The sequence below is a fragment of the Cololabis saira genome, chromosome 10, assembly GCF_033807715.1.
Source record: "Cololabis saira isolate AMF1-May2022 chromosome 10, fColSai1.1, whole genome shotgun sequence".
In the NCBI taxonomy this organism is placed as follows: domain Eukaryota; kingdom Metazoa; phylum Chordata; class Actinopteri; order Beloniformes; family Belonidae; genus Cololabis; species Cololabis saira.
In genome coordinates, this window is record NC_084596.1 from 883,572 (window position 1) to 1,154,571 (window position 271,000).

At 44.2% G+C, this 271,000-nt stretch overlaps 6 protein-coding genes and 1 pseudogene across 6 annotated transcripts in view; 4 read left to right on the plus strand and 3 right to left on the minus strand.

The window, feature by feature from the left end:
* LOC133452292 (contactin-associated protein-like 2) overlaps positions 1-18,970 on the minus strand; it is a 49,573-nt gene extending 30,603 nt beyond the window's left edge. Inside the window, exons 1-10 of the mRNA XM_061731516.1 lie at positions 18,791-18,970; positions 13,422-13,532; positions 12,664-12,857; positions 8,873-9,020; positions 7,406-7,609; positions 5,402-5,586; positions 5,046-5,189; positions 3,958-4,216; positions 1,784-1,933; positions 1-125 (exon numbers count right to left, since the gene is read on the minus strand). The exon at positions 1-125 is cut by the window's left edge and continues 53 nt beyond it. Coding sequence (XP_061587500.1) covers positions 1-125; positions 1,784-1,933; positions 3,958-4,216; positions 5,046-5,189; positions 5,402-5,586; positions 7,406-7,609; positions 8,873-9,020; positions 12,664-12,857; positions 13,422-13,532; positions 18,791-18,920 — 1,650 coding nt within the window. The 5' untranslated portion in view covers positions 18,921-18,970. The remainder of the gene's footprint in view (positions 126-1,783; positions 1,934-3,957; positions 4,217-5,045; positions 5,190-5,401; positions 5,587-7,405; positions 7,610-8,872; positions 9,021-12,663; positions 12,858-13,421; positions 13,533-18,790) is intronic.
* Positions 18,971-25,113: 6,143 nt separating this feature from the next.
* LOC133451772 (uncharacterized) lies at positions 25,114-26,023 on the minus strand. The gene has a single exon (XM_061730914.1). It carries the CDS (start codon positions 26,021-26,023, stop codon positions 25,148-25,150), a length of 876 nt encoding a protein of 291 aa, XP_061586898.1. The 3' UTR covers positions 25,114-25,147.
* A 26,277-nt stretch (positions 26,024-52,300) lies between these two features.
* LOC133452290 (NACHT, LRR and PYD domains-containing protein 3-like) lies at positions 52,301-80,998 on the plus strand. The gene is made up of 10 exons (XM_061731514.1): positions 52,301-52,379; positions 54,118-54,212; positions 54,955-55,042; positions 56,730-56,961; positions 57,064-57,111; positions 58,484-60,236; positions 60,578-60,751; positions 76,692-76,862; positions 79,630-79,679; positions 79,783-80,998. Exons 2-10 carry the CDS (start codon positions 54,139-54,141, stop codon positions 80,424-80,426), a joined length of 3,234 nt encoding a protein of 1,077 aa, XP_061587498.1. The 5' UTR covers positions 52,301-52,379; positions 54,118-54,138; the 3' UTR covers positions 80,427-80,998.
* LOC133452291 (protein NLRC3-like) lies at positions 69,099-75,303 on the plus strand. The gene is made up of 7 exons (XM_061731515.1): positions 69,099-69,226; positions 70,425-70,550; positions 70,628-70,798; positions 71,324-71,402; positions 72,388-72,595; positions 73,047-74,837; positions 75,185-75,303. Exons 2-7 carry the CDS (start codon positions 70,468-70,470, stop codon positions 75,187-75,189), a joined length of 2,337 nt encoding a protein of 778 aa, XP_061587499.1. The 5' UTR covers positions 69,099-69,226; positions 70,425-70,467; the 3' UTR covers positions 75,190-75,303.
* Positions 80,999-84,465: 3,467 nt separating the features above from the next.
* LOC133452289 (NLR family CARD domain-containing protein 3-like) lies at positions 84,466-98,588 on the plus strand (annotated as a pseudogene).
* A 2,848-nt stretch (positions 98,589-101,436) lies between these two features.
* On the plus strand, positions 101,437-168,154 carry LOC133451730 (NACHT, LRR and PYD domains-containing protein 3-like). Its single transcript, XM_061730873.1, has 22 exons — positions 101,437-101,685; positions 102,975-103,079; positions 103,823-103,910; positions 124,211-124,442; positions 124,543-124,563; positions 135,410-137,207; positions 137,464-137,637; positions 138,433-138,606; positions 139,420-139,593; positions 143,068-143,241; positions 143,606-143,776; positions 144,090-144,136; positions 144,239-144,780; positions 149,604-149,710; positions 149,796-149,936; positions 150,963-151,056; positions 153,499-153,664; positions 159,557-159,821; positions 164,193-164,366; positions 164,579-164,749; positions 166,833-166,879; positions 166,983-168,154. Exons 2-22 carry the CDS (start codon positions 103,006-103,008, stop codon positions 167,528-167,530), a joined length of 5,382 nt encoding a protein of 1,793 aa, XP_061586857.1. The 5' UTR covers positions 101,437-101,685; positions 102,975-103,005; the 3' UTR covers positions 167,531-168,154.
* Positions 168,155-185,258: 17,104 nt separating this feature from the next.
* On the minus strand, positions 185,259-250,580 carry LOC133451731 (uncharacterized). The gene is made up of 11 exons (XM_061730874.1): positions 250,296-250,580; positions 230,370-230,531; positions 228,825-229,022; positions 225,922-226,080; positions 225,053-225,130; positions 221,941-222,130; positions 218,948-218,992; positions 218,618-218,838; positions 217,611-217,836; positions 210,179-212,097; positions 185,259-185,827 (listed from the first exon to the last, which is right to left on the minus strand). The coding sequence occupies exons 1-11, from the start codon at positions 250,578-250,580 to the stop codon at positions 185,783-185,785; spliced, it is 3,528 nt and encodes a 1,175-aa protein (XP_061586858.1). The 3' UTR covers positions 185,259-185,782.
* Positions 250,581-271,000: the final 20,420 nt, after the last annotated feature.

Here is a 271,000-nt window from a genome sequence, read left to right on the forward strand (position 1 = left end):
GCCTTGCTCCACGGCCCGCAGGTCCACCAGGTGGTCGTCGATGTGGATCCTCTGCATGCAGCCCTGGAAGGAGCGCTGCACCTGCTGCACCTGCGGCCGGCTAGCGCCGCCGCCGCGCAGGTAGCCTGGGGACGAGAGGACGCTAGTTCAGTGTAGATTGTTAAGGATCTGTACTTTACTAAAACAGAACCACAACTGAACCTTTCAACACACAGTCATAATTCTGGCTCTAATGAAGCTGAATCTTAGAGGAATCCTGTCATGTATATACACATATCCAGATTCACTATCAATATCGCTGAAATATACATACATATATATATATATATATATATATATATATACATACATATATATATATATATATATATATATATATATATATATGTATATATATACATATATATATATATATATATATATATATATATATATATATATATATATATATATATATATATATATTTATATATAAAAATATATATAAATACAAATATAAATATAAATACATATAAAGAGTCAAAACACGGACATGTGTCTGATCTGAGTGATTTTCACACTGAATTGAATTTCCCGCTGTAGGATTTATCCCGACCCCCTCGAGCCACATATCGTTGTTTTCAGCATTTCATTGTCTAAACAATGTGCTAGTCACCAGGGCCATTGGTCCAATTGGCTAAGTTTTTTTCATGAAAAAAGCAAGACGTGTGCGTGATTTCCATAGAGGCGCTATGAAGTCGGTGGAGGGGACAGGGAAGCTCCTGATTGGCCGGATGAGATGTCAATCAAAAGGACAGGGAAGCTCCTGATTGGCCGGATGAGCTGTCAATCAAAAGAAGGAGGTGGAGGCTCTGTTTTGAGACGGAGATCTCTTGGCTCAGACGTGCAGAACGGATTTTACAGACATGTAAACATGTGAACATGTGAACATGTGGTCATCCAATTATTTCAAATCATGCAGCGACTGTTTGTGAAACATTATTATTTCCTTTATTTAACCAGGCAAGCAAAATTAAGAAAAAATTTCTTATTTTCAAGTGCAGCCTAGGGGGGTAAGGGGAGGGAGCTAAGATGAAAAAGAACAAAGTTATATAAATATACAAAAAGACATTAAAACACAATACAAAAGATAAAACAATGAATCAAGTAAAACAGTCAGTAGCATGAAGGACTAAAGGCAAGTGCAGGAGTCGGTTGTACTTAATAAAAGATGTAGTTTGAAGGTGGAGATGGAGGTGAGAACAGAAAGTTTAAGGGTTTTTTGTAGGGTGTTCCAGTCAGAGGCTGCAGCGAACCGGAAGGCATTTCGCCCAAAGGTGGTGCAGACTCTGGGGATGGAGAGATGTGGATATTTACTGGTATAATAATGTACTTTGGACTAAATATTTGACTGGATTGGATCTACTGGACCTCTCTGACTGTAACCAGACCATTCTTGTGGGAATATTTTTGACCGGACGAGTTGTATGAGGCTTCATCGGTAAGTTGTGTCAATTTTGTAAATGTTTGTTTGTGGTGTGACACAGGCGTTGATTGTTCCTGGCGTTATGATTCTTTCCTGAAATCGTTTAGATTGCTGGAATCACAAGAATCTTAGCTTTCTAAGCAAGATTTGTAAGGTTTGTACCAGATTTGTAAGGTTTGTACAAGATTTGTAAGATGTAAATGAGCTAGTTTTGTACATGTTGGACTGAGTGTGTACTGGATATGGACTGGACAGCGACGGGTTAAGGATCTGTACTTTACTTTGTGCAGTTTATAAACTTTCCGCAACAGCGGTCACCTCCGAAGTAGTAGGTTCCCCCGGTGTGGACCTGGGTGGGGATGGCCGTCCGCACCGTGGACGCCTCGTCTCCGTCCACCGTCAGCATGGCGTGGTTCTCCAGGGCGTTGAGGTGGACGCTGTGCCACTGGCCGTCGTTGAGACCCGAACCTGGGGAGGAAAACAACATCAATTAAAGCTGCAGCAGCGATGAACGGATGAACGGGCCCTCACGTGTGCAATTTCCACCAATTACGTTCAAGGACTCAAAACTAAGTCCATGACTCTTCATGACAAATCATTCAAAAGTTATGGCAGAAAATAGGATCTATCAAATATCGTCCAATCAGCTACTAGTTTCACTTCCTGTTTAGCGTTGAAGTTTGACGCGGCGCCACGGCCACGCCATTTCACGAAAACTCACGACTTTGATAACTTTTCATTGTTAACGTATTTTGTGAGTTTTATGTGGAACGTACGATCCTGCTAGGAGGAGTTCGTTAAAGTACGACACGTGAAAATGGCATAAATTTCACCAAAATGACACCATTAATTCAAAATGGCCGACTTCCTGTTGGGTTTGGGCCATAGCATCAAGAGACTTTTCTTTAAGTTGTGACATGATACAGGTGTGTACTGATTTCCGTGCATGTACGTCAAACCGTATTGTGGGGCTTGAGGAACAAAGTTTTCTAGGGGGCGCTGTTGAGCCGTTAGGCCACGCCCATTAATGCAAACCATTAAATATCACATATTTCACCAGGCCTGGATTGGTGAACAATTTGGTGACTTTTGGGGCACGTTTAGGGGGAAAGGTTCAGGTTCCTGGGATCCACCATCTCCCGGAACCTGAAGTGGACCTGAAATGGATCACCCACATCAACTCTATCAGGAAGAACCTCAGCAAAGGTTAAACTTCCTGCGTCAACTCAGGAAGAATATAAAACAGGTAAAATACATATTGACGGTTACAAACTAATTGTAACCACAGGTGTCACTCATGACGCTGGTGACGTTTCTGTCTCATAATGTGACGTTCTGAAGAATAAATGTCCGTTTCTCTCCGTTTACAAGCAAACGTGAAGACGGAGGTTTGAAAAATCTACACTTTGGCCGGAGTTTTCAGAAATGATGGTTTTTGGAGACTTTGAGCTTCGTTTTCGTGTAAACGAACGGACAAAACGCAGGAAAACACCAGCGTTTTTGCTACGTGGAAACGGAGCCTTAGGAGATGTGGATGTTTCTCACTCTACGTTACATTAACGTAAAGATTCCAATCCTGACCGTATGCGTTACATTAAAGCACATCCTAAGTCACTTTTGCACAGACTCGTATCCGGCACTTTAAAAACCTCATGTTGTACATTTTTGTTTATACATTTTCTCTCTTATATATTTGCTTTTATATTTGTATTGTATTGCACCAATCACCACAACAAATTCCTAGTTTGTGTTTAACAAACTTGGCAATAAACCTTTTTCTGATTCTGATTCTGATTCTGATTCTGATGTTTCTCACCTGAGGAGATGTGGATGTTTCTGGATGTTTCTGTAGTCTTACCTGAGAAGATGTGGATGTTTCTGGACGCTAGTCTCACCTGAGGATATGTGTATGTTTCTGGAGGTTTCTGGATGTTTCTGGATGTTTCTGGATGTTTCTGGATGTTTCTCACCTGAGGTGATGTGGATGTTTCTGGATGTTTCTGGATGTTTCTGGATGCTAGTCTCACCTGAGGATACCTGGATGTTTCTGGATGCTAGTCTCACCTGAGGAGATGTGTATGTTTCTGGAGGTTTCTGGATGTTTCTGGATGTTTCTGGATGTTTCTCACCTGAGGTGATGTGGATGTTTCTGGATGTTTCTGGATGTTTCTGGATGCTAGTCTCACCTGAGGATACCTGGATGTTTGTGGATGCTAGTCTTACCTGAGAAGATGTGGATGTTTCTGGACGCTAGTCTCACCTGAGGATATGTGTATGTTTCTGGAGGTTTCTGGATGTTTCTGGATTCTAGTCTCACCTGAGGATACCTGGATGTTTCTGGATGCTAGTCTCACCTGAGGATACCTGGATGTTTCTGGATGTTTCTGGATGTTTCTGGAGGTTTCTGGATGTTTCTAGATGCTAGTCTCACCTCAGGATACCTGGATGTTTCTCATGTTTCTCACCTGAGGAGATGTGTATGTTTTTCTCACCTGAGGAGATGTGTATGCGGCTCCTCTGCTGCGTCAGGTTCATGCTGACCGACACCTTGCCCTCCAGCAGCGCCAGCTCCACCCAGCCGTCGCTCAGCTCCGTGAAGGCCAGCAGCCCGCTGGGGTTCCAGGTCCGGAAGTTCAGGCTCAGCGACAGCGTGTCGCCGCCGCTCTGGCCCGGCAGCCGCAGGAACGACGACGACGCGTTGAAGAAGACGGGGAAGGAGTCGGACTCGGAGCAGGAGAAGGTCAGGTTACGCTGCGGGGACCAATCACAACGCTGGATTCAGGTTTATATTCATGAATCAGGACCAGACCGTTTGGAATGTAATACCTATTAGTGGTATTAGTCTTACTAATACCATTACTCCTACCAATACCAATACTTCTACCACTACCATTTCTGCTACCAATACTAATACTCCTACCAATACAGATACCACCATCAATACCATTACCATTACTGCTACCAATACCATTACTGCTACCAATACCATTACTGCTACCAATACTATTACTGCTACCAATACTATTACTGCCACCAATACTATTACTGCTACCAATACTTATACCACCATCAATCCAATTACTGCTATCAATACCATTACCACTACCGCGTCTAGTTGGTCTTGAGTGATTTCTAACCCTCACAACTGTTGATCTTAATCAGGGTCGTATCAATCACCTTCCCTGCTAGCATTTACTGGTGTTTGTCAACAGAAAGAGACAGAAACAAACCGTGCAGACGGAAGTTCTTACGAAGCTGGAGACAGAAACCATGCAGACGTGCAGACGGAGGACGTGCAGACGGAGGACGAGTTCTTACGAAGCTGGAGACAGAAACCGTGTGGACGTGCAGACGTGCAGACGGAGGACGAGTTCTTACGAAGCTGGAGACAGAAACCATGCAGACGTGCAGACGAGCAGACGTGCAGACGGAAGTTGTTACGAAGCTGGAGACAGAAACCATGCAGACGTGCAGACGTGCAGACGGAGGACGGAGGACGAGTTCTGACGAAGCTGGAGACAGAAACCATGCAGACGAGCAGACGGAGGACGTGCAGACGGAGGACGGAGGAAGTTCTTACGAAGCTGGAGACGTCCACCTTCCTCCGGCGGACCAGGCTGGTGATGTTGTCTCCGTTGTAGAAGATTTTCTCCATGCAGCCCACGAAGTTGCTGCCGGCGCCGGAGCTGAGCTTGGCGGAGACGGGGATTCCTCCGAAGTTGATCTGGGGAAAATAAATAAAGTCAACTTAACACAATTAAGTTGACTTTACTTGCAAAATGTATTATTTACATACAAAAAATTAAGTAGTTTATACAAAGACTGGTCTTTCTTGATCTACATAATCTCATGTAAAAAGGTAACTTCTTTTTTTTAACTAAATCCAGCACAATATTTGTATATCAGTGTGGCGACCCTGCTGGTGACTTCCTTTACCTCGTTGTCCAGGTCCAGGTGCTGGAACTCCCCGTTGGTCCGGAACCGCTGCGTGTGCTGGTCCAGGGTGAAGTTGACGTTCCTGCCGTAGCGTTGGATCTCCACCGAGTGCCAGCGGTCGTCGTCCAGCAGGCTGCCGGCGGAGACGGCCGTGTGGCCACGCACGGAGCCGGACTGGCTGCTGCCTGAGGACGGACACAATTCAATTCAATTGAGTTTATCTGTTGAACGGGGGCCGTACATATTAATAAACACATGGAAGGAGCCGGACCGGCTGCTGCTCTTAGACGGAGACGTGTTGAGGTTGGGACGGTTGTGGTGGCCGGACAGCGACGCCCGCCAGACTAGGCCTGTGTTGAAAAAATTGATTTTCCAATTCTAAATCGATTCTCATATTAATTCCTAAAAATCGATTTGTATGTCTTTCATCATTATATTATAATTTTTGGTAATTTTTTGTTTATGCCCAAAAAAGGAATGTTTTGTTGGACACGAGAATAACTGGTGCCATATTTTTGCCTTTAAATGTGTTTAAAGGTATGAAAACATGAAAGTTTTCAGTTATAATTGCATAAATTGTCTATATTTCATTACTTTATATACTGTCTTGGGGTTAAATTTGCAAAAAATGCTAAAACCCAAATTCTCAAAAATTAAACACCGTAATAGATCGAAAATGGAAAAAATAAAAATGATTTCCTCCGTCTCTGTTTCCTCCCTGGATCTGTTTGGTAATTCTACACGATGTTTCTGAATCAGTTCTGTCAGCATTCTGGGAGCTGATTGGTCCTTACAGCATCATTAGCTGCAATACTTGCTGTTGAATCTCAATATAAACCCAAGTCAATATCGGAATAAAATCGGATCGAATCAAATCTTGATAATCGATTCTGAATCTTGAGAATCGGAATCGATTCTTGACATTTGAATGAATCCCCAGCGCTACGCGGGGCGCTAGCGCGCCTAGATGCTAGCGTGGTGGGACACTAGCACCGCAAGACGCTAGCGCATCGCAGCGGTAGCTACCTAGGTTGATGCTGAGCAGCAGGCGGGACGCTAGTGCGGCGGGACGCTAACCTAGGTTGATGCTGAGCAGCAGGCGGGACGCTAGTGCGGCGGGACGCTAACCTAGGTTGATGCTGAGCAGCAGCCCGGCCCCCCGGAGGCGGGACGCTAACCTAGGTTGATGCTGAGCAGCAGGCGGGACACTAACCTAGGTTGATGCTGAGCAGCAGCCCGGCCCCCCGGAGGCGGGACACTAACCTAGGTTGATGCTGAGCAGCAGGCGGGCCGCTAGCGGCGGGACGCTAACCTAGGTTGATGCTGAGCAGCAGGCGGGACGCTAGTGCGGCGGGACGCTAACCTAGGTTGATGCTGAGCAGCAGGCGGGACGCTAGTGCGGCGGGACGCTAACCTAGGTTGATGCTGAGCAGCAGCCCGGCCCCCCGGAGGCGGGACGCTAACCTAGGTTGATGCTGAGCAGCAGGCGGGACACTAACCTAGGTTGATGCTGAGCAGCAGCCCGGCCCCCCGGAGGCGGGACACTAACCTAGGTTGATGCTGAGCAGCAGGCGGGCCGCTAGCGGCGGGACGCTAACCTAGGTTGATGCTGAGCAGCAGGCGGGACGCTAGTGCGGCGGGACGCTAACCTAGGTTGATGCTGAGCAGCAGGCGGGACGCTAGTGCGGCGGGACGCTAACCTAGGTTGATGCTGAGCAGCAGCCCGGCCCCCCGGAGGCGGGACGCTAACCTAGGTTGATGCTGAGCAGCAGGCGGGACACTAACCTAGGTTGATGCTGAGCAGCAGCCCGGCCCCCCGGAGGCGGGACACTAACCTAGGTTGATGCTGAGCAGCAGCCCGGCCCCCCGGAGGCGGGACGCTAACCTAGGTTGACGCTGAGCAGCAGGCGGGACACTAACCTAGGTTGATGCTGAGCAGCAGCCGGGCCGCTAGCGGCGGGACACTAACCTAGGTTGATGCTGAGCAGCAGCCGGGACACTAACCTAGGTTGATGCTGAGCAGCAGCCCGGCCCCCCGGAGCTCCAGGGAGATGTAGTCGCCCTGCTGGCCCTCCCCGTGCACCAGAACCCCGTCCGGGTTGGAGCTCCGGAACCGCAGCGCGATCACGTCCTTCACGATCTTCATCTTCTTGCTCCGGAAACGATGAGAGACGACGCCGAGGCCGTCGAAGCTGAGGACGTCGGTCCCTGCAGGAAAACCAGGAAACCAGAGGGTTCAGGTGCTGGACGGTGGACAGATCTGCAGTTCCACTGCTGACCACTAGGGGCTGCAGGAAACCAGAGGACAGATCTGCAGTTACACTGCTGACCACTAGGGGGCCCCCAAGAGTTAAAAATAAATACAATAAAAAATATAATTGTTATTTTTTTTATTTGTGAGTGATGATTCTACGGAGAGTATTAGGGCCAGGCAGGAGAAAAATAAAAATAATATTTTAGAGAAGGAAGTTTTTTTTTATTATGCACTTAGAGAAAAAAGTTGAAATGTTGAGAAAAAAGGCGAGATTTCGACTTTATTCTTGAAATTGTATTTCAACATTAATCTCGACATTTCGACTTTTTTCTCGACATTTTGACTTTTTTCTCGACATTTTTTCTCGAAGTGCATAATGAAACAAAGCTCTTCCTCCTCTAAAATATTTTCATTTTCCTCCTACCCTAATACTCTCCCGTACAGCTCTGATTCTGCCAGATGTTTAACTCACAGTAAGAACAGCCGTACAGCTCTGGTTCTGCCAGATGTTTAACTCACAGTAGGAACAGCCGTACAGCTCTGGTTCTGACAGATGTTTAAAAGTGTAACTCACAGTAGGAACAGCCGTACAGCTCTGGTTCTGACAGATGTTTAAAAGTGTAACTCACAGTAGGAACAGCCGTACAGCTCTGGTTCTACCAGATGTTTAACTCACAGTAAGAACAGCCGTACAGCTCTGGTTCTGACAGATGTTTAACTCACAGTAGGAACAGCCGTACAGCTCTGGTTCTGACAGATGTTTAAAAGTGTAACTCACAGTAGGAACAGCCGTACAGCTCTGGTTCTGACAGATGTTTAACTCACAGTAGGAACAGCCGTACAGCTCTGATTCTGACAGATGTTTAACTCACAGTAGGAACAGCCGTACAGCTCTGGTTCTGCCAGATGTTTAACTCACAGTAGGAACAGCCGTACAGCTCTGGTTCTACCAGATGTTTAAAAGCGTAACTCACAGTAGGAACAGCCGTACAGCTCTGGTTCTACCAGATGTTTAACTCACAGTAGGAACAGCCGTACAGCTCTGGTTCTACCAGATGTTTAACTCACAGTAAGAACAGCCGTACAGCTCTGATTCTACCAGATGTTTAACTCACAGTAAGAACAGCCGTACAGCTCTGGTTCTGACAGATGTTTAAAAGCCTAACTCACAGTAGGAACAGCCGTACAGCTCTGGTTCTACCAGATGTTTAACTCACAGTAGGAACAGCCGTACAGCTCCAGCCGGACTCCGGTCCGACCCGTGCTGCTCCGGTCCAGCGGGAGGAACCGGATAAACCGAGCCACGATGGGATGTTGGAGCTCATGCCGGACGACGTCCTCGCTGTTCACGTTCCCCTCAAACGTCTGAAAGGAGACACATCACATATTTATTCAATTCAAAGTACAAAAATACAGAAGAAATTATTAAATTATGAAATGCTACAGTATATATATATATATATATATATATATATATATATATATATATATATATATATATATATATATATATATATATATGTAGCTTAATAAAATGGTTTAGGAAACTATCTATGGACTTTGTTTGTTTGAAACAAATATATTTCTTGTTTGTTACTGTAGCATAGCGGAGCTGAGCGCACTAGAATATCCCCCGTTGCTAAGTTGTATCTCAGGTCCGTCCTAGTTTCTGGAGAATCAACACTGTGTCCATTAAGGAGCTTATGGGACGGTAGTGATTGTTCCAGGTATTAGTCAGACCCTCAGGTGGTAAAAACTACCAGGTTCTTATGGGACGGTAGTGATTGTTCCAGGTATTAGTCAGACCCTCAGGTGTTAAAAACTACCAGGTTCTTATGGGACGCTAGTGATTGTTCCAGGTATTAGTCAGACCCTCAGGTAGTGATTGTTCCAGGTATTAGTCAGACCCTCAGGTGTTAAAAACTACCAGGTTCTTATGGGACGGTAGTGATTGTTCCAGGTATTAGTCAGACCCTCAGGTGTTAAAAACTACCAGGTTCTTATGGGACGGTAGTGATTGTTCCAGGTATTAGTCAGACCCTCAGGTGGTAAAATTGTCAAGGTTGACATTCCCCCAGCCTCCAGTTTGCCTTCAGTTTCTGTCTTGCCCCGCCTGTGTCCCATCTGCCCTGATTGTGTCTGCACCTGTGTCTCGTCATGTCTCGTTATCCCCTCAGTATATCTTGTCTTGTCATTCCTTTGTGCTCTGTCGGTCCGTACTGTGTCTTCCTCCATGTCTCCTCGTACTTTTTTCATGATCCTGGTTTTTTGTCTATCCTGCTCTGCAGCGCTTTGTTTTGCCTTTTGTGGATTCAATCTTTTTGTTTTTGAGAACTCCTGCCTCTGGCCTCCCTCTGTCTCCTGCACTTGGGTCCTAAAACAACCTAACCATGACAGAACGGACCGACCAGGTGGACCCAGCGGGAGAGTACCTCACCATGTGGGACTTCCTTTGCCGTGAAGCGGCTAAAAACGTGCGTGAGTGTTGGGACCCCTTTTGGGGAACACGCCTGGCTCTGGGTGGACCCAGGAGCCTGCAGATGCAACGGCGACGGCGTCAGCGCCAGCGCCAGCCCCAGCCTGTTCCGGCTCCAGCTCCTGCACCTCCCCATGTTCCTGTGGTGGTCTCGGATGCACCTCCCCACGTTCCTGTGGTGGTCCCGGACGCATCAGCCCCTCCTCCGGTGATGGTTTCGGACCCCCCCAGCCGGCTCCGAGGACTCGTGTCCCCCCCCAGCCAGCTCCGAGGACCCGTGTCCCCCCCCAGCCCGCCCTGGATGTGGACTCTGGGGACATCTGGGATCTGTCCCTTGAGGGGGGGCCGGCGCCCCTCGAGGGGGGGCCAGCACCACGGACCCGGGCACCCCCGCAGCCGGCGCCCCGGACCCGGGTACCCCCACAGCCGGCGCCCCGGACCCGGGTACCCCCGCAGCCGGCGCCCCGGACCCGGGTACCCCCGCAGCCGGCGCCTCGGACCCGGGCTCCCCCGCAGCCATGTCACGTTCCTGAGCCATGTCCCGTTCCTGAGCCATGTCACGTTCCTGAGCCATGTCACGTTCCTGAGCCATGTCACGTTCCTGAGCCATGTCACGTTCCAGAGCCATGTCCCGTTCCTGAGCCATGTCACGTTCCTGAGCCATGTCACGTTCCTGAGCCATGTCACGTTCCAGAGCCATGTCACGTTCCAGAGCCATGTCACGTTCCTGAGCCATGTCACGTTCCAGAGCCATGTCACGTTCCCGTCACGCCAAGCCCCACACCAAGCCCCACGCCAAGACCGCCAAGCCCCACGCCAAGACCGCCAAGCCCCACGCCAAGACCGCCTAGCCCCACGCCAAGCCCCACGCCAAGACCGCCAAGCCCCACGCCAAGACCGCCTAGCCCCACGCCAAGCCCCACGCCAAGACCGCCAAGCCCCACGCCAAGACCACCAAGCCCCACGCCGAGACCGCCAAGCCCCACGCCAAGCCCCACGCCAAGCCCCACGCCAAGCCCCACGCCAAGCCCCACGCCAAGCCCCACGCTAAGCCCCACGCCAAGCCCCACGGCGAGCCCCACGCCGAGACCGCCAAGCCCCACGCCGAGACCGCCAAGCCCCACGCCGAGACCGCCAAGCCCCACGCCAAGACCGCCAAGCCCCACGCCGAGACCGCCAAGCCCCACGCCAAGACCGCCAAGCCCCACGCCGAGACCGCCAAGCCCCACGCCGAGACCGCCAAGCCCCACGCCGAGACCGCCAAGCCCCACGCCGAGACGCCAAGCCCCACGCCAAGACCGCCCAGCCCCACGCCAAGACCCACGCCGAGCCCCACGCCAAGACCGCCAAGCCCCACGCCGAGACCCGCGCCAAGCCCCACGCCGAGATCCGCGCCAAGCCCCAGGCCTAGGCCTCGTGGGCGGCCCCCGGAGCGTTCTCGCCGGTCTGGTCGGCCTCGTGGACGTCCCCCCGAGCGTTCTCGCCGGTCTGCCCGGCTTCGTGGGCGACCCCCGGAGCTGTCTCGCAGGTCTGCACAGTCCCCAGGACGGCCCCCGGAACGTTGGCCGTGTGTTGGCCTGGGCCCTCCTCCAGGCCCCCTCCGCCCGCCCTGGGTGGTAGGCCGAGTGGGACATCTGGGATCTGTCCCTTGAGGGGGGGGTTCTGTCAAGGTTGACATTCCCCCAGCCTCCAGTTTGCCTTCAGTTTCTGTCTTGCCCCGCCTGTGTCCCATCTGCCCTGATTGTGTCTGCACCTGTGTCTCGTCATGTCTCGTTATCCCCTCAGTATATCTTGTCTTGTCATTCCTTTGTGCTCTGTCGGTCCGTACTGTGTCTTCCTCCATGTCTCCTCGTACCTTTTTGATGATCCTGGTTTTTTGTCTATCCTGCTCTGCAGCGCTTTGTTTTGCCTTTTGTGGATTAAATCTTTTTGTTTTTGAGAACTCCTGCCTCTGGCCTCCCTCTGTCTCCTGCACTTGGGTCCTAAAACAACCTAACCATGACAAAAATCTACCAGATTCTTATGGGACGGTAGTGAGTGAGGAGCCATTTTTGGTCTCACCAACTTAAGTTTTGGTTTCGTGTTTCTTAGAACACAAACATGATTACACCTATTATCCCTGGGCCATTAGACTGTTAAATAATACACAACATAGCATAACATAACACAACAACACATAACAGAACAGAACATGTGTATTTTCTGAACGATGTGGGAGTGATGTTTGGGTCACAGTTTGTTGCACTTTATCCATTCATTGTTTTTATTGCTTCTATGTTTTTATACTGTGCTTTTTATACTTATTTATTCTGCTTATTTTGATAGCTTCTTTTGCACTTTGGTGGGAACATCCGAACCAATCTCATTGTAACTTGAGCACAATGACAATAAAGTCTATTCTATTCTATGATAAAAGAGTGTAATGATGCACTAAAGCTGAACACAACATTCACAAACCTGTGAAACGAACAACAATACCCATAATGCACTGCGGTCACCACAACTCCAGCTCCTCTGTTAGTGTTTCCTCACCCAGACGTTCCCGTCCTGCAGGTACGGCCTCCAGTTCCTCTCCGAGTCTCCGTACAGCAGCCGGTACCGGCCGGTCCAGTCCCTGCTGTCGTAGCGACCCTGCGTTGCTATGGAAACCACCTGTTTCCTGGAGCCCAGGTCCACCTGCAGCCAGCGGTACCGGTCCGTATCCGCCGGCACCCAGCCTCCGGCTCCTGGAGGGGGTGGGGGGGGTAATATAATATAATATATTATATTATTTATGATTCATACAACAGTGTGTACAAGTTCATGATGTCAGCATTTAGAGAGATTACTTGTGGTTTTACCTCAAGGATCAGTGATTGGTCCAATACTGTTTATTCTTTATATCAATGACATCTGCAATGTAACTGATTTTGTTATATCTAATATTTGCAGATGAGACCAATTTGTTTTGCTCTGGTACGACTTTAAGGGAACTTTTGTGTTGTGTAGAAAGGGAGCTGGAAAATCTCAAGACTTGGTTTGATGTTAATAAATTATTTTTAAATATTAAGAAAACAAAATGTATGGTTTTTGGGAATCAAAATGAAAGTGATGGTAATATTAAATAAAAAATCAGTAATGTTGACATTGAAAGGGTTTTTGAGACTAAATTCCTTGGGGTCGTCCAAAAGTTAACATGGAAACAACACGTTAGTCGATAGTCATTAGTCGTTAGTCGATAGTCATTAGTCGTTGGTCGTTAGTCGTTGGTTGATAATCGTTGGTCGATTGGCGGGAGGGGGGGTCGGTACCTTGTTTCCTGTTGAGTTTGGCGTATCCGGCTCCGTAGTTCTTGGCGTAGAGCGACGAGCTGCTGAAGGAGCTGTAGGGAAGAGGAGTGGCCAGGCTGTCCTCACACCTCGCTGGGACGGAGACACAACAGACACCGTGATGTCATCAGCATACTCAACACTCTTCTGTGATGTCATCAGCACAGTGAACACTCTTCTGTGATGTCATCAGCAGAGTGAACACTCTTCTGTGATGTCATCAGCATACACAACACTCTTCTGTGATGTCATCAGCAGAGTGAACACTCTTCTGTGATGTCATCAGCATACTGAACACTCTTCTGTGATGTCATCAGCATACTCAACAAACACCGTGATGTCATCAGCATACTCAACAAACACCGTGAGGTCATCAGCAGAGTGAACACTCTTCTGTGATGTCATCAGCATACACAACACTCTTCTGTGATGTCATCAGCATACTCAACACTTTTCTGTGATGTCATCAGCATACTCAACACTCTTCTGTGATGTCATCAGCAGAGTGAACACTCTTCTGTGATGTCATCAGCAGAGTGAACACTCTTCTGTGATGTCATCAGCATATTGAACAACCCTCATTCTAGACCAAAACCACTGACGTAGCCTCATCTTTATGTCCTAATTACACATAAACGTGTAAGAAACTGCTGTATAAAAACACGGAGGGAGGAAACAGTCCGGAGCAGCAGGAGCAGCAGGAGCAGCAGGGAAAGACCAGACCAGAAATACAGGAGGGTCAATGAGACACAGGTGACGATGAGAGGGTCAACAAGACACAGGTGACGACGAGAGGGTCAACGAGACACAGGTGACGACGAGAGGGTCGATGAGACACAGGTGACGACGAGAGGGTCAATGAGACACAGGTGACGACGAGAGGGTCAACGAGACACAGGTGACGACGAGAGGGTCAATGAGACACAGGTGATGACGAGAGAGTCAATGAGACACAGGTGACGACGAGAGGGTCAATGAGACACAGGTGACGACCAGAGGGTCAATGAGACACAGGTGACGACAAGAGGGTCAACGAGACACAGGTGATGACGAGAGGGTCAATGAGACACAGGTGATGACGAGAGAGTCAATGAGACACAGGTGACGACGAGAGGGTCAATGAGACACAGGTGACGACGAGAGGGTCAATGAGACACAGGTGACGACGAGAGGGTCAATGAGACACAGGTGACGACCAGAGGGTTAACGAGACACAGGTGATGACGTGAGGGTCAATGAGACACAGGTGATGACGAGAGGGTAAATGAGACACAGGTGATGACGAGAGGGTCAACGAGACACAAGTGACGACGAGAGGGTCAATGAGACACAGGTGACGACGAGAGGGTCAACGAGACACAGGTGACGACGAGAGGGTCAACGAGACACAGGTGACGACGAGAGGGTCAATGAGACACAGGTGATGACCAGAGGGTCAACGAGACACAGGTGACGACGAGAGGGTCAATGAGACACAGGTGATGACCAGAGGGTCAACGAGACACAGGTGACGACGAGAGGGTCAATGAGACACAGGTGACGACAATCAGGGCCGATGGGGAAGTATCGCGCTTCAAAATAGAACAGGAAGTATCAAACCACAACAACACAAACCCTCAAACTCCCGGAGCACGATAGAGGTTAGATAGGGCACTGCTGGTACTGATGATGATGATGATGATGATGATGATGATGATGATGATGATGATGATGATAGTGGATCTGCACACACATTAAAAACATAAATAAAACCAGCAGAACACATTTAAAAACATCAGAAAACATTTTAAAACATCAGAGAGAAAAATAAAGAAAAAAGAAACAACAGAAAGAGGCAGAGAAATGAACATTGATGACGGTGTTGATGATGATGGTGATGATGAAGGTGGATCTGGATGTGGTGGTGTTTATGTTTGTTTATTTGTTTATTTAAAAGGATCCCCATTAGTCTTCGCCATGGGAAGACTATTCTTCCTGGGGTCCACACATAGACATATAAAAGATGATAATATAATAATAATATAATAACATGACAATAATAATAATAAAGATGACAATAATCCAACTCAAAAAGGGTGAAACATCTTCAATACAATTCCTGAAATAATAAATTGAACCAAAAATAAAATATTAAGTAACCAACCATCCACATCTTAAGTAGCAATATTTGCTACTATCACCGGATCTGTTCTGCTTATAAACAAGATAGTTTACAACGACTTTATAATATACTCATCCCTCTATTTATAGAAGTATAAATATATATTACATATCATAATATACTCATACATTATAATATACTCATACTTCTAAACTATATATACACTCATAGCCTACAGAGATCTAGAATATATTTACTATTACATTTATAATATGTATATATATATAATATACATACAATTTGCACAATAATCACAATATAAACCTCGGAGAGATCATAACTTCCTTCTGAACCACAGCTGCTTCAGTCTTCTTTTAAAACCTGACATCTTGTTTATTGCAACTATACATGGGGGGAGATGGTTCCAGTGTGTGACTGCTCTATACATTACTGTTGTTTTCAAAGTATTGGTTCTGGGCATAGGCAGAGAAAAGTGATTAGCTAGGGCCATTCTGGTATCATAGCTGTGTCTATTATTTGTTGCATAAACAAGAAGCCAGGTTTGCGTAATATACAGATATTCTTTAAAAACATAGTCAGGCTGCATGCTAGTCGATCCTCCACCATCATCCAAGACAGCTCAGCATGCTCTCAACATTGCTTCGGATAGAGCTGATGGATCTGATGGTGAAGGTGCTGAAGGTGGATGTGGCAGCGCTGATGATGTTGATGATGAATCTGATGGTGATGATGATGATGGTGATGGTGAAGGTGGTGAAGGTGAATCTGATGATGAATCTGATGGTGATGATGATGGTGATGATGATGAAGGTGATGATGAAGGTGGGGATTAGGGCTGGGACGATACGGGTAACTTATGATTCAATACTGTGGCGATATGTGGCCCAGGACAATATCACAATACACGATATCTACAATATTTGATGTATTGTAAGAAATTTCATCAACTATATATCACAATATATGTGACTTAAAAAGAAAAAATACCCATAAAAAGGAAAACGTCCGTAGTTATGTATTTATTCAATGCCATAACTTCATGAAAAGTACAAAGAAAGTGTATTTGTATATTTACACTGCCTGCTAGGCTGGTAAATGTAAACCCAGCTGGAATAATTAAAGAGCATGAACAAAAGAGCGGTGACAACTGCATAAATCCATTATGTGTTTTGTAATAAAATATTGATAATTGCCGTCAGTTAATCGATTATGTATTGCGCAACAATATATTGCAATATCATTTTTTTCCCCACCGCTAGTGCGGGTGGTGGTGATGAAGGTGTTTATGTTGATGATGAAGGTGTTTATGGTGAATCTGATGGTATTAATGGTGATAATGCTGATATTGATGGTACTGATTGTGGTGTTGATGATGCTGATGGTGATGTTTATGTTTATGATTATGGTGAATCTGATGGTATTAATGGTGATAATGCTGATATTGATGGTACTGATTGTGGTGTTGATGATGCTGATGCTGATGGTGATGTTTATGTTTATGATTATGGTGAATCTGATGGTATTAATGGTGATAATGCTGGTATTATAGTATTGATAGTGGTGCTGATGGTGCTGATGGTGCTGATGGCATCGGCTGCCCTCTCTCCACACTGGAAAACCTCCACCACTCCTGTTGCCAGAAAAAGGCCCAAAATATAATAAAAGACACTTCACACCCCGGACACTCGCTGTTTGAACTACTGCATTCTGGGAGGAGATACAGACTCATGAAAACGAGGACAAACAGACTCAAACAGATTTTATCCAACAGCAATAACCACTCTTAACAAAAACAGAAGTTAATATGCAATAACAACAACAAAAATGATTGTATGCTGATGAAGGTTCTTGTGGGGTCCGTGTGTTGATGTGGAAGGGTGAATGTGTCTAGAAAAAAAGTGCTCTATATATATATAGAGCACTTTTTTTCTCTCTCTCTATATATATATATAAATATATATATATATATATATATATATATATATATATATATATGTATGTATTTATGTATGTATTTATTTTATTTGTTTATATTTTAAATTAAATTTTATTGGATTATTTTCAGTTATTTTATTTTTTTATATATGATGCGCTGACTGGAGAGCACTTTTTATTTTGTTGTACATAAGTTATAATGACAATAAAGAACTATATATGATGATGCTGATAGTGCTGATGATGGATATGCTGGTGTTAATGCTGATGATGTTTATGTTTAATTCAATTCAATTCAATTTAATTGTATAACGTCTATTACAACAAAAGTTGTCTCTAGGATGTTTCCAGATCCAGAACATGAACATAAACCCCCGAGCAATTATTACATAAACAATGGCAGGTAAAAACTCCCCTAGAGGGAGAAAAACCTTAAACCAAACAGTGGCAAGAAAAACTCCCCTTTAGGAGTTGATGGTGAGTCTGATATGGTGATGATGAAGGTATTAATGGTATTGATAGAGGTGTTGATGGTGTTTATGGTGCTGATGAAGGTGGATGTGGTGGCGCTGATGATGTTTATGTTTATGATGATGGTAAATCTGATGGTATTAATGGTGATAATGCTGGTATTGATGGTATTGATGGTATTGATAGATGTGTTGATGGTGCTGATGGTGTTTATGTTTATGATTATGGTATTTATGATGGTATTGATGGTGCTGATGCAGGTGATGGTGCAGGTGGATGTGGCGGCGCTGATGATGTTTATGTTTATGATTATGGTGAATCTGATGGTATTAATGGTGATAATGCTGGTATTGATGGTATTGATAATGGTGTTGATGCTGATGGTGTTTATGGTGTTTATTATAGTGATGGTGATGATGTTGTTTATGATGCTGGTGAAGGTGCTGATGATGTTTATGTTTATGATTATGGTGTTTATGATGGTATTGATGGTGCTGATGCAGGTGATGGTGCAGGTGGATGTGGCGGCGCTGATGATGATGATTATGTTATTGTATGTATTATGAGTATGGTGTTTATGATGCTGGTGCTGATGCAGGTGATGGTGCAGGTGGATATGGCGGCGCTCAGACTCGTGATCGGCTCTGCCTGCAGCCCGCATCTCCCCCCGGCTCCCGGGCGGCGCTCCCAGCACCGACCCCCCCATGATGATCACCGACCCACCCCCCCACGGTGATCTGCCCCCGGTGATCCGAGCGGCGGTGATCGGCGGTGATCGGCAGTGATCTGTGCGGTGATGTGAGCGGTGATCGTCGGTACTCACGCGTCTCCGCGACTCCGCTGACTCCGCTGGTGCTGATGCTGGAGATGCAGATCAGGTTCCAGGTCCAGATCCAGGTCCAGATCCCTCCCCGGAGCAGCTGCAGCAGCAGCGCCGCCGTCCTGCGCCCCATCCTGGCCAATTATCCAACACAAAGAGGCTGGAAGAGGAAGGTCCAGGCGGGTGTCGGATCCCCCAAACCCCCAAACCCCCAAACCCCCCTCACTCTCTCACCGTCTGTTGTTCACACCAGACGCCTTTCCTCCCTGATTAGCATCAGAAAGACTCGGACTGCCCCCCCTCTCTCCTAACTGCCCCCCCTCTCTCCTAACTGCCCCTCCTCTCCTAACAGCGATCTGGGGTCGCACCGACAACCTCCGGCTCTGGGTCTGGACCGGGATCGGGATGCGCGGGGGGCCGGGTCCTGGTCCGGGTCCGGATGCGCTCCTGCAGGTACATGGCCGCGCAGACGCGCAGAGACACGGGAGAGGAGAGGAGTGATGCTGCACCCCCGCCCGTGGTGGTACCGACCCGACACCCCCGCCCTGTTCCCGTGGTGGTACCGACCCGACACCCCCGCCCTGTTCCCGTGGTGGTACCGTCCTGCATGTTAAACATGGATGGGTCGAGGAGGGACCGAGGTGGAGGAGGGACCGAGGTGGAGGAGGGACCGAGGTGGAGGAGGGACCGAGGTGGAGGAGGGACCGAGGTGGAGGAGGGACCGAGGTGGAGGAGGGACCGAGGTGGAGGAGGGACCGAGGTGGGGGGGCCAGGGGGCCTCCAAAGTTTTATCATAAGGGGACCCAGATGGGGCCCCTTCAATTCTTGGGCTGGAACCAAAACTAAAAGCCGTTACTACAGTATTTTATTATACTGTTGTAGTAACAAGGCTCAGAAATACTTTTTTTGTTTTTAATTTCTACCTTGTCTGCATATATATTAATGGTTAATACCATGTTGGTAAGGCATATATATATATATATATATATATATATATATATATATATATATATATATATATATATATATATATATATATATATATATATATATATATATATATATATATATATATATATATATATAATATATATACACATGCATGTTTTTTATTTATTTTATATATTTTATTTTTATTTTTTATTAATTTTTAAAATATGTTTTTAAATTTATTTTTTTATTATTAGGCTCAGAAATACTTAAAGAAACGCCCACTGATATGCATTTGGCCCAAATGATTTGGGTTGAAACGCATAACTGATGATAGAATCTATGTGACCGGCAAGTGTGTTTTTGTTTTTTTCATTGAGGCCAGTGGGGGGATTTGTAGGGGGGGCCATGGCCACCATGAATACAAACACAATGTACTTGTTTTTTCCTCTTTTTTTTGTCTGCATATATATTAATGATTGATACCATGCTGGTAAGAACCTAAAGCATATATATATATATATGCATTTTTGATATGAAATATATATATATGATATATTTTTGAATGTCACATATTTATTTTATTAATATATATACGTACATACCCAATTTTTATTATTTTTTTTTTGGGGGGGGGGGGCGGGGGGGGGGGTGAGGGGTGACATCCGCTGTTGTCCAGGACGCGAAAAACAGATGGAAACGAACACACGTGCCCTGGAAATCTGCAATAGAAAAAAAAACGACACAGAAACAGGCAGAGACATAAGCAACATGCATTTAAATGCAGTAATTTATGTGTCCACTAGAGGGCAAATAAATGTATTGGTAACCCTTTACAATAAGGGTCCCTTAATTAACGTTAGTTAATGCATTATTAAGCATTAATTAACAGTTTAATAATAGTTAAATAACCATTATTATGTATTACTTAACATTAATTAGCATATTAGTTAATGCATTAATAAACAGTTAGTTAATGCATTATTAAGCATTAATTAACAGTGTAATAATAGTTAAATAACCATTATTATGTATTACTTAACATTAATTAGCATATTAGTTAATGCATTAATAAACAGTTAATTAATGCCTACTGCTCAGAGTTAATTAATACATTAGTAAGCATGAATAAATGTTACATGATGTAATTATTTATCCTTACGTATGCATTACTTAGTATTAAGTAATACATTAGTTAATACATAAGTAAAACGTTAATAATGTCCCTAGTAATCATTTACTAATGGTGTTTATTTGGAGTGAATAAGCATTAAGTAACAGCTACCTAATACATCTACTAATCATTCGCTAATGGTGTACATGTTTACTGGATGGGCATTATTAAACAACTATTTAGAGTCTTAAGTAATCATTTCCTAATGATGCTGTGTATGTTATCAGGTAGCTTACCTGACCTTATGAACGGTAACCTGACATAAACCTTAATAAATGTATAGGAGTGGCTCATAACCATTACTTAACCATTAGTAAAGGCTTGCTGGACCCTTATTGTAAAGTGTAACACATTTATCCCTTAGGTAACACATTATTAATGCTTAACTGCATCATAAGCATTACTTACCCATAATTAACCAATAGTAAATACTATTCTGGACCCTTATTGTAAAGTGTAACACATGTATCCCTTAGGTAATTCAATTCAATTCAATTCAATTCAATTCAATTCAATTCAATTCAATTCAATTCAATTCAATTCAATTCAATTTTATTTATATAGCGTCTAATACAACAGAGTTGTCTCTAGACGCTTTACAGAGACCCATACCCAGAACATGACCCCCGAGCAATTATTACATAAACAATGGCAGGTAAAAACTCCCCTGGTGGGAGAAAAACCTTAAGCCAAACAGTGGCAAGGAAAAACTCCCCTTTAGGAGGGAAGAAACCTTGAGCAGGACCAGGCTCATCAGGGGGGACCCTCCTGCCGAGGGCCAGACTGGGGGGTCAGGGACGTCAGCAGCACAGCAGGCAGGTGGAAGCAGCAACGGGATGACCGGGGGTGGGGACCGCAGGCCAGCACGCAGCTCCCGAAGCTCCGGCCCAATCAGCAAGTCCCAGGTTGGGGTGCAGGGTCAGGGAAAGACTTGTGCTCCGTAATGCAAGCTACAAGCCACTCACGACCACCTGCAGGTTCCGGTGTCCGGCAAAGGATGCTGCAACATGGACAAAAGAGAGAAAAGGGAGGAGAAGGGGGGGCCAGCACAAGAAACTACGGGAGCGACTCTGACACACTAAAGTTTACACTACCTAGAGATTTACCAACACCAGCTAGAGGTTTACTAAACACTAACTATAGGCTTTACTAAACAGAAAGGTTTTAAGTTTAGTTTTAAAGGTGGAGGTGGTGTCAGCCCCCTTAACCCAGATTGGAAGTTGGTTCCATAGTAGTGGCGCCTGATAGCAGAACGCCCGCCCTCCAAATCTACATTTAGATACTCTAGGAACTACGAGTAAACCTGCACTCTGAGAACGGAGAGCTCTGACAGGAACATAAGGCACTATCAGGTCTTGCAAATAATGCGGAGCTAAGCCGTTTTGGGCTTTATACGCAAGTAATAAAATTTTAAATTGGATTCTGAATTTTACAGGTAACCAATGGAGCGACGCTAACACTGGAGAGACGTGGTCTCTCCTGCTAATTCCTGTCAGCACTCGTGCTGCTGCATTCTGGATCAGCTGGAGCCTATTCAGCAAATTATTTGGACATCCTGCTAACAACACATTACAGTAATCTAGTCTAGAAGATACAAACGCATGAACTAGTTTTTCTGCATCACTCTGTGAGAGGATTTTCCTAATCTTTGCAATATTACGGAGATGGAAAAAGGCTATTTTACAAACCTGATTGACATATGGTTTAAACGACAAATCCTGATCGAAAACAACACCAAGGTTTCTCACAGTTGCACTGGAAGCCATCGCAACACCATCTAATCCCTTCCTAAGATGCTCTGGACCAAGAATGATAACCTCTGTTTTATCTGAAATTAGAAGCAAGAAATTTCTGGACATCCAGTCCTTGATGTCCCTAAGACATGCCTGAAGTTTAACTAACGGTTCTGTTTCATCCGGCTTCATAGACAAGTAGAGCTGCGTATCATCAGCATAACAATGAAAGTGTATGCCGTGATTCTGGATTATACTTCCCAAGGGCTGCATGTATAAACTAAACAAGATTGGCCCTAGCACTGAACCCTGCGGAACACCATAACAGACCCTTGACTGTTCTGAAGAAACCTCATGTACATGATCAAACTGGAACCTGTCAGATAGATATGATTTAAACCAACATAGAGCTGTCCCTTTAATCCCAACAACATGCTCTAACCTGTGCAGTAAAATGCCATGATCTACAGTGTCAAAAGCAGCACTGAGGTCCAGTAGAACCAGTATGGAAACTAATCCCTTATCTGAGGCCATAAGGAGGTCATTCGTGACTCGAACCAGTGCTGTCTCTGTGCTATGATGCATTCTGAACCCTGACTGAAAGACTTCAAACAGATCATTTCTATACAAATAGTCACATAACTGGCTTGAAACTGCCTTTTCCAGAATTTTAGATACAAATGGAAGGTTGGAAATTGGTCTATAATTAGCTAAGGTGTCTGGGTCAAGAGAAGGTTTTTTAAGTAAAGGTTTAATTACTTCCACTTTGAAAACCTGTGGTACATATCCTAAACTTAGGGATAGGTTAATTTGGTCCAGTATTGTCGTACCAATAAGAGAAAAAATATGTTTGAATAGTCGAGTCGGGATGGGGTCTAACATACATGTGGTTGACTTAGCTCTATTGACGAGTGAGGTCAGCTCAGGGAGGTCTATAGGATCAAAATAGTCTAGAGACAAGTCAGAGCCTAGGGAAGTCGCTAAAGCTGAAGAAACGCCCACAACCGGCTGGTTGATTTCTTCTCTAATTCTCGTGATTTTACTGTTGAAGAAGCCCATAAAGTCCTCACTACTGAGAGCTGCAGGAATACACGGCTCCACAGAGTTGTGACTCTTTGTCAGCCTGGCTACAGTGCTGAACAGAAAACGTGGGTTACTTTTGTTATGCTCTATCAACGTTGAATAATAAGCTGTTCTGGCTTTGCGAATGGCTTTTTTATATACTATTAGAATATCTTTCCATTCACGATAAGAGTCTACAGATCTACAAGAGTACCACTTCCTTTCCATCTTACGCACGTTTTGTTTCAACATGCGGATATCTGAATTATACCAGGGAGTTAAGCTCCTGTGGCTAGAAACCCTCCTTTTCAAAGGAGCAACTTCATCTAAAGCTGAATGCAACAAATCAGCAGTGTTACTAGCAAGGAAATCAACATCTGCAGAGGTAGAACCCAGGTCACTGGCCTCGACTACATCACTATTTCGCACTGTCGTAAGATAAGCAATGGCCTCCCTAAATTTAACAATAACTTCATCAGACAAACATCTGCTAAAATAATACCTCCTATTTTGCACTTCAACATCAACAAAATTAAATTCAAACGTTATTAAGTAATGGTCGGATAAAAGGGAGTTTACAGGTGACACCAACAGGCCATCAGTTTCAACACCGTAGGTGAGAAAACAGTGCGTCGGTTTATCCACTTTTTGTGAGATACCCATTGATTCTAGAAGAGAATCGAAGGCTAATTTAAGATTATCGCTTTCAACATCCATATGAATATTAAAATCACCCACTATGATGAATTTATCTGTGCTGATCAATAATCCAGAAAGTAAATCTGAAAATTCAGACAAAAACTCTAGATACGCACCAGCAGGGGGCCGGTACACTACCACTAACACAACTGGCTTTTCTGATTTCCAGCTCGGAAATTTCAGACCAAGCATGAGGCTTTCAAATGTATTATAATTGCACTTAGGTTCAATTTTTGTTTGGAGACTGGAGTTATAAATTGCTGCGACTCCTCCGCCTCGGCCCGTGCTTCTAGGAATGTGATGATTAAAGTAGCCGGGCGGAGTTGATTCATTCAAACTAACATACTCTTCCTCCTGTAACCATGTTTCTGTTAAGCAGAAAATATCACTCCTGCTCTCTGTAATTATATCATTTACTAACAGATACTTAGAGCTTAATGATCGTATATTTAGTAATCCGCATCTAATTTTTCGGTCTGTAGTTGGTACCAAATGTACATTGGTTTTAATTTTTACAAGGTTATTTTGGTTAATGCCTCCAAAACGCCACACCTGGTGAACTTTTGGAGGGCGGGGAACTGCAACCACTTCTATTTTGCTAGGCACCTGGCCAGGGTCGCCAATATCATGTAATCCTACAGTTTTAGAGTCGCTAATTACATAATGCAATCCTACAGTTTTGTTGGCAGGCGTTGGTCCTCGAGAAGCAGCAGAGAAGTGTGTTAAACTACAGCTCTGCATCCTGGCCTGGACCCTGCATTGTCAGGGGGAGTGTCTAATAACATTGGCCAGATTTCTAGACATAAGAGCTGCACCATCCCGGGTGGGATGAATGCCGTCCCTTCTAATCAGACCGGGCTTTCCCCAGAATGTCTCCCAGTTGTCAATAAAGTCCACGTCGTTTTCTGAACACCACTGAGACAACCAGCGGCGGAGCGAGAGCATGCGACTAAACATGTCATCGCTGGTCAGATTGGGGAGGGGGCCAGAAAAACCCACGGAGTCCGACATGGTTTTGGCGTAGTTACACACCGAGACAATATTCATTCTGGTTACTTCCGACTGGCGAAGACGGGAGTCATTAGCTCCGACATTGATGATAACTTTACCATATTTACGATTACCCTTTGCCAGTAGCTTCAAATTTGCTTCTATGTCGCCCGCTCTGGCCCCCGGGATACACCTAACTAAGGTCTCTGGAGTCGGCTTCACATGTCTCACAATAGAGTCTCCAATCACCAGGGTCGGTTTCTCAACAGATGTGTCGCTGAGTGGGGGAAAACGGTTAGACACATGAAGCGGGTGGTGGTGTTCCGTGAGCCCTTTAAGACTACCCTTCCTCCGAACCGTCACCCAGCTGCCCTGCCTGGCCGGCTGCCGGGGAGCTGCAGGGGAGCGGCTACGCTCAGCTGCTACGGGCCGGTCCGCCGCTAGCTTAGCCTGGTTAGCTGAGGAGGCTCTCGGACTATGGTTTAGTTGGCCGAACCGGACCTCTAACTGACTGAGCCTCGCCTCCAGCCCTGCAAATAAGCTACACTTTAAGCACTTACCGTCTTCACTAAAGGAGGCAGAGGAATAACTAAACATTTCACACACTGAGCAGGAAAGAGGTGAAGCGGTGGGAGCCGGAGAGGCCATGCTAAGATGCTAACGGAGGCTAACAGACAGAAAATGTATCGGTGATTGGTGAAAGTGAAAGTTACGGAAGAGAAAATGAGCGAGTGTTGAAATAAAGACAGTAATGTACCAGATATAGTGCTATTTTACCAGAAAACAGTCTAAGTTTTAGATAAAAAGTCGGGAGAGATCTGAGCCTGCACGCAGCAGCAGCACAGACCGCAAACACCAGAAAGTGATGCGATGCGTGACGCAATACGTTACCCAATCAGCAGCCAGCAAGCGGATGAGCTCCCTGGTCATATAAGGTAACACATATTAATGCTTAACTGCCTCATAAGCATTACTTAACCATAATTAACCATTAGTAAAGGCTTGCAGGACCTTTATTGTAAAGTGTAACACATTTATCCCTTAGGTAACACATTATTAATGCTTAACTGCCTCATAAGCATTACTTGACCATAGTTAACCATTAGTAAATTAAGCAATCACATATAAAGAAGTTTACACTTTTTATTTAAAACAAAATAAAACAGATAACAAACATCTTATACATATATATATATATATATATATATATATATATATATATATATATATATATATATATATATATATATATATATATATATATATATACACACACATCTGTGATAACAGATACGTAACAACAATTCACAGAGGAGAGCTTTGAACAAACATTATTTAGTAACATAATACAATAACACAGTATGATAGATGGCATAATTTCCTTGTACCGCTTCACCACATCACCTGGTCCTCCAACTAATATAAACACACAAGAACAAGAAGGAATGTATCATTTGAATCATGAGATTGATGAGAAGAAAAAAACAAATCATTGTATTTTACTGTTAATGTTCAATGTGCCGCGAGACACACTAATCCCATATGTGACACCTCAACACAGTGTAGAAGGATTTTCTGGCACAACTTCACCAAGGTACATGGAAACACCATGACACACACAGGGAATTATCAAGGCTAAATTGGGAGAAAAAGAGGGGAAAATGCTAAATAAAAATGGACACATTTGGGGTGAATCATTTTTGGAAATGAACATTCATTTGGACCGTACTGGTCCTTCTGGTACATCCCTCTATCAGCGTGCAGGGCTTGAATTTAGCACTCGCCACTTGCCATTTGCGACCCAAATTCCTCAAGTGGCGAGACAGATTTTCTTGCCACTTGGCTAGTTAGAAAAATCGAGATTCCCAACTTTTGTGCCATTTATAAATCAAATTGAGATTCCCAATACTGTGCGCACCATTGCACCTTTTTATTTTTTATTCTTGATGTCAACTCCGGGTGAACCGTCTGAGTCTGACTCTGAAGAATGAATAGTAAACACTCTGAAGAACAACTGGAGAAAATGGACCAATGCAATGTCTCAGTTTGACCAGCAGGGGACACACTGTATAGTTCCTTAAATGGTTTAGCTGTTGTCTTGTGGTTGTCTTAAGACAGGCTAGGTTGGTTGTTGTAGTCTTTATAAGACACTTTCGAGCTAATAATAAAAAGGCTGCTTGTTTTTAAATTCACTTGTTCGTTCTCATTTGAACATTCTTATCCAGCCCAGAATAAACACATTATTTATACAATACACCTGCTGCATTATAGAATATACAGGCAGGACAGGATCAAAGTGTTACTTTGAAGGTGTAATGCTATATATTCCTCCATAAATGTTAGACTTACAATTAAGTAGGCAACTACTGAAATTAAATTATACAAGAACACATCATGCAATCTCATTTTCCACCAATAGTATAGTAGTACACTACTGAATGATAATTGTAGCGTATAGAAAAACAGGATTGATGTAATATGGTACTACGATGACTGCTATATACAAGTGATGTCGAAATACAAAAGTAAAGCAACGTTTTGGTTTTGGCTAGTAAAAAATCTGGTTGGCTAATAACTTTTTTCATCTACTAGCCACTTGGCTAGTAAGTCAAAAAGTTAATTTCAAGCCCTGTCAGCTTGTCATGAGAGATTGATCTACTTGTAGGGACAACAGACACATACAGCTCAAGCCAGCCAAGAAATACGTTTCACATACCCCGCAGGCGAGAGCGATGTTTGCTTTTCTTCGCCTTTTTCTCCTTATCCTGTCAGAGCTGGATTCAGAGCTGGATTCAGAGTCATCCTCACTATCGTCTTCACTGTCATGCTGCATCTCAGATCCCCTCATCGCTTCATCATCACTGTCTTCTCTTCTGGACTGTTGAGCCTCCTTGAGACATGTCAAAGCTATGGATGCAAGGATTGATAGTTGATTACATCAGTTTGATTGCTTATTGTATACAAACACCTACAACAACAAACACAGCTATGACACAACTTTTGCACCCACAGCGTACTCACCCATCCTTCTTTAACTCTCGAGCATCCCTTAAAATTAATATACACTTTTTACCCATAGTCCAAATTTGCCTCATTGACTACCATCTCATAAAAGTGCAATAAAAATGTAATACATATTTATTTTCACTTTCACCACATAAAATCTTTTCAACAACTTCAGACCTAGCCATAGATATAAAGTTAATTATAATCTTTAAACATTATTTTTACAACTCCCTGATTTTTTCAATAGAAAAATCACAAAATATGCAATATTTTCAAAAATTAGGTTCAAAGTGAAATATATTACAGCATTGACTATGTCAATAATTGATAACATTTATTTTGATGCATTATTATTTTTGGAACAATGATTGTTCATTTAAAAAAACTTACACTCTTTACCTTCATGTCCAAATTTGCCCCATTGACTCCCATTATAACCACATATTTTTTATGTACTGTAATTCTTACCTATTATAATTTTTTTCAGACGAATTCCTAATAAATCTAAGCCTCTACCTTCAAAATACAGAGAAAACAGGTTTTATGTTTGGTGACCCCCCCAAAACTAGCAGGGGCAGCAGAGCTTCATCACATCAAGTTTCAGTGACGTCTCATCCATCCCGCTCCGTGTTTAGTTGGGGTCTTTCGTTTAAAAAAGTGTCAGCCTTCACGAGGTGTATTAGCTTCTACACACACCCTTTCAGTTACATGACTGAGAAGTCAGTCTTTCAAATTTACCGACGTAAACTTCTTCTTCTCCATTATTCAAGTGTTACTGAGTCAAATATGCAGCATCTTTTTGAAAAGTTTACATTTTGTCAGAATGATGTATTTGTTATGACAACTTGAATTGTGAACTTTTCAAAAAAAGTGTCATAAAGTTATGAAAGTTAACATTAAGAGCTAACAGTTTAACGTAGTTGGATTAATCTTACCATGTTTTCCAGATGAATTTCCCTTTTCCTCTTTTTCCTTGTGCGTGGTTATCCTGGTCCTGCAGGTGAGACTCCGAGCTCATCCATCCTGAGACGCTTCTGTAGATGGGGCCGCGGTCAGTGCGCGCAAAGAAAAAAGTGCGGCGTTCAGGCCAATTCGGAACTAAGGCTTTTAACTAAAGCCTAATATTGGTGCTCCTAATCGGGAAATTCAAAGTCTTCTTGGAGAATCAGTTTTCTGACATCACACAACAATGTCTAATGTCAATGTCTGGAACGCTTTGAATACAGAAATGGGAGTTTTCAATGGGGAAACCCAGAATTCTGAGGTGTCATGAACGCAGCATTGGCGCGAACCAGAACGCAGGAGTTATCGCAGTGTAACCTGGGTGGAACTGCCTTGTAGGAGGAGCAGAATGTTCTGGCAGGACGGACAGTAATTTTAATAGGATAGCCACTTACCAAGCTGCACGTTTCATTTTAGGAGCACTTTAGTGGGTTTCATTTTAGTGGGTTAAAGTTAGCAAACAAGTTGAGTGAGCTGACAGAAGGCAAAAAAAAAAAAACACAAACACCTCAAACTAATTTACGGAGCCCTGGAGGTGACATGGAAATTATTATTTTTATCTCGTGGGCACGACTTTTTATGTCGTGCCCACGACTTTTTATCTCGTGGGCACGACTTTTTATCTCGTGGGCACGACTTTTTATCTCGTGGGCACGACTTTTTATCTCGTGCGCACCACTTACTGAAAAGTCGTGCCCACGACATAAAAAGTCGTGCCCACGACTTTTTATGTCGTGCGCACGACTTTTTATCTCGCGTGAGTTAGGAAGGCGGTCAGTGAGAACAGAAAGGCTTGAAAGAACAAAGAGGTGCCAGAAGTGCCACCAAAGAAGGTAAAATGAAGGCGTTTTATTTTACGATACTATAAATACGTTCATTGTTAATTGTTTGTCCTGATCAACAAAAATCAACGTCATTTCATGCATGGTGTTATTTCATATACCTTTATAGACTACTACTGTTACCTTAGCAACTCCTCCCACATCATGGTTAGCTACCGCTAACACTGTTGGCTTAATGACAATACAGTTTATCAATGTCCGTTGAACACTTGAATGGAGCGATTGCTAATTTACTGTTCTTCAGAAATATGGATGATGACCTGCGGACTTTCCTACAACAACGCATGGTTCCAGAGGAAACCATTGAGCAGATGGAAAAAGACAAGGTTAACAGAACTTTGTACTTTTGTGAATTTGATTATTAAGACATGCTATGCTATTTGCTCTCCTAGAACTTGTTGCACAGTGCATATGCAGAGGTTTTGCTTGTTGCTATGAACCAAAGTTTTACAGGAGCACACATCATTGTAAACGTAGACGTAAATGTATTTTAGAAAGAGGATCTCCCTCCCACCTCCTGTGTGTAAATTCTTTTCACTTTAAAAAAAGAGCTATTTATGTTAAGCATAGGATAAAAGTGTGAACTCGGATTTTTGGGAAGTATTTTCACGATCGTTATCTTAATAGCGGGACTATTTCCAGCGGCGCCTGTGTCGAGGAGCGCTTCGGACGCGTCACGTGATCGCGCTGGACCAATAGCAGCGGCCCCTGATGTAAACAAACCTGACGTCATACAATGTCGGCGCAACCTAGTCTTCCCAAATATGTAAAAAAATACAATATAATGATCCGAAAAGTGCACAAAAATGACTAAAAACACTATTATATGATGCCACAATGAAGATGAATTATAAACTAAAGTGAAATAATAAAAATCGCCCATAATGTGATTTCGTTTTTTTCATTGTGTTTTATCATCATCCATCTCTACGCAACACTATCCCATTAATGTCACGACCATGATAAAATACCTGACCTCAAGTTAATATAAAACCATTATGTATAACACATGCAAAGTATATTTATTTGGGGCTATTTCAGCATATCTTGATTGAATTTAAATTAATTACAATCATGGCCCTGTCAGTGAAATGGATTATTAACTACACCTACAGAACTGTGTCAGAAAATTAGAATATTGTGATAAAGTTCTTTATTTTCTGTAATGCAATTTAAAAAAACAAAAATGTCATACATTCTGGATTCATTACAAATCAACAGAAATATTGCAAGCCTTTTATTATTTTAATATTGCTGATTATGGCTTACAGTTTAAGATTAAGATTCCCAGAATATTCTAATCTTTTTAGATAGGATATTTGAGTTTTCTTAAGCTGTAAGCCATGATCAGCAATATTAAAATAATAAAAGGCTTGCAATATTTCAGTTGATTATTAATAGTCCCGCTATTAAAATAACGATCGTGAAAATACTTCCCAAAAATCAGAGTTTAAACTTTAATCCTATGTTTAACATAAATAGCTCTTTTTTTAAAGTGAAAATAATTTACACACAGGAGGTGGGAGCGAGATGAAACGAAAAGGTGGGTGACCTGACGGCCTAATGTGTAAATGTCTATTTGTGAAATATTGCATGCTTTACATTTTTTTTCCCAGGCTGCTTTATGACTGGTTTGGATTTTCATATAATGTAATGTAGAACTGCTGTGATATGGCCTAACACAGCAAGCCTAGGAAAAAAATCCTTTCACGATTCTTAGTTTCATATTTTGACTTGCAGATTGATGCCTCTGTTATTCCTCTCATTGGGGACAGCGATCTTACCCGGTATCTCTCGAGTTACGGGGATAGGATTGCTGTTGTTGCCTTCTGCCGGAAAAGGGATGGAGACTCAAGAAAGGAAGAAATCATTAATCGAATTAGAGGCAGGTTTTTGGGAGAATCCCAGGGTACTCAGAGACCAGCACCATCAACTTCAACCAACATTGGGACAGTTTCAAGGTTTGGTAACAAAAATGCTGAAAAAATAAAAAGGAGATTAGAATTAGGGTGGATGGACTATGATTGCACACAGCAGCGATTTAAGCAAGTGCGAGCAGCTAAAGGCGGAGGTGCTAGATCACTGAAAATAGAAAAAACTAAAACTGTTGATGAAATCAGAGTATTAGCGGAGACCATTTATTTCCCTGATGGACGCTGCGATACAAAAGAACTGTCTGACTATCAGACAGAGCTCAGAGATTTTGCACAGCGCCAGCTTGATTCTTCCAGTACACTGGAGGCGATTTATAATATAACTAAGGTTTGTTTGCTTAGATTATATTTCTGCACAAAACTGACCAAAGATGCAGACCAGTCCCCTGCTACGCAATGTGATGCCCTTCAGCTACCTGCCCCACAGCACTCTTCCTCTATGGAGCTACCTGCCCCACAGCACTTTTCCTCTATGGAGCTACCTGCCCCACAGCACTCTTCCTCTATGGAGCTACCTGCCCCACAGCACTTTTCCTCTATGGAGCTACCTGCCCCACAGCACTCTTCCTCTATGGAGCTACCTGCCCCACAGCACTTTTCCTCTATGGAGCTACCTGCCCCACAGCACTCTTCCTCTATGGAGCTACCTGCCCCACAGCACTCTTCCTCTATGGAGCTACCTGCCCCACAGCACTCTTCCTCTATGGAGCTACCTGCCCCACAGCACTCTTCCTCTATGGAGCTACCTGCCCCACAGCACTCTTCACATGTTTATGTAAATGCTGGCACCCCGGAGGTGTGTATATATATTTATATATATAGATATACATTAATCACTTTTACATCATGTCCTGACATGAATTGATGAATTGAACTGAGATAATTTTAATGTTGTCAACCTTTATTGATGTTTTTTTTTTTCAGGTTTTCTACAAAATTTTTGTCAACACACCAATTATAAACAGGTATTTCATAATTCCTAGTGTTTTTGCCAGGCTACAGTCGTTGATAATCATGGATAATTCGCGCCTAACAGTGGTCCAAGTAAAAGCAAAGCAATAACAATTTTTAGATCTGTGAAGATCCTCAGTCATCCAGGTCATTGTTTTAAGAGGAGTAGAATCAAGTGTAACTGGACTTAGTTGACCTTGACCTGATGCCAATCGGATAATACACACATCTTCAATTTAACTTTGTAGTGCAGTTGATTCTATTCCACATTCTGCAGTAATGTTTTACTTAAGTAAAATAAAAGGACTTCAAAATTTCACTTGAGTATGTACCAGCTACACATAGTTATTTTTTCCCAATGTGATTTTTATGAACATGCCCCATACAGTACTGAGCTGGAGAACAATTTGGATGACACACTGCCAGTTACTTGTCAATGTAGTAATCCACCTACACCACAGTATGTAAGTACATCCTCCATAGTAAATTTTTTTTGACAAATTAATAGTATACTGTATGTATATCTACAGTGCTCAGTCGTTAATGTCTACAAATACTAAATGTTCATTTAAATTAAATTTAACAATAGGTGTTTAAGATAACTGTTTTATTAGCCACTTATTGTATATCAGCAGGCCAGAGAGCAGGGGGCAGACGCAGCAGGAGACGGACTGATGCCCCAATCTACACATCACTGAGGTATACTATTTTAAAGAAATGTTGCTTATTTTTTTTCCTAATTGAGTTAATTGACTCATCTTTATTTGTCTTCTATTCTTGATTTGTAAGTGACATTTTAGAAGATAGTGATGTTGAGGAAGACATTGAAATGCTGTCATCTCCTCACCCTGACAGTCCAGACAGTGTGAGTACAGAGGGGGACCACCTAGATTAATAGTAGCACGTTTCTATTTGTGTTCAAGCTGTCGAGGGGGAGACCAGAGCAGTTAAAATTCTAAACCAATTTCTCAAATAAATGTATGGTCTTGCAATGTATCTCAAACAATCCTGTGGTCACAATTGTCAATTAAAAGTGGTTGGTTAATTCAAAGAAAGTAATTGTTGTTTATAACTCCTCAAAGGCTGTTGAAGACCTTGGTGAGGTTTTGAACGACTTCAGGCAAAACAACACCTGTGAATACTCAACTTTGACAGTGGTGGTCAGAAGAAAGCGCATTCTTCAAAGTGCCATGACTGCACTAGGTAATGTCTACTTAATTACTTTTGGTTTAGGTAAGGAGATTCCCTTTTATCATAGACTGGTCCTCTATGGCATCAAGCTGTTACAGACAATGTTGTATTTTTAAATCCAAATGCTGACAACTGAGACTTTAGTTTAGTTAGTTAATTAATGGTAGAATAAAGTTAGTTAATGTTCCAATAAACCTAATTATTAATAACATAAAACTACAACAAACAAACACTACTACATTTTTAGGAATAACTACTGATGAAAAACTCATATGGAAGCCATATATTAATACCTTTAAAAAGAAAATGATCTAAAACAATAGCTATATTATATAAAATGAAAGGTATTATAAATAAAAGATCATTACAAGTACTATACAGATCCCTACTACTCCCATACCTGACTTATTGTGTGGAAGTGTGGGGGAATACGTACAAATCAATAATTCATCCCATTTATATTTTACAAAAAAAAGCAATTAGAATTGTAAACTTGGCTGATTATCTTGCACCAACAAACCCACTTTTCATTCATAACAATACACTTAAATTCCAAGACGTAGTTAATCTGAACACCACTGTTATAATATACAAGGCTTACAACAATTTACTTCCGGGCTGCATGCAGGAACTGTTCAAGCCAAGAGAGGGCAAACACGACCTCAGGGGAACTGCAATGTTTGACACAACAACAGTTAGAACAAATGCAAAGGGAAGATGTATATCTGTTTTAAGAGTAAAACTGTGGAACTCATTAGATAACGACCTTAAACTAGCAAATTCAATAAAAGCATACAAGATATTATTCAAAGCAAAGGTAATGGACTCATATATAGAAACACAATAAGCAAACAAAGAAGAATGCACGCATGCATGAGATAAAATGACAACTTAAATTGGTTTTGCCGGTTTCCTTAGCATCTTTTCACTTTCTGTTTTCAGAGCTATTATTCTGTCCTCGCAGTACGTTTCAGCTTGTACAACTAGACAGATAGCTAACATTCTGAAGAAAAGGAGAGGCTGAAGAAATTATTTTGTTTGAGGATTTCTTCTCTTTTGGTCTTCAGTTTTATTTCTTGTATTTCTCTCCAGTTCAGTCAGTTATTTTTGTAAGACTGCAAACAAATAAACAAAGATAAACATTACTACAAATAATGTCTGTTATATCTGGATGCTTTTCACGCAAACATATTTACATAGTAAAATGGAAACAAACATAAGCAGTAATAACATGTCACTTTTTCTAACGCTATTACTGATTAAACAGATAAATAAAGCCAGCTAAATCGGCTGGGACAGACTAACTGGCGTCCTCTGGTGGACAAATAAAAACACTGCGCTGCCACGATAAAACGGTAAAGGTGACAAACTACGTTAAGAAATAACAACCAAACTTGAACTGTAAGTAAGAGTGTACACTACAAATCATAGTATACTTAACAATATAACATGTCATTACTTACAGACAAAGATTTACCAAGCTCTGTTTGAGAGACAACTTTTAACTGTTTTCATGCTGCGTTTTCCAGCCCCGTTGGCATGGTAACTGTTAACGTCGCCGGAGCTGCACGGGTCCGTCTCAGAAAACGGTCAGACTAGGAACGTTACTAGTTCACCGCAGGGCGGAACAGCTATCATTATTATTATTATCATATTATTGCTATTATTATCATCATCATCATCATCATCATCATCATCATCATCATCATCATCATCATCATTATTATTATTACTATTATTATTATTTTGTGTAGACTTATGATACTTCATTTGTTTTTTTTGTATACTATATTCAGTTAAAAGGTGGGCAAGATAAGCTTTATGCTTCAAGCCCAGACCTTTTCAGTCAAATAATCACAATGTTGACCAGAGAAAAAACCTGTGTTATCTTGTTTGTTGATTTTTGTTTGTGATTGACCGAAATAATTATTAACTAACTTGAAGTTTCTGATTCCCTGACAGCAGTGAAGTCAATCTCCTGTTGCCACCACCAACACACACACACACACACACACACACACACACACACACACACACACACACACACACACACACACACACACACACACACACACACACACACACACACACAGGACTGCTGCTCAGAATTCTGGGCCCCGTGACCAAAATGCAGTTTTGGTCACTTATAACAGTGTCCTCTGGGGCCCCTGTCAGAGCTCGGCCCCTGGATTCCATCTCCTTATTCTCCCCTTTTCGGCACCCCTGCGTACACATGCAGAAGGGGCAGGTGAGGGAGAAAGAAGAGTGTAAAAGTGAAACAGAAAACACAAACAGACTCACACAGCACGAATGTGCCACAAGCTAGATTGATAAAAAAAATAGGGTAATGTATTTATTTTATGATTTGTTATTGTAATTATGTATGCACTATCAGGAAGGGGCCTTTATACCACACCATCATTGTCCTTTTCAGGTAAAGGCTATTTTGACTGGCACAAGTGCCCAAAAGTTGAGTTTGTGGGTGAACTGGCAGAGGATCATGGTGGGCCAACACGAGAATTTTTCAGGTATGACACTGATAAGGATGCCTTTGCGCTTGCACATTCTTCTGAAAACGCAACTCGAATATAAGACAGTTCATATTCTTTCTTTAGTACACTATTAGTAGGTACCTTGTTACTAACCAAAACTATATTATTATTTTTGTGTAAAAGGCTTCTGATGAAGGAGGTCAAATCTATTGGAGCCTTTGAGGGACAGGAAGGAAACCTCTTCTTCACATATAATCAGTCTGCCTTAGATAAGAAATTGTATTACACAGCAGGCAGACTGACTGCCTGGTCTCTTGTACATGGTGGTCCAGGTCTCAGGTCCTTACACCCCACATTGTTTAAGATGATGTGTGGGCAGGATGTTGATGTACGACACTTCCAGTGTGAGGTATTGCCTGACAGGGATGTCCAAGAAAAACTCCTCCAGGTTTGTTTTTTTTAAAGTTTTTTTTACATCAACATTTTTCTTTAACGCTTGAAATGTAACAACATCACAAAGTGTTAATGTTTGAGTTAGCTGTTTTGTTCTGAATTTCATTTTGTAACATTTGTATAAGATCCAACAGTGCAAAACAGACCAAGACTGGATCTGTCTTCGTCCAACTTTGGAGGACTGGATAGCTGACTGTGGAGTACCAGAAGTCTATGGAGCTCATGTCCAAAATCTTCAACAAATTTTCGGACAAGTTGTGAGGCACTTCATTTTCCACAGGTACAACTGTCAGTGTGATTAGTTTGTAGATTGCAGGATATAAAAGTAAAAAGGTATTGATGAAAGGTTGGTTTGACTATTTGATGACTTTATAGAGCTATTTATGACCTCCCATGTTTCCGTGCTCATCTATCTTAAACGATTAGGTATTTTAAGGTAGGGTTGCTCGTTCCTCCCTATATGTTACATCCTTTTATTCCAACTTACTTTCAGGTGAAAAAAAAATGTCTGGTGACTTTATTTGTATTGGACATGTGATAGTTTATACACTTTGGGAAACTGTAAGGTTTAACTTGTATTTACAATAACTCCCATTCACTCTAAGGTCAGCTAACATGATGAACCAGTTCATTGATGGTATGAACTCATGTGGAAGGCTATGGGACACAGTCAAGGGACACTGGAAGGCTTTCCAGAAGGTATTCACATACGAAGAAGGACCACTGATAAGATCCATATTCAGAGAGTTGTTTTCAGTTCAATGGAGTGAGGAGGGCACAAACCGCAGAGATGCTGAGGAGGACACTATGTTTTCATGGGAAAGTTTCCTCAACACAGTAGAAGGTGTGTCTTTTTTGCTATGTCACTAAAATAATCAACTATGAATTTGGGATAAATACATGTTAGACAGTTTTTTTGACAGTAAAAAACAATTTGATGGAGCAGTAATGTATGAATGGGAATATTTGTATGTATGATGTTATATTGTGTTCACAGAAAAACAAGCTTCCCTCTCTTTTGAAGACCTGCTGGCATTTGTGAGTGGAGCAGATGCAGTACCACCACTGGGTTTCCACAAGCAGTTGGAGATCCAATTTTTTGATCAGGAGGATGGTGTCAAACGCTTTCCATTTGCCTCTACTTGTGCCTTGACTATGTCCCTTCCAAGAGGTGTTCAGTCAGAAGAAGAATTGACGGACATTCTCACTGATGCAATTCGTGGGTCACTGGGCTTTGGCAAAGTTTAACTCAGATGGATCAATGTGTGTGTATTTTTTCCAAGAAAAAATGTTCATAAGCTTTTCTTGTAAAATGCTTCAGCGGTTGGTAAGCATTGTAAAATCATCCTAGTGAAAGTATGTTTTTTCTCAGACCAAATGGGCTAAAAGGATGTATGAGTTCGGAGCTATTCATGTTATTCATGTTGTTGTACCTGTGCTTGAACACTGGAGGAAGATCATTGATCATTTATTGCAGAATTAATTATTTTTCATGCTTGGCATGTATGTTCTACTTTGGTTCTGTCAATAGCACGTTGTGCAAATACTTCTATTAAGCTTGACTTTGAGTTAAGCTATTTTTAGTAAATGTTATTTCAACTTGTTTGATTTGTCAAGTATGTTAATACAATAAAATAGCACATGTCTAGTGTTTAGAGGTGTCTCGTATGAAGATGAAGTATCAAGTTGGCTAAAAGCCCTTTCGTACAAATGGAACCAGTGGGCGAGGGTTACATGTATGGAAATTACAATGTTTTATTTTTTTAAGATTTTATTAGTAAAGAGAGCTGCAAGGGCATGCATATCTTCATATAAGAAATATGTAAACAATTTTATATTATATACAGTATTTCTAAAACCACAAAATGCTTAAAAATATTCAAATTATTCCAGGCGATGTATGATTAACTAGAGGGGCACAACATTGTCTACTCCTCTCTTGACAACATGGTAGGATACGGACCGTCTCCCTGCTGAGGGACAACACAAAATACTACTGAAACAATTGGGGACGGATAACATCCCGTAATGACATGTAGAGATCCAGCGCCTCTGATGGGTTGTTTGGAAAGGCTAACCCTGATTCTTCCATGGTGATGGTACAGAGATCAAAAATGTCCTCGTCACATGGAATGGTTCTTAGAAACGTGCAGGTCTGCTTGACTGTAGCCAGGTCAAGTGAATTAACATGGACTATGTGATCATCTGCACCCCACAAATGCGGTGCTGAAAACATGATGTTCGGTATCCCGCTGGGCACAGTTGGATTACTAGAAGGTCGGATGCGATGGGTGTTCCAGACACTTCGTATATCATTTAACTGTCCCTGAAGAAATGAAATACAAGTTATAAATTACTCTTACTGAGACAGACCAAAAGGCAGAAAAATGTCACTGTAAGGGTACATCAATCAGTCAGTATATTCAATAATTGAAATACCTGAATGATGTTCATGAAACAAAACTGTGACAGTGCTTTGTCCAGGAAATCCCCACCAAAAAGACCTTGATCTTTTAGCTCTCCCAGAAGCTGGATCCAGTATTCAATGCCTTCCTTTCGCATGACACCCCACCAACTTTCAATGCGCTGATTTGCAGTGCTTGCTCCTCCTATGTGACTTCGTTCAGCTGCTCTGCTATCCAAACCATCTCGACGCATGAATACCTAGATGAAAATGGAAAGTAGCGAAGTATTTATTCAAGCACTAATTAAAAATAATTATGAGGTTTTATTTTACTTGACTGTTTTCATTGGTTTATAGCAGTGCTTTAAGTGGACCAAAATAAGTTCCGGTACTCCCCTTATTCAACTGATGTCAGGTAAATTAGGCGGTGGGTAACAGCAGATAATTAAGTGATATATTTAAATACTAGGACATGATTCCTGATTTTTAAAAAGAAAATTGTTTTATTGAATTTTCCAACAAATTATGTGTACACAAGAAAACGCTCACATTCACTGGTAGACAGTACTCGAGTTGTAAAAAACATCAGGGGGGATGGTGGATTTTATCATATGGGGACAGATAATTTGTGCTGATTCCAAATAATATAAGATATTACAAATAATAGCACTGACCAAAACACCTGCAGAAATACTGCAGGAATGACATAGCAGCAGTTAAATGCAGCCTTCTGTAAGCTTTAAATATCCACTGGGCTTACATCAAATACATCAAAACACAACAATCTGCACCTTAGTGAGAATTGTATTCCCCAAATCCTCCTCTCGACTCGCGGGACCTCCGTAAACTGATTTATGGTCCGCGTTACACCAACGCAGAGCCTACGCCGTAGCGTACGCGACAATGCGGACGTACGTTGCGCGTCGCCGCGTTCCTACGGCGTAGACTCTGCGTCGATTTAGCGCGGAACCATAAATCAGGCTTTACGACTGAACGTCTCACGAGGGGCCGTCGCGTTGCGACGTCACTATAGCCAAATCGCAAGGAGAGAACAGAGTACTGTGAGCTCATGAGAAGTCCCGGTACGCCGTAAAAAGTCCCGGTACCCCAGAGGCTAATATTAAGAAATGGGGTACTCCGTACCGCTGCGTACCGGCCCACTTAAAGCACTGGTTTATATGGTGTGAGTGGGTCTAGTTTTTCAGCATTGTACCTGGATATCACGAACAACAACGTTTTCTGTCCCTGCATCTGTTCTGACAATCTTTGGGCAGCCTCCAACTTCTTCCACAGCTTCAACAAAGTAACCTCCAATTACATGGGGATCACTGTTTGTCCGGGCTGCTTTCAACCAGATGATCTTTCTAGAAAACCCATCAATGCACCCATTTATACAGATACCATACGGTTTCAGCTTGTCATAGGAATCCATGTGCCAAATAAAATTAGGTCCTTCAGAAAAATACTGCCTCCTTCTTAGTCGTCGTCTCTGGCGTACTCTGCTAGCCAAAGGATCAAGCTCTGACAAGATTAATCTCACATCCTCCTTTCGTACCTTGAGTCCATGTCCCAGACACTTTGTGTACATCCACCGATAACCATGATGTCTCCCAGGGCCTCTCAACTGCTCACTTATAAAACCAATTACATCCTGCAAGTCCGAAAACTGTCGACGGCTAAGTTTGTGTTGTCTAAGGATTCTGATAAGATGCCTCTGGCTTAAAATAAACCCATATAAGGCTAAACTTCTCAGGATCTCTTTATGAAGCATTCCTAAATTAAAGAATAAAATGATGAGCCTGTCTCGATCCATTATTCAATCCCAGTGCTCCGTAGTTCTGTTCTCACTGACCGCCTTCCTAACTCACACGAGATAAAAAGTCATGCGCACGACTTTTTATCTCGTGCGCACGAGATAAAAAGTCGTGCGCACGAGATAAAAAGTCGTGCGCACGACTTTTCAGTAAGTCGTGCGCACGACATAAAAAGTGGTGCGCACGAGATAAAAAGTGGTGCGCACGAGATAAAAAGTGGTGCGCACGAGATAAAAAGTGGTGCGCACGAGATAAAAAGTGGTGCGCACGACATAAAAAGTTGTGCGCACGAGATAAAAAGTCGTGCGCACGAGATAAAAATAATAATTTCCATGTCACCTCCAGGGCTCCGTACTAATTGAATGGCTCCAAAAGAAAAAAAATACTGAGATGGAAAGTCAAGTGCAACCGGTGCCATCACAAAATGAAGCTGAAGAAAAAGATGGTGGATTTGTGGACCGATTTGAATGGTAGGTAACTTTGGCTAACATTGTGGGATAACTTTTTTGGTCAGTATTATTATTGTTATTATTATTATTATTATTATTATTATTATTATTATTATTATTATTATTATTATTATTATTATTATTATTATTATTATTCGCCAGCTTGATTTCATGATGGACAACATTGCTGCATCCTCAAGAACCCTTTCAAGAATGGCAAAGCAACGGGAGGTCTGCGTGACAGCGATGGAGAGGCTGCATCATAGAGAAGGACAGAGAATTGGGGGAAGGAGCATTTCGTGGTGATAGATGAGTCACTTCAGACATAAAAGAAAGGTAACTTTTTATATTAACTGCTACAAATTGTTAGGCTGCTAATTAGGGCCCGAGCACTGAAAGTGCGAGGACCCTATTGTATCTGTGATGTTTATTATTATTATTATTATTATTATTATTATTCTCGCCGTAAATAAATTGCCTTTTTGGAGGCCTTAAAATGCTCGAAAACTCACCAAATTTTGCACACGCTTCCAGAGTCGCGTAAAATTACGTATTTTATGGGCGACAGGCATGGGTCCACAAGAATGGGCTCTATAGCGCCACCTATTTTATGTTTTTTGACGAGCCCCACAATATGGTTTGACTTACAGCAATGACCTTTATGTGTGTATTATATTAGACAAAGAGCTACAAAAAAGTCTTTTGGACCCATGGTCTAAGTTACACAGGAAGTCCGGCATTTTGAACAGAAAATGTCATTTTTCATGAATTCTGATCATTTCTAGGCCTCGTACTTTAACGAACTCCTCCTAGAGATTTTATCGAATTGGCTCACAACTTGGTTTGTACAATCTAGACACATGGCCGACGCTAAATTGCGAAGCTTTTAAGTTTTCAGCAGAGGGCTTGACCGTAGTGATTCGGCGAAGTTTGAGGTCATTTTTAAGCTTCGCCATCAAACATCAATTGGCTGTAATTCAGCAATACATGATTTTATGTGGCCGAAAACGTATGTGCATGATTGTAGGCTGAGCCTGAAGACATATGTGGTGGAATATTCAGGATCGGTTGTAGCGCCACCTGTTGGCACCAGGAATTGTCATGTCTTGTAGTATGCATCTGTGCTCCAAGCGAGATGAGTGTATTGATCTCAAAGCTGGTCACTTTAATAGGTAAGACATTGTCGATGACTGACAGAGAAAACTGTACGTTCTTATCAAAGGGCGTGGCCGTTAGAGGGTGTCAAATTTTGGTGTCTCGCCATGAACATAAAAGTTGTTGTAACTTAAACATAATTGGTCAGAATTAACCCAAAATCAATACATGTAATCAGGCTTCCATTCTGAACAAGTGGATATGACAATCTTGGATTGAAATCCATAGCGCCAACTTTTGGTCAGGTATACATTTTTCATCAAATTATGTGCTGTCATTGCTGTTTCGTTCATCCAATGTTAAAGCAATCGACACATATGATTGTCAGTATGTTCCTTATTGACCGTGTCGCGTATCGTGGTCAGAACTTGAAAGGAATTGGCATTTTTCGTCACTCTGAATTTTTTGGTAAAATAATAATTTAAAATCAGAGGTTTTGTTAAATGTCAATTAAATGTCAGATTTATATACCTTTCAACATGACTAAAAAATCATACACTGGTACCTATAGGTTTTTTTAAAGTTTGTAACTCTATTTTTTTCAAAATATGAACTTATTTTAAAATAAATCACTTTTTTTTTTCTTATGTCCTTTCACCTCCGTAACTCCCTAAATATATTGTTTAATGTGTTGTTTAAAGCTACAGTTAATTCTATGAAATTGTGTCGAACATTATTATTTTTAAATAATATTTATGTTCGATCAGTCTGTCTGACAGGCTGGTCTGATCCTTCTCTGTCAGCAGAGTAGAGGAGAGGGGAGGGGAGGGGCTGCAGCTCCCGCAGGAGGACGGGGGGAGGGGTGGTGGGGGGGTGAAGGGGCTTGGGGGGTGGGGGGGGGAGGGCGTTGCGCGCGCAGCTCCCGCGGGGGGAGGGGCTGATGTTCAGCGCGGCCGCCATCTTGGTCGAGGCGCCGCATTGACTGCCTGAGAACGTCGGGCGTGGCCGCCATCTTGGATCGGTATCGCTAGGAGGTGTCTGCATAAGTAAAATAACTATAACTTGCTTAATTTTCAACCGATTTTCACGCGGTTTGCTTTGTTACAAACGGCAGACATGTAGCTATGATACAGGATGCTTGATGTACGTTAAATATGAAAGCTTTCATGCTAAAATACGTTCTGCAGGTAGTCACACTTCAGGTATACACACATAAGCAAGCCTTTTATTATTTTAATATTGCTGATTATGGTTTACAGTTTAAGATTCACAGAATATTCAAATTTTTTGAGATAGGATATTTGAGTTTTCTTAAGCTGTAAACCAGTGGTCGGCAACTGGCGGCCTGCAGGCCAAAATTGGCCCGTCTCCAATAATATCTGGCCCGTCAGATGACAATTGAAAATCTGATAAATATATATATATATATTTTTTTTATTATTTACTATCACAAACACGACAATTTCATAGAGAATTCGAAGCCTTTATTTAGAAAAGATAAAATAAAATAAAAGTAGAATCTTCATGATTCTAATCTAATCGCCCATCCCCTTCATCTGATTGGTCCATATTTGATAGTTCTCCAAAAGTCACCAAATTTTACATGCAAGCCAGGCTTGGCGATAAATTTGATATTTAATGGTTTGCATTAATGGGCGTGGCTTAACGGCTCAACAGCGCCCCCTAGAATACTTTTCTCTGCCATAACTTTTGAATGGTTTGACATAAAGAGTCGTGGGTGGTGTCATGGGACTCGGTATAGAGTCCTTGACCATAATTGGTGAAAATTAGCCCCGCCCCTTCTTCTGATTGGTTGTCCCTATTTCCTGCTATAACATTTGAATGTTTTGACATAGAGAGTCGTGGGTGGTGTCATGGGACTCTGTAATGAGTCCTTGACCTTCATTGGCCTGAATTAGCCCCGCCCCTTCTTCTGATTGGTTGTCCCTTTTTTCTGCTATAACTTTTGAATGGTTTGACATAGGAAGTCGTAAGTGTCATTTCTGATATGCTTATGGGGGGCGGTTGACGTGAGTGCGAGGGCCCGTTCATCGCTGCTTGCAGCTTTAATTATGACTTAGTCTTGTGATGCCCAACGTTCAGGTCGAGACTGGACAAGACTTGAATGTCTGGGCAAGTTAGTGCAGGATTTTGTAATAGTGCTACCGCTGGTTGCAACCAGCTTCCTTGAAAAGGTAAAATAGGTAAAATAGGCAGGTTAAATAAGAGTTTTCTTTTTCCTGCTCCTTTCTGAACATGGATACAGATGCAATTGTTTGCTATTTCAATTTGAATGTTTCCATGGGCAGAACAAGTAAATGAAATTAAATGAAAATCTGTGTTAGTCTTTCATCCTCAACCAATGATTGGTTAGCTCTGCTTTGCACACACCTTACCAGAAACGTCAGCAATGTTAGCAACGAAAGGCCCACCCTAAAAGACTGTTGGTTGGTTTTGCAACACTGTTTTTTTTTAAACTCACAAAACGTTTCCACCCAGACACCCGCTTATTTTTACAAAATTGAGGTGGAACTTCCCCAGACAATCATTTTGAAATATTAGAGTTTGGAAACGAGACTAGTTATAACCACATCACCAATGTGGAAAAATTAATTAGTATATTCAAAGATTCAATATGTAAAATTTGATCAGAATTTTGAGGTAAAACATTACAAAATCATGTGCAATTATCAGAAATATGTTTAGAAAGAAGAGTTTAAATGTTATGTCAAAGACATTTACCAATTGAAGATGCAAAAGGCACCAAATACAAGCGCAACAGTAAAAGTTGGTGGCGAAGTGCAAATATGCGGCCTCCAGCAGGGAGCAGGGTGTGGATTTTTATTTTAAAAGTTGTACCAGCGCTCCTGCTCCATCCCGCTCCAATTTAGCTCCAGGGCCACCCATACCTGACCTACAACCAGCTTAGTTTTCTAGCTGGATCTGTTTGTTATCGAAAAGTATGTAATTGATTAAATTATTATTCAAACTGTGGGAGGGAAGAGACCTGAAACAGAACTCATACTGGAATCTGACGATGCCAGGTTTGGGTTTAAGTGTACAACGCTGCTTTTTTGGACAGGTCTGTGAGCAAGGAGCAAGAAAATTCTCACCTGCTCTGTTTCCCTGCTCTGGTCCACCATCCTAATGTGGAGATCTATACTGTATTTTTTAGCCTGGTATTTGGCTGTACTTTGTGTGTATAAAAAGAGTTAAAAACTGCAAGATCTAACTGCTGTCTGAGCGTCGATCAGCTGAGCCAGAGCACAATGGGTGTGGCGCTACACAGCTGTAGCAGCATGTGTGTATGTTTTATAACATCGACAAGAAAAAAACCCATTGTGGATTGTCTTCTCAATCGCAGTGAAACGATTGGATTGCCGATCGACAGAAGCCAAGTTGAAACAGCAGCCCATCATTTATAATGTTCATGCGTTATAGTGATGAAAAACAGAATGGGACAGAATCATTCCTATAGAAACTCTTAAATGTGGCTATAGTAATCATCCATTCCATGGAAATCTTGCATTCTACTTTGTCTAATCAGATTTGTCAACTTTATTCCTGCTAACATTATACATTTATCTGACACAAGGTTAATAATCTTGTTTCTTGTTCTGTCATTTTCCCCAAAACACAGTATGGAAGGGGCAGGATGGCTGGGGGCTGGAAGCAGAGGAAGTGGGTGTTCGGGATGCTGGGGGTGCAAAGCACGCGGAGGCGGCCAGGGCGAAGACATCCAGGGAAGCCGGTGCTTCGCTTGGTGGAGAAGAGGGGGAGGAGAGAACTGGTGCCACTCATAGCTCATCATGTCAAAAGGGAGCAGACATTTCCAGGGAGGATAAACAGAGGGTAGCCTATCATACTGTGTTATTGTATTATGTTACTAAATAATGTTTGTTCAAAGATCTCCTCTGTGCGAATTGTTGTTACGTATCTGTTATCACAGATGTGTGTGTATATATATATATATATATATATATATATATATATATATATATATATATATATATATATATATATATATATATATATATAAATATATGTATATATATATATATATGTATAAGATGTATACATATAACAAATGTTATCTGTTATCTGTTATCTGTTTTATTTTGTTTTAAATAAAAAGTGTAAACTTCTTTATATGTGATTGCTTAATTTACTAATGGTTAACTATGGTCAAGTAATGCTTATGAGGCAGTTAAGCATTAATAATGTGTTACCTAAGGGATAAATGTGTTACACTTTACAATAAGGGTCCAGCAAGCCTTTACTAATGGTTAATTATGGTTAAGTAATGCTTATGAGGCAGTTAAGCATTAATAATGTGTTACCTAAGGGATAAATGTGTTACACTTTACAATAAGGGTCCAGCAAGCCTTTACTAATGGTTAAGTAATGGTTATGAGCCACTCCTATACATTTATTAAGGTTTATGTCAGGTTACCGTTCATAAGGTCAGGTAAGCTACCTGATAACACACACAGCACCATTAGGAAATGATTACTTAAGACTCTAAATAGTTGTTTAATAATGCACATCCAGTAAACATGTACACCATTAGCGAATGATTAGTAGATGTATTAGGTAGCTGTTACTTAATGCTTATTCACTCCAAATAAACACCATTAGTAAATGATTACTAGGGACATTATTAACGTTTTACTTATGTATTAACTAATGTATTACTTAATACTAAGTAATGCATACATAAGGATAAATAATTACATCATGTAACATTTATTAATGCTTACTAATGTATTAATTAACTCTGAGCAGTAGGCATTAATTAACTGTTTATTAATGCATTAACTAATATGCTAATTAATGTTAAGTAATACATAATAATGGTTATTTAACTATTATTACACTGTTAATTAATGCTTAATAATGCAATAACTAACTGTTTATTAATGCATTAACTAATATGCTAATTAATGTTAAGTAATACATAATAATGGTTATTTAACTATTATTAAACTGTTAATTAATGCTTAATAATGCATTAACTAACGTTAATTAAGGGACCCTTATTGTAAAGTGTTACCAATGTATTTAAATGCGGTAATGTATGTGTCCACTAGAGGGCAAATAACTGCATTTTAATGCAGTAACTTGTATGTCCACTAGAGGGCAAATAAATGTATTTAAACGCAGTAATTTATGTGTCCACTAGAGGGCAAATAACTGCATTTTAATGCAGTAACTTGTATGTCCATTAGAGGGCAAATAAATGCATTTAAATGTAGAAATGTATGTGTCCACTAGAGGGCCAATAAGTAATTTTAACGCAGTAACTTTTATGTGTCCACTAGAGGGCAAATAAATGCATTTAAATGTATTAATTTATGTGTCCACTAGAGGGAAAATAAATGCATTTAAATGCGGTGTCGTCTAGATCAGTGGTTCCCAACCTTTTTTCCTTGTCCCCCCTACTTGTGTCTAAGACCAGCGGGGCCCCCCGACCCGTACGTACTAGCACAAAAAGAGTAAAGTGATTCGTTACAAATCTTTAATTAAAAAAAAATAACATTTATTTTGTTTTTTTCATACATTTCTCTTTGGTTTACCCTGTATACATATGACTTCGTTTTTCCTACCTTCATTTTGTGTCACCAATGTATAAAATATGCACAAAAAATAATTGCAAAGACATAAAATGATGTCTGAAAAATGTCGGAGTAGTAGTATGATTAAATGTTGAATAATGATATAATTATATGTTTTTTTGTTTTTTTTTTAAAGTTTTTATCCTGCTAAATAATTTTCATTTTGAAATACTACCGTATTTTGAGGACCATACAGCGCCGTGTGGAAAGGCACACCCTCAGTTTTGTGTGTCATTTCTGTTTTTAAAACACACACACGGCGCACCGACCGAAAAGACGCCGTCTACACACACAGAGCGCCGCCTTACAACAACACACACGCACCGCACAACACACACACACAAACAAGTGTGCGTATTTAAAAGAAAAACTTGATTGTTTGATTGTACTTTATTTAAGTTATTACATTAATCAGTTGTCAGGACTCAGCGTGTCGTGTCTCATCCGAGCCTGATCACGTTGAGACCGGGAGAACTGATCAATGAGACCGGGAGAAGTGATCAGCTGAGACCGGGAGAAGTGATCAATGAGACCGGGAGAAGTGATCAATGAGACCGGGAGAAGTGATCAGCGCTGCGACGGGCACGAGCCCGCAGCTCTCTGGCCGTGCTGAGCAGCCGAGTCACTTTCCGATGCCGGCTTTTGCCGAACAACAGTCCAGCCCAGCAGACACGTCAGCCCACGCATCTACAATCCATCAACAGTAAACGTCGGCGGGCTCCGTACCCTACGTCGTAGGCTCTGAGTTGGTGTAATGCAGAACCATAAATCAGCCTTTACAATAATGTTTGTAAATGCATTTAAATGCAGTAACTTATGTGTCCACTAGAGGGCAAATAAGTAATTTTAATGCAGTAACTTATTTGTCCACTAGAGGGCAAATAAGTAATTTTAATGCAGTAACTTATTTGTCCACTAGAGGGCAAATAAGTAATTTAAAAGCAGTAATTCATGCATCCACTAGAGGGCAAATAAGTCATTTTAAGGCAGTAATTAATATGTCCACTAGAGGGTAAATAATAGGGGTGTAACAATATATCGTGCCACGAAATTTCGCGATACAAAACGCGATACAAAACATCATGATACGTGTCGTGGAGGTGACAAACTGTATCTCGATATTGGATTATTAATATTAATAGCCTATGTTGTGCTGACTAGTAACCCGCAGCGTATTGGTGCCGACCGCGCTTTGACCCACGGACCAAAATCTGCCGCGTTTTCCCAGATCCGACCTCTCTTAAGGATATAAGAAGGTTCCAAAGAAGGGTTCAACTAAGAAGGGGCACCTAGATGACTTGTTCTCCGGACCGCTCTTTAGTTTCGCTCTTTAAGAAGCTCTTTGGAGGAGCTGTCCACCACCGCGGTTCTGAAACCAAATCAATCGATGCCAGGCAAATCGATCACCGATCACTATCAGCGCATTTTCACACGCAGCACTGCTACCTAACGCACTAATTCCCTGCTGCCTGTACGTTATAATGAAAAATGAAGATGATAAATATAATTCAATGACCCTTTTTCATGATGAAAACAAGACTGCAACTAAATAAGAAGTAGTCTTGGTAAGAGAATAATGAGGAAATGTATTGTTTTCATTAAATGTGAAAGATAGATGAAAGGAAAAATTAACTTAACGATCATTCAGCATATAGGACCACATTGTATCCTCCTCACTAGTAAAACAGAATCCTTCACCTCAAAAAAATATTCGGAAGTTTATTTAGCTGCTTGACCTTTTTCACTATTAAAGGAGCATGAGGCAGGATTGAGGCAGGATTTATGAAAGAAATTCGTATACGTTTTAAGTTTTCTAGTAATAATGTCAGATGAAGCGTTCCAAACCCAAAAGAATGATTCCTCTAGTGTATCTCTCCTTTGCCTTGAACAGGCTGTGTGCTGCAAAATGTGCTGCAATTCGGTCCCGAGTTTCCCGCGCTGTCCTGCAGATGTGACGTCACATGACGCTGCATGCACGTTCTCCCCGTTCTCCCGTGCCGGCTTCACTGTTGGCTGCAGTACCCCCGACGGCCGTCGTGGTGAAGGGTGGCGCTAGAGAGTCTCATTTCTTAAAAGGAGCCTCAAGCTCCTTTAAGCAGAATCTTGCATTCATCAACGTTGTATTTGCGGGGTGTGTGGAGACACGCAGCGCTGTTCCTCAACACCAATCACCAGGGGGAAGTGTGTGTGTGTGTGTGTGTGTGTGTGTGTGTGTGTGTGTGTGTGTGTGTGTGTGTGTGTGTGTGTGTGTGTGTGTGTGTGTATGTGTGTGTGTGTGTGTGTGTGTGTGTGTGTGTGTGTGTGTGTGTGTGTGTGTGTGTGTGTGTGAGAGAGAGAGCAAAAAGGTCTGAAAAAAGACCAGCTTTGGGTGTTTGAGTGTCAGAAAACGGAGGTGGAGATTAAAATAACAAGTACATACAAGTTTTTTTTGTACACCAAAAAAGTACGAGTGAGAGAGAGCAGGAAGTGGCAGCGACAGCCACTTCTAGGAACCTGCACCGAAGCACCGAAGCAAACAGTCACACCGGAAAAAACATTCATGTTGCAACTCTGCAAGCAGGAAGTGGAGCTGGAAGAAGAGCTTTGCCTCGCTGCAGCTGCAGCTCTGAACGCCTCTATTTGTGAACATTTACTCCAATAAATGAACAAAGCACAACAGTCATCACTCTATTTTGTTAGTTTAATTTTATTTATTTATTTATATATATTTAAAGAGGAACTGCCTCTTGTTAGTGAGAGAACACTGTGGGAGTTGCTAAGGAGCTGCTGTTAAGATGGAAACTCATAAAATATAATTTTAAATAGGTGTGCAGGAAATCCGTGGTATCAAACATCACTACTTGTACGGAAGAGAATCAGGGCCGTGCAGGAGAAAAACTATTTGAGGGGGGAAGTTTTTTTTTTATTGTGCACTTCGAGAAAAAAATTGAAATGTTGAGATTAATGTTGAAATACAATTTCAAGAATAAAGTCGAAATTTCGAGAATAAAGTAGAAATACAATTTGGTGAATAAAGTGGAAATGTCTCCTCTACTTACTAACTAACTAACTAACTAACTAACTAACTAACTTACATCCTTGGAGTGGAACGTTAAGGCTTTTTTGACTTTTTTCTCAACAATTCTACTTCTTTCGCGAAGTGCATAAGGAAAAATAAATCTTCCTCCTCTAAACTATTATTTTTATTTTTCTCCTGCCTTGATTCTCTTCCGTCCTATTTGAGTGTGTGGACTTAGACATGACTTGGTGGTCGTGGGTCAGAGTTTTCTCTTCATGCAGTTTCCTTCTACTCTGAAAAAGACTCATGTGATTTCCTGTAAACGGAGCTGTGTGGTGTCTCTCACCCGGATTAACCCTTTCATTTCATTTATGACCCCGGGTGGTTTCCAGGGTTACCGCTTATTCTAAACTAAAGGAACAAACTTTGATTATGTTGTTGTTTCTTAGCTTGCTGTCACACTTCTTCATTTGGTCATTCCAGGGATTGTTTTGCTGAGTTCATCCACGTCCAACAGGAATAAATAAAGAGGTAAAACCAGGAGAAAGTGAAGGGAGGAGCTTGTGTGGAAACAGATCTAAATAGTGTCAGTCTGCGTTCAAGGTTCAGAGGAAGTGCTTCCTTCAGGAAACAAAGGTCGGTTTATTTTACACTCCCATCTATTGTGAAGCTGTTCAGTTGCTGTGAGCGACTGTAAAGGTCAGGGCAGGGAACGGGTCTGTCCCGGGTCTCAAGAGAATTCTGTCCACCAGCTGAAGGTAAGGTGTTTATCCCTCTAGAGCAGCTGAGCAGCTGTTTCCAGCTGTTTCCAGCTGTTTCCAGCTGTTTCCAGCTGTTGGAGACATTAAGGAGCTCCAGAGTGGGTAAAGGCTCCAGAGTGGGTAAAGCTGCGGGGGGGGGGGGGATCATTTGATTAAATGATAAAGACACAAATGACCATCCCATAATAATACAGCCCAAACACAAAACAACACGGCTTCAATCAAAAAAGTTGCTTAGAAACAAAAACAAACAAAAACCTTCAATTGCAGAGGTGGCAAATCCGGCTTCAGAAAGTAAAAGTCCTACCATGTATTTGTTCTGTCCATTCACTCAACCAGCTGATTCTAATCAGCACAGCTCTTCAGCCAGGTAGATGAGCTAATTAGTGAACTCACCTGGTTTTAGTGAATGGACAGAACAAATATATGGCAGGACTTTTACTTTCTGAAGCCGGATTTGCCACCTCTGTTCAATTGTATCAAGGAAAACATTTCCAATCAAAGAAAAACAGTGTTCATGTGCATTTTTTTGCACTTTTTTTCTTTGATTGAAATCATTTTTATTGATTGAAGTGAATTTTTTTTAATAGAAAAAAAAAAAAAAAAAAAAGAAATATATATATATATTTTTTTTTTTTTTAATATTTTTTATCCCTGATTTTTTCCCGATTTTTTATGTGCCACCCAGTGCTCCTACCTAAGTAACATTGCCATCCTCTACCAACCCCGGGAGTTCCTGCACTGAGATCAGGTCTCCTCCTTAACCTGAGGAGCTTCTTTTCACCAGACAGGGTGGGGTTTCTCCGGCCGGACGTAGCGCGTGGAAGGATCACGTTATTCCGGCCAGATCCTCCTCACCCCATCTGGAACCCCGGTTGGCCAGAGGGGGCAGTATAGCCCAGGACTGTGTGCATGTTTTTGTGAGGGTAGCTCACATTAGCTACCAAGGGGAACACGGGGAGAACATGCAAACTCCACACAGAAAGACCCTTCTCCAACCCCACCCAGGGTGCTGAAGTCACGGGGAAACTAACACGCACTTCAGCGCCCACAGCGTCCCCGGCGGGAATCAAACCCAGGACCTTCTTGCTGTGAGATGGCTGCACTACCTGCTGCGCCACCGTGCCCCTGAAAATATATTTTTTGATTGAAGCAATCTTTTTTTTTGATTGAATAATTAAGACACAAATCTACGTCCATATTTTTCAGGATGCAGTTTCCTGATGCAGTGCTGCCAAATGTCCTGCAGAGGGCAGTATTGGTCGACTGGTTTTGGTACATGCAGTAATGCAGCTTTTTAAACCTGGATTCTGGTTCTGCGTTAAATCCACGCCTAGCGTGCGCCGCAGGTTGCACCGTGTCGCACACTCCACGGCGCACACCACGCCGTGCCTGACGCACCTCCTAAAAACTGTAACTACGCATCGAGAGGTTGCAGACCCAACGCAGACTGAGAGGGCTGTGATTGGTTCGCTTGGTAGCAACGCATTTCCGGTTCCGGTTCGTGAAGCAGTCGTGAACTTTCAGTGCTCTTTTCTTCGTGTGTGTGTGTGATTTTTTTTTTGTTTTGGTTTGTTGCACAATAGTTGTCCTTATCTTTTTGATTCACTGTGACCGGAAAAGCAGGAAGCTAAACAAAGTATCAACTGGCTCTCTGGGGTTCACAACGGCGTCACGGCAATGGTGTCACGGCAACGCCGTCGCGGCAACGAGTTGATGTTGTTTTCTCTGGCAGGAAGTGTGTGAAGGCAGCAGCATGTGGAAGTGGAAGTGGAAGAGGAAGGACGAGAGAGTTCCTCCGGAACAGAAGGGAGGACGAGGAGCTCAGAGGTGAGACAAGACCACCTAAACCCAGACCAAGACCAGAGAGTAGGGACGACCCGATACCATTTTATCACACCGAGTACGAGTATTTTAACTTGTGTACTTACTGATACCGAGTACCGATACTGATACTTCTACCACAAAAATAACTAGGCGAAAAATGCAACGAGAAATGCAATGAATTGGAAGGCAGGTTTTATTTGCAACAGATACATTTAATAAAAATAAGTAAAATGAGTAGAATAACTATTATAAACAAAACTCAGCCGGCTGGGCTTTCCTCCGCGGTCCGGTGACAGCCTGCTGAGTCCCACCGTGGGTCGTCTCTTGTCTCTTGTCTCTTGCCATTGTCTGTCACTGTTGCAGAACCTGAGCTAATGTTGGCTGTTGTGGTCGTGCAGTGGCATTAGCAAACTCTGTATCCTCAGCTGAGGCTCAGAACAGAGATAATTATTCAAGAATAATCCACTTCAGAAGTTTGTAATGATTTGTTCAGAACGCAAACAATAGAGGAAGAGACAGAACGTGAATAAAGCAGTTAAGGTGCGGCAGAGATCGTCTGTGATGCAGAGTTCAAGGTGAATAACACAAACCTTGACTGACGTGTTTGAGTGGATGACTGAAGCAGCCGTCTATACATAGAGTGTTATCGCTTCACAACAAGACTTCAGAAGCTGTTACTTGGACCTGTCAACCAATCACAGTCAAGCATCTGCAGACCAATCCTCTTTTCTCTCCATTTCTGCAGCAGTCAGCCTCAAACACATGACGATGTGACGTCTGAGGACCAGGATGACTCCAGGGAAGGGATGATCTCCAGGAGTGACAGCTATACTGTAAGTCAAACTGCTTCCAGTCTTAAATCACAACCTCCTTTGTTCCTGAATGAGAAACTCAAGAGTTCCTTGTTCTTCAGCTTCTTCAGCTGTTGGAAGCAGAGATCTCTCTCTTTCAGAGCAAATTATGTTACAGACAACGAATACATCATCATTCCAACAGACCCGTCAGTCGATGCTAACGCAATTCCTAATTTGACCACCAGAGGCTCCAGAAGTGAGGCAGTCTCATAGTTTGTAGAGGAAGAACCGGACAAACGCTCTGACAAAGCTGAAGTAGAGCAGCTAACGTCTGAGAGGCTGTTAGAAATGTCTACCGCCGTAGACGGGGCAGGTGTGAAGGTAGCAGAGGTTGCTCAAGTGTTCAGTGATCCAGTGTGGACCTTGATCCAGTTTCTGAACCTCAACCAGGTCTGTCCCCCCGAAGATCTCCGCTTAACCATTTCATATTCAGGAGGTGGAGACGCGCAACAAAGAGCTGTTAGTGCAAGCGATGCATCTCCGGATCAGAGCTCTTGAAAAGAGTTGACCCGTGTCCATAGCTACGTCACCTCAACGCACACACGTTGACGTCAGTAAACACACCACGTTAGTTCCTTCGTTTCAGTCAGACGTTGACTCTTATTTTGGTGCCTTTGAGCGGATGGCTACTGCACTAAATTAGTGTTGGTCTCTGCCGTTGCAGTGCTAGCTTGAAAAGAACGGTGTTGCTCGCCTATGAACTTGTCCCTGAAGCAAATGGACATGGTTTTAGAAACTTGATTCTAACGCAGAGGTAGGGAACCCTGGTCCTAGAGAGCAGCAGTCCTGCATGTTTTGGATGTTTCCCTTCTTCTTTACACCCTGATACAAAGGACTGTGTCACTAACACACTTGTGCAGAATGAGAAGCTGATGATGATCATTAATTAGAATCAGGTGTGTTGATGCAAGGAGACATCCAAAACATGCAGGACGATGGATCTCGAGGACCAGGGTTCCCTACACCTGATCTTACGTATAAAAATGTGTTTCCTCTAAAAGTTACACAATCCCCAACTGCTGAACGGAGACGCACCTCGAAATTGGTGTGTAAAAATGTATGTTCTGCCTTGAGAGGTCTGTCAGGTCTGTCTTGAGAGGGTGAGGGTCTTCCACTTTTGCTCTTTGCCATCAGAGAGACCGCACAGGGATCTCTTGGATTTAATCCTTCAGCTTTAGTCTTTGGTCGTGCGGTGGGTCGTTCTCTTCAGCTTCTCAAGGGAAAATGGTGGAAACATCTCACACTGAACACAATGTGCTAGATTATGTCAGTATTTTCAGGAGCGTCTTCATCATGCGTGTCAGTTGGCACAAGAGTTGTTGTGTTGTGATATGACATTGATGTAGACGATCGGAAGCCCATTACTACCAGACTGGACGCAACAGGGTCAATGGTCCAGCTGACTGCCAGACTCATCTTTGGTTTTACTGGGTTGGCTGGAGTCTGCTCCTACCAAGAAGACCTTGCTGGTCCAAACGTGGGCCTGTTGGAGCAGGAAACATCTAAAACATGCAGGGCAGAAACACTTGAGGGCCTGAGTTGGGAAACACTGGTCTGTAACCCATTTTCAGATTTCGGGATGTTCCTGAGTTTGTTCCAGTCCATCTGATTCTCTGTCAGGAATTCAGATTTTAAGACTTAATTTATGATGATTTCTTTCTTTAAGGTAAAAATGTGGTTGAAGGGCACTTTGGAGGATTTGGACTCCAGTAGGCTGGAGAAATTCCAGTGGTGGCTGGTGAATGCAGAAGAATCAAAGGATGGTTTCAAACCAATCCCAGTGTGTTATCTGGAGAATGCGAACAGATTGAAGACAGTAGATCTGATGGTGCAGAGGTTCTCCTCAAAGACCAGAGAGGTGGCCGAGACGATTTTAAAGAAGATGAAAAGTGATAAAGGTCTGTTGAAGAGTAGTAAAAAACACAAAACCAACTTACTATGAAAATGTTATCCTGTTTAAACAATAACTGATAATAATATGTTTCATTGACCTTCAACAGAAATACCTGTTGTGTCGGACGATCCAGTCTCTCCAGCTGGTGCAACAGGTAAATGGTCCCGGTCAGTCGCATAGATTCACTTCACAAAAACTCTCCTATGAAATGGGTCTGTTTCCCTCCCGTCAGGATGCTCTCGATGGAGCTTCTGTAGAAGCTGCTCCTGATGGGGCTCTGGCTTTCCTCAGTTTCAGGAGGAAGTAGAGGCGCTCTTGAGTCTTCTTGGCCAGTGATGCCGTGTTGTTGTCCCAGGAGAAGTGACGTGCAAACCCAGGAACTTGGTGCTGCTCCATTTATAGAAACAAGATCATGCTGGGAGTGAGCTCTCCTGAAGTCAACAACAATCTCTTTTGTCCACATTCAGAGAGATTGTTGTGTATGCACTACGTGGTGGCTGACCTGACTCCTGTAGTCCGTCTGGTCCACATGGTGGCTAACCTCACTCCTGTAGTCTGGTCCACATGGTGGCTAACTTCACTCCTGTAGTCCGTCTGGTCCACATGGTGGCTAACTTCACTCCTGTAGTCCGTCTGGTCCACATGGTGGCTAACCTCACTCCTGTAGTCTGGTCCACATGGTGGCTAACCTCACTCCTGTAGTCTGGTCCACATGGTGGCTAACCTCTCTCCTGTAGTCTGGTCCACATGGTGGCTAACTTCACTCCTGTAGTCCGTCTGGTCCACATGGTGGCTAACTTCACTCCTGTAGTCCGTCTGGTCCACATGGTGGCTAACCTCACTCCCGTAGTCCGTCTGGCCCACATGGTGGCTAACCTCACTCCTGTAGTCCGTCTGGTCCACATGGTGGCTAAACTCACTCCCGTAGTCCGTCTGGCCCACATGGTGGCTAACTTCACTCCTGTAGTCCGTCTGGTCCACATGGTGGCTAACCTCACTCCCGTAGTCCGTCTGGCCCACATGGTGGCTAACCTCACTCCTGTAGTCCGTCTGGTCCACATGGTGGCTAACCTCACTCCTGTAGTCTGGTCCACATGGTGGCTAACCTCACTCCTGTAGTCCGTCTGGTCCACATGGTGGCTAACCTCACTCCTGTAGTCTGGTCCACATGGTGGCTAACCTCACTCCTGTAGTCTGGTCCACATGGTGGCTAACCTCACTCCTGTAGTCTGGTCCACAAGGTGGCTAACCTCACTCCTGTAGTCTGGTCCACATGGTGGCTAACCTCACTCCTGTAGTCTGGTCCACATGGTGGCTAACCTCACTCCTGTAGTCCGTTTGGTCCACATGGTGGCTAACCTCACTCCTGTAGTCTGGTTCACATGGTGGCTAACCTCACTCCTGTAGTCCATCTCGTCCCCGTTGCTGATGAGACCCAGATCTTGATTGTTTTTAGAATTAGGTTGTTGAGTGAACTTCATAGAAAAATAAATCTCTGTTTTCTCTGTCTCCGTTCTTTCATTAAGGTACGTTAGTTGCAGTTTGTCAAAAGCAGTTAAAGTCTAAGCTGAAGAAGAAGTACCAGTGTGTGTCTGAGGGGATTGTTAAAGCAGGAAAGAAAACCCTTCTGGAGCAGATCTACACAGAGCTCTACATCACAGAGGGAGGGACCGGAGAGGTCAACAAAGAACATGAAGTCAGACAGATTGAAGCAGCTCCCAGGAAACCACACAGAGCAGAAACAACCATCAGACAGGAAGACATCTTTAAACCCCCACCTGGAAGAAAAGGACCAATCAGAACGGTGATGACGAAGGGAGTGGCCGGCATCGGGAAAACAGTCCAGAAGTTCAGTCTGGACTGGGCTGAAGGCAGAACCAACCAGGACATCCAGTTCCTGCTTCCATTCACCTTCAGAGAGCTGAATGTGCTGAGAGAGGAGAAGTTCAGCTTGGTGGAACTAGTTCATCGATTCTTCTCTGAAACCAGAGGAATCTGCAGCTTTGAAGAGTTCCAGGTCGTTATCATCTTTGACGGTCTGGATGAGAGTCGACCTCCTCTGGACTTCCACAACAATGAAGACCTGACTGATGTTACAGAGTCCACCTCAGTGGACGTGCTGCTGACAAACCTCATCAGGGGGAGCCTGCTTCCTTCTGCTCGTCTCTGGATCACCACACGACCCGCAGCAGCCGATCAGATCCCTCCTGAGTGCGTTGACATGGTGACGGAGGTCAGAGGGTTCACTAACCCTCAGAAGGAGGAATACTTCAGGAAGAGGTTCAGAGTAGAGAAGCAGACCAGGATCATCTCCCACATCAAGACATCACGGAGCCTCCACATCATGTGCCACATCCCAGTATTCTGCTGGATCACTGCTACGGTTCTGGAGAATGTCCTGGAAACCAGAGAGAGAGGGGGGCTGCCCAAGACCCTGACTGAGATGTACATCCACTTCCTGGTGGTCCAGGCCAAACTGAAGAAGGTCAAGTATGATGGAGGAGCTGGGACGGATCCACACTGGAGTGAAGATACCAGGAAGATGGTGGAGTCTCTGGGAAAACTGGCTTTTGAGCAGCTGCAGAAAGGAAAGCTGATCTTCTATGAATCAGACCTGAGAGAGTGTGGCATCGATGTCAGAGAGGCTTCAGTGTACTCAGGAGTGTTCACCCAGATCTTTAGAGAGGAGAGCAACCTGTACCAGGACCAGTTCTTCTGCTTCATCCATCTGAGTGTTCAGGAGTTTCTGGCTGCTCTTCATGTCCATCTGACCTTCATCAAGTCTGGAGTGAACCTGCTGGAGGAACAAAGAAACACAGAGACTGACCGCTATCAGAGTGCTGTGAACAAGGCCTTACAGAGTCCCAACGGACACCTGGACTTGTTCCTGCGCTTCCTCCTGGGTCTTTCACTGGAGACCAATCAGAACCTCCTACGAGGTCTGATGGAACCAAAACAAAGAAGATCACAGAACAATCAGGAAACAGTTGAATACATTAAGAAGAAGATCAGTGAGGATCTGTCTGCAGAGAGAAGCATCAACCTGTTCCACTGTCTGAATGAACTGAACGATCGTTCTCTGGTGGAGGAGGTCCAACGGTCCCTGAGGTCTGGACGTCTCTCCACGGATAAACTGTCTCCTGCTCAGTGGTCGGCTCTGGCCTTCATCTTACTGTCATCAGAAGAATATCTGGAGGTGTTTGACCTGAAGAAGTTCTCAGCTTCAGAGGAGGTTCTACGGAGGCTGCTGCCGGTGGTCAAAGCGTCCAAGAAAGTTCTGTAAGTACCAACAGACACATGTTGGACCTCTGGAGTGGAGGCTTGTTTCTCACTACGTCTGGTTTCCAGATTTCATGTTTTCTTCACTTGTTTTGGTCTTTTATTCAGCACAACCTCACATGAGTGAGTTTACGCTGGTTCTTTCATTTCCAGAGACTTTAATGACACGTTGGACCTAAAATCACACACAAGCATGAACTCTGACAAGGAAACACTTTCATTTCTGTTTGTCCTGGGGGGGCAGGATGAGCTGGAGACCACCAGAACAGTTGCAGACAAAACTACATTTTCTTCCACAAAAGTGAAATAACCTGGTTGTTGTTGTTTTCTTCCGTCTGCAGACTGAGTGGCTGTAACCTCTCAGGGAACATCTGTCCACTTCTGTCCTCGGTTCTCAGCTCTCAGTCCTCCATTCTGACAGAACTAGACCTGAGCAACAACGACCTGCAGGATTCTGGACTGGAGCAGCTGTGTCCTGGACTGGAGAGTCCACACTGTAAACTGGAGTCTCTCAGGTCAGAATCCACCAAGTGTTCAACTGGTGACCGTTACAACTGTTTGTTTGGTTGTTTTATTAGATCCCTGTTAGCTGCTGACCTTTCTGAGGTTGATATTGAAGATTTTTGATGTGTTTCTGCTGATCCTCTGACCTTTCCTTCTGTGCCATCATCAGGTGAACACGAGGACAGAGTCAGCTTTAAGGCTGAATTATGGTTCTGCGTCAACTCAACGCCGTGCCTATGCCTACAGGTTGCGCTGTGTTGCCGTCACTGACGTGCACCTCCCAAAAATTGTAACTACGCGTCAAGGCGACGCAGACCAAACGCAGGCCGAGAGGGCTGTGATTGGTTCGCTTGGTAGCAATGCATTTCTGGTTTCTGGTTAGTGAAGCAGTCGTGATCTGTCAGCGCTCTTTTCTTCGTATGTGTGTGATTTTTTTCTTTTTTGGCACAATAGTTGTGCTTATGTCTTTGATTCAGTGTGACCGGAAAAGTGGGATAAATCATTCAGGAAAAGATCGCGATCACCTAGAGGTCGCGGGGGGTACTGCACCGCGGCGAAATGGAGTGACGGAGAAGTCTGAAGGGTTCATGACGGCGTCACCGTGACGGCGTGTGCTCTGCGTTGCCGTGTCACAGAACCATAATTCAGGCTTTAGTCTCAGAGCAGTTATCTCTGAGTCTCTGCATGTGTGTTGTGTGTCTGCAGCAGGACACTTGAGCAGAGGACATGCAGCAGACCTGTGTTCTGTGTCTGCAGGCTGTCAGGCTGTCTGATATCAGAGGATGGAAGTTCTTCTCTGGTCTCAGCTCTGACCTCCAACCCCTCCCACATGAGAGAGCTGGACCACAGCTACAACCATCCAGGGGAGTCAGCAGGGGAGCTTCTGTCTAGACTGGAGGATCCCCACTGGAGACTGGACACTCTCAGGTAGGACACTTTCAGGTAGGACACTCTCAGGTAGGACACTCTCAGGTAGGACACTCTCAGGTAGGACACACTGCTGGGTGGGGGTGGCTATATGGTGGTAGGTATGGTGGCACAGGTGTGGGGGCCTCATCCCCCCCTCCTCCTGTCAGGGGTGGGATGTTATTTAGAGACCCTGGTCCTCTAAATAACATCCCACCCCTGAGAGAGACTGAGCTGGTCTGACCCTCCTCCTCCTTCCAGGGTGGAGCCTGCTGGACAACGATTTCTGACACCAGGTCTGAGGAAGTGTAAGTGTTTTTTATTCAACCACCTTAACTCGTTCATGAGTCCATCAGTGATCAATAACTGATCAATAATAACATTGCAGCTGCTTGTTTGTTCTCCATCAGATTCCTGTCAACTCACCATCGACACAAACACAGTCCACAACAAGCTCAAACTGTCTGATGAAAACAGGGAGATGATGTCTGTGAGGGAGGATCTGTCGTATCCTGATCATCCAGACAGGTTTGATGTTAAACCACAGCTGCTGTGTAGAGAAGTTCTGACGGGTCGCTGTTACTGGGAGGTCCAGTGGAGAGGACATGTTTCTGTATCAGTGAGTTACAGAAAAACCAGCAGGAAAGGAAACTCTAATGACTGTGAGTTTGGATGGAACAATCATTCCTGGAGTCTGGATTGTTTTCCAGGTGGTGAGTACCGTGTCTTTCACAATAACAGAGAAACATCCTTCATCTCCTCATCTCCATCTCCAGACTCTGGCAGAGCAGCAGTGTACGTGGACGTTCCTGCTGGAACTCTGTCCTTCTATAAAGTCGTCTCTGGCAGACTGATCCTCCTCCACACCATCAACACCAGCTTCAGTGAACCTCTCTGTGCTGGATTTGGTCCGGCTATGGGTACTCCACTGGTTCCTCAGTGTCTCTGTGTCCAGTTTAGTCTCCAGAGTCTCCGGTCAGAGAAACTGTCTCTGCTGGATCCTGGACTTGGACTCTGGTTCTGGTTCCTCAGAGTCTCCATGATGATGATGATGATGATGATGATGATGATGATGAATATGATGTTAATGATGATGATGATGATAATGATGTTGATGATGATGATGATGATGATGATGATGATGATGATGATGATGTTAATGATGATGATGATGATGATGATGATGATGATGATGATGATGATGATGATGTTAATGATGATGATGATGATGATGATGATGATGATGAAGAAGGAGATGATCACTGTTTATCTTTAGTTTTTTGATTTATTGTATTTTTATTTGATCTTTTTCCACATTTAAACATTAAATAATCTAATGGATTGTTGATGTTTGATCATGAATTAGATTTTTATCTCATTATTCTTGTTTTATTCTTGATTCTGTCTCTAAATGTTTTCATGTTTGACTTCACGTTTAGATTCTTAAAGTCTTGTTTCTTCCCTGAAAGAAAGTTTGAGCTTCAAATCTAAACACTTCCATTTTACATTCAACTTTTCCATTTTGTATAATATTTGATTGATTTATCTGATTGTTTTAATTTGATTCCTTCAGTTTTCAAAGTGGTTGATTTAAAAATGAAGTGAGAAGATGGAAATATTCATGTAACATCCAACATGTAAAAACATCAGCAGCATGTGTAAAAGTAATCAAGTACTTTTGAAATAAACCGAAGATGAAGTAATGACTCCTCTTCCTCTCTGACCTCCAACTCCATCGGTGTTAGAAACAGAGTGAAGATGAAGTGGTGACTCCTCTTCCTCTCTGCAATAATGTATATGTCCACTAGAGGGCAAATAAGTAATTTTAATTCAGTAACCTTTATGTCCACTAGAGGGAAAATACATACATTTAAATAAAGTAATTTATGTGTCCACTAGAAGGCAAATAAGTAATTTTAATGCAGTAACTTTTATGTCCACTAGAGGGCAAATAAGTAATTTTAATGCAGTAATTTATGTGTCCACTAGAGGGCAAATAAATGCATTTAAATGCAGTAATTTATATGTCCACTAGAGGGCAAATAAATGTATTTAAGTGCAGTGACTTTTATGTCCACTAGAGGGCAAATCAATGCATTTAAGTATAGAGACATTTATGTCCACTAGAGGGCAAATAAATGTATTTAAGTGCAGTGACTTTTATGTCCACTAGAGGGCAAATAAGTAATTTTAATGCAGTAATTTACGTGTCCACTAGAGGGCAAATAAATGCATTTAAATGCAGTAATTTATGTGTCTACTAGAGGGCAAATAAATGCATTTAAATGCAGTAAATTATGTGTCCACTAGAGGGCAAATAAATGCATTTAAGTATAGAGACTTTTATGTCCACTAGAGGGTAAATAAGTTATTTTAATGCAGTAACCTTTATGTCCACTAGAGGGCAAATAAATGCCTTAAATGCAGTAATTTATGTGTCTACTAGAGGGCAAATAAATGCATTTAAATGTAGTAAATTATGTGTCCACTAGAGGGCAAATAAATGCATTTAAATGCAGTAAATTATGTGTCCACTAGAGGGCAAATAAATGCATTTAAATGCAGTAATTTATATGTCCACTAGAGGGCAAATAAATGTATTTAAATGCAATAATTTATGTGTCCACTAGAGGGCAAATAAGTAATTTTAATCCAGTAATTTTTATGTCCACTAGAGCGCAAAACAATGCATTTAAGTGCAGTGACTTTTATGTCCACTAGAGGGCAAATAAATGCATTTAAATGCAATCATTTATTTGTCCACTAGAGGGCAAATAAGTAATTTTAATGCAGTAATGTATATGTCCATTAGAGGGCAAATAAATGCATTTAAATGCAGTAATTTATTTGCCCACTTGATGGCGAATAAATGCATTTAAATGCAATAACCTTTATGTCCACTAGAGGGCAAATAAATGCATTTAAATACAGTAATTTATGTGTCCACTAGAGGGCAAATAAATGTATTTAAATGCAGTAAATTGTATGTCCACTAGAGGGCAAATAAGTAATTTTAATGCAGTAATTTATGTGTCCACTAGAGGGCAAATAAATGCTTTTAAATGAAGTAATGTATATGTCCACTAGAGGGCAAATAAATGCATTTAAATGCAGTAATTTATATGTCCACTAGAGGGCCAATAAATGCATTTAAATGCAGTAAATTAGGTGTCCACCAGAGGGCAAATAATTTATTTTAATGCAATAATTTATGTGTCCACTTGAGGGCAAATAAGTAATTTTAATGCAGTAATTCATATGTCCACTAGAGGGGAAAGAAATGCATTTAAATTCAGTAACTTATGTGAATATGGTATATGGTATATACTAATACTAGTAGTATTACGATATTGTTATTACTAGTAATAATACCAATAGTATTACGGTATTATTATTACTAGTACTAATACTAGTAGTATTACGGTATTATTATTACCAGTACTGGCAAAGTAGTATTACAGTATTATTATTACTAGTACTAATACTAATAGTATTAAGGTATATTATTATTACTAGTACTAATGCCAGTAGTATCATGGTATTATTATTACTAGTACTAATACCAGTAGTATTACAGTATTATTATTATTACTAGTACTAATTCAGATTCAGATTCAGATTGAGAAAAACTTTATTTATCCCCGAGGGGCAATTGCAAAAACAACTAAGCAGCATGACGTTGAAAGTACCGAATAAAATAATAAAATGAAATGAATGCAGATAAATAAGGCATGTATCGCATGCACAAACAAAGAATATATAAAATATAAAAATAGAAAAAAATGTAAAATAGAGTGACTGTAGTGGTATAAATATAAAGTGTCGACAGTGAATATAAACAATGAAAACTATGTAACAGGAGTATAGAGTAGTCGGGGGGGGGGTCTTTGGATGTGGGGGATGGTGTTTAGCAGCTGGAATTAAAAAGCAGGGTAGCTTTGGGGACAAAGGTAGCTCTCCTCCTCTCAGTCCTGCAGGCGGTGCAGCGGAGGCGCCGCCTGGAGGGGAGCCACTGACATGCGGTGAAGTATGTGGGATCATTAATGATTTTAGCTGCCCAGCTGAGGGCCTGTTGGTTAAAATCCTGTGACAGAGGGTGCTGAGCTACCCTCACAAAAACATGCACACAGTCCTGGGCTATACATGCCCCCTCTGGCCAACCGGGGCGCCAGATGGGGTGGGGAGGATCCGGCCGGAATAACGTGATCCTTCCACGCGCTACGTTCGGCCGGAGAAACCCCACCCTGTCTGGTGAAAAGATGCGGCCTGCTCACTCCTCAGGTTAAGGAGGAGACCTGAGCTCAGTGCAGGGCCCTCCCGGGGTTGGTAGAGGATGGCAATGCCCAGGACTGTCAGTAGGTAGGAGCACGGGGTGGTAAAAATGGGAAAAAAACCGGGATAAAAATATTTAAAAAAAAAAAAAAAAAAAATCCTGTGACAGAGTTCTGACTGGCAGGCCGAGGATTTTTGAGCACAATTATGCTCTGCAGTCTGTTCCTGTTCTGGATGCTGAGGGAGTGGAACCAGCAGGTCATTGAGAAGCTGAGGGAGTGGAACCAGCAGGTCATGGAGAAGCTGAGGGAGAGGAACCAGCAGGTCATGGAGAATGTCATGATGCTTTCCAGGAAGGCATCGTAGAAAGTCAACATGATGTGAGTGCTGACTCTAAAGGAGTTGAGTTTCCTGAGGAGGTACAGTCGTTGGTAACACTTCCTGAGAATCTCCTCTATGTTGGTGGAGAATTTCAGGAGGTTGTCGAAGATGGTGCCCAGGTATTTGTACTCCACGGCTGTCTCCACTGGCTTCCCGTGGATGGTGGTGGTGACTGCAGCAGCCAGATCCCTCTGTCTGCTGGAGAAGGTCACCGCCATCTCTTTGGTCTTGCTGGTGTTTAGTTCCAGTTTGGAGCTGTCACACCACTCCACGAACTCCTGCAGAACTGGTCCGTGGTGTTGTGAGGGGCCTGACAGCAGCGACAGGAGAACTGTGTCGTCAGCGTACTTGACCAGATGGCGGTTGGGCTGTGTGGCTCTGCAGTCATCGGTGTAGAGGATGAAGAGCAGGGGGGAGAGCACACAGCCCTGGGGGGAGAAACACAGCCCTGGGGGGAGCCAGTGGAGGTGGAGCAGAGGTCAGAGAGAGAGTTGTTGACCCAAACCTCTGAGTCCTGTTGGTCAGAAAGTCCAGGATCCACAGGATTAACTGGTCATCAAGGTGGAAGTGGGAGGAGAGTTTAGTGGCCAGGATGTGGGGCTGCAGGGTGTTGAATGCTGATGAGAAGTCAGCGAACAGAAGTCTGGCGGATGACTCAGGGAGCTCCAGGTGTTTGTGAATGGACTCCATGATGAAGGTTTAAGCATCATCCACGCTTCTGCCTGCGCAATATGCAAACTGGAGTGGGTCCATTAGGGTGTCAGAATGCTCTGATGATGTGATGTTTGATGATCTTCTCCACCAGGGAGGTGAGGGCCACGGGACGGAGATCATTCAGAGTATTTGGCTTATTTTTTGGGGATAGGGATGACTGTGGAGTGTTTCTACAGCTGTGGAACGGTGTGACTGTCGAGGGAGTATTGAAACAGAGTCGGGAACACACTCCCTAGTTGCCCTGCACTCAGTAGTGCCTCAGTAGTCGGCCGCTGATGTTGTCGGGACCGGGTGAGCTCCTCTCTCTGGTCCTCCTTTGAATGCATCTAGTACAGTTACATAACATTTATCCAGAGTCTTCCCCTGTCAGCTGGTTCCAGACTACGATGTCGCTGGTCTCTCAGACAGTCTTTGATGATTGCTGTCATCTACTTGTGTAACTGCCCTGACGCAAGTATCTCTCCAAACTGAGGGATCACACGCCAGAGTTTCCATCTGAGTGAGTTTCCCCCCCTCCCTCCTCCACTATGTTACAGTCCAGGTGGAGCATTGACTATTACACACACACACACACACACACACACACACACACACACACACACACACACACACACACACACACACACACACACACACACACACACACACACACACACACACACACACACACACACACACACACTTCCCCCGGGTTATTGGTGTTGAGGAGCAGCACTGCGTGTCTCCACACACCGGCAAATTAGTGCAGCAGATTAACTCATTTTATCAACACGATACTTCACTTTGGTATAGAAGCATGAAATTTGGCACAGATACTCTCCAAGGTCTACTCTTTAGGGAACAAGCGCGTGCCACTCAAAATTCCAAGATGGCGGCCCCAAAATCCAAGATGTCCGCCCAAAAATGTGTTTTTTCCTTTATAACTCAAAATGCCTTGGTTTTAAGCCCCTTAAATATATTGAAGTCGAATATAAACTTAGGTATTGTGGACATTTTGGTACCAAAGTACATGTCTTTATCCATTACGGTTCTTGAGATACATCATATAGAAACTTGTATATACCCGGAAAAGTGAGAATTTTGTAAGATTGATTGTTGTTACGAGAACATGGATTCATGAAAATGTTACTCTCATAACCTGATATTTCCAGTAGAGTTACTTACTATTAAGACAACCTGGGGGGTTGTCTTATTAGTTAAAGATGTCGGCCCTTTTTTCAAGATGGCCATCAAATTCTCATTATAGTAGAGTATAGTAGAGTGAATGTCACTACACAACCAGGGCACACTGGTGACATCACTGCTGTGGAACTCAGCATGGGGTTCAGTGCCAGCTGATCTAGTTGTACTAATACTGTAGTTGTTGTCTAGTAGTGATAGTATAGCTTTGTTTAGTGTCCCAAATGCTGTCTAACAGCCCCATGTCAATTAGGTAGTACTAGTTAGATCACACACACACACACACACACACACACACACACACACACACACACACACACACACACACACACACACACACACACACACACACACACACACACACACACACACACACAAACACACACACACACACACACACACACACACACACACACACACACACACACACATACACACACACGTTTATAAATTCATTGAGTTTAATTCAGTTATTTTATGAGGAAGATATTTAAGTTGAAAGAGGGATTAAAACCTTGTTGGGGCGTCCAACATGGTTTTATAGCCATGGGCATAGAGCCAATCATATTTTAAGACATTGGGGTGGCACCAAGGGTGGCCAATCAGATTTTAGGGGTGGCTTGTGCCACCCCAGGCCACTCCCTTAACACGCCTGTGGTTGGAGGTTATAAATAGACCACAAGTCTTCATGTTACTGACATTCATTAGCGGCAGAAATAAATACATTAAGGTCAATTCACCAATTAATGTCTCGGTCACTGTTTTTCCTCGTCAGACCTGTCAACCCTGTTTGTGTCGCAGATACTTTAGTCAAGTTTCCTTTCACTTTCTCGTGGACGGGTTTCTGGGTGTGGAACTCCGTGTGAAGGTGATCGGAGCAGTTTTTAAGCTGCCAGCAGCCCCATTTCAGGACAAAAGCGCTGCAGATGATTCACGTTTAACGGACTTACAGCTGGAACTGAAGGACGAAGGAGCCGACGGTTCGACACGTCCAGATGTTGGAGCTGAGTCGGTGAATGAGAGCAGCAGTTCAGGTAGATGACGGTCAGCAGGGCCAGAGTTGTTACTGGTGACTAAAGGCAGCTTTATACCTAGAAGGAGCTCAGTATCAGATCATTATTGTGTTTGTGGGGGAAGAAAGAGCTGCCGGCCCGAATAGATAGTAAATATGTGGAGACTAATAGTCCAAGTTCAGGTTCAGGCCTAAAAGGAGGAAGTGAACGTGATCAGAAACTCTGGTCTCCATCTAGTCCAATCACCGGATGTTCTGGCTCCATTTTATGGAGAATGGACCCAGTTAAAGATTTAGACCAGAACCAGAACCAGACTGTAAATATGTTTCTTTCTGCTGTAAAGTTGGACAGTGTTGAGGAATTTACCAAACCATTTCAGAAGTCCACTTTGTGGTATATGAGTTTTATTCAGCCGGCGGTGAGCGGATCTACACAGACCAGAGTCTGGTTGATACGCCGACCCAGATTGATTTGGCCACAGTTTTTTTATAGAAAAGTGAAATCAACAAAGACAGGAATAAACAAGCCAAGTGAGAGGTGTGAACTTTCAGTTTTGGGACTACCCCTGAGTAGTCAGGAAGTCCATATATGGTCTTCGTCTCTGCAGGGGCTGGAAGTCAAATCCACTCCCCCGGTGCCATCTCAGCAGGGATGCAAGACGCTGGAACTTGTGTGAGACAATAGGTCACAGACGAAAATCACCCCATGGGGTGCTCTAGTGTTCCAAGTCTGTTTGAGGCAACTTCCAAGGTGTGATAGGAATTTGAAGCTACCTCAAAGATGTTGAGTCCAGTTCAAAGCCCCGCAGGGGGTAGGAGGTTGGAGCAATCCACAAGGCGTCGTTGTCCCTGCAGGGGCCACGTGCTGTTAGAATGCTTCATCAACAGACAGAGGTCAGCGGAAATTAACTTGCTGTTGCCGCCTCTAGTGGTCAGTCGAGGAACTGCAACCAGCCCTCTGGACTCTCCAGGGTCTAAGCTGTTTCAGTAATTCAGAGTCCATGATGATCTTGTCCTGGAGACAGAAACTAAGAGCAAACGTGTGATTAAATGGAGTGTAAATGTGGGTTGAGGGCGTGAGCTAAGCTGCAGCTCCATGACTCCATCTAGTGGTCGGATAGTAGAAGTGCAGCAGCTTCCTCACTGCTGTCGGACATGAAGCTGAAGACCAGTCAGAGCTGCTCGTTGTACATCTACCATGACATGTGTTTCCTCTGCAGATGAAGGTAGAAGGTGTGTGTGAGCTGAAGTGAATCCAGCAGCATGGATCAGTGTGAGGACAGAGAGGAGGGAGTCCTTCCCTCCAAAACCTCCCCCAGGGGAAAACCTGAGAGAGAAGAAGAGAGGTGAGGTGATCTAACTGTACATGACTCTTCTGCACGCCAGAGTTCAGCCCTCACTTCACCAAACACCTTTATTACAGGAGACCTGGACCTGGACCTGGACCTGGATCTGAACCTGAACCTGGACCTGGACCTGGACCTGGACCTGAACCTGGATCTGAACCTGGTCCCAGCTGTGTGTCCTTGAAGAGTGATGCATCAAAGGATTTACCTATCCTTTTTAAAGAGTCTCCTGGTTTTCCTTCAGAGAGGTGAGTTGTTTATTAACGTTGTTTCTGAAAAACGTAACTGAGACTGAAACGTTTCCATGGTAACATGTTTAAAGTGAACATTTCTCTGTTTTGCTGCCGTTGTTAGATGGTTGTTGATGTTTCCAGAAACACAGCAGACTATAAAGGGGTGTTGGAGTCTCTTCTGAGTGACTGTAGTTCAGCGGTTTGTGCAGCAGGGGGCATCTTTCTGCTACGGTTGCAACATAATTTAGGGAGGAAGTTCTCCTCAGGTGGACGGTGTTGCTGGATGCAGGAGGACAGATGGTTCCTGGAACCATGTGAACATGGATCTGTTGAGAAGCTGGTCTTTGTGGACACTTGCTGGACCTTCTTGTACCACCAGATTGAGATCTGGTACTGGGAGAGAGACGTGGACGTCCTCAGTCTCAGGAGGACCAGAGAACCTTTAACATGACAGGAAGTCTGGTGGACTGTCCTCATCCAAACATGACTCCATGGACCTTCAGACATCATGTGACCTGGTTCTTCATGATTCCTCCACAGAGTGGACCAGCAGATCTCAGAGTCCCCCAGTGGTCCGTCTGTCCAGCAGCATCAGACCCAGCTGGACTCCATCTTTCAGGTATGTACATTCAATCCAATTTTCAATTAAATTTTATATATATAGCGTCTAATACAACAGATGTTGTCTCTAGACGCTTTCCAGAGATCCAGAACATGAACATAAACATAAACATAAACATAAACATAAACATAAACATAAACATAAACATAAACCCCCGAGCAATTATTACATAAACAATGGCAGGTAAAAAATCCCATAGTGGGAGAAAAACCTTAAGCCAAACAGTGGCAAGAAAAACTCCCCTTTAGGAGGGAAGAAACCTGGACCAGGACCAGGCTCATAAGGGGGGACCCTTGGGCCAGACTGGGGGAGTCGGGGACGTCAGCAGCACACAGCAGACATCCACGTAGGCAGGTGGAAGCAGCAACGGGATGACCGGGGATGGGGGGGGGGCGGGAACACAGGCCAGATCGCAGCTCCCGAGGCTCCGGCCTGCAAACATGCACAAAAAAGAGAAAAGGGGGCCTGCACAAGAAACTACAGGAGCGATGGATAAAAAACGATAGCTATGAGACATTTATAAAAATGGAAATGGAGAAGAGAGGAAGGGAAAAGGAGAGGAGAAGAAGGGTGAGAGGCACCGCCCAGTGGATCATGTCGGTGCCCCCCTGCAGCATAGGCCTTTGCAGCATATCTACCACCAAGCTATATTTGAGACTAACTATTATAGTCTTGTTCTATAGCTGCAACTATGACTATAGCATGCATATGAACAACAACTGCTTCTGTTGTCCTGAGGTCCATCTGCATGTTGGTCTCTGGAGACCAGTGGACTGTCAGTCTGTCCTTCATGGACCTGATGCTTGTCTCCATGCTGGTCTCTGGAGACCAGTGGACTGTCAGTCTGTCCTTCATGGACCTGATGCTTGTCTCCATGCTGGTCTCTGGAGACCAGTGGACTGTCAGTCTGTCCATCATGGACCTGATGTTTGTCTCCATGGTTTCAGTCTGGTTGTGTCCTTCATGTGGTCTTCTGTTCCAGCTGCTGGAGGACGACATTGTCATGTTTGTGAAGGACCAGCTGAAGAAGATCCAGAAGGTTCTGAGTCCAGATTACCCAGAATCCTCAGAAGGTCTGGAGGAGGATGAAGATGAAGAGCAGCAGAGCATCAGAGAGACACTCGTGAAGATCACAGTGAAGTTCTTGAGGAGGAGGAAGCAGGAGAAGCTGGCCGACCTCCTGCAGAGCAGTAAGACGTTTCTCTGAAAATCTGAGCTGCTGGATAAACCACACCCAATGTCTCATTAGATGATCAACATTCACAGATCAGACACAACATTAAACCCACTGGAAGGTGGAGGAACTCAGCTCATCTTCTGTTAGGAACATCTCATTAATAGGGTCATTAATATCCCAGTAAATAAAAGTTTTATTCTAAAGAGTTGAACCGTGTAGATTCAATATTCAGTTCCAGCAAACACAAAACAAACACAACTGGTGTGTCTGAAGTGAATCGTAGAGGAAACACTGTTGTTGTTCCTCTGATTGATCGGAGGGGTTTTTGGGAGGAAAACGCTTCAATACTCCTTATTGAACGGCTGATCAGTGAATGTTGAAATGTTGATTATTTAGAGGAAGTAGAACTTGTTTTGGGCTGGTTTTAATCACTAAGTGGTCTTCTTTATTTCATCTTTATTTAGAGACCATCGCTGTCGTTTGTCAATCCAAACTCAAAGTTCAGCTGCAGAAGAAGCACCAGCATGTGTTTGAGGGGATCAATAAAGCAGGAGAGACAACCCTTCTGGAGCAGATCTACACGGAGCTCTACATCACAGAGGGAGGGACCGGAGAGGTCAACGATGAACATGAAGTCAGACAGATTGAAGCAGCTTCCAGGAAACCACACAGAGCAGAAACAACCATCAGACAGGAAGACATCTTTAAACCCCCACCTGGAAGAGGAGGATCAATCAGAACGGTGATGACAAAGGGCGTGGCCGGCATCGGGAAAACAGTCCTAACACAGAAGTTCAGTTTGGACTGGGCTGAAGGCAGAACCAACCAGGACATCCAGTTCCTGCTTCCATTCACCTTCAGACAGCTGAATGGGCTGAGAGAGGAGAAGTTCAGCTTGGTGGAACTAGTTCATCTGTTCTTCTCTGAAACCAAAGGAATCTGCAGCTTTGAAGAGTTCCAGGTCGTGTTCATCTTTGACGGTCTGGATGAGAGTCGACTTCCTCTGGACTTCCACAACTCTACATTCCTCAGTGACCCCAGAATGTCCACCTCAGTGGACGTGCTGCTGACGAACCTCATCAGGGGGAACCTGCTTCCTTCTGCTCGTCTCTGGATCACCACACGACCCGCAGCAGCCAATCAGATCCCTCCTGAGTGTGTTGACATGGTGACGGAGGTCAGAGGGTTCACTGACCCACAGAAGGAGGAATACTTCAGGAAGAAGTTCAGAGGAGAGGAGCAGACCAGCAGGATCATCTCCCACATCAAGACATCACGGAGCCTCCACATCATGTGCCACATCCCAGTCTTCTGCTGGATCACTGCTACGGTCCTGGAGAACGTCCTGGAAAACGTCCTGGAGAACGTCCTGGAGAACGTCCTGGAAACCAGAGAGGGAGGGGAGCTGCCCAAGACCCTGACTGAGATGTACATCCACTTCCTGGTGGTCCAGGCCAAACTGAAGAAGGTCAAGTATGACGGAGGAGCTGGGACGGATCCACACTGGAATCCAGAGAGCAGGAAGATGGTGGAGTCTCTGGGAAAACTGGCTTTTGAGCAGCTGCAGAAAGGAAACCTGATCTTCTATGAAGCAGACCTGAGAGAGTGTGGCATCGATGTCAAAGCGGCTTCAGTTTACTCAGGAGTGTTCACCCAGATCTTTAGAGAGGAGAGCGACCTGTACCAGGACCAGGTCTTCTGCTTCATCCATCTGAGTGTCCAGGAGTTTCTGGCTGCTCTTCATGTCCGTCTGACCTTCATCAAGTCTGGAATCAACCTGCTGGAGGAACAAAGAAACACAGAGACTGACCTCTATCAGAGTGCTGTGGACAAGACCTTACAGAGTCCAAACGGACACCTGGACTTGTTCCTCCGTTTCCTCCTGGGTCTTTCACTGGAGACCAATCAGAACCTCCTACGAGGTCTGATGGAACCAAAACAAAGAAGATCACAGAACAATCAGGAAACAGTTGAATACATCAAGAAGAAGATCAGTGAGGAACTGTCTGCAGAGAGAAGCATCAACCTGTTCCACTGTCTGAATGAACTGAACGATCGGTCTCTGGTGGAGGAGATCCAACAGTCCCTGAGGTCAGGACGTCTCTCCACAGATGAACTGTCTCCTGCTGAGTGGTCGGCTCTGGTCTTCATCTTACTGTCATCAGGAGATCTGGAGGTGTTTGACCTGAAGAAGTTCCCAGGTTCAGAGGAGGCTCTACGGAGGCTGCTGTCGGTGGTCAAAGCAAGAAAGTTGTGTAAGTACCAACAGACACATGTTGGACCTCTGGAGTGGAGGCTAGTTTCTGACTACGTCTGGTTTTACCTCCACATTTCGTGTTTTCTTCACTTGTCTGGGTCTTTTCTTCAGCGCAACCTCACATGAGTGAGTTTACGCTGGTTCTTTCATTTCCAGAGACTTTAATGACACATTGGACTTAAAATCACACACAAGCATGAACTCTGACCAGGAAACACTTTCATTTCTGTTTGTACTGGGTGGGGCAGGATGAGCTGAAGACCAGCAGAACAGTTGGAGACACAACTACATTTTCTTCCATCACAGTGAAATAACCTGGTTGTTGTTCTTTTCTTCCGTCTGCAGACTGAATGGCTGTCACCTCTCAGGGAACATCTGTCCACTTCTGTCCTCAGTTCTCAGCTCTCAGTCCTCCAGTCTGACAGAACTGGACCTGAGCAACAACGACCTGCAGGATTCTGGACTGGAGCAGCTGTGTCCTGGACTGGAGAGTCCACACTGTCACCTGGAGTCTCTCAGGTCAGAATCCACCAAGTGTTCAACTGGTGACCGTTACAACTGTTTGTTTGGTGGTTTTATTAGATCCCCGTTAGCTGCTGACCTTTCACAGCAGTTTCTCTGGGGTCTCATCAGAATCATCAGCTTAATTACAACATTATCATTAATTAAAATACATAAACAAAATGCTCACAACTCAGAGACAACAGACACTAGGACACCTCCTAAAATTAAAAAAAAATCAACATTATAATCAGCACAATGCCATTATGACTCTACACTTTTGATAGTCAGGATTTATATTTTCTCATCATACTCTCAAACAAAATATTAAGAACAATTAAATGAATAGCTCAATTTAAAAAGATTTAAAAAATCATTTACATGTTTCAACAACACAACAACTTTCTGGACAGTGTGAGATAGAACAAACAAAAATGTGTTGTTCACATTTTAACACTCCCTTCAGCAAAACTACACACAAACACAAAAGTAATAGAGGAAAAGGAAACAGTGTCAACACAATAAACAGATTAATAGCTCAATTCTTAACAGTCCATTTTATACTCCTGAGTAAACAAAAATAAATTGAGCTTCTTTTTAAAGGTTATCGTATTATCTAAAGTCCAAAGGTCTGGTATTTCACTCCACACCACCATCGCTCTGTGATTCTTCTGTTTTAAGTTACTTCTCCATGGAAGCAACAGAAACTGACCTGATGATGTTCGCCTCGACAAGTGACTGTCTGTCTATGAAAAGAATGATAATCTTCTGTAGAGAGATTCTGGTGATTTGTCTGGTGCAGGGATGCTGAAACTCTCTGTAGCCTTAAGTCAAGTTGAAAACCTTTTTATTGACTTATGTCTGTCTGTCTTTAATTACTGCTTTTAAATTATTAAATCTTCAAGTCATTTTTTAAAATGTTTTTAGTTTAAGCACTTTGAGTTGTCTTGTACATGAAATGTTTTACACAACTTTCCTAAATGCCCTCATGATCTCTCTTTAATCTCCTCTGCAGGTTGAGTGGCTGTAACCTCTCAGAGGACATCTGTCCACTTCTGTCCTCAGTTCTCAGCTCTCAGTCCTCCAGTCTGACAGAACTGGACCTGAGTAACAACGACCTGCAGGATTCTGGACTGGAGCAGCTGTGTCCTGGACTGGAGAGTCCACACTGTCACCTGGAGTCTCTCAGGTCAGGATTCATTCAAGTCTTCTCCAGGTCCAGAGAACCTGCTGCTAAACGTGTCTGCAGCAGGACACTTGAGTAGAGAACATGCAGCATACCTGTGTTGTGTGTCTGCAGCAGGACACTTGAGCAGAGAACATGCAGCAGACCTGTGTTGTGTGTCTGCAGGCTGTCAGGCTGTCTGATCTCAGAGGAAGGAAGTTCTTCTCTGGTCTCAGCTCTGACCTCCAACCCATCCCACCTGAGAGAGCTGGACCTGAGCTACAACCATCCAGGAGAGTCAGCAGGGAAGCTTCTGTCTAGACTGGAGGATCCCCGCTGGAGACTGGACACTCTCAGGTAGGACACTCTCAGGTAGGACACTCTCAGGTAGGACACTCTCAGGTAGGACACTCTCAGGTAGGACACTCTCAGGTAGGACACTCAGGTAGGACACTCTCAGGTAGGACACTCCCAGGTAGGACACACTCAGGTAGAATACTCTCAGGTAGGACACTCTCAGGTAGGACACTCTCAGGTAGGACACTCTCAGGTAGGACGCACGGCTGGGTTGGTGGTAGTTATGGTGGAGCAGGTTTTCCTCCACCTCAGGTGGTTGCTCAGTGCTGTGCTGGGATGTAGTGGATACGGGATTTTCCAACAGGTGATGGGGGGGGGGTGTAGTGGATACGGGAGTGTCTGACAGGTGATGGGGGGGGGGGGTGTAGTGGATACGGGAGTGTCCGACAGGCGATGGGGGGGGGGGGGTGTAGTGGATATGGGAGTGTCCGACAGGTGATGGGGGGGGGGGGTGTAGTGGATACAGGAGTGTCCAACAGGTGATGGGGGGGTGTAGTGGATACGGGAGTGTCCAAAAGGTGATGGGGGGGGGGGGTGTAGTGGATACGGGAGTGTCCAACAGGTGATGGGGGGGTGTAGTGGATACGGGAGTGTCCAACAGGTGATGGGGGGGGGGGGGGTGTAGTGGATACGGGAGTGTCCGACAGGTGATGGGGGGGTGTAGTGGATACGGGAGTGTCCGACAGGTGATGGGGGGGGGGGGTGTAGTGGATACAGGAGTGTCCAACAGGTGATGGGGGGGGTGTAGTGGATAAGGGAGTGTCCAACAGGTGATGGGGGGGGGGTGTAGTGGATACGGGAGTGTCCAACAGGTGATGGGGGGGTGTAGTGGATACGGGAGTGTCCAACAGGTGATGGGGGGGTGTAGTGGATACAGGAGTGTCCAACAGGTGATGGGGGGGTGTAGTGGATACAGGAGTGTCCAACAGGTGATGGAGGGGGGTGTAGTGGATACGGGAGTGTCCAACAGGTGATGGGGGGGGGGGGGTGTAGTGGATACAGGAGTGTCCAACAGGTGATGGGGGGGGGGGGTGTAGTGGATACAGGAGTGTCCAACAGGTGATGGGGGGGGGGGGGGTGTAGTGGATACAGGAGTGTCCAACAGGTGATGGGGGGGGTGTAGTGGATACAGGAGTGTCCAACAGGTGATGGGGGGGTGTAGAGGTGATGGGGGGGTGTAGTGGATACGGGAGTGTCCAACAGGTGATGGGGGGGTGTAGTGGATACGGGAGTGTCCAACAGGTGATGGAGGGGGGGGGTGTAGTGGATACGGGAGTGTCCAACAGGTGATGGGGGAGGGGGGGTGTAGTGGATACGGGAGTGTCCAACAGGTGATGGGGGGGGGTGTAGTGGATACGGGAGTGTCCAACAGGTGATGGAGGGGTGTAGTGGATACGGGAGTGTCCAACAGGTGATGGGGGGGGGGGGGGGTGTAGTGGATACGGGAGTGTCCAACAGGTGATGGGGGGGGGGGTGTAGTGGATACGGGAGTGTCCAACAGGTGATGGGGGGGGGGGTGTAGTGGATACAGGAGTGTCCAACAGGTGATGGGGGGTGTAGTGGATACGGGAGTGTCCAACAGGTGATGGGGGGGGGGGGGGTGTAGTGGATACAGGAGTGTCCAACAGGTGATGGGGGGGTGTAGTGGATACGGGAGTGTCCAACAGGTGATGGGGGGGGGGGGGGGTGTAGTGGATACAGGAGTGTCCAACAGGTGATGGGGGGTGTAGTGGATACAGGAGTGTCCAACAGGTGATGGGGGGGGTGTAGCGGATACGGGAGTGTCCAACAGGTGATGGGGGGGGGTGTAGTGGATACGGGAGTGTCCAACAGGTGATGGGGGGGGGGGTGTAGTGGATACGGGAGTGTCCAACAGGTGATGGGGGGGTGTAGTGGATACAGGAGTGTCCAACAGGTGATGGAGGGGGGTGTAGTGGATACAGGAGTGTCCAACAGGTGATGGGGGGGTGTAGTGGATACAGGAGTGTCCAACAGGTGATGGAGGGGGGTGTAGTGGATACAGGAGTGTCCAACAGGTGATGGGGGGGTGTAGTGGATACAGGAGTGTCCAACAGGTGATGGGGGGGTGTAGTGGATACAGGAGTGTCCAACAGGTGATGGGGGGGTGTAGTGGATACGGGAGTGTCCAACAGGTGATGGAGGGGGGTGTAGTGGATACAGGAGTGTCCAACAGGTGATGGGGGGGGGGGGGTGTAGTGGATACAGGAGTGTCCAACAGGTGATGGGGGGGGGGGGGGTGTAGTGGATACAGGAGTGTCCAACAGGTGATGGGGGGGGGGGGGGGTGTAGTGGATACAGGAGTGTCCAACAGGTGATGGGGGAGGGGGGGTGTAGTGGATACAGGAGTGTCCAACAGGTGTTGGGGGGTGTAGTGGATACAGGAGTGTCCAACAGGTGATGGGGGGGGTGTAGTGGATACAGGAGTGTCCAACAGGTGATGGGGGGGGGTGGGGGGGGTGTAGCGGATACAGGAGTGTCCAACAGGTGTTGGGGGGGGTGTAGTGGATACAGGAGTGTCCAACAGGTGATGGGGGGGGTGTAGTGGATACAGGAGTGTCCAACAGGTGTTGGGGGGGGTGTAGTGGATACAGGAGTGTCCAACAGGTGATGGGGGGGTGTAGTGGATACGGGAGTGTCCAACAGGTGATGGGGGGGGGGGGGGGGTGTAGTGGATACAGGAGTACATTTTACATCTCTGCTTCCCCTGAGAGAGACTGAGCTGGTCTGACCCTCCTCCTCCTTCCAGGGTGGAACCTGCTGGACAACGATGGCTGACACCAGGAGGTCTGAGGAAGTGTAAGTGTGTTTTTATTCAACCATCTTCACTGCTTCATGAGTCCATCAGTGATCAATAACTGATCAATAATAACTGCAGCTGCTTGTTTGTTCTCTCCATCAGATTCCTGTCAACTCACCATCGACACAAACACAGTCCACAACAAGATCAAACTGTCTGATGGCAACAGGAAGATGACGTGTGTGGGGGAGGATCAGTACTATCCTGATCATCCAGACAGGTTTGATGTTAAACCACAGCTGCTGTGTAGAGAAGTTCTGACGGGTCGCTGTTACTGGGAGGTCCAGTGGAGGGGACATGTTTCTGTATCAGTGAGTTACAGAAGAATCAGCAGGAAAGGAAACTCTGATGACTGGAGGTTTGGATGGAATGATCATTCCTGGAGTCTGTACTGTGATCCACGTGGTCAGTACCATGTTTGTCACAATAACAGAGGAACATCCTTCATCTCCTCATCTCCATCTCCAGACTCTGGCAGAGCAGCAGTGTACGTGGACGTTCCTGCTGGAACTCTGTCCTTCTATGAAGTCGTCTCTGACAGACTGATCCTCCTCCACACCTTCAACACGACCTTCACTGGACCTCTCTGTGCTGGATTTGGACTCTGGTCCGGCTATAGGTACTCCTCTGATTCCTCAGTGTCTCTGTGTCCAGTTGATGATGATGATGATGATGATGATGATGATGGTGATGATGATGATGATGATGATGATGATGATGATGATGATGATGATGATGATGATTAAGATGATGATGATGATGATGGTGATGATGATGATGATGATGATGATGATGATGATGATGATGATCAAGGTGATTATGATGATGATGATGATGATGATGATGATGATGATGATGATGATGATGATGATGATGATGATGATGATGATCACTGTTTATCTTTAGTTTTTTGGTTTATTGTATTTTTATTTGATCTTTTCCACATTTAAACATTAAATAATTTACTGGATTGTTGATGTTTGATCATAAATTAGATTTTTATCTCATTATTCTTGTTTTATTCTTGATTCTGTCTCTAAATGTTTTCATGTTTGACTTTACGTTTAGATTCTTAAAGTCTTGTTTCTTCCCTGAAAGAAAGTTTGAGCTTCAAATCTAAACACTTCCATTTTACATTCAACTTTTCCAGTTTGTATAATATTTGATTGATTTATCCGATTGTTTTAATTGGATTCCTTCAGTTTTCAAAGTAGTTGATTTAAAAATGGAGTGAGAAGATGGAAATATTCATGTAACATCCAACATGTAAAAACATCAGCAGCATGTGTAAAAGTAATCAAGTACTTTTGAAATAAACCGAAGATGAAGTGATGACTCCTCTTCCTCTCTGACCTCCAACTCCATCGGTGTTAGAAAGTGAAGATGAAGTGGTGACTCCTCTTCCTCTCTGACCTCCAACTCTATCGGTGTTAGAAACATAGTGAAGATGAAGTGGTGACTCCTCTTCCTCTCTGACCTCCAACTCCATCAGTGTTGGAAACAGAGTGAAGATGAAGTGGTGACTCCTCTTCCTCTCTGACCTCCAACTCCATCGGTGTTAGAAACAGAGTGTAGATGAAGTGATGACTCCTCTTCCTCTCTGACCTCCAACTCCATCAGTGTTAGAAACAGAGTGAAGATGAAGTGGTGACTCCTCTTCCTCTCTGACCTCCAACTCCATCGGTGTTAGAAACAGAGTGTAGATGAAGTGATGACTCCTCTTCCTCTCTGACCTCCAACTCCATCGGTGTTAGAAACAGAGTGTAGATAAAGTGATGACTCCTCTTCCTCTCTGACCTCCAACTCCATCAGTGTTGGAAACAGAGTGAAGATGAAGTGGTGACTCCTCTTCCTCTCTGCAAAAATTTATATGTCCACTAGAGGGCAAATAAGTAATTTTAATGCAGTAACCGTTATGTCCACTAGAGGGAAAATACATACATTTAAATAAAGTAATTTATGTGTCCACTAGAAAGCAAATAAGTAATTTTAATGCAGTGACTTTTATGTCCACTAGAGGACAAATAAATGCATTTAAATGCAGTAATTTATATGTCCACTAGAGGGCAAATAAATGCATTTAAATGCAGTAATTTATGTGTCCACTACAGGGCAAATAAATGTATTTAAGTGCAGTGACATTTATGTCCACTAGAGGGCAAATAAATGCATTTAAATGCAGTAATTAATGTGTCCACTAGAGGGCAAATAAATACATTTAAATGCAGTAATTTATGTGTTTATTAGAGGGCAAATAAATGCATTTAAATTCAGTAATTTATGTGTCCACTAGAAGGCAAATAAGTAATTTTAATGCAGTAACTTTTATGTCCACTAGAGGGCAAATAAATGCTTTAAATGCAGTAAGTTATGTGTCCACTAGAGGGCAAATAAATGCATTTAAATGCAGTAATTTATATGTCTACTAGAGGGCAAATAATTGCATTTTATTGCAGTAATTTATGTGTCCACTAGAGGGCAAATAAGTAATTTTAATGCAGTAACCTGTATGTCCACTAGAGGGCAAATAAATGCTTTAAATGCAGTAAGTTATGTGTCCACTAGAGGGCAAATAAATGCATTTAAATGCAGTAATTTATATGTCCACTAGAAGGCAAATAAATGCATTTAAATGCAATAATTTATGTGTCCACTAGAGGGCAAATAAATGCATTTAAATGCAGTAATTTATGTGTCCACTAGAGTGCAAATAAATGCATTTAAATGCAGTAATTTATGTGTCCACTAGAGTGCAAATAAATGCATTTAAATGCAGTAATTAATGTGTCCACTAGAGGGCAAATAAATGCAGTTAAATGCAGTCATTAATGTGTCCACAAGACGGCAAATAAGTTATTTTAATACAGTAATTTTCATGTCCACTAGAGGGCAAATAAATGCATTCAAATGCAGTAACTTTTATGTCTACTAGAGGGCAAATAAATGCATTTAAATGCAGTAATTTATGTGTCCACTAGAGGGCAAATAAATGCATTTAAATGCAGTAACTTTTATGTCCACTAGAGGGCAAACAAATGCATTTAAATGCAGTAATTGATATGTCCACTAGAGGGCAAATGAATGCATTTAAATGCAGTAATATATGTGTCCACTAGAGGGCAAATAAATGCATTTAAATGCAGTAACTTTTATGTCCACTAGAGGGCAAACAAATGCATTTAAATGCAGTAATTGATATGTCCACTAGAGGGCAAATAAATGCATATAAATGCAGTCATTTATTTGTCCACTAGAGGGCAAATAAATGCATTTAAATGTGGTAATTTATGTGTCCACTAGAGGGCAAATAAACGTATTTAAATGCAGTAATTTATGTGTCCACTAGAGGGCAAATAAGTCATTTTAATGCAGTAAATTTAGTGTCCACTAGAGGGCAAATAGATGCATTCAATGCAGTAACTTTTATGTCCACTAGAGGGCAAATAAATGCATTTTAATGCAGTAATTTATGTGTCCACTAGAGGGCAAATAAATGCCTTTTAATGCAGTAACTTTTATGTCCACTAGAGGGCAAATACATGCATTTAAATGCAGTAATTAATGTGTCCATTAGGGGAAAATAAATGCATTTAAATGCAGTAATTAATGTGTCCAGTAGAGGGCAAATAAATGCATTTAAATGCAGTAATTAATGTCCCCACTAGAGGGCAAATAAATTTATTTAAATGCAGTAATTAATGTTTCCACTATAGGGCAAATAAATGCATTTAAATGCAGTAACGTTTATGTCCACTAGAGGGCAAACAAATTCATTTAAATGTAGTAATTTATGTGTCCACTAGAGGGCAAATGAATGCATTTAAATGCAATCATTTATTTGTCCACGAGATGGCAAATAAATGCACTTAAATTTAGTAACTTTTATGTCCACTAGAGGGCAAATAAATTAATTTAAATGTAGTAATGTATGTGTCCACTAGAAGGCAAATAAATGCATTTAAATGCAGTAATTAATGTGTCCACTAGAGGGCAAATAAATCAATTTAAATGCAGTAATTAATGTGTCCACTAGAGGGCAAATTAATGCATTTAAATGCAATAATTTATGTGTCCACTAGAGGGCAAATAAGTAATTTAAATGCAGTAATTTTTATGTCCACTAGAGGGTAAATAAGTGATTTTAATGCAGTAATTTATTTGTCCACTAGAGGGCAAATGATTGCATTTAAATGCAATAATTTATTTGTCCACTAGAGGGCAAATAAATGCATTTAAATGCAGTAACGTTTATGTCCACTAGAGGGCAAATCAATGCATTTAATTGCAGTAACTTTTATGTCCACTAGAGGGCAAATAAGTAATTTTATTGCAGTAATTAATGTGTCCAGTAGAGGGCAATTAAATGCATTTAAATGCAGTATTTTATGTGTTCGCTAGAGGGTAAATACGTACTTTTAATGCAGTAATTTATGTGTCCACTAGAGGGCAATCTTCTGCTAAGCGGCCACTAGGGGATTTTATGTCCATAACTAACATGCCAAATTTCAAAAACTTGTCACCAAGTTCACAATCTTTATGATTTTTGAAATATTCCCTCCCAGTTATTAGGTCTCGAACAGCTGGGGTTTTCCCTCAATCCGATCGCGTTGCAAAAGCAGAGTCAGTGCAGCCAGAGTTCTGCGTGCCCGGTGACGCCCCTGGCGACGCAGCCGAGCCGACACGGGAGCGCGCCTTGATGCAGCATCAGATCAATTCCAGGAAGGATATAAGGGTCAGAACTGCCGGCCAACCCTTGTGAGTCCATTGTTATCACTCGTGTGCTCGGTCGAATTTGAGTATTTGATTACATTTGTGGATTTTTGGTGAGGATTTTTTTTCCTGTAATTCGTTACAGTGAGTTTTCTTTTCCCCTGCCAGTTAAGGAGGCAGTTTTTGGAGAAAATAAACTATTCCTTTTTTGGGCTAAATCCTGAACCTGTCTGGTGTCGCGCGCTTGGGTCCGAGGACAGAATTCCTAACAACATCCTTGGAGTGTAACGTTAAGGGTAAGTTTCTGAAGTTATGCAACTGCATATGTGTGATATGTTTCAAATCAATATCGTAAAGCCAATTCTTGTATTCTGATCCTTGTTTTCGACTTTTTTCTCAAAACTGTACTTCAACATTATTCTCAACTTTTTGACTTTTTCCTCGACGTTTCAACTTTTTTCTCGAAGTGCATAAGGAAAAAAATATCTTCCTCGTCTAAAATATTATTTTTATTTTTCTCTTGCCCTAATTCTCTTCCGTTCTACATGAGTGTGTGGATTTAGACGTGACTTGGTGGTCGTGGGTGAGTTTTCTCTTCATGCAGTTTCCTTCTACTCTGATAAAGACTCATGTGATTTCCTGTTAACGGAGCTGTGTGGCGACCCGGACGGCTCCACCGCTTGTCATAAATTAAAGGAACACACTTTGATTATATCGTTGTTTTTTAGCTCGCTGTCACACTTCTTCATTTGGTCATTTCAGGGATTGTTTTGCTGAGTTCATCCACGTCCAGCAGAAATAAATTAGGAGGTAAAAACAGGAAGGGGAAGGGAGGAGCTTCCTCCTCCCTTCCTCTTCCAGAGCTTATGTGGAAACAGATCTAAATATTTTACACTCCCATCTATTGTGAAGCTGTTCAGTTGCTGTGAGCGACTGTAAAGGTTTAATCAGGGCAGGAAACGGGTCTGTACCGGGTCTCAAGAGGATTCTGTCCACCAGCTGAAGGTAAGGTGTTTATCCTCCTCTAGAGCAGCTGAGCAGCTGTTTCCAGCTGTTTCCAGCTGTTTCCAGCTGTTGGAGACATTAAGGAGCTCCAGAGCAGGTAAACCTGCTGGGGAGGGGGGGTTTACATGATAAAACGTATTTACACCTTCAATGCAACGAGAAAAACCCGCCTAAAGTCGGAAGTGTCAGCAGAGTCTCAGTCCCCGTTTCCACGTAGTAAAAACGCTGGTGTTTTCATGCGTTTTGTTCGTTCGTTTACAGGAAAACGAAGCTCAAAGTCTCCAAAAACCATAATTTCTGAAAACTCCGGAACTCCAAAGTGTAGATTTTTCAAACCTCCGTCTTCACGTTTGCTTGTAAACGGAGAGAAACGGACATTTAGGCTTCAGAACGTCACATTATGAGACAGAAACGTCACCAGCGTCAAGAGTGACACCTGTGGTTACAATTAGTTTGTAACCGTCAATATTTTCTTGTATTTTACCTGTTTTATATTCTAACGTCACACTTAAAAGTAACTCCACTTCTCTGTCTCTCCAAACCAAAGACTCTGGTTCATCTTGGAAGTAACTGGAAGTTACTCGTGTCATTTGTTGATGTTTTTTTCCAGGATTCTGATTGGCTAGCATGACTTTATCTTCTCGTTACACTGCCCCCTGTAGGTTTGGCTGCTCATAGCACCTTAACAGATATTTATGCAGGTTCCTGGAAATGATGGGATTTTTCAGGGATTAAAACCATCGGAGACCAAGAAAGAGCTCAGTATCAGATCATTATTGTGTTTGTGGGGGAAGAAAGAGCTGCCGGCCTGAATAGATCAGAAATATGTGGAGACTAACGGTCCAAGTTCAGGTTCAGGTTTAAAAGGAGGAAATTAACGTGATCAGAAACTCCTCCTGGTCTCCATCTAGTCCAATCACCGGATGTTCTGGCTCCATTTTATGGAGAATGGACCCAGTTGAATATTTAGACCATAACGACGTTTTGAACCAGACTGTAAATATGTTTCTTTCTGCTGTAAAGTTGGACTGAAGGAGGTCAGCAGAAATGAATTTGCTATTGCCGCCTCTAGTGGTCAGTCGAGGAACTGCAACCAGTCATAGGGTCTAAGGCAGGGGTGCACACACTTTTTCAACCTGAGAGCTACTTATGACATGACCGAGTCAAAATGATCTACCGCCCACTAAAAATTCAAAACACTTTATAAATATATTGAGAATTATTTTTATATGTACAGTATATGCTGGTGTTACTGCATCAACGCGTGTGTCAGAGAAAGGTCAGGTCAGATGTCATTGTGAGGACTGACGATACAGGGTTATTCCTGGCTCTAATTGAGGCAGAGGTGGCACCATCCTGATCATGCGCACACGCGTGCGGGTAAACCGTGCCTCAAGCAAACACTTTTTACAAGATATTTTGTATTTTGGGAGTTCTAATATGATTAAAAATGTATTTATTTATTCTTTATTTCATTCATTGATAAAATAAAACAATTTAATATAAACACACATTCCTAAATTCTGAATGAAAGGGAGCAGAAAGAAGAATAATATTATTTAATCTGCCCCTTTATCCCCAATAAATCAATTTACAAAGAACGTAAAATATATGAAAATGATATGTAAAAAATATGACAATTATCATGTTAAAGCATTATTTTATTAGCATAAAAATATAAATACAAATATAAGAACTCAATCTTACCAAAAATAAAAAGTAAAAAAAAAACTGCCAATGGAACAAGAGAAAATTTTCACTGAGTGAAAATGGTTTTCTAGAAGGAGTTACTTTTTAGGTGACTGTCTTATTTTAAATGTAATTTTTTTTTGGACTAGAAATAAAACATTTTGACTGGATATAAGACAAGTAGCCTTGGTAAGACTTTGAGTTTTTTTTACGGTTTCAGACATTTACTGACAAATCTCGCAACCAGACCGAGAACATTTCAGCCTCCTATTTTTCCATCTGTAGATCCTCATGCTCCTGGTAGTCCAAGACCTGGTCTGGTCCATCGATGGCCAACTTACAACAGACATCCAAGTGCCTCTCCTGCAGTCTGCTGCGCAGAGGTGTCTTCACCTTAAACAAAACAATTCATCCATTAAGTATTTTTGTATTTATTTTGATACAGACATAAATAGTGATAGTGCCTGCTGCATGGGGTCACAGTGTTTTGGGCATAAATAACAGACCAAACCTTCCTCAGTTTGCCCGAGCAGGTAAATTGCTTCAGCCACGTTTGTCAAACCCACTGGCTCTGTGTTTTTGAGAAGATCTGTAAAGATGAATAAAAAGTGATGTTTAAATCACGTACAAGTTGGCTTCGCGTTGATATGCTTCTAATGACTTAGAAACTGACTAAAGGCTGATTTATGATTCCGCGTTACGGTTAGGGTAGGGTACGCGGCGATGCACACCGTACGTTGCGCGTAGCCGCGTACCCTACGCCGTAGGCTTTGTGCGATTTAACGCAGAACCATAAATCAGCCTTAACGTTCCCCTTGCCTCGCCAGCTCGTCCTGTCCTGCACTCTGGCCCTCGCTATCACCTTTCATGCATATTTGTGCACTACTTTCAGCCCTGACAAAATTGCCACATCTCGTCAGTAACATGATTTATTACTTTTTAACTGCCTGTAACGTTAATTGTCTGCATTTTCACCTGCACTTCTCCTCGTCGCGAGGTCGCTTTTTAAAGTACTGTATCGCATATAACACACATAAACAAGACATGCTCGGATGCAAAAGAAACAATATTCACCTGTTCGAACAGCCAGGGAAAACCAGGACGCCAATTTTTAATACAACAAATAGCGGAAAAACACCGAAAATCAGGAGATTTCGTCTTCTTCTTCTTCTGCTCTGTCGTTGATACAGCGCCCCCACAGCGGCGCAATGCTGTAACTGCAGTTAAAATAACATCCATCCAGTCCAACACCTGCCAGAAAATAACTATTTTCATGACGACGTTTGAATGCCATGCGATCTACCCACAATGCCTTTGCGATCGACCAGTCGATCGCGATCGATGTAATGGGCACCCCTGGTCTAAGGTGTTTGATGATGATCTTCTGTCCTGGAGACAGAAACTAAGAGCAATCATGTGATTAAATGGAGTGTAAATGTGGGTTGAGGGCGTGAGCTAAGCTGCAGCTCCACGACTCCATCTAGTGGTCGGATAGTAGAAGTGCAGCAGCTTCCTCACTGCTGTCGGACATGAAGCTGAAGATCAGTCAGAGCTGCTCGTTGTACATCTACCATGACGTGTGTTTTCTCTGCAGATGAAGGTAGAAGGTGTGTGTGAGCTGAAGTGAATCCAGCAGCATGGATCAGTGTGAGGACAGAGAGGAGGGAGTCCTTCCCTCCAAAACCTCCCCCAGGGGAAAACCTGAGAGAGAAGAAGAGAGGTGAGGTGATCTAACTGTACATGACTCTTCTGCACGCCAGAGTTCAGCCCTCACGTCACCAAACACCTTTATTACAGGAGACCTGGACCTGGACCTGGACCTGGATCTGAACCTGAACCTGGACCTGGACCTGGACCTGGGCCTGGGCCTGGACCTGGACCTGGACCTGGAACTGGACCTGGAACTGGACCTGGACCTGAACCTGGTCCCAGCTGTGTGTCCTTGAAGAGTGACGCATCAAAGGATTTACCTATCCTTTTTAAAGAAGCTCCTGGTTTTCCTTCAGACGGGTGAGTTGTTTGTAAATGTTGTTTCTGAAAAATGTAACTGAGACTGAAATGTTTTTATTGTAATATGATTATTTTAGTTTTAGAAATATGTGTCTTGCTAATTTTCAGTTCAGTTTTATCTATAAAGCATCTATTCAATACAAGTTGTGTCTAAGATATTTCAAGAGACCAGAACACGACCTCACATCACCAATCACCTTTATTACAGGAGACAATCTGGACCTGAACCTGAATCTGGACCTGAACCTGAATCTGGACCTGGACCTGGACCTGAACCTGGACCTGGACCTGGACCTGGACCTGGACCTGGACCTGGACCTGGACCTGAACCTGAACCTGGTCCCAGCTGTGTGTCCTTGAAGAGTGACGCATCAAAGGATTTACCTATTGTTTTTAAAGAGTCTCCTGGTTTTCCTTCAGAGAGGTGAGTTGTTTGTAAAAGTTGTTTCTGAAAAACGTAACTGAGACTGAAACGTTTCCATGGTAACATGTTTAAAGTGAACAGTTCTCTGTTTTGCTGCCGTTGTTAGACGGTTGTTGATGTTTCCAGAAACACAGCAGACTATAAAGGGGGTGTTGGATTGTAGTTCATCGGTTCGTACAGCAGGGGGCATCTTTCTGCTGAGGTTGCAACATCATTTAAGGAGGAAGTTCTCCTCAGGTGGACGGTGTTGCTGGATGCAGGAGGACAGATGGTTCCTGGAACCATGTGGACATGGATCTGTTGAGAAGCTGGTCTTTGTGGACACTTGCTGGACCTTCTTGTACCACCAGGTTGAGAGCTGGTACTGGGAGTAAGACGTGGACGTCCTCAGTCTCAGGAGGACCAGAGAACCTTTAACGTAACAGGAAGTCCTCTGGTGGACTGTCCTCATCCAAACATGACTCCATGGACCTTCAGACATCATGTGACCTGGTTCTTCCTGATTCCTCCACAGAGTGGACCAGCAGAGCTCAGAGTCCCCCAGTGGTCCGTCTGTCCAGCAGCATCAGACCCAGCGGGACTCCGTCTTTCAGGTCTGTACATTCAATCCAATTTTCAATTCAATTTTATTTATATAGCATCTAATACAACTGATGTTGTCTCTAGACGCTTTCCAGAGATCCAGAACATGAACATAAACATAAACATAAATTCCCGAGCAATTATTACATAAACAATGGCAGGTAAAAACTCCCCTAGTGGGAGAAAAACCTTAAGCCAAACAGTGGCAAGAAAAACTCCCCTTTAGGAGGGAAGAAACCTGGACCTGGATCGTAAGGGGGGACCCTCCTGCCGAGGGCCAGACTGGGGGAGTCAGGGATGTCAGCAGCACAGCAGGCAGGTGGAAGCAGCAGCGGGATGACCGGGGATGGGGGCGGGGGGGGGGGGGGGGGGGGGCGGGACCGCAGGCCAGAACGCAGCTCCCGAGGCTCTGGCCTGCAAACATGCACAAAAAAGAGAAAAGGGGGCCTGCACAAGAAACTATCAGGAGCGTTGGATATAAAACGATAGCTATGAGACATTTATAAAAATGGAAATGGAGAAGAGAGGAAGGGAAAAGGAGAGGAGAAGAAGGGTGAGAGGCACCGCCCAGCGGATCATGTCGGTCCCCCCTGCAGCATAGGCCTATAGCAGCATATCTACCACCAAGCTATATTTGAGACTAACTATTATAGTCTTTTTCTAAAGCTGCAACTATGACTATAGCATGCATATGAACAACAACTGCTTCTGTTGTCCTGAGGTCCATCTGCATGTTGGTCTCTGGAGACCAGTGGACTGTCAGTCTGTCCATCATGGACCTGATGTTTGTCTCCATGTTGGTCTCTGGAGACCAGTGGACTGTCAGTCTGTCCAACATGGACCTGATGTTTGTCTCCATGCTGGTCTCTGGAGACCAGTGGACTGTCAGTCTGTCCATCATGGACCTGATGTTTGTCTCCATGTTGGTCTCTGGAGACCAGTGGACTGTCAGTCTGTCCAACATGGACCTGATGCTTGTCTCCATGCTGGTCTCTGGAGACCAGTGGACTGTCAGTCTGTCCATCATGGACCTGATGTTTGTCTCCATGGTTTCAGTCTGGTTGTGTCCTTCATGTGGTCTTCTGTTCCAGCTGCTGGAGGACGACATTGTCATGTTTGTGAAGGACGAGCTGAAGAAGATCCAGAAGGTTCTGAGTCCAGATTACCCAGAATCCTCAGAGAGTCTGGAGGAGGATGAAGATGAAGAGCAGAAGAGCATCAGAGAGACATTCGTGAAGATCACAGTGAAGTTCTTGAGGAGGATGAAGCAGGAGAAGCTGGCCGACCTCGTGCAGAGCAGTGAGACGTTTCTCTGAACATCTGAGCTGCTGGATAAACCACACCCAATGTCTCAGTAGAGGACCGACATTCACAGATCAGACACAACATTAAACCCACTGGAAGGTGGAGGAACTCAGCTCATCTTCTGTTAGGAACATTCATTAATAGGGTCATTAATATCCCAGTAAATTAAAGTTTTAATCTAAAGAGTTGAACCGTGTGGATTAAATATTCAGTTCCAGCAAACACAAAACAAACACAACTGGTGTGTCTGAAGTGAATCGTAGAGGAAACACTGTTGTTGTTCCTCTGATTGATCGGAGGGTTTTTGGGAGGAAAACGCTTCAATACTCCTCATTGAACGGCTGATCAGTGAATGTTGAAATGTTGATTATTTAGAGGAAGTAGAACTTGTTTTGGGCTGGTTTTAATCACTAAGTGGTTTTCTTTATTTCATCTTTATTTAGAGACCATCGCTGTCGTTTGTCAATCCAAACTCAAAGTTCAGCTGCAGAAGAAGCACCAGCATGTGTTTGAGGGGATCAATAAAGCAGGAAACCCAACCCTTCTGGAGCAGATCTACACGGAGCTCTACATCACAGAGGGAGGGACCGGAGAGGTCAACAAAGAACATGAAGTCAGACAGATTGAAGCAGCTTCCAGGAAACCAGGCAGAGCAGAAACAACCATCAGACAGGAAGACATCTTTAAACCCCCACCTGGAAGAGGAGGACCAGTCAGAACGGTGATGACGAAGGGAGTGGCCGGCATCGGGAAAACAGTCCTAACACAGAAGTTCAGTCTGGACTGGGCTGAAGGCAGAACCAACCAGGACATCCAGTTCATGTTTCCATTCACCTTCAGACAGCTGAATGTGCTGAGAGAGGAGAAGTTCAGCTTGGTGGAACTAGTTCATGGATTCTTCTCTGAAACCAAAGGAATCTGCAGCTTTGAAGAGTTCCAGGTCGTGTTCATCTTTGACGGTCTGGATGAGAGTCGACTTCCTCTGGACTTCCACAACTCTACATTCCTCAGTGACCCCAGAAGGTCCACCTCAGTGGACGTGCTGCTGACAAACCTCATCAGGGGGAACCTGCTTCCTTCTGCTCGTCTCTGGATCACCACCCGACCCGCAGCAGCCAATCAGATCCCCCTGAGTGTGTCTCCATGGTGACGGAGGTCAGAGGGTTCACTGACCCACAGAAGGAGGAATACTTCAGGAAGAGGATCAGAGATGAGGAGCAGACCAGCAGGATCATCTCCCACATCATGTGCCACATCCCAGTCTTCTGCTGGATCACTGCTACGGTCCTGGAGAACGTCCTGGAGAACGTCCTGGAGAACGTCCTGGAAACCAGAGAGGGAGGGGGGCTGCCCAAGACCCTGACTGAGATGTACATCCACTTCCTGGTGGTTCAGACCAAACGAAAGAGGGTCAAGTATGACGGAGGAGCTGGAACGGATCCACACTGGAGTCCAGAGAGCAGGAAGATGGTGGAGTCTCTGGGAAAACTGGCTTTTGAGCAGCTGCAGAAAGGAAACCTGATCTTCTATGAACCAGACCTGAGAGAGTGTGGCATCGATGTCAGAGAGGCTTCAGTGTACTCAGGAGTGTTCACCCAGATCTTTATAGAGGAGAGCGGCCTGTACGAGGACCAGGTCTTCTGCTTCATCCATCTGAGTGTCCAGGAGTTTCTGGCTGCTCTTCATGTCCATCAGACCTTCATCAGCTCTGGAGTCAACCTGCTGGAGGAACAGAGAAACACAGAGACTGACCTCTATCAGAGCGCTGTGGACAAGGCCTTACAGAGTCCAAACGGACACCTGGACTTGTTCCTGCGCTTCCTCCTGGGTCTTTCACTGGAGACCAATCAGAACCTCCTACGAGGTCTGTTGGAACCAAAACAAAGAAGTTCACAGAACAATCAGGAAACCGTTGAATACATCAAGAAGAAGATCAGTGAGGATCTGTCTGCAGAGAGAAGCATCAACCTGTTCCACTGTCTGAATGAACTGAACGATGGTTCTCTGGTGGAGGAGGTCCAAAGGTCCCTGAGGTCAGGACGTCTCTCCCCAGATATACTGTCTCCTGCTCATTGGTCGGCTCTGGTCTTCATCTTACTGTCATCAGAAGAAGATCTGGAGGTGTTTGACCTGAAGAAGTTCTCAGCTTCAGAGGAGGCTCTACGGAGGCGGCTGCCGGTGGTCAAAGCCTCCAAGAAAGTTCTGTAAGTACCAACAGACACATGTTGGACCTCTGGAGTGCAGGCTAGTTTCTGACTACGTCTGGTTTTACCTCCAGATTTAATGTTTTCTTCACTTGTTTGGGGTCTTTTTTTCAGCACAACCTCACATGAGTGAGTTTACGCTGGTTCTTTCATTTCCAGAGACTTTAATGACACATTGGACTTAAAATCACACACAAGCATGAACTCTGACCAGGAAACACTTTCATTTCTGTTTGTACTGGGTGGGGCAGGATGAGCTGAAGACCAGCAGAACAGTTGGAGACACAACTACATTTTCTTCCATCACAGTGAAATAACCTGGTTGTTGTTCTTTTCTTCCGTCTGCAGACTGAATGGCTGTCACCTCTCAGGGAACATCTGTCCACTTCTGTCCTCAGTTCTCAGCTCTCAGTCCTCCAGTCTGACAGAACTGGACGTGAGCAACAACGACCTGCAGGATTCTGGACTGGAGCAGCTGTGTCCTGGACTGGAGAGTCCACACTGTCACCTGGAGTCTCTCAGGTCAGAATCCACCAAGTGTTCAACTGGTGACCGTTACAACAGTTTGTTTGGTTGTTTTATTAGATCCCCGTTAGCTGCTGACCTTTCACAGCAGTTTCTCTGGGGTCTCATCAGAATCATCACTTTAATTATAACCTTATTATTAATTTAAATACATAAACATACATGATCACAACTCAGAGACAACAGACACTAGGACACCTCCTAAAAGTACAAAAAAAACATTATAATCAGCACAATGGCATTATGACTCTACATTTCCTCTCTTGAAAGTCAGGATTTAAATTTTCTCATCACACTATCAAACAAGATATTAAGAAAAATCAAATGAATAGCTCAATTTAAAAAGATTTTTTTTTTTCCATTTTTCAACAACACAACAACTTTCTGGACAGTGTGAGATAGAACAAACAATCATGTGCTGTTCACATTTTAACACTCCCATCAGCAAAACTACACACACAAACACAAAAGAAATAGAGGAAAAGGAAACAGTGTCAACACAATAAACAGATTAATAGCTCAATTCTTAACAGTCCATTTTATTCTCCTGAGTAAACAAAAATAACTTGAGCTTCTTTTTAAAGCGTATCGTATTATCTAAAGTAAAAAGGTCTGGTATTTCCCTCCACACCACCATCGCTCTGTGATTCATTGTCTTCTGTTTTAAGTTACTTCTCCATGGAGGCAACAGAAACTGACCTGCTGATGTTCGCCTCGACAAATGACTGTCTGTCTATGAAAAGAATGTTAATCTTCTGTAGAGTGTTTCTGGTGTTTTGTCTGGTGCAGGGATGCTTAAAAATATATAGCCTTAAAGCAGCACAACGTAACTTTCAGCTTTTGTTGAGTTTGGCGGCTCCTTTGGACAAAAGCGGTAGTGCTTTACCAGTAGTGTGGAAGTTCCTACCATCCACCTCAAAGTTACATAGTGCTGGTGAAGGCGATACAGACCCCTCAGACCATGACAGAGGTTCATTAAACCTGTTGGAAGTTGATGTTCCATCACAATGATGATGATGAAATATTAGATTAAGGTGGAAAAGTTACATAGTGCTGCTTTAAGTCAAGTTGAAAACCTTTTATTGACTTATGTCTGTCTGTCTTTAATTACTGCTTTTAGATTATTAAATGTTCAAGTCATTTTTTAAATGTTTTTATTTTAAGCCCTTTGAGTTGTGTTGTACATGAAATGTTATACACAAACTTTCCTAAATGACCTCATGATCTCATTTAATCTCCTCTGCAGGTTGAGTCTCTGTAATCTCTCAGAGGACATTTGTCCACTTCTGTCCTCAGTTCTCAGCTCTCAGTCCTCCAGTCTGACAGAACTGGACCTGAGCAACAACGACCTGCAGGATTCTGGACTGGAGCAGCTGTGTCCTGGACTGGAGAGTCCACACTGTAAACTGGAGTCTCTCAGGTCAGGATTCATTCAAGTCTTCTCCAGGTCCAGAGAACATGCTGCTAAACGTGTCTGCAGCAAAACACTTGAGCAGAGGACATGCAGCAGACCTGTGTTGTGTGTCTGCAGCAGGACACTTGAGCAGAGAACATGCAGCATACCTGTGTTGTGTGTCTGCAGCAGGACACTTGAGCAGAGAACATGCATAGACCTGTGTTGTGTGTCTGCAGGCTGTAAGGCTGTCTGATCTCAGAGGAAGGAAGTTCTTCTCTGGTCTCAGCTCTGACCTCCAACCCCTCCCACCTGAGAGAGCTGGACCTGAGCTACAACCATCCAGGAGAGTCAGCAGGGAAGCTTCTGTCTAGACTGGATGATCCCCGCTGGAGACTGAACACTCTCAGGTAGGACACTCTCAGGTAGGACACTCTCAGGTAGGACACACTCAGGTAGGACACACTCAGGTAGGACACTCTCAGGTAGGACTCACTCAGGTAGGACACTCTCAGGTAGGACTCTCTCAGGTAGGACACTCTCAGGTAGGACACTCAGGTAGGACACTCTCAGGTAGGACACACTCAGGTAGGACACTCTCAGGTAGGACTCACTCAGGTAGGACACTCTCAGGTAGGACACACTCAGGTAGGACACTCTCAGGTAGGACACTCTCAGGTAGGACACTCAGGTAGGATACTCTCAGGTAGGACACTCTCAGGTAGGACACTCTCAGGTAGGACACACTCAGGTAGGACACACTCAGGTAGGACTCACTCAGGTAGGACACTCTCAGGTAGGACACTCTCAGGTAGGACACTCTCAGGTAGGACACACTCAGGTAGGACACTCAGGTAGGACACTCTCAGGTAGGACACACTCAGGTAGGACACTCTCAGGTAGGACACACTCAGGTAGGACACTCTCAGGTAGGACACTCTCAGGTAGGACACTCAGGTAGGACACTCTCAGGTAGGACACACTCAGGTAGGACACTCTCAAGTAGGACACTCTCAGGTAGGACACTCTCAGGTAGGACACACTCAGGTAGGACACTCTCAGGTAGGACACTCTCAGGTAGGACACACTCAGGTAGGACACTCTCAGGTAGGACACTCTCAGGTAGGACACTCAGGTAGGACACTCTCAGGTAGGACACACTCAGGTAGGACACTCTCAAGTAGGACACTCTCAGGTAGGACACTCTCAGGTAGGACACACTCAGGTAGGACACTCTCAGGTAGGACACTCTCAGGTAGGACACACTCAGGTAGGACACTCTCAGGTAGGACACACTCAGGTAGGACACTCTCAGGTAGGACACTCTGAGGTAGGACACTCTCAGGTAGGACACACTCAGGTAGGACACTCTGCTGGGGGGGGGGGGGTGGGGGGTGTAGTGGATACAGGAGTGTCCAACAGGTGATGGGGGGGTGGGGGGGGGGGGCTCTGACATCTCTGCTTCCTCTGAGAGAGACTGAGCTGGTCTGACCTCCCTCCTCCTTCCAGGGTGGAGCCTGCTGGACAACGATGGTTGAAACCAGGTCTGAGGAAGTGTAAGTGTGTTTTTATTCAACCATCTTCACTCGTCCATGAGTCCATCAGTGATCAATAACTGATCAATAATAACTTCAGCTGCTTGTTTGTTCTCTCCATCAGATTCCTGTCAACTCACCATCGACACAAACACAGTCCACAACAACATCCAACTGTCTGATGACAACAGGAAGATGACGTTTGGGGAGGAGGATCAGTCATATCCTGATTATCCAGACAGGTTTGATGGTGATGATCAGCAGCTGCTGTGTAGAGAAGTTCTGACGGGTCGCTGTTACTGGGAGGTCCAGTGGAGCGGAGAGGTTTCTGTATCAGTGAGTTACAGAAGAATCAGCAGGAGAGGAGACTCTGTTGACTGTAGGTTTTGATGCAACGATCCTTCCTGGAGTCTGGACTGTTCTCCAGGTTATCAGTACCATGTCTGGCACAATAACAGAGTTACATCCACCACCTCCTCATCTCCAAGTCCACACTCTGGCAGAGCAGCAGTGTACGTGGACGTTCCTGCTGGGACTCTGTCCTTCTACGAAGTCGTCTCTGACAGACTGATCCACATCCACACCTTCAACACCACCTTCACTGGACCAATCTGGGCTGGATTTGGACTCTGGTCCTGGTTCAGTTCTGTTCCCTCAGTGTCTCTGTGTCCAGTTTAGTCTCCAGAGTCTCCTGTCAGAGAAACTGTCTCTGTTGGATCCTGGACTTGGACTCTGGTTCTGGTTCCTCAGTGTCTCTGGGTCCACTTTAGTCTCCAGAGTCTCCTGTCAGAGAAACTGTCTCTGTTGGATCCTGGACTTGGACTCTGGTTCTGGTTCCTCAGTGTCTCCATGATGATGATGATGATGATGATGAAGATGATGATGATGATGATGATGATGATGATGATGATGATGATGATGATGATGATGATGAAGATGATGATGAAGATGATGATGATGATGATGATGATGATGATGATGATGATGAAGATGATGATGATGATGATGATGATGATGATGATGATGAAGATGATGATGATGATGATGATGATGATGATGATGATGATGATGATGATGATGATGATGATGAAGAAGAAGGAGGTGATCACAGTTTATCTTTAATATTTTGCTTTATAATATTTTTATTTGATCTTTTTCCACATTTAAACATTAAATCATTTACTGGATTGTTGATGTTTGGTCCTTTAGATTTTATGTCATTATTCTTGTTTTATTCTTCATTCTGTTTCTAAATGTTTTCATGTTTGACTTCACGTTTAGATTCTTAAAGTGTTGTTTCTTCCCTGCAAGAAAGTTTGAGCTTCAAATCTAAACATTTCCATTTTACAATTAACTTTTCCAGTTTGTATAATATTCAATTGATTTATCTGATTGTTTTAATTTGATTCCTTCAGTTTTCAAAGTTGTTGATGTAAAAATGAAGTGAGAAGATGGAAATATTCATGTAACATTCACCATGTAAAAACATCAGCAACATGTAGTACTGTTGAAATAAACCGAAGATGAAGTGGTGACTCCTCTTCCTCTCTGACCTCCAACTCCATCGGTGTTAGAAACAGAGTGAAGATGAAGTGGTGACTCCTCTTCCTCTCTGACCTCCAACTCCATCGTGTTAGAAACAGAGTGAAGATGAAGTGATGACTCATTAATTAATTACTCAATAATTAATGTGTCCACTAGGGGGCAAATAAATACATTTTAATGCAGTAATTTATGTGTCCACTAGAGGGCAAATAAGTAATTTAAATGCAGTAATTCATGTATCCACTAGATGGCAAATAATTGCATTTAAATACAGTAACTTTTATGTCCACTAGAGGGCAAATAAATGCATTTAAATGCAGTAACTTTTATTTCCACTAGAGGCCAAATAAATGCATTTAAATGCAGTAACTTTTATGTCCACTTTTATGTGACACTAGTAATTAATGTGTCCACTAGAGGGCAAACAAATGCATTTAAATGCAGTAATTTATGTGTCCACTAGCGTGCAAATAATTAATTCTAATGCAGTTATATATGTGTCCACTAGAGGGCAAATAAGTAATTTGAATGCAGTAACTTTTATGTCCACAAGAGGGAAAATAAGTAATTTTACAGTGATTCGTTACAGTGAGTTTTCTTTCCCGCTGCCATTTAAGGAGGCAGTTTTTGGAGAAAATAAACTATTCCTTTTTTGGGCTAAATCCTGAACCTGTCTGGTGTCGTGCGCTTGGGTCCGAGGACAGAATTCCTAACAACATACTTGGAGTGTAACGTTAAGGGTAAGTTATTCTGAACCTTGTTGTTCAACTTTATTCACGAAATGTCGACTTTTTTCATAACTTTTCGACTTTTTCCTCGGCGTTTCAACTTTTCTCTCGAAGTGCATAAGGAAAAATAAATCTTTCTCCGCTAAAATATTTTTATTTTCCTCCTGCCTTAATTCTGGTCGTGGGCCCCGGATTAACCCTTTCATTTCATTTATCACCCGGGTGGTTTCCAGGGTCACCGCTTATCATAAGCTAAAGGAACTTTGATTATATTGTTGTTTCTTGGCTCGCTGTCACACTTCTTCATTTGGTCATTCCAGGGATTGTTTTGCTGAGTTCATCCACGTCCAGCAGGAATAAATTAGGAGGTAAAAACAGGAAGTGAAGGGAGGAGCTTGTGTGGAAACAGATCTAAATAGTGTCCGTCTGCGTTCAAGGCTCAGATGGAGCGTTTCCGTCAGGAAACAAAGGTTGGTTTATTTTACACTCCCATCTATTGTGAAGCTGTTCAGTTGCTGTGAGCGACTGTAAAGGTTTAATCAGGGCAGGAAACGGGTCTGTCCCGGGTCTCAAGAGGATTCTGTTCACCAGCTGAAGGTAAGGTGTTTATCCCTCTAGAGCAGCTGAGCAGCTGTTTCCAGCTGTTTCCAGCTATTTCCAACTGTTTCCAACTGTTTCTATCTGTTTCCAACTGTTTCCAACTGTTTCCAGCTGTTTCCACCTGTTTGTTTCCAACTGTTCCAGCTGTTTCCAGCTGTTGTAGACATTAAGGAGCTACAGAGCAGGTAAAGTTGTTTTATTTACATGTTGAAACGTAGTTACACCTTCAATGTACCCAGAAAAACCCTTGTTGTCCTTATCTCTTTGATTCACTCTGACCGGAAAAGCCGGAAGCTAAACAAAGTATCAGCTAGCGCTCTGGGGGTTTTGCACCGCAGAGAAATGGAGTGACGGAGAGACGGAGAAGTCCAAAAGTTTGCGATGGCGTCACGGCAACGGCATTGCGGCAATGGCGACACAGTAATTAATGTGTCCACTAGAGGGCAAATAAATGCATTTAAATGCAGTAATTAATGTGTCCACTAGAGGGAAAATAAGTAATTTTAATACAGTAACTTTTATGGCCACTGGAGGGAAAATAAATGCATTTAAATGTAGTAATTTATATGTCTTATAGAGGGCAAATAAGTAATTCTAATGCAGTAATTTATATGTCCACTAGAGGACTAATAAATGCAATTAAAAACAGTAATTTATGTTTCCATTATAGGGCAAATAAATGCATTTAAATGAAGTAATTTATGTGTCCACTAGAGCGCAAAAAATGCATTTTAATGCAGTAATTTATGTGCCCACTAGAGGGCAATTACTTGCATTTAAATGCAGTAATTTCTATGTCCACTAGAGGGCAAATAAATGCATTTAAATGCAGTAATTTATGTGTCCAATAGAGGGCAATTACTAGCATTTAAATGCAGTAATTTCTATGTCCACTAGAGGGCAATTAAATGCATTTAAATGCATTATTTAAATGTAGTAATGTATGTGTCCACTAAAGTGCAAATAAATGTATCTAAATGCAGTAATTTGTATGTCCAATAGAGGTAAAATAAGTAATTTTAATGCAGTAACTTAGGTGTCCACTAGAGGGCAAAAAATACATTTTAATGCAGTAATGTATTTGTCCACTAGAGGGCAAATAAGTAATTTAATTGCAGCAATTATTATGTCCACTAGAGGGCAATCTTCTGCAAAGCGGCCACTAGGGGGCGTCCCAATTTGTTTGCGGTAGTTTTTGAACACCTTATGTCCATAACTAACATGCAAAATATCAAAAACTTGTCACCAAGTGCACAATCGGTATGATTTTTGACGTATTCACCCCCAGCTATTAGTTTTCAGCCAGCTGGGGTTTCCCCTCAATCCGATCACGCTGCAGAATCAGAGTCAGTGCAGCCAGAGACCTGCTTGCCAAGCGACGCCCCCGGCGACGCAGCCGAGCCGACACGGGAGCCTTGACGCAACTGCAGCATCAGATCATTTCCAGGAAGGATATAAGGGTCAGAACTGCCGGCCAACCCTTGTGAGTTCATTGTTCTCACTCGTGTGCTTGGCCGTGGTTTCTCTGGAGTCTTTGATTATATTTGTGGATTTTTGTTGAGGACTTTTTTTCCTGTAATTCGTTACAGTGAGTTTTCTTTCCCGCTGGCATTTAAGGAGGCAATTTTTGGAGAAAATAAACTATTCCTTTTTTGGGCTAAATCCTGAACCTGTCTGGTGTCGTGCGATTGGGTCCGAGGACAGAATTCCTACATCCTTGGATGTACATCCTTGGAGTGTAACGTTAACGGTACGTTTCTGAAGTTATGCAACTGCATATGTGTGATATGTTTCAAATCAATATCGTTAAGTCAATTCTTGTATTCTGAACCTTGTTGTTCAACTTTATTCACGAAATTTTGACTTTTTCCTCAACATTTTGCCTTTTTTCTAGAAATTGTACTTCAACATTATTCTCAACATTTTGCCTTTTTTCTTGCAGTGCATAAGGAAAAGAAAATCTTCCTCCTCTAAAATATTATTTTTATTTTCCTCCTGCCCTGATTCTCTTCCGTTCTACTTGAGTGTGTGGATTCAGACGTGAACGGATCGTCCTGACTTGGTGGTCGTGGGTCAGAGTTTTCTCTTTGGTTCCTCCTTCATGCAGTTTCCTTCTACTCTGATAAAGACTCATGTGATTTCCTGTAAACGGAGCTGTGTGGTGTCTCTCACCCGGATTAACCCTTTTACGGCTCATTTATGACCCCGGGTGGTTTCCAGGGTTAACGCATATTATAAGCTAAAGGGACAAACTTTGATTATATCGTTGGTTTTTAGCTCGCTGTCACACTTCTTCACTTGGTCATTCCAGGGATTGTTTTGCTGAGTTCATCCACGTCCAGCAGGAATAAATAAGCAGGTAAAAACAGGAAGGGGAAGGGAGGAGCTTCCTCCTCCCTTATGTGGAAACAGATCTAGATAGTGTCCGTCTGCGTTCAAGGGTCAGATGGAGCGTTTTTACTTCAGAAAACTCAAGTCGGTTTATTTACACTCCCATCTATTGTGAAGCTGTTCAGTTGCTGTGAGCGACTGTAAAGGTTTAATCAGGGCAGGAAACGGGTCTGTCCCGGGTCTCAAGAGGATTCTGTCCACCAGCTGAAGGTAAGGTGTTTATCCCTCTAGAGCAGCTGAGCAGCTGTTTCCAGCTGTTTCCAGCTGTTTCCAGCTGTTTCCAGCTGTTTGAGACATTAAGGAGCTCCAGAGCGGGTAAAGCTGCGGGGGGGGGGGGGGACTTTTACATGACGAAACGGATTTACACCTTCAATGCACCGAGAAAAACCCGCCTGAAATCGGAAGTGTCATGCAGAGTCTCAGACCCCGTTTACACGGAGCAGAAACACTGGTGTTTTCATGCATTTTTGTTGTTCGTTTACACCAAAACGAATAGTTGTCCCGATCTCTTTGATTCACTGAGACCAGAAAAGCCGGAAGCTAAACAAAGTATCGGTTTAACGCAAAACAGAACCTTAATCCAGGCTTTAGAACACATTTGTCCCGCTTGTATCAGGTAAAGGTGAGTTGATGTTTTTTCCTCTGCAGATGAAGGCAGGAAGTGTGTGAAGGCAGCAGCATGTGGAGGTGGAAGTGGAAGAGGAAGGACGAGAGAGTTCCTCCGGAACAGAGGAGAGGACGAGGAGCTCAGAGGTGAGACAAGTCCGCCTAAACCCAGACCAAGACCAGAGAGTAGGGACGACCCGATACCCTTTTATCACACCGAGTACGAGTATTTTAACTTGTGTACTTGGTGATACCGAGTACCGATACGATACTTCTACCACAAAAATAACTAGGCTAAAAATGCAATGAAAAATGCAATTAATTGGAAGGCAGGTTTTATTTGCAACAGATAAATTCAATAAAAATAAATAAAATGAATAGAATAACTATTTTAAACAAAACTCAGCCGGCTGGGCTTTCCTCCCCGGCCTAGCGCTAACTGACAGCCCACTCAGTCTCAACACCGTGGGTCGTCTCTTGTCTCTTTCCATTGTCTGTTTCTTTTGCAGAACCTGAGCTAATGTTGGCTGTTGTGGTCTTGCAGTAGCATTAGCAACTCCGTATCCTCAGCTGAGGCTCAGAACAGAGCTAATTATTCAAAAATAATCCACTTCAGAAGTTTGTAATGATTTGTTCAGAACACAAACAATAGAGGAAGAGACAGAACGTTAATAAAGCAATTAAGGTGCAGCAGAGATGGTTTGTGATGCAGAGTTCAAGGTGAATAACACAAACCTTGACTTACGCGTTTGAGTGGATGACTGAAGCAGCCGTCTGTACATAGAGAGTTATTTCTTCACAACAAGACTTCAGAAGCTGTTACTTGGACCTGTCAACCAATCACAGTCAAGCATCTGCAGACCAATCCTCTGTTCTCTCCATTTCTGCAGCATTCAGCCTCAAACACATGACGATGTGACGTCTGAGGACCAGGATGACTCCAGGGAAGTGATGACCTCCAGGAATGACAGCTATACTGTAAGTCAAACTGCTCCCAGTCTTAAATCACAACCTCCTTTGTTCCTGAATGAGAAACTCAAGAGTTCCTTGTTCTTCAGTTTCTTCAGCTGATGGAAGCAGAGATCTCTCTCTTTCAGAGCAAATGATGTTACAGACAACGAATACATCATCATTCCAACAGACCCGTCAGTCGATGCTAACGCAGAAGGGACAACTTTTGAAATTCCTAATTTGACCACGAGAGGCTCCAGAAGTGAGGCAGTCTCGTAGTCTGTAATTCAATTCAATTCAATTCAATTTTATTTATATAGCGTCTAATACAACAGAGTTGTCTCTAGACGCTTTCCAGAGACCCATACCCAGAACATGATCCCCGAGCAGTTATTACATAAACAATGGCAGGTAAAAACTCCGCTAGTGGGAGAAAAACCTTAAGCCAAACAGTGGCAAGGAAAAACTCCCCTTTAGGAGGGAAGAAACCTTGAGCAGGACCAGGCTCATCAGGGGGGACCCTCCTGCCGAGGGCCAGACTGGTGGGTCAGGGACGGCAACAGCACAGCAGGCAGGTGGAAGCAGCAACGGGATGACCAGGGGTGGGGACCGCAGGCCAGCACACAGCTCCCGAAGCTCCGGCCCAATCAGCAAGTCCCAGGTTGGGGTGCAGGGTCAGGGAAAGACTTGTGCTCCGTAATGCAAGCTACAAGCCACCCACGACCACCTTCAGGTTCCGGTGTCCGGCAAAGGATACTGCAACATGGACAAAAGAGAGAAAAGGGAGGAGAAGGGGGGGCCAGCACAAGAAACTACAGGAGCGACTCTGACACACTAAAGTTTACACTACCTAGAGATTTACCAACACCAGCTAGAGGTTTACTAAACACTAACTATAAGCTTTACTAAACAGAAAGGTTTGAAGTTTAGTTTTAAAGGTGGAGGTGGTGTCAGCCCCCTTAACCCAGATTGGAAGTTGGTTCCATAGTAATGGTGCCTGATAGCAGAACGCCCACCCTCCAAATCTACATTTAGATACTCTAGGAACTACGAGTAAACCTGCACTCTGAGAACGGAGAGCTCTGACAGGAACATAAGGCACTATCAGGTCTTGCAAATAATGCGGAGCTAAGCCGTTTTGGGCTTTATACGCAAGTAATAACATTTTAAATTGGATTCTGAATTTTACGGGTAGCCAATGGAGCGACGCTAACACTGGAGAGACGTGGTCTCTCCTGCTAATTCCTGTCAGTACTCGTGCTGCTGCATTTTGGATCAGCTGGAGCCTATTCAGCAAATTACTTGGACATCCTGCTAACAACACATTACAGTAATCCAGTCTAGAAGATACAAACGCATGAACTAGTTTTTCTGCATCACTCTGCGAGAGGATTTTCCTAATCTTTGCAATATTACGGAGATGGAAAAAGGCTATTTTACAAACCTGATTGACATATGGTTTAAACGACAAATCCTGATCGAAAATAACACCAAGGTTTCTCACAGTTGCACTGGAAGCCATCGCAACACCATCTAATCCCTTCCTAAGATGCTCTGGACCAAGAATGATAACCTCTGTTTTATCTGAATTTAGAAGCAAGAAATGTCTGGACATCCAGTCCTTGATGTCCCTAAGACATGCCTGAAGTTTAACTAACGGTTCTGTTTCATCCGGCTTCATAGACAAGTAGAGCTGCGTATCATCAGCATAACAATGAGAGTGTATGCCGTGATTCTGGATTATACTTCCCAATGGCTGCATGTATAAACTAAACAAGATTGGCCCTAGCACTGAACCCTGCGGAACACCATAACAGACCCTTGACTGTTCTGAAGAAACCTCATGTACATGAACAAACTGGAACCTGTCAGATAGATATGATTTAAACCAACATAGAGCTGTCCCTTTAATCCCAACAACATGCTCTAACCTGTGCAGTAAAATGCCATGATCTATAGTGTCAAAAGCAGCACTGAGGTCCAGTAGAACCAGTATGGACACTAATCCCTTATCTGAGGTCCAGTAGAACCAGTATGGATACTAATCCCTTATCTGAGGTCCAGTAGAACCAGTATGGACACTAATCCCTTATCTGAGGTCCAGTAGAACCAGTATGGACACTAATCCCTTATCTGAGGTCCAGTAGAACCAGTATGGACACTAATCCCTTATCTGAGGTCCAGTAGAACCAGTATGGACACTAATCCCTTATCTGAGGTCCAGTAGAACCAGTATGGACACTAGTCCCTTATCTGAGGTCCAGTAGAACCAGTATGGACACTAATCCCTTATCTGAGGTCCAGTAGAACCAGTATGGACACTAATCCCTTATCTGAGGCCATAAAGAGGTCATTCGTGACTCGAACCAGTGCTGTCTCTGTGCTATGATGCATTCTGAACCCTGATTGAAAGACTTCAAACAGATCATTTCTATACAAATAGTCACATAACTGGCTTGAAACTGCCTTTTCCAGAATTTTAGACACAAATGGAAGGTTGGAAATTGGTCTATAATTAGCTAAGGTGTCTGGGTCAAGAGAAGGTTTTTTAAGTAAAGGTTTAATTACTGCGACTTTGAAAACCTGTGGTACATATGCTAAACTTAGGGATAGGTTAATTTGGTCCAGTATTGTCGTACCAATAAGAGAAAAAATACGCTTGAATAGTCGAGTCGGGATGGGGTCTAACATACATGTGGTTGACTTAGCTCTATTAACGAGTGAGGTCAGCTCAGGGAGGTCTATAGGATCAAAACAGTCTAGAGACAAGTCAGAGCCTAGGGAAGTCGCTAAAGCTGAAGAAACGCCCACAACCGGCTGGTTGATTTCTTCTCTAATTCTCATGATTTTACTGTTGAAGAAGCCCATAAAGTCCTCACTACTGAGAGCTGCAGGAATGCACGGCTCAACAGAGTTGTGACTCTTTGTCAGCCTGGCTACAGTGCTGAACAGAAAACGTGGGTTACTTTTGTTATCCTCTATCAACGTTGAATAATAAGCTGTTCTGGCTTTGCGAATGGCTTTTTTATATACTATTAGAATATCTTTCCATTCACGATAAGAGTCTACAGACCTACAAGAGTACCACTTTTTTATCCCTTTGCTTGGTTTTAATATTTTAGTGTTTTTTTTTTTTTTTTTCTACTGATGTTTTAACTTATTTTGATTCTTATCTTGGGGCCGCCCTTCTTGTTCTTTGTTCTTTTAGCCAAAGCACTGTTGTCACTTTATCTTATCCTGTGTTGTTGAGTGTATGGTTTTATATTGTATGAGGAGGCACTCACTGTGAACCAAATTTACCCAAGGGTACTATAATAAATCTATCTATCTTTCTATCTATCTATCTATCTATCTATCTATCTATCTATCTATCTATCTATCTATCTATCTATCTATCTATCTATCTATCTATCTATCTATCTATCTATCTATCTATCTATCTATCTATCTATCTATCTTCCTTTCCATTTTACGCACGTTTTGTTTCAACATGCGGATATCTGAATTATACCAGGGAGTTAAGCTCCTGTGGCTAGAAACCCTCCTTTTCAAAGGAGCAACTTCATCTAAAGCTGAATGCAACAAATCAGCAGTGTTACTAGCAAGGAAATCAACATCTGCAGAGGTAGAACCCAGGTCACTGGCCTCGACTACATCACTATTTCGCACTGTCGTAAGATAAGCAATGGCCTCCCTAAATTTAACAATAACTTCATCAGACAAACATCTGCTAAAATAATACCTCCTATTTTGCACTTCAACATCAACAAAATTAAATTCAAACGTTATTAAGTAATGGTCGGATAAAAGGGAGTTTACAGGTGACACCAACAGACCATCAGTTTCAACACCGTAGGTGAGACAATAGAGTCTCACAATAGAGTCTCCAATCACCAGGGTCGGTTTCTCAACGGGTGTGTCGCTGAAACGGTGGGAGACGGAGAGCCCATGCTAAGATGCTAACGGAGGCTAACGGACAGAAAATGTATCGGTGATTGGTGACAGTGAAAGTTACGGAAGAGAAAATGAGCGAGTGTTGAAATAAAGACAGTAATGTACCAGATATGGTGCTATTTTACCAGAAAACAGTCTAAGTTTAAGACAAAAAAGTCGGTAGAGGAAGAACCGGACAAACGCTCTGACAAAGCTGAAGTAGAGCAGCTAACGTCTGAGAGGATGTTAGAAACGTCTACCGCCGTAGACGGGGTGGATGAAAAACTGAATGAAAAACTTTATTTTCGAACATGCTAAAAAAATATATATATATATATACAAATATATTTAAACCAAAGAACAATAGTTAAATAATAATCATGATAAATATAGTATAACACAAATCATAAAAATCATAAACAAAAACATGCCTCACTGGCTTTTTTTTTTTTTTTTTTTCCTTTTCTGCATGCTCGAAATGGAGCAGGGAAGTTTAAAAAAACGTATTTAGCCCTGCCCCGGTTATCCACAACACAAAACATAATTTGCCACCCTAAATTAAGCCATATACATATACACATACATACATACATATACACATACACCTACATACATACATACATACATACATACATACATACATACATACATACATACATACATACATACATACATACATACATACATACATACATACATACATACATACATACATACATACATACATACATACATACATACATACATACATACATACATACATACATACACATATAATACTCAATATACACCATGGAGCAATACATTATACTTTATACATTATGCATTTAAGTAGAACCTTTCTTTGGCATATATCATACAGTATACTGGTCAACATACATACATCATACAAATTCAACTATCTAACACGCTATTTTTTTAATGTAACTCTTCCTGTCTATATCTCATAATAATGCATTCTTTATATCTTTTTTTGAACTGGTTCACACTTGAGCATTGCTTGAGTTCTACATCTATACTGTTCCATAGCTTGACTCCGCATACTGAAATACAGAACGTTTTAAGTGTTGTCCGAGCCACTCTGGTTTTTAGATTTAATTCCCCCCTTAAATTATACCCCCCTTCTCTATCAAAGAACATCCCCTGAATATTCCTAGGGAGTTGATTGTGTCTTGCTTCATACATTATCAAGGCAGTTTTATATTCAATAATATCTTTAATTTTTAAAAGATATGAATTTGAAAATAGTCTATTAGTATGATCTCTATATCCAGAATTATGTATTATTCTTATAGCTCGTTTTTGGAGTATAGTTAATACATTCAGTGATGATTTATAAGTATTTCCCCAGACCTCTGTACAGTAGTTCAAGTATGGCAATACCAGGGAACAGTACAGCATGCGTAGTGAGTTATAATTTAATAAGTGCTTAGCTTTATTTAAAACTGAGACACTTCTAGATAATTTGTTATGTGTATATTTTATATGAGATTTCCAGCTAATTTTATCATCAATTATTACCCCAACAAATTTGTTTTCTGAAACTCTCTCAATTTCAACACCATCTAACTGTATTTAGTACTTTGTACTAAATAACATTAGTTTAGTTTTAGCCAGATTTAACGACAATTTATTTTTTATCAAACCACCTTTTTAACTTATATAATTCAGATGTGACCTTGTCCAATAGCTCCTGTAAGTTTTTTCCAGAACAAAATATATTTGTGTCATCTGCAAAAACTACCATTTTCAAGATCTTAGATACATCACACATATCATTTATATATAAAATAAACAATTTTGGACCCAGTACTGACCCCTGTGGGACCCCACAAGCAATGCTCAAGCATGTAGACACAGACTCACCCAACTTCACAAATTGTTTCCTATCACTTAAATAACTTTGCACCCAATTTAACACTATTCCTCTAATCCCATATCGTTCTAATTTATTAAATAATATATCATGATTAATAGTATCAAATGCTTTTTTAAGATCTATAAATACCCCAGCTACATAATTATATTCATCTATAGAATTCGTTATTTCCTCAATAGAATCCATCAATGCCATAGCTGTTGATCTGTTTACTCTAAATCCGTATTGACTGTCACTGAGTAGACAGTGTTTTTCAATGAATGCATCTAATCTATTGTTGAAAAGTTTTTCTAAAATGTTGGAGACTTGAGGAAGTAAAGAAACAGGTCTATAATTCGTGAAGTTGTGTCTGTCCCCAGCTTTAAATATTGGTATCACTTTAGCTATTTTCATGCCATCAGGAAATTTACCGGTTTGAAATGATAAATTGCAAATGTATGTTAGTGGTTTAGAAATCCCTCTGATTATCTTCTTTACTAGTTTCATATCTATATCATTACAGTCAGTGGACATTTTATTACTACAGTTATCAACAATATCTATAATTTCACTCTCCTCTACTGCTGAAAGAAACATTGAACATGGATTTCTTTCTATAATATTGTCAGTGTATTCTTCAGATGTCACAGGATCAGGAATATTCTCAGCCACGTCCTACATTCACAAAGAAGTTATTAAAGCTGTTAACTACCTCATCCATATTATAATCATTAGTGTCCTTATCAATAAAATATTGTGGGTAATTCACCTGTCCAGATTTATTTTTAATAATACTATTTAATATATTCCATATTCCTTAAATATTATTTTTATTGTTATCTAATAGTTTGCTATAATAATCCTTCCTGCATCTCTTTATAATATTAGTTAACTTGTTTTTATATTTTTTATATTTATCTTCTGCCTCCTTAGTTCTTCTTTTAATAAATTATCTATACAATGTGTTTTTCTTTTTGCATGCATTTTGCAGTCCTTTAGTGATCCACGGTTGATCTATATAATTATGTTTTCTGTTATACTGTTTTATTGGACAGTTCTTATCATATATTATTTTAAATATTCTTAAGAAATTGTCATATGTTCTATCAATATCATTTTCTGTATATAAAGATTCCCAATCCTGTGCATTTAAGTCATTTTTAAGTGCATTGATGGCTTCCTCTGTTTTTACTCTTCTAAATTCCAGCTTGGGTTCTAACACATTTTTTTTACAATTGCAGTCATATAGAGTAAACACAGGTAAATGATCACTTATATCATTAATTAATAACCCGCTCCTTGTCTTATTATCTATATCATTAGTAAATATATTATCTATTAATGTAGTACTATGGGATGTAATCCTACTGGGTCTAGTAATGTTTGGATGTAAACCTAAACTATACATTGTGTTAATAAATGCCTCTGTCATTCTATGATTGCTTGATTTCAAAAGATCAATATTAGTATCACCAGCTATAAATAGTACTTTTTGATTATTTAATGTATACATTTCTTCTACCCAGGCATTAAAAACTGCAATACTAGTATCTGGTGTTCTATATATACAACTAATCAATACATTTTTACTATTCTCCATACATATTTCAACTGTTAAACATTCTACTAAATTATCAATCACAGTTGTCATATTTTCTATCACCTTATAGTTCAAGTTACTATCTACATAGACAGCTACTCCTCCTCCACCTTTGCATTTCCTATTTATATAATTAAATTCATAACCCTCTATCCCAAAGTCCACACCTTTTTCCTCGTCAATCCATGTTTCTGATATGGTAATTATGTTGAATGGTTGTGTGAAGCGACTTAAGTACTGTTTGATTTTTGTGAAGTTAGTATACATGCTTCTACTATTAAAGTGGATTATTGATAATTGTCCAGCAGCCTTGATTGTCTGGTTATATTGTTCATCAGTATATATGGATATATGGATGAGAAGGTAGCAGAGGTTGCTCAAGTGTTCAGTGATCCAGTGTGGACCTTGATCCAGTTTCTGAACCTCAACCAGGTCTGTCCCCCCGAAGATCTCCGCTTAACCCTTTCATATTCAGGAGGTGGAGACGCAACAAAGAGCTGTTAGTGCAAGTGATGCATCTCCAGATCAGAGCTCTTGAAAAGAGTTGACCATGAGTTGACCCGTTTCCATAGCTACGTCACCTCAACGCACACACGTTGACGTCAGTAAACACACCACGTTAGTTCCTTCGTTTCGGTCAGACGTTGACTCTTATTTTGGCTCCTTTGAGCGCATGGCTACTGCACTAAATTAGTGTTGGTCTCTGCCGTTGCAGTGCTAACTTGAAAAGAACGGTGTTGCACGCCTATGAACTTGTCCCTGAAGCAAATGGACAAGGTTTTAGAAACTTGATTCTAACGTATGGAACCCTGGTCCTAGAGAGCAGCAGGCCTGCATGTTTTAGATGTTTCCCTTCTTCAGATACAAATGACTGTGTCACTAACACACTTGTGCAGACCTGAATGAGAAGCTGATGACGATCATTAATTAGAATCAGGTATGTTGATGCAAGGAGACATCCAAAACATGCAGGACTATGGATCTCGAGGACCAGAGTTCCCTACCCCTGTTATAACGTATAAAAATGTGTTTCCTCTAAAAGTTACACAATCCCCAACTGCTGAACGGAGACGCACCTCGAAATTGGTGTGTAAAAATATATGTTCAACCATTGGTGACGGTGAGTGTTTTCATTGCCATAAGAAAAGACACCTGATTGCAGCAAGCCTTGTTCTAATAAGAAAAGAGAAAAGATCTAGGATCCCTGGTGGTGTGGGATCTGTTTGTTTCAGACATGCCCACATCAGACACACTAACCTTTGAGATGCTCAGACCGTCAGAGCCAGCAGGTCTAGCTCCGCCCCCTATTGTGTTTGCTGTCTGTTACATGCAGCGTCGCCCAAAGTTATCCCGAGTGTTGCAGGTCTTTAGTCCCTTTGTCCTGAGGATTGTCCTGAAGGTTGTCCACATGTCCTGAGGATTGTCCTGAGGATTGTCCACATCAGTGATTCTTAACCATAGGGCTGCGGCCCACACTTGGGCCGCGAGTGCCATCTAGTGGTCCGCAAAAATAATTCTGTTTTGTACGTGTGGGCCGCAGGGGCCGCGGGACTGCATAACAACTCCCGAGCAAATGAGGAGAAGACACTACAGCTAGCTGTACGTCTAATAGTAAGAGAAATGATGTGTATTTACAAAGAAAATCCTTCATTTTGCACAGAGTACGTTTAGATCCGCCAGGATCAGGGATCGATTACTTTGGTCTGCGCCCAGAGTTAGCGAGCGCGGCGTGATCATTTATCCTGACGCATCCCCGCGGCCGGAGAGGTCACTCCGTCGTTACTGCTGAAGGATTGTACATGTAGATGCGTGGGCTGACGTGTCTGCTGGACTGGACTGTTGTTCGGGCTTTCTCAAAAGCATCGGAAAGTGACTTGCTGGAGCGGCCAGAGAGCTGCAGGCTCTGGCCGTCGCAGCTGATCAGGCTCGGATGAAACCCGACACGCGCAGTCCTGACAACTTATTCATGTAAATAACTTAAAGTAAAATCAAACTAAGTTTTATCCCCGCTCTATTTTTAAATATGCACACTTGTAGCCTATGCTTGTCTGTGTGTGTGTAGACGGCGCCTTTCCACACGGCGCGCCATGTGTGTGTTTTAAATCCAGAAATGACACACAAAACTGAGGGTGCTCCTTTCCACACGGCGCCGTATGGTCGTCAAAATACGGTAATTAGCTTGACTCTTACAGAGATGAGAAGCGTAACAGGTGGAAAAGGAAGTTCAACCCAGAATGGACAGATTCATCCTGGTTCAGTCTTCCCACTGGGACAAAACCAGTGTCTCATACGTTCAGAGACCGTGGCGTTCAAAGTGCTAAAGTGAAAGGCCACTGAAACAAAACACAAAGTTTTTCATCAAACATATCCACTCAAGTCTGAACTGAAGTCACAGAAAATAAACTGACCACCTTAAAACACCCATGTTTGGGTGCACATACAGCTGTGAAGCAGCTTTCTCCACAATGAACATAATTAAAACTAAATATAATTCCAGGGTCATCAATGAGCACCTTCACATGTGTATGAGAACCTGACACCATCCAGCCCAGATTTAAAGTCCTGACAGGAGAAATTAGAGCTCAGTTCTCTCACTGACCAACAGAAATTTGGGGCATACAATTATAAGAGGGGAAGAAAGAGAAACTGCAAAACTATTCAATTTTTAAGATGTGTTTATATTCATTTATTATAAAAATGTGTTGAGACAATTAACAAAGAAAAGGGGAAATTCAAACTGCTGGTAGAGAAATAAAATAAGATAGCATTTGAAAAATAAAATAAAATCTATTTTATTTTCAAGAGAAAAAAATATGTTTACAGTTTTTCACAATTGTTTAAACACATTTCCTGATTGACAACCTCACTTTCTCAAAACTCTAAACAAAAATTGCAAAACTCACACACAAAATGCAAAATCCTACACTCTTGCAAAAGCACACTCTACCTTCAAAACAGTGTTAACTCTTCACTAAATGGTATTTCCTTCTCAAATGCCAAACACATACATCATTTGAGTAGACATTTCTAAGCACCCACTGAACACTGATGTGCAGAATGGAAGACACTATAGTATGAATGGAAAACACTATATGAATGCATCAGTAGAATCATCCATTTGTATGTTCAATGTTACACCTTCAGCTGTTGGATGGAATATATCACCATATAGTATTCTAATGTATAGGCTACTCAAATAGAAAACAACACACAATTCTGTACTGTAACAACAAATAATATTTTACAGTATTTGGACTCAAAATGTGCAGTCCACTGGACATCACAGCAAGCTGTGGATGAAAACTTGACAGAAAATAGAAACAGAACAAAAGTATTAGGCTGAATCCTGCCTTTCATCCCTGGCTGGCCACAGGACCTCATCCACGTCGCAGGCGATGTTGTCCCTGGCCAAGCAGCGGGGGAACAATCTCCTACAATGCTGCATGAAGCCTTGACAGGCCTCAGCAGTGACATCGCCACATGCGTCCTCCATGGCCTGCAGCAGTGGGATCCGTGTCTGAGGATTTCTCTCGTATACCTTCCATCTCCAGGCAGAGAAAAAGTCCTCAATTGGGTTGAGGAAGGGAGAGTATGGAGGGAGATATAGGACATCAACTTCTGGATGGACCCTGAACCACTCACGGACCAGAGCAGCCCGGTGGAAACTGACATTGTCCCAGATAACAAGGAACCTGACCACCTCTGTGTCCTCCATCTGGTCTGGCTGGACAATGATATTGTAGAGCTGGTCCAGGAATGCTAGAAGAAGTGCAGGGTTGTAGGGGCCAAGGGTGGCATGGTGATGGAGGACGCCGTGGTGATTGATGGCAGCACACATTGTTATGTTCCTCCACGTTGGCCAGGGACCTCTGTGATGGCACGCTGGCCGATGATATTCCTCCCTCGGCGCTTTCTTTTTACAAGGTTGAACCCCGCTTTATCAATGAATATGAATTCAATGGCAGATTGCGGATTGCATATTGCACAACAGCCTTTGGAGTTTAGAAATGTGATTGACAGTGTGTTCTGTGTGAACAGCAAGAGAAGGAATTCAGGAAGAGTGTGCAGGGTATTGGGAATTGTGTGTAGTGTTGTGAGAAATGTGTGGTATGGAATGGGAATTTGAGTATATATATATATATATATATATATATATATATATATATATATATATATATATATATATATATATATATACTGTATGTATTATGATGTTCTGGACCTTCGTTTGAGTAAATTTTCTCTAAATGGACCTCTTAAAGTTTTAGTTGAATACCCCTGCTATACAGTGTTACAGTTTTTTTCTGAATCCTTAAGTACATTTTTTGCAACATTGGCTATTTTTGCTAAACTCTACACACAAATGAGAAAACCTTTCACCAAATTCTCAAAACTTTATAGTTCTCTTGCAAAATCAAACACAGTTTGATTAACTCTACACACCTTAGTAAAAATGGTGTTTTCATATCAGACAGTAAACACATGCCATCATTTACTAAGTACATAATGTGCCAACTACACACTAATGGTATGAATACAAAACACATTTGGCTTTTGCTTTCTCTGTGTACAAGTATTGGTGTTTATTCACACTCGTCAAAACAAAGACAAAGCACAGAACGCAAAATAATACATTCACAAAAAAAAGACAATCAGCCTACATCATGCTGTCTCTCTGGGTCCGGCCACAAAATCTCATCCACATCGCATGCAATGTCCTCCAGTCCAAGGCACCGGGGAAAATACCTCCTTGCATGCCGTATCCAGGCCTGACATGATGCCTGCTCAATATCTCCACATGCCTCCTCCATTGCCTGTAAAAGGGCTGCGTGTTGATGGGGAAGGTGGTCGTGGACTTTCCAGCGCCAGGCAGAAAATAACTTTTCAATCGGATTTAAGAATGGAGAGTATGGGGGAGGTTGAGTGCCATGAAGAGTGGGTGATCAGTAAACCAGTTGCGGACCAAAGCAGCCCTATGGAAACTAACATTGTCCCATATGATGACATATCAGGTCTGCTCTGGCCCTTCCTCTTCCCCCTCCTCGTTCTCCTCTTGCTCCTCCTTGTCCTCTTCCTCTAACTTCCTCTAAACCTCTCGCTTCTTCACCTCCACGTCCTCTTCCTCCAACTCTTTCACCTCCACGTCCTCTTCCTCCAACTCCTTCACCTCCACGTCCTCTCCCTCTTGCTTCTTCACCTACACGTCCTCTTCCTCCAACTTCTTCACCTCCAAGTCCTCTCCCTCTTCCTTCTTCACCTCCACGTCCTCTTCCTCTTGCTTCTTCACCTCCACGTCCTCTTCCTCCAACTCTTTCACCTCCACGTCCTTTTCCTCGGCCTCCTCTGATTCTTACTCTTCTTGCTCCTTCCATTGTACTCCACACAGACAGCTTACCTGTGGCTTATTTATAGTGCTTAGGCTGATTGCAAAGTGAACTAATTCTCTAAAATTGTTTTCACATGTGAAAGTGTTCCAGACAGTTGGCAAAATAGTGTAAATAATAGCCATACATGTGTATAATTTTGCTAGGAGTGTTTTGGAAATTTGGCAATTGAGTGTAAGCAGTGAATTGTGCCTACAGTTTTGAAAAGTGTGTGTTACAAAATTACAAACTGAGTGCAAAGCAGTATTTGTGCTTTTAGTTTGGCTAACCGTTGGAACTATTGTAAATAAATAATAAGTTATCATGCTTGCTATTAACAGAACATATGATGACTGGCTTACGCCTGTTACACACTGATAAAACAATGCTGTGTTTAAGTGATTATAAGTACTGCACAAGAAGTTTCCGGATATCAGCATAGAGCAGATATCTGCAGAGAAGAGGAAACTTCTTGTTGCTAAACAAATGAGAACAAGAACAAATCAATGCCTGACTCAATACCTGAATCCGCTGACTGTGACCACTCCTTTCCCCTCCCTTTAGGGGCGCAGTTAGCTATGTAATTTAGGGTACACCCAGAGTTAATAAAAAGCAAGGAAGCAGCAGAGACAAATCAGAGTATGTTGGAGATCTTACAAATCTCGACTGCTCTCCTTGCAAGTAAATTCTAACGTGTTTGTGTCTTTCTTTGTCTCCAGAGAGTTTGATGTTACAAATGTTACGTGCCTGAACCTAACATTTAATTGGTCCTTCGAGCCGGATGTCAATATTATCTGACGGTTCCAGCGGTTTGACGCGAACGCGGTGGACAAGACCTTGGCCAAGGCAGAGACCCTTTTGAAGGGACCAACTTCGGTTGACCGCTGGAGCCCGAGGATTGACGACATTCCGATAGCAGGAGAGCTAGACACAACACAGGGTAAGTCAGCTTTATTTTATAATAATAAGTGAGAAGTAGTTTTTAATTTCCGTTAAAAGTTGTAAGACCAGTTAAATTCCGTGTGGGAGGACGGACTCCCCTACTGAGATAAGTAGTTAAATTCCGCGGGAGGACGGACTCCCCTACCGAGATAAGTAGTTAAATTCCGCGGGACGGCGGACTCCCCTACTAAGTAGTTAAATTCCGTGTGGGAGGGCGGACTCCCCTACTAAGTAGTTAAATTCCGTGTGGGAGGACGGACTCCCCTGGCATAGAATAAGGAAATAAGTGCACACAAAAAAAAAAAAAAAAAGGGGGGTTGTGAATGAATGAATGAAAGGGGTAATATTTCAATGGAAATATTCCCATGTTTAAAAGATGTGAGAACGGGTCAAGTAAAAACTTCGAGAGTAAATTGAAGTCAAACGTCTGGAAATGTATAGAAAAGACAGACCCCAAACAGGTTGAAATACCTACAGATATGGGTGGAAAAGTTTGGTTATGACGGAAAATTAAATTCCCACAAGTTTAACCAAACTTGGTGACAAGATAATTGAAGAAAGCAAGGGAGTTGAAACATGGAGAAAGAAATATGGGTATGAGTAAGTTCACTATTAGAAAGATGTGGCCCAGCGCTGGGAAAACGGAGAGCGTAAGAATAAGAAAGAACAAGGCAAGTGAAGAGAGAGAGAAGGAAGTTTTATAAACGTCAGTAAGAAGGAATAGACGAAGAATGCCTCCTCAACCAGAATCAGGTTGTTGAATTTAAAAGGTAAAAACAATGTATAGTTTAACTGCACTGATAGACAGTTTTACACCTCCCTAAGAGCGGAAAGAGAAAGAAATCTTGGAAAGTAAAATAATAAGTGACTAATCTGTTCCTTATAATGTCAATATATAATGATTAATCACTCAAAAAGAATACATTGCAAAATTTCAGAAATATTAAACTATTTCTGTGAAGAGTTGTTGTTTACACCTGCAGGGAAGCTGTCATGGTGAAGACGGATTTTTATTTCAGATGTACATGCCTTTGACCCACAGTTTTGAAAAGACATACTGACTAGGTAAATTAGAGTTTGATTTCAGCAAGCTTCAGCATTTGTTCTTTGGTACTCGTCATAGTCAAAGATAAAGTGGTTTGGTAGTCAGCACCTTCTGTTTTATTTACATTTTAGAGTACACAATCTACATGTGTTTTTGGAAGTAAGCTTGTCTCTGTATCTGATTGTCTGTATTCGGTGGATAACAGATTTCAATAGACTTTCATGAAAAAGGGCTAAATAGATGAAATGGTTATTTCATCATACCTTTGTATTTTTGTTCAGTCCACAACAGTTCATTCTTAGAGAAACTAAATGTTGATATAATGACTCATTTTCTGAGGCCACTGGGTTTTTTTTGTTGTTTTTTTTGCCTTAGTTTTCTTAAGGAAGTGAAAGAAACTCTTTCCCAATGCAGGAATATTCTCAGGAATGACAGCCTCATCTCAGTTGATAGATTATATGAATTAATATGAAGAAATATGACACTGCAGTGGTAGTGCCTTATAATATGCTCAAGTTAACTTCATTAATGAATGGATTCAGTCATTCATTCTGTGTCATCTCCTGGATAAGGAGAGGACACAAACAAACAGACAAACTGGTTATGTTCTTCATACAACAGCATATTTGCAGATTGTACCGCAACTCATGTTTTGATTAGATATCCGAGGTGTCTTCAGTATTCACGTTCATTGCTCGGGTAGAAGTATAGATACTGGAGTTTGGGGTACTCCTCTAGAAGTTGAAGTATCAACTCAAGTTTTTACTCAAGTAAAAGTATAAAAGTGCTGGTTTCAAAACTACTTAAGGTATAAAAGTAAAAGTAATGTAAGGGGGAAAAAGCCCTTAAGGACAAAAGCCATTGAAAATGAATGCATCTTAGTATAATGCAAATATATCAAGGAACCATATATGTGTACTATTGTGTTTCAGAGAGCAGAAGATATGATGACTAGTTGCCTATAAAGTATTGTAATGGTGCAAAAAGTCAAACTTCAGAGGCATGTTATCATTTATCCTAACCTTTGTTGGAATGTACATCCAAGTTTAGTTGCAGGAATCTGAGGGAACGGATGTAAGAACAAAACTGGACAAGAACATCTGAAACAACCACAACCAAATTCACTCTATCCGGATGGAGCAATTTAACTGGATAGTTTTTTTAAAGGCCGAAATGAAATAGAGTAACGAGGCTGTTTTTAAAATGTAAGGAGTAAAAAGTACAGATAATTGCTTGAAAATGTAAGGAGTAAAAGTAAAAAGTCGTCTGATGTTGTATTTTCTCCTCTTTTCAATAATTAATCTAGTATTTCTTTAGTAGCTGTAAGCCTGAGCTCTATGTCTGTACTGTACAAGCGTATTAAACGTTTAAGCACATTAAAACGTAAGGGTTATGGTTAGGGTTGCCAACCATCCCCTTGAAAAAGGAAATCGTTCCGTATTTATAAATTAAAGTATGTATCCCATAGTGAGCTAAAATGAGACGCGCCTTGTCCCGTATTACTGTGAGAGTAAAAAAAAAAATAGTCATAAAATGCCAATGGAAAATGGCATTGAACTGTTCATAAGTTTTTGTTGTTTTTTTAGTTTTACTACAACTGCAGCCTACAGTCATGCCTTTTGAGGCACAGATATAGATAAAGTTTTCTACAGACTTTCTGGTTGCACATTTGTTATTGCACCATAGAATGTGCAGTATTATGGATGTTCTTCTTTCTTTCTATTGTTTTATATAAATTTATACAATTTTAAGTTAAACAGGAAAGGGTTCTGTTCAAGAAAGACACTTGTTTTGTTTTGTTTGAGCGGCTTAAGTCTGATGACTACTCGCTCGGTGAGCTTTGTGATTGGCAGTAACGGTAATGTGCTATCTTGTATAGAGGATCTTTGGCCTCATGTCTCAAACAGGAGGGATGATAGTAAAAGTATTTACAACCTAAGGCTTTAATCTATACTAAAAGGTTGAAAGGACAAACGGCACCATTAAAAATCGACTGAAAAAATGTATGGAAGAAACCGGTCGAAGTTGGGTTGAATGTTTGGATCTAGTAAAAATGAACTTTAAACATCACCGTTTAAGTACGCCGTATGAGATGTTATTCGGCAGGCCATATAAGCTCCCGGCCTTTAAACAATTCAATGTTATTTATTTATATAAGCATCTAATACAACAGACGTTGTCACCAGTGGGAAACTGAGGAAGAAACAGATTTTATCTGATTACATGAGAGAGATGCTGGAAAAACAAATACATTTGAATGACGAGTCCGATACGCCTATCGATCCACAAGAAGATCAACTAGTGGAACCTGGAGACTGGGTCCTGGTACGGAGCATAAGGAGAAAGAAAAACATTGGCATTCCGCCAAGTGGGAAGTGCTGACGACGCCCAAGGCTGACGACGCCCAAGGCCGTCAAGATAGCAGAAAGGAGTACGTGAGTACACCAATCACATTGTAAAAAGATTATTTCAGAACAACCCTCAAAATAGGAGTCTCTGAGAACAGAGCCTGGTAATAGAGCAGATCTGTCGCCAACTAGAGGCAGGTAGGCTCGAAAGCCAGTGAAGAGCCTGCAGCATTCTCAGGATTAACGAGACCCGCTTAGAGAGGAGGCTGTTTTGAAATAACAACAACAATGATATCCTGGAAAAACTTGTCCAGAAAACAGAGGACATGCGTAGTCCCCTGCAGTCCCCAGCGCTCAGATCTTTAATACACCATGCTGGGGCCTGTTGCTCTGGGCATGGTCATCGGGTGCTGACCCTTATTTCCCAATCATAATGTGTGTAAATGACACCATGAAAAGTACTGACAAACGCAGGGTAAGCAACTACACACAGACAGCTGGAGTGTCAGCCATCAGTGTGTCATAATACCATCAGGGTGTCTTCTACTGACATGGATAGATGGTTCCATGTTGCCATCGGAATTTCAGGACAGAATAACAATTGTATGCTTATGACTGAGCAGGCGGCACAAACCGTGGGACAATGTACAACGTCTAGGAAACTATACCGTGGATGGGTTTGAGGCCGTGCATGAAAAGTTGTCCACAACCTCATTGATGTCATTTCAGAATCGAATAGCATTGGACATGCTGCTGGCGGGAAAAAGGCAGAGTGTGCACTCTGTTTGGTGAACAATGCTGCACTTTCATCCCGAATAATACCGCCTCGGACGGAAGCCTGACTAAGACCATTCAAGGACTTCGAGCCTTAAACGCTAAAATGAAGGAACATTCAGGGGTAAATACCTCCATGTGGGAAGATTGGCTGAACGTGTTCGGATGCTACAAAACCTTGGTAGCCTCGGCGCTCACGTCCATAGCGGTGTTCGCGGCTATCCTCACACTGTGTGGCTGCTGTTGCATTCCGTGTCTCCGAGCTCTCCTCAACAGGTTGATCGTGACGGCCCTTGGGCCTCAACCGCCAGAATCACTACAGGAGACATATCCCCTGCTGGCCACGGATTCCTCGACAACGGACAACGAGGACGACAACGAAGGAGAAGAGGATGATGACATCGACGACTACCCGCACCTGCTGGACCTGTTCCCTGATCTCGGGACTCATGGAGAAGATGAACATTGAAGATCTCTGAGTGTAAATGTGTGACTACAACAGAAATGAACTCCTAGTTGAAAATCTTTTGAGAAGACTAGGTTGTGATATGAAGTATGAGGTGTTATATAAGCATGCATGATAAACAGGAGGGAAATGTTGGAACTATTGTAAATAAATAATAAGTTATCATGCTTGCTATTAACAGAACATATGATGACTGGCTTACGCCTGTGACACACTGATAAAACAATGCTGTGTTTAAGTGATTATAAGTACTGCACAAGAAGTTTCCGGATATCAGCATAGAGCAGATATCTGCAGAGAAGAGGAAACTTCTTGTTGCTAAACAAATGAGAACAAGAACAAATCAATGCCTGACTCAATACCTGAATCCGCTGACTGTGACCACTCCTTTCCCCTCCCTTTAGGGGCGCAGTTAGCTCTGTAATCTAGGGTACACCCAGAGTTAATAAAAAGCAAGGAAGCAGCAGAGACAAATCAGAGTATGTTGGAGATCTTACAAATCTTGACTGCTCTCCTTGCAAGTAAATTCTAACGTGTTTGTGTCTTTCTTTGTCTCCAGAGAGTTTGATGTTACAAATGTTACGTGCCTGAACCTAACATTAACTCAGTGAGTGGTTTTGCTATGTGTGTTAATAGTTTTAGAAATTGTGCTACAAAAACATAATTAGCGCCTAAGCTTTCAGAAAAAACTGTAATATTTAATGGGCCCCGGGCCACTCTGTACTGAAAAAATTGGGCCCCGAGGTCAGAAACGTTAAGAACCCCTGGTCCACATGGATGTTAAAATCACCAACAGTGATTACATGGTTAAATCAACACAGATCAAAGACAACATTCACTGAAATCATCAGGGACGTTTGCACAGTATTTGCATTAAACATCGAGTCCTTGTCACTACGAGTCTTGGGGGAACGATTTCATCAGACTTTAAAGTCTATGTTGTCCAGGTCTGTCTTGAGAGGGATGAGGGTCTTCCACTTTTGCTCTTTGCCTTCAGAGAGACCGCACAGGGATCTCTTGGATTTAGTCCTGCAGCTTTAGTCTTTGGTCGTGGGGTGGGTCGTCCTCTTCAGCTTCTCAAGGGAAAATGGTGGACGGAAACATCTCACACTGAGCAAAATGTGCTAGATTATGTCAGTAGTTTTCAGGAGCGTCTTCATCATGCATGTCAGTTGGCACAAGAGTTATTGTGTTGTGATATGACATCGATGTAGACAATCGGAAGCCCATTACTACCAGACTGGACGCAACAGGGTCAATGGTCCAGCTGACTGCCAGACTCATCTTTGGTTTTACTGGGTTGGCTGGAGTCCACTCCTGTCAAGAAGACCTGCAGGTCCAAATGTGGGCCTGTTGGAGCAGGAAACATCTAAAACACGCAGGGCAGCGACCCTTGAGGGCCAGAGTTGGAAAACACTGGTCTGTAACCCATTTTCAGATTAATTTTTTTTTAAAATATTTTTTATCCCTGATTTGTTTCCCAATTTTGATGTGCCACCCAGTGCTCCTACCTAAGTGACAGTCCTAGGCATTGTCATCCTATACCAACCCCGGGAGGGCCCTGCACTGTGCTCAGGTCTCCTCCTTAACCTGAGGATTGAGCAGCATCTTTTCACCAGACAGGGTGGGGTTTCTCTGGCTGGATGTAGCGCGTGGAAGGATCACGTTATTCTGGCCTGATCCTCCACACCCCATCTGGCGCCCCGGTTGGCCAGAGGGGGCAGTAGGCGGAGTACTGTTGCATGTTTATGTGAGGGTAGCTCACATTAGCTACCCAAGGGAACACAGGGAGAACATGCAAACTCCACACAAAAAGACCTTTCACCAATCCCACCCAGGGTGTTGGCATTGAAGTCATGGGGGAACTAACACGCACTTCAGCGCCCACAGCGTCCCCGGCGGGAATCGAACCCAGGACCTTCTTGCTATGAGACGGCTGCACTACCAGCTGCACCAAAAACTTTTAAAACTTAATTTATCATGATTTCTTTCTTTAAGGTAAAAATGTGGTTGAAGGCCACTTTGAAGAATTTGGACTCCAGTGGGCTGAAGGAATTCCAGTGGTACCTGAATAATGCAGATCAATCAAAGGATGGTTTCAACCCGATCGAACTGTGTTATCTGGAAAAGGCGGACAGATTGGACACAGTAAATCTGATGATGCAGCGGTACTCCTCAAAGACCAGAGAGGTGGCCGAGATGATTTTAAAGAAGATGAAAAGTGATAAAGGTGTGTTGTAGAGAAGGAAAAAACACAAAAACCATTTTACTATGAAGATTTTATCATGTTTAAACAATAACTGATAATAATATGTTTCATTTCATTCCAGTCTCTCCAGCTGGTGCAACAGGTAAATGGTCCCGGTCAGTCGCATTGATTCACTTCACAAAACTCTCCTATGAAATGGGTCTGTTTCCTCCCGTCAGGATGCTCTCGATGGAGTCTCTGTAGAAGCTGCTCCTGATGAGGCTCTGGCCTTCCTCAGTTTCAGGAGGAAGTAGAGGCGCTCTTGAGCCTTCTTGGCCAGTGATGCCTTGTTGGTGTCCCAGGAGAGGTGACGTGCACACTATGGTTGCCACCTTTCAGAAATAGAAATAAGGGACGCCCATTTCAGCAGCACAGGGGACAAGAAAAAGCCCCAAAACTTCTAAACTGCATAAAACATGTCTTTATTTTATATGAAAAAACTAAATGCTTTGATTTCAAGTTTAAAGTGCTTTAATAGCATTGAACTTGCATGACTGTATAGACAGCCAACCATACTAGCAACTGAACTAGCCTCCTATGCTATGTATGTCCACATTAGCCAAGACGTATAATATAGCTACAGGTGAAGAATATGGTGTAAAAGTTAATTTATTTCAACAATTCAACTAGAATATGGTGTAAAAGTTAACTTATTTCAATAATTCAACTAGAATATGGTGTAAAAGTTAATCTCAATAATTCAACTAGAATATGGTGTAAAAGTTAACTTATTCCGATAATTAAACTAGAATATGGTGTAAAAGTTTATTTATTTCAATAATTCAACTAGAATATGGTGTAAAAGTTCATTTATTTCAATAATTCAACTAGAATATGGTGTAAAAGTTAACTTATTCCAATAATTCAACTAGAATATGGTGTAAAAGTTTATTTATTTCAATAATTCAACTAGAATATGGTGTAAAAGTTTATTTATTTCAATCATTCAACTAGAATATGGTGTAAAAGTTCATTTATTTCAATAATTCAACTAGAATATGGTGTAAAAGTTCATTTATTTCAATAATTCAACTAGAATATGGTGTAAAGGTTAATTTATTTCAATAATTCAACTAGAATATGGTGTAAAAGTTCATTTATTTCCATAATTCAACTAGAATATGGTGTAAAAGTTCATTTATTTCAATACTTCAACTTAAAAGGTGAAACTAATATATTACCTAGTTTTATTACATGCAAAGCAGGATATGTTAAACCTTTATTTGTTATAATTTTGATGACGGAATTGTTTATTGATTTCATAAAATATTCTCTAATTTATTTTTTATTTGGGGTTTTCATAAACTGTGAGCCATAACCACCAAAATCATAACAAATAAAGGCTTGAAATATCTCTTGAATGTAGTGGGGAAATAATATATTTGTTTCACCTTTAGTTAAATTTAATACGAATGACGTTTTCCAATATATTCAAATTTTCCGACCTTCACCTGTATATTATGACATCAATAAATAAGAGCATAATATATGTAAGTATTGGTTTATTACGGAACGCAACTTTTAATTCCCAATTCCCAACCCCTACCTGGAGGTGAAGCCCGAGTCCTCCCCGCTGTCTGGCACACACACATATATATAATAATAATAATAATAATAATAATAATAATAATTAAAGCTGCAAGCAGCGATGAACGGGCCCTCGCACTCACGTCCACCGCCCCCCATAAGCATATCAGAAATGACACCACCCACGACTCTCTATGTCAAACCATTCAAAAGTTATAGCAGAAAAAAGGAACAACCAATCAGAAGAAGGGGCGGGGCTAATTCAGGCCAATGAAGGTCAAGGACTTAATACCGAGTCCCATGACACCACCCACGACTCTTTATGTCAAACCATTCAAAAGTTATGGCAGAGAAAAGTATTCTAGGGGGCGCTGTTGAGCCGTTAGGCCACGCCCATTAATGCAAACCATGAAATATCAAATTTATCACCAGGCCTGGCTTGCATGCAAATTTTGGTGACTTTTGGAGAACTATCAAATATGGACCAATCAGATGAAGGGGACGAGCGCTTTTTCGCGTCTAGCGTCGCCACGGTAACACTTTTGAAAGAGAAAAGTAATGTGCGTCGTCGCAGGACAGAGACGAAAATTTTGATGTAAAAAAAAAAATTTCGGCATACAGCCGGTCTCGAACTCCGGACCTCCGGCACCATAGACCGTAATGCTCTGGTTGAGCTAAGACTCAACTATTACTTTTTCTTTGACTTACTGGATTAGGAGAGACCAACATAGCATTATAATGTCTGGAACTTTTTTTCTAATTTTTTAAATATTTGTAAGGTATAAATATTAGTAAAACACTACTATTTTATTATTACTTTTTCTGTAACCATTCTACCGAGGTTCTAACCGGGCTGAGCACGGGACTATTTCTGATGTCACCACATTACAACAGCTGATTGGTCGGGGGCGGGGCTGTCATCACCCTACTCGCCACGGATTGGTCGGGGGGCGGGGCCGTCATCACCCTACTCGCCACGGATTGGTCGGGGGGCGGGGCCGTCATCACCCTACTCGCCACTGATTGGTCGGGGGGCGGGGCCGGCAGACGTTTGAATCAGGAAGCGGGAGTCAGCGCGAGAGCGACTGGCGGCTCGCGGCGATTTTATTATAAAAAAAGGACAACCAATCAGAAGAAGGGGCGGGGCTAATTCAGGCCAACGAAGCTTGAGGACTCATTACAAAGTCCCATGACATCACCCACAACTTCCTATGTCAAACCATTCAAAAGTTATGGCAGATAAAAGTATTCTAGGAGGCGCTGTTGAGCCGTTAGGCCACGCCCATTAATGCAAACCATGAAATATCAAATTTATCGCCAAGTCTGGCTTGCATGCAAAAAATGGTGACTTTTGGAGAACTATCAAATATGGACCAATCAGATGAAGGGGAGGCGCGCTTTTTCACGTCTAGCGTCGCCACGGTAACACTTTTGAAAGAGAAAAGTAATGCGTGTAGTCGCAAGATGGAGACGCACATTTTGAGGTATAACACACCTGGGTGCACGTTACGGTTCGGGCCATATTAATTGCCGAAGGAATGGCATAAATTGCGCCAAAATTACACAATAAATTAAAAATAGCTGACTTCCTGTTCGGTTTCGGCCATGGCTCCAAGAGACTTTTCTTTAAGTTGCGACATGATCCAGGTGTGTACCGATTTTCGTGCATGTACGTCAAACCGTATTGTGGGGCTTGAGGCACAAAGTTTTCCGGGGGGCGCTGTTGAGCCGTTTTGCCACGCCCATTAATACAAACCATGAAATATCAAATTTATCGCCAGGCCTGCCTTGCATGCAAAATTTGGTGACTTTTGGGGAACTATCAAATATGGATCAATCAGATGAAGGGGGGGCGCGCCTTATGGCATCTAGCATCGCCACGGTAACACTTTTGAAAGAGAAAAGTAATGCGCGTAGTCGCAGGATAGAGACGCACATTTTGATGTATAACACACCTGGGTGCACGTTACGGTTCGGGCCGTATTAATTCTCGAAGGAATGGCTCATATTGCTCCAAAATTACGCGATTAATTCAGAATGTTTAAAATGGCCGACTTCCTGTTCGGTTTCGGCCATGGCGCCAAGAGACTTTTCTTTAAGTAAAGACATGATACAGGTGTGTACCGATTTCCGTGCATGTACGTCAAACCGTATTATGGGGCTTGAGGCGCAAAGTTTTTTCTATCTGAACCAATCAGATGAAGGGTGGGCGCGCTTTTTGGCGTCTAGCGTCGCAACGGTAACGCTTTTGAAAGAGAAAAGTAATGCGTGTTGTCGCCAGATGGAGACGCACATTTTGATGTATAACACACCTGGGTGCACGTTACGGTTCGGGCCGTATTAACTGCCGAAGGAATGGCATAAATTGCGCCAAAGTGACACGATTAATTCAAAATGGCTGACTTCCTGTTCGGTTTCGGCCATGTCGCCAAGAGACTTTTCTTTAGGTTGTGTACTGATACAGGTGTGTAGCGATTTTCGTGCATGTACGTCAAACCGTATTGTGGGGCTTGAGCCACAAAGTTTTCCGGGGGGCGCTGTTGAGCCATTTTGCCACGCCCATTAATGTAAACCATTAAATATCAAATTTTTCGCCAGGCCTGGCTTGCGTGCAAAATTTGGTGACTTTTTGGGCACGTTTAGGGGGGCAAAAAGGCCTTCCTTTTGTCAGAAGAAAAAGAAAAAGAAAAAGAAAAAAAATTCCTACAGATACAATAGGGCCTTCGCACTGAAGGTGCTCGGGCCCTAATAATAATAATAATAATTAAAGCTGCAAGCAGCGATGAACGGGCCCTCGCACTCACGGCCACCGCCCCCCATAAGCATATCAGAAATGACACCACCCACAACTTCCTATGTCAAACCATTCAAAAGTTATAGCAGAAAAAAGGGACAACCAATCAGAAGAAGGGGCGTGGCTAATTCAGGCCAATGAAGGTCAAGGACTCCATACAGAATCTGATGACACCACCCACGACTCTCTATTTCAATCCATTCCAAAGTTATAGCAGAAAATCTGGACAACCAATCAGAAGAAGGGGCGGGGCTAATTAAGGCCAACGAAGCTTAAGGACTCATTACAGAGTCCCATGACACCACTCACGACTTCCTATGTCAAACCATTCAAAAGTTATAGCAGAAAATAGGGACAACCAATCAGAAGAAGGGGCGGGGCTAATTCAGTCCAATGAAGGTCAAGGACTCCATACAGAATCTGATGATATCACCCACGACTCTCTATGTCAAACCATTCAAAAGTTATAGCAGAGTCGGGACAACCAATCAGAAGAAGGGGCGGGGCTAATTATCACCAATTATGGTCAAGGACTCAATACCGAGTCCCATGACACCATCCACGACTCTTTAAGTCAAACGTTTCAAAAGTTATGGCAGAGAAAAGTATTCTAGGGGGCGCTGTTGAGCCGTCAGGCCACGCCCATTAATGCAAACCATGAAATATCAAATTTATCGCCAGGCCTGGCTTGCATGCAAAATTTGATGACTTTTGGAGAACTATCAAATATGGACCAATCAGATGAAGGGGGGCACGCTTTTTGGCGTCTATCGTCGCCACGGTAACACTTTTGAAAGAGAAAAGTAATGCGCGTAGTCGCAAGATGAAGACGCACATTTTGATGTATAACACACCTGGGTGCACGTTACGGTTCGGGCCGTATTAATTCTGGAAGGAATGGCATGTATTGCTCCAAAATTACGTGATTAATTCAGAATGTTCAAAATGGCCGACTTCCTGTTCGGTTTCGGCCATGGCACCAAGAGACTTTTCTTTAAGTTGCGACATGATACAGGTGTGTACCGATTTTTGTTCATGTACGTCAAAGCGTATTATGGGGCTTGAGGCGCAAAGTTTTTTCTGCCTGAACCAATCAGATGAAGGGTGGGCGCGCTTTTTGGCGTCTAGCGTCACCACGGTAACGCTTTTGAAAGAGAAAAGTAATGCGTGGTGTCGGAGGATGGAGACTCACATTTTGATGTATAACACACTTGGGGGCACGTTACGGTTCGGGCCGTATTAACTGCCGAAGGAATGGCATGAATTTCGCCAAAATGACACGATTAATTAAAAATGGCCGACATCCTGTTCGGTTTCGGGCATGACTCTAAGAGACTTTTCTTTAAGTTGTGCCATGATACAGGTGTGTACCGATTTTCGTGCATGTACGTCAAACCGTATCGTGGGGCTTGAGGCACAAAGTTTTCCGGGGGGCGCTGTTGAGCCATTTTGACACGCCCATTAATGCAAACAATAAAATATCAAATTTTTCGCCAGGCCTGACTTGGGTGCAAAATTTGGTGACTTTTTGGGCACGTTTAGGGGGGCAAAAAGGCCCTCCTTTCGTCAGAAAAATAATAATAATAATAACGCGAAGAATTCCTACAGATACAATAGGGCCTTCGCACTGAAGGTGCTCGGGCCCTAATAATAATAATAATAATAATAATAACATATACATTTCTGGGCACACACAAATTTATATATATAATAATACTAATAATAATAATAATAATAATAATTAAAGCTGCAAGCAGCGATGAACGGGCCCTCGCACTCACGGCCACCGCCCCCCATAAGCATATCAGAAATGACACCACCCACGACTTCCTATGTCAAACCATTCAAAAGTTATAGCAGAAAAAAGGGACAACCAATCAGAAGAAGGGGCGGGGCTAATTCAGGCCAATGAAGGTCAAGGACTCCATACAGCATCTGATGACACCACCCACGACTCTCTATGTCAAACCATTCAAAAGTTATAGCAGAAAATCGGGACAACCAATCAGAAGAAGGGGCGGAGCTAATTAAGGCCAAAGAAGGTCAAGGACTCCATAAAGAATCTGATGACACCACCCACGACTCTCTATGTCAAACCATTCCAAAGTTATAGCAGAAAAAAGGGACAACCAATCAGAAGAAGGGGCGGGGCTAATTCAGGCCAACGAAGGTCAAGGACTCCATAAAGAATCTGATGACACCACCTACGACTTCCTATGTCAAACCATTCAAAAGTTATAGCAGAAAAAAGGGACAACCAATCAGAAGAAGGGGCGGGGCTAATTAAGGCCAATGAAGGTCAAGGACTCCATACAGAATCTGATGGCACCACCCAAGACTCTCTATGTCAAACCATTCCAAAGTTATAGCAGAAAATCGGGACAACCAATCAGAATAAGGGGCGGGGCTAATTAAGGCCAACGAAGCTTAAGAACTCATTACAGAGTCCCATGACACCACCCACGACTTCCTATGTCAAACCATTCAAAAGTTATAGCAGAAAAAAGGGACAACCAATCAGAAGAAGGGGCGGGGCTAATTAAGGCTAACAAAGCTTGAGGACTCATTACAGAGTCCCATGACACCACCCAAGACTCTCTATGTTAAACCATTCCAAAGTTATGGCAGAGAAAAGTATTCTAGGGGGCGCTGTTGAGTCGTTAGGCCACACCCATTAATGCAAGCCATGAAATATCAAATTTATCGCCAGGCCTGGCTTGCATGCAAAATTTGGTGACTTTTGGAGAACTATCAAATATGGACCAATCAGATGAAGGGGGGGCGCGCCTTTTGGCGTCTAGCGTCGCCACGGTAACACTTTTGAAAGAGAAAAGTAATGCGCGTAGTCGCAGGATGGAGACGAACATTTTGATGTATAACACACTTGGGGACACGTTACGGTTCGGGCTGAATTAACTGCCGAAGGAATAACATAAATTTCGCTAAAATGACACGATTAATTCAAAATGGCCGACATCCTGTTCGGTTTCGGGCATGACCCCAAGAGACTTTTGTTTAAGTTGCGCCATGATACAGGTGTGTACCGATTTCCGTGCATGTACGTCTAACAGTATTGTGGGGCTTGAGGCACAAAGTTTTCAAGGGGGCGCTGTTGAGCCATTTTGCCACGCCCATTAATGCAAACCATTAAATACCAAATTTTTCGCCAGGCCTGGCTTGGGTGCAAAATTTGGTGCCTTTTGGGGAACTATCAAATATGGACCAATCACATGAAGGGGGGGTGCGCTTGTTGGCGTCTAGCGTCGCCACGGTAACACTTTGGAAAGAGAAAAGTAATGCGTGTAGTCGCAGGATGGAGACGCACATTTTGATGTATAACACATCTGGGTTCACGATACGGTTCGGGCTGAATTAATTCTCGAAGGAATGGCATATATTGCTCCAAAATTACGCGATTAATGCAGAATGTTCAAAATGGCCGACTTCCTGTTCGGTTTCGGCCATGGCGCCAAGAGACTTTTCTTTTAGTTGCGACATGATACAGGTGTGTACCGATTTCCATTCATGTACGTCAAAGCGTATTATTGGGCTTGAGGCGCAAAGTTTTTTCTGTCTGAACCAATCAGATGAAGGGTGGGCACGCTTTTTGGCGCCTAGCGTCGCCACGGTAACGCTTTCGAAAGAGAAAAGTAATGCGTGTGGTCGCAGGAGGGAGACGCACATTTTGATGTATAACACACTTGGGGGAACGTTACGGTTCGGGCTGAATTAACTGCCGAAGGAAGGCATAAATTTCGCCAAAATGACACGATTAATTCAAAATGGCCGACTTCCTGTTCGGTTTCTCGACATGACTCCCAGAGACTTTTCTTTAAGTTGCGCCATGATATAGGTGTGTACCGATTTTCGTGCATGTACGTCAAACCGTATCGTGGGGCTTGAGGCACAAAGTTTTCAAGGGGGCGCTGTTGAGCCATTTTGCCACGCCCATTAATGCAAACCATTAAATATCAAATTTTTCGCCAGGCCTGACTTGCATGCAAAATTTGGTGACTTTTTGGGCACGTTTAGGGGGGCAAAAAGGCCTTCCTTTTGTCAGGAAAATAATAATAATAATTAAAGCTGCAAGCAGCGATGAACGGGCCCTCGCACTCACGGCCACCGCCCCCTATAAGCATATCAGAAATGACACCACCCACGACTTCCTATGTCAAACCATTAAAAAGTTATAGCAGAAAAAAGGGACAACCAATCAGAAGAAGGGGCGGGGCTAATTCAGGCCAATGAAGGTCAAGGGCTCCATAAAGAATCTGATGACACCACCCACGACTCTCTATGTCAAATCATTCCAAAGTTATAGCAGAAAATCGGGACAACCAATCAGAAGAAGGGGCGGGGCTAATTAAGGCCAACGAAGCTTGAGGACTCATTACAGAGTCCCATGACACCACCCACGACTCTCTATGTCAAACCATTCAAAAGTTATGGCAGAGAAAAGTATTCTAGGGGGCGCCGTTGAGCCGTTAGGCCACGCCCATTAATGCAAGCCATGAAATATCAAATTTATCGCCAGGCCTGGCTTGCATGCAAAATTTGGTGACTTTTGGAGAACTATCAAATATGGACCAATCAGATGAAGGGGGGGCGCGCCTTTTGCCGTCTAGCGTCGCCACGGTAACACTTTTGAAAGAAAAAAGTAATGCGCGTAGTCGCAGGATGGAGACGCACATTTTGATGTATAACACACCTGGGTGCACGTTACGGTTCGGGCTGAATTAACTGCAGAAGGAATGGCATAAATTTCGCCAAAATGACACGATTAATTCAAAATGGCCGACATCCTGTTCGGTTTCGGGCATGACCCCAAGAGACTTTTGTTTAAGTTGCGCCATGATACAGGTGTGTACCGATTTTCGTGCATGTACATCTAACCGTATTGTGGGGCTTGAGGCACAAAGTTTTCAAGGGGGCGCTGTTGAGCCATTTTGCCACGCCCATTAATGCAAACCATTAAATACCAAATTATTCGCCAGGCCTGGCTTGGGTGCAAAATTTGGTGCCTTTTGGGGAACTATCAAATATGGACCAATCAGATGAAGGGGGGGTGCGCTTGTTGGCGTCTATCGTCGCCACGGTAACACTTTTGAAAGAGAAAAGTAATGCGTGTAGTCGCAGGATGGAGACGCACATTTTGATGTATAACACATCTGGGTTCACGATACGGTTCGGGCTGAATTAATTCTCGAAGGAATGGCATATATTGCTCCAAAATTACGCGATTAATGCAGAATGTTCAAAATGGCCGACTTCCTGTTCGGTTTCGGCCATGGCGCCAAGAGACTTTTCTTTTAGTTGCGACATGATACAGGTGTGTACCGATTTTCGTTCATGTACGTCAAAGCGTATTATGGGGCTTGAGGCGCAAAGTTTTTTCTGTCTGAACCAATCAGATGAAGGGTGGGCACGCTTTTTGGCGTCTAGCGTCGCCACGGTAACGCTTTTGAAAGAGAAAAGTAATGCGTGGGGTCGGAGGATGGAGACGCACATTTTGATGTATAACACACTTGGGGGAACGTTACGGTTCGGGCTGAATTAACTGCCGAAGGAAGGCATAAATTTCGCCAAAATGACACGATTAATTCAAAATGGCCGACTTCCTGTTCGGTTTCTCGACATGACGCCCAGAGACTTTTCTTTAAGTTGCGCCATGATACAGGTGTGTACCGATTTTCGTGCATGTATGTCAAACCGTATCGTGGGGCTTGAGGCACAAAGTTTTCAAGGGGGCGCTGTTGAGCCATTTTACCACGCCCATTAATGCAAACCATTAAATATCAAATTTTTCGCCAGGCCTGACTTGGGTGCAAAATTTGGTGACTTTTTGGGCATGTTAAGGGGGGCAAAAAGGCCATCACTTTGTCAGAAGAAAAAAAATAATAATAAGAAAAATTCCTGCAAATACAATAGGGCCTTCGCACTGAAGGTGCTCGGGCCCTAATAATAAAAATTCCTACAGATACAATAGGGCCTTCGCACTGAAGGTGCTCGGGCCCTAATAATAACATATAAAGATCTGGGCACAGGTCCTGTTGTCCCGCCACAAAGATTTTGCTGGCTTTAATGTTTCCTCTGTTTTATTTCGTTCATTATTGTTAAATTTAGTGTTGATGTGTGTGTGACAGACGTGTGTATGAAGATACGGGACAAATTGCGTCCCGTATTAGTTCAATAAGGGACGTAACATTTTTTTCTCAAATACAGGACAATTCCATATTTTATGGGACGGGTGGCAACCCTAGTGCACACCCAGGAACTTGGTGCTGCTCCATTGATAGAAACAGGATCATGCTGGGAGTGAGCTCTCCTGAAGTCCACAACAATCTCTTTTGTCCACATTCAGAGAGATTGTTGTGTATGCACTACATGGTGGCTAACCTCACTCCTGTAGTCCGTCTGGTCCACATGGTGGCAAACCTCACTCCTGTAGTCTGGTCCACATGGTGGCTAACCTCACTCCTGTAGTCTGGTCCACATGGTGGCTAACCTCACTCCTGTAGTCCGTCTGGTCCCCGTTGCTGATGAGACCCATATCTTGATTGTTTTTTGAATTAAGTTGTTGAGTGAACTTCATAAAACACTAAATCTCTGTCTACGTTCTTCCATTAAGGTATGTCAGTTGCAGTTTGTAAAAAGCAGCTGAAGTCTGAGCTGCAGAAGAAGTACCAGTGTGTTTCTGAGGGGATTGCGAAAGCAGGAAACAAAACCCTTCTGGAGCAGATCTACACGGAGCTCTACATCACAGAGGGAGGGACCGGAGAGGTCAACAAAGAACATGAAGTCAGACAGATTGAAGCAGCTTCCAGGAAACCACACAGAGCAGAAACAACCATCAGACAGGAAGACATCCTTAAACTCCCACCTGGAAGAGGAGGATCAATCAGAACGGTGATGACGAAGGGAGTGGCCGGCATCGGGAAAACAGTCCTAACACAGAAGTTCAGTCTGGACTGGGCTGAAGGAAGAACCAACCAGGACATCCAGTTCCTGCTTCCATTCACCTTCAGAGAGCTGAATGTGCTGAGAGAGGAGAAGTTCAGCTTGGTGGAATTAGTTCATCACTTCTTCTCTGAAACCAGAGGAATCTGCAGCTTTAAAGAGTTCCAGGTCGTGTTCATCTTTGACGGTCTGGATGAGAGTCAACTTCCTCTGGACTTCCCCAAATCTACAATCGTCAATGACCCCAGAAGGTCCACCTCAGTGGACGTGCTGCTGACAAACCTCATCAGGGGGAACCTGCTTCCTTCTGCTCGTCTCTGGATCACCACACGACCCGCAGCAGCCAATCAGATCCCTCCTGAGTGTGTTGACATGGTGACAGAAGTCAGAGGGTTCACTGACTCACAGAAGGAGGAATACTTCAGGAAGAGGTTCAGAGATGAGGAGCAGACCAGCAGGATCATCTCCCACATCAAGACATCACGGAGCCTCCACATCATGTGCCACATCCCAGTGTTCTGCTGGATCACTGCTACGGTCCTGGAGAACGTCCTGGAGAACGTCCTGGAAACCAGAGAGGGAGGGGAGCTGCCTAAGACCCTGACTGAGATGTACATCCACTTCCTGGTGGTCCAGGCCAAACTGAAGAAGGTCAAGTATGACGGAGGAGCTGGGACGGATCCACACTGGAGTCCAGACAGCAGGAAGATGGTGGAGTCTCTGGGAAAACTGGCTTTTGAGCAGCTGCAGAAAGGAAACCTGATCTTCTATGAACCAGACCTGAGAGAGTGTGGCATCGATGTCAGAGAGGCTTCAGTGTACTCGGGAGTGTTCACCCAGATCTTTAGAGAGGAGAGTGACCTGTACCAGGACCAGGTCTTCTGCTTCATCCATCTGAGTGTCCAGGAGTTTCTGGCTGCTCTTCATGTCCATCAGACCTTCATCAGCTCTGGAGTCAACCTGCTGGAGGAACAAAGAAACACCTCCAGGTCGTTTAAAACAAGAGCAGAGACTGACCTCTATCAGACAGCTGTGGACAAGGCCTTACAGAGTCCCAACGGACACCTGGACTTGTTCCTGCGCTTCCTCCTGGGTCTTTCAGTGGAGACCAATCAGATTCTCCTACGAGGTCTGTTGGAACCAAAACAAATAAGTTCACAGAACAATCAGAAAACAGTTGAATACATCAAGTGGAAGATCAGTAAGTATCTGTCTACAGAGAGAAGCATCAACCTGTTCCACTGTCTGAATGAACTGAACGATCGGTCTCTGGTGGAGGAGGTCCAACAGTACCTGAGGTCTGGACGTCTCTCCAGAAATTATCTGTCTCCTGCTGAGTGGTCGGCTCTGGCCTTCATCTTACTGTCATCAGAAGAAGATCTGGAGGTGTTTGACCTGAAGAAGTTCTCAGCTTCAGAGTGGGCTCTACGGAGGCTGCTGCCGGTGGTCAAAGCCTCCAAGAAAGCTGTGTAAGGACGAACACGGACACATCTGTTAAATTCACTGTTCAACTAAGTTCAGGTTCATGTGGGGCCAGTTCTCCTCAATGATTCATCTCAGAAAACTTTACATGTAGAGAAGAGAAATGCAGCTATCAAAATGATCAATAATTATGTATTATTAGTTTAAATAATCAGCATTCATTGACATATCATTTATTTCTTTGTTAAATTACTTTATCAACTTTTAAATAACCTCACGATCTCTCTTTAATCTCCTCTGCAGGTTGAGTGGCTGTAACCTCTCAGAGGACATCTGTCCACGTCTGTCCTCAGTTCTCAGCTCTCAGTCCTCCAGTGTGACAGAACTGGACCTGAGGAACAACGACCTGTATGATTATGGACTGAAGCAGCTGTGTCCTGGACTGGAGAGTCCACACTGTCACCTGGAGTCTCTCAGGTCAGAATCCACCAGGTGTTCAACTGTGGACCGTTACAACTGTTTGGTTGTTTTATTAGATCCCCGTTAGCTGCTGACCTTTAACAGCAGTTTCTCTGGGGTCTCATCAGAATCATCAGCTGAATTACAACATTATTATTAATTGTCACGAAGTGGGGTGGATAGGACCCAGATGAAGGAGACAGGAATTCCAAAAATAGTGATTTATTAACAAAAAGTGCTGCTGAGCAGGATCCAAGAACCAGAATATAAACGTGACAAACCTGACCAGAAACATGGAGGGATGAAACAGTCCGGACCAGCAGGGAGGGAAAGACAAGACCAGATATACAGAAGGGTTGACGAGACACAGGTGCAGACAATTAGGGCAGACGGGAACAAGGGAAGTCAACACAGAACTGATACACAAAGACACAAGTTTAAAAATAAAACAGGGACTAAATAACCAAACAGTGACATTAATTAAATACATAAACATACATGTTCACAACTCAGGTACAACAGACACTAGGAAACCTGCTTAAAGTACAAAAAAAACATAATCAGCACAATGGAAATATGACTCTACAGTTCCACTTTTTCAAATCAGGATTTACATTTTCTCATCACACTCTCAAACACAATATTAAGAAAAATAAAATCAATAGCTCTATTTAAAAAGAATAGCAAATTTTTTCCAGTTTTTCAACAACACAACAACTTTCTGGACAGTGTGAGATAGAACACATTTACATGAAATGTTATACACAAACATTCCTAAATAACCTCATGATCTCTCTTGAATCTCCTCTGCAGACTGAGTGGCTGTAACCTCTCAGGGAACATCTGTGCAGATCTGTCCTCAGTTCTCAGCTCTCAGTCCTCCAGTCTGACAGAACTGGACCTGAGCAACAACCCCCTGCAGGATTCTGGACTGGAGCAGCTTTGTCCTGGACTGGAGAGTCCACACTGTCACCTGGAGTCTCTCAGGTCAGAATCCACCCAGTGTTCAACTGGTGACCGTTACAACTGTTTGTTTGGTTGTTTTATTAGATCCCCGTTAGCTGCTGACCTTTCACAGCAGTTTCTCTGGGGTCTCGTCAGAATCATCAGCTTAATTACAACATTATCATTAATTGTCACGAAGTGGGGTGGATAGGACCCAGATGCAGGAGACAGGAATTCCAAAAATAGTGATTTATTAACAAAAATAAATGCTAATGAGCAGGATCCAAGTACCAGAATATGAACGTGACAAACCTGACCAGAAACATGGAGGGAGGAAACAGTCCAGACCAGCATGGAACAACGGAAAGACCGGACCAGATATACAGAAGGGTTGACGAGACACAGGTGCAGACAATCAGGGCAGATGGAACAAGGGAAGTCAAAACAGAACTGATTCACAAAGACAAACTTTCAAAATAAAACAGGGAATAAAGAACCAAACTGTGACATTAATTAAATACATAAACATACATGTTCACAACTCAGGTACAACAGACACTAGGAAACCTGCTTAAAGTACAAAAAAAACATAATCAGCACAATGGAATTATAACTCTACAGTTCCTCTTTTTAAAATCAGGATTTACATTTTCTCATCAAACTCTCAAACACAATATTAAGAAAAATAAAACCAATAGCTCAATTTAAAAAGAATTATATTTCATGTTATATTTTCCAGTTTTTTCAACAACACAACAACTTTCTGGAAAGTGTGAGATAGAACACATTTACATGAAATGTTATACACAAACTTTCCTAAATGACCTCATGATCTCTCTTTAATCTCCTCTGCAGACTGAGTGGCTGTTACCTCTCAGGGAACATCTGTCCACTTCTGTCCTCAGTTCTCAGATCTCAGTCCTCCAGTCTGACAGAACTGGACCTGAGCTACAACGACCTGCAGGATTCTGGACTGAAGCAGCTGTGTCCTGGACTGGAGAGTCCACACTGTCACCTGGAGTCTCTCAGGTCAGAATCCACCAAGTGTTCAACTGGTGACCGTTAGAACTGTTTGGTTGGTTGTTTTATTTGTTGTGCCAAAAGGGGCGCTGTTCAGTTATCAAGGGTTATTCATAATTTTCCTTCAACAATTATTAATAATAAGTAGATTATTTGTCAAATTGAATAACCAAAATGACTTAATTTTTGCATGGGCACCACCTGGGCCTTAACCAGGAAAATGATAATTGTAACAACAAAATCAGTCTCAAAAATAGGGGTTATTATGCAGAGTAACAGTAAAGGGCTGTTATTTCTGCAGGATAATGTTGAAGGCTCTTTAATAGTTCTGCACTAGCTCTGTCAAACAAGCCATTATGACAAAATATGTGTAAAACAACACAAACGACTTCTCTCATGAAAATCATCAGAATGTATTTAGATCCAGGTGTCAAGCAGTTGGAAAAGGGACACCATTGAATAAATCCTGACAGCAAGCTACATTAAAAATATAAAACACTAACCATAAAAAAACCAAACAAGAATAAAACGCTAACTGCATGAAGGAAAAGAAATCAAAAACAATAAACACGTGGTACAAAACTTCCGATCATCTGTGCTTCAAAACAACGTGGCCTTACGTGGCCGGCAAGATGGCTGCGGCATTTAAAGATGGCTGCGCCCTCGTGACCACATGCAATGAGACAGGATGACGGGGCGCGGTATTTAAAACCACGGATAACTGGTGAAAATGGCGCCAATAAATTAACAAACAACAATAATGCCGGTAGTTGCCGGCGTTACACAGTAATATGCATATGGTAACTTAACCTTAAACACAAATTTAGCTCTGAACCGCTCTAGATTAAACTGATCACCCAAAACACAGCCTCGCGCTTCCTCGGTTCTGGATCGGGAAGGACTGCGGCTCTGTCGGGTTCGGGTCGCGTTCTGCCGCGGGTTTCAGTCCGATGCGGCCTCGTTTTTCTCTGCTTCCAACTCTGAAAGAAAAGAGACAGTAGCTACAGCGATGCCTCACGCCGGCTCCCTGGTACCGGTCCATGGAGCCTCTAAACTCTGCCTTGCTGCGCACGGGGCTGGTTCCGTCCGTCGGAATTGTGGTTCATCTGTGTGTGTCGCCGGGCTGTGTGGGCTTCAAGGGCCCAAGGCTGCAGCTTCTGCTGCGGATCCTGTTTCACGCTGGCGATCGTCCCTGGAGTGCCATGGTTCCTGGAGCAGGAGAGGGCTCGGAACGAAAAAAAAGGGCGGTTAACGGCAGAGAGAGTCAAAAGCGCAGCGCTCTGGTATCGGATCTTACGCTCGGCCCGTTAATCCAGGTCCCGAATGGCCATCTTCCCCAACAGCTCTCGGGAAAAATGGGGAGACGTGATCCAGATGCGCTGGTCGGCAGGATGGGTCTATCCTGTCCGACTGGGCTGGGAAAGAGAGAGTGAGAGCTGGGGGGACACAGAGTTTTTGTTCCGCGGGTGACGTCATCAGCGCCTGGCCAGAGATTGGACGCCGCCCCCAAGGCACGTTTGTCTTTGTAGTTTTTCACAAAGCGGCCATTTTAAGAGGCATTTTATAGCTGATTTCAGGCCGGGGGTTGAGCCGGCTTTAAAGTCAAATTCATATATTCACAAACTGTTCAATAAGAGTTCACATGATCACATGACGTGGTCCAACATATTCGATCCCTGTTAGCTGCTGACCTTTCACAGCAGTTTCTCTGGGGTCTCATCAGAATCATCAGCTTAATTACAAAACTATCATTAATTAAAATACATAAACAAAATGTTCACAACTCAGAGACAACAGACACTAGGACACCTCCTAAAAGTAAAAAAACAACATTATAATCAGCACAATGGCATTATGACTCTACATTTCCTCTTTTGAAAGTCAGGATTTACATTTTATCATCATACTCTCAAACAAAATATTAAGAAAAATCAAATGAATAGGTCAATATAAAAAGAATAAAAAAATAATTTCCATTTTTCAACAACACAACAACTTTCTGGACAGTGTGAGATAGAACAAACAGTCATGTGTTGTTCACATTTTAACACCCCCTTCAGCAAAACTACACACACAAACACAAAATAAATAGAGGAAAAGGAAACAGTGTCAACACAATAAACAGATTAATAGCTCAATTCTTAACAGTCCATTTTATTCTCCTAAGTAAATAAAAATAACTTCAGCTTCTTTTTAAAGCTTATCGTATTATTTAAAGTCCAAAGGTCTGGTAATTCATTCCACACCACCATCGCTCTGTGATTTTTCTGTTTTAAGTTACTTCTCCATGGAGGCAACAGAAACTGACCTGATGATATTCGCCTCGACATATGACTGTCGGTGTTTGAAAAGAATGTTTATCTTCTGTAAAGTGTTTCTGGTGTTTTGTCTGGTGCAGGGATGCTGAAACTCTCTATAGCCTTAAGGGCCAATCCTAATACACCCCCTACTTTCTACCACTAGCCCTCACCCACGGCCACTAGCCCTAAAAATTAGTAGGGCCCTTGTAATCTTCCCTAGGGATTGGGACAGCACTTCTACGTCACTGCGTGGTTTACGTTCGGGTAGCGACTGCGTAGTTAGGTTTGCACATACGTCACACCATATCAGGAAGCCCAGAGCTAAAAGTTGTTTCAATTTCTGCTGTAGCGCTGTTAATGTGCCACTTTATTAAGTTTTAATATTTTTTCAGGCATAAAAGTAACCGTTACGATCCCCAACCTGGGCTCTGTTTATCCAAATAATGCCGGTTAAGAAATTTGCTTGAATGTTTTCGGAGATGAGAAGAGCCACCGAGTCGGGAGCTGATTTATGGTTCCGCGTTAAATCGATGCAGAGCCTACGGCGTACGGCGTAGGGTCTGCATTGGTGTAATGCGGATCCATAAATCAGCTTTTATTCTGGCGAGATCTTCGCAACAACGGGCAAGCGAGTGATTATGTACATTCACCGAGTGAATATTATGAAAGTAAAATATATATTTCTCGCTAGAAATGTAATCAAAACGCAAAATATTGATTTTTTTGACTAAAAATCAGAAATGTCCACCATGTTTTTTTGTTTGATTCTCAGTCTGTAAATAATGACGTAAAGAATTCTGGGAAATTTTTCTGGCCCTCGGTCGGTGGGTCAGCATCTGAAATCCCTCGCTGTGAAGGGCCAGATTCATAACCCCTAACCCTCGTTATGTCCACTAGCCCTACATGCAAAGGGCCACCACTACCCTCACGGGAATGCGCAAAATTTAGGGGTAGTGCTGAAAATTAGGGGTAGGTGGGGATTGGGACCTGCCCTAAGTCAAGTTGAAAACTTTTTTATTGACTTGTGTCTGTCTGTCTTTAATTACTGCATTTAAATTCTTAAATTTCAAGTCATTTCTTTTAAATGTTTTTATTTTAAGCCCTTTGAATTGTCTTGTACATGAAAGGTTATACACAAACTTTCCTAAATGACCTCATGATCTCTCTTTAATCTCCTCTGCAGGTTGAGTTTCTGTGACCTCTCAGGGAACATCTGTCCACTTCTGTCCTCAGTTCTCAGCTCTCAGTCATCCAGTCTGACAGAACTGGACCTGAGCAACAACGACCTGCAGGATTCTGGACTGGAGCAGCTGTGTCCTGGACTGGAGAGTCCACACTGTCACCTGGAGTCTCTCAGGTCAGGATTCATTCAAGTCTTCTCCAGGTCCAGTGAACCTGCTGCTAAACGTGACTTCAGCAGGACACTTGAGCAGAGAACATGCAGCAGACCTGTGTTGTGTGTCTGCAGCAGGACACTTGAGCAGAGAACATGCAGCAGACCTGTGTTGTGTGTCTGCAGCAGGACACTTGAGCAGAGGACATGCAGCCGCCCTGTGTTGTGTGTCTGCAGCAGGACACTTGAGCAGAGGACATGCATAGACCTGTGTTGTGTGTCTGCAGCAGGACACTTGAGCAGATAACTTGCAGCAGACCTGTGTTGTGTGTCTGCAGCAGGACACTTGAGCAGAGGACATGCATAGACCTGTGTTGTGTGTCTGCAGGCTGTCAGGCTGTCTGATCTCAGAGGAAGGAAGTTCTTCTCTGGTCTCAGCTCTGACCTCCAACCCCTCCCACCTGAGAGAGCTGGACCTGAGCTACAACCATCCAGGGGAGTCAGCAGGGAAGCTTCTGTCTAGACTGGAGGATCCCCGCTGGAGACTGGACACTCTCAGGTAGGACACTCTCAGGTAGGACACTCTCAGGTAGGACACTCTCAGGTAGGACACTCTCAGGTAGGACACTCAGGTAGGACACACTCAGGTAGGACACTCTCAGGTAGGACACTCTCAGGTAGGACACTCTCAGGTAGGACACACTGCTGGGTGGGGGTGGCTATATGGTGGTAGGTATGGTGGCACAGGTGTGGGGGCCTCATCCCCCCCTCCTCCTGTCAGGGGTGGGATGTTATTTAGAGACCCTGGTCCTCTAAATAACATCCCACCCCTGAGAGAGACTGAGCTGGTCTGACCCTCCTCCTCCTTCCAGGGTGGAGCCTGCTGGACAACGATGGTTGACACCAGGTCTGAGGAAGTGTAAGTGTTTTTTATTCAACCATCTTCACTCGTTCATGAGTCCATCAGTGATCAATAACTGATCAATAATAACTGCAGCTGCTTGTTTGTTCTCTCCATCAGATTCCTGTCAACTCACCGTCGACACAAACACAGTCCACAAACGCATCAAACTGTCTGACAACAACAGGAAGATGATGTTGGTGGAGGAGGATCAGTCATATCCTGATCATCCAGACAGGTTTTATGGTAAACCACAGCTGCTGTGTAGAGAAGTTCTGACGGGTCGCTGTTACTGGGAGGTCCAGTGGAGAGGACATGTTTCTGTATCAGTGACTTACAGAAAAACCAGCAGGAAAGGAAACTCTGATGACTGTGAGTTTGGATGGAACAATCATTCCTGGAGTCTGGATTGTTTTCCAGGTGGTGAGTACCGTGTCCTTCACTATAACGGAGAAACATCCACCTCCTCATCTCCATCTCCAGCCTCTGACAGACTAGCAGTGTACGTGGACGTTCCTGCTGGAACTCTGTCCTTCTATGAAGTCGTCTCTGACAGACTGATCCACATCCACACCTTCAACACCACCTTCACTGAACCAATCTATGCTGGATTTGGACTCTTGTCCAGGTTCAGTTCTGGTTCCTCAGTGTCTCTGTGTCCAGTTTAGACTCAAGAGTCTCCTGTCAGAGAAACTGTCTCTGCTGGATCCTGGACTTGGACTCTGGTTCTGGTTCCTCAGTGTCTCCATGATGATGATGATGATGATGATGGTGATGATGATGATGATGATGATGATGATGATGATGATGATGATGATGATGATGATGATGATGATGATGATGAAGAAGGAGATGATCACTGTTTATCTTTAGTTTTTTGATTTATTGTATTTTTATTTGATCTTTTTCCACATTTAAACATTAAATAATTTACTAGATTGTTGATGTTTGATCATAAATTTGATTTTTATCTCATTATTCTTGTTTTATTCTTGATTCTGTCTCTAAATGTTTTCATGTTTGACTTCACGTTTAGATTCTTAAAGTCTTGTTTCTTCCCTAAAAGAAAGTTTGAGCTTCAAATCTAAACACTTCCATTTTACATTCAACTTTTCCAGTTTGTATAATATTTGATTGATTTATCTGATTTTTTTAATTTGATTCCTTCAGTTTTCAAAGTAGTTGATTTAAAAATGAAGTGAGAAGATGGAAATATTCATGTAACATCCAACATGTAAAAACATCAGCAGCATGTGTAAAAGTACTTTTCAAGTACTTTTGAAATAAACCGAAGATGAAGTGGTGACTCCTCTTCCTCTCTGACCTCCAACTCCATCGGTGTTAGAAACAGAGTGCAATAATTTATGTGTCCACTAGAGGGCAAATAAGTAATTTTAATGCAGTAATTTATGTGTCCACTAGAGGGCAAATAAATGCATTTAAATGCAGTAATTTATATGTCCACTAGAGGGCAAATAAATGTATTTAAGTGCAGTGACTTTTATGTCCACTAGAGGGCAAATAAATACATTTAAATGCAGTCATTTATGTGTCCCTTAGAGGGCTAATAAATTCATTTAAATTCAGTAATTTATGTGTCCACTAGAGGGCAAAACAGTGCATTTAAGTGCAGTGACCTATTTGTCCACTAGAGGGCAAATAAATGCATTTAAATGCAGTAATTTATATGTCTACTAGAGGGCAAATAATTTCATTTCATTGCAGTAATTTATGTGTCCACTAGAGGGCAAATAAATGCATTTAAGTATAGAGACTTTTATGTCCACTAGAGGGCAAATAAGTAATTTTAATGCAGTAACCTTTATGTCCACTAGAGGGCAAATAAATGCTTTAAATGCAGTAAGTTATGTGTCCACTAGAGGGCAAATAAATGCATTTAAATGCAGTAATTTATATGTCCACTAGAAGGCAAATAAATGCATTTAAATGCAATAATTTATGTGTCCACTAGAGCCGTGATTCCCAACCCCCGGTCCCCGGACCGGTACCGGTCCGTAGAGCCGTTACTACCGGGCCGTGGAATGGCTTGTGTTCCGATCATAATTAGGGCTGCAACGATTCGTTGACGTTGTCGACAAAAAAGCGAAAATAAAAATTGTCGGCAATTGTCACCAGACGTTTTTTTCCCAATGGAGTGAGGCATCTCACTTCACTTTAACTCATACAATCTCTGCCGACAGCAGCGCTGCAGGACAGGGTCTCAGCGCAGCTTTTTTTTTTTTTACGTCTCAGCTCAGCTGCGGGTAACAAAACTTGGCACTGGCGGTTCTAGGATTTTTCTGAAACAGGGGCCATTATGGGGCCAAATGTAACCTTCAGGGGCCAACAGTATTAAGCCCCTTTCAGGAGGGCGCAAAGCGGCGACCGCTGCCGGCTTTCCCATTCATCGTGTATGTGCTACCGCAGCGCAAGAGTGGGCCGCTCTGCTGGCGAGCTTGGCGGCGCGCGAGAGGCCACCTGCCACGGGCGTTTCACCTGCCTGCGCCTGAATTGAACATGTTTTAATTTCATCGCGCTGTGAGGGCATCTCGGTGCGACCAGTAGGAGAGAAGATGGTTGTCATCCTGCTGAGGACCCACTCCCCAACAGGCTGTCAAACTGCTCCCTGTTCAATCTGAAGTAGACCTGGTCATCATGGAGCTGTAGCTCCAACGAGCCTGGATTCCCCCAAATCCTGTCTTCATGAGGATTTCATGGAGGGTCCATGAAATCCTCATGAGAAGACAGGATTTGGGGGAATCCTTGCTGCTGCAGCTCGTCTCCTCCTCAGAAGAACTAAAGCCAGGGCTTTTCTTTGAAGCAGGGACAGATACATTTTGCAAATTGAGCTGTAGCTATACTGTATGTCCAAACCAGTGGGAAAAGGGCGCCAGATCGCCTAGCAACAAACAGTACTTGAGTTGAGGGGGGATGAGGGGGGTGGCATCCCCCCTGAAATAAAAACGGTCCAAATCATCCCCCCTGAAATAAAAACGGTCCAAATCATCCCCCCTGAAATAAAAACGGTCCAAATCATCCCCCCTGAAATAAAAACGGTCCAAATCACCCCCCCTGAAATAAAAACGGTCCAAATCACCCCCCCTGAAATAAAAACAGTCCAAATCATCCCCCCTGAAATAAAAACGGTCCAAATCATCCCCCCTGAAATAAAAACGGTCCAAATCATCCCCCCTGAAATAAAAACGGTCAAAATCATCCCCCCTGAAATAAAAACGGTCAAAATCATCCCCCCTGTAAAACTGCCATCCCTCCTTTCCATCTCTTATGTAATTTCATCAATGAATGTGGTTTTACTGCTATTTCAACATTTAGACTCATCACCAGAAAAATAACACCAGAAAAATAACTTATTTGACAATTTTCACCTGTTTCAAGTACATTTTCACTTGAAATAAGTAGAAAAATCTGCTAGTGGGACAAGATTTATCTTCTCATTACAAGCAAAAAAATCTTGTCCCACTGGCAGATTTTCCTACTTATTTCAAGTGAAAATTTACTTGAAACAGGTGAAAATTGTTGTTTTTTATTTACTTTTTGTATGAACAGCAGCAAAGTTGAATAAAATATTTATTTTTCATTGAAGTAGCCATCTTTCTCGTGTTTATTATCATTTGCCACATAATTAAAGCAACCTCATACTAAATTTAAGAAAACAATTTTTGCATTTTTTTGTCATATAATTAGGTTAGGTTCAGTCAGCTGCAGAGATGAGCGGACCTCAGCAAACCTCCATGAGCCGTTTCTTTACTGGTTGTTCGAGTAAAAGAAATAGTGATGAACAAGTGGAAAATCCTACCAAAAAGAAAAGCAAAAGCTTTAATCGCAAGTACGACATTATGTATATAAAATACGGATTTGTTGCAACGGGCGATTTGGAGACGCCAAACACACTTTTATGTGGAGAAACGCTCGCCAACGAAGCAATGAACCCATCCAAGCTCCAAAGACACTTAAATACAAAACATCCTTCTCTCAAAGACAAACCAGTGGATTTTTTCGAAAGGAAAAAACGTGAGTTAGATTTGCAGAAACAAGTTTTAAAGGCCACAACATCAGCTAACGTCGCTGATGATAGCCTGCATTTTAAAATGCATTGTTTTTTTCTGAAATGTTTATTAAAATTGACATAAATTGTCAACCGGTCCCTGAGCTTTTTGTTTATACTTCTGCTGGTCCTTGGCACAAAAAAGGTTGGGAACCCCTGCACTAGAGGGCAAATAAGTAATTTTAATGCAGTAACTTTTATGTCCACTAGAAGGCAAATAAATGCATTTAAATGCAATAATTTTCTTGTCCACTAGAGGGCAAATAAATGTATTTAAATGCAGTAATTTATGTGTCCACTAGAGGGCAAATAAGTAATTTTAATGCAGTAATTTATATGTCCACTAGAGGGCAAATAAATGCATTTAAATGCAGTAATTTATGTGTCCACTAGAGGGCAAATAAGTAAATTTAATGCAGTAACTTTTAAGTCCACTAGAGGGCAAATGAATGCATTTAAATGCAGTAATTTCTATGTCCACTGGAGGGAAAATAAATGCATTTAAATGCAGTAATGTATGTGTCCACTAGAGGGCAAATAAATGCATTTAAATGCAGTAATGTATTTGTCCACTAGAGGGCAAATAAATGCATTTAAATGCAGTAATTTATTTGCCCACTAGATGGTGAATAAATGCATTTAAATGCAATAACTTTTATGTCCACTAGAGGGCAAATAAATGCATTTAAATACAGTGATTTATGTGTCCACTAGAGGGCAAATAAATGTATTTAAATGCAGTAAATTATATGTCCACTAGATGGCAGATAAATGCATTTAAATGCAGTAACTATTATGTCCACTAGAGGGCAAATAAATGTATTTAAATGCAGTAATTTATGTGTCCACTAGAGGGCAAATAAATGCATTTAAATGAAGTAATTTATATGTCCACTAGAGGGCAAATAAATGTATTTAAATGCAGTAATTTATGTGTCCACTAGAGGGCAAATAAATGCATTTAAATGAAGTAATTTATATGTCCACTAGAGGGCAAATAAATGAATTTAAATGCAGTAATTTATACATCCAAAAATGTAAAAAAAATGTAAAATAGAGTGAATGTAGTGGTATAAATATAAAGCGTTGACAGTGAATATAAACAATGAAAACTATGTAACAGGAGTATAGAGTAGTGTGGGGGGGGGGGGGGGGGGGGGTTGGATGTGGGGGATGGTGTTTAGCAGCTGGAGTTGTAAAGCAGAGTAGCTTTTGGGTCAAAGGTGTCTCTCCTCCTCTCAGTCCTGCAGGCGATGCAGTGGAGGCGCCGCCTGGAGGGGAGCCACTGGAATGCGGTGAAGTATGTGGGAAGGGTCATTAATGATTTTAGCTGCCTGGCTGAGGGCCTGCTGGTTGAAAACCTGTGACAGAGTTCTCACCGGCAGGCCGATGATTTTTGAGCACAATGATGCTTTTTAGTCTGTTCCTGTTCTGGTGTTGAGGGAGTGGAACCAGCAGGTCATAAAGAAGCTGAGGGAGTGGAACCAGCAGGTCATGGAGAAGGTCATGATGCTTTCCAGGAAGGCGTAGTAGAAAGTCATCATGATGTGAGTGCTGACTCTAAAGGAGTTGAGTTTCCTGAGGAGGTACAGCCGTTGTTGACACTTTCAGGAGGTTGTCAAAGATGGTGCCCAGGTATTTGTACTCGACGACTGTCTCCACTGGCTTCCCGTGGATGGTCGTGGTGACTGCAGCAGCCAGATCCCTCTGTCTGCTGGAGAAGGTCACCACCATCTCTTTGGTCTTGCTGGGGTTTAGTTCCAGTTTGGAGCTGTCACACCACTCCACGAACTCCTGCAGAACGGGTCCGTGATGTTGTGAGGGGCCTGACAGCAGCGACAGGAGAACTGTGTCATCAGCGTACTTGACCAGATGGCGGTTAGGCTGTGTGGCTCTGCAGTCATCGGTGTAGAGGATGAAGAGCAGGGGGGAGAGCACACAGCCCTGGGGGGAGCCAGTGGAGGTGGAGCAGAGGTCAGAGAGAGAGTTGTTGACCCGAACCCTCTGAGTCCTGTTGGTCAGAAAGTCCAGGATCCACAGGATTAACTGGTCATCCAGGTGAAAGTGGGAGGAGAGTTTAGTGGCCAGGATGAGAGGCTGCAGGGTGTTGAATGCTGAGGCTGCAGGGTGTTGAATGCTGATGAGAGTTTAGTGGCCAGGATGTGGGGCTGCAGGGTGTTCAATGCTGAGGAGAAGTCAGCAAACAGAAGTCTGGCGGATGAGTCAGGGAGCTCCAGGTGTTTGTGGATGGACTCCATGATGAAGATTTTTGCATCATCCACGCTTCTGCCTGCGCAATATGCAAACTGGAGTGGGTCCATTAGGGTGTCAGTTGCTCTGATGATGTGATGTTTGATGATCTTCTCCATGGCCTTCATCACCAAGGAGGTGAGGGCCACGGGACGGAGATAATTCAGAGTCTTAGGTTTATTTTTTTGGGGGATAGGGATGACTGTGGAGTGCTTCCACAGCTGTGGAACGGTGTGACTGTCGAGGGAGTATTGAAACAGAGTGGGGAACACACTACCTAGTTGCCCTGCACAGTGTCTCTGGAGTCGGCCGCTGATGTTGTCGGGACCGGGTGAGCTCCTCTCTCTGGTCCTCCTGAGGAAATTCACCACGTCCTCAGTCCTGAAGGTTCTCTGGTCCTCCTGAGGGCACTCACCACGTCCTCAGTCCTGAAGGTTCTCTGGTCCTCCTGAGGGCACTCACCACGCCCTCATTCCTGAAGGTTCTCTGGTCCTCCTGAGGGCACTCACCACGCCCTCATTCCTGAAGGTTCTCTGGTCCTCCTGAGGGCACTCACCACGTCCACAGTCCTGAAGGTTCTCTGGTCCTCCTGAGGGCACTCACCACGTCCACAGTCCTGAAGGTGAGTGCAGAGCTGCCAGGTTTGAGTGAGGATCTGGACTCCTCCAGCTGGGTGGAGTGGTCCGACTCAAACCTGGAGTAGAAGGTGTTGAGGTCGTCGGGGAGGGAGGAAGGGGTGCTGCACTCCACCTGGATGGTTCTGCGGGAGGTGGAAGCAGTGTTCACAGAGGCCATGGTTTTGAGGCCCTGCCAGGCTGAGCGGAGGTACCCTGTGATGAATTTTCACTCCACTTTGTTTTTATTCTCCAGTTTGGCAGTTTTAATGGCCCTCTTCACCTCTCTGTTGACCTCCTTTTTTTCCAGTTCAGAGCCGGTAAAGAAAATCCTTTTCTTTTTGTTGAGGATTTCCTTGAGCTCCTTGGTGATCCAGTGTTTATTGTTGGGGTAGATTGTGACTGTTTTTGATGGAATAATAGTGTCCGTACAGAAGGAGATGTAAGATGACACTGTGTCGACTTGTTCATCGATGTCATCGGAGGGAGAAAGGAGGCTGTCCCAGTCAGTGGCTTCGAAACATCCTTGAAGGGTGAGGATACTTTCCACTGTCCACTGCTTGATGTTTTTGGTGGCCTTCTTAATCTTCCTGATTACTGGAGTGTAGCAGGGACCAGCAGGATGGTGTGGTGACTGGAGTGTAGCAGGGGCCAGCAGGATGGTGTGGTGACTGGAGTGTAGCAGGGGCCAGCAGGATGGTGTGGTGACTGGAGTGTAGCAGGGACTAGCAGGATGGTGTGGTGACTGGAGTGTAGCAGGGGCCAGCAGGATGGTGTGGTGACTGGAGTGTAGCAGGGGCCAGCAGGATGGTGTGGTGACTGGAGTGTAGCAGGGGCCAGCAGGATGGTGTGGTGACTGGAGTGTAGCTGGGGCCAGCAGGATGGTGTGGTGACTGGAGTGTAGCTGGGGCCAGCAGGATGGTGTGGTGACTGGAGTGTAGCAGGGACTAGCAGGATGGTGTGGTGACTGGAGTGTAGCAGGGACTAGCAGGATGGTGTGGTGACTGGAGTGTAGCTGGGGCCAGCAGGATGGAGTGGTGACTGGAGTGTAGCAGGGGCCAGCAGGATGGAGTGGTGGTCTGCTGATGACTGGAGTGTAAGCAGGGGCCAGCAGGATGGTGTGGTGACTGGAGTGTAGCAGGGACTAGCAGGATGGTGTGGTGACTGGAGTGTAGCAGGGACTAGCAGGATGGTGTGGTGACTGGAGTGTAGCTGGGGCCAGCAGGATGGAGTGGTGACTGGAGTGTAGCAGGGGCCAGCAGGATGGAGTGGTGGTCTGCTGATGACTGGAGTGTAAGCAGGGGCCAGCAGGATGGTGTGGTGACTGGAGTGTAGCAGGGACTAGCAGGATGGTGTGGTGACTGGAGTGTAGCAGGGACTAGCAGGATGGTGTGGTGACTGGAGTGTAGCAGGGGCCAGCAGGATGGTGTGGTGACTGGAGTGTAGCAGGGACTAGCAGGATGGTGTGGTGACTGGAGTGTAGCAGGGACTAGCAGGATGGTGTGGTGACTGGAGTGTAGCAGGGGCCAGCAGGATGGTGTGGTGACTGGAGTGTAGCAGGGACTAGCAGGATGGTGTGGTGACTGGAGTGTAGCAGGGGCCAGCAGGATGGTGTGGTGACTGGAGTGTAGCAGGGGCCCGCAGGATGGTGTGGTGACTGGAGTGTAGCAGGGGCCAGCAGGATGGTGTGGTGACTGGAGTGTAGCAGGGACTAGCAGGATGGTGTGGTGACTGGAGTGTAGCAGGGACTAGCAGGATGGTGTGGTGACTGGAGTGTAGCAGGGGCCCGCAGGATGGTGTGGTGACTGGAGTGTAAGCAGGGTTTTGAATGCATCTGGTACAGTACCATAACATTTATCCAGAGTCTTCCCCTGTCAGCTGATTCCAGACTCTGATGTCAGCTGTGCCGGCTCTCCTACGATGTCGCTGGTCTCTCAGACAGTCTTTGATGATTGCTGTCATCTACTTGTGTAACTGCCCTGACGCAAGTGTCCCCTCCAAACTGAGGGATCACACGCCAGAGTTTCCAGCTGAGTGAGTTCCCCCCCTCCCTCTTCCACTATGTTACAGTCCAGGTGGAGCATTGACTATTACACACACACACACACACACACACACACACACACACACACACACACACACACACACACACACACACACACACACACACACACACACACATACACACACACATCCCAGGCCACTCCACACCCCAGGCCACTCCCTTAGCACGTCTGTGGTTGGAGGTTATAAATAGACCACAAGTCTTCATGTTACTGACATTCATTAGCGGCAGAAATAAATACATTAAGGTCAATTCACCAATTAATGTCTCGGTCACTGTTTTTCCTCGTCAGACCTGTCAACCCTGTTTGTGTCGCAGATACTTTAGTCAAGTTTCCTTTCACTTTCTCGTGGACGGGTTTCTGGGTGTGGAACTCCGTGTGAAGGTGATCGGAGCAGTTTTTAAGCTGCCAGCAGCCCCATTTCAGGGCAAAAGCACCGCAGATGATTCACGTTTAACGGACTTACAGCTGGAACTGAAGGACGAAGGAGCCGACGGTTCGACACGTCCAGATGTTGGAGCTGAGTCGGTGAATGAGAGCAGCAGTTCAGGTAGATGACGGTCAGCAGGACCAGAGCTGTTACTGGTGACTAAAGGCAGCTTTATACCTAGAAGGAGCTCAGTATCAGATCATTATTGTGTTTGTGGGGGAAGAAAGAGCTGCCGGCCCGATTAGATAGTAAATATGTGGAGACTAATAGTCCAAGTTCAGGTTCAGGCCTAAAAGGAGGAAGTGAACGTGATCAGAAACTCTGGTCTCCATCTAGTCCAATCACCGGATGTTCTGGCTCCATTTTATGGAGAATGGACCCAGTTAAACATTTAGACCAGAACCAGAACCAGACTGTAAATATGTTTCTTTCTGCTGTAAAGTTGGACAGTGTTGAGGAATTTACCAAACCATTTTAGAAGTCCACTTTGTGGTATATGAGTTTTATTCAGCCGGCGGTGAGCGGATCTACACAGACCAGAGTCTGGTTGATATGCCGACCCAGATTGATTTGGCCACAGGGTTTTTATAGAAAAGTTAAATCAACAAAGACAGGAATAAACAAGCCAAGTCAGAGGTGTGAACTTTCAGTTTTGGGACTACCCCTGAGTAGTCAGGAAGCCCATATATGGTCTTCGTCTCTGCAGGGGCTGGAAGTCAAATCCACTCCCCCGGTGCCATCTCAGCAGGGATGCAAGACGCTGGAACTTGTGTGAGACAATAAGTCACAGACGAAAATCACCCCATGGGGTGCTCTAGTGTTCCAAGTCTGTTTGAGGCAACTTCCAAGGTGTGATAGGAATTTGAAGCTACCTCAAAGATGTTGAGTCCAGTTCAAAGCCCCGCAGGGGGTAGGAGGTTGGAGCAATCCACAAGGCGTCGTTGTCCCTGCAGGGGCCACGTGCTGTTAGAATGCTTCATCAACAGACAGAGGTCAGCGGAAATTAACTTGCTGTTGCCGCCTCTAGTGGTCAGTCGAGGAACTGCAACCAGCCCTCTGGACTCTCCAGGGTCTAAGCTGTTTCAGTAATTCAGAGTCCATGAGGATCTTGTCCTGGAGACAGAAACTAAGAGCAAACGTGTGATTAAATGGAGTGTAAATGTGGGTTGAGGGCGTGAGCTAAGCAGCAGCTCCACGACTCCATCTAGTGGTCGGATAGTAGAAGTGCAGCAGCTTCCTCACTGCTGTCGGACATGAAGCTGAAGAGAAGATCAGTCAGAGCTGCTCGTTGTACATCTACCATGACATGTGTTTCCTCTGCAGATGAAGGTAGAAGGTGTGTGTGAGCTGAAGTGAATCCAGCAGCATGGATCAGTGTGAGGACAGAGAGGAGGGAGTCCTTCCCTCCAAAACCTCCCCGAGGGGAAAACCTGGGAGAGAAGAAGAGAGGTGAGGTGATCTAACTGTCCATGACTCTTCTGCACGTCAGAGTTCAGCCCTCACGTCACCAAACACCTTTATTACAGGAGACCTGGACCTGGACCTGGACCTGGACCTGGACCTGGACCTGGACCTGGACCTGAACCTGAACCTGGTCCCAGCTGTGTGTCCTTGAAGAGTGATGCATCAAAGGATTTACCTATCCTTTTTAAAGAAGCTCCTGGTTTTCCTTCAGAGAGGTGAGTTATTTGCAAATGTTGTTTCTGAAAAACGTAACAGAGACTGAAATGTTTTTATCGTAACATGAATATTTTAGTTTTAAAATATGTGTCTTGATAATTTTCAGTTCAGTTTTTTCTATAAAGCATCAATTACAATACAAGTTGTGTCTAGGATCGTTCCAGAGACCAGAACATGAGCTCACATCACCAAACACCTTTATTACAGGAGACGACCTGGACCTGAACCTGGACCTGGACCTGGATCTGAACCTGGATCTAGTCCCAGCTGTGTGTCCTTGAAGAGTGATGCATCAAAGGATTTACCTATTGTTTTTAAAGAAGCTCCTGGTTTTCCTTCAGAGAGGTGAGTTGTTTATAAACGTTGTTTCTGAAAAACGTAACTGAGACTGAAACGTTTTCATGGTAATATGTTAAAAGTGAACATTTCTCTGTTTTGCTGCCGTTGTTAGACGGTTGTTGATGTTTCCAGAAACACAGCAGACTATAAAGGGGGTGTTGGAGTCTCTTCTGAGTGACGGTAGTTCAGCCGTTTGTCCAGCAGGGGGCATCTTTCTGCTGAGGTTGCAACATCATTTAAGGAGGAAGTTCTCCTCAGGTGGACGGTGTAGCTGGATGCAGGAGGACAGATGGTTCCCGGAACCATGTGAACATGGATCTGTTGAGAAGCTGGTCTTTGTGGACACTTGCTGGACCTTCTTGTACCACCAGATTGAGAGCTGGTACTGGGAGAAAGACGTGGACGTCCTCAGTCTCAGGAGGACCAGATAACCTTTAACATGACAGGAAGTCCTCTGGTGGACTGTCCTCATCCAAACATGACTCCATGGACCTTCAGACTTCATGTGACCTGGTTCTTCATGATTCTTCCACAGAGTGGACCAGCAGATCCCAGAGTCCCCCAGTGGTCCGTCTGTCCAGCAGCATCAGACCCAGCGGGACTCCGTCTTTCAGGTATGTACATTAAATCCAATTTTAAATTTAAAATTTTATTTATATAGCGTCTAATACAACAGATGTTGTCTCTAGACGCTTTCCAGAGATCCAGAACATGAACATAGACATAAATATAATTATAAATATAAATATAATACCCCGATAAACAAGGGCAGGTAAACACTCCCCTAGTGGGAGAAAAACCTTAAGCCAAACAGTGGCAAGAAAAACTCCCCTTTAGGAGGGAAGAAATCTGGACCAGGACCAGGCTCATTTTCCCTGCCATTGTTTATGTAATAATTGCTCAGGGGTTCATGTTCTGGGTCTCTGGAAAGGGTCTCTGGGCAACATAGCAACTTGAAAACAGGATTTGTGCTTTAGTCTTAAAGCAACAAAATGTATGTTATACTAAAATTTCCCATTGCACTGGTCTCTGGAGACCAGTGGACTGTCAGTCTGTCCAACATGGACCTGATGTTTGTCTCCATGCTGGTCTCTGGAGACCAGTGGACTGTCAGTCTGTCCAACATGGACCTGATGTTTGTCTCCATGCTGGTCTCTGGAGACCAGTGGACTGTCAGTCTGTCCAACATGGACCTGATGTTTGTCTCCATGCTGGTCTCTGGAGACCAGTGGACTGTCAGTCTGTCCATCATGGTCCTGATGTTTGTCTCCATGGTTTCAGTCTGATTGTGTCCTTCATGTGGTCTTCTGTTCCAGCTGCTGGAGAACGACATCGTCATGTTTGTGAAGGACGAGCTGAAGAAGATCCAGAAGGTTCTGAGTCCAGATTACCCAGAATCCTCAGAGAGTCTGGAGGAGGATGAAGATGAAGAGCAGAAGAGCATCAGAGAGACACTCGTGAAGATCACGGTGAAGTTCTTGAGGAGGAGGAAGCAGGAGGAGCTGGCCGACCTCCTGCAGAGCAGTAAGACGTTTCTCTGAACATCTGAGCTGCTGGATAAACCACACCCAATGTCTCAGTAGAGGACCAACATTCACAGATCAGACACAACATTAAACCCACTGGAAGGTGGAGGAACTCAGCTCATCTTCTGTTAGGAACATCTCATTAATAGGGTCATTAATATCCCAGTAAATTAAAGTTTTATTCTAAAGAGTTGAACCGTGTGGATTAAATATTCAGTTCCAGCAAACACAAAACAAACACAACTGGTGTGTCTGAAGTGAATCGTAGAGGAAACACTGTTGTTGTTCCTCTGATTGATCGGAGGGTTTTTGGGAGGAAAACGCTTCAATACTCCTCATTGAACGGCTGATCAGTGAATGTTGAAATGTTGATTATTTAGAGGAAGTAGAACTTGTTTTGGGCTGGTTTTAATCACTAAGTGGTTTTCTTTATTTCATCTTTATTTAGAGACCATCGCTGTCGTTTGTCAATCCAAACTCAAAGTTCAGCTGCAGAAGAAGCACCAGCATGTGTTTGAGGGAATCACTAAAGCAGGAAACCCAACCCTTCTGGAGCAGATCTACACGGAGCTCTACATCACAGAGGGAGGGACCGGAGAGGTCAACAAAGAACATGAAGTCAGACAGATTGAAGCAGCTTCCAGGAAACCAGGCAGAGCAGAAACAGCCATCAGACAGGAAGACATCTTTAAACCCCCACCTGGAAGAGGAGGACCAGTCAGAACGGTGATGACGAAGGGAGTGGCCGGCATCGGGAAAACAGTCCTAACACAGAAGTTCAGTCTGGACTGGGCAGAAGGCAGAACCAACCAGGACATCCAGTTCCTGCTTCCATTCACCTTCAGACAGCTGAATGTGCTGAGAGAGGAGAAGTTCAGCTTGGTGGAACTAGTCCATGGATTCTTCATTGAAACCAAAGGAATCTGCAGCTTTGAAGAGTTACAGGTCGTGTTCATCTTTGATGGTCTGGATGAGAGTCGACTTCCTCTGGACTTCCACAACTCTACATTCCTCAGTGACCCCAGAAGGTCCACCTCATTGGACGTGCTGCTGACAAACTTCATCAGGGGGAACCTGCTTCCTTCTGCTCGTCTCTGGATCACCACCCGACCCGCAGCAGCCAATCAGATCCCCCCTGAGTGTGTCTCCATGGTGACGGAGGTCAGAGGGTTCACTGACCCACAGAAGGAGGAATACTTCAGGAAGAGGATCAGAGATGAGGAGCAGACCAGCAGGATCATCTCCCACATCATGTGCCACATCCCAGTCTTCTGCTGGATCACTGCTACGGTCCTGGAGAACGTCCTGGAGAACGTCCTGGAGAACGTCCTGGACACCAGAGAGGGAGGGGGGCTGCCCAAGACCCTGACTGAGATGTACATCCACTTCCTGGTGGTCCAGGCCAAACTGAAGAAGGTCAAGTATGACGGAGGAGCTGGAACGGATCCACACTGGAGTCCAGAGAGCAGGAAGATGGTGGAGTCTCTGGGAAAACTGGCTTTTGAGCAGCTGCAGAAAGGAAACCTGATCTTCTATGAACCAGACCTGAGAGAGTGTGGCATCGATGTTATAAAGGCTTCAGTGTACTCAGGAGTGTTCACCCAAATCTTTATAGAGGAGAGCGGCCTGTACGAGGACCAGGTCTTCTGCTTCATCCACCTGAGTGTCCAGGAGTTTCTGGCTGCTCTTCATGTCCATCAGACCTTCATCAGCTCTGGAGTCAACCTGCTGGAGGAACAGAGAAACACAGAGACTGACCTCTATCAGAGTGCTGTGGACAAGGCCTTACAGAGTCCCAACGGACACCTGGACTTGTTCCTGCGCTTCCTCCTGGGTCTTTCACTGGAGACCAATCAGAACCTCCTACGAGGTCTGTTGGAACCAAAACAAAGAAGTTCACAGAACAATCAGGAAACAGTTGAATACATCAAGAAGAGGATCAGTGAGGATCTGTCTGCAGAGAGAAGCATCAACCTGTTCCACTGTCTGAATGAACTGAACGATGGTTCTCTGGTGGAGGAGGTCCAAAGGTCCCTGAGGTCAGGACGTCTCTCCCCAGATATACTGTCTCCTGCTCATTGGTCGGCTCTGGTCTTCATCTTACTGTCATCAGAAGAAGATCTGGAGGTGTTTGACCTGAAGAAGTTCTCAGCTTCAGAGGAGGCTCTACGGAGGCTGCTGCCGGTGGTCAAAGCCTCCAAGAAAGTTCTGTAAGTACCAACAGACACATGTTGGACCTCTGGAGTGTAGGCTAGTTTCTGACTACGTCTGGTTTTACCTCCAGATTTAATGTTTTCTTCACTTGTTTGGGGTCTTTTTTTCAGCACAACCTCACATGAGTGAGTTTACGCTGGTTCTTTCATTTCCAGAGACTTTAATGACACATTGGACTTAAAATCACACACAAGCATGAACTCTGACCAGGAAACACTTTCATTTCTGTTTGTACTGGGTGGGGCAGGATGAGCTGAAGACCAGCAGAACAGTTGGAGACACAACTACATTTTCTTCCATCACAGTGAAATAACCTGGTTGTTGTTCTTTTCTTCCGTCTGCAGACTGAGTGTCTGTAACCTCTCAGGGAACATCTGTCCACTTCTGTCCTCAGTTCTCAGCTCTCAGTCCTCCAGTGTGACAGAACTGGACCTGAGCAACAACGACCTGCAGGATTCTGGACTGGAGCAGCTGTGTCCTGGACTGGAGAGTCCACACTGTCACCTGGAGTCTCTCAGGTCAGAATCCACCCAGTGTTCAACTGGTGACCGTTACAACTGTTTGTTTGGTTGTTTTATTAGATCCCCGTTAGCTGCTGACCTTTCACAGCAGTTTCTCTGGGGTCTCATCAGAATCATCACTTTAATTATAACCTTATTATTAATTTAAATACATAAACATACATGATCACAACTCAGAGACAACAGACAATAGGACACCTGCTCAAAGTAAAAAAAAAAAACATTATAATCAGCACAATGGCGTTATGACTCTACATTTCCTCTCTTGAAAGTCAGGATTTAAATTTTCTCATCACACTATCAAACAAGATATTAAGAAAAATCAAATGAATAGCTCAATTTAAAAAGATTTTTTTTTTCCATTTTTCAACAACACAACAACTTTCTGGACAGTGTGAGATAGAACAAACAATCATGTGCTGTTCACATTTTAACACTCCCATCAGCAAAACTACACACACAAACACAAAAGAAATAGAGGAAAAGGAAACAGTGTCAACACAATAAACAGATTAATAGCTCAATTCTTAACAGTCCATTTTATTCTCCTGAGTAAACAAAAATAACTTGAGCTTCTTTTTAAAGCGTATCGTATTATCTAAAGTAAAAAGGTCTGGTATTTCCCTCCACACCACCATCGCTCTGTGATTCATTGTCTTCTGTTTTAAGTTACTTCTCCATGGAGGCAACAGAAACTGACCTGCTGATGTTCGCCTCGACAAATGACTGTCTGTCTATGAAAAGAATGTTAATCTTCTGTAGAGTGTTTCTGGTGTTTTGTCTGGTGCAGGGATGCTTAAAAATATATAGCCTTAAAGCAGCACAACGTAACTTTCAGCTTTTGTTGAGTTTGGCGGCTCCTTTGGACAAAAGCGGTAGTGCTTTACCAGTAGTGTGGAAGTTCCTACCATCCACCTCAAAGTTACATAGTGCTGGTGAAGGCGATACAGACCCCTCAGACCATGACAGAGGTTCATTAAACCTGTTGGAAGTTGATGTTCCATCACAATGATGATGATGAAATATTAGATTAAGGTGGAAATGTTACATAGTGCTGCTTTAAGTCAAGTTGAAAACCTTTTATTGACTTATTCAATTCAATTCAATTCAATTCAATTTTATTTATATAGCGTCTAATACAACAGAGTTGTCTCTAGACGCTTTACAGAGACCCATACCCAGAACATGACCCCCGAGCAGATATTACATAAACAATGGCAGGTAAAAAACTCCCCTAGTGGGAGAAAAACCTTAAGCCAAACAGTGGCAAGGAAAAACTCCCCTTTAGGAGGGAAGAAACCTTGAGCAGGACCAGGCTCATCAGGGGGGACCCTCCTGCCGAGGGCCAGACTGGTGGGTCAGGGACGGCAACAGCACAGCAGGCAGGTGGAAGCAGCAACGGGATGACCGGGGGTGGGGACCGCAGGCCAGCACACAGCTCCCGAAGCTCCGGCCCAATCAGCAAGTCCCAGGTTGGGGTGCAGGGTCAGGGAAAGACTTGTGCTCCGTAATGCAAGCTACAAGCCACCCACGACCACCTGCAGGTTCCGGTGTCCGGCAAAGGATGCTGCAACATGGACAAAAGAGAGAAAAGGGAGGAGAAGGGGGGGCCAGCACAAGAAACTACAGGAGCGACTCTGACACACTAAAGTTTACACTACCTAGAGATTTACCAACACCAGCTAGAGGTTTACTAAACACTAACTATAGGCTTTATTAAACAGAAAGGTTTTAAGTTTAGTTTTAAAGGTGGAGGTGGAGTCAGCCTCCTTAACCCAGATTGGAAGTTGGTTCCAAAGTAATGGTGCCTGATAGCAGAACGCCCGCCCTCCAAATCTACATTTAGATACTCTAGGAACTACGAGTAAACCTGCACTCTGAGAACGGAGAGCTCTGACAGGAACATAAGGCACTATCAGGTCTTGCAAATAATGCGGAGCTAAGCCGTTTTGGGCTTTATACGCAAGTAATAAAATTTTAAATTGGATTCTGAATTTTACGGGTAACCAATGGAGCGACGCTAACACTGGAGAGACGTGGTCTCTCCTGCTAATTCCTGTCAGTACTCGTGCTGCTGCATTTTGGATCAGCTGGAGCCTATTCAGCAAATTACTTGGACATCCTGCTAACAACACATTACAGTAATCTAGTCTAGAAGATACAAACGCATGAACTAGTTTTTCTGCATCACTCTGTGAGAGGATTTTCCTAATCTTTGCAATATTACGGAGATGGAAAAAGGCTATTTTACAAACCTGATTGACATATGGTTTAAACGACAAATCCTGATCGAAAATAACACCAAGATTTCTCACAGTTGCACTGGAAGCCATCGCAACACCATCTAATCCCTTCCTAAGATGCTCTGGACCAAGAATGATAACCTCTGTTTTATCTGAATTTAGAAGCAGGAAATTTCTGGACATCCAGTCCTTGATGTCCCTAAGACATGCCTGAAGTTTAACTAACGGTTCTGTTTCATCCGGCTTCATAGACAAATAGAGCTGCGTATCATCAGCATAACAATGAAAGTGTATGCCGTGATTCTGAATTATACTTCCCAACGGCTGCATGTATAAACTGAACAAGATTGGCCCTAGCACTGAACCCTGCGGAACACCATAACAGACCCTTGACTGTTCTGAAGAAACCTCATGTACATGAACAAACTGGAACCTGTCAGATAGATATGATTTAAACCAACATAGAGCTGTCCCTTTAATCCCAACAACATGCTCTAACCTGTGCAGTAAAATGCCATGATCTATAGTGTCAAAAGCAGCACTGAGGTCCAGTAGAACCAGTATGGACACTAATCCCTTATCTGAGGCCATAAGGAGGTCATTCGTGACTCGAACAAGTGCTGTCTCTGTGCTATGATGCATTCTGAACCCTGACTGAAAGACTTCAAACAGATCATTTCTATACAAATAGTCACATAACTGGCTTGAAACTGCCTTTTCCAGAATTTTAGACACAAATGGAAGGTTGGAAATTGGTCTATAATTAGCTAAGGTGTCCGGGTCAAGAGAAGGTTTTTTAAGTAAAGGTTTAATTACTGCGACTTTGAAAACCTGTGGTACATATCCTAAACTTAGGGATAAGTTAATTTGGTCCAGTATTGTCACACCAATAAGAGAAAAAACATGTTTGAATAGACGAGTCGGGATGGGGTCTAACATACATGTGGTTGACTTAGCTCTATTAACGAGTGAAGTCAGCTCAGGGAGGTCTATAGGATCAAAACAGTCTAGAGACAAGTCAGAGCCTAGGGAAGTCGCTAAAGCTGAAGAAACACCTACAACCGGCTGGTTGATTTCTTCTCTAATTCTCGCGATTTTACTGTTGAAGAAGCCCATAAAGTCCTCACTACTGAGAGCTGCAGGAATGCACGGCTCAACAGAGTTGTGACTCTTTGTCAGCCTGGCTACAGTGCTGAACAGAAAACGTGGGTTACTTTTGTTATCCTCTATCAGCGTTGAATAATAAGCTGTTCTGGCTTTGCGAATGGCTTTTTTATATACTATTAGAATATCTTTCCATTCACGATGAGAGTCTACAGACCTACAAGAGTACCACTTCCTTTCCATTTTACGCACGTTTTGTTTCAACATGCGGATATCTGAATTGTACCAGGGAGTTAAGCTCCTGTGGCTAGAAACCCTCCTTTTCAAAGGAGCAACTTCATCTAAAGCTGAATGCAACAAATCAGCAGTGTTACTAGCAAGGAAATCAACATCTGCAGAGGTAGAACCCAGGTCACTGGCCTCGACTACATCACTATTTCGCACTGTCGTAAGATAAGCAATGGCCTCCCTAAATTTAACAATAACTTCATCAGACAAACATCTGCTAAAATAATACCTCCTATTTTGCACTTCAACATCAACAAAATTAAATTCAAACGTTATTAAGTAATGGTCGGATAAAAGGGAGTTTACAGGTGACACCAACAGACCATCAGTTTCAACACCGTAGGTGAGAACGAGATCGAGAGTATGATTAAAACAGTGCGTCGGTTTATCCACTTTTTGTGAGATACCCATTGATTCTAGAAGAGAATCGAAGGCTAATTTAAGATTATCGCTTTCAACATCCATATGAATGTTAAAATCACCCACTATGATGAATTTATCTGTGCTGATCAATAATCCAGAAAGGAAATCTGAAAATTCAGACAAAAACTCCAGATACGCACCAGCAGGGGACTTATGTCTGTCTGTCTTTAATTACTGCTTTTAAATTATTAAATGTTCAAGTCATTTTTTAAATGTTTTTATTTTAAGCCCTTTGAGTTGTGTTGTACATGAAATGTTATACACAAACTTTCCTAAATGACCTCATGATCTCATTTAATCTCCTCTGCAGGTTGAGTCTCTGTAATCTCTCAGAGGACATCTGTCCACTTCTGTCCTCAGTTCTCAGCTCTCAGTCCTCCAGTCTGACAGAACTGGACCTGAGCAACAACGACCTGCAGGATTCTGGACTGGAGCAGCTGTGTCCTGGACTGGAGAGTCCACACTGTAAACTGGAGTCTCTCAGGTCAGCATTCATTCAAGTCTTCTCCAGGTCCAGTGAACATGCTGCTAAACGTGTCTGCAGCAAAACACTTGAGCAGAGGACATGCAGCAGACCTGTGTTGTGTGTCTGCAGCAGGACACTTGAGCAGAGAACATGCAGCATACCTGTGTTGTGTGTCTGCAGCAGGACACTTGAGCAGAGAACATGCATAGACCTGTGTTGTGTGTCTGCAGGCTGTCAGGCTGTCTGATCTCAGAGGAAGGAAGTTCTTCTCTGGTCTCAGCTCTGACCTCCAACCCCTCCCACCTGAGAGAGCTGGACCTGAGCTACAACCATCCAGGAGAGTCAGCAGGGAAGCTTCAGTCTAGACTGGAGGATCCCCGCTGGAGACTGGACACTCTCAGGTAGGACACTCTCAGGTAGGACACTCTCAGGTAAGACACTCTCAGGTAGGACACTCAGGTAGGACACTCTCAGGTAGGACACACTCAGGTAGGACACTCTCAGGTAGGACACTCTCAGGTAGGACACTCTCAGGTAGGACACTCTCAGGTAGGACACTCTCAGGTAGGACACACTCAGGTAGGACACTCTCAGGTAGGACACTCTCAGGTAGGACACTCTCAGGTAGGACACTCTCAGGTAGGACACTCTCAGGTAGGACACACTCAGGTAGGACACTCTCAGGTAGGACACACTCAGGTAGGACACTCTCAGGTAGGACACTCTCAGGTAGGACACACTCAGGTAGGACACACTCAGGTAGGACACTCTCAGGTAGGACTCACTCAGGTAGGACACTCTCAGGTAGGACTCTCTCAGGTAGGACACTCTCAGGTAGGACACTCAGGTAGGACACTCTCAGGTAGGACACACTCAGGTAGGACACTCTCAGGTAGGACTCACTCAGGTAGGACACTCTCAGGTAGGACACTCTCAGGTAGGACACACTCAGGTAGGACACTCTCAGGTAGGACACTCTCAGGTAGGACACTCAGGTAGGATACTCTCAGGTAGGACACACTCAGGTAGGACACACTCAGGTAGGACTCACTCAGGTAGGACACTCTCAGGTAGGACACTCTCAGGTAGGACACTCTCAGGTAGGACACACTCAGGTAGGACACTCAGGTAGGACACTCTCAGGTAGGACACACTCAGGTAGGACACTGTCAGGTAGGACACACTCAGGTAGGACACACTCAGGTAGGACTCACTCAGGTAGGACACTCTCAGGTAGGACACTCTCAGGTAGGACACTCTCAGGTAGGACACACTCAGGTAGGACACTCTCAGGTAGGACACTCTCAGGTAGGACACTCTCAGGTAGGACACTCTCAGGTAGGAAACACTCAGGTAGGACACTCTCAGGTAGGACACTCTCAGGTAGGAAACACTCAGGTAGGACACTCTCAGGTAGGACACTCTCAGGTAGGACACACTCAGGTAGGACACTCTCAGGTAGGACACACTCAGGTAGGACACTCTCAGGTAGGACACTCTCAGGTAGGAAACACTCAGGTAGGACACTCTCAGGTAGGATACTCTCAGGTAGGACACTCTCAGGTAGGACACTCAGGTAGGACACTCTCAGGTAGGACACTCTCAGGTAGGACACTCTCAGGTAGGACACTCTCAGGTAGGACACTCTCAGGTAGGAAACACTCAGGTAGGACACTCTCAGGTAGGATACTCTCAGGTAGGACACTCTCAGGTAGGACACTCTCAGGTAGGACACTCTCAGGTAGGACACTCTCAGGTAGGACACTCTCAGGTAGGACACTCTCAGGTAGGACACTCAGGTAGGATACTCTCAGGTAGGACACTCTCAGGTAGGACACTCAGGTAGGACACTCTCAGGTAGGATACTCTCAGGTAGGACACTCTCAGGTAGGACACACTCAGGTAGGACACTCAGGTAGGACACTCTCAGGTAGGACACACTCAGGTAGGACACTCTCAGGTAGGACACACTCAGGTAGGACACTCTCAGGTAGGACTCACTCAGGTAGGACACTCTCAGGTAGGATACTCTCAGGTAGGACACTCTCAGGTAGGACACTCTCAGGTAGGACACACTCAGGTAGGACACTCTCAGGTAGGACACTCTCAGGTAGGACACTCAGGTAGGATACTCTCAGGTAGGACACTCTCAGGTAGGACACTCTCAGGTAGGACACTCTCAGGTAGGACACTCAGGTAGGACACTCTCAGGTAGGACACACTCAGGTAGGACACTCTCAGGTAGGACACACTCAGGTAGGACACTCTCAGGTAGGACACTCTCAGGTAGGACACACTCAGGTAGGACACTCTCAGGTAGGACACACTCAGGTAGGACACTCTGCTGGGGGGTGGGGGGGTGGGGGGTGTAGTGGATACAGGAGTGTCCAACAGGTGATGGGGGGGGGGGTTGGGGGGGGGGCTCTGACATCTCTGCTTCCTCTGAGAGAGACTGAGCTGGTCTGACCCTCCTCCTCCTTCCAGGGTGGAGCCTGCTGGACAACGATGGTTGAAACCAGGTCTGAGGAAGTGTAAGTGTGTTTTTATTCAACCATCTTCACTCGTCCATGAGTCCATCAGTGATCAATAACTGATCAATAATAACTTCAGCTGCTTGTTTGTTCTCTCCATCAGATTCCTGTCAACTCACCATCGACACAAACACAGTCCACAACTACATCAAACTGTCTGATGACAACAGGAAGATGACGTTTGGGGAGGAGTATCAGTCATATCCTGATCATCCAGACAGGTTTGATGGTGATGATCAGCAGCTGCTGTGTAGAGAAGTTCTGACGGGTCGCTGTTACTGGGAGGTCCAGTGGAGCGGACATGTTTCTGTATCAGTGAGTTACAGAAGAATCAGCAGGAGAGGAGACTCTGTTGACTGTAGGTTTGGAGAAAACGATCATTCCTGGAGTCTGGACTGTTATCCAGGTTATCAGTACCATTTCCTTCACAATAACAGAGTTACATCCGTCACCTCCTCATCTCCACGTCCATACGCTGGCAGAGCAGCAGTGTACGTGGACGTTCCTGCTGGAACTCTGTCCTTCTACGAAGTCGTCTCTGACAGACTGATCCACATCCACACCTTCAACACCAGCTTCACTGAACCTCTCTATGCTGGATTTGGAATCTGGTTAATTTCTGGTTCCTCAGTGTCTCTGTGTCCAGTTTAGTCTCCAGAGTCTCCTGTCAGAGAAACTGTCTCTGTTGGATCCTGGACTTGGACTCTGGTTCTGGTTCCTCAGTGTCTCCATGATGATGATGATGAAGATGATGATGGTGATGATGATGATGATGATGATGATGATGATGATGATGATGATGATGATGATGATGATGATGATGACGATGGTGATGATGATCATCATCACCATTTATCTTTAGTTTTTTGGTTTATTGTAATTTTATTTGATCTTTTTTCACATTTAAACATTAAATAATTTACTGGATTGTTGATATTTGATCATAAATTAGATTTTTATCTCATTATTCTTGTTTTATTCTTGATTCTGTCTCTAAATGTTTTCATGTTTGACTTCACGTTTAAATTCTTAAAGTCTTGTTTCTTCCCTGAAATGAAGTTTGAGCTTCAAATCTAAACATTTCCATTTTACAATTAACTTTTCCAGTTTGTATAATATTTGATTGATTTATCTGATTGTTTTAATTTGATTCCTTCAGTTTTCAAATTTGTTGATGTTAAAATGAAGTGAGAAGAGGGAAATATTCATGTAACATCCAACATGTAAAAACATCAGCAACATGTGTAAAAGTATTCAAGTACTCTTGAAATAAACCGAAGATGAAGTGATGACTCCTCTTCATCTCTGACCTCCAACTCCATCGGTGTTAGAAACAGAGTGAAGATGAAGTGGTGACTCCTCTTCCTCTCTGACCTCCAACTCCATCGGTGTTAGAAACAGAGTGAAGATGAAGTGATGACTCCTCTTCCTCTCTGACCTCCAACTCCATCGGTGTTAGAAACAGAGTGAAGATGAAGTGGTGACTCCTCTTCCTCTCTGACCTCCAACTCCATCGGTGTTAGAAACAGAGTGAAGATGAAGTGATGACTCCTCTTCCTCTCTGACCTCCAACTCCATCGGTGTTAGAAACAGAGTGAAGATAAGATAATCCTTTATTTTCTCCCTCAGTGGGGAAACTTATTTTGTTGTCAGCAGTACACTTAGCACACACATGCAGGGGAGGGGTAAAAAGACTAAAAAGTCAAAAATAAAAAATATATAAAAAACAAAAAATATATATAAAATATGTATAATCACAGAATGTGAACAGTATATACAGTTGGTTGAAAGAAGAAACGGTGCAGAAAAAGCAGGTGGAGTGTTGTGAGGCATATATTGCACATCTTATATTATTGCACATCTTATTGCCATCTCATAGTCCACTGGCTACTGAGAGCAGGCGTGGTTGTACAGTCTGATGCAGCGGGGAGGAAGGACCTGCGATGACTCTCGGTGGTGCATCGTGGGTGACGAGGCCGGTCACTGATGGAGCTCTCCAGGGCTCTGACAGTCTCATGAACGGGGTGGGAGACATTGTCCATGATGATGATGATGAAGATGATGAAGATGATGATGATGATGATGATGATGATGATGATGATGATGATGACGATGGTGATGATGATCATCATCACCATTTATCTTTAGTTTTTTGGTTTATTGTAATTTTATTTGATCTTTTTTCACATTTAAACATTAAATAATTTACTGGATTGTTGATATTTGATCATAAATTAGATTTTTATGTCATTATTCTTGTTTTATTCTTGATTCTGTCTCTAAATGTTTTCATGTTTGACTTCACGTTTAAATTCTTAAAGTCTTTTTTCTTCCCTGAAATGAAGTTTGAGCTTCAAATCTAAACATTTCCATTTTACAATTAACTTTTCCAGTTTGTATAATATTTGATTGATTTATCTGATTGTTTTAATTTGATTCCTTCAGTTTTCAAATTTGTTGATGTAAAAATGAATTGAGAAGAGGGAAATATTCATGTAACATCCAACATGTAAAAACATCAGCAACATGTGTAAAAGTATTCAAGTACTTTTGAAATAAACCGAAGATGAAGTGATGACTCCTCTTCCTCTCTGACCTCCAACTCCATCGGTGTTAGAAACAGAGTGAAGATGAAGTGGTGACTCCTCTTCCTCTCTGACCTCCAACTCCATCGGTGTTAGAAACATAGTGAAGATAAGATAATCTCCCTCAGTGGGGAAACTTATTTTGTTGTCAGCAGTACACTTAGCACACACATGCAGGGGAGGGGTAAAAAGACTAAAAAGTCAAAAATAAAAAATATATAAAAAACAAAAAATATATATAAAATATGTATAATCACAGAATGTGAACAGTATATACAGTTGGTTGAAAGAAGAAACGGTGCAGAAAAAGCAGGTGGAGTGTTGTGAGGCATATATTGCACATCTTATATTATTGCACATCTTATTGCCATCTTATTGTCCTCTGGCTACTGAGAGCAGGCGTGGTTGTACAGTCTGATGCAGCGGGGAGGAAGGACCTGCGATGACTCTCAGTGGTGCATCGTGGGTGACGAAGCCGGTCACTGATGGAGCTCTCCAGGGCTCTGACAGTCTCATGAAGGGGGTGGGAGACATTGTCCATGATGGAGGACAGCTTAGCTTAGCTTAGCTTAGCTTACCTTAGCTTAGCCACCATCCTCCTCTCCCCCACCACCTCCACCCTGTCCAGACTGCAGCCCAGGACAGAGCCGGCTTTCCTCACCACCCTGTCCAGTCTCTTCCTCTCTGCTGCAGTGATGCTGCTGCTCCAGCAGACCACCCCATAAAAGATGGCCGACGCCACCACAGAGTCGTAGAAGGTCCTCAGGAGGCCGTCCCTCACTCCGAAGGACCTCAGTCTGCGCAGCAGGTGCTGCTTTGGCCCTTTTTGTATAGGGCCTGGGTGTTTACAGTCCAGTCCAGTTATTGTTCAGGTGAACACCCAGGTATTTATAAGAGTCGACAATCTCTATGTCCGTTCCCTGGATGTTCACCGGCGAGGGGGGGACTTTGCGCCGGCGGAAGTCCGCCACCAGCTCCTTTGTTTTTCCAGAGTTAATCTGGAAGCGGTTCCGCTGGCACCAGTCCACGAATCTGTGCGGGGTTGCAGGGAGGGGGGTTGGTAGGTTCGGTTGAGTTGAGAGTGGGCTGGGGGGTTGTGGAGGGGGAGTAGCAGGGAGGGGGGTTGAGGTGAGAGTCCTTGGAGCAGAAGAGGCTCCAGTCGGGGGAAGTTGCAGCAGGGCTGGGTGGGTGGTGGGAGGGGTGTCTGGTTGTTCAAACCGGTTGAAGAACCGGTTCAGGTCATTCACCCACTCCTGATCCCTGTCCAGCGCAGGTCTGGAGTTGCTACGTCCTGAGATTGTTCAGGCTCCTCCAGACCCCGCTGATGTCGTCCCGCTGCAGCTGGTCTTCCATCCTCCTCCTGTAGCTGCTCTTCCCCTCCCTGATCTTCTTCCTCAGGTCCCTCTGCACCGTCTTCAGCAGGTCCCTGTCTCCTGATTTGAAGACCCTCCTTTTGTCCCTGAGCAGGCCTTTAATCTCAGGGGTGATCCAAGGTTTGCTGTTTGCAAACACTCTGACTGTTTTGGTGGGTATGGTGGAGTCTACACAGAAGTTAATGTAGTCCGTGACACAGCTGGTGAGACTGTCGATGTCGTCCCCGTAGTCCTCACAGAACACATCCCACACCGTAGTCTCAAAACAGTCCTGGAGAGTCTCCAGAGACTGTTCAGACCAGATCTGTCTGGTGTGGGTGACTGCTGTTGTCTTTGCACCAGAGGCTGATACAGGGGGAGAAGGTGGATCAGATCGTGATCAGATCTTCCAAGCGGGGGAAGGGGGGATGAGGTATATGCCTCTTTGAGGTCGGCATAAAAAAGGTCCAGTGTTTTATTTCCTCTGGTGCTGCAGGTGACGTACTGGCTGAAGGTTGGCAGTGTGGATGAAGGAGATGCATGGTTAAAGTCCCCGGTAATGAGGAGGAGGGCATGTGGGTGCTGTGTTTGCAGCCTGCTCACACTGCTGTGCAGGACATCGCGAGCTGCGTCGGCATTAGCATTAGGGGGACAGACGCAGTTATCGCGATAACGTGCGAGAGTCCCCGCGGCAGGTAGTGTGGCCTCATGCTAACGGCTAACAGCTCAATGTCCGCGCTGCAGAGTTGCTCTTTGATAGAGATGTTCCCAGGGTTACACCATCTATCGTTCACAAACACAGCAAGCCCCCCTCCTTTCCTCTTACCGCCTTCCCGTGTCCTTTCTGCCCTTATGAGATTAAATCCGTCCCGAGCGACGGCGGAGTCCGGTGTTTGCTCCGTTAGCCAGGTCTCCATGAACAGCAGCATGCTGCATTCCCGGTATTCCCGCTGGTGCCGTCCTAGCACCGTTAGCTCATCCATCTTGTTCCCGATGGATCTCACATTCCCCGTGATGATGGTGGGGAGTGTGGGCTTGAAGTGGCACATAACACCCGAGCGTTGTCCTCTTTTCCTCCTCTTCAGCTCGGGGGGGAACATCGGGCTCATAGCCGGTTAGCTTCCCTTGGCTACAGATGGCTAACAGCTGATCACGGGTGTAAACAATGGAGCGTTTACTTCCTGTTTCGGTGGTTGCTGGGGTGATGAACCAGGTGAAAAATAGTAAGAATAAAAGGGCCAGCCTCACTTTTTTTGCAAACATGATGCCGCCCGGTAGAGCACAGAGAAAAAAACACATTTTCACAAAAACAGGACTGAAGAAAAAAAGGTCCAAAATAGGTAAAAACAGACAATAAATAAAAACGAATCGACGGAGCTGCTGCAACGTGTCGCCACTAGCGCAGCGCCATCTTGGAAAAGAGCTCTCCCTCGCTCCCTTGTCCACTCTCACCAGTTGAAAGCCGTCCAGCGAGACGTGCGAATCCGGTATCAGTTCATTCAGCCAAGACTCCGTGAAGCACATGATGCTACACTCCTCTGCAGCCTGGTTAGCGCCATTAGCTCATCCATCTTGTTGGAGAGAGATCTCACATTCCCCAGGATGACGGACAGTACGGATGGTTTATACCGTCTTTTCCTTTCCCGGCGCTTAACTCCAGCTATGCAGCCCCGTCTCCGTCTCCTCAGCTCCACGGGGATCACCGGTCTTGCTTTGAGGGGGATCTTTGTGCCGCTCAGTGCTAACAGCTGGTCCTGTGTGTAAACAATGGAGCCATGGCTACCCCGATCCACTGATACCGGGTTAACAAGTCCAGAAAAAATAAATAAAAAGATACCAAGTCTCAAGAGAAGCACACCCAAAGGTTTACCCCTCTGACCGAGACCGGTCAGTTTTCGACCACTTCAGCCAGCTGAGACTGAGACAGTTTTACTTCCTTAAAGGTGAGAATAGTCTGAGCTCTGATCTACAAATCATGTGTGCAGAGAACGAAGGCTGTCAGCTCTGTGTTCAGCTGTTGTTCAGACCCGTCTTATAGCTGCAGGTCTGCAGGGAGGGGACCAGGAAACCTGCTCAGACTGGATCTGCAGGTTTATGAGGCTCAGAGTTCAGCAGGATAAGATGTCTGAGATAAAAAACACCTGAACTCTTTCAACAGAGGAAACGTTCCTCAGTTCCATCATTGTCACGTTCCAGGTTTCCAGGCCGTTTTAACGCCAGTTTCTCAACAATTACAAAGATAAATGTTTACCTTGGACTTAAAGCTGTTCTTGGTTATTTGAATAACAATGTGAATAAAAGAGTTCTTGCAGGGGGCAGGGAAGGTGTTGGATAATGAGGGAGGTGTATTTATCATTGTGTGTGCATGTTTTTATCAGTGAACCTTTCCCCAGCTCTGCTCCTCAGCCATTTTCCTTGATGTTATCAGCTCGGTAAAGTTCTGATCCAGGTCCAAAGGTGTTCCTGCCATCCTGCCATTGAGTTCTAAAACCGTAGCTAGCGGCAGCTAGATTCTGTTCAAGAATCGCATTCAGCTCGTGAGTTTGACTCTGAGTGTTGGTCGCCCAGCTGATCCTTTCAGTCAGCTCTGAAAGGGCCAGAATAGCTGTCGTCTTCCAAATGTGTCAATATGCCGGTGATGAGGCATTGTGACACCGTGGCTGACCTGAAACTCCAGCTTCCTCCCCCCTGCAGAGGCGACACCTTGGAACTGGCTTCAACAAAGACTTGAACCACGGGAATGCAATATGATGAAGTTCCTGACTGACTGATATGTTAATACCAACTCCATATGATGAAGTTCCTGACTGACTGATATGTTAATACCAACTCCATATGATGAAGTTCCTGACTGACTGATATGTTAATACCAACTCCATATGATGAAGTTCCTGACTGACTCATATGTTAATACCAACTCCATATGATGAAGTTCCTGACTGACTGATATGTTAATACCAACTCCATATGATGAAGTTCCTGACTGACTGATATGTTAATACCAACTCCATATGATGAAGTTCCTGACTGACTGATATGTTAATACCAACTCCATATGATGAAGTTCCTGACTGACTCATATGTTAATACCAACTCCATATGATGAAGTTCCTGACTGACTGATATGTTAATACCAACTCCATATGATGAAGTTCCTGACTGACTGATACGTTAATACCAACTCCATATGATGAAGTTCCTGACTGACTGATATGTTAATACCAACTCATTTGGCCACAGACTTGAATCACGAGAACACCCTATGGGGTAATTTACAACTGAATGATATTCATGCCGAATGCCCGATAACGGCATTTGGCCACAGATCACGTCTGACTGTAAATACCCTTTAATTGCTTTTTGTCTTTCACCTTTGGCTTGTTTATTCCTGCCTTTTGTGCTTTGAACTTACTGTATAAAGAGTCATGATTCCAACCACTCTGGGTCAGCACACCAACCCAGACCTGATCTGTGTAGGTCTGCTCACCGCCGGCTACTGAATAAAACTCTCTACACCACAGACTAAAACTCTCTACACCACAGACTAAAACTCTCTACACCACAGACTAAAACTCTCTACACCACAGACTAAAACTCTCTACACCACAGACTAAAACTCTCTACACCACAGACTAAAACTCTCTACACCACAGACTAAAACTAAATACACCACAGACTAAAACTCTCTACACCACAGACTAAAACTCTCTACACCACAGACTAAAACTCTCTACACCACAGACTAAAACTCTCTACACCACAGACTAAAACTCTCTACACCACAGACTAAAACTCTCTACACCACAGACTAAAACTCTCTACACCACAGACTAAAACTCTCTACACCACAGACTAAAACTAAATACACCACAGACTAAAACTAAATACACCACAGACTAAAACTCTCTACACCACAGACTAAAACTCTCTACACCACAGACTAAAACTCTCTACACCACAGACTAAAACTAAATACACCACAGACTTAAACTCTCTACACCACAGACTAAAACTAAATACACCACAGACTAAAACTCTCTACACCACAGACTAAAACTCTCTACACCACAGACTAAAACTCTCTACACCACAGACTAAAACTCTCTACACCACAGACTAAAACTCTCTACACCACAGACTAAAACTCTCTACACCACAGCAGACTTCTCAACTGGTTTTGATAATATTCTTCAACACCGGGGAACCGCCAGCTCCAAAAGGCAGAAATCCTGTTATCAGAAATCCAATCCTTGACCGACAGTCTGGACAGACACACGATCCTCCACGTCTTCCAGGATCCATCATGTATCCAGCAGAAAACGTCCCGTCGGGGCAGGAGGCTCCACTCTGCTCCGTCTTCTCGTCGAGTAAATGTGCTCAGTTTTGTTTAGAGACCAGCTGAACAATTACATGATTGTAGTTTTGGAGGATGTGAAAAGAGAGGCTCCAATAGATGACAAGACAGAACAAGACAGAACAAGACAGAGAGCAGCAGCAGGACCGATGGGGAGGGAGCGGGAGGAGCAGGAAGAAGAATCAGGAATGTTTGTCCACTGATGTCATGATCCCTTATTGGCTAAAAGCGTAATTGGAAGTTGACTCTTCTGCGGCGGAACCGTAACCATCTTCAGACTCATGCTTTCAGGTTCTCCACTCGCTTCTCCCGGCCCGGTTTGTCCTCGAGCATCTCCCCTGAAATAATCAGGCCGATGTACTTTGTTGTGCAACAATAGGTTAGCTGTTCCAGTTGTCAAGAGTTATTAATAATTGTATCCAAAAATTATTAATAATTAATAAAGTAGACTATTTATCAAATTGAATTATCAAAATGATTTAATCCTCATGGGGCACCACCTGGATTTAACCAGGAAAAATGATAACTTTCACAGCAGAAATCAGTCTCAAAAATAGATATTACCCTGCAGAGTGGCAAATCTTACTATTATCACTTACAGAATAACGTTTGAAGGCATTTATAGTTCGGTTCTAGCTCTGTCAAACAGCCATTGTGACCAAAATTAGTATGAAACACAAACAACTTCTCATTAAAAATCAATCAGAATTTATTTACATACAGGTGTCAAACAGATGGGAAACGCGACGCCCCGAATAAATCCTAATGGCAACTACATTAAACATAAAACCATCCACTAACAAGAAAAACAACAACAAAAATAGAAACGAAATGTTAACTGCATAAAATGGAAAAGAAATCAAAACAATAATAAACACAATCACCTCTGTGGTTCAAAACAACGGGACTGCACGTGGCCGGTATTTAAAGATGGCAGCGCCCTCGTCACGCCACGTGCAATCGGATGACAAACAGGGCGTTTAAAAACGTGAATAACTGGCGGAAAATGGCACCACAGAATAAACCAACACAATAATGATAATGCACAGTAATTTCATTAAACATAAATTCAGCTCTGAACCGCTCTAAATGAACTGATCGCCCCAAACACAGCCTCACGTCTCCTCTGGATTCTCCGGATGCTGACCAGGGTACTGCCAGGTTCTTTCTGTCCGAGCTTTCAGTCCAAGCGTTCTCCTGTCTCTCTCTCTTCTCCTTCCGACTCTGAAATGAAAAGGACGTGGTGCAGCGTTGCAGCAGCCGGCGGTCCCCCTCCCGGTCACAGAGCCTAGTGATGTCGTCTCTACGCGTGCAGGGCTGGTCCACTTCATCGGACGTGCAGGCTCCCGTCTGGCCTATGAGCGCGTGGGCGGCGGGATGCGTCTCGGTCTGAGCTGGGCAGGCTGACCGGAGGATGAAGTTCCCTTGCAAGAGAAACTCCGAGCGGAGAGGGAAGTTAGAAAGAGAGGCAGATCAGGAGCGCAGTCCGCTCCGTGGTAACGGGTCTTACGCTCCGCCGGACACTCCAGGCTTCGAAGCGGCTCCCTCCCTTTCCAGCTCTCAGGAAACTTGGGAGACGTGGTCCAGATGTGCTGGTCGACAGAGATCTGTCCTGGTCGCTGGGCTGGGAAAGAGAGTTAGTGGGAGGTGAGAGCCGGAGCGACGCTCCGGATCCGCAGCTTCAGCGGGCGGACTCCCCCCGGGCCCGTACCGATGCGGACCCCCCCCCCCCCCAAAGGGACGTCGGCCTGGTCCGACGTCCCTTTGGCACGGAGCCGAGAGCGGACAAACTGACCAGCTGGCTTCATTAAGAAAAAGAGAATGAAGCTGTGGGAGAAGCGGAGCTTTGTCTGCGTGACGTATCCAGCGCCAGCCAGTGATTGGCACGCTGGTCTTGTAGTTTCCAAAGCGGCCTTTTTGAGAGGCCCATTAAAGCTGATCTCGGGTTGAACCGACTTTAAAGTTGAATACCATATTCACAAACTGTTCATAAACATTTATAAGTTCAGAGTTCACATGGTGGCACAACAACTTTGTGGTGGAGAGAGGGTTCGGCGTCTGCGACATCTCTTTCAGTCTGTCCAGACACTCGGCAGACTTCTCCAGGAGCTCCATCACGTCGCCCTCCACGTCGTCGTACTCGGACGTCAGCTCCGTCGTCAGCCTTTGAGGATGCATCAGACCGTCCCGGAGTCTGGGGTAACTCTGTCTCATCTCGGCCGCCGGCACTTTCACCGCCCCCTCCTCGTACTCCCATCTGTTCCTCTGCAGGAAGTGAAAGCTCGGAGGACATTTGGACATTTTCCTGGACACTCGGTGCAGAGTCCGATTTCTCCCTCTCTCCGCAGCACAGCTGGACGTCTGGCAGGTCATGTGACACTGCTGGCAGTTGAGGAGGAACTTCCTGTCGTCAGGACGACCATTCCTGTACGATTTCATGACGGTGATTTCAAACTCGTTGAGGACTGTGATGCGCCCGGCTGGTATGAAATGAAATGACTTTATTTATTGAATAGGGACCGTACATATTATTGAACTGTACTGTAATACAGTAGTACTGTAGTATTGGAGTACTCTAGTACTACAGTACTACTTAGTGGTCTGTAGAGGACCAACAGGTCTGGATCTGGACTCAAAAAATATATTTTCAACTAAAGAAAATTTCACTTCAATCAAAGAAAAAAAGTGTTTGAATGCAAAAAACATTTGAGACCCAAAAAATTGCATTTTGTTTTGGATTGAAAATATTTTTTTCGATTTGATTTTTTTTTTTTTTATTGAATAATTGAGAAACAAATCTATCTCCATTACGGTGCAGATAAAAACACAGCAGACCAGATGATGGATTTTATTTTTATTTTTGATTCTTTCATCACATGACGTTACATTTAGACAACAAGTATTGATCATTGATCATTGATCAGACACAAACACATCGTAGTTGCAGGAAACCTGGTCTTGTCCAGATCAATCAACTGATCAATCAGCTGATCGATCAGCTGATTGATCAGCTGATCTCAGCCGTGGCGTTAAAGTGCATGTTGGATAACGGACGACTTCCTGTCTCCACAGAAACCAGCATCATCACCTGATGTGAGAGTAACGGTTCCTACAGCCAAGGATTTCCTCGTATTTATCTGACGGTGAAGAGAAAACCGGGACATTTGTTCCACATTTAATCTCAGAAACAATGTTCTTAAATAAATTAACCCAACAGGTCTGAAGCTGGTTTGAACAGTTAAGTCCCGGAAGCACGTGGGTCATTGAACGCATCACAGACAATACTCAGGTGTTGGATTGTGTGGATTGGATTGTCATGCTGCTAGCATCGTGCTATAATGGTGTTAGCATGGTCCTATCATGGTTTTAGCATGGCACTATCATGGTGCTATAATGGTGTTAGCATGGTCCTATCATGGTGTTAGCATGGCGCTATAATGGTGCTATTGTGGTGTTAACAGGATGGATGGTGCTAAGACAGTGATGCATGAGCTATCACGGTGTTAGCATGGTGCTATCATGATGCTATTTTGGTGTTAGCATGTGGATGGATGGAACTAAGAAAACATTGCATGAGTTGTCATGGTGTTATCATGGATAGTGTTAGCATGGTGCTATTGTAGCCTTAGCATGGTGCTAGGAGGGTGTTAGCATGGTGCTATTGTAGTGTTAGCATGGTGCTATTGTGGTGTTATGGTATTGCCATCATTTTATCACAGTGTTAGCAGGATGGACGGGACCAGGACAGTGTTGTAACACTGTACTATCATGGTGTTATGTGCATGTTAGCATGGTGCTATGATGAAGCTAGGACAGTGATAGCATAGTACTATGATGATGATAGGACAGTATTAGCATAGTTGTTACGGCCTCATAAAAGTAAACAATTAGGCTCAATGAGGCCACAACATATTTAGGACGCCACACAAATATTTCAAGGTATCCTGATTCTAGGACTGTGTTAGCATGGTGCTACCATGGTGATAGCATGGTGTTAGCATGTCAGTACCATGGTCTTAGCATGGTACTGCCATGGTGTTATTGTCATGCTATAATGGTGTTAGCATGGTACTCGGACATTGTTTGCATAGTGCTATCATGATGATAGGTCAGTATTAGCATGATGCTAGGTCAGTATTAGCATGATGCTAGGTCAGTATTAGCATGATGCTAGGTCAGTATTAGCATGATGCTAGGACAGTATTAACATGATGCTAGGTCAGTATTAGCATGATGCTAGGACAGTATTAGACTGATGCTAGGTCAGTGTTAGCATGGTGCTATCATGATGCTAGGAAAGTATTAGCATGATGCTAGGTCAGTATTAGCATGGTGTTAGCATGCTCCCCCACTAGCGTGATGCTGTATTTCTGCTCAGACAGGAACGTTTGTTATCGTTCAACATTAACCAGGAAGTGCTAATTTATCCACGTAGCTCGGTTCCGGTCGTCGGTCCAACATCTATTTCTAAATGATATTCAAGAGTATTTAAATTGTTTAACTACGTTAGCATGCCACAAAGTACCACGAGGAGCTGGCAGAACTCGAGTTTCACTTTCACTTTCAGTTCCAGCGGAACTTTAAACTCTAAACATCCTGAACTCTCGTCTGCTACGGAGTTTATGACAAAATAAACAGTGAATCCAGGTATTTGAGGTACTTGTACTACTGATTCCATGTATTTGAGGTACTTGTACTACAGATTCCAGGTACCTGAGGTACTTGTACTACTGATTCCATGTATTTGAGGTACTTGTACTACAGATTCCAGGTACCTGAGGTACTTGTACCAATGATTTCAGGTATCTGAGGTACTTGTACGAATTATTCCAGGTATCTGAGGTACTAGTACTACTGTTTCCAGGTATCTGAGGTACTTGTACTACTGATTGCAGGTATATGAGGTACTTGTACTACCAATTCCAGGTATCTGCGGTACTTGTACTACTGATTCCAGGTATCTGAGGTACTTGTACTACCAATTCCAGGTATTTGAGGTACTTGTACTACTGATTCCAGGTTTATGAGTTACTTGTACTACTGATACCAGGTTTGAGGTACTTGTACTACTGATTCCAGGTATCTGAGGTACTTGTACTACTGATTCCAGGTATCTGAGGTACTTGTACTACTGATACCAGGTTTGAGGTACTTGTACTACATATTCCAGGTATCTGAGATACTTGTACTACCAGTTCCAGGTATGTGAGGTACTTGTACCAATGATTCCAGGTATCTGAGGTACTAGTACTACTGTTTCCAGGTATCTGAGGTACTTGTACCAATGATTCCAGGTATCTGAGGTACTTGTACTACCAGTTCCAGGTATCTGAGGTACTTGTACCAATGATTCCAGGTATCTGAGGTACATGTACTACTGTTTCCAGGTATCTGAGGTACTTGTACTACCAGTTCCAGGTATCTGAGGTACTTGTATTACTGATTCCAGGTTTATGAGTTACTTGTACTACTGATACCAGGTTTGAGGTACTTGTACTACTGATTCCAGGTATCTGAGATACTTGTAATACCAGTTCCAGGTATGTGAGGTACTTGTACCAATGATTCCAGGTATCTGAGATACTTGTACTACCAGTTCCAGGTATCTGAGGTACTTGTACTGCTGATTCCAGGTATCTGAGGTACATGTACTACTGATACCAGGTATCTGAGGTACTTGTACCAATGATTCCAGGTATCTGAGGTACTTGTACCAATGATTCCAGGTATCTGAGGTACTTGTACTACCAGTTCCAGGTTTATGAGTTACTTGTACTACTGATACCAGGTATCTGAGGATGAATGGAGGTTATTTTATTTCCTGAATCCGAACTAAACAGAGTTAAACCTCTGTTTTTGGATTAAAGTGCCAACTTAACGTCCAAAAAATCAACAAGATGTTTATATTAACCTTCTGAGATAAATAAACAAAGAAATGACGTTTTAACTTTGCCAACGTTGCCTGAAAGTATCTTTATTTTTATTTGATTTATTTTTTATTTTTTTGCCTGAACTTTTCGAATCACAATCTCAGAAACTCAGACTGTCTCTGATATATCCGTTAATCACTAGTTAATCACTAGTTAATCACTAGTTAATCACTAGTTAATCTCTAGTTAATCACTAGTTAATCTCTAGTTAATATCTAGTTAATCACTAGTTAATCACTAGTTGATCACTAGTTAATCACTAGTTAATCACTAGTTAATCACTAGTTAATCACTAGTTAATCTCTAGTTAATCACTAGTTAATCTCTAGTTAATATCTAGTTAATCACTAGTTGATCACTAGTTAATCACTAGTTAATCACTAGTTAATCACTGGTTAATATCTAGTTAATCACTAGTTGATCACTAGTTAATCTCTAGTCAATCTCTAGTCAATCACTAGTTAATCACTAGTCAATCATTAGTTAATCACTAGTTAATCTCTAGTTAATCACTAGTCAATCACTAGTTAATCACTAGTTAATCTCTAGTTAATCACTAGTTAATCACTAGTTAATCTCTAGTTAATCACTAGTTAATCTCTAGTTAATCACTAGTCAATCACTAGTTAACCTCTAGTTAATCATTAGTTAATCACTAGTTAATCACTAGTTAATCATTAGTTAATCACTAGTTGATCACTAGTTGATCACTAGTTAATCACTAGTTTATGACTAGTTAATCTTTAGTGTCGTGAGTTTATCTCGGATTACGGATCCAGCCGCTGCCGGACGTTAGCATTAGCGTTAGCTCGCTGACAGCAGATCTGGACGTATTTATTTCCAGATGAAACTAAATCACAGTAAATGGAAACAGAACCATCCTGGAAGTCTGTGGAGGATTTTTAGTGCCAAAATTAAATAAATACATAATTAATTAATTAAAATTAGATTTAAATATGTCATTAATTAATTAAAATACAATTCATTTAAAGTAAAAATATATATTTAATTTGTTCAGTATTTATTTAATTATTTCAGTATTTAATTAATTAATTACACATTTAAATCATTAATTCATTCATTCATTCATTATGTATTTATTTAATTTTGGCACAAAAAAATCCTCCATAGTGGAGGGGTGAATGTGTCGAGACATATATATTTATTTTATTTATTTTTTAATTTCATTTTATTGATTTATTTCTTTTAATTTCATTTTTATATGATGCGCTGACTGGAGATCACTTTTAATTTTGTTGTACATAGTGATAATGACAATAATGATCTATCTATCGATCTATTTAATTAATTAATGATATATTTTATTCCCATTTTTATTAATTAATTATGTATTTATTTATTTAATTTTGGCACAGAAAATGCCAGTGAGTGGTTCCTTCACAGTGTCGATGCAGTAACGAGGTAGTTGAGACCTTCACTGTTCACCTCCCCATCCTTCCTGCTCTACTTCCTGCTCTACTTCCGGCTCTACTTCCTGCTCTACTTCCGGCTCTACTTCCTGCTCTACTTCCTGCTCTACTTCCTGCTCTACTTCCGGCTCTACTTCCTGCTCTACTTCCTGTCTTTACGAGGACAAACGTTTTTGAGCGTTTCCTGGCGTTTCAGAGGGGATTATTAGCAACGTGGTGAAATGCTGAGTCGCCCTCCAAGAACACATCCCGATGTACTAGAATCACCTTTACATGGATTTGTGTTTGCTGCCCCACAGACCGCCGGAAAACCTGTTCCTGGGAATCTAACCCTCACCCTTGACCAGTTCTTGTGTGAATCTGCTGACACATTTAGAGCCATATTTCTGCAGCACCTTCACGTTTACACTTTACTCTGATTTACTTTTTAGCAGGCGTCATGATTACGGTGTTGAGATTCCCACGACCATCAACAACCACCACGCCTACGAAGGTGTTACCGTATTGTTCCGAATATGAGACGACCCCGAATATAAGACAACCCCGAATATAAGACGACTCCGAATATAAGACGACCCCGAATATAAGACGACCCCGAATATAAGACGATGTTTTTGTGGCATTGAAGTAAGACTGAAAAAGTGGGCATTGTCTTCCATTCGGGGTCTAGACGTTATACCATCACAACGCTAGTTGGAGCCAGATATCTGTAAATGCTGAACTTAACTCCCCAGGACCAAGCCAACCCCCGTCACCAAGAATAAAAATAGCGGTAGCACCAAGAATAAAAATAAAAATAGCAGTAAGAAAGAAAAGAGAAGAAAATAAGAGAAGAGATAACAGTAAATGGAGAAACGTAGTTTCCACTTCAAGATGATGATTTGAATGAGCCAAAATAACAGGCTTTTTCTCTCCAATATATTGTAATAATCATTTGTTTCAGATGTACTGTAATTATTTTCTGTATAAAAATTGAATTTGGTCTTCAAAAAGTCTTTTTTCAAACTTGAGTTTTGAAAAAGAGGATCTTGTAATGAGGTTCGTCTTATATTCAGGGTCGTCTTATATTCGGGGTCGTCTTATATTCAGGGTCGTCTTATATTCAGGGTCGTCTTATATTCGGGGTCGTCTTATATTCAGGGTCGTCTTATATTCAGGGTCGTCTTATATTCGGGGTCGTCTTATATTCGGGCCGATACGGTGCATGACCTACGTTTCTCACACGTGTTGAGGTTAAAGTTGTTCCAACCCGAACCTCAAGAAACAACAAGAACAAGAGATTTGTTCTAAAATCAACCCGGAGAGAAGAACAGGCAGGTTGTTTAGACGACTTTAAACGTCTTTAAACAGGTTCCGACCGGCGCTAAAGACGACGTAACCCGACCTCAGATGAACAACACTACGACATCATCACGACCAAACGAGGTCCAGCGTCCAACCGTCCTGGTCTTCTTCTGGTTTTGCTGTCATGGACTTCTAAAATCTCTAAACAACCCCAGATCCTGACGCTTCCACCTCCGTGCTTGGCAGTTAGTAAGTAGAGGGGTAGATAGTTGAACTCGTGGCAGTTTACAGACTTTATAAACCTTCCTGGGTTGATTTGAGGCGAGGATGCCGTCCAGCTGAAGACTCTTATCGGGCCCGTTTGGTCTGAATTTCCAGGGACGGCTGGTCGGTACCGGCAGCCAATCAGAACTTTGTTTTCAAAAAAAGATTAAAAAACAAACTCCTAGCTGAGACGTAAAGAGCTGCTGACCCAGAACCATCAACGTCTCTACATTCCATTGCATTTTTTCTTTTCTCCTTTCAAAAATGTGCAAATAAATAAATCAAATCAAAAATGCCGGGTGTGGGCGACGTTATTGGTTCTGACGGCGCCGTCTAACCAGTCACATGATGTTGTTTATCTGAGGTTGTTCTTGTTTTTGATCCCAAGATTGTTATAAAGTGTGAACATGATCTTAATAATAAAGAAGGTGATTAAAAGAGGGCACACTAAGGTTTTGCACGTGACATTCAGGAAAAATTTGAGCCAGAAATGTGCTGAAATGTTGAGGATGTGTAACCAAGCCTTTAGCTCCGCCCACAGCAGGGATTCAGCCAATCAGAGAGCTCCGTTCCTCCCTAGTGACTCCAGGGAGTCAGCCAATCAGAGACCTCCCTTCCTCCCTGCTGGTGAGAGCTCCGTTCCGTTCGAGTCTCCACAGCTCCTTTCACACCTTGTTGAGCCGCATTTTGTAATAAACTTCCAAATATGTAATAACTTTGTAATTTCATTTTGTAATAAAGCCGCATTTTGTAATAAACTGCCGCATTTTTAAATAAACTACCCCAACGCATTTTGTAATACATTTTACCACATTATGTAATAAGTTATTATATTTTGAGAAGATTATTACAAAATGCACTTGCAACTTTTTTTATTCTCTAGAAAAGGTAATAACATGGGGAATTATGTAATAACAATTCTAAACATAGTTTATTTGTTTGTTATTGGCCTATATAATTCCAAACTTCAAATAGGAAACTAAAGTTATATTTGGAGTATTATACATAGATTTATTGGCTACATAGCTCTAAGGGAAATTGCATAAAAAACAACAAAAGTCACTCTTGTATGAATTCATGTTAAACAAACAACAATAATAGGTATTATTACATAATGCACCATGTTATTACATTTCCTAGAAAATAAAAAAATTGCAAGTGCATTTTATAATAATCTTCTCAAAATGCAATAACATAATTTATTACAAAATGGGGTAGTTTATAACAAAATGTGACTTTATTACAAAATGAAATGAAAAAGTTATTACAATTTGGAAGTTTATTACAAAATGCGGCTCAACACTCCTAAACTACCACTGATGATGATCAGAACCAGCTTATATACAAGTCCAGGACGTTTGTTTCAGTCCGACTGTCTCCAGTCGGGATTTTTGGAGGCTGAGTTTCCTGTTTGAGAAAAGATCTCGGATCAATCCCTCCGATCAGAGAAGACCCGATCAGATGTGGTGTAATCAATAAGCCGACTGTTTTATTGTCCCGACAACAAAATCGTCTCCTTCTTCTCCGTCTGATCACCTTTTCTCCTACTCCGTATCCCAGCATGCTCCTCTTCTCCTTCTCTGTCTTTGTTTTGAGATGTGGTTGTCATGGTAACCCAATATCCCATCATGCTCGTCTTCTTCTTCTCTGTCTTTGTTTTGAGATGCGGTTGTCATGGTAACCCGGGGGGGGGGGGGGGGGGGGTCACTTCAGGTCGACGCCCTGCGACGACGCCGTCGTCTGCTTGGCCTGAAACACACAGAGAAGCAGATATATGATGATGACGCTTCAACATGACGGCCTAACCTAAATGTGATTATGGTACGTTGTAAAAGCCTCACGCTTAGTCTGAAACTCCCGAGCTGGAAATTAGAGAAGCCAGTTTTCTTAGTGGTACCAGTAACGGCCACCTGCTGGTACCAGTTTTAGCTACTCTCTCGTGATGATTCCTTTTTGGGGAAACGACTCTTGCGACGATTCCTTTTTGGGGAAACCTCTACCGCGACAATCCCTTTTTGGGGAAACATCTCTTTTGCGATGATTCCTTTTTGGAGAAACGTCTCTTGCGACGATTCCTTTTTGGGAAACGTCACTTGCGACGATTCCTTTTTGGGGAAACGTCCCTTGTGTCGATTCCTTTTTGGAGAAACCTCTACCGCAACAATTCCTTTTTGGGGAAACCTCTACCGCGACAATTACTTTTTGGGGAAACCTCTACCGCGACAATCCCTTTTTGGGGAAACGTATCTCGCAATGATTCCTTTTTGGGGAAACGTCCCTTGCGACGATTCCTTTTGAGGAAACATCTCTCGTGACGATTCCTTTTTGAGGAAACATCTCTTGTGACGATTCCTTTTTGAGGAAACGTCTCTCACGACGATTCCTTTTTTGGGAAACGTCTCTCGCAACGATTCCTTTTTGGGGAAACGTCCCTTGCGACGATTCCTTTTGAGGAAACGTCTCTCGCAACGATTCCTTTTTGGGGAAACGTCCCTTGCGACAATTCCTTTTTGGGGAAACGTCTCTCGTGACGATTAGTTTTTGGGGAAACCTCTACCGCGACAATTCCTTTTTGGGGAAACCTCTACCGCGACAATTCCTTTTTGGGGAAACCTCTACCGCGACAATCCCTTTTTGGGGAAACGTATCTCGCAATGATTCCTTTTTGGGGAAACGTCCCTTGCGACGATTCCTTTTGAGGAAACGTCTCTCGCGACAATTCCTTTTATGGGAAACGTCTCTCGCGACGATTCCTTTTTGGGGATACCTCTACCGCGACAATTCCTTTTTGGGGAAACCTCTACCGCGACAATTCCTTTTTGGGGAAACGCTTATCATGACGATTCCTTTTTGGGGAAACGTCTCTCGCGACTATTCCTTTTCGGGGAAACCTCTACCGCGACAATTCCTTTTTGGGGAAACGTCCCTTGCGACGATTCCTTTTTTGGGGAAACGTTTCTTGCGACAATTCCTTTTCGGGGAAACGTCTCTTGCGACAATTTGTTTTTGGGGAAACGTCTGTCGCGACGATTCCTTTTTGGGAAAACATCTCTAGCGACGATTCCTTTTTGGAGAAACGTCTCTCGTGACGATTCCTTTTTGGGGAAACGTCTCTTGCGACGATTCCTTTTTGGAGAAACGTCTCTCGTGAAGAATCCTTTTTGGGGAAACGTCTCTCGCGACGATTCCTTTTTGGGGAAACGGCTCTCGTGACAATTCCTTCTTGGGGAAACATCACTTGCGACGATTCCTTTTTGGGGAAACGTCCCTTTTGTCGATTCCTTTTTGGAGAAACCTCTACCGCGACAATTTCTTCTTGGGGAAACCTCTACCGCGACAATTCCTTTTTGGGGAAACTTCTACCGTGACAATTCCTGTTTGGGGAAACGTCTGCCGGGACAATTCCTTTTTGGGGAAACGTCTCCCGGGACGAATCCTTTTTGGGGAAATGTCCCTTGCGATGATTCCTTTTGAGGGAACGTCCCTTGCTACAATTCCTTTTTGGGGAAACGTCGCTTGCGCCGATTCCTTTCTGTGGAAAACTCTACCACGACAATTCCTTTTTGGGGAAACCTCTACCGCGACAATTCCTTTTTGGGGAAACGTACCTTGCGACGATTCCTTTTGAGGAAACGTCTCTCGCGACAATTCCTTTTTGGAGAAACGTGTCTCGTGACGAATCCTTTTTGGGGAAACGTCTCTCGCAGCGATTCCTTTTTGGGGAAACGTCTGTCGCGACGATTCCTTTTTGGGGAAACCCCTACTGCGACAATTCCTTTTTGGGGAAACGCCTCTCGTGACGATTCCTATTTCAGGAAACGTCTCTCGCAACGATTCCTTTTTGGGGAAACGTCCCTTGCGATGATTCCTTTTGAGGAAACATCTCTCGTGACAATTCCTTTTTGGGGAAACGAATGTTGCGACAATTCCTTTTTGGGGAAACGTCTCTCACAGCGATTCCTTTTTGGGGAAATGTATCTCGCAATGATTCCTTTTTGGGGAAACGTCCCTTGCGACGATTCCTTTTGAGGAAACGTCTCTCGCGACAATTCCTTTTATGGGAAACGTCTCTCGCAACAATTCCTTTTTGGGGATACCTATACCGCGACGATTCCTTTTTGGGGATACCTCTACCGCGACAATTCCTTTTTGGGGAAACCTCTACCGGGACAATTCCTTTTTGGGGAAACGCTTATCATGACGATTCCTTTTTGGGGAAACGTCTCTTGCGACTATTCCTTTTCGGGGAAACCTCTACCGCGACAATTCCTTTTTGGGGAAACGTCCCTTGCGACGAATCCTTTTTTGGGGAAACGTTTCTTGCGACAATTCCTTTTCAGGGAAATGTCTCGCGCAACGATTCCTTTTTGGGGAAACGTCTCTTGTGACGGTTCATTTTTGGGAAAACGTCTGTAGCGACGATTCCTTTTTGAGGAAACGTCTCTCGCAACGATTCCTTTTTGGGGAAACGTCCCTTGCGACAATTCCTTTATGGGGAAACGTCTCTCGTGACGATTCGTTTTTGGGGAAACCTCTACCGCGACAATTCCTTTTTGGCGAAACGTCCCTTGCGACAATTCCTTTTTGGGGAAATGTCCCTTGCAGCGATTCCTTTTTGGGGAAATGTCCCTTGCCGCGATTCCTTTTTGGGGAAACCTCTACTGCGACAATTCCTTTTTGGGGAAACGCCTCTCGTGACGATTCCTTTTTCAGGAAACGTCTCTCGCAACGATTCCTTTTTGGGGAAACGTCCCTTGCGATGATTCCTTTTGAGGAAACATCTCTCGTGACGATTCCTTTTTGGGGAAACGTCTGTTGCGACAATTCCTTTTTGGGGAAACGTCTCTCACAGCGATTCCTTTTTGGGGAAACGTCTGTCGCGACGATTCCTTTTTGGGGAAGCATCTCTTGCGATGATTCCTTTTTGGAGAAACGTCTCTTGCGACGATTCCTTTTTGGGAAACGTCACTTGCGACGATTCCTTTTTGGGGAAAAGTCCCTTGTGTCGATTCCTTTTTGGAGAAACCTCTACCGCAACAATTCCTTTTTGGGGAAACCTCTACCGCGACAATTCCTTTTTGGGGAAACCTCTACCGCGACAAACCCTTTTTGGGGAAACGTATCTCGCAACGATTCCTTTTTGGGGAAACGTCCCTTGCGACGATTCCTTTTGAGGAAAGGTCTCTCGCGACAATTCCTTTTATGGGAAACGTCTCTCGCAAAAATTCCTTTTTGGGGATACCTATACCGCGACGATTCCTTTTTGGGGATACCTCTACCGCGACAATTCCTTTTTGGGGAAACCTCTACCGCAACAATTCCTTTTTGGGGAAACGCCTATCATGACGATTCCTTTTTGGGGAAACGTCTCTCGCGACTATTCCTTTTCGGGGAAACTTCTACCGCGACAATTCCTTTTTGGGGAAACGTCCCTTGCGACGATTCCTTTTTTGGGGAAACGTTTCTTGCGACAATTCCTTTTCGGCGAAACGTCTCGCGCGACGATTCTTTTTTGGAGAAACGTCTCTTGTGACGGTTCCTTTTTGGGAAAACGTCTGTAGCGACGATTCCTTTTTGGGGAAACGTCTCTTGCGACAATATGTTTTTGGGGAAACGTCTGTCGCGACGATTCCTTTTTGGGGAAACATCTCTAGCGACGATTCCTTTTTGGAGAAACGTCTCTCGTGACGATTCCTTTTTGGGGAAACGTCTCTTGCGACGATTCCTTTTTGGAGAAACGTCTCTCGTGAAGAATCCTTTTTGGGGCAACGTCTCTCGCGACGATTCCTTTTTGGGGAAACGGCTCTCGTGACAATTCCTTTTTGGGGAAACATCACTTGCGACGATTCCTTTTTGGGGAAACGTCCCTTTTGTCGATTCCTTTTTGGAGAAACCTCTACCGCGACAATTTCTTTTTGGGGAAACCTCTACCGCGACAATTTCTTTTTGGGGAAACTTCTACCGTGACAATTCCTGTTTGGGGAAACGTCTGCCGGGACAATTCCTTTTTGGGGAAACGTCTCCCGGGACGATTCCTTTTTGGGGAAATGTCCCTTGCGATGATTCCTTTTGAGGGAACGTCCCTTGCTACAATTCCTTTTTGGGGAAACGTCCCTTGCGCCGATACCTTTCTTTGGAAAACTCTACCGCGACAATTCCTTTTTGGGGAAACCTCTACCGCGACAATTCCTTTTTGGGGAAACGTGCCTCGCGACGATTCCTTTTGAGGAAACGTCTCTCGCGACAATTCCTTTTTGGAGAAACGTGTCTCGTGACGAATCCTTTTTGGGGAAACGTCTCTCGCAGGGATTCCTTTTTGGGGAAACGTCTGTCGCGACGATTCCTTTTTGGGGGAACTTCCCTTGCGTCGATTCCTTTTTGGGGAAACGTCTCTCACGACGATTGCTTTTTCGGGAAACGTCTCTCGCAACGATTCCTCTTTGGTGAAACGTCCCTTGCGACAATTCCTTTTTGGGGAAACGTCTCTCGTGACGATTCCTTTTTGGGGAAACCTCTACCGCGACAATTCCTTTTTGGGGAAACGTCTCTCGCAACGAGTCCTTTTTGGGGAAACGTCACTTGCGACGATTCCTTTTTGGGGAAACGTCCCTTTTGTCGATTCCTTTTTGGGGAAACCTCTACTGCGAAAATTTCTTTTTGGGGAAACGTCTCTCATGACGATTCCTTTTTCAGGAAACGTCTCGCAATGATTCCTTTTTGGGGAAACGTCCCTTGCAACGATTCCTTTTGAGGAAACGTCTCTCGTGACGATTCCTTTTTGGTGAAACGTCTGTTGCGACAATTCCTTTTTGGGGAAACATCTCTTCCCACGATTCCTTTTTGGGGAAACGTCTCTCGCGACGATTCCTTTTTGGGAAACGTCTCTCATGACGATTCCTTTTTTGGGGAAATGTCACTTGCGACGATTCCTTTTTGGGGAAACGTCCATTGTGTCGATTCCTTTTTGAAAAAACCTCTACCGCAACAATTCCTTTTTGGGGAAACCTCTACTGCGACAATCCCTTTTTCGGGAAACGTCTCTCGCAACGAGTCCTTTTTGGGGAAACGTCCCTTGCGACGATTCCTTTTGAGGAAACGTCTCTCGCGACAATTCCTTTTTGGGGAAACGTTTCTCGCGACAATTCCTTTTTGGGGAAACGTCTCCCGGGACGATTCCTTTTTGGGGAAATGTCCCTTGCGATGATTCCTTTTGAGGAAACGTTTTGCTACAATTCCTTTTTGGGGAAACGTCCCTTGCGCCGATTCCTTTTTAGGGAAACCTCTACCGCGACAATTCTTTTTTGGGGAAACGTCTCTCGCGACTATTCCTTTTTCGGGAAACCTCTACCGCAACAATTCCTTTTTGGGGAAACGTCTCTTGCGACAATTCGTTTTTGGGGAAACGTCTCTCGCGACGATTCCTTTTTGTAGAAACGTGTTTCGTGACGAATCCATTTTGGGGAAACGGCTCTCGTGACAATTCCTTTTTGGAGAAACGTCACTTGCGAAGATTCTTTTTTGGGGAAACGTCCCGTGTGTCGATTCCTTTTTGGAGAAACCTCTACCGCGACAATTCCTTTTTGGGGAAACGTCCCTTGCTACAATTCCTTTTTGGGGAAACATCCCTTGCTACAATTCCTTTTTGGGGAAATGTCCCTTGCGGTGATTCCTTTTTGGGGAAACGTCCCTTGTGTCGATTCCTTTTTGGAGAAACCTCTACCGCAACAATTCCTTTTTGGGGAAACCTCTACCGCGACAATCCCTTTTTTGGGAAACGTCTCTCGCAACGAGTCCTTTTTGGGGAAACGTCCCTTTCGACGATTCCTTTTGAGGACACGTCTCTCGCGACAATTCCTTTTTGGGGAAACATCTCTTGTGTCGATTCCTTTTTGGAGAAACCTCTAACGCGACAATCCCTTTTTCGGGAAACGTCTCTCGCAACGAGTCCTTTTTGGGGAAACGTCTCTCGCGACAATTCCTTTTTGGGGAAACGTCTCTCGCGACAATTCCTTTTATGGGAAACGTCTCTCGCAACGATTCCTTTTTGGGGATACCTATACCGTGACAATTCCTTTTTGGGGAAACGTCTCCCGGGACAATTCCTTTTTGGGGAAACGTCTCCCGGGACGATTCCTTTTTGGGGAAATGTCACGTGCGACGATTCCTTTTTGGGGAAACGTCCCTTGCGACGATTCCTTTTGAGGAAACGTCTCTCGCGACAATTCCTTTTTGGGGAAACGTCCCTTGCTACAATTCCTTTTTGGGGAAACGTCCCTTGCGACGATTCCTTTTGAGGAAACGTCTCTCGCAACGATTCCTTTTTGGGGAAACGTCTCTCGCAACGATTCCTTTTTGGGGATACCTATACCGCGACAATTCCTTTTATGGGAAACGTCTCTCGCAACGATTCCTTTTTGGGGATACCTATACCGTGACAATTCCTTTTTGGGGAAACGTCTCCCGGGACAATTCCTTTTTGGGGAAACGTCTCCCGGGACGATTCCTTTTTGGGGAAATGTCACGTGCGACGATTCCTTTTTGGGGAAACGTCCCTTGCGACGATTCCTTTTGAGGAAACGTCTCTCGCGACAATTCCTTTTTGGGGAAACGTCCCTTGCTACAATTCCTTTTTGGGGAAACGTCCCTTGCGACGATTCCTTTTGAGGAAACGTCTCTCGCAACGATTCCTTTTTGGGGAAACGTCTCTCGCAACGATTCCTTTTTGGGGATACCTATACCGCGACAATTCCTTTTTGGGGAAACGTCTCCCGGGACAATTCCTTTTTGGGGAAACGTCTCCGGGACGATTCCTTTTTGGGGAAATGTCCCTTGCGATGATTCCTTTTGAGGAAACGTCCCTTGCTACAATTCCTTTTTGGGAAAACGTCCCTTGCGACGATTCCTTTTGAGTAAACGTCTCTCGCGACAATTCCTTTTTGGGGAAACGTCTCTCGCGACAATTCCTTTTATGGGAAACGTCTCTCGCAACGATTCCTTTTTGGGGATACCTATACCGCGACAATTCCTTTTTGGGGAAACGTCTCCCGGGACAATTCCTTTTTGGGGAAACGTCTCCCGGGACGATTCCTTTTTGGGGAAATGTCCCTTGCGATGATTCCTTTTGAGGAAACGTCCCTTGCTACAATTCCTTTTTGGGGAAACGTTTTTTGCGACAATTCCTTTTTGGGGAAACGTCTCTCGCAACGATTCCTATTTGGGGAAACGTCTCCCGGGACGATTCCTTTTTGGGGAAATGTCCCTTGCGATGATTCCTTTTGAGGAAACGTCTCTCACGAAAATTCCTTTTTGGGGATACGTTTTTTGCGACAATTCCTTTTTGGGGAAACGTCTCTCGCAACGATTCCTATTTGGGGAAACGTCTCCCGGGACGATTCCTTTTTGGGGAAATGTCCCTTGCGATGATTCCTTTTGAGGAAACGTCTCTCGCGACAATTCCTTTTTGGGGAAATGTCTCTTGCGACAATTCCTTTTATGGGAAACGTCTCTCGCAACGATTCCTTTTTGGGGAAACGTCTCTCGCAACGATTCCTTTTTGGGGATACCTATACCGCGACAATTCCTTTTTGGGGAAACGTCTCCCGGGACAATTCCTTTTTGGGGAAACGTCTCCGGGACGATTCCTTTTTGGGGAAATGTCCCTTGCGATGATTCCTTTTGAGGAAACGTCCCTTGCTACAATTCCTTTTTGGGAAAACGTCCCTTGCGACGATTCCTTTTGAGTAAACGTCTCTCGCGACAATTCCTTTTTGGGGAAACGTCTCTCGCGACAATTCCTTTTATGGGAAACGTCTCTCGCAACGATTCCTTTTTGGGGATACCTATACCGCAACAATTCCTTTTTGGGGAAACGTCTCTTGCGACAATTCGTTTTTGGGGAAACGTCTCTCGCGACGATTCCTTTTTGTAGAAACGTGTTTCGTGACGAATCCATTTTGGGGAAACGGCTCTCGTGACAATTCCTTTTTGGAGAAACGTCACTTGCGAAGATTCTTTTTTGGGGAAACGTCCCGTGTGTCGATTCCTTTTTGGAGAAACCTCTACCGCGACAATTCCTTTTTGGGGAAACGTCCCTTGCTACAATTCCTTTTTGGGGAAACATCCCTTGCTACAATTCCTTTTTGGGGAAATGTCCCTTGCGGTGATTCCTTTTTGGGGAAACGTCCCTTGTGTCGATTCCTTTTTGGAGAAACCTCTACCACAACAATTCCTTTTTGGGGAAACCTCTACCGCGACAATCCCTTTTTTGGGAAACGTCTCTCGCAACGAGTCCTTTTTGGGGAAACGTCCCTTTCGACGATTCCTTTTGAGGACACGTCTCTCGCGACAATTCCTTTTTGGGGAAACATCTCTTGTGTCGATTCCTTTTTGGAGAAACCTCTACCGAACAATTCCTTTTTGGGGAAACCTCTAACGCGACAATCCCTTTTTCGGGAAACGTCTCTCGCAACGAGTCCTTTTTGGGGAAACGTCTCTCGCGACAATTCCTTTTATGGGAAACGTCTCTCGCAACGATTCCTTTTTGGGGATACCTATACCGTGACAATTCCTTTTTGGGGAAACGTCTCCCGGGACAATTCCTTTTTGGGGAAACGTCTCCCGGGACGATTCCTTTTTGGGGAAATGTCACGTGCGACGATTCCTTTTTGGGGAAACGTCCCTTGCGACGATTCCTTTTGAGGAAACGTCTCTCGCGACAATTCCTTTTTGGGGAAACGTCCCTTGCTACAATTCCTTTTTGGGGAAACGTCCCTTGCGACGATTCCTTTTGAGGAAACGTCTCTCGCAACGATTCCTTTTTGGGGAAACGTCTCTCGCAACGATTCCTTTTTGGGGATACCTATACCGCGACAATTCCTTTTTGGGGAAACGTCTCCCGGGACAATTCCTTTTTGGGGAAACGTCTCCGGGACGATTCCTTTTTGGGGAAATGTCCCTTGCGATGATTCCTTTTGAGGAAACGTCCCTTGCTACAATTCCTTTTTGGGAAAACGTCCCTTGCGACGATTCCTTTTGAGTAAACGTCTCTCGCGACAATTCCTTTTTGGGGAAACGTCTCTCGCGACAATTCCTTTTATGGGAAACGTCTCTCGCAACGATTCCTTTTTGGGGATACCTATACCGCGACAATTCCTTTTTGGGGAAACGTCTCCCGGGACAATTCCTTTTTGGGGAAACGTCTCCCGGGACGATTCCTTTTTGGGGAAATGTCCCTTGCGATGATTCCTTTTGAGAAAACGTCCCTTGCTACAATTCCTTTTTGGGGAAACGTCCCTTGCGACGATTCCTTTTGGGGAAACGTCTCTCACGAAAATTCCTTTTTGGGGAAACGTTTTTTGCGACAATTCCTTTTTGGGGAAACGTCTCTCGCAACGATTCCTATTTGGGGAAACGTCTCCCGGGACGATTCCTTTTTGGGGAAATGTCCCTTGCGATGATTCCTTTTGAGGAAACGTCTCTCGCGACAATTCCTTTTTGGGGAAATGTCTCTTGCGACAATTCCTTTTATGGGAAACGTCTCTCGCAACGATTCCTTTTTGGGGATACCTATTCCGCGACAATTCCTTTATGGGGAAACGTCTCCCGGGACAATTCCTTTTTGGGGAAACGTCTCCCGGGACAATTCCTTTTTGGGGAAACGTCTCCGGGACGATTCCTTTTTGGGGAAATGTCCCTTGCGATGATTCCTTTTGAGGAAACGTCCCTTGCTACAATTCCTTTTTGGGGAAACGTCCCTTGCAACGATTCCTTTTGAGGAAACGTCTCTCGCGACAATTCCTTTTTGGGGAAACGTCTCTCGCGAAAATTCCTTTTTGGGGAAACGTCTCTCGCGACAATTCCTTTTATGGGAAACGTCTCTCGCAACGATTCCTTTTTGGGGATACCTATACCGCGACAATTCCTTTTTGGGGAAACGTCTCCCGGGACAATTCCTTTTTGGGGAAACGTCTCCCGGGACGATTCCTTTTTGGGGAAATGTCCCTTGCGATGATTCCTTTTGAGGAAACGTCCCTTGCTACAATTCCTTTTTGGGGAAACGTCCCTTGCGACGATTCCTTTTGGGGAAACGTCCCTTGCTACAATTCCTTTTTGGGGAAACGTCCCTTGCGACGATTCCTTTTGAGGAAACGTCTCTCGCAACGATTCCTTTTTGGGGAAATGTCTCTTGCAACGATTCTTTTTTGGGGATACTTATATAGCGTGACAATTCCTTTTTGGGGAAACGTCTCCCGGGACGATTCCTTTTTGGGGAAATGTCCCTTGCGATGATTCCTTTTGAGGAAACCTCCCTTGCTACAATTCCTTTTTGGGGAAATGTCTCTTGCGACAATTCCTTTTATGAGAAACGTCTCTCGCAACGATTCCTTTTTGGGGATACCTATTCCGCGACAATTCCTTTTTGGGGAAACGTCTCCCGGGACAATTCCCTTTTGGGGAAACGTCTCCCGGGACGATTCCTTTTTGGGGAAATGTCACTTGCGACGATTCCTTTTTGGGGAAACGTCCCTTGCGACGATTCCTTTTGAGGAAACGTCTCTCGTGACAATTCCTTTTTGGGGAAATGTCCCTTGCTACAATTCCTTTTTGGGGAAACGTCCCTTGCGACGATTCCTTTTGAGGAAACGTCTCTCGCAACGATTCCTTTTTGGGGAAATGTCTCTTGCAACGATTCTTTTTTGGGGATACTTATATAGCGTGACAATTCCTTTTTGGGGAAACGTCTCCCGGGACGATTCCTTTTTGGGGAAATGTCCCTTGCGATGATTCCTTTTGAGGAAACCTCCCTTGCTACAATTCCTTTTTGGGGAAACGTCCCTTGCGACGATTCCTTTTGAGGAAACGTCTCTCGTGACAATTCCTTTTTGGGGAAACGTCTCTCACGAAAATTCCTTTTTGGGGAAACGTTTTTTGCGACAATTCCTTTTTGGGGAAACGTCTCTCGCAACTATTCCTTTTTGGGGAAACGTCTCTCGCAACGATTCCTTTTTGGGGATACCTATACCGCGACAATTCCTTTTTGGGGAAACTTCTACCGCAACAATTCCTTTTTGGGGAAACGTCTCCCGGGACGATTCCTTTTTGGGGAAATGTCCCTTGCGATGATTCCTTTTGAGGAAACGTCCCTTGCTACAATTCCTTTTTGGTGAAACGTCTGTTGCGACAATTCCTTTTTGGGGAAACATCTCTTCCCACGATTCCTTTTTGGGGAAACGTCTCTCGCGACGATTCCTTTTTGGGAAACGTCTCTCATGACGATTCCTTTTTTGGGGAAATGTCACTTGCGACGATTCCTTTTTGGGGAAACGTCCATTGTGTCGATTCCTTTTTGAAAAAACCTCTACCGCAACAATTCCTTTTTGGGGAAACCTCTACTGCGACAATCCCTTTTTCGGGAAACGTCTCTCGCAACGAGTCCTTTTTGGGGAAACGTCCCTTGCGACGATTCCTTTTGAGGAAACGTCTCTCGCGACAATTCCTTTTTGGGGAAACGTTTCTCGCGACAATTCCTTTTTGGGGAAACGTCTCCCGGGACGATTCCTTTTTGGGGAAATGTCCCTTGCGATGATTCCTTTTGAGGAAACGTTTTGCTACAATTCCTTTTTGGGGAAACGTCCCTTGCGCCGATTCCTTTTTAGGGAAACCTCTACCGCGACAATTCTTTTTTGGGGAAACGTCTCTCGCGACTATTCCTTTTTCGGGAAACCTCTACCGCAACAATTCCTTTTTGGGGAAACGTCTCTTGCGACAATTCGTTTTTGGGGAAACGTCTCTCGCGACGATTCCTTTTTGTAGAAACGTGTTTCGTGACGAATCCATTTTGGGGAAACGGCTCTCGTGACAATTCCTTTTTGGAGAAACGTCACTTGCGAAGATTCTTTTTTGGGGAAACGTCCCGTGTGTCGATTCCTTTTTGGAGAAACCTCTACCGCGACAATTCCTTTTTGGGGAAACGTCCCTTGCTACAATTCCTTTTTGGGGAAACATCCCTTGCTACAATTCCTTTTTGGGGAAATGTCCCTTGCGGTGATTCCTTTTTGGGGAAACGTCCCTTGTGTCGATTCCTTTTTGGAGAAACCTCTACCGCAACAATTCCTTTTTGGGGAAACCTCTACCGCGACAATCCCTTTTTTGGGAAACGTCTCTCGCAACGAGTCCTTTTTGGGGAAACGTCCCTTTCGACGATTCCTTTTGAGGACACGTCTCTCGCGACAATTCCTTTTTGGGGAAACATCTCTTGTGTCGATTCCTTTTTGGAGAAACCTCTAACGCGACAATCCCTTTTTCGGGAAACGTCTCTCGCAACGAGTCCTTTTTGGGGAAACGTCTCTCGCGACAATTCCTTTTTGGGGAAACGTCTCTCGCGACAATTCCTTTTATGGGAAACGTCTCTCGCAACGATTCCTTTTTGGGGATACCTATACCGTGACAATTCCTTTTTGGGGAAACGTCTCCCGGGACAATTCCTTTTTGGGGAAACGTCTCCCGGGACGATTCCTTTTTGGGGAAATGTCACGTGCGACGATTCCTTTTTGGGGAAACGTCCCTTGCGACGATTCCTTTTGAGGAAACGTCTCTCGCGACAATTCCTTTTTGGGGAAACGTCCCTTGCTACAATTCCTTTTTGGGGAAACGTCCCTTGCGACGATTCCTTTTGAGGAAACGTCTCTCGCAACGATTCCTTTTTGGGGAAACGTCTCTCGCAACGATTCCTTTTTGGGGATACCTATACCGCGACAATTCCTTTTATGGGAAACGTCTCTCGCAACGATTCCTTTTTGGGGATACCTATACCGTGACAATTCCTTTTTGGGGAAACGTCTCCCGGGACAATTCCTTTTTGGGGAAACGTCTCCCGGGACGATTCCTTTTTGGGGAAATGTCACGTGCGACGATTCCTTTTTGGGGAAACGTCCCTTGCGACGATTCCTTTTGAGGAAACGTCTCTCGCGACAATTCCTTTTTGGGGAAACGTCCCTTGCTACAATTCCTTTTTGGGGAAACGTCCCTTGCGACGATTCCTTTTGAGGAAACGTCTCTCGCAACGATTCCTTTTTGGGGAAACGTCTCTCGCAACGATTCCTTTTTGGGGATACCTATACCGCGACAATTCCTTTTTGGGGAAACGTCTCCCGGGACAATTCCTTTTTGGGGAAACGTCTCCGGGACGATTCCTTTTTGGGGAAATGTCCCTTGCGATGATTCCTTTTGAGGAAACGTCCCTTGCTACAATTCCTTTTTGGGAAAACGTCCCTTGCGACGATTCCTTTTGAGTAAACGTCTCTCGCGACAATTCCTTTTTGGGGAAACGTCTCTCGCGACAATTCCTTTTATGGGAAACGTCTCTCGCAACGATTCCTTTTTGGGGATACCTATACCGCGACAATTCCTTTTTGGGGAAACGTCTCCCGGGACAATTCCTTTTTGGGGAAACGTCTCCCGGGACGATTCCTTTTTGGGGAAATGTCCCTTGCGATGATTCCTTTTGAGGAAACGTCCCTTGCTACAATTCCTTTTTGGGGAAACGTTTTTTGCGACAATTCCTTTTTGGGGAAACGTCTCTCGCAACGATTCCTATTTGGGGAAACGTCTCCCGGGACGATTCCTTTTTGGGGAAATGTCCCTTGCGATGATTCCTTTTGAGGAAACGTCTCTCACGAAAATTCCTTTTTGGGGATACGTTTTTTGCGACAATTCCTTTTTGGGGAAACGTCTCTCGCAACGATTCCTATTTGGGGAAACGTCTCCCGGGACGATTCCTTTTTGGGGAAATGTCCCTTGCGATGATTCCTTTTGAGGAAACGTCTCTCGCGACAATTCCTTTTTGGGGAAATGTCTCTTGCGACAATTCCTTTTATGGGAAACGTCTCTCGCAACGATTCCTTTTTGGGGAAACGTCTCTCGCAACGATTCCTTTTTGGGGATACCTATACCGCGACAATTCCTTTTTGGGGAAACGTCTCCCGGGACAATTCCTTTTTGGGGAAACGTCTCCGGGACGATTCCTTTTTGGGGAAATGTCCCTTGCGATGATTCCTTTTGAGGAAACGTCCCTTGCTACAATTCCTTTTTGGGAAAACGTCCCTTGCGACGATTCCTTTTGAGTAAACGTCTCTCGCGACAATTCCTTTTTGGGGAAACGTCTCTCGCGACAATTCCTTTTATGGGAAACGTCTCTCGCAACGATTCCTTTTTGGGGATACCTATACCGCAACAATTCCTTTTTGGGGAAACGTCTCTTGCGACAATTCGTTTTTGGGGAAACGTCTCTCGCGACGATTCCTTTTTGTAGAAACGTGTTTCGTGACGAATCCATTTTGGGGAAACGGCTCTCGTGACAATTCCTTTTTGGAGAAACGTCACTTGCGAAGATTCTTTTTTGGGGAAACGTCCCGTGTGTCGATTCCTTTTTGGAGAAACCTCTACCGCGACAATTCCTTTTTGGGGAAACGTCCCTTGCTACAATTCCTTTTTGGGGAAACATCCCTTGCTACAATTCCTTTTTGGGGAAATGTCCCTTGCGGTGATTCCTTTTTGGGGAAACGTCCCTTGTGTCGATTCCTTTTTGGAGAAACCTCTACCACAACAATTCCTTTTTGGGGAAACCTCTACCGCGACAATCCCTTTTTTGGGAAACGTCTCTCGCAACGAGTCCTTTTTGGGGAAACGTCCCTTTCGACGATTCCTTTTGAGGACACGTCTCTCGCGACAATTCCTTTTTGGGGAAACATCTCTTGTGTCGATTCCTTTTTGGAGAAACCTCTACCGAACAATTCCTTTTTGGGGAAACCTCTAACGCGACAATCCCTTTTTCGGGAAACGTCTCTCGCAACGAGTCCTTTTTGGGGAAACGTCTCTCGCGACAATTCCTTTTATGGGAAACGTCTCTCGCAACGATTCCTTTTTGGGGATACCTATACCGTGACAATTCCTTTTTGGGGAAACGTCTCCCGGGACAATTCCTTTTTGGGGAAACGTCTCCCGGGACGATTCCTTTTTGGGGAAATGTCACGTGCGACGATTCCTTTTTGGGGAAACGTCCCTTGCGACGATTCCTTTTGAGGAAACGTCTCTCGCGACAATTCCTTTTTGGGGAAACGTCCCTTGCTACAATTCCTTTTTGGGGAAACGTCCCTTGCGACGATTCCTTTTGAGGAAACGTCTCTCGCAACGATTCCTTTTTGGGGAAACGTCTCTCGCAACGATTCCTTTTTGGGGATACCTATACCGCGACAATTCCTTTTTGGGGAAACGTCTCCCGGGACAATTCCTTTTTGGGGAAACGTCTCCGGGACGATTCCTTTTTGGGGAAATGTCCCTTGCGATGATTCCTTTTGAGGAAACGTCCCTTGCTACAATTCCTTTTTGGGAAAACGTCCCTTGCGACGATTCCTTTTGAGTAAACGTCTCTCGCGACAATTCCTTTTTGGGGAAACGTCTCTCGCGACAATTCCTTTTATGGGAAACGTCTCTCGCAACGATTCCTTTTTGGGGATACCTATACCGCGACAATTCCTTTTTGGGGAAACGTCTCCCGGGACAATTCCTTTTTGGGGAAACGTCTCCCGGGACGATTCCTTTTTGGGGAAATGTCCCTTGCGATGATTCCTTTTGAGAAAACGTCCCTTGCTACAATTCCTTTTTGGGGAAACGTCCCTTGCGACGATTCCTTTTGGGGAAACGTCTCTCACGAAAATTCCTTTTTGGGGAAACGTTTTTTGCGACAATTCCTTTTTGGGGAAACGTCTCTCGCAACGATTCCTATTTGGGGAAACGTCTCCCGGGACGATTCCTTTTTGGGGAAATGTCCCTTGCGATGATTCCTTTTGAGGAAACGTCTCTCGCGACAATTCCTTTTTGGGGAAATGTCTCTTGCGACAATTCCTTTTATGGGAAACGTCTCTCGCAACGATTCCTTTTTGGGGATACCTATTCCGCGACAATTCCTTTATGGGGAAACGTCTCCCGGGACAATTCCTTTTTGGGGAAACGTCTCCCGGGACAATTCCTTTTTGGGGAAACGTCTCCGGGACGATTCCTTTTTGGGGAAATGTCCCTTGCGATGATTCCTTTTGAGGAAACGTCCCTTGCTACAATTCCTTTTTGGGGAAACGTCCCTTGCAACGATTCCTTTTGAGGAAACGTCTCTCGCGACAATTCCTTTTTGGGGAAACGTCTCTCGCGAAAATTCCTTTTTGGGGAAACGTCTCTCGCGACAATTCCTTTTATGGGAAACGTCTCTCGCAACGATTCCTTTTTGGGGATACCTATACCGCGACAATTCCTTTTTGGGGAAACGTCTCCCGGGACAATTCCTTTTTGGGGAAACGTCTCCCGGGACGATTCCTTTTTGGGGAAATGTCCCTTGCGATGATTCCTTTTGAGGAAACGTCCCTTGCTACAATTCCTTTTTGGGGAAATGTCCCTTGCTACAATTCCTTTTTGGGGAAACGTCCCTTGCGACGATTCCTTTTGAGGAAACGTCTCTCGCAACGATTCCTTTTTGGGGAAATGTCTCTTGCAACGATTCTTTTTTGGGGATACTTATATAGCGTGACAATTCCTTTTTGGGGAAACGTCTCCCGGGACGATTCCTTTTTGGGGAAATGTCCCTTGCGATGATTCCTTTTGAGGAAACCTCCCTTGCTACAATTCCTTTTTGGGGAAACGTCCCTTGCGACGATTCCTTTTGAGGAAACGTCTCTCGTGACAATTCCTTTTTGGGGAAACGTCTCTCACGAAAATTCCTTTTTGGGGAAACGTTTTTTGCGACAATTCCTTTTTGGGGAAACGTCTCTCGCAACTATTCCTTTTTGGGGAAACGTCTCTCGCAACGATTCCTTTTTGGGGATACCTATACCGCGACAATTCCTTTTTGGGGAAACTTCTACCGCAACAATTCCTTTTTGGGGAAACGTCTCCCGGGACGATTCCTTTTTGGGGAAATGTCCCTTGCGATGATTCCTTTTGAGGAAACGTCCCTTGCTACAATTCCTTTTTGGGGAAACGTCCCTTGCGACGATTCCTTTTGAGTAAGCGTCTCTCGCGACAATTCCTTTTTGGGGAAACGTCTCTCGCGACAATTCCTTCTATGGGAAACGTCTCTCGCAACGATTCCTTTTTGGGGATACCTATACCGCGACAATTCCTTTTTGGGGAAACGTCTCCCGGGACAATTCCTTTTTGGGGAAACGTCTCTCGGGACGATTCCTTTTTGGGGAAATGTCCCTTGCGATGATTCCTTTTGAGGAAACGTCCCTTGCTACAATTCCTTTTTGGGGAAACGTCCCTTGCAACGATTCCTTTTGAGGAAACGTCTCTCGCGACAATTCCTTTTTGGGGAAACGTCTCTCGCGAAAATTCCTTTTATGGGAAACGTCTCTCGCAACGATTCCTTTTTGAGGATACCTATACCGCGACAATTCCTTTTTGGGGAAACGTCTCCCGGGACAATTCCTTTTTGGGGAAACGTCTCCCGGGACGATTCCTTTTTGGGGAAATCTCCGTTGCGATGATTCCTTTTGAGGAAACGTCCCTTGCTACAATTCCTTTTTGGGGAAACGTCCCTTGCGACGATTCCTTTTGAGGAAACGTCTCTCGCGACAATTCCTTTTTGGGGAAACGTCTCTCGCAACAATTCCTTTTATGGGAAACGTCTCTCGCAACGATTCCTTTTTGGGGATACCTATACCGCGACAATTCCTTTTTGGGGAAACGTCTCCCGCGACAATTCCTTTTTGGGGAAACGTCTCCCGGTACGATTCCTTTTTGGGGAAATGTCCCTTGCGATGATTCCTTTTGAGGAAACGTCCCTTGCTACAATTCCTTTTTGGGGAAACGTCCCTTGCGACGATTCCTTTCTGTGGAAACCTCTACCGCGCAAATTCTTTTTTGGGGAAACCTCTACCGCGACAATTCCTTTTTGGGGAAAAGTCCCTTGCGACGATTCCTTTTTTGGGGAAACGTTTCTTGCGACAATTCCTTTTCGGGGAAACGTATCGCGCTACAATTCCTTTTTGGGGAAATGTCCCTTGCGCCGATTCCTTTTTGGGGAAACCCCTACCGCGACAATTCCTTTTTGAGGAAACTTCTACCGCAACAATTCCTTTTTGGGGAAACGTCTCCCGGGACGTTTCCTTTTTGGGGAAACGTCCCTCGCAACAATTCCTCTTTGGGGAAACGTCTCTCGCAACAATTCCTTTTTGGGGAAACGTCTCTTGCGACAATTCGTTTTTGGGGAAACGTCTGTCGCAACGATTACTTTTTGGGGAAACAGCTCTAGCGACAATTCCTTTTTAGAGAAACGTCTCTTGTGACGATTCCTTTTTGGGGAAACGTCTCTCGCGACGATTCCTTTTTGGGGAAACGGCTCTCGTGACAATTCCATTTTGGGGAAACGTCACTTGCGACGATTCCTTTTTGGGGAAACGTCCCTTGTGTCCATTCCTTTTTGGAGAAACCTCTACCGCGACAATTCCTTTTTGGGGAAACGTCTCTCGTGACGATTCCTTTTTCGGGAAACGTCTCCGGGACGATTCCTTTTTGGGGAAATGTCCCTTGCGATGATTCCTTTTGAGGAAACGTCCCTTGCTACAATTCCTTTTTGGGGAAACGTCCCTTGCGACGATTCCTTTTGAGTAACCGTCTCTCGCGACAATTCCTTTTTGGGGAAACGTCTCTCGCGACAATTCCTTTTATGGGAAACGTCTCTCGCAACGATTCCTTTTTGGGGATACCTATACCGCGACAATTCCTTTTTGGGGAAACGTCTCCCGGGACAATTCCTTTTTGGGGAAACGTCTCCCGGGACGATTCCTTTTTGGGGAAACGTCCCTTGCTACAATTCCTTTTTGGGGAAACGTCCCTTGCGACGATTCCTTTTGAGGAAACGTCTCTCGCGACAATTCCTTTTTGGGGAAACGTCTCTCGCGAAAATTCCTTTTTGGGGAAATGTTTTTTGCAACAATTCCTTTTTGGGGAAACGTCTCTCGCAACGATTCCTTTTTGGGGAAACGTCTGTCGCAACGATTACTTTTTGGGGAAACGGCTCTAGCGACAATTCCTTTTTAGAGAAACGTCTCTTGTGACGATTCCTTTTTGGGGAAACGTCTCTCGCGACGATTCCTTTTTGGGGAAACGGCTCTCGTGACAATTCCATTTTGGGGAAACGTCACTTGCGACGATTCCTTTTTGGGGAAACGTCCCTTGTGTCCATTCCTTTTTGGAGAAACCTCTACCGCGACAATTCCTTTTTGGGGAAACGTCTCTCGTGACGATTCCTTTTTCGGGAAACGTCTCCGGGACGATTCCTTTCTGGGGAAATGTCCCTTGCGATGATTCCTTTTGAGGAAACGTCCCTTGCTACAATTCCTTTTTGGGGAAACGTCCCTTGCGACGATTCCTTTTGAGTAACCGTCTCTCGCGACAATTCCTTTTTGGGGAAACGTCTCTCGCGACAATTCCTTTTATGGGAAACGTCTCTCGCAACGATTCCTTTTTGGGGATACCTATACCGCGACAATTCCTTTTTGGGGAAACGTCTCCCGGGACAATTCCTTTTTGGGGAAACGTCTCCCGGGACGATTCCTTTTTGGGGAAACGTCCCTTGCTACAATTCCTTTTTGGGGAAACGTCCCTTGCGACGATTCCTTTTGAGGAAACGTCTCTCGCGACAATTCCTTTTTGGGGAAACGTCTCTCGCGAAAATTCCTTTTTGGGGAAATGTTTTTTGCGACAATTCCTTTTTGGGGAAACGTCTCTCGCAACGATTCCTTTTTGGGGAAACGTCTCTCGCAACGATTCCTTTTTGGGGATACCTATACCGCGACAATTCCTTTTTGGGGAAACGTCTCCCGGGACAATTCCTTTTTGGGGAAACATCTCCCGGGACGATTCCTTTTTGGGGAAATGTCCCTTGCGATGATTCCTTTTGAGGAAACGTCCCTTGCTACAATTCCTTTTTGGGGAAACGTCCCTTGCGACGATTCCTTTTGAGTAAACGTCTCTCGCGACAATTCCTTTTTGGGGAAACGTCTCTCGCGACAATTCCTTTTATGGGAAACGTCTCTCGCAACGATTCCTTTTTGGGGATACCTATACCGCGACAATTCCTTTTTAGAGAAACGTCTCTCGTGACGATTCCTTTTTCGGGAAACGTCTCCGGGACGATTCCTTTTTGGGGAAATGTCCCTTGCGATGATTCCTTTTGAGGAAACGTCCCTTGCTACAATTCCTTTTTGGGGAAACGTCCCTTGCGACGATTCCTTTTGAGTAACCGTCTCTCGCGACAATTCCTTTTTGGGGAAACGTCTCTCGCGACAATTCCTTTTATGGGAAACGTCTCTCGCAACGATTCCTTTTTGGGGATACCTATACCGCGACAATTCCTTTTTGGGGAAACGTCTCCCGGGACAATTCCTTTTTGGGGAAACGTCTCCCGGGACGATTCCTTTTTGGGGAAACGTCCCTTGCTACAATTCCTTTTTGGGGAAACGTCCCTTGCGACGATTCCTTTTGAGGAAACGTCTCTCGCGACAATTCCTTTTTGGGGAAACGTCTCTCGCGAAAATTCCTTTTTGGGGAAATGTTTTTTGCAACAATTCCTTTTTGGGGAAACGTCTCTCGCAACGATTCCTTTTTGGGGAAACGTCTGTCGCAACGATTACTTTTTGGGGAAACGGCTCTAGCGACAATTCCTTTTTAGAGAAACGTCTCTTGTGACGATTCCTTTTTGGGGAAACGTCTCTCGCGACGATTCCTTTTTGGGGAAACGGCTCTCGTGACAATTCCATTTTGGGGAAACGTCACTTGCGACGATTCCTTTTTGGGGAAACGTCCCTTGTGTCCATTCCTTTTTGGAGAAACCTCTACCGCGACAATTCCTTTTTGGGGAAACGTCTCTCGTGACGATTCCTTTTTCGGGAAACGTCTCCGGGACGATTCCTTTCTGGGGAAATGTCCCTTGCGATGATTCCTTTTGAGGAAACGTCCCTTGCTACAATTCCTTTTTGGGGAAACGTCCCTTGCGACGATTCCTTTTGAGTAACCGTCTCTCGCGACAATTCCTTTTTGGGGAAACGTCTCTCGCGACAATTCCTTTTATGGGAAACGTCTCTCGCAACGATTCCTTTTTGGGGATACCTATACCGCGACAATTCCTTTTTGGGGAAACGTCTCCCGGGACAATTCCTTTTTGGGGAAACGTCTCCCGGGACGATTCCTTTTTGGGGAAACGTCCCTTGCTACAATTCCTTTTTGGGGAAACGTCCCTTGCGACGATTCCTTTTGAGGAAACGTCTCTCGCGACAATTCCTTTTTGGGGAAACGTCTCTCGCGAAAATTCCTTTTTGGGGAAATGTTTTTTGCGACAATTCCTTTTTGGGGAAACGTCTCTCGCAACGATTCCTTTTTGGGGAAACGTCTCTCGCAACGATTCCTTTTTGGGGATACCTATACCGCGACAATTCCTTTTTGGGGAAACGTCTCCCGGGACAATTCCTTTTTGGGGAAACATCTCCCGGGACGATTCCTTTTTGGGGAAATGTCCCTTGCGATGATTCCTTTTGAGGAAACGTCCCTTGCTACAATTCCTTTTTGGGGAAACGTCCCTTGCGACGATTCCTTTTGAGTAAACGTCTCTCGCGACAATTCCTTTTTGGGGAAACGTCTCTCGCGACAATTCCTTTTATGGGAAACGTCTCTCGCAACGATTCCTTTTTGGGGATACCTATACCGCGACAATTCCTTTTTAGAGAAACGTCTCCCGGGACAATTCCTTTTTCGGGAAACGTCTCCCAGGACGATTCCTTTTTGGGGAAATGTCCCTTGCGATGATTCCTTTTGAGGAAACGTCCCTTGCTACAATTCCTTTTTGGGGAAACGTCCCTTGCGACGATTCCTTTTGAGGAAACGTCTCTCGCGACAATTCCTTTTTGGGGAAACGTCTCTCGCGACAATTCCTTTTTGGGGAAACGTCTCTCGCGACAATTCCTCTTTGGGGAAACGTCTCTCGCGACAATTCCTTTTTGGGGAAACGTCTCTCGCAACGATTCCTTTTTGGGGATACCTATACCGCGACAATTCCTTTTTGGGGAAACGTCCATTGCGACGATTCCTTTTTTGGGGAAACGTTTCTTGCGACAATTCCTTTTCGGGGAAACGTCTCGCGCTACAATTCCTTTTTGGGGAAATGTCCCTTGCGCCGATTCCTTTTTGGGGAAACCCCTACCGCGACAATTCCTTTTTGAGGAAACCTCTACCGCAACAATTCCTTTTTGGGGAAACGTCTCCCGGGACGTTTCCTTTTTGGGGAAACGTCCCTCGCAACAATTCCTTTTTGGGGAAACGTCTCTCGCGACAATTCCTTTTTGGGGAAACGTCTCTTGCGACAAATCGTTTTTGGGGAAACGTCTGTCGCAACGATTACTTTTTGGGGAAACATCTCTAGCGACAATTCCTTTCTAGAGAAACGTCTCCCGGGACAATTCCTTTTTGGGAAAACGTCTCCCGGGACGATTCCTTTTTGGGGAAATGTCCCTTGCGATGATTCCTTTTGAGGAAACGTCCCTTGCTACAATTCCTTTTTGGGGAAACGTCTCCCGGGACAATTCCTTTTTGGGGAAACGTCTCCCGGGACGATTCCTTTTTGGGGAAATGTCCCTTGCGATGATTCCTTTTGAGGAAACGTCCCTTGCTACAATTCCTTTTTGGGGAAACGTCCCTTGCGACGATTCCTTTTGAGGAAACGTCTCTCGCGACAATTCCTCTTTGGGGAAACGTCTCTCGCGACAATTCCTTTTATGGGAAACGTCTCTCGCAACGATTCCTTTTTGGGGATACCTATACCGCGACAATTCCTTTTTGGGGAAACGTCTCTCGCGACAATTCCTTTTTGGGGAAACGTCTCCCGGGACGATTCCTTTTTGGGGAAATGTCCCTTGCGATGATTCCTTTTGAGGAAACGTCCCTTGCTACAATTCCTTTTTGGGGAAACGTCCCTTGCGACGATTCCTTTTGAGGAAACGTCTCTCGCGACAATTCCTCTTTGGGGAAACGTCTCTCGCGACAATTCCTTTTATGGGAAACGTCTCTCGCAACGATTCCTTTTTGGGGATACCTATACCGCGACAATTCCTTTTTGGGGAAACGTCCCTCGCAACAATTCCTTTTTGGGGAAACGTCTCTCGCGACAATTCCTTTTTGGGGAAACGTCTCTTGCGTCAAATCGTTTTTGGGGAAACGTCTGTCGCAACGATTACGTTTTGGGGAAACATCTCTAGCGACAATTCCTTTTTAGAGAAACGTCTCTTGTGACGATTCCTTTTTGGGGAAACGTCTCTCGCGACGATTCCTTTTTGGGGAAACGGCTCTCGTGACAATTCCATTTTGGGGAAACGTCACTTGCGACGATTCCTTTTTGGGGAAATGTCCCTTGTGTCGATTCCTTTTTGGAGAAACCTCTACCGCGACAATTCCTTTTTGGGGAAACGTCTCTCGTGACGATTCCTTTTTCGGGAAACGTCTCTCGCAACGATTCCTTTTTGGGGAAACGTCCCTTGCAACGATTCCTTTTTGGGGAAACATCTCTCGTGACGATTCCTTTTTCGGGAAACGTCTCTCGCGACACTTCCTTTTTGGGGAAACGTCTCTTGCGACGATTCCTTTTGGGGAAACATCTCTCCCAAAGATTCCTTTTTGGGGAAACGTCTCTCGCGACAATTCCTTTTTGGGGAAATGTTTCTTGCAACGATTCCTTTTGGGGAAACGTTTCTCGCAACAATTCCTTTTTGGGAAAACGTCTTCAGGGACGATTCCTTTTTGGGAAAACGTTTCTCGTGACGATTCCTTTTTGGGGAAACGTTTCTTGCAACAATTCCTTTTTTGGAAAACGTCTCCCGGGACGATTCCTTTTTGGGAAAACGTCTCCCGGGACGATTCCTTTTTGGGAAAACGTCTCCCGGGACGATTCCTTTTTGGAAAAACGTCTGTGGAACTGATCTGGGGAAACGATTGTGCCCCTCCTGGGCTCCACATGTACGTAAACCTGTACTACCTCAAAAGAACCTGCGACGGAGTCTGACTCACCATGAGGGATGGCCGGGGGGGCCGGACCGGCCGGACCGGCCTGACGGGTCGCACCGGCTCCGCTACGGGGGGTTCCTGCCGTCGGTCCAGGGGTTCCTGCCGTCGGTCAAGGGATTCCTGCCATCGGTCCAGGGGTTCCTGCCGTCGGTCCAGCGGTTCCTGCCGTCGGTCCAGGGGTTCCTGGCGTTGGCTCAAGGGTTCCAGATCGTCGGCCACATCGGGACAACCAATGTAGCCGCCGGCACCGAAAACCGATCCCAGATCAGCTTCTAGCAGGCCGTGGGGGGTCAGACTGAAGTCCTGGTGGGCAGCCATGTTGCTGGTGGCGGTGTTAGCTGTGTTAGCGGCGCCGCGGTTGCTGAGCTCCAGTCTCTGAAGGTCTTCTGATGCCGCGTCGCTGTCGGAGCTGGTGTTGGTGGAACTGAGATCCAGATTCGGATCAACCGTGACTGGATTGTTGTTCGGTTCTGCTAACTCCTCCTTACTCGGGTCCAGAACCTCCTGGTTGTCATGGCTACAGAAGTCCAGCAGCTCCTGGTTTTCATTGCTACCGAGGTCCTGGAGGTCCTGGAAGTCTTGGTTGTGTCCCTCGTTTCCAAACCACCCTTGATTTCCGTTGCTACCGAGATCCTGAAAATCCAGTAGCTCCTGGAGGTCTTGGTTTTGGCTCTCTGAACCAAACCTCTCTTGGTTTCCATTGATACCAAGATCCTGGGGGTCCTGGAGATCCTGGAGATCCTGGAGGTCTTGGAGATCTTGGTTTTGACCCTCCAAACCAAACCACCCTTGATTTCCATTGCTACCGAGATCCTGGAGATCCTGGAGGTCTTGGACATCTTGGTTTTGCCCCTCTGAACCAAACCTCTCTTGGTTTCCATTGCTTCCGAGATCCTGGAGGTCCTGGAGATCCTGGAGATCCTGGAGATCCTGGAGGTCCTGGAGGTCCTGGAGGTCCTGGAGGTCTTGGTTTTCACCCTCCAAACCAAACCCCTCCTGGTTTTCTGTGCAGCAGAAATCCAGAAGCTCCTGGTTTCGATGGCCGTCTGAATCCAGAACCTCCTGGTTTTCGTGGCCCTCGCCGAAGGCCTCCAGCACCTCTCGGTTGTCGTGGCTACGAGGTTCCAGCAGTTCCTCGTCCACCACTTCCTGGTTGTCGTAGCTGCAGAAATCTAAAAGTTCCTGGTTTTCACGGCCGGAAGGTTCCAGGACTTCTTGGTTCCCGTCGTGGAGTTCTAGAAGATCCTGGAACCCGTCCAGGACCTCCTGGTTTTCCTGGTCCGTGTCGGGTTTCGGTACCTCCTGATTGCTGTGGTCCGACGGTTCTGGTCCCGCCGGGTCCAGGTTCTCCTGGACACCGAGGTCCAGAACCTCCAGAACCTCCTGGTTCTCCTGGTTCTCCTCCTCAGGACTGAGCTTAAAGCCGTACGGGTCCGAGTCGCGGTCGAACCCGAACGGATCAAAGTCCAGCTGAGAAGAGGAGAGTTCTGGTTCCGGACTGAGCCGGGCCTCCTCGTCCGGGTCCAGGAGGGCGTGGCTGGAATGTTCTGGACTCAGCTTGAACCCGTACGGGTCGAAGGAGGACTGGCTGCTGGGTTCGTAGTCCAGGTCGAAGCTGCCGGGACCCGAGTCCGGCTGCTGGTTCTGGGAGTCCAGGGAGTTCTGGTGCTGCTGGACCGCCGGGTTCTGGAAGTCCAGGGAGTTCTGGGGGGCGGCCGGGTTCTGGCAGTCCAGGGAGTTCTGGGGGGCGGCCGGGTTCCGGAGGTCCTCGTCCAGGGTCTGGACCTCCTCTGGTTCTGGGGGAGGAGAGGTCGGATCGGGAGGGGGGGTCGGGTCCAGACCGGCGGTCCAGTCCGGCTCCAGCGGGACGTATTCGGTGGTTTCAGGGACGACCTGGGCGGAACCAGAACCAGAACCAGGACCTGGAGAGAAAGAGAAGAGGGTCAGCAGGACTCGTCTAACCCGTAACCAGGTCTGGACCGGGTCTGGACCGGGTCTGGACCGGGTCTGGACCGGGTCTGGACTGGGTCTGGACCGGGTCTGGACCGGGTCTGGACTGGGTCTGGACCGGGTCCGGACCAGGTCTGGACTGGGTCTGGACCGGGTCTGGACCGGGTCTGGACCGGGTCTGGACCGGGTCTGGACCGGGTCTGGACCGGGTCTGGACCGGGTCTACGGGGCCGTTTGAAGAATATCTATGAGTTTTTAGTTTTAAACCGGTCTTTGAAGACTGAGTCCTATAAATATCTGGGAACTATAATAGACAATAATCTGACATTTGAGAGTAACACCAACTTAATTTACAAGAAAGGTCAGCAGCGTCTGTTCTGTCTTAGAAAACTGTCCAAATTCCTTGTTGATTCCTCCTTGATGTCCATGTTTTATCACTCTTTCATTGAGTCTGTATTAACTTTTTATTTCATTTGTTGGTTTTCATCACTAAAGGAGAAAACTGTTCTTACCAAGGTGTTAATGTCTGTAGTAAAATAATAAAACTGTTCTTACCAAGGTGTTAATGTCTGTAGTAAAATAATAAAACTGTTCTTACCAAGGTGGTTAATGTCTGCAGTAAAATAATAAAACTGTTCTTACCAAGGTGGTTAATATCTGTAGTAAAATAATAAAACTGTTCTTACCAAGGTGGTTAATGTCCGTAGTAAAATAATAAAACTGTTCTTACCAAGCTGGTTAATGTCTGTAGTAAAATAACTGGCTCTGCTCAGGTGACTCTACAGGACCTGTAGAACAAACAGCTGTATAGGAAATAAAAACTATCCTATCGGACTGTTCCATCCTCTACACCAAGAATTTCAGTTTCTTCCATCGGGTACATTTATTTATTTTAATTGCTCAGACTTCCACTTCTCAAAACCAACAGATATAAACATTATTTTGTACCTTCTGCATCTCCTTCTCAATTCCATGAGGAAAAGGCTGTTGTGGGGCTTGGGATTTTTAGATTTTTAGATTTAAAGTCGTTGTCCTTTTTTTTTTTTTTTTACTATGTGTATATGTCTACATATTGCTGCATGATTAATTGCCCCATTGGGGACAAATAAACGTTATTGATTGATTGATCTCCTCTCAACCTTAAATACATTGATTTATATCTATTTGTTTGTACATTATTATCAGTAGATTCTCTTTGATGATTGATTAGGATGATTGTTACAAACATACGGATGGAGAAAGGAAGGTCTGGATGACCCAAACAAGTACAGAGAAGGTAGCATCATCAGCATACAGCAAAACATGAAATCCTGACACCACCAAACCGGACCTCCTCCACTCCTCGACTCCACCCAGAACTTCTGCCCATAAAAGACCTGGGGCCTCATCTATAAAGCTTGCTTGCGCAGAAAAAGCGGCTGAAAGTTGCGGAAGCCACCTTCTACGCAAAGCCTCGGATCTAAAAAGAAAAAACTAACCGAAAAATCTGCGTATCTTTACGGCAACCCTGACCCTCCCGTAGGAACTTACTTAAGACATGGGGAACTGGCGACACAGGCTGTGAGGTGGTGAAATTAAGCCAGATTCATGTCATACTCTTAATAATGTCATCACATATCACAACATATATCAGACTTATAATAAAATAGTGCTGATAACGGAGCAGGCGGGGGCGGTGGGGGGATGGCTGCCGCTCCGAGCCCACTACTCCACGCCGAAGAGGAAAAAAGAAATGTCCCCCCTACCCCCAGTGGAAATTGCGTCGTGCGATCGTGGCACTAACGGGCAGCAACGACGTGCTGCCACTCACTCGCTTTTATACTATTTATATACTTTTTCTACTTTTACTGTGACCACCAAATAATCTCGTTTCACTGTCCTCTCTCCACATCATCCACAACATCTAGATCTCAGATCTCAGCGAAATTCAGTGGCACGGTGGCTCGACACGTTCATTCATTCTGACGCACAAACAGGCTGCAGGAAGCCACTGCGCATGCTCAGTAGGCTCATCCATATGGATTTATGGGCGTGTTGAGGGCGGGATATGGGGCGGATTCAGCTACGCAGCTTTCCAGGTGGACTGTGATTCATAAAGGGAACATTGCGTGGAAGTCTGCGTGCACGCGGTTTTATAGATCCGGATTTTTTTTTGCGCCCGCCATTTTCGGCTTTTGTGCGTACGTGCACTTTTAGTATGAATTCTACGCACTCCATTTTAAATGAGGCCCCTGATCTGAATCAGTGATACAGAGAATCCTGATGGAGTCCAGCTCCCCCCTGGAACCGACTCACTAATGACAACGTGGGCCATTAGTTGTATTGTTGTATTGTTGTGCCCATGGTGGCAATGAAGTTTCCCCGTTGGGGATTATTAAAGTTGATCCGAATCCGAACCCGGTACCCCAAACTCCTTCCAAGGGAATAAATGCACATATGCACATTTTTCAATCTGGATTCCACACTGCCCGTAGTACAGAGACAGCTTTATTGAGGGTAACCAATGACCTTCTTATCCTATACTGTAACAGCCTGCTCATCAGTACTGGACTACTGTAACAGCCTGCTCATCAGTACTGGACTACTGTAACAGCCTGCTCATCAATACTGGACTACTGTAACAGCCTGCCCATCGGTACTGGACTACTGTAACAGCCTGCTCATCAGTACTGGACTACTGTAACAGCCTGCTCATCAATACTGGACTACTGTAACAGCCTGCCCATCGGTACTGGACTACTGTAACAGCCTGCTCATCAGTACTGGACTACTGTAACAGCCTGCTCATCAATACTGGACTACTGTAACAGCCTGCCCATCGGTACTGGACTACTGTAACAGCCTGCTCATCAGTACTGGACTACTGTAACAGCCTGCTCATCAGTATCTACTACTGTAACAGCCTGCCCATCGGTACTGGACTACTGTAACAGCCTGCTCATCAGTACTGGACTACTGTAACAGCCTGCTCATCGTTACTGGACTACTGTAACAGCCTGCCCATCAGTACTGGACTACTGTAACAGCCTGCTCATCGTTACTGGACTACTGTAACAGCCTGCTCATCAGTACTGGACTACTGTAACAGCCTGCTCATCAGTACTGGACTACTGTAACAGCCTGCTCATCAGTACTGGACTACTGTAACAGCCTGCTCATCAGTACTGGACTACTGTAACAGCCTGCTCATCGGTACTGGACTACTGTAACAGCCTGTTCATCAGTACTGGACTACTGTAACAGCCTGCTCATCAGTACTGGACTACTGTAACTGCTCATCAGTACTGGACTACTGTAACAGCCTGCTCATCAGTATCAACTACTGTAACAGCCTGCTCATCAGTATCAACTACTGTAACAGCCTGCTCATCAATACTGGACTACTGTAACAGCCTGCTCATCAGTACTGGACTACTGTAACAGCCTGCTCATCAGTACTGGACTACTGTAACAGCCTGCTCATCAGTACTGGACTACTGTAACAGCCTGCTCATCAGTACTGGACTACTGTAACAGCCTGCTCATCGGTATCAACTACTGTAACAGCCTGCTCATCTGTACTGGACTACTGTAACAGCCTGCTCATCAGTACTGGACTACTGTACCAGCCTGCTCATCAGTATCAACTACTGTAACAGCCTGCTCATCAGTACTGGACTACTGAAACAGCCTGCTCATCAGTATCAACTACTGTACCAGCCTGCTCATCAGTACTGGACTACTGTAACAGCCTGCTCATCTGTACTGGACTACTGTAACAGCCTGCTCATCAGTATCAACTACTGTACCAGCCTGCTCATCAGTACTGGACTACTGTAACAGCCTGCTCATCAGTACTGGACTACTGTAACAGCCTGCTCATCAGTATCAACTACTGTAACAGCCTGCTCATCAGTATCGACTACTGTAACAGCCTGCTCATCAGTACTGGACTACTGTAACAGCCTGCTCATCAGTACTGGACTACTGTAACAGCCTGCTCATCAGTACTGGACTACTGTAACACACTGCTCATCAGTATCGACTAATGTAACAGCCTGCTCATCAGTACTGGACTACTGTAACAGCCTGCTCATCAGTACTGGACTACTGTAACAGCCTGCTCATCAGTACTGGACTACTGTAACAGCCTGCTCATCAGTACTGGACTACTGTAACAGCCTGCTCATCAGTACTGGACTACTGTAACAGCCTGCTCATCAGTACTGGACTACTGTAACAGCCTGCTCATCAGTACTGGACTACTGTAACAGCCTGCTCATCAGTATCAACTACTGTAACAGCCTGCTCATCAGTATCCACTACTGTAACAGCCTGCTCATCAGTACTGGACTACTGTAACAGCCTGCTCATCAGTATCCACTACTGTAACAGCCTGCTCATCAGTATCTACTACTGTAACAGCCTGCTCATCAGTATCAACTACTGTAACAGCCTGCTCATCAGTATCCACTACTGTAACAGCCTGCTCATCAGTATCAACTACTGTAACAGCCTGCTCATCAGTATCAACTACTGTAACAGCCTGCTCATCAGTACTGGACTACTGTAACAGCCTGCTCATCAGTATCCACTACTGTAACAGCCTGCTCATCAGTACTGGACTACTGTAACAGCCTGCTCATCAGTATCGACTACTGTAACAGCCTGCTCATCAGTACTGGACTACTGTAACAGCCTGCTCATCAGTACTGGACTACTGTAACAGCCTGCTCATCAGTACTGGACTACTGTAACAGCCTGCTCATCAGTATCAACTACTGTAACAGCCTGCTCATCAGTACTGGACTACTGTAATAGCCTGCTCATCAGTATCAACTACTGTAACAGCCTGCTCATCAGTACTGGACTACTGTAACAGCCTGCTCATCAGTATCAACTACTGTAACAGCCTGCTCATCAGTATCAACTACTGTAAAAGCCTGCTCATCAGTACTGGACTACTGTAACAGCCTGCTCATCAGTACTGGACTACTGTAACAGCCTGCTCATCAGTATCAACTACTGTAACAGCCTGCTCATCAGTACTGGACTACTGTAATAGCCTGCTCATCAGTATCAACTACTGTAACAGCCTGCTCATCAGTACTGGACTACTGTAATAGCCTGCTCATCAGTATCAACTACTGTAACAGCCTGCTCATCAGTACTGGACTACTGTAACAGCCTGCTCATCAGTATCAACTACTGTAACAGCCTGCTCATCAGTATCAACTACTGTAACAGCCTGCTCATTAGTATCAACTACTGTAACAGCCTGCTCATCAGTACTGGACTACTGTAACAGCCTGCTCATCAGTATCAACTACTGTAACAGCCTGCTCATCAGTATCAACTACTGTAAAAGCCTGCTCATCAGTACTGGACTACTGTAACCTGATCTGTGTCTTGATTTTATTCCCTTTCGTTTATTTTGTATCTGTAGCTCTTTGAGATTATTTTATGAAGTGATTTACAAATAAAATGTATTACATAAAGCCTGTACCTGGCTCTCCTCCGGTTCCTCCAGTTTCTCCCGTTTCTCCGGTTTCTCCCGTACCGGCCAGACTCTGCTCCTGAACGTCGGACAGCGGCGACGCCAGGCCGAGGTCTAGCTCGTACCCGAGGCCGAGGTCCAGCTCGTAGCCGTTGGGGTCCGACTCCACCGACGGCTGCTGGCCCCGCGACCTCCAGCCGGCCGCCGGCTCCGGCAGCAGCTCCTCCGACGAGCTCTGGATCAATCAATCAATTAGTTAGTTCTTTATTTCCTTCAATTATAAGCATAAACATCAATAAGCAAGATAATAAACATTTACAGGTTTTAATTTGATCAACATGGACATTATTTTGACGGAAAAGGTCAAAATGAACGATAAAGCTTATCTTGCCTTCTTTTTAACATAATAGAATATGCAAAAAGAACAAATGTATGGAGGATTTTTTGTGCCAAAATGAAATACATAAATACATCATTATTTAATTAAAATGGGAATGAAGTATATCATTAATTAATTAAATGTGTCATTAATTAATTAAAATTTTAATTAGTATGCCATTAATTAATTAAAATTCCATTCATTTTAAGTAAAAATATATATTTAATTATTTCAGCATTAAATTAATTAATGACACATTTAATTAATTAATGACACATTTAATTAATTAATTATGTATGTGTGTGTCCTGCTGGGACACGGCACAGCTGTCAATCATCATCCCACTAAAGTTGTTTTGATTAATTAAATGAATGAAATGTGTCATTAATTAATTAAAATGGGAATTAAATATATAATTCATTAATTAAATGTGTCAATAATTAATTAAAATTTGAATTAGTATGCCATTAATTAATTAAAATTACATTAATTTTAAGTACAAATATATATGTAATATTTCAGCATTTAATTAATTAATGACACATTTAATTAATTAATTATGTATTTATTTATTTAATTTTGGCACCAAAAATCCTCCATAACACACACCTGCGCATACACATGTAGAATGTTGTACCTGGATGGGTTTGAACCCGCAGGCGTCGGCCAGGTCCAGGTCCTCGCGGCTGTAGCTCAGCTCGATGTCGCTGCCCTCGTCGGGGAACTCCGACTCGAAGCACTGTGTCCCCGTGGAGGCTTTGTTCTCGGCGCAGGACAGTTCCGCCTCGGCCGCGTCTGGAAACAACACGTCTGCCCCGAACGGGTCGCTGCCCTTGAACGGGTCGGAGGCAAATCCACCTGCAGGACAGATGGGAGTTTCAGCTGAACAGAGAGGAATATCGTCTCACAAGCCCCGAAAACAACCTTTACAGGGGAGTCTTACTTCAACAGGTGGACTGTTACTCACCTGAGGAGTCGGTCTTGGGGAACAGGTCTTCATCGAAGAGGTCGTCTACCAATCACAGGAAGAGAAACGAGTTTTAATCACTATAACGAGTCAAATCACTATAACATAGTAACCTGGAGACCCGGAGAGTTAAAGGGACATTGTGACACTCTCTAGTCCAGGAATCCTGGGAACGATCGTTTCTGCAGACGAGAAACTTTAACACGAACGATCGTTTCTGCAGACGAGAACCTCCAACACGAACGATCGTTTCTGCAGACGAGAACCTTAAACAGGAACGATTGTTTCTGCAGACGAGAACCTCTAACACGAACGATCGTTTCTGCAGACGAGAACCTCTAACACGAACGATCGTTTCTGCAGACGAGAACCTCCAACACGAACGATTGTTTCTGCAGACGAGAACCTCTAACACGAACGATCGTTTCTGCAGACGAGAACCTCTAACACGAACGATCGTTTTTGCAGACGAGAACCTCTAACACGAACGATTGTTTCTGCAGACGAGAACCTCTAACACGAACGATCGTTTCTGCAGACGAGAACCTTTAACACGAACGATCGTTTCTGCAAATGAGAACCTCTAACACGAACGATCGTTTCTGCAGACGAGAACCTCCAACACGAACGATCGTTTCTGCAGACGAGAACCTTAAACAGGAACGATCGTTTCTGCAGACGAGAACCTCTAACACGAACGATTGTTTCTGCAGACGAGAACCTCTAACACGAACGATCGTTTCTGCAGACGAGAACCTTTAACACGAACGATTGTTTCTGCAGACGAGAACCTCTAACACGAACGATCGTTTCTGCAGACGAAAACCTTTAACACGAACGATCGTTTCTGCAGACGAGAACCTCTAACACGAACGATCGTTTCTGCAGACGAGAACCTCTAACACGAACGATCGTTTCTGCAGACGAGAACCTCTAACACGAACGATCGTTTCTGCAGACGAGAACCTCCAACACGAACGATCGTTTCTGCAGACGAGAACCTCTAACACGAACGATCGTTTCTGCAGACGAGAACCTTAAACAGGAACGATCGTTTCTGCAGACGAGAACCTCTAACACGAACGATCGTTTCTGCAGACGAGAACCTCTAACACGAACGATCGTTTCTGCAGACGAGAACCTTTAACACGAACGATCGTTTCTGCAGACGAGAACCTCTAACACGAACGATCATTTCTGCAGACGAGAACCTCTAACACGAACGATCGTTTCTGCAGACGAAAACCTTTAACACGAACGATCGTTTCTGCAGACGAGAACCTCTAACACGAACGATCGTTTCTGCAGACGAGAACCTCTAACACGAACGATCGTTTCTGCAAACGAGAACCTCTAACACGAACAATCGTTTCTGCAGACGAGAACCTCTAACACGAACAATCGTTTCTGCAGACGAGAACCTCTAACACGAACGACCGTTTGTCTAGACAAGAACCTTTAACGGGAACGATCATTTCTGCAGACGAGAACCTCTAACACGAACGACCGTTTCTGCAGACGAGAACCTCTAACACGAACGACCGTTTCTGCAGACGAGAACCTCTAACACGAACGACCGTTTCTGCAGACGAGAACCTTTAACACGAACGACCGTTTCTGCAGACGAGAACCTTTAACACGAATGATCGTTTCTGCAGACGAGAACCTCTAACACGAACAATCATTTCTGCAGACGAGAACCTCTAACACGAACGATCGTTTCTGCAAACGAGAACCTCTAACACGAACGATCGTTTCTGCAGACGAGAACCTCTAACACGAACGATCGTTTCTGCAGACGAGAACCTCTAACACGAACGACCGTTTGTCTAGACAAGAACCTTTAACGGGAACGATCATTTCTGCAGACGAGAACCTCTAACACGAACGACCGTTTCTGCAGACGAGAACCTCTAACACGAACGACCGTTTCTGCAGACGAGAACCTCTAACACGAACGACCGTTTCTGCAGACGAGAACCTTTAACACGAACGACCGTTTCTGCAGACGAGAACCTCTAACACGAACGACCGTTTCTGCAGACGAGAACCTCTAACACGAACGACCGTTTCTGCAGACGAGAACCTCTAACACGAACGACCGTTTCTGCAGACGAGAACCTCTAACACGAACGACCGTTTCTGCAGACGAAAACCTTTAACACGAACGATTGTTTCTGCAGACGAGAACCTTTAACACGAACAATCGTTTCTGCAGACGAGAACCTCTAACCCCAACAATTGTTTCTGCAGACGAGAACCTCTAACACGAACGATCGTTTCTGCAGACGAGAACCTCTAACACGAACGATCGTTTCTGTAGACGAGAACCTCTAACACGAACGATTGTTTCTGCAGACGAGAACCTTTAACACGAATGATCGTTTCTGCAGACGAGAACCACTAACACGAACGATTGTTTCTGCAGACGAGAACCTCTAACACGAACGATTGTTTCTGCAGACGAGAACCTCTAACACGAACGATTGTTTCTGCAGACGAGAACCTCTAACACGAACGATTGTTTCTGCAGACGAGAACCTTTAACACGAACGATTGTTTCTGCAGACGAGAACCACTAACACGAACGATTGTTTCTGCAGACGAGAACCTCTAACACGAACGATTGTTTCTGCAGACGAGAACCTTTAACACGAACGATTGTTTCTGCAGACGAGAACCTTTAACACGAACGATTGTTTCTGCAGACGAGAACCTCTAACAGGAACGATTGTTTTTCTACACGAGAACCTTTAACACGAACGATTGTTTCTGCAGACGAGAACCTCTAACACGAACGATTGTTTTTCTACACGAGAACCTCTAACGGGAACGATCGTTTCTGCAGACGAGAACCTCTAACGGTAAATCAGGGTTAGGGTTAGGTCTGATCTTGTCCCTGTGGAGGTTTCCGGACCCGGACCGGAGGTCTCTGGACCCGGACCGGAGGTCTCTGGACCTGGTTAGAGTAAAACCACAAGTCTGGGACGTACTGTCGCCATGGCAACGGCCAAAGGGGTTGTCCTGGTAGAAGTCCAGCTGTTGGGGGGCGCTCTGGTCCAGGTCCTGGTCCGGCTGGGGGGGGGCGCTCTGGTCCAGGTCCTGGACCGGCTGGGGGGGGACGGTCTCAGGCTGGACCTCCTCCTCCTCTGGATCCTCCTCGGTGTCGGACCGGTCAAGTTCCTGCTGGGACACGGCACAGCTGTCAATCATCCCACTACAGCTGTCAATCATCATCCCACTACAGCTGTCAATCATCCCACTACAGCTGTCAATCATCCCACTACAGCTGTCAATCATCCCACTACAGCTGTCAATCATCCCACTACAGCTGTCAATCATCCCACTACAGCTGTCAATCATCCCACTACAGCTGTCAATCATCCCACTACAGCTGTCAATCATCCCACTAGAGCTGTCAATCATCCCACTACAGCTGTCAATCATCCCACTACAGCTGTCAATCATCCCACTACAGCTGTCAATCATCCCACTACAGCTGTCAATCATCCCACTACAGCTGTCAATCATCCCACTACAGCTGTCAATCATCATCCCACTACAGCTGTCAATCATCCCACTACAGCTGTCAATCATCATCCCACTACAGCTGCCAATCATCCCACTACAGCTGTCAATCATCCCACTACAGCTGTCAATCATCCCACTACAGCTGTCAATCATCATCCCACTATAGCTGTCAATCATCATCCCACTACAGCTGCCAATCATCCCACTACAGCTGTCAATCATCATCCCACTATAGCTGTCAATCATCATCCCACTACAGCTGTCAATCATCATCCCACTACAGCTGCCAATCATCATCCCACTACAGCTGTCAATCATCATCCCACTATAGCTGTCAATCATCATCCCACTACAGCTGTCAATCATCATCCCACTACAGCTGTCAATCATCCCACTACAGCTGTCAATCATCCCACTACAGCTGTCAATCATCATCCCACTACAGCTGTCAATCATCCCACTACAGCTGTCAATCATCATCCCACTACAGCTGTCAATCATCATCCCACTACAGCTGTCAATCATCCCACTACAGCTGTCAATCATCATCCCACTACAGCTGTCAATCATCATCCCACTACAGCTGTCAATCATCATCCCACTACAGCTGTCAATCATCCCACTACAGCTGTCAATCATCCCACTACAGCTGTCAATCATCACCCACTACAGCTGTCAATCATCATCCCACTACAGCTGTCAATCATCATCCCACTACAGCTGTCAATCATCACCCCACTAAAGCTGTCAATCATCCCACTACAGCTGTCAATCATCCCACTACAGCTGTCAATCATCATCCCACTACAGCTGTCAATCATCACCCACTACAGCTGTCAATCATCATCCCACTACAGCTGTCAATCATCATCCCACTACAGCTGTCAATCATCCCACTACAGCTGTCAATCATCATCCCACTACAGCTGTCAATCATCCCACTACAGCTGCCAATCATCCCACTACAGCTGTCAATCATCCCACTACAGCTGTCAATCATCCCACTACAGCTGTCAATCATCCCACTACAGCTGTCAATCATCCCACTACAGCTGTCAATCATCATCCCACTACAGCTGTCAATCATCCCACTACAGCTGTCAATCATCATCCCACTACAGCTGTCAATCATCCCACTACAGCTGTCAATCATCCCACTACAGCTGTCAATCATCATCCCACTACAGCTGTCAATCATCATCCCACTACAGCTGTCAATCATCATCCCACTACAGCTGTCAATCATCCCACTACAGCTGTCAATCATCCCACTACAGCTGTCAATCATCCCACTACAGCTGTCAATCATCCCACTACAGCTGTCAATCATCCCACTACAGCTGTCAATCATCATCCCACTACAGCTGTCAATCATCCCACTACAGCTGCCAATCATCCCACTACAGCTGTCAATCATCCCACTACAGCTGTCAATCATCCCACTACAGCTGTCAATCATCATCCCACTATAGCTGTCAATCATCATCCCACTACAGCTGCCAATCATCCCACTACAGCTGTCAATCATCATCCCACTATAGCTGTCAATCATCATCCCACTACAGCTGTCAATCATCATCCCACTACAGCTGCCAATCATCATCCCACTACAGCTGTCAATCATCATCCCACTATAGCTGTCAATCATCATCCCACTACAGCTGTCAATCATCATCCCACTACAGCTGTCAATCATCCCACTACAGCTGTCAATCATCATCCCACTACAGCTGTCAATCATCATCCCACTACAGCTGTCAATCATCATCCCACTACAGCTGTCAATCATCCCACTACAGCTGTCAATCATCCCACTACAGCTGTCAATCATCACCCACTACAGCTGTCAATCATCATCCCACTACAGCTGTCAATCATCATCCCACTACAGCTGTCAATCATCACCCCACTAAAGCTGTCAATCATCCCACTACAGCTGTCAATCATCCCACTACAGCTGTCAATCATCATCCCACTACAGCTGTCAATCATCACCCACTACAGCTGTCAATCATCATCCCACTACAGCTGTCAATCATCCCACTACAGCTGTCAATCATCCCACTACAGCTGTCAATCATCATCCCACTACAGCTGTCAATCATCCCACTACAGCTGCCAATCATCCCACTACAGCTGTCAATCATCCCACTACAGCTGTCAATCATCCCACTACAGCTGTCAATCATCCCACTACAGCTGTCAATCATCCCACTACAGCTGTCAATCATCATCCCACTAAAGCTGTCAATCATCATCCCACTACAGCTGTCAATCATCATCCCACTACAGCTGTCAATCATCATCCCACTACAGCTGTCAATCATCCCAGTAAAGCTGTCAATCATCCCACTACAGCTGTCAATCATCCCACTACAGCTGTCAATCATCCCACTACAGCTGTCAATCATCATCCCACTACAGCTGTCAATCATCCCACTACAGCTGTCAATCATCATCCCACTACAGCTGTCAATCATCCCACTACAGCTGTCAATCATCATCCCACTACAGCTGTCAATCATCCCACTACAGCTGTCAATCATCCCAGGTGTCTGATGATGGTACCGGTACCTTCGGTGAGCTGCTCTCGCTGTCTTCTTCTTCTCTGGTTCCCAGCAGATTATTGCAGAAGGACAAACCACCGGCTCCCTGGAAGATTCAGCCAATCACAGAACATTAGATCTGTAGAGGACCTGCAGGTCTGGATCTGGACCCTAGTGGTCTGTAGAGGACCTGCAGGTCTGGATCTGGACCCTGGTGGTCTGTAGAGGACCTGCAGGTCTGGATCTGGACCCTAGTGGTCTGTAGAGGACCTGCAGGTCTGGATCTGGACCCTAGTGGTCTGTAGAGGACCTGCAGGTCTGGATCTGGACCCTAGTGGTCTGTAGAGGACCTGCAGGTCTGGATCTGGACCCTAGTGGTCTGTAGAGGACCTGCAGGTCTGGATCTGGACCCTAGTGGTCTGTAGAGGACCTGCAGGTCTGGATCTGGACCCTAGTGGTCTGTAGAGGACCTGCAGGTCTGGATCTGGACCCTAGTGGTCTGTAGAGGACCTGCAGGTCTGGATCTGGACCCTAGTGGTCTGTAGAGGACCTGCAGGTCTGGATCTGGACCCTAGTGGTCTGTAGAGGACCTGCAGGTCTGGATCTGGACCCTAGTGGTCTGTAGAGGACCTGCAGGTCTGGATCTGGACCCTAGTGGTCTGTAGAGGACCTGCAGGTCTGGATCTGGACCCTAGTGGTCTGTAGAGGACCTGCAGGTCTGGATCTGGACCCTAGTGGTCTGTAGAGGACCTGCAGGTCTGGATCTGGACCCTAGTGGTCTGTAGAGGACCTGCAGGTCTGGATCTGGACCCTAGTGGTCTGTAGAGGACCTGCAGGTCTGGATCTGGACCCTAGTGGTCTGTAGAGGACCTGCAGGTCTGGATCTGGACTAGTTACCATGATGAGGTCGGCGTACGCCGGCAGCGACTGGCTCCTGCCCCAAGGCCTCATGGGTAACGGGTCGTCCTCAGTGGTGTCTGCAGGGGAGGCCGACTCCTCCAATTGGCTCTCTGGCGTGACTCCGCCCCCTGACAGCGAGCAGAGCGTGTTCTCTTCCTGCAGGGAGGACGATGTACACCAGGGGTGTCAAACTCATTTTGCTTGGCGGGCCAGATTTGACCAATTTTTTTCTTGCGGGCCGCACGCTCAAAATAACAAAAACGGTGCGGAAAATTTTTCTCTAATTCTTTTTTTTTTACTATTGTTATCTAATCCAATATCAGTTTAGTTCATTTTAAAGGAAACATGCACTTTGTTCACACTCTAGTTATGTAAAATAAATTTCTTCAGGATCTTTTCTTGAAATTTCTCATTTTTTTCAAATTATGTATAAGATACTTTTAATATCATTTTACAAAGATAAACAGAAACAAGTATGTTTTCTTTATATTTCGCTTTTTTATAGGAAATTCAATTAAAAGAAAAATCTTTCTTATTACATCCGAGAGTGTTTCTTTGTGATTTAGAGATTTTTCCAGTACAATTAAGTGTATTTATTTTTAAAAATTGGCGGATATTTACACCAGTGTGCCGAAAAAGTCAGCACTTCTTTTTTAACTGTTTTACTTTGTCACTATCCTCGTATTCAAAACTGAAATTCTCCAAATAAATATCTTCTATGATCTTTTTTAGCAGTGATATTTTTCCTGCGATGCATTCTAGAAAACTAAAGAAATGTTGAAAACTGCTCTCTCTGTGGAATAACAATAAATAAATAATAAAACAATAAATATTATCGGATATGCTGCGATTCATGGCAATTATTTATAACTTCCTTTTTAGTAAATTAACATTTCGGTTTTTTGCGTTGGAAACTTCTTGCGGGCCGCCCATTTGACACCCCTGATGTAGACGTTAGTAAACCCGTTAGCAGACGACACTCATGTTTATGTTAAAGACCTCCAGAGGTTGTAGACGTTAGTAAACCTGTTAGCAGACGACATGTTTATGTTAAAGGCCTCCAGAGGTTGTAGACGTTAGTAAACCCGTTAGCAGACGACATGTTTATGTTAAAGACCTCCAGATGTTGTAGACGTTAGTAAACCTGTTAGCTCATGTTTATGTTAAAGGCCTCCAGAGGTCGTAGACGTTAGTAAACCCGTTAGCAGACGACACTCATGTTTATGTTAAAGACCTCCAGAGGCTGTAGACGTTAGTAAACCCGTTAGCTCATGTTTATGTTAAAGACCTCCAGAGGTTGTAGACGTTAGTAAACCCGTTAGCAGAGGTTGTAGACGTTAGTAAACCCGTTAGCAGACGACACCCATGTTTATGTTAAAGACCTCCAGAGGTTGTAGACGTTAGTAAACCCGTTAGCAGACGACACTCATGTTTATGTTAAAGGCCTCCAGAGGTTGTAGACGTTAGTAAACCCGTTAGCAGACGACATGTTTATGTTAAAGACCTCCAGAGGTTGTAGACGTTAGTAAACCCGTTAGCAGACGTTAGTAAACCCGTTAGCAGAGGTTGTAGACGTTAGTAAACCCGTTAGCGGACGACACTCATGTTAAAGACCTCCAGAGGTTGTAGACGTTAGTAAACCCGTTAGCAGACGACACTCATGTTTATGTTAAAGACCTCCAGAGGTTGTAGACGTTAGTAAACCCGTTAGCAGACAACACTCATGTTTATGTTAAAGACCTCCAGAGGTTGTAGACGTTAGTAAACCCGTTAGCAGACGACACTCATGTTTATGTTAAAGGCCTCCAGAGGTTGTAGACGTTAGTAAACCCGTTAGCAGACGACATGTTTATGTTAAAGACCTCCAGAGGTTGTAGACGTTAGTAAACCCGTTAGCAGACGACACTCATGTTTATGTTAAAGACCTCCAGAGGTTGTAGACGTTAGTAAACCCGTTAGCAGACGACATGTTTATGTTAAAGACCTCCAGAGGTTGTAGACGTTAGTAAACCCGTTAGCAGACGACACTCATGTTTATGTTAAAGACCTCCAGAGGTTGTAGACGTTAGTAAACCCGTTAGCAGACGACACTCATGTTTATGTTAAAGACCTCCAGAGGTTGTAGACGTTAGTAAACCCGTTAGCAGACGACACTCATGTTTATGTTAAAGACCTCCAGAGGTTGTAGACGTTAGTAAACCCGTTAGCTCATGTTTATGTTAAAGACCTCCAGAGGCTGTAGACGTTAGTAAACCCGTTAGCTCATGTTTATGTTAAAGACCTCCAGAGGTTGTAGACGTTAGTAAACCCGTTAGCAGACGACATGTTTATGTTAAAGACCTCCAGAGGTTGTAGACGTTAGTAAACCCGTTAGTACACGACACTCATGTTTATGTTAAAGACCTCCAGAGGTTGTAGACGTTAGTAAACCCGTTAGCTCATGTTTATGTTAAAGACCTCCAGAGGTTGTAGACGTTAGTAAACCCGTTAGCAGACGACACTCATGTTTATGTTAAAGGCCTCCAGAGGTTGTAGACGTTAGTAAACCCGTTAGCTCATGTTTATGTTAAAGACCTCCAGAGGTTGTAGACGTTAGTAAACCCGTTAGCAGACGACACTCATGTTTATGTTAAAGACCTCCAGAGGTTGTAGACGTTAGTAAACCCGTTAGCAGACGACATGTTTATGTTAAAGGCCTCCAGAGGTTGTAGACGTTAGTAAACCCGTTAGCAGACGACATGTTTATGTTAAAGACCTCCAGAGGTTGTAGACGTTAGTAAACCCGTTCTGGTTTGGACCCTAACCAGGTCAGACCCCATCAGAACCAGGTCTGGGTCAGGTTCCGAGTCAGAACCAGGTCTGGATCAGAACCAGGTCTGGATCAGAACCAGGTCTGGTACCTGCAGGATCTCCTCGTAGCTCTGCCTGATGGAGTCCTGCAGGGGGACGTCTCTCTCCCTGGCCTCCTCCACCTTCCTCTTCGCCGTCTTCACCTCCTCCCGGAGCTTCTTCAGCCTCCATCTTGCTCTGGAAAGTTCTCGCTCATACTCCTCCACCTGGCTCTCCTTCTGGGCCTCGTGGGCCTGCAGGGACAAGATCTGAGGAGACACGAGACGTTGGTTAGGAGGACCAGGACCAAGAGGTCCAGGAGGTGCAGGAGGACCAGGAGGACCAGGAGGACCAGGAGGACCAGGAGGACCAGGAGGACCAGGAGGACCAGGAGGACCAGGAGCTCGTACTCCTCCACCTGGCTCTCCTTCTTGGCCTTGTGGGCCTGCAGGGACAAGATCTGACAGGAGAGACAAGAGATGTTGGTTAGGAGGACCAGGACCAGGAGGACCAGAATCAGGAGGACCACAAGCTCGTAGGGTCCGTGTACTTTGCGTCCATCCGTTTTTTGTTTTGAAATGACAAAATAAAAATAGAGAAATAATCCAAAATAATCAGTTTCCCATCTTTTGTTTTGAAAATAAAAAAAACGGAAAACGGATCATTATCCATTATCCGTTTTCATTGATGTGTTTGAAAATCGAAATTGGAAATTAAAACAGTGGGTGGAAAACTCTTTTCTCTATTTCCTATTTCCTATTGATTTCGGGCGGGGGTGGGGGGGATGTTAGAGTTCACGCAGCTTTTTTTTGGACGCTACAGCTGAACGGACTGTCACAACATCACAGTGAAACATGAGTTTAATCTGTAATCTGTCTTCACTCCGTCATGAAACTGCAGTGATGTTGTGACAGTCCGTTCAGCTGCAGCGTCCAAAAAAAAAGCTGCGTCCAATCAATAACATAAACTGAACTCTAACATACTGCCCCCCCCCCCACTTTGGAAACGAATAGGAAATAGAGAAAAGAGCTTTCCATTCGCTGTTTTAATTCCCAATTTCAATTTTCAAACACATCAATGAAATCGGAAAACGGATAATGGATAACGACCCGTTTTCCGTTTTTTATTATCAAAAAAAAAGATGGGAAACAGATTATTTTGGATTATTTCTCTATTTTTATTTTGTCATTTCAAAACAAAAAACGGATGGCCGCGAAGTACACGGACCTCGTACTCCTCCACCTGGCTCTCCTTCTGGGCTTTGTGGGCCTGCAGGGACAAGATCTGACAGGAGAGACAAGAGATGTTGGTTAGGAGGACCAGGACCAGGAGGACCAGGAGGACCAGAAGGTCCAGGAGGACCAGGAGGACCAGGAGCTCGTACTCCTCCACCTGGCTCTCCTTCTGGGCCTTGTGGGCCTGCAGGGACAAGATCTACAAGAGACAGAGGTTGGTTATTGGAGGAGGAAACATCTTTGCAGGACATCAGGTTGCTGGGTAAATACGACGTTGCAGGTCCAGGAAGTCCTGGAGAACCTGGCCCAGGTCCAGGAGGACCTGGTCCAGGTCCCTGGAGGTCCTGCTGGAGGAGGGTGGAGGTATGAGGAGGTGTTTACCTGCTGGCTCTCCTCGTAGCAGAGCTGCCTGGTGGTCTTGATCTGCTGAATCAGGGTCTCCTTGTGCTGGTCCAGCTTCTCCAGCTGGTCCTGGAGGTCCTGACGGTCCGACTGCTGCTCCTGCAGCTCCAGCGTCTCCACGGCAACGGCGTTCTCCAGCTCCTGAACGCAGGGGAGCACCCACGGGTGCCGTTAGGGAGACACCACCAGGAAACATCTACCTTTAAATATTCAGGACTTTTAAGGAGCAGATTCAGCATATCGTAAAGAAAGCTGAGAATTTTGTTAGGATTCTATTGTAGAAACAAGTCTTATAGTGTGTATCAGGCTGGATAGTGTGTATAGTGTTGGATAGTGTGTATAGTGTTGGATAGTGTGTATAGTGTTGGATAGTGTGTATAGTGTTGGATAGTGTGTATATTGTTGGATAGTGTGTATATTGTTGGGTAGTGTGTATAGTGTTGGATAGTGTGTATAGTGGTGGATAGTGTGTATCACTAGTGTGTATCATGTTGGATAGTGTGTATAGTGTTGGATAGTGTGTATAGTGTTGGATAGTGTGTATAGTGTTGGATAGTGTGTATCATGTTGGATAGTGTGTATAGTGTTGGATAGTGTGTATAGTGTTGGATAGTGTGTATAGTGTTGGATAGTGTGTATAGTGTTGGATAGTGTGTATCATGTTGGATAGTGTGTATAGTGTTGGATAGTGTGTATAGTGTTGGATAGTGTGTAGTGTTGGATAGTGTGTAGTGTTGGATAGTGTGTAGTGTTGGATAGTGTGTATAGTGGTGGATAGTGTGTATAGTGTTGGATAGTGTGTATCATGTTGGATAGTGTGTATAGTGTTGGATAGTGTGTATAGTGTTGGATAGTGTGTATAGTGTTGGATAGTGTGTAGTGTTGGATAGTGTGTAGAGTTGGATAGTGTGTATAGTGTTGGATAGTGTGTATAGTGTTGGATAGTGTGTATAGTGTTGGATAGTGTGTAGTGTTGGATAGTGTGTAGTGTTGGATAGTGTGTATAGTGGTGGATAGTGTGTATAGTGTTGGATAGTGTGTATCATGTTGGATAGTGTGTATAGTGTTGGATAGTGTGTATAGTGTTGGATAGTGTGTATAGTGTTGGATAGTGTGTAGTGTTGGATAGTGTGTAGAGTTGGATAGTGTGTATAGTGTTGGATAGTGTGTATAGTGTTGGATAGTGTGTATAGTGTTGGATAGTGTGTAGTGTTGGATAGTGTGTAGTGGTGGATAGTGTGTATAGTGTTGGATAGTGTGTATAGTGTTGGATAGTGTGTGTAGTGTTGGATAGTGTGTATCATGTTGGATAGTGTGTATAGTGTTGGATAGTGTGTAGTGTTGGATAGTGTGTATAGTGTTGGATAGTGTGTATCACTAGTGTGTATAGTGTTGGATAGTGTGTATCACTAGTGTGTATAGTGTTGGGTAGTGTGTATAGTGTTGGATAGTGTGTATCACTAGTGTGTATCATGTTGGATAGTGTGTATAGTGTTGGATAGTGTGTAGTGTTTGATAGTGTGTATCATGATGGATAGTGTGTATGGTGTTGGATAGTGTGTATAGTGTTGGATAGTGTGTATAGTGTTGGATAGTGTGTATAGTGTTGGATAGTGTGTATCATGTTGGATAGTGTGTATAGTGTTGGATAGTGTGTATAGTGTTGGATAGTGTGTATAGTGTTGGATAGTGTATATAGTGTTGGATAGTGTGTATCATGATGGATAGTGTGTATGGTGTTGGATAGTGTGTAGTGTTGGATAGTCTGTATTGTGTTGGATAGTGTGTATAGTGTTGGATAGTGTGTATCATGGTGGATAGTGTGTATCATGTTGGATAGTGTGTATAGTGTTGGATAGTGTGTATCATGGTGGATAGTGTGTATTGTGTTGGATAGTGTGTAGTGTTGGATAGTGTGTATAGTGGTGGATAGTGTGTATAGTGTTGGATAGTGTGTATCATGGTGGATAGTGTGTATCATGTTGGATAGTGTGTATAGTGTTGGATAGTGTGTATAGTGTTGGATAGTGTGTATAGTGTTGGATAGTGTGTATCATGTTTGATAGTGGGTATAGTGTTGGATAGTGTGTATTGTGTTGGATAGTGTGTATCATGGTGGATAGTGTGTATAGTGTTGGATAGTGTGTATCATGTTGGATAGTGTGTATAGTGTTGGATAGTGTGTATAGTGTTGGATAGTGTGTATCATGTTGGATAGTGGGTATAGTGTTGGATAGTGTGTATTGTGTTGGATAGTCTGTATTGTGTTGGATAGTGTGTAGAGTTGGATAGTGTGTATAGTGGTGGATAGTGTGTATAGTGGTGGATAGTGTGTATAGTGTTGGATAGTGTGTATAGTGGTGGATAGTGTGTATAGTGTTGGATAGTGTGTATAGTGGTGGATAGTGTGTATAGTGTTGGATAGTGTGTATAGTGTTGGATAGTCTGTATTGTGTTGGATAGTGTGTAGAGTTGGATAGTGTGTATAGTGGTGGATAGTGTGTATAGTGTTGGATAGTGTGTATAGTGGTGGATAGTGTGTATAGTGGTGGATAGTGTGTATAGTGGTGGATAGTGTGTAGAGTTGGATAGTGTGTATAGTGGTGGATAGTGTGTATAGTGTTGGATAGTGTGTATCATGGTGGATAGTGTGTATCATGTTGGATAGTGTGTATAGTGTTGGATAGTGTGTATCATGGTGGATAGTGTGTATTGTGTTGGATAGTGTGTAGTGTTGGATAGTGTGTATAGTGGTGGATAGTGTGTATAGTGTTGGATAGTGTGTATCATGGTGGATAGTGTGTATCATGTTGGATAGTGTGTATAGTGTTGGATAGTGTGTATAGTGTTGGATAGTGTGTATCATGTTGGATAGTGGGTATAGTGTTGGATAATGTGTATAGTGTTGGATAGTGTGTATAGTGTTGGATAATGTGTATAGTGTTGGATAGTGTGTATAGTGTTGGATAGTGTGTATAGTGTTGGATAGTGTGTATAGTGTTGGATTGTGTGTATAGTGTTGGATAGTGTGTATAGTGTTGGATAGTGTGTATAGTGTTGGATAGTGTGTATAGTGTTGGATAGTGTGTATCATGTTGGATAGTGTGTATAGTGTTGGATAGTGTGTATAGTGTTGGATAGTGTGTATAGTGTTGGATAGTGTGTATAGTGTTGGATTGTGTGTATAGTGTTGGATAGTGTGTATAGTGGTGGATAGTGTGTATAGTGTTGGATAGTTTGTATAGTGTTGGATAGTGTGTATAGTGTTGGGTAGTGTGTATAGTGTTGGATAGTGTGTATAGTGGTGGATAGTGTGTATAGTGTTGGATAGTGTGTGTAGTGTTGGATAGTGTGTATAGTGTTGGATAGTGTGTATAGTGTTGGATAGTGTGTATAGTGTTGGATAGTGTGTATAGTGTTGGATAGTGTATAGTGTTAGATAGTGTGTATCACTAGTGTGTATAGTGTATAGTCTTTGAGTTTCTGTCTTGCCCCGCCTGTGTCCCATCTGCCCCGATTGTCTGCACCTGTGTCTCGTCATGTCTCGTTATCCCCTGAGTATATCTAGTCTTGTCATTTCCTTATTCCTTGTCGCACCGTACTGTTTCTACCTCCATGTGATCGTGATTGGGTAACGTATTGCGTCACGCATCGCGTCACTTCCTGGTGTTGCAGTCAGCTGCCGTCGCACGGCGTTTGCAGGCTCTGATCTCTCCCGACTTTTTTGTCTAAAACTTAGATAGTTTTCTGGTAAAATAGTACTATATCTGGTACAGTACAGTCTTTATTTCAACACTCGCTCATTTTCTCTTCCGTAACTTTCACTGTCACCAATCACTGATACATTTTCTGTCCGTTAACCTCTGTTAGCATCTTAGCATGGTGTGTGATATGTTTAGCTATTCCTCTGCCTCCTTTAGTGAAGACGGTAAGTGCTTAAAGTGTAGTTTATTCACAGGGCTGGAGGCGAGGCTCAGTCAGTTAGAGGTCCGGTTCTGCCAATTTGACCATAATCCGATAGCCTCCTCAGCTAACCAGGCTAAGTTAGCAGCGGACCGGCCTGTAGCAGCTGCTAGCCGCTCCCCTGCAGCTCCCGAGCAGCCGGCCAGTCAGGGCCGGTGGGTGACGGTTCGGAGGAAGCGTAGTCCTAAAGGGTTCACGGAACACCACCACCGGCTTCATGTGTCTAACCGTTTTTCCCCACTCAGCGACACACCCGTTGAGAAGCCGACCCTGGTGATTGGCGACTCCATAGTCAGGCATTTGAGGCCGAGTCCGGCGACCATAGTTAGGTGTATCCCGGGGGCCAGAGCGGGCGACATTGAAGCAAATTTGAAGCTACTGTCAAAGGGTAATCGTAAATATGGTAAAGTTATCATCCATGTCGGAGCTAATGACTCCCGTCTTCGCCAGTCGGAAGTGACCAAAATGAATATTGTCTCGGTGTGTAACTACGCCAAAAGTATGTCGGACTCCGTAGGTTTCTCTGGCCCCCTCCCCAATCTGACCAGCGATGACATGTTTAGTCGCATGCTCTCGCTCCGCCGCTGGTTGTATCGGTGGTGTTCAGAAAACGACGTGGACTTTATTGACTATTAGGAGACGTTCTGGGGAAAGCCCGGTCTGATTAGAAGAGACGGCATTCATCCCACCCGGGCTGGTGCTGCTCTTGTCTCTAGTAATTTGGCCTGTTTTAGACCCCCTCCCTGACATCGCAGGGTCCAGGCCAGGATGCAGAGCTGTAGTTTAACACACTTCTCTGCTGCTTTTCGAGGACCAACGCCTGCCAACAAAACTGTAGGATTGCATGATGTAATTAGCGACTCTAAAACTGTAGGATTACATGATATTGGCAACTCTAACCAGTTGCCTCGCAAAATAGAAGTGGTTGCAGTTCCCCGCCCTCCAAAAGTTCACCAGGTGCGGTGTTATAGAGGCGTTAACCAAAATAATCTTGTAAAAATTAAAACCAATGCACATTTGGTACCAATTACAGACCGACAAAATTTGATTTGACTACTAAATATACGATCGTTAAGCTCTAAGTCTCTGTTAGTAAATGATATAATTACAGAGAGCAGGAGTGATATTTTCTGCTTAACAGAAACATGGTTACAGGAGGAAGAGTATGTTAGTTTGAATGAATCGACTCCGCGAAGAGCATCTCTGAATGCACAACAGCAGATCCTGCAGCGTGGGAGTGAGGGGGGCAGGGTAACGGCCCGGTCAGGGTAACGGCCCGGTCAGGCGGGGGAGAGATTTGTCCGTCAAGACTCCTCTCCCTGGCCCTGCCCCTTCTCAACCTTTCCCCGACCCTGCACCCCAACCTGGGACATGATGATTGGGCCGGAGCTTCGGGAGCTGCATGCTGGCCTGCGGTCCCCACCCCTGGTCATCCCGTTGCTGCTTCCACCTGCCTGCGGTCCCCACCCCCGGTCATCCCGCTCCTGTAGTTTCTTGTGCTGGCCCCCCCTTCTCCTCCCTTTTCTCTCTTTTGTCCATGTTGCAGCATCCTTTGCCGGACACCGGAACCTGCAGGTGGTCGTGGGTGGCTTGTAGCTTGCATTACGGAGCACAAGTCTTTCCCCGACCCTGCACCCCAACCTGGGACTTGCTGATTGGGCCGGAGCTTCGGGAGCTGCGTGCTGGCCTGCGGTCCCCACCCCTGGTCATCCCGTTGCTGGCCCCCCCTTCTCCTCCCTTTTCTCTCTTTTGTCCTGCAGGTGGTCGTGGGTGGCTTGTAGCTTGCATTACGGAGCACAAGTCTTTCCCTGACCCTGCACCCCAACCTGGGACTTGCTGATTGGGCCGGAGCTTCGGGAGCTGCGTGCTGGCCTGCGGTCCCCACCCCTGGTCATCCCGTTGCTGCTTCCACCTGCCTGCTGTGCTGTTGCCGTCCCTGACCCACCAGTCTGGCCCTCGGCAGGAGGGTCCCCCCTGATGAGCCTGGTCCTGCTCAAGGTTTCTTCCTCCTAAAGGGGAGTTTTTCCTTGCCACTGTTTGGCTTAAGGTTTTTCTCCCACTAGGGGAGTTTTTACCTGCCATTGTTTATGTAATAACTGCTCGGGGGTCATGTTCTGGGTATGGGTCTCTGTGAAGCGTCTAGAGACAACTCTGTTGTATTAGACGCTATATAAATAAAATTGAATTGAAAATTGAATTGCTTCCTGCAATCCTGCAATCCTGCTTGCTGGATTGATTTTAAGATTCTGCTGCTTGTTTTTAAATCACTGAATGGTTTGGCTCCCCAATACCTTACTGAACTTCTCCACTCTCACACACCAGCCAGAGCACTGACGTCGTCAAGTCAGTTGCTTTTGGACGTCCCTAAATCCAGGCTCAAAACTAGAGGTGACCGAGCTTTTGCGGTGGCCGGCCCTAAGCAGTGGAATAGTTTGCCACTAAATGTTAGATCTGCCCAGACCCTAGAGGTTTTTAAGTCTTCTTTGAAAACTTATTTATTTTCTTTGGCTTTTAGTGTGTGACAAATTAGTTCCCTACATCTGTGTGAAGTGATTGTGCACTTTATGTGTCTGTTCTTTGTCGTCTATTCTCTATCTTTTATTACTATTTTATTGATCATTTTAGTATGTTAGTGATTTTATTGTTTCTACACGGTGTACTGTGTTTTTCTTTTGGTATTGTTTTATTTTCTTGTATGCTGTACAGCACTTTGGTCGACCTCGGTCGTTTTTAAATGTGCTTTATAAATAAAATTGACATTGACATTGCTTCCACCTGCCTGCTGTGTGCTGCTGACGTCCCTGACCCCCCAGTCTGGCCCTCTGCAGGAGGGTCCCCCCTTATGAGCCTGGTCCAGGTCCAGGTTTCTTCCTCCTAAAGGGGAGTTTTTCTTGCCACTGTTTGGCTTAAGGTTTTTCTCCCTCTAGGGGAGTTTTTACCTGCCAGTGTTTATGTAATAATTGCTCGGGGGTTTATGTTCATGTTCTGGTTCTGGAAACATCCTGGAGACAACTATGTTGTATTAGACGCTATATAAATAAAATTGAATTGAATTGAATGTTTTCCTCGTCAGGTTTTTGTAGCCACGTTCATGTTCTTGTTTTGCATCCTGCCCTGCAGCGTTTTAGTTTGTTTTTTGTTAAATAAACCCTTTTTTCGTTGAACTCCTGCTCTCCTGCGTCTGGGTCCACACCGTACCCCAGATGTGACAGATAGTGTAGTTTGTTTGTGTGTTTGGGTCCGACAAACACACAACACACAAATTAACACTTAATACATAACAGACGTACATTATACACGACAAACAACACAATACTAGACACAATAACAATAATAAACAACAACAATAATAGACACAACTCCCTTAGTCACAAACACGGAGGATAAAACTAAATCAGCGTCATTTTCAGACATAAATACATAGAAATGAAATAAAACACCTTCATAAATAACACCTGCCTGAAATGAACTGATCTTAGAATTCCTTTATTGTGAAAGGGTTTACACTTCCTGTAATTCTATTCAAACTTCATCCTGTTCCTTCCAAATGTCAAATCATAGTTACATGTCATATATCATATATACATCATATTTACTAGTATTCTGTTTAAAGTGGTAACGCTAGATGATTCTAGTATATACTAGTATTTAATCTAACCTTTAATGGTGGTTGATTCTAGTATATACTAGTATTTAATCTAAAGTATTAATGGTGGTTGATTCTAGTATATACTAGTATTTAATCTAAAGTATTAATGGTGGTTGATTCTAGTATATACTAGTATTTAATCTAATGTATTAATGGTGGTTGATTCTAGTATATACTAGTATTTAATCTAACATATTAATGCTAGTTGATTCTAGTATATACTAGTATTTAATCTAAAGTATTAATGGTGGTTGATTCTAGTATATACTAGTATTTAATCTAAAGTATTAATGGTGGTTGATTCTAGTATATACTAGTATTTAATCTAAAGTATTAATGGTGGTTGATTCTAGTATATACTAGTATTTAATCTAACCTTTAATGGTGGTTGATTCTAGTATATACTAGTATTTAATCTAAAGTATTAATGGTGGTTTATTCTAGTATATACTAGTATTTAATCTAAAGTATTAATGGTGGTTGATTCTAGTATATACTAGTATTTAATCTAAAGTATTAATGGTGGTTGATTCTAGTATATACTAGTATTTAATCTAACCTTTAATGGTGGTTGATTCTAGTATATACTAGTATTTAATCTAACCTTTAATGGTGGTTGATTCTAGTATATACTAGTATTTAATCTAAAGTATTAATGGTGGTTGATTCTAGTATATACTAGTATTTAATCTAAAGTATTAATGCTAGTTGATTCTAGTATATACTAGTATTTAATCTAACCTTTAATGGTGGTTGATTCTAGTATATACTAGTATTTAATCTAACCTTTAATGGTGGTTGATTCTAGTATATACTAGTATTTAATCTAACCTTTAATGGTGGTTGATTCTAGTATATACTAGTATTTAATCTAAAGTATTAATGGTGGTTGATTCTAGTATATACTAGTATTTAATCTAAAGTATTAATGGTGGTTGATTCTAGTATATACTAGTATTTAATCTAACCTTTAATGGTGGTTGATTCTAGTATATACTAGTATTTAATCTAAAGTATTAATGGTGGTTTATTCTAGTATATACTAGTATTTAATCTAAAGTATTAATGGTGGTTGATTCTAGTATATACTAGTATTTAATCTAAAGTATTAATGGTGGTTGATTCTAGTATATACTAGTATTTAATCTAAAGTATTAATGCTAGTTGATTCTAGTATATACTAGTATTTAATCTAACCTTTAATGGTGGTTGATTCTAGTATATACTAGTATTTAATCTAAAGTATTAATGGTGGATGATTCTAGTATATACTAGTATTTAATCTAAAGTATTAATGGTGGTTTATTCTAGTATATACTAGTATTTAATCTAAAGTATTAATGCTAGTTGATTCTAGTATATACTAGTATTTAATCTAAAGTATTAATGGTGGTTGATTCTAGTATATACTAGTATTTAATCTAAAGTATTAATGGTGGTTGATTCTAGTATATACTAGTATTTAATCTAACCTTTAATGGTGGTTGATTCTAGTATATACTAGTATTTAATCTAAAGTATTAATGGTGGTTTATTCTAGTATATACTAGTATTTAATCTAAAGTATTAATGGTGGTTGATTCTAGTATATACTAGTATTTAATCTAAAGTATTAATGGTGGTTGATTCTAGTATATACTAGTATTTAATCTAAAGCATTAATGGTGGTTAATTCTAGTATATACTAGTATTTAATCTAAAGTATTAATGCTAGTTGATTCTAGTATATACTAGTATTTAATCTAAAGTATTTGGTGGTTGATTCTAGTATATACTAGTATTTAATCTAAAGTATTAATGGTGGTTGATTCTAGTATATACTAGTATTTAATCTAAAGTATTAATGCTAGTTGATTCTAGTATATACTAGTATTTAATCTAACCTTTAATGGTGGTTGATTCTAGTATATACTAGTATTTAATCTAACCTTTAATGGTGGTTGATTCTAGTATATACTAGTATTTAATCTAAAGTATTAATGGTGGTTGATTCTAGTATATACTAGTATTTAATCTAAAGTATTAATGGTGGTTGATTCTAGTATATACTAGTATTTAATCTAACCTTTAATGGTGGTTGATTCTAGTATATACTAGTATTTAATCTAACCTTTAATGGTGGTTGATTCTAGTATATACTAGTATTTAATCTAAAGTATTAATGGTGGTTGATTCTAGTATATACTAGTATTTAATCTAAAGTATTAATGGTGGTTGATTCTAGTATATACTAGTATTTAATCTAACCTTTAATGGTGGTTGATTCTAGTATATACTAGTATTTAATCTAACCTTTAATGCTAGTTGATTCTAGTATATACTAGTATTTAATCTAAAGTATTAATGGTGGTTGATTCTAGTATATACTAGTATTTAATCTAAAGTATTAATGGTGGTTGATTCTAGTATATACTAGTATTTAATCTAAAGTATTAATGGTGGTTGATTCTAGTATATACTAGTATTTAATCTAAAGTATTAATGGTGGTTGATTCTAGTATATACTAGTATTTAATCTAACCTTTAATGGTGGTTGATTCTAGTATATACTAGTATTTAATCTAAAGTATTAATGCTAGTTGATTCTAGTATATACTAGTATTTAATCTAAAGTATTAATGGTGGTTTATTCTAGTATATACTAGTATTTAATCTAAAGTATTAATGCTAGTTGATTCTAGTATATACTAGTATTTAATCTAAAGTATTAATGGTGGTTGATTCTAGTATATACTAGTATTTAATCTAAAGTATTAATAGTGGTTGATTCTAGTATATACTAGTATTTAATCTAAAGTATTAATGCTAGTTGATTCTAGTATATACTAGTATTTAATCTAACCTTTAATGGTGGTTGATTCTAGTATATACTAGTATTTAATCTAAAGTATTAATGGTGGTTGATTCTAGTATATACTAGTATTTAATCTAACCTTTAATGGTGGTTGATTCTAGTATATACTAGTATTTAATCTAAAGTATTAATGGTGGTTGATTCTAGTATATACTAGTATTTAATCTAAAGTATTAATGGTGGTTGATTCTAGTATATACTAGTATTTAATCTAACCTTTAATGGTGGTTGATTCTAGTATATACTAGTATTTAATCTAACCTTTAATGCTAGTTGATTCTAGTATATACTAGTATTTAATCTAAAGTATTAATGGTGGTTGATTCTAGTATATACTAGTATTTAATCTAAAGTATTAATGGTGGTTGATTCTAGTATATACTAGTATTTAATCTAAAGTATTAATGGTGGTTGATTCTAGTATATACTAGTATTTAATCTAAAGTATTAATGCTAGTTTATTCTAGTATATACTAGTATTTAATCTAAAGTATTAATGGTGGTTTATTCTAGTATATACTAGTATTTAATCTAAAGTATTAATGCTAGTTGATTCTAGTATATACTAGTATTTAATCTAAAGTATTAATGGTGGTTGATTCTAGTATATACTAGTATTTAATCTAAAGTATTAATGGTGGTTGATTCTAGTATATACTAGTATTTAATCTAACCTTTAATGGTGGTTGATTCTAGTATATACTAGTATTTAATCTAAAGTATTAATGCTAGTTGATTCTAGTATATACTAGTATTTAATCTAAAGTATTAATGGTGGTTTATTCTAGTATATACTAGTATTTAATCTAAAGTATTAATGCTAGTTGATTCTAGTATATACTAGTATTTAATCTAAAGTATTAATGGTGGTTGATTCTAGTATATACTAGTATTTAATCTAAAGTATTAATAGTGGTTGATTCTAGTATATACTAGTATTTAATCTAAAGTATTAATGCTAGTTGATTCTAGTATATACTAGTATTTAATCTAACCTTTAATGGTGGTTGATTCTAGTATATACTAGTATTTAATCTAAAGTATTAATGGTGGTTGATTCTAGTATATACTAGTATTTAATCTAAAGTATTAATGGTGGTTGATTCTAGTATATACTAGTATTTAATCTAAAGTATTAATGGTGGTTGATTCTAGTATATACTAGTATTTAATCTAAAGTATTAATGCTAGTTGATTCTAGTATATACTAGTATTTAATCTAAAGTATTAATGGTGGATGATTCTAGTATATACTAGTATTTAATCTAAAGTATTAATGGTGGTTGATTCTAGTATATACTAGTATTTAATCTAAAGTATTAATGGTGGTTGATTCTAGTATATACTAGTATTTAATCTAACCTTTAATGGTGGTTGATTCTAGTATATACTAGTATTTAATCTAATCTTTAATGGTGGTTGATTCTAGTATATACTAGTATTTAATCTAAAGTATTAATGGTGGATGATTCTAGTATATACTAGTATTTAATCTAACCTTTAATGGTGGTTGATTCTAGTATATACTAGTATTTAATCTAATCTTTAATGGTGGTTGATTCTAGTATATACTAGTATTTAATCTAATCTTTAATGGTGGTTGATTCTAGTATATACTAGTATTTAATCTAAAGTATTAATGGTGGTTGATTCTAGTATATACTAGTATTTAATCTAATCTTTAATGGTGGTTGATTCTAGTATATACTAGTATTTAATCTAAAGTATTAATGGTGGTTGATTCTAGTATATACTAGTATTTAATCTAAAGTATTAATGCTAGTTGATTCTAGTATATACTAGTATTTAATCTAATCTTTAATGGTGGTTGATTCTAGTATATACTAGTATTTAATCTAAAGTATTAATGGTGGTTGATTCTAGTATATACTAGTATTTAATATAAAGTATTAATGGTGGTTGATTCTAGTATATACTAGTATTTAATCTAAAGTATTAATGGTGGATGATTCTAGTATATACTAGTATTTAATCTAATGTATTAATGCTAGTTGATTCTAGTATATACTAGTATTTAATCTAATCTTTAATGGTGGTTGATTCTAGTATATACTAGTATTTAATCTAAAGTATTAATGGTGGTTGATTCTAGTATATACTAGTATTTAATCTAAAGTGTTAATGGTGGTTGATTCTAGTATATACTAGTATTTAATCTAATCTTTAATGGTGGTTGATTCTAGTATATACTAGTATTTAATCTAAAGTATTAATGGTGGTTGATTCTAGTATATACTAGTATTTAATCTAATCTTTAATGGTGGTTGATTCTAGTATATACTAGTATTTAATATAAAGTATTAATGGTGGTTGATTCTAGTATATACTAGTATTTAATCTAAAGTGTTAATGGTGGTTGATTCTAGTATATACTAGTATTTAATCTAAAGTATTAATGCTAGTTGATTCTAGTATATACTAGTATTTAATCTAAAGTATTAATGGTGGTTGATTCTAGTATATACTAGTAATTAATCTAAAGTATTAATGGTGGTTGATTCTAGTATATACTAGTATTTAATCTAAAGTATTAATGGTGGTTGATTCTAGTATATACTAGTATTTAATCTAAAGTATTAATGCTAGTTGATTCTAGTATATACTAGTATTTAATCTAAAGTATTAATGGTGGTTGATTCTAGTATATACTAGTATTTAATCTAAAGTATTAATGGTGGTTGATTCTAGTATATACTAGTATTTAATCTAAAGTATTAATGGTGGTTGATTCTAGTATATACTAGTATTTAATCTAAAGTATTAATGGTGGATGATTCTAGTATATACTAGTATTTAATCTAAAGTATTAATGCTAGTTGATTCTAGTATATACTAGTATTTAATCTAAAGTATTAATGGTGGTTGATTCTAGTATATACTAGTATTTAATCTAAAGTATTAATGGTGGTTGATTCTAGTATATACTAGTATTTAATCTAAAGTATTAATGGTGGATGATTCTAGTATATACTAGTATTTAATCTAACCTTTAATGGTGGTTGATTCTAGTATATACTAGTATTTAATCTAAAGTATTAATGGTGGTTGATTCTAGTATATACTAGTATTTAATCTAACCTTTAATGGTGGTTGATTCTAGTATATACTAGTATTTAATCTAATCTTTAATGGTGGTTGATTCTAGTATATACTAGTATTTAATCTAAAGTATTAATGGTGGTTGATTCTAGTATATACTAGTATTTAATCTAAAGTATTAATGGTGGTTGATTCTAGTATATACTAGTATTTAATCTAAAGTATTAATGGTGGTTGATTCTAGTATATACTAGTATTTAATCTAATCTTTAATGGTGGATGATTCTAGTATATACTAGTATTTAATCTAAAGTATTAATGGTGGTTGATTCTAGTATATACTAGTATTTAATCTAATCTTTAATGGTGGTTGATTCTAGTATATACTAGTATTTAATCTAAAGTATTAATGGTGGTTGATTCTAGTATATACTAGTATTTAATCTAAAGTATTAATGGTGGTTGATTCTAGTATATACTAGTATTTAATCTAACCTTTAATGGTGGTTGATTCTAGTATATACTAGTATTTAATCTAACCTTTAATGGTGGTTGATTCTAGTATATACTAGTATTTAATCTAAAGTATTAATGGTGGTTGATTCTAGTATATACTAGTATTTAATCTAAAGTATTAATGGTGGTTGATTCTAGTATATACTAGTATTTAATCTAAAGTGTTAATGGTGGTTGATTCTAGTATATACTAGTATTTAATCTAAAGTATTAATGCTAGTTGATTCTAGTATATACTAGTATTTAATCTAACCTTTAATGGTGGTTGATTCTAGTATATACTAGTATTTAATCTAAAGTATTAATGGTGGTTGATTCTAGTATATACTAGTATTTAATCTAACCTTTAATGGTGGTTGATTCTAGTATATACTAGTATTTAATCTAAAGTATTAATGCTAGTTGATTCTAGTATATACTAGTATTTAATCTAACCTTTAATGGTGGTTGATTCTAGTATATACTAGTATTTAATCTAAAGTATTAATGGTGGTTGATTCTAGTATATACTAGTATTTAATCTAAAGTATTAATGCTAGTTGATTCTAGTATATACTAGTATTTAATCTAACCTTTAATGGTGGTTGATTCTAGTATATACTAGTATTTAATCTAAAGTATTAATGGTGGTTGATTCTAGTATATACTAGTATTTAATCTAAAGTATTAATGCTAGTTGATTCTAGTATATACTAGTATTTAATCTAACCTTTAATGGTGGTTGATTCTAGTATATACTAGTATTTAATCTAAAGTATTAATCGTGGTTGATTCTAGTATATACTAGTATTTAATCTAACCTTTAATGGTGGTTGATTCTAGTATATACTAGTATTTAATCTAAAGTATTAATGGTGGTTGATTCTAGTATATACTAGTATTTAATCTAAAGTATTAATGGTGGTTGATTCTAGTATATACTAGTATTTAATCTAAAGTATTAATGGTGGTTGATTCTAGTATATACTAGTATTTAATCTAAAGTATTAATGGTGGTTGATTCTAGTATATACTAGTATTTAATCTAAAGTATTAATCGTGGTTGATTCTAGTATATACTAGTATTTAATCTAACCTTTAATGGTGGTTGATTCTAGTATATACTAGTATTTAATCTAAAGTATTAATGGTGGTTGATTCTAGTATATACTAGTATTTAATCTAAAGTATTAATGGTGGTTGATTCTAGTATATACTAGTATTTAATCTAAAGTATTAATGCTAGTTGATTCTAGTATATACTAGTATTTAATCTAAAGTGTTAATGGTGGTTGATTCTAGTATATACTAGTATTTAATCTAAAGTATTAATGGTGGTTGATTCTAGTATATACTAGTATTTAATCTAACCTTTAATGGTGGTTGATTCTAGTATATACTAGTATTTAATCTAAAGTATTAATGCTAGTTGATTCTAGTATATACTAGTATTTAATCTAAAGTATTAATGGTGGTTGATTCTAGTATATACTAGTATTTAATCTAAAGTATTAATGGTGGTTGATTCTAGTATATACTAGTATTTAATCTAAAGTATTAATGCTAGTTGATTCTAGTATATACTAGTATTTAATCTAAAGTATTAATGGTGGATGATTCTAGTATATACTAGTATTTAATCTAAAGTATTAATGGTGGTTGATTCTAGTATATACTAGTATTTAATCTAAAGTATTAATGGTGGTTGATTCTAGTATATACTAGTATTTAATCTAAAGTGTTAATGGTGGTTGATTCTAGTATATACTAGTATTTAATCTAACCTTTAATGGTGGTTGATTCTAGTATATACTAGTATTTAATCTAAAGTATTAATGGTGGTTGATTCTAGTATATACTAGTATTTAATCTAACCTTTAATGGTGGTTGATTCTAGTATATACTAGTATTTAATCTAACCTTTAATGGTGGTTGATTCTAGTATATACTAGTATTTAATCTAAAGTATTAATGCTAGTTGATTCTAGTATATACTAGTATTTAATCTAAAGTATTAATGCTAGTTGATTCTAGTATATACTAGTATTTAATCTAACCTTTAATGCTAGTTGATTCTAGTATATACTAGTATTTAATCTAAAGTATTAATGGTGGTTGATTCTAGTATATACTAGTATTTAATCTAAAGTGTTAATGCTAGTTGATTCTAGTATATACTAGTATTTAATCTAACCTTTAATGGTGGTTGATTCTAGTATATACTAGTATTTAATCTAACCTTTAATGGTGGTTGATTCTAGTATATACTAGTATTTAATCTAAAGTATTAATGGTGGTTGATTCTAGTATATACTAGTATTTAATCTAAAGTATTAATGCTGGTTGATTCTAGTATATACTAGTATTTAATCTAAAGTATTAATGGTGGTTGATTCTAGTATATACTAGTATTTAATCTAAAGTATTAATGCTAGTTGATTCTAGTATATACTAGTATTTAATCTAAAGTATTAATGGTGGTTGATTCTAGTATATACTAGTATTTAATCTAACCTTTAATGGTGGTTGATTCTAGTATATACTAGTATTTAATCTAACCTTTAATGGTGGTTGATTCTAGTATATACTAGTATTTAATCTAAAGTATTAATGGTGGTTGATTCTAGTATATACTAGTATTTAATCTAAAGTATTAATGGTGGTTGATTCTAGTATATACTAGTATTTAATCTAAAGTATTAATGGTGGTTGATTCTAGTATATACTAGTATTTAATCTAAAGTATTAATGGTGGTTGATTCTAGTATATACTAGTATTTAATCTAACCTTTAATGGTGGTTGATTCTAGTATATACTAGTATTTAATCTAACCTTTAATGGTGGTTGATTCTAGTATATACTAGTATTTAATCTAAAGTATTAATGGTGGTTGATTCTAGTATATACTAGTATTTAATCTAAAGTGTTAATGCTAGATGATTCTAGTATATACTAGTATTTAATCTAACCTTTAATGGTGGTTGATTCTAGTATATACTAGTATTTAATCTAAAGTATTAATGCTAGTTTATTCTAGTATATACTAGTATTTAATCTAACCTTTAATGGTGGTTGATTCTAGTATATACTAGTATTTAATCTAAAGTATTAATGCTAGTTTATTCTAGTATATACTAGTATTTAATCTAACCTTTAATGCTAGTTGATTCTAGTATATACTAGTATTTAATCTAAAGTATTAATGGTGGTTGATTCTAGTATATACTAGTATTTAATCTAAAGTGTTAATGCTAGTTGATTCTAGTATATACTAGTATTTAATCTAACCTTTAATGGTGGTTGATTCTAGTATATACTAGTATTTAATCTAACCTTTAATGGTGGTTGATTCTAGTATATACTAGTATTTAATCTAAAGTATTAATGGTGGTTGATTCTAGTATATACTAGTATTTAATCTAAAGTATTAATGCTGGTTGATTCTAGTATATACTAGTATTTAATCTAAAGTATTAATGGTGGTTGATTCTAGTATATACTAGTATTTAATCTAAAGTATTAATGCTAGTTGATTCTAGTATATACTAGTATTTAATCTAAAGTATTAATGGTGGTTGATTCTAGTATATACTAGTATTTAATCTAAAGTGTTAATGCTAGTTGATTCTAGTATATACTAGTATTTAATCTAACCTTTAATGGTGGTTGATTCTAGTATATACTAGTATTTAATCTAACCTTTAATGGTGGTTGATTCTAGTATATACTAGTATTTAATCTAAAGTATTAATGGTGGTTGATTCTAGTATATACTAGTATTTAATCTAAAGTATTAATGCTGGTTGATTCTAGTATATACTAGTATTTAATCTAAAGTATTAATGGTGGTTGATTCTAGTATATACTAGTATTTAATCTAAAGTATTAATGCTAGTTGATTCTAGTATATACTAGTATTTAATCTAAAGTATTAATGGTGGTTGATTCTAGTATATACTAGTATTTAATCTAACCTTTAATGGTGGTTGATTCTAGTATATACTAGTATTTAATCTAACCTTTAATGGTGGTTGATTCTAGTATATACTAGTATTTAATCTAAAGTATTAATGGTGGTTGATTCTAGTATATACTAGTATTTAATCTAAAGTATTAATGGTGGTTGATTCTAGTATATACTAGTATTTAATCTAAAGTATTAATGGTGGTTGATTCTAGTATATACTAGTATTTAATCTAAAGTATTAATGGTGGTTGATTCTAGTATATACTAGTATTTAATCTAAAGTATTAATGGTGGTTGATTCTAGTATATACTAGTATTTAATCTAAAGTGTTAATGCTAGTTGATTCTAGTATATACTAGTATTTAATCTAACCTTTAATGGTGGTTGATTCTAGTATATACTAGTATTTAATCTAAAGTATTAATGGTGGTTGATTCTAGTATATACTAGTATTTAATCTAAAGTATTAATGGTGGTTGATTCTAGTATATACTAGTATTTAATCTAACCTTTAATGGTGGTTGATTCTAGTATATACTAGTATTTAATCTAACCTTTAATGGTGGTTGATTCTAGTATATACTAGTATTTAATCTAAAGTATTAATGGTGGTTGATTCTAGTATATACTAGTATTTAATCTAAAGTGTTAATGGTGGTTGATTCTAGTATATACTAGTATTTAATCTAACCTTTAATGGTGGTTGATTCTAGTATATACTAGTATTTAATCTAAAGTATTAATGGTGGTTGATTCTAGTATATACTAGTATTTAATCTAAAGTGTTAATGCTAGATGATTCTAGTATATACTAGTATTTAATCTAACCTTTAATGGTGGTTGATTCTAGTATATACTAGTATTTAATCTAAAGTATTAATGCTAGTTTATTCTAGTATATACTAGTATTTAATCTAACCTTTAATGGTGGTTGATTCTAGTATATACTAGTATTTAATCTAAAGTATTAATGCTAGTTTATTCTAGTATATACTAGTATTTAATCTAACCTTTAATGCTAGTTGATTCTAGTATATACTAGTATTTAATCTAAAGTGCTTCACACGTGAACTTTACGAGCATCTTATTGTCTTTTATTGGTTGGGGGGGAAACATCTGAACCGTATCTGAATAAGTAACAGTTATTAACTGATATGAATTAATTTTGATTAGTAATTATCAGGTATACTGAAAAAACTCTTACCAGGAATATGTGTCTTATTTCTAGTTAAAATTTCTCAGTTTTAGTCAAACAAATCTCATTACACTTAAAACAAGACTCATCACTGGAAAAAACAACAATTTTCACCTGTTTCAAGTAGATTTTCATTAAAATAAGTAGAAAAATCTGCCAGTGGAACAAGATTTTTTTGCTTGTAATGAGAAGATTAGAATATTGTGACAAAGTTCTTTATTTTCCGTAATGCAATTAAAAAAACAACAGTTTAAGATTAAGATTCCCAGAATATTCTAGTTTTTTCAGATAGGATATTTGAGTTTTCTTAAGCTGTAAGCCATGATCAGCAACATTAAAATAATAAAAGGCTTGTAATATTTCAGTTGATTTGTAATGAATCCACAATGGATGACATTTTTGTTTCTGTAATTGCATTACATAAAATCATATTCTAATTTTCTGAGACAGTCCTGTATTTTATAAACAGATTATAAACAGATGAGGTGTAATTATATGATTTACAGTAAATACATGGGTGATTTTAGACTCAATATATGGAATTAAATCAATGCAGATTGTCACCTCAGGTTTATTGTGTAAATGCTACAGATCATTTCTCCCGAGCAGCCTTGCATCACCGGCTGCAGCAGCAGCAGGGCATTGTGGGTAACAGGGGGGGCTGTGGGGGTTGCGGGTTAAACACACATGAATAGACACATGCAGCATGCACACACACACCAGCGCCAGATGCTGCGGTCTTCTTACTCTGATCTGCACGGTGGTGGCCAGGAGCCGCGGGTCCGAGTCCTGCAGGGGGGCCCCCGGCCCCGCAGGGGGGGCCCCCGGCCCTGCAGGGCCCCCCGGGCCCCCCTCCCCCGGGGACGCCCAGCACAGCAGGCACGAGTGCTTCAGGAAGGAGGACAAGGAGCGCTCGCTCTTCCACTCCCGCCCTCCGTCTTCCTCCATCTTCATCTTCCCTTTCTGCTGCTGCAGCTGCAGCTCCGCGTCCGTCCAGCCCTCCATCTCTGCAGCACAGGGGGCGGGGCTTAGCGGGGGGCGGGGCTTATGCGTCACAGGGGGCGGGGCTGCAGCTCCGCGTCCGTCCAGCCCTCCATCTCTGCAGCACAGGGGGCGGGGCTTAGCAGGGGGCGGGGCCTAGGCGTCACAGGGGGCGGGGCTGCAGCTCCGCGTCCGTCCAGCCCTCCATCTCTGCAGCACAGGGGGCGGGGCTTAGCAGGGGGCGGGGCCTCCGCGTCACAGGGGGCGGGGCTGCAGCTCCGCGTCCGTCCAGCCCTCCATCTCTGCAGCACAGGGGGCGGGGCTTAGCGGGGGGCGGGGCCTCTGCGTCACAGGGGGCGGGGCTGCAGCTCTGCATCCGTCCAGCCCTCCATCTCTGCAGCACAGGGGGCGGGGCTTAGCGGGGGGCGGGGCCTCCGCGTCACAGGGGGCGGGGCTTACTGCCGCAGAGGGGAGGATTTTTCTGCTTTTTTTTTTACTTTTTTTTTTTACTTTATTGAAAATATACAAACTCTCAAAGAGGATAATGGACAAATGTCAATTTAAATGCAATTTGAAAAGAAAGGAAAATAATAATAATAATTAAAGCTGCAAGCAGCGATGAACGGGCCCTCGCACTCACGGCCACCGCCCCCATAAGCATATCAGAAATGACACCACCCACGACTTCCTATGTCAAAACATTCAAAAGTTATAGCAGAAAAAAGGGACAACCAATCAGAAGAAGGGACGGGACTAATTCAGGCCAATGAGGGTCAAGGACTCCATACAGAATCTGATGACACCACCCACGACTCTCTATGTCAAACCATTCAAAAGTTATAGCAGAGGATAGTTTTCTAGGGGGCGCTGTTGAGCCGTTAGGCCACACCCATTAATGCAAACCATGAAATATCAAACTTATCACCAGGCCTGGCTTGCATGCAAAATTTGGTGACTTTTGGGGAACTATCAAATATGGACCAATCAGATGAAGGGGACGCGCGCTTTTTGGCGTCTAGCATCGCCACGGTAATACTTTTGAAAGAGAAAAGTAATGCGTGGTGTCACAGGATAGAGACGCACATTTTGATGTATAACACACTTGGGTGCACATTACGGTTCGGGCTGAATTAACTGCCGAAGGAATGGCATAAATTGCGCCAAAATTACGCGATTTTTAAGTTGTGACATGATACAGGTGTGTAGCGATTTTCGTGCATGTACGTCTAACCGTATTGTGGGGCTTGAGGCGCAAAGTTTTCTAGGGGGCGCTGTTGAGCCGTTAGGCCACGCCCATTAATGTAAACCATTAAATATCACATTTTTCACCAGGCCTGACTTGGTGCAAAATCTGGTGACTTTTTGGGCACGTTTAGGGGGAAAAAAGACCCTCCTTTCGTCAGAAGAAAGAAAGAAAGAAAGAAAGAAAGAAAGAAAGAAAGAAAGAAAGAAAGAAAGAAAGAAAGAAAGAAAGAAAGAAAGAAAGAAAGAAAGAAAGAAAGAAAGAAAGAAAAAGAAAAATTCCTACAGATACAATAGGGCCTTCGCACTGTAAGTGCTCGGGCCCTAATAAAAAGATTATCAGGGCCAGACAGGAGACTGTTAAGCCGAGGACACACCAACCCGACGTCGCCCGCTGTCGGCCGACTGCTGTGTCGCCTCGCGTCGGCTGTGTCGGGCTCAAAAACAAGCACTAGACACGCCGCAAAGATGACACCCAACAGCCGACTAGCACGTACGTTCTGCGCAGTCTGCGTTTCAATTTGCTGCGATGTTTTGGGAGAAGAGCCGCCGGTCCGGGGAGCAGCAGCAGCCGTTACCATGGTAACAGCAGCAGCAGCAGCTCAGATCGCCAGGTCAACCTGCCGTCGTCCCGGGGAGAAACCTGCAGCTCTGTGGAGAATTACCTCTGGCTGAAATAAATCATTTAGGAGGATAAATGTTGGTTTAATAGATGAAATCTAACAGTTGTAGTTGTAGTTGTAGTGCCTGTTAAGAAATTTGCTCCGAAAATTTTGGGATTTCTGCCTGCCGGCTCCGGAGCTGATTTATGGTTCCGCGTTAAATTGACGCAGAGCCTACGGCGTAGGGTACGGCGTACGGTGCGCGTCGCCGCGTAACCTACACCGTAGGCTCTGCGTTGGTGTAACACGGAACCATAAATCAGCCTTTATTCTGGCGAGGTTTGAAAAAGACTTTGCAACAACGGGAAAGCGAGTGATTATGTACATTCACTGAGTGAATATTATGAAAGTAAAATATATATTTCTCGCTAGAAATGTAATCAAAACGCATTTTTATGCAGAAACTAACTCAAAATATTGATTTTATTCACTAAAAAATAAGAAAGGTCCGCCATGTTTTTTTTTTTTGATTCAGTCCGCAAATGACAACGAAAAGCATTCTGGGAAATTCTGGGAACAGCCAATCACAGAGTGAGCTGTTTGACCGACCGCCGACGCCGATTCAACATGTGGAATCGGCTGAAAAGCTGCCGACGGGCGGCCGACCTGTGGCGAACTGCGGGACACACCGGGGAAACTAGCCCGACAGACGCACCGACGCTCAACACGGCCCGACGGCCGACGGCCGACAGTCGACTGTGTGTCACGGCCTTTAGGTCTAAATCAACATTACATAAATTTGTAACGAGGAAAGACACAGAGACTGCCCTGGAATGGTTTTAACAGACTTCTGCAGGAGGGGGAGCAGAGGATGCAGGGCAACAAGATTGAGAACTCCTGAGCTTCCCCAAAGTTCCTCCTCCTGCATGATGCTTTTATTGAGAAACTTGACAGGAACTGACCATATAAGGACAGTGAACAGTAGACAATGGGCGGAAGTGATAACGTGTGATTGAGTCAATCTGAAGGGAGAAAAGATACATTTTGTGTCCTGAAAATGCCCTGGGGCCTCATTTAAAATGGACTGCGTAGGAGTCATACTAAAAGTGCACGTACGCTCAAAAGCCGAAAATGCCGGGCGCAAAAAAAAATCTGGATCAATAAAACCATGCGCACGCAGATTTGCACGCAACATTCCTTTATGAATCACAGACCTGCGCAGCTGAATCCGCCTCTAATCCCGCCCTCTACACGCCCATAAATGCATATGGATGAGCCTACTGAGCATGCGCAGTGGCTTCCTGCAGCCTGTTAGGCGTCAGAATGAATTAGAAGTAGCAGCCACCGTGACACTGACTTTCACGGAGACCTAGATGTTGTAGATGATGTGGAGGACAGGAAAACCACATTATTTGGTGGTCACAGTAAAAGTTAGAATAAGTATATAAATAGTATACAATAAAATAAAGCGAGTGAGTGGCAGCACGCCGTTGCTGCGCTAAATGCCGTGAGTTCCCCGGCGCAACAGGGGACACACGTCCCCCCGTCTTTTCAAAATCATGTTTTTTTTCCCCTTACTTTTTACAGTTTAAAAACTAACGGTAGGCTCAGCCTTAAATTGCAAATTATCAAGACACTGTATGAAAGCGATACGAAAACGGCCCCGCAGCCCCGCTGCACCCCCCGCTCCCCCTCCTCCTCTCCCGTCTCCCCTCAGAGCTGCTCAGGGCGGGTTTATGGTTCTGCGTTCCTTTAACGCAGAGCCTACGGCGTAGGTGCGCGTCGCCGCGTACCCTACGACAGCAGCCTTTGCAGCTGTGTTTCTTCCTAAAACCCGATTGGAAATTTGACAAACGATTGTTTGTTGATAAAAATTCTTTTAGTTGTTGACTCACAAGGGATTCCAGAACTTTCATCAGGGCAGACAATTTAGAGATGGGCCTGTAATTGTTTAAAATACTAGAGTCACCACCTTTTAACAGAGGGAGAACAAAAGCAGATTTCCATATAGTCGGGATTTTGTTTGTGAACAAGGAAAGATTAAAAAGATATGCTATAGGTTCTGCAATAAAATCAGCTGCTAACTTTAAAAAGTAAGGTTCAAGATTGCCTTAAGCCAAACAGTGGCAAGAAAAACTCCCCTTTAGGAGGAAGAAACCTTGAGCCGGACCAAACTGATCAATCAGAACCCTGGAGAGCTCCATCAATTTCAATTAAATTCAATTTTATTTACATAGCGTCTAATACAACAGGCGTCTCCAGGATCTTTCCAGAGATCCATCAGCTCCATCAGACTGAACAACCAGGCTGCTCTCAGTAGTTAACGGACAATAATATGTGCAATAATCATATGTGCAATATCTGTCTTTCTACCTCACACTCATCCTACCTGCTTTTTTTGCATTGTTTTTTCCCTTTGCACTACTTTTATTTCCATTGCCATGAATATCCTGTCTCTATCTTATATCTGTCCCCCTCCCTGCATGTGTGTGTTCAGTTACTGCTGCTAACATGTGTGTGTTCAGTTACTGCTGCTAACATGTGTGTTTTCAGTTACTGCTGCTAACATGTGTGTGTTCAGTTCCTGATGCTAACATGTGTGTGTTCAGTTACTGCTGCTAACATGTGTGTGTTCAGTTACTGCTGCTAACATGTGTGTGTTCAGTTACTGCTGCTAACATGTGTGTGTTCAGTTACTGCTGCTAACATGTGTGTGTTCAGTTATTGCTGCTAACATGTGTGTGTGTTCAGTTACTGCTGCTAACATGTGTGTGTGTTCAGTTACTGCTGCTAACATGTGCGTGTTCAGTTACTGCTGCTAACATGTGTGTGTTCAGTTACTGCTGCTAACATGTGTGTGTTCAGTTACTGCTGCTAACATGTGTGTGTTCAGTTACTGCTGCTAACATGTGTGTGTGTTCAGTTACTGCTGCTAACATGTGTGTGTTCAGTTACTGCTGCTAACATGTGTGTGTTCAGTTACTGCTGCTAACATGTGTGTGTTCAGTTACTGCTGCTAACATGTGTGTGTTCAGTTACTGCTGCTAACATGTGTGTGTGTGTGTTCACTTACTGCTGCTAACATGTGTGTGTTCAGTTACTGCTGCTAAACATGTGTGTGTCAGTTACTGCTGCTAACATGTGTGTGTTCAGTTACTGCTGCTAACATGTGTGTGTTCAGTTACTGCTGCTAACATGTGTGTGTCAGTTACTGCTGCTAACATGTGTGTGTGTGTGTTCAGTTACTGCTGCTAACATGTGTGTGTTCAGTTACTGCTGCTAACATGTGTGTGTTCAGTTACTGCTGCTAACATGTGTGTGTTCAGTTACTGCTGCTAACATGTGTGTGTTCAGTTACTGCTGCTAACATGTGTGTGTTCAGTTACTGCTGCTAACGTGTGTGTTCAGTTACTGCTGCTAACATGTGTGTGTGTTCAGTTACTGCTGCTAACATGTGTGTGTTCAGTTACTGCTGCTAACATGTGTGTGTGTTCAGTTACTGCTGCTAACATGTGTGTGTGTTCAGTTACTGCTGCTAACATGTGTGTGTTTTCAGTTACTGCTGCTAACATGTGTGTGTTCAGTTACTGCTGCTAACATGTGTGTGTTCAGTTACTGCTGCTAACATGTGTGTGTTCAGTTACTGCTGCTAACATGTGTGTGTTCAGTTACTGCTGCTAACATGTGTGTGTTCAGTTACTGCTGCTAACATGTGTGTGTTCAGTTACTGCTGCTAACATGTGTGTGTTCAGTTACTGCTGCTAACATGTGTGTGTTCAGTTACTGCTGCTAACATGTGTGTGTGTTCAGTTACTGCTGCTAAACATGTGTGTGTTCAGTTACTGCTGCTAAACATGTGTGTGTTCAGTTACTGCTGCTAACATGTGTGTGTTCAGTTACTGCTGCTAACATGTGTGTGTTCAGTTACTGCTGCTAACATGTGTGTGTGTTCAGTTACTGCTGCTAACATGTGTGTGTGTTCAGTTACTGCTGCTAACATGTGTGTGTTCAGTTACTGCTGCTAACATGTGTGTGTTCAGTTACTGCTGCTAACATGTGTGTGTGTTCAGTTACTGCTGCTAACATGTGTGTGTTCAGTTACTGCTGCTAACATGTGTGTGTTCAGTTACTGCTGCTAACATGTGTGTGTGTTCAGTTACTGCTGCTAACATGTGTGTGTGTTCAGTTACTGCTGCTAACATGTGTGTGTTCAGTTACTGCTGCTAACATGTGTGTGTTCAGTTACTGCTGCTAACATGTGTGTGTTCAGTTACTGCTGCTAACATGTGTGTGTGTTCAGTTACTGCTGCTAACATGTGTGTGTGTTCAGTTACTGCTGCTAACATGTGTGTGTTCAGTTACTGCTGCTAACATGTGTGTGTTCAGTTACTGCTGCTAACATGTGTGTGTTCAGTTACTGCTGCTAACATGTGTGTGTGTTCAGTTACTGCTGCTAACATGTGTGTGTGTTCAGTTACTGCTGCTAACATGTGTGTGTTCAGTTACTGCTGCTAACATGTGTGTGTTCAGTTACTGCTGCTAACATGTGTGTGTTCAGTTACTGCTGCTAACATGTGTGTGTTCAGTTACTGCTGCTAACATGTGTGTGTTCAGTTACTGCTGCTAACATGTGTGTGTTCAGTTACTGCTGCTAACATGTGTGTGTTCAGTTACTGCTGCTAACATGTGTGTGTGTTCAGTTGCTGCTGCTAAACATGTGTGTGTTCAGTTACTGCTGCTAAACATGTGTGTGTTCAGTTACTGCTGCTAACATGTGTGTGTTCAGTTACTGCTGCTAACATGTGTGTGTTCAGTTACTGCTGCTAACATGTGTGTGTTCAGTTACTGCTGCTAACATGTGAGTTTCCCCATTGAGGGAGAAATAAAGGATTATCTTATCTTAATGTTGAAGTACAATTTCGAGAAAAAAGTCAAAAAGGACATAATAGGAAACCAAACAACATTTTCCCAAAACAAAGAAAACTCTTGGGTGAAATGATCAATTATAATCAATAATAATCTACCGAGTTCTGCCCAAAATGTTTTTGTGTAAGAACGATGCCAAAACATGTAAAAGAGTTTCTGGATAAACGTCACAAAATGAGCAGTTTGTATTAATGTTTTTTTTTAATGTCTGCATAAAATGACTGTCCGGGTAAAACTTGTGGATCATTTTGAAGGATTAACCTCCTTAACCTTGTTTACAATTAAACATTTATGACACCTGTCCCCCCAGACACCTGTCCCCCCCCAGACACCTGTCCCCCCAGACACCTGTCCCCCCCCCAGACACCTGTCCCCCCAGACACCTGTCCCCCCCCAGACACCTGTCCCCCCAGACACCTGTCCCCCCCCCAGACACCTGTCCCCCCCCAGACACCTGTCCCCCCCCCAGACACCTGTCCCCCCAGACACCTGTCCCCCCCCCAGACACCTGTCCCCCCCCAGACACCTGTCCCCCCAGACACCTGTCCCCCCCCCAGACACCTGTCCCCCCCCAGACACCTGTCCCCCCCCAGACACCTGTCCCCCCAGACACCTGTCCCCCCCCAGACACCTGTCCCCCCCCAGACACCTGTCCCCCCAGACACCTGTCCCCCCCCAGACACCTGTCCCCCCCCAGACACCTGTCCCCCCAGACACCTGTCCCCCCCCCAGACACCTGTCCCCCCCCAGACACCTGTCCCCCCAGACACCTGTCCCCCCCCCAGACACCTGTCCCCCCCCAGACACCTGTCCCCCCCCAGACACCTGTCCCCCCAGACACCTGTCCCCCCCCAGACACCTGTCCCCCCCCAGACACCTGTCCCCCCAGACACCTGTCCCCCCAGACACCTGTCCCCCCCCAGACACCTGTCCCCCCCCAGACACCTGTCCCCCCAGACACCTGTCCCCCCCCAGACACCTGTCCCCCCAGACACCTGTCCCCCCCCCAGACACCTGTCCCCCCCCAGACACCTGTCCCCCCCCAGACACCTGTCCCCCCAGACACCTGTCCCCCCAGACACCTGTCCCCCCCCCAGACACCTGTCCCCCCAGACACCTGTCCCCCCCCCAGACACCTGTCCCCCCAGACACCTGTCCCCCCAGACACCTGTCCCCCCCCCAGACACCTGTCCCCCCAGACACCTGTCCCCCCAGACACCTGTCCCCCCAGACACCTGTCCCCCCCCCAGACACCTGTCCCCCCCCAGACACCTGTCCCCCCCCCAGACACCTGTCCCCCCAGACACCTGTCCCCCCAGACACCTGTCCCCCCAGACACCTGTCCCCCCCCCAGACACCTGTCCCCCCAGACACCTGTCCCCCCCCCAGACACCTGTCCCCCCCCAGACACCTGTCCCCCCAGACACCTGTCCCCCCAGACACCTGTCCCCCCCCCAGACACCTGTCCCCCCCAGACACCTGTCCCCCCCCAGACACCTGTCCCCCCCAGACACCTGTCCCCCCCCAGACACCTGTCCCCCCAGACACCTGTCCCCCCAGACACCTGTCCCCCCAGACACCTGTCCCCCCCCCAGACACCTGTCCCCCCAGACACCTGTCCCCCCCCAGACACCTGTCCCCCCAGACACCTGTCCCCCCCCCAGACACCTGTCCCCCCAGACACCTGTCCCCCCAGACACCTGTCCCCCCAGACACCTGTCCCCCCAGACACCTGTCCCCCCCCCAGACACCTGTCCCCCCAGACACCTGTCCCCCCAGACACCTGTCCCCCCCCCAGACACCTGTCCCCCCCCCAGACACCTGTCCCCCCCCAGACACCTGTCCCCCCAGACACCTGTCCCCCCAGACACCTGTCCCCCCAGACACCTGTCCCCCCCCAGACACCTGTCCCCCCAGACACCTGTCCCCCCAGACACCTGTCCCCCCCCAGACACCTGTCCCCCCCCCAGACACCTGTCCCCCCAGACACCTGTCCCCCCAGACACCTGTCCCCCCAGACACCTGTCCCCCCCCCAGACACCTGTCCCCCCAGACACCTGTCCCCCCAGACACCTGTCCCCCCCCCAGACACCTGTCCCCCCCCAGACACCTGTCCCCCCAGACACCTGTCCCCCCAGACACCTGTCCCCCCCCCAGACACCTGTCCCCCCCCCAGACACCTGTCCCCCCAGACACCTGTCCCCCCAGACACCTGTCCCCCCCCCAGACACCTGTCCCCCCAGACACCTGTCCCCCCCCCAGACACCTGTCCCCCCAGACACCTGTCCCCCCCCAGACACCTGTCCCCCCAGACACCTGTCCCCCCAGACACCTGTCCCCCCAGACACCTGTCCCCCCAGACACCTGTCCCCCCCCCAGACACCTGTCCCCCCCCCAGACACCTGTCCCCCCAGACACCTGTCCCCCCAGACACCTGTCCCCCCCCCAGACACCTGTCCCCCCCCCAGACACCTGTCCCCCCAGACACCTGTCCCCCCCCCAGACACCTGTCCCCCCCCAGACACCTGTCCCCCCAGACACCTGTCCCCCCAGACACCTGTCCCCCCCCCAGACACCTGTCCCCCCAGACACCTGTCCCCCCCCAGACACCTGTCCCCCCAGACACCTGTCCCCCCCCCAGACACCTGTCCCCCCAGACACCTGTCCCCCCCCCAGACACCTGTCCCCCCAGACACCTGTCCCCCCCCAGACACCTGTCCCCCCCCCCAGACACCTGTCCCCCCCCAGACACCTGTCCCCCCAGAAAACCTGTCCCCCCCCCAGACACCTGTCCCCCCAGACACCTGTCCCCCCCCAGACACCTGTCCCCCCCCCAGACACCTGTCCCCCCCCCAGACACCTGTCCCCCCCCCAGACACCTGTCCCCCCCCCAGACACCTGTCCCCCCAGACACCTGTCCCCCCCCAGACACCTGTCCCCCCCCCCAGACACCTGTCCCCCCCCAGACACCTGTCCCCCCAGACACCTGTCCCCCCCCCAGACACCTGTCCCCCCAGACACCTGTCCCCCCCCAGACACCTGTCCCCCCCCCAGACACCTGTCCCCCCCCCAGACACCTGTCCCCCCCCAGACACCTGTCCCCCCCCCAGACACCTGTCCCCCCCAGACACCTGTCCCCCCCCAGACACCTGTCCCCCCCCAGACACCTGTCCCCCCCCAGACACCTGTCCCCCCCCCAGACACCTGTCCCCCCAGACACCTGTCCCCCCAGACACCTGTCCCCCCAGACACCTGTCCCCCCCCCAGACACCTGTCCCCCCAGACACCTGTCCCCCCCCCAGACACCTGTCCCCCCAGACACCTGTCCCCCCCCCAGACACCTGTCCCCCCAGACACCTGTCCCCCCCCCAGACACCTGTCCCCCCAGACACCTGTCCCCCCAGACACCTGTCCCCCCCCCAGACACCTGTCCCCCCCCCAGACACCTGTCCCCCCCCCCAGACACCTGTCCCCCCAGACACCTGTCCCCCCCCCAGACACCTGTCCCCCCAGACACCTGTCCCCCCAGACACCTGTCCCCCCCCCAGACACCTGTCCCCCCAGACACCTGTCCCCCCAGACACCTGTCCCCCCCCAGACACCTGTCCCCCCAGACACCTGTCCCCCCCCCAGACACCTGTCCCCCCAGACACCTGTCCCCCCCCCCAGACACCTGTCCCCCCAGACACCTGTCCCCCCAGACACCTGTCCCCCCCCCAGACACCTGTCCCCCCCCCAGACACCTGTCCCCCCCCCCAGACACCTGTCCCCCCCCCAGACACCTGTCCCCCCAGACACCTGTCCCCCCAGACACCTGTCCCCCCCCCAGACACCTGTCCCCCCCCCCAGACACCTGTCCCCCCAGACACCTGTCCCCCCCCAGACACCTGTCCCCCCAGACACCTGTCCCCCCAGACACCTGTCCCCCCAGACACCTGTCCCCCCAGACACCTGTCCCCCCCCAGACACCTGTCCCCCCCCAGACACCTGTCCCCCCAGACACCTGTCCCCCCAGACACCTGTCCCCCCAGACACCTGTCCCCCCCCCAGACACCTGTCCCCCCCCCAGACACCTGTCCCCCCCCCAGACACCTGTCCCCCCCCCAGACACCTGTCCCCCCCCCAGACACCTGTCCCCCCAGACACCTGTCCCCCCCCAGACACCTGTCCCCCCAGACACCTGTCCCCCCAGACACCTGTCCCCCCAGACACCTGTCCCCCCAGACACCTGTCCCCCCCCAGACACCTGTCCCCCCCCCCAGACACCTGTCCCCCCCCCAGACACCTGTCCCCCCCCAGACACCTGTCCCCCCCCAGACACCTGTCCCCCCAGACACCTGTCCCCCCAGACACCTGTCCCCCCAGACACCTGTCCCCCCCCCAGACACCTGTCCCCCCAGACACCTGTCCCCCCCCCAGACACCTGTCCCCCCCCCAGACACCTGTCCCCCCAGACACCTGTCCCCCCCCAGACACCTGTCCCCCCCCCAGACACCTGTCCCCCCCCAGACACCTGTCCCCCCAGACACCTGTCCCCCCAGACACCTGTCCCCCCAGACACCTGTCCCCCCCCCAGACACCTGTCCCCCCAGACACCTGTCCCCCCAGACACCTGTCCCCCCAGACACCTGTCCCCCCAGACACCTGTCCCCCCCCCAGACACCTGTCCCCCCCCCAGACACCTGTCCCCCCCCAGACACCTGTCCCCCCAGACACCTGTCCCCCCAGACACCTGTCCCCCCAGACACCTGTCCCCCCCCCAGACACCTGTCCCCCCCCCAGACACCTGTCCCCCCAGACACCTGTCCCCCCAGACACCTGTCCCCCCCCCAGACACCTGTCCCCCCAGACACCTGTCCCCCCAGACACCTGTCCCCCCCCCAGACACCTGTCCCCCCCCCAGACACCTGTCCCCCCCCCAGACACCTGTCCCCCCCCCAGACACCTGTCCCCCCAGACACCTGTCCCCCCAGACACCTGTCCCCCCAGACACCTGTCCCCCCCCCAGACACCTGTCCCCCCAGACACCTGTCCCCCCCAGACACCTGTCCCCCCAGACACCTGTCCCCCCAGACACCTGTCCCCCCAGACACCTGTCCCCCCCCCAGACACCTGTCCCCCCCCCAGACACCTGTCCCCCCCCCAGACACCTGTCCCCCCCCCCAGACACCTGTCCCCCCCCCAGACACCTGTCCCCCCAGACACCTGTCCCCCCAGACACCTGTCCCCCCAGACACCTGTCCCCCCCCCAGACACCTGTCCCCCCCCCAGACACCTGTCCCCCCCCCCAGACACCTGTCCCCCCAGACACCTGTCCCCCCAGACACCTGTCCCCCCAGACACCTGTCCCCCCCCCAGACACCTGTCCCCCCCCCAGACACCTGTCCCCCCCCCCAGACACCTGTCCCCCCAGACACCTGTCCCCCCCCAGACACCTGTCCCCCCCCCAGACACCTGTCCCCCCAGACACCTGTCCCCCCAGACACCTGTCCCCCCCCAGACACCTGTCCCCCCCCCAGACACCTGTCCCCCCCCCAGACACCTGTCCCCCCAGACACCTGTCCCCCCAGACACCTGTCCCCCCAGACACCTGTCCCCCCAGACACCTGTCCCCCCCCCAGACACCTGTCCCCCCAGACACCTGTCCCCCCCCAGACACCTGTCCCCCCCCAGACACCTGTCCCCCCAGACACCTGTCCCCCCAGACACCTGTCCCCCCCCAGACACCTGTCCCCCCAGACACCTGTCCCCCCCCAGACACCTGTCCCCCCCCAGACACCTGTCCCCCCCCAGACACCTGTCCCCCCAGACACCTGTCCCCCCAGACACCTGTCCCCCCCCCAGACACCTGTCCCCCCCCCAGACACCTGTCCCCCCAGACACCTGTCCCCCCCCCAGACACCTGTCCCCCCCCAGACACCTGTCCCCCCAGACACCTGTCCCCCCAGACACCTGTCCCCCCCCAGACACCTGTCCCCCCAGACACCTGTCCCCCCCCAGACACCTGTCCCCCCCCAGACACCTGTCCCCCCCCAGACACCTGTCCCCCCAGACACCTGTCCCCCCAGACACCTGTCCCCCCCCAGACACCTGTCCCCCCCCCAGACACCTGTCCCCCCCCCAGACACCTGTCCCCCCAGACACCTGTCCCCCCCCAGACACCTGTCCCCCCCCAGACACCTGTCCCCCCCCCAGACACCTGTCCCCCCAGACACCTGTCCCCCCCCAGACACCTGTCCCCCCCCCAGACACCTGTCCCCCCAGACACCTGTCCCCCCCCAGACACCTGTCCCCCCAGACACCTGTCCCCCCCCAGACACCTGTCCCCCCCCCAGACACCTGTCCCCCCAGACACCTGTCCCCCCAGACACCTGTCCCCCCCCAGACACCTGTCCCCCCAGACACCTGTCCCCCCCCCAGACACCTGTCCCCCCCCCAGACACCTGTCCCCCCCCAGACACCTGTCCCCCCAGACACCTGTCCCCCCCCCAGACACCTGTCCCCCCAGACACCTGTCCCCCCAGACACCTGTCCCCCCAGACACCTGTCCCCCCAGACACCTGTCCCCCCCCCAGACACCTGTCCCCCCAGACACCTGTCCCCCCAGACACCTGTCCCCCCCCAGACACCTGTCCCCCCAGACACCTGTCCCCCCAGACACCTGTCCCCCCAGACACCTGTCCCCCCCCCAGACACCTGTCCCCCCCCCAGACACCTGTCCCCCCAGACACCTGTCCCCCCAGACACCTGTCCCCCCCAGACACCTGTCCCCCCCCAGACACCTGTCCCCCCCCCAGACACCTGTCCCCCCCCCAGACACCTGTCCCCCCCCCAGACACCTGTCCCCCCCCAGACACCTGTCCCCCCCCAGACACCTGTCCCCCCCAGACACCTGTCCCCCCCCAGACACCTGTCCCCCCAGACACCTGTCCCCCCAGACACCTGTCCCCCCCCAGACACCTGTCCCCCCAGACACCTGTCCCCCCAGACACCTGTCCCCCCAGACACCTGTCCCCCCCCCAGACACCTGTCCCCCCCCAGACACCTGTCCCCCCAGACACCTGTCCCCCCAGACACCTGTCCCCCCAGACACCTGTCCCCCCCCAGACACCTGTCCCCCCAGACACCTGTCCCCCCCCCAGACACCTGTCCCCCCCCCAGACACCTGTCCCCCCAGACACCTGTCCCCCCCCCAGACACCTGTCCCCCCCCAGACACCTGTCCCCCCAGACACCTGTCCCCCCAGACACCTGTCCCCCCCCAGACACCTGTCCCCCCAGACACCTGTCCCCCCCCAGACACCTGTCCCCCCAGACACCTGTCCCCCCAGACACCTGTCCCCCCCCAGACACCTGTCCCCCCAGACACCTGTCCCCCCAGACACCTGTCCCCCCCCCAGACACCTGTCCCCCCCCAGACACCTGTCCCCCCAGACACCTGTCCCCCCAGACACCTGTCCCCCCCCAGACACCTGTCCCCCCAGACACCTGTCCCCCCAGACACCTGTCCCCCCAGACACCTGTCCCCCCCCCAGACACCTGTCCCCCCCCCAGACACCTGTCCCCCCAGACACCTGTCCCCCCCCAGACACCTGTCCCCCCAGACACCTGTCCCCCCCCAGACACCTGTCCCCCCAGACACCTGTCCCCCCAGACACCTGTCCCCCCCCCAGACACCTGTCCCCCCAGACACCTGTCCCCCCCCAGACACCTGTCCCCCCAGACACCTGTCCCCCCAGACACCTGTCCCCCCAGACACCTGTCCCCCCAGACACCTGTCCCCCCAGACACCTGTCCCCCCCCAGACACCTGTCCCCCCCCAGACACCTGTCCCCCCAGACACCTGTCCCCCCAGACACCTGTCCCCCCCCCAGACACCTGTCCCCCCCCCAGACACCTGTCCCCCCAGACACCTGTCCCCCCAGACACCTGTCCCCCCAGACACCTGTCCCCCCCCAGACACCTGTCCCCCCCCAGACACCTGTCCCCCCAGACACCTGTCCCCCCAGACACCTGTCCCCCCAGACACCTGTCCCCCCCCCAGACACCTGTCCCCCCAGACACCTGTCCCCCCCCAGACACCTGTCCCCCCAGACACCTGTCCCCCCAGACACCTGTCCCCCCAGACACCTGTCCCCCCCCAGACACCTGTCCCCCCCCCAGACACCTGTCCCCCCAGACACCTGTCCCCCCAGACACCTGTCCCCCCCCAGACACCTGTCCCCCCCCCAGACACCTGTCCCCCCAGACACCTGTCCCCCCCCAGACACCTGTCCCCCCAGACACCTGTCCCCCCAGACACCTGTCCCCCCAGACACCTGTCCCCCCCCCAGACACCTGTCCCCCCAGACACCTGTCCCCCCAGACACCTGTCCCCCCCCCAGACACCTGTCCCCCCCCCAGACACCTGTCCCCCCCCCAGACACCTGTCCCCCCCCAGACACCTGTCCCCCCAGACACCTGTCCCCCCAGACACCTGTCCCCCCCCAGACACCTGTCCCCCCCCCAGACACCTGTCCCCCCAGACACCTGTCCCCCCCCAGACACCTGTCCCCCCAGACACCTGTCCCCCCAGACACCTGTCCCCCCCCCAGACACCTGTCCCCCCAGACACCTGTCCCCCCCAGACACCTGTCCCCCCCCCAGACACCTGTCCCCCCCCCAGACACCTGTCCCCCCCCAGACACCTGTCCCCCCAGACACCTGTCCCCCCCCCAGACACCTGTCCCCCCAGACACCTGTCCCCCCAGACACCTGTCCCCCCCCAGACACCTGTCCCCCCAGACACCTGTCCCCCCAGACACCTGTCCCCCCCCAGACACCTGTCCCCCCAGACACCTGTCCCCCCCCAGACACCTGTCCCCCCCCAGACACCTGTCCCCCCAGACACCTGTCCCCCCCCCAGACACCTGTCCCCCCAGACACCTGTCCCCCCAGACACCTGTCCCCCCAGACACCTGTCCCCCCCCCAGACACCTGTCCCCCCAGACACCTGTCCCCCCCCAGACACCTGTCCCCCCAGACACCTGTCCCCCCCCCAGACACCTGTCCCCCCAGACACCTGTCCCCCCCCAGACACCTGTCCCCCCCCCAGACACCTGTCCCCCCCCAGACACCTGTCCCCCCAGACACCTGTCCCCCCCCAGACACCTGTCCCCCCCCCAGACACCTGTCCCCCCAGACACGTGCGCGCTCCTTGTGTAAGGGTTTAGGGCTGTCCCATTCCTAAAGTCGTTAAGTGAGCGAGGGCTCCCGGCAGCCATTTTGAGCCCTTACTGCTCCCTTCCCGTAAGTCAGCATCCCCGCACACTCTGGGAAAGGGAATTACCCACAGTTCATTGCGTTGTGACATGAAAGGAGGTTACCAGGGAGAATGTAAACAAAACAGGGGGCGGAAGAAAAGGAACCATGTGCGACTGCGAGAAGAAAGAAGTTCATGACTAGCAAGATAGTTTTAGATCCAACACAAACAAGTCAGACAGTAATTTGGTTATTCATTTATTTATGACCACAAAATTTAAACAATTTCAGCAAGTTGAACAAAAACGTTGCAGTAAATAGTAATAATATAACTGAAATATTTAGCTCAGGTTATCATCAATTTATACGCTCTCTTACAAAAATGAAATGACATCATGCTGAAAAATGGAAAGTAATATTAGATGGTCATAACACAGCTGGAATATTTAACTCAGTTTACACGCGCTTACAAAAAAGAAATTACTGGGCGATTGATCCTGGCATACTGGATGAAAGAAAGACAATGTTAACAAGGAAATACATATTGTACTGTGCGCATGTTTAAATTGTGTTCTTTGTTGAATTTTATGCTCCTTTATATAGGCTACCACTTTGTTTTCAAACATCCGGATGATCATTCCCAAACTTATAGACCCCTTTCCGTGTTTGTAAACAAGTATGACGTAGGCAAGCTGCGCGCGCATTGTTGAGGCAGAAAGACGGAGTTCATCACAGTTTACACCAGCGGATTGACGGAAAAAGATCGTGGAAATTACGTTACTAAACTAACTTTGGCGGATGGAAAGCAACTTCCTTCCCGGAGGAAGATATCACAAAGTGGCCCGATGTCCAATGGCCGGATATTCATGTGTATTTGGTTGAGAAAGCTAGTGTTTACACTCAGGAGAAGCTGCGACACTGTCAGCAGCTGTCACAGCTGAAGTTTGTAAAGAATTATGACAGTCTGTCAACTGAATGTATTTTATACACTAGACATTTAAGTTATTTTATTATTTCATATTTATTTATCTTATTATTTTTGTTAATTTACTGTGTCCCCTTTGTTTCTTAATGAGTTTCATTAAGCATTGCCTTTGAATGAAAGCCATGTCATGTGTACCTTTGTCTGTGCTGGCTGAATGAAGTTGATAGTTATTTAAAAAAAAAAAAAAAAAATTAAAAATTATATGAGCTTTATTGTCCATCCTGCATCTCACATTATCACCATTAATTTACAGAAACATATTCCCACTAATATGATAAAAAGAAAAACATTAAAAGGCATATAATGCAAAATACTGTTTTTTAAAACTTAGTTCATTATTTTTAGGTAAATTCATTATTTTTATTTGACGGTTTGTGGGGATTAATATATCTATAATATACCTGAGTTTGATATACAACACATATAGTGAATATATGTATATTTGTGCAGCATATTTACAGCTGTAGAAGTTGGATGTTTGTAGCTTTAAAAAGAGAAAATCAATACATTTACACAATCAGTGAGAAAAAACAAATAACTCCGGTAGTTTATTAGCAAAACTTTAATAGTCAAGTAAATCATTAATGGTTGATATTCAATTCATAGTCACAGCTCCAAATCACTGATGAGAAAATAAAAAAATGTCAAGACTTGATGTTATTATTCAGAACCCTTATTTCTTAGATTTTTTCGGAACAACACTTTTACTAAGGTTTGTGAGACTAGCACACACAATAACAATATCATCATTATTCCTCTGGGAATTGCAAAAAATGTATGTTCCTCAGGATTTGGATTTGTACACCCGTACACACAACAGCTGGGGGGCATGTTGTTCTTCTAAAACGTTACTGCAACTCCAAAAACGCAACTTAAGAAACAAATCTTCCCTCGCTCTATTCAAACTCATGCAACTTCTACCGCTCTTCTGCCGCAACAATGCGCGCGCATCCTGTGATGACGTAGGCTGGAAAGGGGTCTATAATACCGGTACGTAACATTTTGATCTGACTAGGAATTTTGTAAATTGAAATGTTAAATAAAGTTTATTGAAAAAAAAACAGACGTTTTTATCTGACGTGTTTCCGGTTTCTGCTAAGTGTGTCCCATTCCTATTTATACCATTTGGATCCCTCACACCCTCGCACACTTGATCACGTGACGCTGACGTCACTGAAAGTCTGTGAGGGCTCAGGGCTTGAGGGTTTAGGGTGGAGTTTGGGATTGGGGGTGGGATCCACGCTATGGAGACGTCTGTTTCCGCTGGGAGGGGGCGGGGCTTCCGCTGCGTCCTCCCTCGCTGTCGCAGAGGGGGCGGGGCTTCCGCGTCACAGGGGGCGGGGCGGGATGCAGCACTTCAGGGTGGAGAGGACGGAGGGATGAGAGGATGGAGGGATGAGAGGATGGAGGGGATGAGGATGGAGGATGAGAGGACGGAGGGATGAGAGGATGGAGGGATGAGAGGATGAGAGGATGAGGATGAGAGGATGGAGGATGAGAGGATGGAGGGATGAGAGGATGAGAGGATGAGAGGATGAGAGGATGGAGGGATGAGGGATGAGGATGGAGGGATGAGAGGATGGAGGGATGAGAGGATGGAGGGATGAGAGGATGAGAGGATGAGAGGATGAGAGGATGAGAGGATGAGAGGATGAGAGGGATGAGAGGATGAGAGGATGAGAGGAGAGGATGAGAGGATGAGAGGATGAGAGGATGAGAGGATGAGAGGATGAGAGGATGAGAGGATGAGAGGATGAGAGGATGAGAGGATGAGAGGGATGAGAGGATGGAGGGATGAGAGGATGAGAGGATGAGAGGGATGAGAGGATGAGAGGGATGAGAGGATGAGAGGATGAGAGGATGAGAGGATGGAGGGATGAGAGGATGGAGGGATGAGAGGATGAGAGGATGGAGGGATGAGAGGATGAGAGGATGAGAGGATGAGAGGATGAGAGGATGAGAGGATGAGAGGATGAGAGGATGAGAGGATGAGAGGATGAGAGGATGAGAGGATGAGAGGATGAGAGGATGAGAGGATGAGAGGATGAGAGGATGGAGGGATGAGAGGATGAGAGGATGAGAGGATGAGAGGATGAGAGGATGAGGATGAGAGGATGAGAGGATGAGAGGATGAGAGGATGAGAGGATGGAGGGATGAGAGGATGGAGGGATGAGAGGATGAGAGGATGGAGGGATGAGAGGATGAGAGGATGAGAGGATGGAGGGATGAGAGGATGAGAGGATGAGAGGATGAGAGGATGAGAGGATGAGAGGATGAGAGGATGAGAGGATGAGAGGATGAGAGGATGAGAGGATGAGAGGATGAGAGGATGAGAGGATGGAGAGGATGAGAGGATGAGAGGATGAGGGATGAGAGGATGAGAGGATGAGAGGATGAGAGGATGAGAGGATGAGAGGATGAGAGGATGAGAGGATGAGAGGATGGAGGGATGAGAGGATGAGAGGATGAGAGGATGGAGGGATGAGAGGATGAGAGGATGAGAGGATGAGAGGGATGAGAGGATGAGAGGATGAGAGGATGGAGGGATGAGAGGATGAGGGATGAGAGGATGAGAGGATGGAGGGATGAGAGGATGAGAGGATGAGAGGATGAGAGGATGAGAGGATGGAGGGATGAGAGGATGAGAGGATGAGAGGATGAGAGGATGAGAGGATGAGAGGATGAGAGGATGGAGGGATGAGAGGATGAGGGATGAGAGGATGAGAGGATGAGAGGATGGAGGGATGAGAGGATGAGAGGATGAGAGGATGAGAGGATGAGATGATGGAGGGATGAGAGGATGGAGGGATGAGAGGATGAGAGGGATGAGAGGATGGAGGGATGAGGAGAGGATGAGAGGATGGAGGGATGAGAGGATGAGAGGATGAGAGGATGGAGGGATGAGAGGATGGAGGGATGAGAGGATGGAGGGATGAGAGGATGGAGGGATGAGAGGATGGAGGGATGAGAGGATGAGAGGATGAGAGGATGAGATGATGAGGATGAGAGGATGAGAGGGATGAGAGGATGAGAGGATGAGAGGATGAGAGGATGAGAGGATGAGAGGGATGAGAGGGATGAGAGGATGGAGGATGAGAGGATGAGAGGATGAGAGGATGAGAGGATGAGAGGATGAGAGGATGAGAGGATGAGAGGATGAGAGGATGGAGGGATGAGAGGATGGAGGGATGAGAGTTGGAGGATGAGAGGAGGATGAGAGGAGGGAGAGGATGAGAGGGATGAGAGGATGAGCGGATGGAGAGGATGAGAGGATGAGGATGAGAGGATGAGAGGATGAGAGGATGGAGGGATGAGAGGATGGAGGATGAGAGGATGAGAGGGAGGATGAGAGGATGGAGGATGAGAGGATGAGAGGGTGGATGGGTGAGTGGATGGAGGAGGAGTGAGAGGATGGAGGGATGAGAGATGAGAGGATGGAGGGGATGAGA

Excerpts from the sequence above, each read along its gene's own strand:
- LOC133451772 (XM_061730914.1), bottom strand. The coding sequence starts at position 26,023 with ATGGCCTCTCCGGCTCCCACCGCTTCACCTCTTTCCTGCTCAGTGTGT.
- LOC133452291 (XM_061731515.1), top strand. The coding sequence starts at position 70,468 with ATGGATCAGTGTGAGGACAGAGAGGAGGGAGTCCTTCCCTCCAAAACC. Across the intron at positions 71,403-72,387 it reads AGCTGGACTCCATCTTTCAG|CTGCTGGAGGACGACATTGT; the intron begins GTATGTACATTC and ends CTTCTGTTCCAG. Across the intron at positions 72,596-73,046 it reads GGCCGACCTCCTGCAGAGCA|AGACCATCGCTGTCGTTTGT; the intron begins GTAAGACGTTTC and ends ATCTTTATTTAG.
- LOC133451731 (XM_061730874.1), bottom strand. The coding sequence starts at position 250,580 with ATGGAGGGCTGGACGGACGCGGAGCTGCAGCTGCAGCAGCAGAAAGGG. Across the intron at positions 222,131-225,052 it reads GCGAGAGCAGCTCACCGAAG|GAACTTGACCGGTCCGACAC; the intron begins GTACCGGTACCA and ends GTGTCCCAGCAG. Across the intron at positions 217,837-218,617 it reads GCGGGTTCAAACCCATCCAG|AGCTCGTCGGAGGAGCTGCT; the intron begins GTACAACATTCT and ends TGATTGATCCAG.
- LOC133452290 (XM_061731514.1), top strand. The coding sequence starts at position 54,139 with ATGTGGAAGTGGAAGTGGAAGAGGAAGGACGAGAGAGTTCCTCCGGAA. Across the intron at positions 56,962-57,063 it reads GAAGATGAAAAGTGATAAAG|AAATACCTGTTGTGTCGGAC; the intron begins GTCTGTTGAAGA and ends GACCTTCAACAG. Across the intron at positions 60,752-76,691 it reads TGTAAACTGGAGTCTCTCAG|GCTGTCAGGCTGTCTGATCT; the intron begins GTCAGAATCCAC and ends GTGTGTCTGCAG.
- LOC133451730 (XM_061730873.1), top strand. The coding sequence starts at position 103,006 with ATGTGGAGGTGGAAGTGGAAGAGGAAGGACGAGAGAGTTCCTCCGGAA. Across the intron at positions 124,443-124,542 it reads GAAGATGAAAAGTGATAAAG|TCTCTCCAGCTGGTGCAACA; the intron begins GTGTGTTGTAGA and ends ATTTCATTCCAG. Across the intron at positions 143,242-143,605 it reads TGTCACCTGGAGTCTCTCAG|GCTGTCAGGCTGTCTGATCT; the intron begins GTCAGGATTCAT and ends GTGTGTCTGCAG.